Genomic DNA, 288,358 nt, shown 5'->3' on the forward strand with positions numbered 1-288,358 from the left:
TGAGGAGGTGGAAAGGTTTTTAATGCTTCTCCCGTAACCATGGCAGCATTAGTCTGGCAGCACTTGTTCACTCATCATTTATTACATCTTAGGCATAATTGAATTTGTGCTCATGTGTGTCTAGCTAAACAGACATGTTTATGGCAATATATGTTATATAGTTGAAGGGAAAATAACCATGGTTTGATATGTCCTCATGTAACCTCTTATATAAGGATATGTTGTTGTCCTGAGCTGTTGTACGAATCCAGGTGCCCAACAATTTGTAAATAAAGGGCGGAATCAGCCTGGGAGTGAATGCCTTGTTTATACTACAGTCCTCCCTGCTACAGCAAACATGTTTTCGAGGGTGCCTGGGAGAGGGCTTGGCCAGCCCGGTTTCTCACGCTCACAACTTTTTGTTAACGAATAAAAGACGGAGCGGCACACGGTCCGGTCAGAGTCAGCTGTGGAATATGTACGATTGCCCAGCTGTTTTGCAGCTCGTTCTACCCGGACCGTGGGCTCTCCGGTCTAGTGTCAAGGTAAGCGCTGATGATGATCATATTATGCTGCTTAATGTTGTAGTGTATTGATTGCTGTTTGCGAGGAATAAAAGGCACCATTATTCTAGCAAAGCGAGTTGTGATTCTTGCTGTTTGCGGGGAATAAAAGGTCCAATTATTCTAGCACATCACAGGTGTTGATTACTGTTTGCGGGGAATAAAACGTACGATTATTCTAGCACAGTCCAGGTGTAGATTGCTGTTTGTGGGAATAAAAGGCACAATTATTCTAGCACAGTAAATCAGTCTCTGTGTATTCATTGTTACCGCCGATCACTCACGATCCTGTATAAAAATATAAAGGTGAAGTAGTGTTTTCCACAAAACAATAGTGTAGACAAATAATTCAAATACAGCCTCTGACTGAATGTGTCACTCATTATTTTTCAGAGATGGCTAACATAGCGGAACATTTCACCCCATGAGAGGACCAATGAATACACGCCGTCATCCATGTGAGAATACGAGATTGATAATATAATTGAGTTCTTCTTTAGCACAAGACTTAATTTTACACTATAATGGAGAGGACAATGTCAATGTCAAAATCCATCAGTCAAATTTGCGCGTGCCCTCTCAGAAGATGTGAACTCACTGTACCTCACAATCGTCTCACCACTTCCTGGCAGTGTTGCGGAGCATTAAATGGATTGTGTGTCATTGTTGAATGTGACCGTTTTCCCCCCTGCGTGACAGGTTAAGGTGCACAGCTGAATGGCAGAGTGAGTAAGATCTTGCAATAAATTGAATGTACAAAAATTAGTTACAGTGGACAGTTCTATATTGTCCAATCAAGAAAATTGATGTGACTATGGCTATAATGCAATTCATCCAAAACTTTTAGCCAAAAGCAGCGTGGCAACTGGCAAAGCACAATCCATTTCCAATGAGTTTCCTCTAATCTGTTATGCAGCTGTACATTGGTGGGCTCAAGGCAATAAGAGCATCTCTGCAATCTCACGAAAAACACCTGGTTCAATATCCTATTGATGCTGCATCACTAAACGAAGCGTGTTTACCTCATTTTCTTTCAGGGGAAACTTACCCAACAAATCAACATTCCCTTCCGTTGCCACAGATTATGCCCAAGGTTCAAATGTTTGCCAAGAGAGCACCGTAATCCTCCCAACCAACAGTAAACTTTATCACAGCTCTGCATGATGAGTCATTGTACACGTTTGTTGTGAAATTTGCCAAAAGGGGTATGGGAGATTTAGGGAGCTCTAATTAAGTAAACAACTCTTGGCTCACTCACTAAGTATTTGAGCTCAGCCTGGCTCATTTTCAGTATCAGCAACGGTGTTGTTGCCAGATAAGAGCGCATCGTTATTTGCATCGAAATAAGTTTACACGCAAAAGTGACAAAGATGAGAATACAATTATTACATGACATAATTACTGCAATCCTTCTTTATTTAAAAGAGTTACATCTTTTATATTTATCCAGCATTTTAAATAAATGGAAAGGACACAAACATCAGGATAATGATGGTGAATCCTGATCAATGTGAAGAAACTGAAAAAGTTGGATTCAGAAAGTACTCCACAGTTGAACAGTTTGAAAAAACATTCATCAGTATTACTCTAATGTCGAGACTTTGGATCAAACTACTAAGAAAACAAAGCCCAAAAGTTTCAGAGTAGAAGTGGAAGAAAGTGCATTCCTCTCTTTCCCTGATCATTTCCTTACCAACTTAAAATACTGATTTTGGAAACTCGAAATTCCACATCTGTATTTTAAAACACTGCACCCACATCCCATGAGTGTTGGGATGGGGTTGATGGGGACTACCACTAATATTGGCGGGGATAGGGCGTGTTCGTAGGGAATTGCACTTGGGTTGTCTTTCATGTTGCATTAAAAACAACGATAAACACGCTTTTGTCTGTGCTCAACAGAGAAGCAGAAATAGAGGTGGACTGGATTTAACGTCATTTGATTAAAAAAAATAAAAATTGTTGTCAAAGGACGCGCCATATATTATTTTGTGGCTTTCCACCTCCAATATAAACGTCTCCTCGTCCATTTTCGCCGGTGTTTAAACCGTGAATAAGCACCGGGCCCGTTGACTCCAGGCCTGGCTACGCCCATTATGACGTTTACTGACATGATTGCGAAATAGGATCTGGCGAGTGTTTTATTCTGAAAAGTAACCGGAACCATTGGTCTTCCTGCCCCGCTCGTTTGCCGGAGAGTGAGTCTGGTCAACCGCCCTATCAGTCGCATTTCTGAGGTGGGGCAAACCTGAGCTAACAGACAGTGGAATGAAGCAATGAGCGAAAAGCGGACGTGACGTCAGAAAAGCGACTCGTTGAAGTCTTCTTCTTTCTTTTTTTTTGCGGAGACGGAGTGAAAATCCAACATGGCTACAGCCCGAAGAGAAACAGTTGTGAATGACTTATGTCATTGTTGCAGGAAAAACTTGAATGGTCATGAGTCACACAGTTTTGATATTCAAAAAGCGTTAGCAAAGACGACGTCACGCAAATAGCCGAATTTGATTGGCCGGACGGTTTTCAGCCGGTGCCGAATCGCTGTCTATGGACGCCTGTCCAGACCCACTTTCGTTTTCAAGAAAGTGGGTGTGGCTTGCCAGGCTAGGAGTTGGCAGCGTCGTCACTGGTCGGCCATTTTAGGACAGGGTAGTGCGCTGGTGCTGTTATTGGACGTAAGGTGGTTCATTTACCCACTTAAATACTTGTAACCCACTGAATTAATAAATTAGATTAATAAACAGATCGTTTTTATTACAAATCTTATTAAAGTTGCTTTAATTCAGGCTGAATTTTTGAATTGTTTATTTTTAATGTGGCATAGTTGTTTGTATCATATCTTCTGTCGTATCTAACAACAAATGGAAACCGGTTGAGAATTTGGGAGAGTTGAGCAATCTACAGTTATTTCAAAGTCTGTACTGTGCTCAATTGACTGTAATTTTATGAGTGATCGAGCCGCTCTGTCCCAAGATGGCCGCCCTGTGATGGCGTTACTTCTCATGGGCTCACAGCATGCACGAGCGACTTGGGCCTCTTCGGAAAGTCAAATCTCCTCACCTTTATGCCACCTTTAACCTTTCTTGGATTACGTCATCGTTTCAAGGAGAGATGGAAAGATGTTTCCCTTCAAACTTAGGAAATAACAGCACGCTTTCATCCAAATTCGAGTTCCGGCTTATCGTGAAGAATAATATTGATTTCGATCACAGGCACACATTAAAAAAGAAAAACATGAGCAGCTCAACGCACACACAGTAAAGAATATGTGCCAAACTAAATATATGTAATGTCTTCCTTTATTATTAACCATTTGTCAAATCAACATAATTGGCAGGACAATAAACTCCATCATTTTTTATTCAGAGCATGCTCATGTGACTTGATTAATGTGGCACACTCCCGTTAACCTTCAGTGATTACATCTCAACCTCATCATTTGGATGAAGTTCAGGTGCTTAAGAATCATTCAAACAATTTCCATTTTCCAATTAAGCACAAAAAGAAGGCTCCGTTTTGGAAGTAAGATTGGCTTAAGTCACTCAATTGTTGCTTTGTAAAGCCCATGAATGTAATGACCTATTTGGATGGGCAAAATTGTCAAAGACCAAATCAAAAGGTTTATCTTGCTCTTCTTCTGCCTAATACATTTTCTTGGCTAAACATCTGCACATTTATTTTGTCTGATCTGTGATATTTACTGCTTGATTGCATATTTCCCATCATTGGATAAAGAGGAGCCCCGGAATGTGAACTGAACGCTTTATTAATCTTAATTAAGCATCAGTGATGAGTCAGACTCTGGGAAATGATGTGAGTGATGCTTTTATTCACTTTGTGAAACAAAAAGTTTGCTCTCACCAAAAGGCAGTGCGCATAGAAGTGTGCATTTGTGGAAAGTGCTGATGTCATTTATTATTTCTCTGTCGTCAGCCAGAAAGAAGTTTACCAATAAATCTAATTAGATATCTATTTTGTTGCTTGTACCAATTCAGTTACCCGTGTTTGCCCCAAGTATGATTATGTATTTATTTATTTATTTATTTAGTTTCGCTGTTGTAATTGAATTGTGCCGTTTGGGAGCAAAAATGCAAAAATCTGAATTTCACTTGTCACTTGAACCTTTGTGGACTGGAGGGGGGCCAAACAGTAGACTGAAGGGCTGCCAGATCAATATGAGACAGACAGAGAATAAACTCCACCACAGTTAAAGACTAAACCCTCGGAGGACCATTTAAGTCCCAATATGCCTGTAGATCAAACAAACTAAGACAGGTTGTGGGCAACTGGACAGTTTTTTGTCCTTTATGAACCCGATAAACAAATGAAAAAACACAAAGGTTAAAAAAGTCCAAACTGAACGCAAGACAGTCTCACTTCTTGCTCATCAGTACCAATGCTTAGTCATCACCATGCAGCGCTGTTGAAAAGTCTGTAGAGAGAAAGTCTGGCGGTATGCTGGCTTCCAAATTGATTCCAAATATTAAAAAGAGCCCGCAGATTTTCCTTTGAACTTTAGCAGGAATGGAATTTATTCAATGCAAGTCCACACAAACATAATCAAGTCGGGAGCGGCAATAGCTTTGTAGATTCAAGCGTTACAGCATCGGTAATAAGGAATCAACTTGCACATGAAATTAAAAAATAATGCCAGGAAGGTTGAGATGGATGTTTCTCATAAGGGTGTGCTGATCCATTGTATGCATATGATAGTATAAAACAATTTTACTGATGATTTATGTTCAAAGTTGAATCTTACTTTACGCTTGTGTGAAAAGATGTGATGAACTCACTTTGCTTGCAGATCAATTTTTCATTTTGTTTAGAATGTCAAAAAAAGCAGGTGGACGGCTGATCAATAGACAATAGCCTAAATATAGCAGTGAGAATTGGTGAATTTTGCTTTGGGGATTAAAATGAGGATAATACATAAATTATAAATAATAATAAATATAATAATAATAATAATAAACTATGTGGAGAGTTTATAAGTAAACATTGAGCTTTGATGTCTTGCCAGTTATGACATCAGGCAGCAAAGGTGAAAGTATTCACAATTTTAATATCACTGTCCTCTCTGCTGACCATGAAATTCAAGCCACCTTGTTATTCAGTGACATTTGAATTATTGAAATTAGTCACAAAGTCATCAGTTGAAAAGGTCAGATTGAATGCAGTATTTTTTTGTCTGTTTTAAAGATTTATGTGTGTGACCCCCGTCGTTCTTGTCACAGACAAAACTTATACAAAAATCTTGCACAAGGACATTTGACACTTTCTCAATGAGTCATTGATTCTTTTAAGCAAGAATAATGTTCAAGAGGATTATGTCTACAAAAAAAAAACACAAAAAAAACTGTTAATGTATAGTACATCCTAGACCATTGGTGGGCAAACTTGGTCCTCGAGGGCCGGCGTCCTGCAGGTTTTGGAGGTTTCCCTGCTCTAACGCAGCTGATTCCAATCAACAGGATCGTTACCAAGCTTATGCAGAACTCGCTGATGAGCTGATCATATATAAGCTGTGTTGGAGAAGGGAAACATCCAAAACCCTCGAGGACCGAGCGTGCCCACCCCTGCCCTTAGACCATGGTCACATATTCTGCATATAGATAAATACACTATATATGCAGCGCTGGGAACACCAACCTATTGATTATGGACTACATTGCGGAGTGATAATATCCCAGTTGACTCAATTAGATCTGCATTTTGTCATGCGAAGCATTGAATAATGTGCCAAGCGAGAGACTCTGACACAAAGCGTGAATACAAATCACCACATTCTCACACAAGCAAATTCAGTATCATTCTCATGAGCTTTTGCACCCGCGTCCTTGGGATTTCTGACGGATACGTAAATAACGCCTTAAAATATTTGAGCACAATATGAACAAAAGTATTGGGACATGCAGGAGCCTCGCCCCCAACCTGTTCTTGTCAACTTGAAAAACTGTCATCAACGAGTCAAAGTCATGAATAGTTACTAAATTTAAAGCAAATGGCTTCTTCTATGTAAACATCATATTTTACCACTTGTGGGGTTTTTTTTTTTTTTGCTTCATGAGTCGCCATAATGTTGAGATGATAAGCAGACTGAGACTAAATAACGGGAGAAAAGAATGCACATGTCTGCTTTCATTGTCGCATTCATACAATTGTGACATCGTGCAGACTATTATGTTCCATCACATTGATCAAAATGAGTGTCACTTCTAGATCATCCAAGCGGACTTAAAAACAGTAATGTTAAAAAATTGATTCTTGCTGAAGCACTCAACTGTCTGTAAAATCTAGCTAATAAACAAAATCCTGATTCTCAATTGTACAAAACATTTCACCTCATGTTTGATTTCATATGGATGTAAATGGACAAATACGGCATAAATCTGGTGCAGTGCATAGTGCAACTCTTCGTGGAGGTGGTTTAGACCTGAAAGAGGCCTGCGCCGCTGTGGGAGTGATCACAGCTGACTTGGGCCATTGCCAATCAAAGCGGCCTTTAAAATGCAACATAACAGCCAGGCACTGGTAGAGTTTTTGAGATGGGCGGGAGAGAGCACATGTAGGTCCAAAACATCTGTGTCATGAAGTGAGCACTTGTATTCCGCCCCGCTCTCCTGATCATTCATGTTATTGAAGGAAATGATCTTTTCCTCTGCGTGTTCGTTTTCTTTCGGGTAGTGAGAATGTTGGTTACCCGAATGCAGGCTGGAGATCGATAAACAGTTACTTCGAAGCTTTTATTTCTACAAAATATTCCGGGCACAAGTGAGTTCCAGACAATGGCTGCAGCCTCTCACAAGAGCGAAGATTACAGTGGATTTACAACATTCTTATACTATCTTGAAGGGCGGTACCACAAGGCCCCCAGCAAACAGCCCACCCGGAGTTCACCGGACATGAGATACTTTAAAGACATCATACTAACACATTGACTTCAACCACAGACAAATGGTCTATTGTTGTGGAAATAGAGGAGGCCCTCCAGACATGGCCGGCAGAAATCGCGACAACACTCACAAAGACACATCCACAGATAAAAGTTCTACTGAGGAAATAAGGAAATTAAAACAGTTATGACTAAATCTGGGCAGAAGACCCTCTGCAATGTGTTCACGAGAAGCAGGTGGACTAGTCTGCACTCAATCACAGTGTCGAACTCCAACACTAATTGGAGAACAAATGTGCCAGTGCAATTCAGGCACATTTTGTCCCAAACGTGATGGCGAAAACAAAGATCAATGAGCAGCTGATGAAGATGATTGACAGCTAATGATAATTATCATTATCAGTGTCATGTCTGATAATCAAGTTTAGTTGTGAAGTAGCATCAGCCTGTCAACAACCGAAGAAGGCAAGAGGATGAAATGCTTGTTTTATTGTGACTTTATGGAACAATTCCGAATATTTGTAAACAAAATGTGCTAGGATCCCGCCACATGATCGAACGTATAACGACCTGAACTGAAACGATGATTTGTGGTCACATTGGTCCTTTAGGGTTCCTTCGATTTGCCAATAAAATATTGAAAATCCAGTGTAAATAACACTGGTCTGCATCAAAAAAACAAACAATGACCTACTAAATGTTTTTTGAAGACATGGATGCCATTCATTTTGCCCCGTATGCTCCAGTTTTTCTGTTACATCTCTGTACATTCCTACGTGTGTACATGTTTAGAGTCGAGAAAGTGAGATTTTCAGTTGTTCATGTTATTACTTGTTTTCTTGAAGTGCATGAACAAACTGTCTTTGTACATGAAAAACTATGACGAAATGTCCATGTGTCTTAATGCCAAAGTAAACACAAATACTCTTCTAGCCCTGTACTACTTTAATAAACCTTACAACTGTACAAAAATCAGATTTTCGTTTATTTAAAAAAAAAGAAAAGAAATAAAGTTTTACTGCACTTTCTTAAAACGTAAAATTACAAAACCGGGAACATTTAGAGACATAAACTAAAGAGATATTTGGATTATCCATCTGAAACTGCCCTAGAAAATGTCATTGGCTAAAACAAAAAGACAAGTGAGCATTTATAACAAATCTGAATTTTTTCGTTGAAGATTATTTTTTTCCCATAAATCAATTTCCCACATTGACTACAGCTTTTCTCAATCTTCATTACTGTAATCATCAACTTTAAATAAATACCAGTCGTAATGGCAGTGATCTTAACCCTGGAGAACCCACGGAGTTAAATTTGGCCCCTATAAATTCTGTTACTCAAATAACAAAGACCTTTTTTTTTCCAGCAGTGATTTTGTCCCTTTGTTCTTGTTTCTATTGGCCAAAGTGTGTTTGTACATTCAAAATCCAGTTCTAAAATGCAACAAATAAAACAAAAAATATATATTGTTCAATGTAGCTGTGTATTTGATTGATTATTTTCTTAAATTCTACATAGTTTACTGACAGTTTTTGTTATTCAGATTTTTCGAAATACCCCTAAATCCTAAAAGGATCAAATTTCGCCCTAATCCTAAATTTGGGAATAAAGGGTTAAAATTTAAAAAAAAAACATATATTTTGGTGTTCAGTGAACTTATAGCAGTCATTTAACCCCTGGGCGTTATTTGACCATTTTTTGGCTTTTTGTTGGTTCTGACCAAGCCATTTCAAAATAAAATAACGCTCAGGGGTTAATGTTTAATTCATAATTTTCCAAAGAAGAAAAGTTCTTGGTTCTTGGGTTCTCCAGGGTTAAACCAGAAAGTAAAACAAATGCAGCGCATTTAATATCATTCCAAGCAATTGAGGGGCCCTAATGTAATCTATTGGAATGTAGCGTTTGAACAGTAGCTGACATTTGAAAATCTGATAATTCCAAATGAGTGCTTTTGCTTTATTAATGGACTTTTCCCCTTGCATATGAATCAGAGTAAGGTTTCACATAGTTTTTTTTTTTTTAGAGTGATGTAGAGTGAGAGAGGTGTGTATGTGCTGAGCCGGGTGGGGGGGCGAGGGTCTCTCCTCCTCCTCCTCCTCCTCCTCTTCCTCCTCCTCCTACTCGCGCGGTTCTCTCGGCTCCGCTCACGTCGAGAAGCCGAGGAGCGAGTGTGTCTCCGGCGGCGCGCTCTCCCCATCCCTCCGCCGAGCAGGATGGAAAGTGAGCTCACCAGGCTGTGCTTCGTCCACTCATCGACACTTGACTGCGCCGTCGTCTCGCGGTGACACCGTTCCCGTTTTCACTCGCTAACTTCGTCGCCGCTGGTCATCTGACAGACACGCCTTTTCAAAGGGGTTAAAAAAAAGAAGGAGACTTAAACGGAAGTAAATTGTTGTGGAAGAAGGTCACCTTTTTTTGGATGGAGAATTTCCGATCGGTGAGTCCCAACTGTAACGTAAACGCGTGAAGTGGCCAACCTGCGTCTTTTCTGAATATATATTTGGTAGCTTTTTCGGAAACTGGTCAGCAATAACTTGTTTGCTTTGCGACGTAATATAGATAATTCGCTATCAGCTACCATTTTTTTTAATTGAATCTTGGTTAGTTTTAATGTACATTTACTGGTGAAACTCAACAGGTTAGGACGAACCTCTTGTGCTTTTAGCTTCAGAGTGAGAACCTCAATAAAAGATGGAAGAAAGCTGTGATATATTTTGGATAGTGGATGTAAAAAGTATACACAGCCCTGTCAAATTATTTATTTATTTATTTGTTTATATATATATATAAACAGGTAAATATTTCAAAACGTTTGCCCCAATAAAGGTTACCTATAAACCAGGAAGTGAAATTGGAGGGTGAAATAAAATTAAATAGCAGGAAGTGAAAATGAACTGACATGTGTTTCTAAGTGTGCACACCCCTCTTATAACCAAGGTTGTGGCTGTGTTCTAATTATGTACCAGTCACATTCAAACTTGTGTTAAATGGGGGGGTCAGTGCACAACAGCCATTATTTAAAGTGTCGCTGATTATCCTCAAATAAAGTTCAAATGTTCTAGTTAGGCTTTGCATGACATTTTCTTGTTTGTTTCCAGCATAAGCCTATAGGATTTCCTTGTATTAGGAAATGCTCCTATTTTCCTCCACCTTGACTAAGGCTCTAGCACCAGAGAAAAACATTCCAGAATGCATGATGTTGTCGCTAACATGCTTAATGCAAGATAAGGTTTTCTTTTAGTCCAGAGTATTATTTGCGACAAAAAGGTCATTCTTGGTGTTCTTGGCCTGTAACACCTTTTCCCACATGCATTTCAAGTGTGTGTGTTTTTTTTTTCTTTGGAAGATGCCATCCAAACCCATACCTCAGAGGAATATGGGAGATTGTTGCCACATGTACTAAACAGCCACTACTTGCCTGAAATTCCTGCATCTCCTTTAATGTTGCTATCGTCCTCTTGGCAGCCTCCACTTGTCTTATTTTTGTTGGTCAATTTTGAAGTGAGGTCCTGTTCTTGGTAATATGATTGTTGTGCCATATGTTCTCTACTTGGTAACAGCTGTCCTCACTGCGTCCCATGCTATTTAGTGCCTTGGAAATTCGTTTGTACCCTACTCCTTACCGGTACTTACCTTTGAACAATGAGATCCCACTGATACTGCAGAAGCTCTCTACGGGCTACGGCTTCTGCTGACAAAAAAACTATTGGAACATCGTTTTTTGGGATTTGAGGCATTTTGAATGAAGACAGGCAGGTGCAGACTCCCATTTAACAGTATGAGATTTGGATATTTAATTCTGAACACAGCCGAATCCTAGTTATGAGGGTGTGCATACTTGTGCAAACACATCATCTCAGTTAATTGTTTTTTTCTTCACATTTTGAAAGGATTAAAACAAATATCCAGGGAGATGCATAGGTTTTCGGTCAGATTAATAGCGGAAAAAACTTTTGAAGCTGTTGATTTATTTTGTTCCATATAGTTATATCACTAACACCTGACATTTGAGAAGGGGTGTGTAGACTCTTCATATCCACTGTAGCTGTTGTGAGGAACAAGGGGCTAAAGTGATTAAGGGGACAATGATTTATTTTGGAAATAGACATTTCTGATGCTAAATTGTGTTTCAGATAGGGCTCTTTTTTTTCTTTTCTTTTTTTTTAACCTCAAAGGGGAAGTCAACCCCCCTAAAAAAATTGACAATAATTTTTTCTATGCCCCACTAGTCTAAATATGTTATTCTGGTTAATATTGCGATAGTGGAAAATGAGTTAAGCAGCAAAATCCAGCTGTTTTTATCCATCTCAGGGAGCGGCCATTTTGCCACTTGTTGTCGACTGAAGATGACATCAACGTTGCTCAGGTCTCAGCTAATGACCAATCACGACGCAGCTTCTAAAAACAGGTAAGTTGTGATTGGTCTTTGCTTGAGCGCTAAGCAACATTGATGTCACCTTCAGTCGCCAGCAAGTGGCAAAATGGCCGCCCCTTGAGATGGATAAAAATGGCTGGATGTTGCTGCTTAACTCATATTCCACAATTAATTATAAATGTTTAAGGTTGACTTCCACTTTAACTGTGATTCTGTTATATTTCACTCTCTCAAAAAGAGTGTTGTAGCTTTTCGACTTTCCAAGTTATGAAGTAACATGCATATATTTTACCCACCCCCCCCCATCCTTTCTTCTGCACTTCTGTCCTTCCTCTCTCCTTCTAGTTGGTGAATGAGCTGAAGTCAAGCTGGTTGTGAAGGTACAGGATTTGTTCCCCCCTACACCCCAGGTTGGAGACAGTATGGCGGCGGGAGTGGCGGCATGGCTCCCCTTTGCCCGGGCGGCGGCCATTGGCTGGATGCCTGTGGCTAATCTGCCCATGCCAGTGGCGCCAACCGAAAAGAACAAGCGTCAGGACGAGCTAATCATCCTAAACGTTAGTGGAAGGCGCTTCCAAACATGGAGGAACACACTGGACCGCTACCCGGACACCCTTCTGGGGAGCTCTGAGAAGGAGTTCTTCTACAACGAAGAGACCAAAGAGTACTTCTTCGACAGGGATCCCGATGTGTTTCGCAGCGTGCTCAACTTCTATCGCACCGGCAAGCTCCACTATCCTCGCTACGAGTGCATCTCCTCCTACGACGAAGAGCTGGCGTTCTTTGGCATCATCTCGGAGATCATCGGTGACTGCTGCTACGAAGAGTACAAGGACAGGAAGCGGGAGAATGCCGAGCGCCTGATGGACGACCAAGAGGACAACAAGGACGCTAAGCTGCCCAACATGACCTTCAGGGAGACCATGTGGCGGGCTTTTGAGAACCCTCACACTTCCACCATGGCCCTGGTATTCTACTACGTCACTGGCTTCTTCATCGCAATCTCTGTCATCACCAACGTGGTCGAGACAGTGCCCTGTGGTTCGTCGCTCAACAAGAGGGAAGTGCCGTGCGGCGAGCGCTACACGGTGGCCTTCTTCTGCATGGACACGGCATGCGTCATGATCTTCACCGTGGAATACCTGATGCGCTTATTTGCTGCGCCCAGTCGCTACCGCTTTATGAGGTCCGTCATGAGCATCATCGACGTGGTGGCCATCTTGCCCTACTACATCGGCCTGGTGATGACTGACAACGAGGACGTGAGCGGCGCCTTTGTGACGCTGCGAGTTTTCCGGGTGTTCCGAATCTTTAAGTTCTCCCGCCACTCGCAGGGCCTTCGCATCCTGGGCTACACGCTCAAGAGCTGTGCCTCAGAGCTGGGATTCCTGCTCTTCTCCCTCACCATGGCCATAATTATATTTGCTACCGTCATGTTCTACGCAGAGAAGGGTTCAAGCTCCAGTAAATTCACCAGCATCCCGGCCTCCTTTTGGTACACCATCGTTACTATGACAACACTTGGGTAAGAGCAGAGCAGACACCTTTTATCCGGTTACAAGTGCATGTGTATGTATGCCTATGTGTGTGTGGCTGCCCCTGTGGCTCCAAAACCCACAGTTTGTGCCATATTTTCCAAGACATACTTTTTACGATAGATGCACAGTGTCAAGACTACAGAGAAAACAGTCGTCAGTTTACAGCTGTTTTTATAACTAATGGTGCTCTTCTGGGGCATTGCAGCCATCAAGATACTCTCTTCTATCTCGCTAATGGTTGTAGCGTGTCCTTTATATGCAATAGATAAGAGAGACTTGGGAGATTGCTCTTGAACAGAATGGGTCGAGTTGAAAAGCATCCTAGTGAGACAAAAACAGTGGCTTGCGAACAGTGATGACACCATTGTTTCCCTTTCCGACCTGCCCCGTGGTTAGCAGAATGCACTTTTAGAGTGAACTCAAGGACAGACTTTGTGTTGTGAGGGCCCTTGTGCTCTCCTTCAGCCCGGATTTTTGAATCGCACTAGTTGCTGGCTTTGCATCAAGTGCTTCTTGATGCTTTGACATACTGGACACTCAGCAACCTCTTCATTTCGTACGACTGCACAAATAATGAGATGCAATGTAACAGCACTGTAATGAGACTCCGATCTTACTAGATGCACTATTTTCACAGTCAGAGTAGTGTTTAAAAATATGTTTATTGGTGTGGTTGTAGCTTGCAGTGGTGACAAAGTGTTTGGTAACATACTGAGGAGAGTCATTTACAAAATTTGAATCCTCTGAAATAACTGATATTAAAGCTCAAACACACACCCAAAATCCACGTTCGCCATTTGAGTCCCGGATCAACTCAAATGGGTAACTTGTACTTTTGCACACACAAAAAACACACCCCAAAAATTTACATTTGATCATAATGGTAAATGACAAATAGAGTGGACTTACATAGTGCTTTATTTACACCATATGTTGTCCAAACTGCTTTCCCAAGCCTCATACTCACATTTTTTCAAACATATTGGCGTATACACGGACGCGCTAACACAGCTGCGCCAACCTACAGGTTCCTTCTTAGTTTAAAATAACATACTTTAACCTCCAAGATTCCTTGTCACACAGGGGCCAATGACAGAACACAGGATGTTGTTTTCGACCAACCATCTGCTTGTCTCGTTCAGTTGCTAGCTAGCGCTAAGCTAACCTGGTCCTTTTTGCATTGGGAGAGAGGTCAACAGCGAGTAAATAAAAGCCTTGATAAATTGCCTAACTGGGGTTTATTAACTGACTGCTTAACAGTTGAATTTAATGCTCATTTGAATGCATTATTCTCATGACAAGATGGCCTGTTCTGACTCGAATCTGAAAATTCTGATTCAGCGTTTGCTTTTAACGACCAATTCATTTTTCTATTCAAGTCACCACCGATTCATGCACAACCCTAGCTTTTTTTTTTTTTCCTGGAGAGCTCAGTATTGTTCATTCGGTGATTTTACCGATTTGACATGTCATCGTCATTGCTCTCCTTTTTTTTTGTATGTGGGTGAGTATGTGTATGTGCGTGCGTGCGAGTGTGTGTGTATTCATTAGTTCACCTAAAACCTATTAAAAAATCCCATACCGTTCACCTAAACCGAACACTTCCAGCCAGAGTCGTGAGGCCGTCAGGAGACCCGAGGAAGGACCAAAGAAAAGAAAGGAAAGTGAAATCCAGTACCGACCAGACACCACCCACCAGGCCACCAACCAGAGTCCTTCACCAACCCCAGAGACAACCCTAGCTAATAATTTAACTAATTATTCAAGAATGTTCATAAAGCTGATCTAAATGGCGGTGAACCACAACCAAAACCATGGCAGAAATGTTGAACGCGTGTTATGTCATTGTACGGTGACGCAAGCAAACACACGTAAATGTCTGACTTTGTGTGAGCTCTTCTAAAGCCGTGTTTCTGAGAATTCCTTGGTTGAATATGTGAGTCAGAAAGGGAGGCTGACAAATGTAGCACTCTTTGAAATGTCAGAGATGCGGAGGCCTAAAAAAACGTCTTTGACTTCGTTGCGTTGTCACATTCTGTGCCCTGTCATCATGCCAGTCTGAAGAAGAGCAGAAACTGGACTGGGTGGAAAGATGAATGTGTTATCTCGTCTGTGCTGTTGTGCCAAACTCACACATCCCTGTAATACATACTGTACATCTCTTCCCAGTGGAGTGAGACCTGACACACTCAAACAAGTATCTTGTTGCTTTTGGCTTTTAGTTTTGTGGGGAGGAGATTTTGGGTATTGAGGGAGTGGGATGGGGGTTAGCTTTTGCGCTTGTTTTCATCACGAAGCAAAAACCGGAAGTGTTTGTCAGAGTGACTGATGATGTGATCCACTACATCTGCTGACAAATACGAACCTGCCTGACGTTTGGCCCTCTGCTCTCGGTTTACACCACAAACAAACACAGATGTTCACCTAAAGTGCACACATGATATGTGGCTGTTTGCTTTTGTACATGAAGACAAATATTGCTGTGTTGTGTGAATATAGTGTTTCCTGTGCAGGGTTGGAGTTCAGGTTGTGTTGTCACTACGAACTATTAGAAACATGGAGCAGCATCATGTGGGCTGCTGTTGTTTAGAACTGGGATTCCCAACTAGTGTGCCATGAGAGTACTGTAGGAATTGATCCAATTGAACTCTGAAAATTATTATCTTATCTTTTCTCATCTATTTATACCAGTGCTGTATAGTGACAGGCAGAACAATTAAATGTTCTTCAATTCAAGGTTAAGCTTGTTGCATTCCTACAAGACAATAAGTCACGTCTTCCTGCGAGTATATCAGCTTTCACACAAAGTTAATTTGTTGAGTTTATTGAGAGAGGTTCATCTTTATTTCAGTATTCCTTTTTTAATTATTATTTGGTTGTGGGGTGTGAGATTTTATTTTATTTATGGGTAAAGCACTGGTTTAGAATATTGAGGCCCCAAAACAGCAAATGTATGATCTATCCATTCATTGTTAATGTGTAGCAATTATCCTGTTTGGTGCCAAGCAAGAGCTGGAATTGAGCCCAACCTTTTTTGGACAAACGGCAGGGTTCCCCCTAAATTGGTTGCTGGTCCATTCTGAAGTGTAAATTGTTATGCCCAATTGTAAAGCTTGGCTGAGCCAAATTAGTACTGTGCTTTCTGGTACTTTTTTTTTTGCATTATTTAATTTCTTAAAATGTGTTTTACTGTCTCAAATATTTCCCACAATGAAAACTGTTTACTTTGTTGTAAAATCGGGAGATGAGCGGGATAAATGACAGATCGGGAACCACATGGGAGATGGCGTTGAAATTCGGGAGTTTTATGTGTGAATCGGGCACGGATGCCTGCCCGCCGGTGCAAAGTACTGTACATTGACTATAAAGTGCAATTGCACCGCCAGAAAATGCTCAGTTGCTCACCCTGCGTTTGGTGTTTAATGTACCATTTGCCAACATGTCTCCGATCTCTGTGGTGTGGACGCATTTCAACTTATGTTATGCTTGTGCTTTGTTAAAATGCCTGTGCTAAATCGGCCTAGATATTTTGCAATAATATTATAATTTTAATTGATTATAATAAATGCAATGATAATAAAAAAAAATGGGCATAAAGTTTTCGGCCAAGCATTTTTAATTTTCGGTATTGGCGCATCCATATATATATATATATATATATATATATATATAAAATGGTATAAAATTAAGCCGTTTTATTTATTTTTTATTAAATAACTTGCTTACTTGTTAAATTAGTCCTTTATAGAAGCTAAATTGATTAAAAGACAATGAAAGAATAATTTGCTTTGGATAACAACATATATTGCGCAAATGTCCAAATAATTGACGTAGCACTATTGTTGTTTTTTTTTACCAATTCTACCGGCTCCGTTGATTCGGTGTTTGACGCCATTGTTATGCTGAGCATGAGCCGTGCGCAAGGCCGGGACGCAAATACGATGACGTCATCAACATGCGCTATGTGATGACGTCATCAACATGCGCCACCGTGTCAAGACGGTAGAGTTAAAATCTCCTACCGTTGGCAAAATTTATACCTTCTATTGAATATACCGTTTATATCGCCCAGCCCTACTGTATGTAACTGCCACTCAATGAAAACATACTACTGTATATAAAAAAATAATAATACTCAATCTGCATTGCAATATAAAGATATATAATTGATCATACTGCTTAACTTAATGAATTTATACTTTCAAATCCATTTCGTGATTAAGCATTTATTGTGCACCCCATTGCACCTCAAACAGCAGAAATGGATGCACTCAAATGTTAACTGGGTTTATTTATTTATTTATTCTGGCAATGAATGAGTGTAAAAATTATTTATGCATCACATAATTTCTGTGGATGGACTCCTTAAGCCATTCAAATCGACCACATCATTAGCGTAGTCCTGCCTCCCTTTAATTAATATCCTTATCAAAGACTAACTATTTTTGATCACAGCATCTTTAAAATCAATGTTCCACTTGACGTCTCCCCGACAACCACAGTAGAGCTCTCACGGTTGCTGTGTGCCGTACACTCTTTCATTCACAAGTGCACGAGGAAGATAATCCGTATGCGGAGCTGTGTGCACATCAGACCATCTCTTCAGCAAACATGGCGCACCAATCTCAGTTTTATTATGGTGTGTGTGTGTCTTTAAAATATAAAAATGTGTAACTGCCCCCTTTCGCAACTCATTATCATGCAACGTTCATAAACAGTACATTCATTTAGAGGGCAACAGCTTGTAAAGAACTATGATCAATGCGGATAAGTGCGTATTGATTTGGGTGGTTAAGAGAAAGGTACTCGTGCTACCAATTATGTTGGTGGCTGATGAGATTGTGATTGAAAGATAGGCTCATTTTAGTCGTTTTATTAGAGCAGTTAATGAAGCAATTTGTCTGCAAAGATTTAGGTCTAGGTCTATTCTTAGCCTTTTCTTAGTCAAGATCAGTGTTGAGCTAACCTGCTTTCCTATTAATTGTTTGCATAATTCATGACGTGCGTATACTGTGAGTCTTTTGCCTCTCCACAATTGCTGTAAATCCATGTGGGAGATGGTTGGATATTTTTAAACTGTGTTCTAAAACTGAATGAAAATACTCTGCATTTATTGTATTAAGTGTGTGCTGTACATCAAATCAAATTCTAGTGCGCCATTTTTGCATCATCACCAGTATTCATTAACATAGCAATAGTTCTCAGAGCTGTTTCTTTAAGACAATGTATATTTTCAACTTTCGTCCAGAGTGATTTATAATACCATGAGTGAGGATGGCAATTAAAAAAGATCTTAGCGATTTGTATTCCATTGTCGACACTGCTTATCAATCCAATCCCACAGATCTTACGTAGAAAAACACTTAAAAAGAATAGAAATACAATAAAACACAAACATCCATTGAATGTCATTCAACATATGTGTTGAAATGCACTGTGTTCATTGTCATGTTCAACACTGTTTACATCCATGCTCCTTTAGCAGTGTTTTAAAAAAAAAAAAAGTATTTGCAGTTGATGTAGCAGCATTGCAGCACTTGCTTTAACCTTCATTCATTTTTCATCCAATGTTAGTGTACACATAAACTCTCTTGGAGCACATCTGTGACGGCAGTCATCTGACATGGCCCTGCTCAAACCAGTAATCCAAAGGGATGCCAACCTACCGGTTGTTGCTACTGTATTTTTTAACTCGGCTCATAAGTGACCAAGACTTTTTATCATGTCTTCGCTATCAACTCTTTTCTTCAATTATCTGTTGATGATCAAGTAATTGGATGGATATGCACCTACCAACGTGCTGATAAAGATTTTGTGCCAACATATTTTTGTGGTCTACTTATTGAACTTAGTCTTCATTTTTGACTGGTCATTGGCCCGAACCATGAGACACCTCAGGGTCATTGGTTACATCTCTTCAAAATGTATCAGCTTCCCAGAAAGTGGCCTGATATTATTTGTGTAATCAAAAGCTACATTTACCACTTTCTAATTTTCAGTAAACGTTCATCTGCAGAAATTGTGTCTATCGTCTGAAGGCTTACATGGTCTGTCCTGGCTGGCTGAGTCCTTAGTCTTGTCATCAGGGAAAACGATTGTTTGTGTTCATAGGCATATATTATATTCATGCGAGTGTGAGTGCATTCTACAACCACCTTTGGCCCTATTATGCTTTGTATGAAACACTAACCTCCGCGTGAACTTCCTGATATGGAAATACAGTAGATACTGTCATGAAAAAAAGTACTCAGATGCCGATCTCTCCCATCTCAACTTTGACCCCGCCAACCATTGTTCTCCATCCATTTGTCCTGACAGCCTTTTCTTCAAACACAAATGTTCCTTTTAGAGTGAAAAGACAAGGAAGAGGATGTTCCTTTTGCCGTATTAGTGCTGGGGAAAAAAAAGTCAACCAATTCGGTTTGTGTTGACCACAAAAATGTATGTCTCGAAAACTATATACATGTAATAACCCTATAAAATCATATTAAAGGGTATTTGCGATGCCCAGAACCACTTTTCCCACAAACAATTGTTCTACATTTGTTGAGAACGATATGATATTAACAGACCAATGAAACTGAGTTCCTACACGTTCAGTGATTTTATGTATTTAAATAGCTTCTTAAATAATAAGATCTCAACTTTTTCATGGAGATAAATCATGAGATGAAGAATTGGGAGAACATGAAAATTCCTATCCATACAGTATGTACAAAGCCGTAATTTGCACTATTTTCGTGACGGGAAAGTCTGTGAAATAAATCAAAACCACAGTGGCTGTCACCTGAAAAGTTTGTTTCTCAGCTGTGTTTTCAAAATCAGTACTTTTCCGGCAGCTTCTTTTTTAAAAAAACAACTGACTGAAATTGTTTGTTTTTTTCCATCGCATCCTGATCAGCCGCTGCCTCTTCTTTTTTCTTCTTTTTTTTTTAAAGGATGTTTTACCCTTCATGCCAAGTTCTGTATGGCAGCTGCTTAGTTTGAAAGGAGTGCCAATCCTTTGCTTTGCGGCCAATATGATGATGCTTTCACAAAATGCATTCACCTGGTATCAGCGAGGAAAGGGGAGGAAGTGGGAGGGGTATTCTTATGGCTAATGTGACTGCGAAAAGGTAATTGACAGGGAGAGGCTGTCAAGCATGTGCTTTATCTTACATCCCGCCTTTTCAGTCATGCTCTCGCCATGCATGTAAATGCTGCTGTGATAGGACACGGTGTCCGGACAAACTTCATCTCAACTAACTGGTCCAAGCTAATTGAAGTGATGCTCAAGGTGCTATGAAGAAAAAAAAGTCTACACTAGATGTGGTGAAATTTCATTACAGAAACACTTTACCTGCTTTCTTGTCTCCCTCTCTTGCTCTCTCTCACTGCTTGTCACGGTTGACTGCCTTAAGCTGTAGACCTTCCAAAACCACTACACTTACAGTATGTCCATCCCATCAGTTCAATTACTGCACCAGAAGACTCTTACCGAGTAGGCCTCGGAGTACTGAGTGGCTCTGCACGAAAAATAAAAAATAAATAGGCACACCATACCATATCTGTTATCGAAATGCAATCTCTGGAGGGCCTGCCCACCCATCAAGTGTGAAATTTAACAACAAAGTAAATCAGGGATGGTCATCTTAAATGCTAGAGGGGAACACAATTTTTCATTAATGCTACTGCGGGCATAGAACCATGTACTTTAAAAATTATATTTTAAACATGGACAAAATAAATCCATACATGCAAAATATGCAAGTTCAACTATCCTAGGAATTGCAGCAAATGCTGGGCGGCCCGAGGGCATTTCTTTTACACACCACACACCTGACAATTTGGCAGCAGAAAGTAGACCAGCTAAAAGCAGGTCTAAGTTGTGGCACAGGTGGTAAATGTTTCATTCGTAATTATATCAACAGCGTGTTTTAAACCCTCTTAATCAGGGGTAGGGAACCCTAGTCCTCGAGAGACACTGTTCTGCCTGCTTTCCATATGTCCCTCCACCAACTCAGCTAATTTTATGATCAGGATCAGGCTTCTACAGAGCTTGCTGATTAGCTGATAACATGAGTCAGCTGTGTTGGAGGAGGGAGACATGGAAAACAGGCAGGGCAGCGGTTCTCGAGGACCAGGGTTCCCCCCTACCCCTGCTCTAAATCATTGTAGAAATCAATTCATTTAACACGTTATAATTATCTTTATTATGGCGGGGGGTGGGTGGGGGTAGTCAAACATGGGCGCACATTCGGAAGTGGAAGGCGGTCTTCAAGTGCCCACCTCACAGTAGCCAACTTTAAATAATCTGTAAATGGAAATCTTCTTGCATTCGCTTATAAACGTACTTTGCCGTACTTTCTCCTTCCGCCATGTAGACTGCGAGCCTCCTGTTCTGAATTTAAAAGGAATAAGAAGAGCCGCTCAATGGCCTAGTGGTAGAGTGCCGCCCAGACACTGGGAGGTTGTGGGTTCAATCCCCGGCCGGGTCATACCAATGACTATAAAAATGGGACCTATTGCAGCTCTGCTTGACACTCAGTATTAAGGGTGGAATTGGGATTACCAAAGGAAACCCGAGCACAGCCCCTGCTGCTGCTCACCGCTCCCACAGGGATGGGTCAAATGCGGAGAACGAATTTCGCCCATTTAGGCGGGTTTGACAATCAGTGAATCTTTTTATGAATTTTTATATTTTGGAGCAGGAAGAAGTTTCTTTTGATTGTACAGTTTCCAGTGCTTTAACAGACTCCAGTAAAAAGCCGAGTATCTCGGCACTGCATCCACAACAGATAATATCACACCACATGATTTTCCTCACATTCTGCTGTTCAGTGCTAATGTGAGAAGTATATCACACTTTAGGATGCAAAGCACAGCATCGAGGTGTGATGAATTGTCCATGTTCAAATATACAGTCAATGTGAGAAGTAGCAAAAGATACAAAAGCTGCAAATTACATTCACATACTGAACATATTTTAACTTCCTCCATATAAATCATGATATTGTCATGAAGTTGTACATTTGAATTGCGACAATTTCAATATTTATCATCTGTGACCACTGACCATTAATACTATATGACCTTATATTGTTAACATTCGTCTGCAAATAACATATGAAGAAACTGAAAAAGATCATTCTGAATTATTTTTAAAAACCAACTTCTACTCAAGCGTGGTCATTTTAATGTTAATTGTAGTGATGTACAGGCAGTGCTTGCCCTCTCATTACCAAGATATGCCAGCCCCTGTGAAATGTGAAAGTTGTGCCTAGATGCTCCTATTTGAATTCCATCTATTTCACACCGGACCAGTGAGTCCAATCTCTTCATCTTTGTGTATTTTTGTAGTATCAATAATAAACTGCAAATCACTTTCCGTGTCATCCCACAAACATGCCGCAGAGATGAGGTCCTCCTGTTGCGTGTGTCTACAAACGCCTAAGGCTATTACCAGCTGAGGACAATATCTGCCAAATAATTGAAATGTAGCTTAGTATGATGTCTGAGAACTGCTGCAATTCAGATCCAGTGTGTGGAGGTATTATCTTGTGTAGGGTGTGTGTGCTTATTCGGGAAGACAGGAAACAAACACACATAGCCTACACCTACATAATCTGGTCCACAGGTCTAATCAGATGATTAGAATGATTGAGAATGATTTTGACAGAGGTGAGCGTGTAAATTTGGTCAGTCCATCATTCGTCATCCGTCATCGTCAGTCCTTCATTATTTTTAGCCGAACTAAGCTGTAATCGTCAACCCGTCATTATTTCAAGTCGACCAAATGCACTTCCGTCGTTGCAATCTTAAATTTCGTCACCACTATTTTAGGACCGTCAGACCATCTCTGCCCATCCACCTGCCCCAGTGACTGAAAGAAAAGAAACAAAAGTAGAGCTTCATACAACATGGATCACAAGTTGCGATCCTGTCGGTACTTGACCAAGTTAATGAGGATTCCGGCGTCAAACGAAATCCCGCTTCAATCGGTGCTGAGTCCCGTCAGTTTTTCGAAGTTTCCCATCATTTTTCATTTGCCAGCAAAATGGCCATCCGTCAGTCAAGCAATGGATTTGGACTTAATATGAGAGTAATATAGTTTACGTCATTTGCAATTGTGTAGAACTGCACTGCATCATATAAAAGAGTGGTAAGATCATAAGTATAAATATTTAAAAAGAAATGTGCAAATATGAGAAACTCCTCTCGCAGTACAGTTCATTCCCTGTGGACTCAGCGTCGAGCCGCTACTCCTCCAAGTTGAGAGGAACCAGTTGAGGTGGCTCGGGCATCTGGTTCGGATGCCTCCTGGACGCCTCCCTGGGGAGGTGTTCCGGGCATGTCCTACCGGCGGGAGGCCCCGGGGACGACCCAGGACACGCTGGAGAGACTACGTCTCTCGGCTGGCCTGGGAACGCCTTGGGATCCCGTCGGAGGAGCTGGGTGAAGTGGCTGGGGAGAGGGAAGTCTGGGCTTCCCTGCTAAAGCTGCTGCCCCCGCGACCCGACCCCGGATAAGCGGAAAAAGACGGAACGGAATGGAACGGAAAATAATGTATTCATTATGTTAAAAATTTAATTCATGTGTCAACCTCATCTGCATATTATGTGCAGAGCGCGCTGACCTCCAACATTTGCTGAAAACATTAACATAGCCACATTAGTAGCTTGAATGTGCATATAACATCACCTCTATGCTTGTCCAAATACATTTGATCACTTTCACATTTACAAGATCAACCTAAGGAATATCAATGAAAAGCAGCACTCCAGCGAAGGAATAAAAATCCATTTGCATGTGCAGCACAGGTTCTTATGCGTCTCTCAGGTGAGGCGTGGTTGATGTGCTGTCACAGTGAACCAGAATATCACTTCATATGATTTTCTTTTTTCCACAGTGAATTTCAAGCTATGTACTGTCGAGGCTTCCTATTTGATTCTTTTGATCAGATATTCGACGTAGTGTTAACACTGCTAATAAGATTAACACATAATGCTGATTTTTTTCTTCTTTTTTTTTATGTGAAATTAATCTGGGGAAAATCCTTTGAGGAGTCCAGTGGACTGTGGCTGTGAGAGGTGGATGATGGGTTACTCGAGAGATGGGGAGAGAAATTAAATTGATGGTGCCACCAGTCAACCTTTTAAGTAAAAAGGGTGGCTCACTAAAATCTATTAGTGGTGTTAGTCCATGACCTGATTCGTATGCTCTCTCCAGTGTTTGGTGCGGTCTGATACTGTCGATATAGGAGGATGCATCTCTCACAAAATTGGTAATCCTCTGAAGCCATTTGCATTAACAAAAGTTATTTTTGAAGGTCGTCTCTGGTGTGCTTTTCTTTGAAAAGAATAGGAATACACTTTAAAGAATCCCCCCAACAGATCACTATTGGGGAAAATGCTCAGTTGAGGGTGGACATTTTTACCCAAATCAAATGTCATTGAAATACTGACAAATTTATTGTCGAGCAACGACTGCTTTTTTACTAGACTGAATGGGTGTGTGTAAGAAAAAAAATGCATTTGACGTCCGTGCGAGTGAGAATGTAAAAATAAAATAAAATGGAAGTCTACCTGTACAAATCTGTTAGATTAATCAGTCATTCAGACGGCGTTTATCACAATCTTTGCAGGGAAATGAGAGACCATTTTTTTCCCTCTAACCTGGCCCAGATTCACGCAGAATTATCGCTCACATTCACCTCTACAACTATTATCTTCTCAGTAATGAGTGTCTGCCCAGTGGACACAATAGTGTCTTATCCATAATTGCTCACAGTCGGGTGTTTGCTCAGAGCAGGCTAAATCATTGTTGACCCCAAAATGACTGCAACAACGCGTTGTTAAATCCTGCTGTAATCTGCTTGTATTCCTGCGTCAATGAGATCAAAAACAAAGACTTATTGGTAAGCATGAAAAGGATCACACAGTTTTCCAAATCCATTTTCTATAAAGATATGACAATACTATTCTTGCCACGATATTGAATTATGTTTTTGTTTTGTTTTTTAATAAATGTCCCCGCTGGGTATATTGCTGATTTACTCAAAGAGCTAACTTGCTATCACTTTTTTTTTTTCTTTGGTTGCAAATACAGACATGCATAAACATGACAGTGTGTGGGATGGCAAACAAAAGGTCCCCTGCTGGAATGGAACTTGCTTCAGTGCATGCTGATGGGTCGAGAGCCGTGTGGTGCTTTTGGTTTTTTATTTCCTTGACAGGAGCAATGTAGTTCAGCACATTTACAAGACAGGGCTACAAACTAATAAGATGTGCAATCTGCAACTCCAGTTTGGCATTTAAATGTAAAAAAAAACATTATAACATATAGTATGTATACAATGCATTTAAAAAAAATATACATTTGTGTCTTGAGATACAACACCCTCAACCATTTTTTTTGTTTTACTTTGACTCCTCACATGCGAATGCTGTCATAATTGCGACTGGGGCGTAGCCAGAAAATTTTCATTGGGGTGGCCAGGGTGAAACCATGACTCATATATAGGTGGCTATAACATCATACCTGAAATGTCTAAATAAGTGGTTCTTAACCAATGTAGCCATACCGTTCAAGTGCCGACCTTGGGCACTCAGAGCATATGTTATGAATTCAATGCATTGGAGCTGTTACAAGTGTCAATGAGTTGCTCAGTTACAACAGAACTTTCTGCCACTTGGCGGCAATAAGGCAAATGTCAGTTACTAACCTGTACACAACCGAACAGCGAAATTCACAACTAAGTATTAAAAAAAAGTTGATTTTACACACAATTATTTGGTCAAAACACTAAACAATAAACATACGAATAAATAATTAACAAAAACAAGTGAATTATGCCTTTCCATGGACTAACATAGCACTAATATAGGCTGACATTCACATAGGCAACATGACAACTGTCCTAAAACACACCCACTGATGCAACAGTTGTTTGATGATTAAAAAAATATATATTGAAGGTTTATAATAATAAACCTTAGTTTGTGTGAACGCCACACGTGTAAGCTCTGAAATGTTTTGGGAATTATGTTTCTATCTGCTCTAGGAGCTGAATATTAATTATTTAGGCATTGACAATATTGTTGAATATTCAGGATATCCAGGATCCACGTGCCACCGCCATTGATTGTGAATTAAATACATAAGAAATGTCCGCGTAGATCAGAATGCACCTCCATCAAATCCAACAAAATCATGTTACACCACCTGCACCACAACACAGCTGGTTTAAAGATTAGTCGACTCCCTGCCACCAAATTGTCAGGTGAGCCGGAAAAGGTGGGCATGGGTGGGGGGGTTGTAGGGTTCCAGAATCCGGCACAAACACAGAAAACTAGACCTGTCCCCGTATGGAAATCAAGTTGCGGCAGTTTTTACATCTGAGCGCACATGGGCTGTCTACGTAATAGAGCTTTGTGACTAAGATATCATTCGTAGGGTTTCCATCCAATTTTTTGCGATTTTTTTTTTTTAAAGAAAATTTACGGAAAATACGCAAAACGGACATGCGACTTATGCCCGTTTCCATCTGTTCTTCTTTTGTGAATATTGAGAGGGGACTTCTCTGCTGTAGAAGGCGCTATACACCATAGAGATGTGATCCACCAGTAAATTAAAAGAAGAAGAAGGAGAACAGGAAGTGACTGTACCATGCAACGACGTTCTATAAGTTTGCATTTGTAATTGTTGATAAACCGGAGCGTTTCTTTGCTGTTTTCCATCAAAAATTGCATTATTATTTGCTTTAATTAATTCCAAAAAGATTTCTGTTTTGTCGTCCCCCCAAACATACCTTACTTTATCGTCCTTCAAAATCCACCCCCTGCAAGCGTAATTTTTTTTTTTTTTGTTGCAAATTTTGAGCCCTTTTTCGAATTTCTAGCATTTTTCCATTCAGTTTTATTTTCACATTTCTTAAAAATTCAAATAAAAATTAGGGTGGATGGAAACCCCACTAACAACAACCATGCATTCAATTACTGTAAAAATACCAGATTGATGATTTTGTTTAGGAAAAAATAAAATAAATACACTAATTAAAAAATAAATGCAATAAACAAAACCATTTAAATTAAATAATAAATAAACTAAATAAAACAAAACTGAAAACATGAAAATCTGCCCTCAGAAAATTACTGCATTGTTTGTGGTTATCCCATTAATATCTTGTACACATACCATGTTGTACTTTTAATTCAAGAAATAATACAAAAAAGACCCCATACATCCTTAAGTTACAATGTACACTATACTCTCTTTCTTATATAAGCCACATTTTGCATTCTAAGTGAGTCGTCCACAGAACTAAAAGGTTGGTAGCATCCTGGGGGAGGCATCCATCCAGGTTTCTATCCTCTCACATTACCAGTGTGGCTAATCAGTGTTGGGGTGTGATGATAGCAGCAGTCTAATGAGTGAATATAGATCAGCCTGTGGTGATGGATGCTGTTGTCAAGTGATTTGGACCATAATAAATGTTCCCAGGCCAGGTGGACTCGTCTGGCAGCAGGAGACTGTACGCACAGCAGCTTCTCATTCATACCTCTCCGTTTGGCTCAGTGAGGCCACACGCCAAAGCCTTGGACCCAAAAAGACGTTATTAAGAGAAATACTTTTTTAAAAAGGCAATCTTCATTGCACATCTGCATTAAATACTGGCACAATGTTTTTGAACTTTTGTTGCTTTTTGAACTTTTTTAATCTAACCCGTTGTTCAAGTGGGGAGTCAACATTAACTTTCAATTTTTGGAAAGTAGTGCTTGTGTTTAAGAGATTATAGGGAGCTCAATTCCGAGGTTATCATTCTCATCAGAAGAGGATAAATTGGACACATTCCCTTCTATGTAGCTTCCACACCCGTCACAATGGGGAGGCCATAAGGGGGCCGTGCCCACCCACCAAAATGCTTGTGCCTTCCGATTCAAGGCATGGATCGCTAAAAAGAACCAAACAATGCTTTCAATTTGATATTTATTTTATTATACTATAGTAGCTACAGTATTTTTGTGTTATGAAATACTAGTGTAGTCTTTCCTTTCTTTTCTTTGGTCCTTCCTCGGGTCTCCTGACGGCCTCACGACTGGCTGGAAGTGTTCGGTTTAAGTGAACGGTTTGGGATTTTTTAATAGGTTTTAGATGAACTAATGAATACACACACACTCGCACGCACGCACACACGCACATACACATACTCACCCACATACAAAAAAAAGAAAAAAAAGAGAGCAATGATGATGACATGTCAAATGAACAATACTGAGCTCTCCAGAAAAAATAAAATAAAATAAATAAATACTAGTGTTGAGTTTTTTATTAGTAAGTAATTAAAGTAGCACTAAAGAACTTTTCAACCTTAATAACAGAATTTCATAACTCTTCTGATGAAACATCGATTCAAAACTAGTTGAATGGTACCTTTGCCATGGCCTGAGGGGGTCTGTATCGTTTTTTACTGACACTAAACAACTTTGAAGAGGATGGTAGTAACACTGCCACACACAAAAAAAAAAAACTACAAATGTGCTGACTGATTTATGGCATGCATTACTTCCCCCTTTTCCCATTCGTTCAGACGGAAGTTAATTTGAATGTCGACGCAGGATTACTGCTTTGCTGGCAGGAGCTGAAAAAGAAACTGAAACGTTTTGTCTGAGGAGACAAAAAAGGGAAAAGGGAAGCTACCCGGATAAAAGGACAGTCAAGGATCAACATTGGCCCAGCTTTCACTCGCTGGTGTGAGGTCAAAAATGACACAAAGCGCTTGTCCTCATAGGAAATGTGGTTTTCCTTCAGACATAGCAATACCGCTTTTGTCCATAATGCGCCGCCATAATCAACGCAAACTGAAAGTTCCTTAGTGTAAAGATGTTGTGATTTTGTTTGATTGATGGCCAATTTAATTTGCAATCACATCCTTCCTGAAAATAATGTGCACTGGACTGCTTTACATGATGAACACGTCAATTATGGTGCACAAGAGTCCTGCACATTTTTTTTTAACATGAATCTGCAAGTCTTTGGTGTGACATTGTGTGATGATGACATGTACAATAGGTAAGTGAGGAGGGACACATTACAATGCTAATGAGTGTTGTAGGGATTGGCATTAGAGCCATTTGAACCAGAATGGAAAACACGGAAGCCACAAACCCCTTTTGATATTTAAAATGCTCATTTTTATTGTCCATTTTTCTTCAATTTCAAATTAAATATAGCACAGTTTGATCCACGATCTGCTTTCAATTGACCATGTCCTTTTCTCTATTGAGCACTTCGCAGTCATGATGAACTTGGCCTGTTTCCGCCTCCAGCTGTGAGGTCATTGATGTGTGCTGGTAAACAGTAACAGATTGGAACCCAGCCGCATGGACAGCCAGATTGATATGAAGAACCAAGCCAAATGCTTCCAGAATGTCACAGATGGCGTCTATTGTTGACTTGACCATCACAAATAGCTTCTTTTTTTTTTGCTCATATACATGTCTGAGTCACATATGGGCACAGTACAGTATATGCGAGCTAACATATAATTGAGCAAAATTTGGGGAATTTAAACTTGGCGTACCTGTTATACACAATTATTTCATCTCATTTAAGAAGTTAGATTGTTTATTATTGGGGGTGTCAGGCAATTAACTTTTTTTTCGGAATTATTCGCATGACTTCAAAACTCACGATTAATTGCTAATTTTATATCTGTTCTAAATATACAATAAAGGTTTTCCTACTCTTGTCATCATAAAAGTGGGAAAAAAATGTTAAACTACCGGAAATAGAAATGTCTCAGAGTAACTCACAAAATTGAGTTAAAATTAAAAAGATGTACTGCACTGTAAAAAACGAGTGTGATATTGATTTGTGTTGGTAATTTTTCTGCCACTAGATGGCATAATTGCATTTGTAAGACGTTGTTTAAAGCTCAGTGCATTTTTCTTTTCACATTAAGAGCTAATCTTTAACATGAAGTAACTTAAAATTGTGAAATACAACTTGACCCCAGTCTCACCAAATATATGAAAAGGAACTTTAAATTAACGCACTCGTCTTTATACCCCTATTCATTATTAACTGCTATTATTCAAATTGAAAAGCAGCTTATGTGACCTGGATAAACCACTTGTGAGCATTGACTAATATAAGCCTGTGATGCTGATCACCTCTAGCCTCATAAACATTAGTAATACTATTAGTTATAATGTTTACTGCCAATCCTTTGGACAACTGGTCCCTGACTGTCTGGTTTAATTGTTTGGCTCTTGGGGAGGATTTAGAGAAAATAAGACAGAAAGTTGGAGAGCAAAACATTTATGATTAGTCAGTTCAATTCATCAGGCTATTTATGAGCGGCTCATCAGATCGTCAAATAAATGCTTTGGTAAGAAGAGGCCGGGCACAGCACAGAGTGATTGATTTGATTGCCATATAATCCAATAAGTGATTGTGGCTTCTGGATTGCAGCGCTCCAAACTGAGATGCATGGCAGAGACGGGGAAGGCACATTTGAAATGACACACTAATGGGGCCACGACCATCCCAATACGTCGATCCATTCCATCCTAATTGTGTTTTGCATGCTGTTTGGGAAATTGTCTGGATCTATTGGGATGTTTTCAAATGGAATTTATTGATGGATGTTACTTGAGCCATCTCTGAACTGTGTGTGTGTGTGCGTGCGTGTGTCTGTGTGACCATGTGTGTTCGCACATTCTCCCAAACCACAATCATTTGGGGATTAGCAAGTGATGGAATGGTTTCATGGGTATAATCCTGATTTGATTTCATCACGGTAAGGTTTTTTTTTTTTTTTGACTGTTTTGTCCACGGAACACTCAATTTAATTTCAGCACATTCAATTTGTGTGGCTTTAACATACCTTTGGCTCTCGGTAAGGAAAGGAAAATTATTAGCAACGTTGTAAACATCCACTTGCTTGAAAAACAAACGGCTATTATAATTGGTGTTGTGGTCTTATAACGGTAAATGAAATTTGTAAGTCTCCGTTGTGAATTTTAAATGTAAGGAATGGAGGCTGGTGTCTCACTCTGCTTCGTCTGTCCTTCCTTCCTTTCCTCAGTCTCTCCTTTGGCCTCTTGAGGTCTCCCTGATTTGTTGGAATTTAGATGTCTCTGGGGTTGGTGAAGGACTCTGGTTGGTGGCCTGGTAGGGTGGTGTCTGGTCTGTGCTGGATTTCACTTTCCTTTCTTTTCTTTGGTCCTTCCTCGGGTCTCCTGACGGCCTCACGACTCTGGCTGGAAGTGTTCGGTTTAGGTGAACGGTATGGGATTTTTTTTTTAATAGGTTTTAGGTGAACTAATGAATACACACACACACTCGCACGCACACACACATAATCACCCACATACAAAAAAAAAGGGGAGGAAAGAAGCTATGTATTCTGTCAATACCTCTTTCATTTTCTAGTTCGAACACCTATTACCATATATCGCGCATGCAGGTTATAAAAAGAAACCCTCCACACTCCCACCATCAGCTCCTCCTTCGATGCCACCTCTTCTATCGCCCATTATCACTCCGTTCTCAACACATCCCTCTCCGTTTGCCTCCTCCTGGCATGCTCACACTGTGTATATTCTACCGCACACAGTCACACACATGCTAGTCAAACAACATGTTTTTTTTTTTGGGTCCATGGCATATTTTTAGCCATATCATCTGCTGCTCAGTTCATTGTGTTTCTGTGGTAACCCCGGGCTATAACTGATGTTTGATATGATGCTTGCTGTGTGTGTGTGTGTTCATGTTACAGTCTCTCCCATTTTAATTTTTCCATTGGGTTTTCCCTTCATGTTGAAATCCAGTACATTACATGACAGATTCTACGCCATTCTGAAAGGCACGTTCAGGTGCTCACTTGCCCCTTTTTCCCGAAAGAGCCTGGTTCCGTCGTATGTGGTCACTTTTCTATGACACTTTTCCCAAGCTGTGCGGTTACAATAGAACAGTTCCTCAGAACCTGTGTTCAGCACTTTGGTCACCGGTATTGTTCCTAAAGCGCTCAAGCTGGATTGGAACTCAGTAATATGCTTGTTTTTCCGATTCCATCACTTCTAACATCGTTTTGGCTTGCAGTGCTCCCCAAAATGAAAACATCAGAGCTACCTGAAATGCAAAAAGCGCTTTTGGTGGTCTCCACCACATGGACACCGTGTGCCAAGAGTGCATGCATTCTGTTAGAGTGACTGAACTCACAATTGAGTTCCTGCTGTTAGGGTTCTTAATAAAACATTGCAATTTGATTAGATTGTTGACCACGAACCGGTGCTAATTTCGTCAATATTTTTTCGTCAACATTTTTTCGTCAACATTTTTTCATCACGGAAAAAAAAATTCTGACGAAAATGAAAGGAAAACTAAAATAGAAGCCATTCATTGAGACAATGATGATAACTAAAATTGACTGACCGTTTTGTCAATGACTACAACGAAAACAACATAGTGACAAAAAATCAAAAAATCCAATTAGTAGAAGGAATGAAACGCAGGTAGGAGAAAAGAACCACTCAGAAACTGCACTTTATTTTCAAGCAATTGTGCACTTTTTTTTATTTAGGTGAAGTTTTTAGACAGCATGTTATTAACAGTTCAACATGTTTCATTGAAACAAACTTTAATAAAGACATCGTTGTGCTAAATGTGTCTTGCATGTTAACCTCTTATTGTTTCGACCCATAATTTTCTGTGAAAAAGTTGAAATGTATGCTGAAGGAAAACATCGACTAAACTGTCAATTTAGTTGACTAAAATAGCTCTAATTTCGTCGACTAAAATTGGTCTTTATTTTCGTTGGCTAAAATTTAATTAAAACCAAAATACAATCAGATGACTAAATTATGACTATGACTTTAATTAATTGTAGTCAAAAGACTATAATTAAAACTATTAAAATTTCTTGTCAATATTAACACTGCCACAAACAAGGCGCACAATACCTTAGCACGAACATGCAATTTAGTGCCCACGTTTTGGGATCTTACTAAATCAGGCCCGTAGTGTTCTCTACGTCTCCATCAGACCTGTTGAGACTGGAATTAAACAGCGTGACTGTTAATCACGCTCACATTGTCATGTGCGAGGCTATAAATGACGGCGCCTTTGTGGAGCACAGTCTGGAGCAAGCTGCAACCCAAAATAGCTCTCGGCTTTTACTGTTTGTCAGCTTTTGGTTGGAGGTTAGCATACTGTATGTGAAGCATTTGCCATCCTCTCCTTCCCCGCGCCTCCTCTCTGGTGTGTCTTTATAAAGAAATGTATGCATGTGTTTATCAGAGTGAATGCCTCCCCACAGGCTCTTCTCGACAGGCCGTTTTCCTGCAAGGCTCTCCTTAGATGACAAACTCGCGCATCCGTTATCGGCCTCCTTTTTTTCCCCAGAAAATCAATAACGGACTCTCTTGGATTTCTTTGCTACACGGTGATGCATCCGTTAACTTTTAAACATGTGCATAACATGTGACAGTATTTCGCTGTGAGGATGGTACCATTTGAGAGGATTATTTTTTTTAAAAATGTCAATTTATATTGGTAATTCGATTGAAGAGCACACTGGAAAAAAAAAAAGTGTAAAATGATGCTCTGCGCATGAAAGATGCACGAGGCATTGACGGAGTGCAATTGTTGCCAGAAGAGGCAGACAGGCATGGAGATAGCACTGACATTCATATAAACAATGAATGGAAGCATGAAACATTCATCTATCACAGAGCTATCTAATTTGTACTGTACTGCCAACATCTATTATTCAGCACGTGATGAGTGTACTGCCAGCAAGAGAGAGGAAGCAAGCGTGTACAATAGAAAGACCACTTAAAAGTCATGCCAAATTTTGCTTGGATAGAAAACCTAATAAGACGTTATTTGAACTCTTCAGTTGGAGTACTATCTTATTTATGGTTTCCTGCAGAACAAATGTGAATTCATGTTAGGGTTGTTGGCTGTGCAGGATAGTTTATGTAACTGAACTGGAAATGACCGCTCAAATCTCCTGGCAGAGCACTGGGCGGTCATTTCTAGATAAAAACAAATCGTAGTAAAACACGGTGTAGTCCTCGTTAAGTCTTTAATGTAAATAATAGTAAACAGTGAATAACGTTGGTATAAAAGCAATTCAACTGGTTGTATTTTCTGTGAGATATACCAAAAATGATTACTCACAATAATGATGTGTGTGTGTGTGTGTGTTGGGGGGGGGGGGGGCACTTGAGGGTCCATGAATGCTTGAAAAAAGAATGTTTGCTGAAAGGACATGTAGATTTGACCTTTAGCCTCAGTTTCACCATAGCTTTTGTGCCAGATCTAAAAAAGAAGTTCCTTGCAGAGAGAAAAGGGCATGCTTGAAACAAAAATACAAAAGGCCAAGGAGGAATTTGATGTTGCTAAGGAATTAAAAAGAGCCTAACTCTGTATTTATAAGATGAAGCTTGCATTTTGAATCGGCAAATTATTTTAGGTTTCATGGGCCTGCAGGATAATAAATACCATCAGCATATATATATATATATATATGTTTTTTTCATAAGTGTTAAAGTATATACAGTATATATATATATATATATATATATATAAGTGTATATATTTCTGACTAATGTTGAGAACGTTTAAAAAAAAATTACGGACTAAGGACTAACGGAAGTGGTTTTTCATCCGTCAATGTAATCGTCAGTCCGTCACTGATGGACGCCCGTTTTACTGACCGTTGACGAGTCAATGCTTCCCAACCACGGAGTCACCACCCTCATCTTCATCAACGATGATGATCATCGTCGTCAACAATGTGCTCTTTCAGCGATGCTTTTGGTCTTTGAAAAAAACGGCTCGGGCATGAGCTCCTCGCGACCGGCAGCCATTTTTCCTTTGTCTTCCATTCTCATCTCCTGCTCGACGCTCTAGCTCCGCCTCTACTGACGCCCACCCGATCTTGTCAAAAGAGAGTCATCGCTGCCCTCTAGGGGCCAAAAATAGTCATTAGGCACAACAGACCGGCTGGAAACTTTCACCACAGCTCCGAAAGCCTTGCCCGCACCCGTTTCAAAACAAATAAAAAATAAAAATTGGATGACGTCTTTAGACGTCATTGGCAGTGCTCCGTAGGTTTTTACTTGACGTCTATAAACGTCAATGGCAGTGAAAGAGTTAGGAGCCTTTTGAAAAAATATATATATTATATATATATATTTTATATATATAATTGAATTTATATTTGGGTTTTCACACCTCCATGGGTTCCTCATCCCTCCACTTTTTTTTTTGGACACACTGAAAATAATGACTTTTGAAGAGGCTGAGCTTGTTTGTTAGAAGCGACCAGAACGAAAAGAAAAATATGAAAGTCCAGAGAGAGTATGGTACTTGGATAATGACCTCAAGGCAGGCTACACAATAAGTGTGTCTGTCTCTCACCTTTCCTAACTGCCCAGGTAGCTGGTAGGGTCGCAGTCTTGCTTTTGATTGGTGCCTGGTTGCCATGGTTGAGGCGTTTGGATAGGCAGTGATTGGTCAAAAGCGAAACCCTGACAGGGTCTTCCAAATTGACGAGGACTGACTTTTACACCCATGACCCCTTTCCGTGAGTTCTTGTCCTAGTGAAATGGCTGGGGGGCGCTGAGCGCTATTTTTGGTATTGGGGTCATCTTTGGTGTTGAAAAGGCACAATGGGGAGGATACATAGAAAGAGTGAGGCCACTGGGAAAAGGATGATGCACTCCAAAACAGTATAAAATAAAACAGGTATGCTTCTTGATATTTTGTATGTTGAAGAGACAAGCCTAATTTAAACTGTGTAGCGAGATGCAATTAGAGCGCAGTGGTGTTCATCATTGGCGTTTTTTGAAATCAATCTTCCTTTTCATTTGGGTTTTATTGTTGTTGTTTTTTTACATTTTGAAATTCATAGGGTGTTTATCTGTTTCAAAATTCTAATGGATTGTGGTAGCTAAGCACATTTGAATGATCTTGAGAATGTCCTTGAGGTCCAGAGTCCTGCAGGTTTTAGATGTTTCTGCCCACTAGCATGCCTGATTGATATAATCAGCTCATCAGCATGCCTAATAACAATCCTGATCTTTAGTATCAGGTGTGTTGGTAGGCGGAAACATCTAAAACCTGCAGGATTTTGGACCTTGAGCACCGGAATTGGTAAACCTTGCTCTTCTGGTAATATCTTGAAAAATCACTTTAACTCTTTCACTGCCAGACGTTTTCAGAAACGGGTTGTCCCCACTGCCATCCGATTTAAGCATTTTGAGTGATCTTTCAAGGTCCACAGAAAATGTTGTGTTTGGACTATGGAAACACACATAGTACCAAATGAAAGATTGGGTTAGGGTTAGGGCTAACCCTAACCCTAACCCATGAATGATGCCACAAACACCTAAATAGTGCTTTACTTCTGTAAAACGCTTTCACCAACAATGAAAAAGTGTTTTTTGATTGCAAAATACGTTTATTTCCATTCAACAGTGTAACAATTTGACAAAACAATTTCGCAAACTATTTACAAATGTGTGCAACTGTGGTACTACTTACAATTATGTGGATGTTTCAAATACAGTTTTTCCTTTTGTAACGCTCTCCTGCGTGCAAGGAGACGCCAGGACTCGCACAACAGTTTACTTTCACTTTCGCATTGGTCCGTTTTGCGTGCAAACGTTACACTTTCTTGACGGCCTTTTTTTCCGGGGAATAAAAAGCAAGTAGCAGACTGTACACACTTCCTCCGATGAATATGCATTGGACTCGGGGCACTCTCCGTCGTCCGATCGAACGTCCGCCTGTGCGTGCTCGGTTGCGCTCCGCGTTACGACACCGTCATAGCCGCCCCGTCAGCGGTTCCAATTTCGCCGTCAAGCTCGGATTCACCTTCATCATCATCGAGGATGATCATCGTCGTCATCAATGTACTATTTTAGCGTTGGTCGATGCCTTTCGTCTTGTAAGTGTAGAGCTGCTTGCAAACGCTCGCCATTGCCCGTTCCCTCCTCCATCTAGCTCCATCTAACGTCTTCTACTGCCGCGTCAATGCTTCTCAACCACGGAGTCACCACCCTCATCTTCATCATCGATGATGATCATCGTCGTCAACAATGTGCTTTTTCAGCGATGCTTTTGGTCTTTGAAAAAAACGTCTCGGGCGTGAGCTCCTCGCGACCAGCCGCCATTTTTCCTTTGTCTTCCATTCTCATCTCCTGCTCGACGCTCTAGCTCCGCCTCTACTGACGCCCACCCGATCTTGTCAAAAGAGAGTCATCGCTGCCCTCTAGGGGCCAAAAATAGTCATTAGGCACAACAGACAGACTGGAAACTTTCACCAGACATGCGGAAGGGTTTCCTCTACCCGTTTCAAAAAAAAAAAAAAAAAATCATTGGATGACGTCTTTTGACGTCATTGGCAGTGAAGCGTAGGTTTTTACTTGACGTCTTTAAACGTCAGTGGCAGTGAAAGTGTTAATACACAATCTGCCCATTACTACTACATAGGTGTGTTTTTGCTATTTGACGTTAACTGAAACAGGTTTTGCTCTTACCAACCAATCAGTGGTTGGAAAAATGCTTACATCACTGTGGGATGGTCTGTGGATGAATATTAAATCTGATTGGTTACCCATTGCTTATATAAATGTTTCATCAGTCAGCATTACTGATTCTGGAGGCAAATAGAGGCTGGAATCTGATTGGACAAAAAACATTCAAATAAAATTAGGTTGTAAATGTAGGTCAGGGCTTCTGATAGTGCTTAGCCCAGAGAATGTTTGTATTTGCAATGCACAGTATATATACTGCATGTCGTCACACGCTATATAAATGATACTATATGTTTTGAGCTCTTCTTGTAAGGTACGGTCCTTGGACATAAAAGATTCAGAGTGTTGTAGGTGGGAGAGTTGTATAAGTGAGGAGGCGCAGAACGAGATGATAGGTCAAGTAGCCCTGATTATGTAAAAAGATTCAGGGAGTTGGTAACACATTTTGCCGTACTTTCAGAGAAATTAGATTATGGGAACATCACACTGAGTGGCATACTCAAAATGTGCTGATTGAGTAAGTGAAGCATGTCGTTTGTATTCACTTTTCGGCTTAATTTAATCAGAATTTTACTGCCTCCAAGGTTTTATCTCAACTTCATTTCTCTTTTTATTTAAACACCTTCTTCCCACTCTGTGACTCTCATCTTTTTTTCTGGAATGAAACACACACACACACACACACACACACAGTTCTTATTTTCCCGTCGTTTTTTGCCTCCATTACAAGATGCAGGTCCCACTGTTTATTTTCTATTTGAACGACAATTGCAGACTGCATGAGCAGCAGCACCAACAGCAGTTCAGCCTCAGGGAATGTCAGACGTGCAGAGATACACAGTCTTGTTGCTGTGTCAAGACACAGTGTTATACTTTTACCAGCGCACCTTTTGGAGGAGTTTTTTCTGGTCATTGCAGTAGTAAATGAAGGCACAAATATACACAGCATTAGTCCAAGGAGGTCTGTGATCAGTCCTTCCTAAAGCCATTGAATGCCCTTGTTTGTTTTTTTGGTTTTTTTTACCACAAACGTACAACCGATCCATACATTGAGGATCTGTCACTTGTCTTGTCATTGTCATTTTTCTTGTATTCATTACACCCGTGAGGCATTCTGGCCTGCTGAAAGCAAAAAGAAGAAATATGAAGGAAATAGAATTAGAACGCTCTCTCCTCCCACATCAATGAACAAACATCTGATCTGAGTCATAACTCACTTGTTAAAGCCAAAATGCTCTTCTCTCACTCTCTCGCTCTTTTTTTTTTTAAAGCACTGATATATGAAGAACAGTCACAGTGAGAGAGAAAAATGAACGTAGGGCATCCGGTGATGGGCATTGATTAGTGACGACACAAATGTTGACCGATGACAGTCGGTGAATCAAGTTCGTCTCGAAGGGTGTGAGGGATGGACAAATGAGGAACGTTCAAGTTTTGAGGATGTGATGAAAAGAAGGATGATTTCCCAGAGGGGATGGAGATGGATGAGTGAAGAAGACATTGTAGACGGAGAAGGCAGTAAAGAGAAAATGAGGACTTCATTAAAAGATTTTTGATTGAAAGATGTACAGTAGAGCTGCTTGCACTGAGCGTAGTAACTCTGTTTTGGCAGTCAGTGCCTATGAGCAATGCGCAGAACCCTAAGACATACATGACCTCGACGTTTAGGCTGATCCTACCTATACTGTAATTAACGATTGTATGTAATAATAATATTAAGGATATGAGGTATTCAAGATAAACTGCCCTAAATTAGTCTTGCAGCCATGTGAGCATTTCTCTTTCATTTTCTCTTATTTTTTCCTATTCACCATAATCTCAAGAGTCTTAATGGGATTAGTTCACTTTTTGTTTGCTCAGCCTTTAATGAGATCGGCGGAAAAAAATCCTGCGACTTAGTGTGTAGACCTTCTAATACACAAACGCCAATGTGTTCCTTGGCTGAGGTAAAAACAGTCAAAAATAAAACATTATTTGCACATTGTTCACTTTCCTGCAACAGTGCAGTAATAACAAGTTTTGTGGGTATACTTTTGTTTGGGACCAATTCCTGGCTGATAGCCTTGCAGCATTGTCACAAGTGTTTTGTTGCCAAGGCAACTGTGAGAGAATACACATTTGTTTGAAGCAAAAGCTTGCTTCTTCTAAGATAGGATAGAAAAGGAATGTACACATGCACGGAATTATTGGTGTACAGGGAGTCGTCGTGTTATGAATGAGTTCCGTTCCCACGCTGGCGACGTAGCTTGAATTTCCACGGATTTCACAGCTAAAGAAATTTACGTCAAAATACTTTGTACAGACGCTCCCCACCTTACGAACGAGTTACGTTCCGGACGATCGTTCGTAAGGTGAATTTGTTCGTAAGTTGCTTCAGTGCTATATTTTGTATTATAATTTATGTTTAAAGCCTATATAAGTATATTGAAGGTTCATATAAGTATGTTTAAGGCTTGTACAAGTAACCTGCATTGGTTTGTACTGAAAAAAACTTTTAATAAAATGGAGAGAATACGTACAGTACTGTACTGTACTACATATGTTAGAGAGAGAGAGCGAAAGACACACACAGTATGTACATGTACGTAATAAGATAAATAAAATGAAGTTTAACTTACTTTTGGAAGATGTACTCGATGCTTAAGGAGATGATGGAGGAGGAGGAAGAGGAGGATTTTATATCATGAGAGATTCTTCGTCGTCGCTGGAATCGGCTTCAAAAGTTATTTCCTGCTTCATGGGGACCGGCGTTTCTTCCTCCTCCTCCTCGCCACGTTGCTCAGCCTCCAATGAGCTCTCACAGCGCCAATCGTCGGTATTAGCGGCGGAAAGAAGCACTACGCGCAATACAAAATCTAACTTACAGCATCTCTTTCCGAACATTTTTCGACATACTGTACGCGCAGACATGTTCGTATGTACCATTGTTCGTAACTCGAATGTTCGTAAGTAGGGGAGCGTCTGTACAGTGATAAAAAAAAAACTTATTTGTGGCACCTGGAAGTTGCTGGAATCAATATTTCATGTTTCTGCACAAATCACAGACTATTATTGCTGACGGACGCTTGTTAAAGCCTCTCAGTAGCTAATTTAGCTTTAGCGTGTTCTCTGTGTGCCGTCGCTAAGTGCCGAGCAATGTGCGTTAGCGTAAAATGGCGTGATTACTGTGGGAAATGTTAAAGAAAAAGAAGGTGCTGGTGATGAGGCACGGGCGTCGTAAAGTCGAAACGTCGCAAAGTTGAAACATCGTAGGTCGCGTACGTCGTAACTTGATGACTCCCTGTACTTCCGTTGAATAAAACATTCCCAAACATTTGCGCGTGTGTTTGTTGAAGACAAAGACAAACAAGAACCTCAAGACTGATAGCACATCTGAATTCGGTATCTATGAATCTTATGTTCCGTTCATGTCGCCCCGATCTTCCGAACGATGGATAGCAAGCCTTGGGTTAAGAAGAGTAACGTAGCTAGCAGTTGGGGGCCCATAATGATGAACTGGAGCCTGCTCGCTTAGATCTCGCTAACCTTGGAGCGACCATGAAATAGGCTCATTCATCAGATGGCAACCGCCAGCTAATCCACAAATGCTGTGAATCATTAATGGCAAATCATGTGATTCGTGGGCTATCATTGAGATAAGGAACACATTGTAAACGTGCTCTTAAATGCCATTAGGCTTATTTACGGAATACCAAATGCTCGCGTGCACCCTCTTTTCAGTAGAATTATGATAATAGCATGCAACATAGTAATGGCGTCATTATGATGACTTTATAGGAGACTTTTCTTGGGGCTTGAAGGCTTACGGGCGTTCATGCAGTGATCAAAAAGAACCATATGTTGAGCGTAGGGAAGAAGATATGACATAGCTAGATGGATTTTCATCTTTTTTGCAATGGAAATCCACGTTAGGATGTGGTCCAAGGATGCTTGATCTCAGATTAGATGACAGTGAGTGACCTGGTGGAACAAATTATTACAAGTTTGCACCCATGACTCACACATGAAACCATATAATCATAATCTTTTTTTTCTTTGATGCATCCATTCCAATGCTGTTCTGCCATAAAATATGCGGGAAATCTGCAAATTGGTTAGGGGTGCTATTCATATTCCATCCCCTCGTGTCATGTAACGTATCATCTGTACTGTAATTTAAAACACTTAATCAAATACTGCCGTAGTACTGTTTGTTAATAACTCATGGACTTATTTTGCAAGGCCCACAGAATATTGTGTTCTATTGCTATAAAAAACATGGAACCTAGTAAAAGAAAGAGTAGAGTCCATTCTTTCATCCGGAAAAAAAAGCATCTAAAACCTAGGTTTTAGGTGAACTAATGAATACACACACACTCGCACGCACATACACAAACTCACCCACATACAAATTTATTTTAAAAAAAAATTAAAAATTAAAAAAATAAATAATAATAAAAGAGAGCAATTATGATGACATGTCAAATTGGTAAAATTACCGAATGAACAACACTGAGCTCTCCAGAAAAAAAAAAAAAATTAAAAAGGAAAAAAAAGCATATTTGTATCTGTTTTTGTTTTGAAGAAATTGGCATCAGAATATGGTTAAGTTTCCCTTATTATTCACAAACCTGTTGAAAACACTGCGGAAAAGAGCTTGTTCTGTTTCTTCTGTGCTGTAGAATTCCTTTGTTGTGAAATTCAGGAAGCATGATTTTTGCAAAAGCAAAACGTAAAATATTTAGTTAAATTTCCCAACTTAAAATTGTATTGCTTTGTTGCCTTCAATATCGATCCATCTGTCTATCTATCCATCTTACAGTGCTGTTTTTGATTAAAGGGATGGAAATATAAACAATTTAAAAACAAAACAATTGACAGATTAATCCATTATTAAAATGATCGCTAGTTGCAGCCCTAAATCTTTGCATTTGAATCAGCCATGTTAACGTCCGGTTCTGGCAAGCTTTTAACATGACAGATGGAGAGAGCTCTGATATTGTCCTGAAAGGCCTGAACCGCTGACTTTTAACAGTGGGGATCAGGAGAGGCAGCTATTGGTTCCCCCCAGGAGGGAGTTGGAGCAAAACAGTAGAGAGGCCAGTATCGTGCTGAGACACACGGCGAAGCAGGTGGAAATGCTTGTTCCTCGGGTCAGAGGGTGTGAGGAGGAGATACGGGGCTGGAAAAAGTGTTCCACATTCGAGGAGGGAGGAAGTTGGTAACAGCATGATGACATCACCGCGGATCGCTGGATGGAAAAAGATGGCACACGGTGCGGTTGCATCATTCTGCTGCTACACATCACAACTCCGCTCTAATCTTTTTATCTGCTCTCATCCTTCCTAGAAATTGGATTTTTCTGTTTTTTGTGCACTAGCTGTGCAAATACACGAAAGGCTTCTATAAAAGTGGTGCAATACACGAATTAGACTTCACTGCTAAGTTGTAGTCTAAAGCAGACATCGCGTCATCGTAAATGTCAGGGTCCAGTAGTGACTGGAGAGGTGGATCCCAAAATCACGGGCGACAGTGAGGGCGTATTAAAGATTTATTGCAGTCCAAATCGGGTAATAACCAAAAATGCTGGACAAAGCCAGGATACAAAAATGGAAATAAATTTAAAAAACACAAGGCGTTTTCAAAAGGCAAGGTAACAGAACACCGTACTCAGGGACTATGACTAAAAACGTGAGAAAATTACAGCCCAAAAAGTGCAAAAACACAAAAACGATTAGCAAAACTAAGACAAGAGTAGAGCAACACTATACTGTAGCAAAAAACTTGACTACGTCTGTAAGCATAGAGAATCATCCGACGTCGTCCAGTCGGCGTCTGAGCCCTTATAGTTATAGCCCTAATTAGTTGATGTGCCGCAGGTGCGGCGCTGGGAGGGGAACGCCCCCTCAATCGCTCCGAAACTGAAACGAAAACAGCAGCACTGAGAGGCCTGCACCATGACAGTAAAAAGCTTCACAACTCTTTGCAGTTCATTAGCAGTGTTTACTCCTGTCATCCCACAAAGCTGATGTTAAATCCTCTTCTAATAGAAATATGATTCTGGTTGGATTTTCTCAAAAAAGTTGGCGCTAGGCCGAGGGAAACGAAGCTGGTGCTGCATGTCATATGATGCAGGCTAATTTGTCAGCGCTAACGGATAATCGGGAAAAGCGGGCTTGCTGTTGTGGCTGTCTTGCTGTATCTTGCTGTGTTTTCTCTCCCTTTGGCATGTGGAATAATGGATCTGACAAATTATTCAGAATCTGTTGCCTGTGGCTGTGGGTCGCTGATATCTGTTAGACAGGGCCACTTGCTTCCTCTCACTCAGACACGCGCGCACTCTCGCGCGCACTCTCGCTCCCACTCTCGATGAACAAACCAATCTCTAGGCTAGAATTTTAGGTTAGAGAAGTATTTTGACCCAATTGGATATGAATCCTTTGTGTTTGTGTGCGGGTGTTTCTAGTGGCCCGTGTTTTTAGATGCAGTCTGCGTAGTGTAGTGTGTATTTTGTGTTCCTTCAGATGTGTTGCGAAGGAAACAAAAAGGAATGCAGTCATTATATATATGTTCCGAATTTTGACATCTCCCTCTACATAACATGGTGGGGATACATAGTTGTGAAATATAGGGCACTCTTTTCATGCCCAGTGCAATTCTAGGGCAAAGTGCAGTTTAACTGTTAGTGTTTCTTTTTGCATTTTTTCATAGAAGGATGCAGTTAGAAGTGTGCTGTCAAAGAAGCCTGTAGGCACAGGAAAGAAGGTTTTTTATCTCACTGTATGTAAACATCTGCAGCTATTTGTGGCCTGTAGACACAAAGACAAAATTGATGCCCAAAGGTTGTGTATAGATGACACTGACACTAAAGCATCTGTATTCAAGAAGTAACATTAGCTATTCATCCTCCAGCCCTATAAAACTAGGATGCAGACAAAGAAAGAGTGCAGGCCATATTTCAGATTTACCACAGACACAAACTTAACAAAACTAAAACGGACTAATCAAAGAAAGCTGTGTGCTGAAGTTTCTTCATTATTCTCCATCTTATCCATTACAATTGCCAGGAAGATTCTAGCTCAAATAATTAACTTCAGAAGCTCACCTTCTCGAGATTGCTTCTTTCTGCTCTTTACACTGATGTTTAGTAGGATTTATATCAGCATATATCATAGGTGGCCACGTCATTTTTGCTTTGTTACAATTGCTTATCGGGGCACTTAATTGCACTCAATTAATCGTGTGAAGATACGCAAAACTTCCAGACGCTCTGTCGCGTATCTTCCTGGACTGTATGTGCCAAGACGCAATGCAATTCTGCAAGGTAAACACACCTCTAATAAAATATTAAAGGCGTGGGGCACATCCTGACTTTTTCACTACAAGCTAATGTGCAAGTGAGACGAGTGCAGAATCCATTTATTTTTATTTTTATGGATACCTAAACATCGTATGATATGTAAAAACATGATTGTTTTGAGGCTGATGTAGTGTCAACCATAAATGGTCCTTTTGTAAAGCTAATGGTTGTTTAAGCCCAAATATTATGTACTTTTAAATCTCTGTCAAGATTAAAAGATGAAAAATTATATTTCATTATATTTTGCCCAACATGGTCTGCCACAATAGCAAAGCAAATATAATAACTGATCCCAAAAGAACAACAAAATCTTGATTATCTTCATATAGTATAAAATAATAATAATAATCAAGAGAATGATTTGTAAAATATATATTTGATATTATGTTGATCTTGTTTTGAAGAAAGTTCAGATTACTTAGTTTAACAATTTGGTGCTTTTCAACTTTACTTTTGAGTTAATTTTAACAAAAGAAAAAAAAAATCTCTCAATTAGGCAGATTCTTTTTTTACGATTGCACAAACTTGGATGAATATTAAAAGTAGCCCAAAAAAATATTATGTACTTTTAAATCTCTGTCAAGATTAAAAGATGAAAAATTATATTTCATTATATTTTGCCCAACATGGTCTGCCACAATAGCAAAGCAAATATAATAACTGATCCCAAAAGAACAACAAAATCTTGATTATCTTCATATAGTATAAAATAATAATAATAATCAAGAGAATGATTTGTAAAATATATATTTGATATTATGTTGATCTTGTTTTGAAGAAAGTTCAGATTACTTAGTTTAACAATTTGGTGCTTTTCAACTTTACTTTTGAGTTAATTTTAACAAAAGAAAAAAAAATCTCTCAATTAGGCAGATTCTTTTTTTACGATTGCACAAACTTGGATGAATATTAAAAGTAGCCCAAATAAATATTATGTACTTTTAAATCTCTGTCAAGATTAAAAGATGAAAAATTATATTTCATTATATTTTGCCCAACATGGTCTGCCACAATAGCAAAGCAAATATAATAACTGATCCCAAAAGAACAACAAAATCTTGATTATCTTCATATAGTATAAAATAATAATAATAATCAAGAGAATGATTTGTAAAATATATATTTGATATTATGTTGATCTTGTTTTGAAGAAAGTTCAGATTACTTAGTTTAACAATTTGGTGCTTTTCAACTTTACTTTTGAGTTAATTTTAACAAAAGAAAAAAAATCTCTCAATTAGGCAGATTCTTTTTTTACGATTGCACAAACTTGGATGAACAAGTGTCGGTGCCGCAGCTTGAGCACATGTTGAGGATTTTTGTAAAGTTGATTTATTTATGAGCTCTGAACAGAGTGGCTGTTTAATTGTGATTCAACACAAGTCTCCGCTCAGCACTTTTAGCAGCGAAGCATCTCTGCTCGAGTGTGGAAGTGTGTCAAGCGGGGAAATCGCTTCCCGAATTAGGAACAGCTCGTCCCATCCACTGTCATCCACTGGCAATTTATGACTATGTCACTTCCTTTAATAGGAGCGGAGATAAAGAAGAGGTCTTGCTGGCAGCTGCATTTTTAATATTAGTTGATCAATAAAAAAGATGGCCTTACTTAATAGCTCTGGCCCTTAAGGCTGATTGGCCTTGTTTGGATCATACAGCAAACATAAATATACCGTAACGGAGTACACTGTCCTGTCTCACCATTTGAGAACCCCCAGTTGTTTAAAATTCATCTTTTATGGCTTATCCAATTATCTGCCTCCTTTAGTAGAAAAACAAGGAGTGGTTTTTATTAACCTCTCCAGTCTAGTCATTTTTTTCACATCTGCTCCTCTGCAAGTTGCTGTTAATTCTCTTGTCGACTTTTGTTTTACTTGTAAATATTTAATCTTTTCTCTTCACATTTTCTGTGCAAGGGCAATGTCTCCCTTGATAAAAGAAGGAACAACATGATCTCTACTAACACCAACACTGTTCTCCATCAACTCCCATCTCTGTAAAGTCCCTGTAAAGTATTTTTTGTGATTTCTAAACACATTAAATACATTTATTAATTGCCTGCCTTTATTCATTCAAATTTGGCTGGCTTGTTAGTGAAGGTATTATTTGATTACTATATTAAGTGTAATCTTTGCGTGTTCAAAAATAATTGAAAAATGAGATCTGATGAAGAAGCTTCTTTTGCAAAAGATTTATTTTAGGAGCTCCTAAAAGACACAAGACATGCTTACATTCAAAGGTGATGTTAAGCCTCGAGTGTGTCAATATGAAAACACACAGTCGCTTTATAGATGAAAAAAGACAAGTGATTTACTGACATGTTTACTCCAGTTCCGTCCAAAGCCGGAAATATATGATTAGACAGGTACTACCATGCGACCTAGACTCCCTCAGACCCACAGTGTTATCTTCCATGAGAAATTGAGAACTTGCCTCCCATGTGCATTCCTATCTCACCAGCTGGAAGGGAGTGAAAAGTGTTATTCATTACAATACAGTTATATTCCAATATATTTCACACAAACATTATCACAGTTATATGGCATCTATATACTATAAGTAAATTCATAAACAGTAAAAATATGCATAGAAAATGTTAAATGTCTTCATTAGCAATACTCTTCACTGTGTTCATGTCACGGAGTGGTGTGGTTGAGGACCCACGTGCAGGGAAATAGAGGCGTGGAGAGAGGCGAAGTCCAAAAAAGGTTCTTTAATTAACAAAAAACAAGGCAGCAAGGCACAAGTAAAAAAAACAAACAAAACAACAAGGTCCTAATGAGAAATGTGGCAAGGCGTGGAGCGAAACAAGGAGACACCGCAACAAGCAAACAAATCAGCGACAAACAAACAATGGACCAACAATAACTGAACCAAAAACAGGGGACCAAGTCCCCGTCCAGACCAAAGCAAAGCCGGCTTCGTTCCTCAAACAAATCTTGTACACACAGAAGCGTTTCAATACATGCGTGTTTTCCAAAAGAAGTCTCCAAGGACGTTTGGCTGTAAAGTATATGCGAAGTCTGGAGTGGCGCAGCCACAGGCAGTTAAAGGAAAGCGTAGAAGAAGAATCGGCAAAGAAGACAAACACTTTTTTTTTTCTTTTTTAACTTTATTGCAATTTACAGAACAAACATGGCTTTGCATGTATCGAAACAACTTGAAGAAGACGAACACAGGAGAAGTGACAAAGGCGGGTGATTCAAGTACAGCACCGCTTGTTGAACGTGTGAATAAAGAAGCAAAATATTTTGCTGCAAAACGACTACGGCTATCCGCCATTGTTGTTGACCGACAATGGTTTGCCCGCAGTCCCGCGAGAATTAGAGTATACGTCATCAAACTGTGACGATGAGTCGTCATCGATCTACGACCGTCACGTCATCACTGGAGAAGTATCCTGCATATGCTGGCCAGACAGAAGCGTACGTTTTGAAATTTTTCCACTCTGGAGCCAGGTTTCAAAAATGATCGGTTTCAAGCTCCAAAACTGCGCCGTCGTGTGGACGAACGGCCGAAATCGTAAGAAACTCGTGAGGATTCATTGAAACGGGCTTTTGTGTCGACGGGGCCTAAATACACACAAACTAATTACACAACAAGGGACACCTGGACAAGACACACATGGCAGGGGCGCTGATTGGTTGACAGGTGGATCACATAAAACTTGACGAGACGAGAGAATGACTCAGGAAAAACATAACAAAACAGATGATACAGAAGGACACAAACACCCAAAACCGAAACATAACAGTTCACTGCGTTGTGTCAAATTTACAAGACATTTTTTGCCTTTTCCAGGACGTTTAAAATGAAGAAATTCTAATCAACTACTATATATATTTTTTTTTTACACCTCAGTAAAACAAACTCCTTGGTGGCCTATGTCGTTTGATCACCCTTGCCTGTATATTTATGTGTACGCAAGTGTGGACCGTTTTGAGAATCACACAGGATCGCTCATACCTTGGTGTGTGTGTGTGTGTGTGTCTGTTTAATTATCAGTGCAGAGAGCTTGTCTCCATTCATTTTTAATGAGCTATGAGGCTGAGTTGCTTCCATTAATAGAAAATTAGACCGAGCATGAACCAGCACGACAAATCAAAAGCCTGAAATCAAGGATGTGGAGTGCACTGTAAGATGGGGTTAATGGCGTGTTGGGGCTCGTCGTCTGCTCTGACAAAACACACGGAAATGGGGATGGACAGAGCGATGTGAAGAGGGAGAAGGGAGGGGAGACAAGGGAGGCCTTCAGCACTCACAACATTCAGCGTGAAGCAATGAGGCTTAACTACAAGGGCTGGGGGTTTCAATGGGATTCATTAGCATGAGACTTGAAACTTTATGATGTTCTAGCATCTCATCTTGTGTGTATGTGCAAGGATTTTATCATTCCAAGTGGACCTTCCTTTTACTCAGTGAATTGCTGAGGTCAGGAGGAGAACGATAAGGTTTCTAAAAGTTTTACGATTCCAAAGGCACCAGTGAACACCAGTAAGTCCTGCGCATTTAAATTCTGTGATTGATGAATATATTACTGTGGTGCTTTGAGATACCCAACTAATTTTTTTATACAATCTGGACAGTTTTTGTTTTGTTTGACATTCAAGCGTAACTTCACAACAACAAAACGGTTTGCAACTGCTTTGAACTATTCTTAGATGCAAGCCACTCCCATTTGAGGTTTACTGCCAAACGAAACATCAAATATTGAAAATTACATGTGAATTTATACCAACCACATAGCTTTGGCTTAAGTGAGTCTCTTTAGCTTAATGCTAACAAACCATGCAAAATTCCAGTGACAGGCTAACAAATAGCATCTGTGCTGCGATGTTCTAACCTTTTTAAGCATAAGAATAGTCACAGGATAAATTCTTTATTCTGGCTCGGCAATATGGCCAAAAACAAAATCTCAAATTTGTTTTTCAGACCATTCTGAACAACTTAATTGATTTTAATCCATGTAATAAACCCAACAAACATTTATTTAAAGGCTTCTTTTATTCAAAAATAAATCCTGTGCAAAATATTCAGACAACAATAATGTATACTGACTTTCAATAAGTTTTAATGTAAACTTAACATTCATAGCTTGTGCAAACAAATATATATTCACATCTTGTGCATAACTTGCTTAAATGCCACAATTAAGTAGTTAGTAACTATTGTAAACACGTCTTGTAAAGCACCCATCCAGCATTCTGACACTTGTGCAAAATTACAACTCACAATAACGTTTGGACTTTGGATATAACAGAATTTAAGAAAAACAGCTTTTAATAATTCAGAAGAAGACAAGAGTGTATTTATTTATATGCACTTCGATTTCACAATTTAGCACATTTTTAACAATTAGATTTTTGATTTGATGTGACAATTAATCAAATTAATTTGGTTTATTGTCCAGCCCTGCTTTATCCTCTCTGAACAACACTAATATAACTGCAACTCGATGTATCTTTGTAGGCAAGAAATGCACACCAGAAGAAGCAGCACAACGCTCAATGAATTGAAGCAAAAAATGTGGCAAACAATGTAAACATTATAGAGTGCTATTTTTCAACGACCCAAAATTTTTTTGAGGGGGAAGCTGGAATTAACTCTTTTACTGCCAAAGACGTTAAATGACGTTCTGCAAAAACCTACGGAGGAGCGCCAAAGACGTTAAAAGACGTCCTCCCATTTTTTTTTTTTTTTTTTTTTGAAACGGGTGCTGGAAGGCTTGCGGAGCTCTCCTGAAAGTTTTAAGCAGGTTTTTTGAGCCTAATGACTATTTTTGGCCCCTAGAGGGCAGCGATGACTCTCTTTTGACAAGAGCGGGTGGGCGTCAGTAGAGGCGGAGCTAGAGCGTTGAGCAGGAGATCAGAATGGAAAACAAAGGAAAAATGGCGGCCGGTCGCGAGGAGCTAACGCCAGAGCCGTTTTTTTCAAAGACCAAAAGCATCGCTAAAAAAGCACATTGTTGATGACGATCATCATCATCGATGATGAAGATGATGGTGACTCCGTGGTTGGAAAGCATTGACGCGGCAGTAGAAGACGTTAGATGGAGCTAGATGGAGGAGGGAACGGGCAATGGCGAGCGTTTGCAAGCAGCTCTACACTTACAAGACGAAAGGCATCGACCAACGCTAAAATAGTGCATTGATGACGACAGTGATCATCCTCGATGATGATGAAGGTGAATCCGAGCTTGACGGCGAAATTGGAACCGCTGACGCGGCGGCTATGACGGTGTCGTAACGCGGAACGCAACCGAGCACGCACAGGCGGACGTTCGATCGGACGACGGAGAGTGCCCCGAATCCAATGCATATTCATCGGAGGAAGTGTGTACAGTCTGCTACTTGCTTTTTATTCCCCGGAAAAAAAGGCCGTCAAGAAAGTGTAACGTTTGCATGCAAAACGGACAAAGCGAAAGTGAAAGTAAAGTGTTGTGCGAGTCCTGGCGTCTCCTTGCACGCAGGCGAGCGTTACAAAAGGAAAACTGTATTTGAAACATCCACATAATTGTAAGTGGTACCACAGTTGCACACATTTGTAAATAGTTTGCGAAATTGTTTTGTCAAATTGTTACACTGTTGAATGGAAATAAACGTATTTTGCAATCAAAAAACACTTTTTCATTGTTGGTGAAAGCGTTTTACAGAAGTAAAGCACTATTTAGGTGTTTGTGGCATCATTCATGGACAAAAAGAAGTGTACAATTCACTAGAGTGCATGAAATAACATCGTTTCACAAAAAGCTCTTTTTCTCCGTTTTTTGTTTCAAAAGAGAGAATTTCGGTGAAAGTAACCATTTTCTATTGTTGATTACTGAAGAACGGAATAAGGTAGAAACAAACTTTTTTTTCTGATGAAAGCTGAGAGTCCAATCTTTCATTTGGTAGTATGTGTGTTTCCATAGTCCAAACACAACATTTTCTGTGGACCTTGAAAGATCACTCAAAATGCTTAAATCGGCTGGCACTGGCGACAACCCGTTTTTGAAAACGTCTGGCAGTCAAAGAGTTAATTGACGCTTCAAATCATTTAAATGGGAAATGATGTAAGATGTGGTGTTTTGAGTTACGAGTGTGGTCCTAACAAATTTAATGTGTATCTCAGTGCAACACCGTATGCTAGCGTGCCTGTAGTTTGCATTGGTATGAAACTGCGTATTGCACCATGCTGAGGCATTTCTGTTACTTCGGCCCTCTCAGGTTGAAGCAGCACTTCATAAAATGTACTGCACCACTGCTGTATAATTACGAACATCTTGTAAAACAACATCTCTTAGGCAGTATTGATCAAAACAGAGCGTTACGTTCTTTATAGGTGGAGAATTTCTTTATATTAGATCTCAATAAATTGTGCAGATGTGCCTCGTGTTGTGCTCTCAGCGCGTGTTTAGGCAAAGTGGTGTTCTTTATAAGCCATCCCTCGTGTAAGATATTTAACAGTGGAAGCAATTAATTTGCATAATTGTGAATCATTCCTGCTCTCATGGTCAGTCATGAAAAATGAGTCCACCAGGAGATTCTGCATCAGCAGATTTTACAGACCTCTGCCTTAGACCTCACACAGGCACACAAATTGTTTGTTAGTGGGTAAACACTCGATGAAGATGCCGCAGCTTGACCTTCATTCTGGATCAAGAAGTTGCATGAGCCCAGTGATTTGTGAAGCTTCCCACAGTGTGATGTTAATCATTTAACCCGCATTAACACAACTCTCCATCTTAACCAATGTCAGAGCTATGCCCGCTCCATTGCCGCTGTCTCTTGAGTTAACAAGATACTGTTGAACTCTTCATTTTTACACGGAAATGGCAGCGACAACGATGGTGTTTTGTCCTCGTCGAGAGGTCCAAAGACCGATTTAAACCCTGCTAATCTAAGAGAGACACAATGGAAGTTTTCCCTTTTCAGAACCTAACAAGGATTTATAATAAATAAGTGTGCAAACGGGGGGTCATGGGGCCGTAACCAGGGCATCCACAGCGATCCCACCTGCCTCTCAACTGATGAAAATTTTCAATGGGCAGACGCGCGTCTTCTGTCTTGTATCAGAAGCCCCACCCACCAATTTACAATCATTTCGGAATGGCCATTAAACCATTAGTAGGGGCATCCTTTTTCAACAGTAGGAAATAAAGCCAATCAGGACAGCGAATGCTAAAACTTTCTGTTCTAAACCCCCCTGTCAAGATAAGGCGTGCGTAGATGAGGGTGGACCCAAATGCAGAGAAACACAGCAGGGAGACAGAGATGTGAAGAACTTTATTAAAACATAGAAAAGTAAGGTGAGTGGACAAGGACTGGACGGAACGCGACTGGACAGGCAGTGACTGGATTGGACGCAATGACGTGAGAGAACTGGTCGCCCTGACTGGACTGGACGAGAGGAGGCCGTCTTGACTGGCTGGATTAACTGAGGCTGGCTTGACTGAGACGTGAACAACTAGACTAAGACAACTTAACTTTGACGAGGGCTTAGCTTGACGCGACGAGAAACACAGACTCCCACACATAACGCCAACATCAAACAATGCTCCCACACAGAATGGAGCATTGTTTGATGTCAAAACACAACAGAGCCCCGTCCAGACGGAAGCATAGCAGGCTTCGTTCCTCAAACAAATCTCGTACACACAAATGCATTTCAAGACTTGCGTGTGTCCAAAAGAAGACGCTGAGGACGTTTAACGGCTGTAATATATATGGCAAGTCTGGAATGGCGTGGTAGCGTAGCCACAGGGAGTTAACGGAAAGCGTAGAAGAGGAATCAGTGAAGAAGACAAACACTTTTTTTTCTTACTTTATTGCAATCTACAGAACAAACATGGCTTTGCATGTATCAAAACAACATGAAGAAGACGAACACAGGAGAAGTGACAATGGCGGGTGATTCAAGTATAACACCGCTTGTTGAACGTGGGAAAAAAAAAGCTAAATATTTTGCAAGCATAAGCAAGCTAAAGAGGCTGCGCAAAACGACTACAACTATCTGCCATTGTTGTTGACAGAATGACGGTTTGCGCTCAGTCGCGCAAGAATTGCCGCATAAGTCATCAATCTGCGACAACGCGTCGTCATCGAGCTGCGACCATTGCGTCATCACTGGAGGAGTATCCTGCATATGGTGTCAAGACAGAAGCGTACAAGGCGCGTTTTGAAATCCTTCCACACTGGAGCCCGGTTTCAAACGTGATCGTTTCAAGCGCCGAAACCGTGTGGACGAACGGCCTAAACGGTAAGAAACTTGTGACGATACATTGAAACTGGCTTTTGTGTGGATGGGGCCTAAATACACCAACACTAATGAGACACACCTGACGAACACAATAGGCTGAGGTTACTGATTGATCTCACACACACTGGCAAGGGAAGAAACACACAGGTGGACGTGATCAGACATAACGAGACAAGGGGAGAGACTAGGAACACACATGACAAACACCAACCGCAGTCAAAAACAACAAACACACCTATAATAAACAAAACCCAACCCCTACAAAACCAAAACATGACACCGCCATGGCTTTGAAGCATTCTATACAGCATCCACATTAAAGAAGGGTGTATCCAGCCTAACAGACGGCGGCTATATATCGACTGTAAGTTTAAAAATCTTCCCCAGGCAGGCCCCCAATCCCCACTCTTGAAAGGCAATATCATTTATCAGGAAGAAAAACTGACCATTTGTGTGATTCATCCACCGTTGAATGAACCGCCACTGGAGTGTGCATTTGGTCTGCTTGCCTCAGATGTTTACCCTCATTACACGACTCTACAAAACCTCCCAAGAGAACCCTGGGTCTCTAATGTGGCATATTGGTGACACGGCGTGTGTGTGTGTGGCAACGAAAACGCACACGCGCGTTACATAATACGTCCATAATACTTTGACTTTTTAAGCACTATAATAAATTTCCAAACTACAATTTAAAGGTCAAATGGGAGCAGAAAATCTTGTAGTTGAAGCCTTTGTATCAGAAATTAAAACCACACATGCTTTATTTGATGGGGGAAACGTTTTTTTTTATTTTTTTTTATTAGCAAAACCTACTCAGATTGATACTCTGCATCACCCTTTGCCCCTTGCTTCTTCTGAGGATTTCTTTTTAAAGAGGATTTGGGGATTTGATGGGGATAAAGGCCTCAAAGTGAATTTTTAGGCATGCTGTTTCATGTTACCGAGATTTGCTTTCTTATGTTCTGTATTTATGTTTTGCATACACTGACACATACATGCTTACATACATCAGTACATTGAAAGTATATATATATATATATATATATATATATATATATATAATTATACTATACTCTACTGTATAATTATAAATTACATATATAGTAATATAATTTATTTATTTATATGTGTATTATATGTGTGTATTTAGGCAGACATGATTGCCTGTGGTCACAGACAGACAGATCAATAACCTCCTAGAAAAGCTCTGAATAGAAGAAAATCATTTTTTTCCAAATGGATTATTGTGGCAGCAGCACAGGCAAGGACATTCAACATGAGTTCTTGGCAATTCTTTGAAACGTGATTGCATCAATAGCCGTGTGTACTGATAAAGCTTATCAAAGCAATATGTGTCTCAATTTAAAAACAAAACAAAACAAAAAAACATCCTGACACACTCCAGTCATAACACAAAATGTCTGTTTTAGGTAAACATCTCACAGGATTATCATGCAGCTATTAACATATGTAAGCGCTTCGTCACTTTGACGTACTGCACATTAATTTGGAGTAAATATGTAGGCGCACTTTCTCTGACTTGCAAGTGGGGGGCGTTAATGTGTCTTTTTTCACTTCAGTCTTCCCAAGTATACATTAGCATGTGCTGAGCCTGATTGGATTTGCCAATCTTGTGGCTATTTGGAGTTCACAGGTCAGCTCAAGATGTGTTTTGGAGTTGGTGATCATTTAGAGGGGAGTGCTTTTTTCGCTTGGCCTAAACAGGCAAATCACATATTTAGCTTTGCGATGTATTACAAAGTGTATGTTTATGTCAACAACTACTAAATGGCAGAACTGCAGTTTTCCGCTGTGCTTTATTTGTTAGCGTGCAAAGTTTATTTGAGTTCAGTTTGTTTTTATTGGCCATACACAAATCCTGCCTTGGGCAGTTGCTTGATTATCACGTAATGTTGTTGTTGTTGTCTGGATAAGTCCAGATTCAATTTTGAAGTATTGAACACAAATGACAGGAAAATAGCCTAAAAGGAACAAATGGTATGTGTGTTTCTGTGTGCGTTTACTGACAGGGTGACTATATTGACTCAGCTTGGTAAAATATGGATTTGCTTAAAATGATCTCAAATTAAATTAGTTGGTTGGAGGTATCCATACCATTAACTTTAATTTTGAGATATTTTTTGCAGAAGGCATTTACACAGATTCTCTTTGAAGGAATAGCAAGAACACAGTTTCTGAATGTTTACATTTTTTATGGCTGAAGTTATGACAGCCACAGGGTTAGATTATAATTAAAATGCAACCAACTGAGACAGCACGACATGGGACACGGGAACTATAGCCCAACCTAAACCAAATATTTGAATATTGGAATATTGATCTTTGTTGTGCTTATCGGCTGCACCATACTGGTGAGCTAAAAGCTTTTTTGCAGCCTGTTTAAAGAGAAAGAAGGATTATCCCAAGCACGCAGAGTGGTGGGACCTGCTTCACAAAGAAAATGTAACACATTTTCAAACTTAAAATACAATATTTTGGTCATGACAAGGTACAGGAAGCACTAGCTGAAGATTTAAAGCAGCTTGGCGAATTGGAGGTGGCTATGAGGTCACTCATGTAAATGTGTTTGAATTAAACACAATCACATTTCCTGATCATCCCGAAGGTGTTTTATGGTGTTGAGGTCAGGGCCCAAACACTTTTAAAAATGAATTTATGAGCAGAGGAGGGCATTGGCGGATGCCCACGTTTTCGGCGAGTGCTTTATGATGTGATGCCTCGAAAAGAATGCAAGGACTGAGCACCGACTGAAGCAGGTTTTTGTCCATCAATCCGGGTCAGTACAGACGGTCGTTTTCAGTCCGTGTATTTTTTTTAGGCTTCGCTTCATAAAGCATTTGCTGGAAATGTTGGCATCCATCAGCGACGAAGAGACAGAACCGCCCACGTCTGTGTTGTGTTGGCCAGTTGGACATTGTCATGATGTAAAGGGCTTTCCTCAAAGTTGGAAATGTTCAATTGAGGGGGAACAAGAAGTCATGCCCAACCTATGATTTTAGTAAACAATAAAAGGTGCTTGTCTCAATTAGGCACGGGCTAGTATCATATTCTGAATGTATGATAACCATAAACAAAATACACATTCAAGAACACAAATTGAATAAAATAAATTATTAATATAAAGTATTTCTTTCTCCCAAAATAAGTAGCTACTTCTCTGCTCTATTCCTCTTTGTGAAGTAACGTCAGAGTGGAAACGAACTGATGTAAGTCATACATGCTAGTTAGCCATGTTATCTGCCACAGTAGTGAGTCTGTAGGATTTATTTCACCAATTGCAGACATTAATTTCAAGACAGCATTGTATTAATATAATGGCATAACTTAGAATTTAACAGAGTAAATACTTACTCTACCAAAAGAGCTATCTTTATTGGCAAGCTAACATTATTGTCACGGAGAAACAGTTGTCGGATTCACAGATTGCGCGTATCATTATGAGCCGTGTCACTTTGCCTGCACTGACAAAAAAATAAATGCATCTTAAGCCACTAATGGAAAGTTGTAGCTGTTTTGAAACTATGACTTTTTAAAACCGTGGTATACCAACCGACCTATACTGAGCCCTAACACTTCTGTGGAAAAAGTAAATAAAGTGCTACTCATTACAGACGTGCGGCACCATATTTTGTCATCATTAACTGAATTCTTTTCAGTTAGGATAACTGGAGAAGTTCTGGTTGTATAGGGATTATTTTTATTCCTGGCAGATCAATATGCATTTAAATCAACCAAGTAGGATCCACAACGTCCTGCTGTCTTTTTAAATGTTCACCTCATGCTTCATCCTTATGTTGTTGGGGCGATATGTCAAATGGTGACAAGACAATCAGCAAATGCTAAAACAGCAGTTGGACTGACAAAATTTTTTTCAAAAGGATGCAGGAGGTAATAGACCTGCCATCCGGTCACTTGCTAATTTAGTTTTTTCAGTGTCAAAAGGAATTGGCAGGTGTGTTTTTCAGTGGGGCAGATTGGTGCTGGATGTCAGAGGGAGCTATTAGTGGCTGGTATTGACATCATACCGCAGCGCCAAGTCATTCTTCTTCCTGACAGCTCGGGAAAAAACAGCTTTTTCTATATACATGTTTCACTTTCACTGGCTCCTTGCACAAACAGAGTAAGATTACACAGTGGCCCCGTGTCTGCATGTGTGCGAGAGTGACAAAAGAAAGATGTGGGAAGTGGGAAAGATCGGAAAGACTAAATTAAGAAGGGTAGAAGAACAAGAGGGGGAGGTAGAGAGAACATAAAATGGTGGCATGTGTTTAAACGTTGGCCAGAAAACGGCGAGACATTCAACAGGTCTCCTTGTTCAAATGTCAGGCACTTGGTTATTTATAGGACCTCTAATTAAACTGAAAACTTCTCTCCTGCGCTCCCATTTTCTCTCCTGAACCTCATCCTTACCCTTTGGTTCCCCTTCAGTCTGGTTCTCCGCTAATTCAAACTCTTTTCCCATTTTCAGTTTTGACCACGCTGCCCTCCACCGACTGCCAATTAGTGCGGCTCGGCAACAAATCCAAATTTGATAAGTGATGCCGCTCTGTCTTTTGCGGAAGTCTTGCAATAAGCGCGGACACATTTAATCTGTTGAGATTAAAAATCCGTCTCGGCCCATCAACCCAGTGGCAGACGTAAACGTGTGGAGCGTACACACATCGTCATTTAAACGAGTCTTGATTGTCGCATAGGCTCCTCGTTGTTACCATAGCAACACTAGATGAGGCCTCTGATGGTCATGTATGCATTTCCGTGGGCACGCACGTTCAGTTATACGAGTATTTTCCTGTAGCTACACTGTATTACCTTAGATAGATTATCTTTTCGAGGGTTATTGTACATCTTCTACTGTATGTGAAATGCTAACCCAAAGGGAGCTATAGTGTATTTTAATTGGAGAAGAAGAGTTTGCTTGGTTATTTAATGACTGCATTAGTATCATTTAGGGATGAAACGGTTTACAGAATTCATAATTCAGTACGTATTACTGTTTTGGGGTCACAGTTCGGTTCAAGTCCGGTATAACAAGAAATAGCAACAAAAGTTCCATCAATGCGGGCTGAATCAGAGATCTTGCATCGGAGCTGTAAACAAAAGCAATGAAATAGTACAAATAGATCGCTTTAGATATATCTGTTAGCCAAATTATGGTTAGCATTAGCGCCACTTTGCTGTTATTATCATCGCTACTGTACTGCACGCACTAAAAAAAGAGATAAAAGAGTTGTGCGTGTTTATGAATCAATGATACGTGAACCCAACTGGACCCGAAACGCCAACTTTTTCTCTTCGGGTTTTTTGTTTACTGTCGGTTGAAAAACACATTTAGGCGTATTACCGCCACCTGGTTTGGAGTGCATTTACTGCAATTAACTCAGGCATTATTCGTCATCTGAGTGAGTGCACCTAACCGTGACGTTCCAAACCGAGACGTTTCGTAACGACTACATAAACCGTTACACTTTGTTATTATTTTATACTTTGTGTACAGCACTTTGTTACACTCACTTTGTGAAAGCGATATACGTATAAAGTTGAGTTGATTTGAGAACTGTTAAATTAAAAAAAAATAACTAATGAAAATGGACTGTTAGATGTATCGTACCCTTGTAATGGATGAGTGTGCAGCTGTTACTATTTATATCCTTTGTTAATTCTCTGCATGAGGAAGGGCAGAAAAAGAGCGTAATTAGGTGGTGATGTGTGAAAATAGAACAGCTGACTGAAATGTCTCGGCCTGTTCAAATTCAGGCCTGTTTTTAGGAGGATGGGAGGCAGGGTGGGTGTGAGCATCCTGTTGTCAGCCTCTGAGTCCAGCAGCTGTAATCCCTTTGCCTCCTCTGACCAATTAAACCATTTGCGGTGCGGCCTGCACGCCGCACAGGGGAATTGCGCATCAAGCACTAATGTTCCTGCTCTGAATTGCATTGTTTACTGTGAAGTCTGCTAAATGGCCTTTTCCCCATACTAGCACATAACAACTCTTTGTGAGGAAATGAAACGGTCTCCAATGGAATCACTAAATATAGCACGGAGCATACTCCAATGGGGGAGTCAGCGCTCTTTGCATCAGAAGGGGAAAGGCAGAAAAAAATGGGACTCTTCTTTTCTATGGCAAATAAGGCAGTTAGTTAACATTTCTACAACTTGCTTCCTGTTCAAAGCCAACCCGGCGACGTAGCGCAGTGCTCATTACTGAGGCTCGTAGCAGCAGCAGTCACACTCTGTCACCAAGAAGGCGTTTCGGCGCAGCGCCATCACTGATGTCAACGTGGCCGTCTAGCCCGCGGCCCGAGAGCTAATACTGTAGTCGCTGTTTCATATTCAAAGTTAGCTGCGATCAAAAGGTTGCAAAGACAGTTCGCCTGTATTCCCACCCATTAGCTGGTATTCGTGATCGGGACGCTGAGCAGGTCTGAGGCATTAATGGACACTATTTGGCAATGCCACAGTGTCTGTCTTTGCCAGCTGAGGCTCCTTAGAAAGGGAGGAGGGAGACGGAATGAATTCATGGCTTATTTGCTGTCACACTTTGAAAGACAGGAGTTTATAGACGTATGCGTCATTCCACCGAATCGGTGCTATGTAAAGGGGAAGCCAACCTTAAACATTTCTTGACAAGAATACGGTTTATGTGACCTCACTAGTCTAAACATGACATTCTGATTAATATTACATTTGTGGAATATGATTTATGAAGCAAAATCTGTGTTTGGGATTAGGTTTGAACGTATTTAAACACATTCAAACGTACTCACAAATACGTTTGAACGTACGCGCAAGTACATTTCAACATACTCGCAAATATGTACGAACGTACTTTTAGGATAAATGCTACAAACATAATATATTATGTTATGTAATACCCCGTGATATTTTGGGAAATAATGCTATGTTTGTAGCATTTAGCCAGCATGTACATTAGAACAGGAAGTGGCATCATTCAGATCCTCTGCAGGCCATGGGAAGGTCAAAAGTAGGTTCACTCATTTTTTCCCTCCTCCTGTAGCTCAGTTCTCTTATTTATTTATGTATTTATTTTTATTTCTGTGTTCATAATTGTTTCTTTCATGCTGTCAGTGAGTGTGGCAAATCATTTGGGGCTTCAACCATGCTAAGGAGCAGATGGAGCAAAAAGCCAGAGCAGACGCGTCTGGGAACATTTGATCATCTCTTGTTGGTTTCTGCTGTCTTCTTTCAGCCACTGTTATTTTGTGTGATTCAACAAATGGATTTACTGATTTTCATTTTATTTGGAATAACCTCTAGGGAAATTAATGCTGGCTTTTGATACTGGCTTTCACATGAGAAGTGGTTTCAAGATTTGTTTGCCCGCGCAATTTTGTGACTGACATTGGATGTGTTTATTTCATTTTTGTCTGTTATATTAAAATAACGTTATTCCTTTATTCCGCACTGTGAACCTGCAAAAGATGACAAGAACTGTTAAATGGATGTACAAGACTACAAAGAGACGTCAGATATGTAGAGTGGATATAGAAATTCTACGCTTTTGACTTTGGTAGGACATCCTTTAGTTTTTGGTAGTTTCACAGTTGAGCCTCATTTTACACTTGATGGTGATAGTCGTAACTGTGTTCCGTAGTACTGTCTATTTAATACTTGGGAAGTTATTTCGTACCTTTAAACAATGAGATATTTCTCATGCCATGGAAGCTCTGTGCAGACCATGGCTTGTAAAATGTGACAGGGAAAGCCTACTATAACATCTGAACTTGTTTGCGGGGTAATCATAGGCACAGTAAATGGTGCTTGGTATGTCCTGATAAGTGTTAGTGTGATTGGTTAATTCTGAAAACAGCCCTGTTATAACAGGGTGTGCACACTTGTGCAACCACCTTCTCAAGTTGTTTGTTTTTACAACCACTTTGAAGATCTATATTTTTCCTTTTAAATTGAGTTGTATCGGATATAGGTCACATTAATGGAGGGAAAAATGTTGAACTGATTTATCTTTAGTCTCGTTTGTTATATCACAAAAAGCTGCCACTTGAACAGGGGTGTGTGTATACTTTTTATATCTACTGTAACATTTAATTGGGAAAGGAATGTGTGAAGATCTGTGTGTGCGCGTTTGTGTGCGCGCGCGCTCGAGTCGATTTATTCCTTCTGTCTCGGACTTCATACTCCGCCTGTGCTGCATAATACATGAGCGTTTCTTTTCATGGCGGAACACAGTAGCATTTTATTTTGATTTGAACAAAAATGATTCCAAAAAACACATATGTTGAGGAAAACTAAATAAATATAAAATAACATAATATTGATTACAGCCACATCAGTTTTGTCGCACTGCGCACATAGCTTCCTGTATATAAAGTATAAACAAGAACACAAATCCCCACACGGTCATCACTCAAACCAAGGTCAGCTTGTTACTGCATCTTGCAAACATGATTAGAGAAAGTGTGAGAGGGAAAGAAGATGACTGTCAATCCTGTAGCTGAGCAGCACAAAGGGAGTTGGGCAACAATGTAGGACAGCCAGCAGAGAGGGAAGAATGTGGCCGTAGGCTCTCTCGCACCACACTGGGCAGGATGAGCGCTGAGTATACTGTAAAGGCAAGGTTGCACAAGTCTCCAGAGGAGAGAGGAATGCATTATTAAACACGTTTTTGACAGCTTTGGAATCTCTGACTTGGGGTATCAGACCAAGGAGCATCTCTAATAACTTGGCTGTAGCTCCCGTTGATGGAAGTCAACAAATTATCGTTGTTTATATGCATGAGAAAATGGCTTTTGTTATCTGTGCTAAGTACCAAGAATGGAGGTGCTGGTTGGTTTCTTCAGAATTAGACGTCACAGATTCAACAATGCAGGGAGATGAGAATTTGAAATGTCTTTCAATCACTATTGCAATATGCCCGCACCCCCAAAATGATAACAGCTGCAATTCTGTTCATACAAACAAGGTACCGGTATGTCCTATTTAACAAAAGACCTAAGACTTGGAAAACCATTTTAGAGAGTCGGTGCATGGGCCTAAAACATTATTTTATTTTATTTTTTTCTGGAGAGCTCAGCATTGTTCATTCGGTAATTTTACCGATTTGACATGTCATCATCATTGCTCTCTTTTTTTTTTTTTTTTTTTTATGTGTATGTGCGTGCGTGCGTGTGAGTGTGTATTCATTAGTTCACTTAAAACCTATTAAAAAATCCCATACCGTTCACCTAAACCGAACACTTCCAGCCAGAGTCGTGAGGCCGTCAGGAGACCCGAGGAAGGACCAAAGAAAGGAAAGTGAAATCCAGCACCGACCAGACACCACCCACCACACATCGGGCCACAAACCAGAATAAAGATAAAGAAATCAATCGAACATGCAGCTGGCATGGGATCAATTTTCACTCAGTTTGAGCATCATCCTGTGATTGGCTGGTGATATAAAGTACCACTCTTTTCTTTTTTTTCTTTTTTTCTGGAGAGCTCAGTATTGTTCATTCGGTAATTTTACCGATTTGACATGTCATCATCATTGCTCTCTTTTTTTAAAAATTGTATTTAATTTTTAAAAATATATATATATTTTGAATGTGGGCGTGTGTGTGCGTGTGCGCGTGTGTGTGTGTATTCATTAATTCACCTAAAACCTATTAAAAAATCCCATACCATTCACCTATACCGAACACTTCCAGCCAGAGTCGTGAGGCCGTCAGGAGACCCGAGGAAGGACCAAAGAAAAGAAAGGAACGTGAAATCCAGCACCGACCAGACACCAGACACCACCCACCACCCACCGGGCCACCAACCAGAGTCCTTCACCAACCCCAGAAACATCTAAATTCCAACAAATCAGGGCCTAAAACATTTTGAAGCAGATGTATTTATGAAGTTTGAGTCACTGTGTTGTCAATGGAATATCCTTGGAGTCCAGGTACAGAAGTCACACCGACCCCCCCCCCCCCCCCTTTTTTTTTTTTGTACCGTCTTATGTCTTCCTTCACACACCATAAAGCAGCCGACTAACTAACAGTGCAGCCTTGTTGGGGGTTTATGCACTACTGAGTGTCATTCCAGTTTGCCCTTTTGCTGCTTTCCAGAAAGTTGTCAAGTCGTAAATTTCCATCATCTCACCGGCAATAATGAACATTGCTTGAAGTGTAACTTCCTATTCTGGGAAAATCGGTGTGCTCTGACTTCACAGAAATGCAAAATATAAGATGAAAAAAAATTGTAGAGCCCATCTAGAATGCCAAGCGACAATTCAAAAGATTGTTGTTCAGTGTCATTGTTTACTTTGACACGGGTTTGTTCTGACTTTTTTGATCATTCCAGAGGGCCTTGTTTTGATTAGAATTTTTGAATGAAATACTTGTTGAGTGCGCTTGCCTCACCTCCTTGCTTTAGGTAATATACAGTACCGAATATACAGTATACACTACTGTATGGTGTGTGTGTTGTGTTCAGAGAGGATTGCTCCACCATGAAAAATGTTCCCCATATAGCTTTGTTTAACAGCCATCCACTGATTATATTCCAATTGAACACTTTACAGAGTCAGTAGAGCGCCGTTTGAGGATCACAACCCCTCCGAGAAGTATAAAAATAAGACTGTCACAGCACTTGCATTGTTGCTGACCAGAGACCATTGAGATGTACAGACATTGTGGTTTAACTGTCTGAGGACATTTTTTGGGCTAAAAATAGCTCACAGCGCTGAGGTGCGGTTGCGCCACAAGCTTGAATAAAGATCTGGTGTGTGTGTGTGTGCATCTAACAGTGTCTCCGAGGCTGCATCCAGGCATCTTCCGAATGCTTGTTTGCTTTGCAGCTTCGCGGAGGTTTTCATACAAACATTTACTGCAACTATGACTTCATTGTTGCGTTTTTTATTTTTTTTTAACATTACAGTTTGCTCCAACAAAAGTGTGGTTTCATTGGTGTCGTAGGAATGGAATTTCATCATCGGCTAAGTACCCTGGCGTATGTCTCTACTATCCACAGGCTGTTTGACCTTGATGCCGACTCTTCACGCAACCTCTCTAATTAGAGAGTTGGTATAGTCAGAGAGTGCAACAGAGGTGGAGAAAATTTTCCAACGTGTCACAGGTTGTAACCCTCACGATATCTATTGCTGAAAGCTGAAGGAAGGGCAGGAGTGAAGTGTGAGGAATCACTGTTAAAAAAGGGAAGGTGAGTTGAAAAGAAATGGTGGTTTGAGTTGGTGAAAGAAAGAAAGAATGAAAGAAAAGGAGCAGGACACAGAATGAGAGAAGCGAAGGAACGGCATCGGCATTGAGAGGCAAGAATTCTCTTTGTTCCAACTTCAAAAGGTGCTCAGAGGCACCCAGCGTCTTTCAACGAAGGCTCGTTTGCCAGCGCAAGCAGGAATATGAAAGCGGGATTTTGCTCCGTGATTACTAGCGCTTGTAAAGAGAACTTGCTTGCGACGGATTGTGAAGGAAACAAGACAAGTGAGGATGAATCATAAGCAAGCAAGGGCGCAAGAAGCAAATGACGCTTTTGGCAGAAATGTTAATGAAGATTTCACATTTTTGAACTCTCTGGGCGACTTCAAAGGCAATGAAACCTCACGGTGCGTCATGTATTCAATCCACAGTAAGGGCAAAGTCTAGGGACCTCTTCGGATGATGGTTTTTGCTAAGCAACTTTGATTTCCTTTCCTGATGACGCAAAAAGTTGTTAGAATTCTAAAAATGCTAAGGAAGGGTGCCTTGATCCAACCACTTATATCATTCTAGGGGTGGGGAATCCAGGTCCAGAAAATAAAAACCCTGAAACAGTTTGGCTTTAGCCACATGTACTTCTTCTCAACTGCCAGGTAAACAAGCTTGTCTCCACCTGTTTGGGTAGAAGCACCTGTGGCTAAACCCAAACTGTTTCTGGACCTGGATTCCCCAATCCTGTTTACCCTGCCTACATCATAGGTTACTCCCACAAAAGGAAAAGCGTCGCTACCCATAATGACGTCAATTAGGAAATGTGGAGTCAAATTTATTTTATTTTATTTTATTTTTTATTTTATTTTTTCTGAAAAAAGAAAAAAGTCAAATTAATTTTAAATGGCGAAGCACATTTACATGTAGCCTTTTCCAAAGAGACCATAGATCGTCGAATGAGTTGTTTAATTCGTTGAATATTTTTACATTTGAACACTTTTTATAGTAATTATTTAACCTTATTTGGATTTCCTCCTTGGGGTGGTTGAGTTGGACGTGTGAGCACTGCAAACAATTCAGCTGCAGACCAAATAAACTAATCTGAGAACTCCTGCATGAGATGGTCATTATGCTGACATAACTACAAGTCATGCAAAAAGATTGGACCACTCATCATTTGGTACTGGACTGCAAAGCAAAAAGAGACATATTGTGAAAGATTTATTTGCATAAAATCTCTACAAATATTTGGGTCTATGGAGTGCCTGTCCATCCGTCAAGTGTGAAATTAAACAACCACATTAATATTTGATCTGCTTATTTCTGAAAATGTGTCTGTGAGAGAGCCTATCTGCACTTTCACCCCAGTTTTATGTATGTTTTGTTGTTGTTTTTTTAGACGTATGTTGCCGGCTGAAACACTATCACGCAGAATCATCTACATTCCCTACTGGTGCAACATCTTGCTATAATTGAAACGCCCAAAAATTCATTGGATGTTGTTGGATGCACAGATGGTGTTGGCTAACAATGTTAGCTTCTGATCAGCAGCACTTGATTGTTCTGTAAAGTTGACTAACCAATTGCGTTGGGTATGTATTTATATTTAATGATGATATTTGGATGACAGAAGAGGAAATGGCCTGACTAGACCACTGTTACACATCCACTCGTCGGCAAAATGACAAAAGGAAGCCCAAAAACCGTCTGTCGTCCCAAAGATCATCATGATAACAAAAGCCAGACTTGCTTGGGGTGGGATGAGGGCTGGCTTACTATTACGAGACAGACCGGACCCGAAAAACGTGCTGATATCAGCAAGACAAAAATAGGGTGTGAAAAGTGCTGTTATTCTTGATTTTTGTGAACTGTGTGCCAGTGAAGCCCTTTGAGACACTCTTGTGATTAAAGGCTATACGGTACAAGCTACTGTAAATAAACTTGACTTGAATGACCCCGTGGTGAATTTTGAAGAACAGGTAGATGTTCCACATTGCATGTAACATCACTGCAACCGTCGCCACAATGACGTAAAACCAAATTTGACTGTTGTGCTCAGTCAGGGGGGGGGCAATAAGATAACAGAGGGGTCACAGACAGACAGCAAAAAAAAAAAAGGCGGCATTTGAACGAGAATACCGACATCTGTGCAGAAATCATTATCTCTGTTACTGAAGATGTTCCGCTTTTGGCTAGCCCGATCCAAGACAAACATAATGAAAAAGCAGGAGTTTGATTGAGAGGATTAATCCCCCACTCATTCTGCATCATGTGAGTTGATATTTGAGCTATTGAAAGTGCATAATATGAAGAATAACTATTGCACAGCTTGCATACTATGTCCTGAGTAAGCTTTTTCTTTTTGGAACATCCCACATCCCAGCCAGCTGGCACAGCGGTTCGACACGATACCCTTTTATTAGAATCATGAAACTGAACTGTTAACGTAACCATGAATGCTCAAAAGGTGGTTCTTGAAAGTGAGTTTTATAATGGACTCACGTTACAAACAAAATTTTGTACCCGCCCCCTGCTCGTATGGCGTAAGTCATGAAATTGCAGTTTTGCTGCATTTTGAATGTTCTTTCCACTTTTCTCTCTTATCTCCTACTAGTCTGTTCAGCAAACCTTCGAGTCTATATTGTTGTTACCAAAACGAGAAGAAAGTGGCATCAATTTTGGTATGCAACATGAACCGGGCAGAACACGGACACTGTGTACAAAACCATCAACTGATTTGGATCAGAGAATGTGAATTGCAGGTGTGACCAATCCTTTTTTCAGTTTTCCTTTCCTGTTGGAGTAACGGACAGTGTCCCGATAGTTTTGTATTTGTTAGTAGTCCTCTTGTTAAACCCGCAGTCATCCAAGTTCCTCTACCTTTCCAAGCAAAAGTAACAATCCCCACAAGTGCATTCACCCGTTATCAGGTTCCCTTCAGGGTACTTTCGGTTTCCATTGACCTCTCTGGACACATTTACTGTCACATCTTTTTCCCTTTGAGGTTCCATACAGGCATGTGGGAGTCGTTCATTGGATAGAGAATGACCTTTTGGTGTACACGCAAGTTGTTACATCTCTTACATAGCAAAGGTCAGCAGCTTCTTTATGTGTGTGTATGCTATTATTAGGAATCGGACACGAGATAACACTGCAAAAGATGCTTTGATTTTGTACTATTAGGTGCACCTACACAATCTACGATGCAAAACCTCTCCGTATGATGACAGTTGTTAGTATGTTGACATGGTGGCAGAGTAGATATCACAACTCCTCCCTGGTTCAGTTCCATTATGGACCCTTTTTACCAGATGAAATTTGGAATTTGCATATTCTCTGTGGGTGACAAAAGACCCTTGACCTCCATCTAATCAAAGGTCACTAGGGAAGGTCACGACCTGTGTATTTTTCCCTGTGTCTACAACTGCCATGAGCACTTTCTCACATTGGAATTCCTTGCATTCTTTTGCAGGGTTTTCTTCATTTAGTCCGTCCGTCCGTCTTTTTCCGCTTATCCGGGGTCGGGTCGCGGGGGCAGCAGCTTTAGCAGCGAAGCCCAGACTTCCCTCTCCCCAGCCACTTCAGCCAGCTCCTCCGACGGGACCCCAAGGCGTTCCCAGGACAGCCGAGAGACATAGTCTCTCCAGCGTGTCCTGGGTCGTCCCCGGGGCCTCCCGCCGGTAGGACATGCCCGGAACACCTCCCCAGGGAGGCGTCCAGGAGGCATCCCAACCAGATGCCCGAGCCACCTCAACTGGTTCCTCTCAACGTGGAGGAGTAGCGGCTCGACGCTGAGTCCCTCCCGGATGGCCGAGCTTCTCACCCTATCTCTAAGGGAGAGCCCGGCTACCCTGCGGAGGAAACTCATTTCGGCCGCTTGTATTGTTTCTTTATTTAGTGCCCTTTAGAATTACTGTCACATTCATTCATTGGATATGTGCAGATGTGGAGACCATCACACCTATGTGTTAAACATGCATGTCCGTGCAGACAAGCATACACAAGATTGGGGTAGAAGGTGGTCTCCAAGTGCCCACTTCAAAGATCTGTGGTCTCCCTGGCCAACCTTGCATCATCCGGTCATGGAGGACTGCTTGCAGTTCCTTGTAAACGTAGTTTGCGTGCTTCAATTAATTCGGCTGTGATCGCATTCACAAAGGCACAAGACGTCCTTTTTAAATCTGTAAAAAAATAAAATAAAATTTCAACCCACCCATACGCAGATTGAGACGGCGCCTCGCAACTAGACATGCACCGATCATATATTGAATAGAGCCCATATCGCTACACTTGAGGACTACATAGATCTTAATCTTTGCATGTGTTTTCGGCAATATTTTTCAAATATGTATAATGTGTTTCGACACAAATCTCTGAATTCATGAGTCTTTGAGTCTCTGAGTCTTTAATTAAAGACTGTTTGTCTTATACTGTATGTGCCCAGTGATGGGCTAGTAATCTGTTCAGGGTGTAAGCCGACTCTCCCCCCAAAGACAGCTGGGATAGGCTCCAGAACCACTCATGGCCCTGGACAGGATAAGCAGTAGAAAGCAGACGCATTAAGGACAAGCATAAAATAATCTATTTTTAGAGGACTTTGCCCATTTACCAGGCCACAATTCATTGCCATCATTTCATTCACAAACACCTTTTTGGATTTTGCACTTATTTTATTTTTCCCTGTCTGGCACGGGGCCTTTTAATGTGCGAGTCTTCCTGCTCCTTAATTTCCTGCTTTTTGTCTGTTTGTGCTCGCTGTGCTGCCAGCCTACATAAACCCTACACAAACCTCCCATCAGCCCCTTGAGCTCCACATGAACCAGCAGCTCAAGCGGCCAATGCCTTCTGCTTTGGAGTCCGAGCGGCAGGCCGGCTGTCAGCAAAGCCTTACAAGGCTATTCTCAGCTGCCTCTGCTCTCACTGCCGATGACCCGCTAGACCCGTTCCGTGCTATACTGATGCCGTTCGATATGCGGCGTGGGCCGTGTAGGAGTCACAACACTTGTTTAAACGCTCACTCGCTTTGGCTCGCTGGAGCACGCCGTGAATGCTGAATTTAGCTGCCTGAATTTTACTGCCTTCCTGCTGCAAGCTTTTTCTTGCTGCGTTGCATTTTGCAGTCATGAATCTTGCCATGTCACTTACTTTGTTCTTTCTGCTTACATGGGATTTGTTCCCATCCTTTTTGTTCTTTTGGTTGTTCCCTTGTCTTAAGCGAGCTTATTGTAAAGAATCATTTCAACGATCATGCCTGCTTCTTTCTTATTTGTGGCTCTGTTTTCTTCTTGTCCGCCTAATCTCTCTCTGGGATAAGGTAACTTTATTTTTCATGTCACCACATTTAGAAAAATGTGCTTTCTCAAGTCCTGGAGGGAAGAAACGTAATTCTTAAGTATATTTGTCTTGCAAAGTTCTTGCAAAAAAAAAGCTCTACTTTTGAGAATGATAACACCTCTGCAGCCCAAAGTCAGCCATCGCCCGAAACCACGCTGGAGGGGGATACAGGTGCAAGACAGAATAGATTAAATGATCCAAAAGTCAGTGGAGCCCCAAGGGCATCGCAATTTGCCTCAATTAATTGAGTCTGTCAGAGCGTGAAAGTCTAAGGTCCCTCCAATGGAAGGAGAGAGGACAGAAAGGTCTGCTGAGGCCTTTTTTTTTTTTTATCCATGTTGCACGTCCAGATCCGGGCTATCTGCTGTGTCTCAGCATCTCGCTTTAGGCTGATGTTATTTGCAATGTTGAAGGGCCTGTAATTTTACACTTGCTCAACTTGGCACCACTGGCTGATTTAGTGGTTCATTTCAAACAAACTCTAATGGCCTCACTAAGCTGATTAAATTACAGACTTCCAATTATGGGAGTTCTGGACCAGGCAGCTTGAATGTTGCTTAATAGAACCCAAATTTTGCCTGTGAGGGACTTGAGAGCCTGGTGGTTATTGTGAAGGTAACAGCGTGGAACTAAAGATTGGCGCATCATCTGAGTAAACAGCCAATGTTGTTGTTTGCCCAATGCATCCCTCAACTTGGTGTTTGTGAGCATGCTGGCTCGATTGTGTGTTCATTAACGGCTCTCACTGCAGAGATTTACAGTAAGTACCCCTTCATCAAAGAGTTCATGCATTATTGCAGTATTTTTTGTAATGTACAGTATTTATAACAGCCACTATAGCCTAACGTGTCTTGGTTGTAGCACACAGTTCGATGATGTAAATATTATTGAATATATTATAGACTGTATTTTTCTTCTCTTTGGCTCCACATTTGATTCGAAATGACACAAACAAGATGTGCTCTGACTGCAGACTTTCAGCATTAATTTGAGAGTATTTACATCCAAATCAGATGAATACTGTAGGAATTACAGCAGCTTGTACACTTTTTTTAAATAGCCAATCAGCATAATGGGACAAACCAACAGTCATATATCAGACTTTCACTTTTAAATACTTGGTTGCAAACCATTTGCAGTTAATTACAGCACACAAGTCCGGAAGGTATCAACAAATGTTTTCACTTCCTGCTTGCTCTTCCTTTCATTTCACAGTTTTGTCTTCTGCAGGTGAAATTCATGGCCAATCAGATTCAGGTCGGGTGATTGACTTGACTATTGCATAAAATTCCACTTCTTCACCTAAAAAACAAACGATATCGCTTTTGCGGCAGGTTATTGTCCATCTGCACGGTGAAGCGCCGTCCAGTGATTGGCTTCAGAATGAATCCTCCATGCATCACTAATGAGGCGGTACAGTGACTGTAGTCCCGATGTATGTTTCACTACATAGTAATGCTCCATGCATAATTTAGTTTATCTCTTATTCCCCCACCTCCACAAGTAAAATTCAGTAAAGCTAACTTTGTGTTAGTGTTCAGCTAGAGGTCATGCATTAAAGCACATTCCTCACTTCACTTTAATTCTTTTCTTTGAGAAAAAAAGCCCAGATTTCTCACTGATGAAGTCAATTTGAGAACCAGTTGAGAGATCCTCATTATTTCAGACAGGTTTGTTTGGTGGTGTGCCGTGATAAATTTCTCATTTAAAATGGGTGCGTTGGCTCAATGTATTAAACTGTGCATTCGTGTGTATACGTGCACACACCGTGATCTACACGCACGTTCACCGCAGTGCCTTGCTGAGCTGCAGTCGCTACAATGGAAAAGCTTTCAGATCCACTCCAAATGTTTACCAAAAGAGAATACAGTGACCATCTGTTGTGTTTCCATAACCCTGTTAGGTAATTGTGCTTTTGGAGCTGCGGACCACATTAATTACAGCCATTTCGGCTGCCTGTGTCAACCACATCAGTTCACATAATGTGACACCTGTATTTTCGGCTTGCGTAACAGTAATATCTTAATGTGAGAGGATCAATCCGTGTGAAATGACTGTCCTTCAAATGTGCTTTTTGAAACTGTTACGCTACACGGGAAGATTTAGTCAAAAGAGGATGCGAATGATTTGCTCTTGAAATGAAAGGGCGCGTGTGCGTACCACAAATCTTGACGTTACATATTCTTCCCCCTGCTGTGTTGAATTGTTTTGACAGAGCCGTTAGCTTTAACATATACACCTCAATGGAAGGAATGTCAGACCATACACTGTAAATAACATTATGACCACATGCACAATGTAATGATATCCAATATAAGAGCTGTATTATGTTTGTACCATGTTAATAAGTGCTTTGGGAAATTGAGATGAATCCACCATCCATAAAACACTCTAGCTCTTATAACTTTGAATACTTTGAACTTGTCCATGGGTCAGTGTGGCCCGTTCTAATATTTAATTTAAAAAAAAAATGTAATAAAAACATCACATAGCGCAATGTAGTGTTTTTAATATTTAAACAATGAAAATAAAAAATGAAGCCCAGCAGTCTTTTTTCCCCCCTCTACATTTTCCAATGGGTCAAATATGACCCCCGGCATAACACGAGGGTTAATGAAAGTTGAGTACAAACTTAACTGATATTGTATTGAAAAGTCAAAATTGTTGTTACTAGATTGTTTTTTTTTACCAACTATAACTATATTCTTCTTATTGTGCATTCTTCTGACATCCCTTATTAAAGCTGTGATGATGATGTGAAAAGTTTTTTTTTTGGGGGGGGGGGGGGGGGGGCAGAACAAAAGGCAACAGAATGCGGAAAGCAAGCTAATCTAGAGAGAAAAAAAATAGTGAATGCAGCGTGACTAAGTGAAAGGCTGAACATCCAGCTGCAGAAGACAAAGAGCAGGACGAGTGAGCAGTTGACAAGCTCGTGCTCACACCGGCTGTCAGGCAATCTGTGAACATCTCAAATACAGGTTGGCTATGAAATGTTAACTCTAAGGGGACAACTTGAGTTAAATCACAAGATGAGGGATCGGAGGGAAAGATAAGAAGCAGTGTGTGTGTGTGTGTGTGCACACTTCTTTTGGTGGCATCTGTCATGCCTGCAGAATGATTGCAAATTTATGGTCATTAAACCAAAGCTGTTAGTCCAACATATTTTTTCCAGCAAATTGAGCGTACAGTAATGCTTTGAGATATGAGTTTAATTCGTCCCGTAACCATTCATCCGTTCTACCCCCCCCCCCCCCCAATTATTAAAGTATTAAAAAAAAATAGTACTTTGTAACATTGACTTTCTAAAACACTTATTTAACATAATAAATTGGAACGTAAAAAAATTAACAGCTGATGAGCGGGTCATTGGGACTACTTCTGGCATGCACTAACTAGCCACTGGGGGCTGTAGAGTGCAGCCATGACAAATGAAGAAGACTATCTACTATAAGTGACTCAGTAAACTGTAGTAAGATTGGTTGTTTCACACGGAGGATAAAGAAAATGTGCCTATGAGTGTTATATTGTCTGTATTGATGCACCGTTAAGTGTCCAATTATTGCTACGGATGAATGTTTATAATACCAAGACTGTCGATGCTATTCGTTAGCCCATCTATGACGTATTGCATTTTGTGTTAGCATTAAGCTAGTGGAAGGCACAGCTGTATGGTTGTTTTAAATACAGAATGTGTAATTCTCTGTTAGTTTGACAATAAACTTCAACTAGGAGTCAAAGAGAAAAAAAAGTTCAAATGATGGCTTGTAACTTGAAAAACGAGCAGGTCAGGTCACTCATATCTCAAGGCACCACCATACCTGTTATTTGCTATCTTGAACACACACAGATGACATATTTGCCTTTATACCTTTCAAAACAAAAGTCACATTTGTTTTGGGTTTTTTTTTGGGGGGGGGGGGGGGGGGGGCTATCAGTTATTCTGTGTTTATTCCTCCCCATCAGCTTACTGTAAAAAAAAATAAGAATAAGAATAAAAAAATAAAATAAAGTTCTATAGTCTATGGAGGTTAGGGAATGAAAATATAAATGGCTTTGTTTGTTTTACCTCTTAAACATCTTCAACAGGACCAGATCCTGAGCAGCGATAAACTTGACAAGAGCGCGGTGGAGCGTCTCTCTCGTCTTTAGTGTGCATTTTTTTGGATGGAAGCCAGACGGGGATCCCAGCCAAAGAAGGAAGTTAAATACAGAACACGTCTTAGGGGTTGGTGGGGGCATCTCATCTGCCCATGGAGAGTGACAGAGGTTAATGCAATCCCTTTAAGTGGACATTGAGCCAGTAAAAAGGCAATTTCAAGTGCAGGAGACTAAATGAGTCATCTAGGAAAGCCTTTTGGGTTATAATGTGGTTTTATGTTTTTTCTGATTTTTGACAGCCGTTTACACGATAATGCGTTTATTTTATTTAGTGTGGCTTCTGTGGTTTAAATGCAACGTTTTGTTCTTTTCAACCTTAACATGCCATGAGCACTATTGAAAGTACCAACGTGCTTTTGTTGATGATAGTCACTTGTGTTGTAACGGTCACTTGACCTTTCGGTGGAATAAAAGCCGGCATGCTTATTTACACCGGGGAGGTTTGTAAGCTGCACCATCTGACAAACCGGCGGTTTGCTGTGTTAGCAACAGCCGTCTGATAGGCTTGATGTGCGATAGAAATGATTTGGCGCGCGCGTGTGCACGTTTGCATTCACTCGTCTGTGACATTTACATAATCCCACTTGCTTGTTTTAAAGCCTCCCTTCATCCTCCATCACCATGGCAACTAATTGGCTCATCGTAAATTTGAAAGCCGCGATGTTCACACATCTCATACTCTGAATGCGCCGTCTGATTTAATTTTCTATCGAGTGGGTGAGCCATCCCACAGAGAGTCTCTCTATTTTTGAGTCAAGTGCCAAAAGCTTCCTTTGAAGGTTATTTTTCTGTTTGACCTTGAGGGAAAACTGACCTTTGCGGAATTAAAATTTAATAGTGTCTTCCTTTTGGCGTGCCCTCGTTGCCGCACCTCCGCCCACCCGCTGCGCTTACAGCCTCCCGCGCCGAGATCAGTCAAGATGCAATCAGACAGAATCAATACATGAAATGTAAGAGTGGGCCCACTCAGACACCCTTTCAGTGCCAGTCGCACATCAGAAGACCTTCACTGCTGTTCTGAACGTAACACAAGATCAGCATTTAACCTGTTGGCTTGTTTTGACTAAGGCTATGGTCACACTGCAGGTCTTAATGCTCAATTATGATTTTTTGGTGAACTCCGACTTTTTGTGTGTGTGTGTAAACATGATGTCAAAAAGTGGGCATTCCATCAACGGACCTGCCGTCAATCCGTTGATGACAGACCCCTGTTTTGTTGACGATTAACAAATAACGCGAAACTTAAAAAATGTTTACGGACTAAGCGTTGCAGGAAGTGGCTTTTCGTCCGTCAATGTAATCATCAATAACCGGATCGGTACCAACGGACCTTCTCATTCCATCAAAGACGGACGACCGTTTCGCTGACAAATGTCGGAAACACTGACAGACGCCACGTCACTTTGTTTCCTGGAACTGTAAATATACTATACTATAATAAAATAAATATACACTTAGCAGGTATGCTAGCTTCCTCACACGTCATTTTCCAAGTCTTCCCTCTTCTGGTTCTGTCCCAATACTGATAGCCGGTCGCGTTGTAAGACTCACAGAGCGTGATGATTATGTCTTGCTGCTGCTGTAAAGTAAGCTACGTCTATGCAAGCATTAGCTTAGTGCTCAGTTTGTTTATTTTACATCAGGCACGTTGTTAGACCGCTAAGGGGTCTTAAAAAGGGGAAGTATTGAGTCCCTTGGCCATGTGTGGCAATATTCCCGACAGGTCCGACTGTGTGCAGACTGTGCACAACTGCAAATACATTAGAAAAAGTATAAAAAGTGGGATCAAAATGTAATGACTAAAGTGTGGTTGAAATAACGGAAATTGAAATTGAAATAATAAATTGACGGATGGACAATTAACGGACTGCGCCCATGAAATTTACTGTCAGTCCTAGAATAGTAGCTGTAATTTATCAATGACGGAAGCCCATTTAAAATAACATTGATGGATCATCTTGAAATATTGACAGATTGATGATTCAAGTGGGATTCAATTAAAGTTAAAAATAAAGTCAACACTGTTACTCTAAACAACATTGCAGATTCACGGAAAATTGTCAATCGGCCTCCCAAGTATCTTTCCCCCGCCCACTTGGAGCGGATATTCAGCTTTTGATGATGCACGGTTGGATACATGTGGCCTGTCCATTCAGATTAAGGTCGCATTGCAAAAAATACGATACATATACGATCCAGGACCAAATATGAACGTAACCTAGTCAGATTTGACAAAAATCAGAATTAAGCCATCGAGACTGACTACACAAAAAATTTAAATACCGGCGAAAAAAATCTGATTTGTTCCGCATTTGCCTGCACTCTGAGCGTAGACAAAGTCTTACTAAGGGCTGAAATTGTGATGTTTACTGGGATCTCGAACCACAATTGGTGTAACAAAACCTACTTCCCATTATACGTCAGGATACATGACCCAAAACTTACCTGGAAAGCCGACACTCCAGCCACAGCCACAGGCCAACGTGTAGCCGTCGCTAACTGGGTCAAAGATCAAATAGCGGAATAGAATTTGCTTTGCGCATTGACCTACATCTCCATTCTGATTGTGAACACGAGGGCTGCTCGTGTTGGTTTAGGTTGCAACTCTGATGCTGTATAATCTTACATTGGGAGCTGAGGTGTAACTTGGCCCGGCACTAAACGGCCAGCATGTATGTTCAAAGGCGCCCCTTACTGAGCTGTGGGAAATGCCAAGGATGAATTAGTGATGTGTTGCTGGAAAGCTCTGGAGGAGAGCAGTGCTGCGACTAGTAGATAAATAATCGCTGTCATGGTTCTATAAACACAGAGAGTGGATGTGTGCGTGTCGGTGGGTGTGCGCATGAGTGTGCTTGTGGAGGATGTGTGCGTCGTTGTATTGTGCATACTTTTGGAATAGTGAATACTTTCAGTGACACTTCGGGGGTTTTCTTTTTTTTTTTGGGGGGGGGGGGGGGTTCTGGCATCCACTCATTGAAACAAGAACACCTACATGGACACTTCCCCTCGTGGTTGTCCCGTTGTGACTCATTTGCCGGTTTGACAGTGCGGACTCGCAAATGGACAGATGCACACGCATGGGCAAATGCACAGCTTTTCTTTTTTGCCATTTGGCCAACGCCCGAGGGATTGCTGGCAATGTTTTTCCACACCAGTAAAGCGGTCTGTGGTTCCAGCAGGTATCCACCCTGGAGCTCAGCTTCCATTTGCCACCTTCTCCCTTGACTGCTCAGGTGCCCCCCTCGGTTGAAAAACACACGCCGTATAGATGCAACTAGGACAGGAGGCTGGACTGGAGACACCTCTCCCGAGTCTCAATGTTGCCCTAGTTTTTTCATGAAGCCTACTTTCCTCGAGTAACACACTCATGCAGACAGCTCCCCTTGCGTGTCAACATTGATGTACCCTGACAGGTCGACACTTAACCGCCGCCACTGTTGGTTTGGGGCTTTTTATATTCATGTGTTTAATATGTGTTACGCAATTACCGGTAGATGCTTCACCTCTTCAATTTAATAGGATGTTGAAGCCATTTGTTATTTGTCTTAATACATTATGAAAATATTACGCTCTAATGCCTATATTCGTATTCATGACGAAATCGTGGCCCAAAAAAAACAAATATATTGTGTGGTAAAATATAGCAATTTGAGTGTAGCATGGTAGCGATGTACTGGATCTGGAATATTTGTCAGGACTGGGGACTAGTTCTTTTTCTTTCTCTTTGGAGAGCTCAGTATTGTTCATTCGGTAATTTTACCGATTTGACATGTCATCATCATTGCTCTCTCTCTTTTTTTTTGTATGTGGGTGAGTATGTGTAAATGTGTATGTGCATGTGCATGTGCGTGCGTGTGAGTGTGTATTCATTAGTTCACCTAAAACCTATTAAAAAATGCCATACCGTTCACCTAAACCGAACACTTCCAGCCAGAGTCGTGAGGCCGTCAGGAGACCCGAGGAAGGACCAAAGAAAAAAAAGGAAAGTGAAATCCAGCACCGACCAGACACTGGGGACTAGTTCTTTTTTTTTTTTTTTTGAGAGAGCTCAGTATTGTTCATTCGGTAATTTTACCGATTTGACATGTCATCATCATTGCTCTCTCTCTTTTTTTTTTTGTATGTGGGTGAGTATGTGTAAACGTGTATGTGCATGTGCATGTGTGTGCGTGGGAGTGTGTATTCATTAGTTCACCTAAAACCTATTAAAAAATCCCATACCGTTCACCTAAACCGAACACTTCCAGCCAGAGTCGTGAGGCCGTCAGGAGACCCGAGGAAGGACCAAAGAAAAAAAAGGAAAGTGAAATCCAGACACTGGGGACTAGTTTTTTTTTTGGAGAGCTCAGTATTGTTCATTCGGTAATTTTACCGATTTGACATGTCATCATCATTGCTCTCTCTCTTTTTTTGTATGTGGGTGAGTATGTGTATTCATTAGTTCACCTAAAACCTATTTAAAAATCCCATACCGTTCACCTAAACCGAACACTTCCAGCCAGAGTCGTGAGGCCGTCAGGAGACCCGAGGAAGGACCAAAGAAAAGAAAGGAAAGTGAAATCCAGCACCGACCAGACACTGGGGACTAGTTCTGTTGTTTATGTATCCGCCACTGCTCGAGACTACATGACCATGGTTCCAATATATTTTAACCGTTTTGCGCCAAATATTCGCCTCAAGTGACTTATCATTCGCCGCATTGATCATCAAGCCACGGAAAACGAGGCACAAAGAGGAAGTGAATGAGGAGTACCCTATACTTTACAAGACCTGTTTGGATGAGTTTATGGACACAAACGGCAAGAGGAGAGTAGTGAAGCAGTTCGTGAAAGAGACATTTTAAGACAAGGGCCAACCTGCACCAATCTGTAAGTTTTGTTGTTGTTGTTCATCCGCCGGTGAGGCTGCTTAAAGTCGTCTGTGTTTGGGCGCACGTCACAATTCTAAGTCTTGGGAACTGGCCACTTCACAAACAGGACAATTTCTTAAGGCAATTCGACATTTTGAAGAAATCAGAAATGTTATTACTCTTGGTCTCTTGAGAAGTGAGTTGTCTAGTTTCCTGACTTATTTTTATAGGATACGTAGAGATTATGAGTACATACTGGATATACTGTTTCTTCTATCTAAATATGAAGATATTTAAGAGTGAAAGCAAACAAAGTTATTTTTATTATTTTATTCTCTAATGCACTGAGAATTCATAAGGGACCGAAATCGCTATATTCTTATCAATTTCAGGTTCGCGTGGTGGATCGAAATACAGGCAGGAATTACTTTCAAACTAAGTATTTAATAAAACATAAGACAAGCAAGGTGTTTGGAAAAATCAAAATAGTAACTTAAATTCAAAATTATGAAGGGCCTGTCAAGTACTTTTTATTTATGAACTTCATTTTTAAATACCTTTAGTTAATTTGTTTTTAAATGTACTTTTCATCATATCAACATCAACAAAATGAAAAATGTAATTCATTAATGACAACAAAAACTCAATTTTATCTTCTAACAGCAATGTTAAAAAATAGAATCTAAAACTTCCCGACACAAACAGCAACATGTAGTCAGTGGAAATGCCCCGTTCTTTTTTCCTGATTGGACATTTGGATCGCACATTGACCAGCGTGAAGCAGATTTATCAGCCAGCTGAATGTGGGTGCATTGACCGCCTCTCCATCACACTTGGTCATAGATCAGTGCAGTCGATGCCACCAGTGTGGCTGACGCTGATGAGATTTAATGTTGTCCGTCCTCGCGGTCAATAAATCAGGAAGCATAAAACAGTGTTTGATGTCAGTTTTGTTTTTTTTTATCCGACTGAGACATCTTTGGTTCAAGATGAGCGGCAAACTCCTCCAAAGGCGCACCAAGCGACTGAGCTGTGAAGTAAAATGTGCTTTCTTGTACATTGTTGTGATTAATTCGTCTGAGCTTTCCTCTAAAAAACGTATGTTTTTTTTTTTTTAATACAATGACGTGGGGTGAGGTTCACTACTCCTCTAGAGTCAAAATAAAACATAATTGAATGTAAACATTATAGTGTGTTTTTTTTTTCTTTCTTTTTTTACTCGCAGAGAACTGCTAGCAAGGGGTGGCACTGCCTCTCATGCCTACCCTGAACGCACGTCCGTCTTTTAATATCACTGTATAATATTATATACTTTGAAAAAAAATACAGTAATTACATAATTGAATAGAATTAAACTGGTTCTGTCACACTTTTTGCTTCAATTCAATGCACATTGTGCTGCTCATTCTGGTATTCAATATAATAAAGACATATACATGAAAATAAGGGAGACATTAGAACGCCTCTGCAGTAATATTAGTCATTCTTCACAGATGATAAAGAATATATGAGTGCTGTCTGTGAGTGAGGGTCTGTTAGCTTATCAATGGTATTTCCCAATATGTGTTAGCTTTAGCAAAAAGCTAGGACTAAAGGCTAAGTGGTGTGGACTGTGTGGTTGTTATAAATACACCACTCTTTGGTGGAGATTTTCATGCATGCCAGATCCACCACACCAGCATCTATCGAAACTCAGACACAATCCGCTTCTTCCTCAGGTCATTGAATTGGTGGAGGCTGGTGTCTGTGGATCTCACTCTGCTTCGTCTGTCCTTCCTTCCTTTCCTCAGTCTCTCCTTTGGTCTCTTGAGGTCTCCCTGATTTGTTGGAATTTAGATGTCTCTGGGGTTGGTGAAGGACTCTGGTTGGTGGCCTGGTGGGTGGTGGTGTCTGGTCGGTGCTGGATTTCACTTTCCTTTCTTTGGTCCTTCCTCGGGTCTCCTGACGGCCTCACGACTCTGGCTGGAAGTGTTCGGTTTAGGTGAACGGTATGGGATTTTTTTAATAGGTTTTAGGTGAACTAATTAATACGCACACACTCGCACGCACATACACATACAAAAAAAAAAGAAAAGAAAAAAAGAGCAATGATGATGACATGTCAAATCGGTAAAATTACCGAATGAACAATACTGAGCTCTCCAGAAAAAAAATAAATAAATAAATATAAATACACCACTGTATTTGTATATCTATATATGTGACCTCAGTACAGTATTGTATCTGATAATAAGGTACCACCAGTATAAAGTATTACTGTTGAACCCAAGACCCCATGACAATAGACAAGACGTTTTCAAACAGTCTCCACAAACTTGAGCAAAAACCCATTATACGGAGGCAAAGGGCACACACTTGCACACGGCAATGTTTGTTTTGTGCCTGTCCCTTAATCCCACACTGCTTTTTTATTTATTGTACTTTATGGATTAGTTTTACCTGAGTGAATACAAATACAATCCAAATGTATATACAATGCACTCTGTGTTGTGAAGAAAATGGCCTTGGCTGTGGAATCATTTGAGAGCGCAGGGAAGGAAGGCGCAACACTTTAAATTAATTTACATCTCCTTTACATTTTACATTTCATAGTTCAATACGTTAGTCAAGTCAATCATCGGACTTGCGGCGCGACACGTGCCTCGTAGGGATTATTTTACTGGATTTGTGTTTACAATTGGCACCTTATTGGCAGACCGCAGTCAATGCAAAGATGAATAAAAGAACTGCGTAGGCATTCAATTTGATGCCATTGTGTTACTGTCATATAGCGGTGGCAAATTGGCAGCTTTAACACATCAAGAATAAGATATTATTATATGATAAAATTGCAATCATGGTCATGAATAGAATAATAGGAAAATGGCTGGAAGGTATTTTGCCACTCATCTCCTCTTATCACTTTATCTCGGAAGACCCGATTGCCCCCTTTTCCCTCCACACTGCAGGCATTCCTTTTTCATATTTTTTTTCCCTTCCATCTGTTCTTTTTTTCCCTTTGATCTCTGCATGAATGTGCGCCGGGATGTATTCCGCAGCGACCTTGAGTGCGATGACCTTGAGCTCCCTGTAGATGACCTCTGAACTTCATCCACCGTCTCATTTCTTTCAGCTGCAGTCTTATCTTCCCGCACAGCCTTTACTTCTTTTCATCTCCCAACAGCGTTCCCAGCAGAGGCCAAGCGCTGGGAGGAGATTGACGAGTTGGAGCAAACTGGGAAGACGTGTTGCTGAGATTGTAATTTATTCTGGCAAAATGACAGCATGGGTTCGAGAGCAGAGAAAAGTATCATCCTGGTGTTGTCCATTCAAATGTTGTAACTCTCGTTTAGCTCTTTGCTGAACTAGATGATGAGATGAGAAGACAGTCAGCGTATGAACTCAAGTCAGCTTTATTTATAAAGCACGGTAAAAAAATAATAATAATAATCTGACATAAGAGCTTCCGCCTTGGTACCTCCATAAGCAGCCGGTCACTTCGCCTGAGGCACTCGGTGGGAGTTTAGACAAAACAGTCCAGTGATATAAAGCAGGAATAAATATTTAAAAACAAATCAAATCATATTATAATGAATTCTAAAAGGCAACGACAGCCAGTGAAGAGAGGCCAGAGTAATAGTTTTGCGCTCCTGTTTGAATTGGCAGGTGAGAAGCAGGATTTTGAGTTAAGTAAAGGGCGGACTGGCTGACTCCAAAATACAGTGCATTAAAAGTAATCAAGAGATGTGTACAAGTTTGTGTGATACAGAACACAAAAACATCTGGTTCAATTATACTGTTGAATTTTTAAACTAAGGAAGGAAATCATCACATTCATGTCAACTTCAAATCCTTTCCTGGATCTCATATAAGATGAACAATATCAAAAGGCGCAAGGTTTCAGAGGTTATCAATTAACTTGAATTACACATTTTCTAATTAATCTTGTATTTCTCCAGATATTCATAATCCAGCCGAGTGCAGTTTTCTCTTGTCGGCAGCCTAATTGAACCGCACATCAGTGTAATTGTGTCCCAGCTCCTCAGCGTCTCCGCACCTACCACAACGGGACTCAAACTCACGGAGATAGATGGCTTGGCGGTTTTAATTACCGGCAGACTTTGCTGATGTTATCTATACGTGGTGGCCCAGAGAGGCTTGAAAGCATTGGAACACTTAAGAGATATGACGTGGCGTACACACAATCATGCTTTTTTCACAAGTGGTTTCTCACCTGGTGTAGAAGCACACGATAATAATTACAATTAATACAATTATTTCCTGTGAATCTTCAATGATGCGTTCTGGCGTGAGCACAAGTTTGGAGACTCCTGCGTAATTCATATGTAAACGTTGTGGGGATGCTCTCTGGTAATTGCAATTCCTGGTTAGTGGAGGAAGTGGATTTACTGAAGCATTCTGTTTATAGGAGTCTGGTAATCACTAATTACAGAGGCAAGTGCATACTAACGCACTTGCTGGCACATAAATGAACAGAGCTTTATCAAGATCCTGCCAACTAATTGTACTCATGTTGCTTTTAGTGCGGCACTCCTACAGTTTCTATCAACTTCTGAACTATAATCACTTGTAGGTTTTCCTTGGAATGAAAGGAGGTCGGTCATTATTATGCGTAGGCATGAGAAAGACATTTATGCAAATTAGGTGAAAACCAATTGGAACATTTGTTCAATGTTGCAACAGGATAGTCTTAGTTTTCCTTTTAACCCTGGAGAACCCAAGAACCCTTTTCTTCTTTGGAAAATTATGAATTATACATTAAATGACTGCTATAAGTTCACTGAACACCAAAATATATGTTTTTTCAATTTTAACCCTTTTTTTTTTTAACTAGCTCAGAGTTGCTAATTTATCAAAATATATATATAAAACATACTCCTAGGCATTCTGCAACATGACATGAAATAGATTAACAATTTTACCATCTGATGGTTTGCTGAGATTGATTTCCAGCTCAACAAAACAGCATGTTGCCAGCCATCTTGTCACCGCCACTCTGGCTCATGTAAGTGCAATATTCATCCACTAGATGGCCCCATGCAGGGGTCAGAAATGGCACTCTGGACTTTTGAAGTTCCATCCATCCATTTTCTTGGCCGCTTTTCCTCACAAGGGTCGTTGGGGTGCTGGAGCCTATCCCAGCTGGCTTCGGGCAGTAGGCGGGGTACACCCTGAACTGGTTGCCAGCCAATCGCAGGGCACACAGAGACGAACAACCACACTCACAATCACACCTAGGGACAATTTGGAGTGTTCAATTAACCTGCCATGCATGTCTTTGGAATGTGGGAGGAAACTGGAGTACCCGGTGAAAACCCACGCAAGCACGGGGAGAACATGCAAACTCCACCCAGGTAGGCCGAAGCCCGGACTCGATCTCACGTCCTCTGCACTGGGAGGCGGACGTGCTAACCAGTCAGCCACCGTGCTGCCCGACTTTTGAAGTTAAATTTGTAAAAAAAAAAAAAAAAAAAAAAGGTCTTTGTTATTTGAGTAGCAGAATTGATAGGGGCCAAATTTGACCCCGTGGGTTCTCCAGGGTTAAACTCCTTGCGGGGTTTTCATGTGTATAGTAGGTTTACTTTGTTATTTTGTGGGTTTACTTGGTATTTTTCTTCCTTGTAAGTCATACCAGTCAAGGAGAGAACTTCTTTCTTTTTTTTTTTACAAAAACCAAGACCATGAACATTAGAGCTTGTCGTTGCCAAAATCCCCTTTCCCTCATCATGAGTGCACTGCTTCACTCAGACGGTTCGGAAACTCAGAACTTTGTTCAAATGTGCTGTTTGGTAGCTCAGCGTTCCAAAAAAAAAAAAAAAAGAAGAAGTACGGAGGCCAGTGCATCAGGAAGTACAAAGAAAGTAAACAGTTGAAGCATGAGCTGCTGATTATAGTCCGCGGTCAGAATTTAATGTGAGTGAAGCGTGCTCTGCCTCTCGTAGCACACGGTGGCAGTGAAACTTCCACTCAATAAGTAGGTGACAGTTTTGCTTTTTAGTTTAAAATGGCTTACCTTAACCAGGATCTTGCGTTGCTTTGTAGTCAAAGGTACAAAGTACAGTCCTGGTGGGTTATGTTGAAGAAAATAATCTTTTTCTTCCGCGTGTTCGTTTTCTTTCGGGTAGTGAGAATATTGGTTATCCGAATGCAGGCTGGAGATCGGTGAACAGTTCCTTCGAAGGTTTTATTTCTACAGAATATTCCGGGCACAAGCGAGCTCCCAGCAATGGTGGCAGCCTCTCGCAAGTGCGAAGTTATAGCGGACTCACAACATTCTTATACTATCTTGAAGGAGCGGTACCACAAAGCCCCCACCAATGAGATAAGACTTTAAAGACATCATTGATTAAAGACACTTGGCAGAAATTGCGACATCACTCACAAAGACACATCCACAGATAAAAGTTATAGTGTTGTGGAAGTTATATTCCCAATGATTCTTCTCTTTCTTCTTCTTATTGTATTCTTCTTCTTCGTCTTTTTCTTTGTCTTCTATTCGTATTCTTCTTCGTATTCTTTTTTGTGTTTTTCAATTTTTTTGTCGTATTCTTCGTACAAGGATTTACTGCTTTGGAATGTATTCTTCATTTTGCATTTTCTAAGTATATTTTTTTTTAATGTAACCAGAGTTTAGAAGGGTGGAAAGCATGTCAAAAAGTCAACCTCGTCTCCGTGGAACCCGTGAAAAGTAAGTGACTGTAGCCTACATCGAATTTCTTTAACGTTTCTTTTGCAAACCTCTGGAAGTATTAACCTGGAGATTTTGTAGGCTCACTGCAAAATGAGACCAACCCCAGGCCAGTCAGTACATGATCCTTGTCAGTGTTTTAAAAATAATGTGAGATAATTAACTTAGCTAGGGTCAGAGGTTGTGTATTGTCTTGTGAAAGTTTCCTCTTTGCTTCTCCCCTCTGGCGACACAGTCAAGTGCACATTCTCCGTTTTGAAAGGTAAATCCTAAAATACGGAGGTATGAAAAGTCCGCACTGGGTGGGGAGGAGTGTCAAAGTAACTGGAAGTGTGTTGCAGAGAAATGATGGTAATCCCTCAGTGTGATTCGGTATAAGATTGGGTGCGAAGTGAGTGATGATAATGACCTTTCCACGCTGTGCAGCGAAGTGAAAGAGTAATACGCTTCACTTTATCAACTTATCTGTGTGTTTCTTTTTGGAATTCTCTACTTGTCACTTGGCAAATGCAAATGGGGGAAATAACTGATATGTCTGGCCAAGGCACACCCTGTAAAGCCAAGGAAATGGATTTTGCCCCAAGAGTGGAGTAGAAAAATGTCGAACAATGTCCAGCGGCCTCAGTGTTGCTTATTCACTTCTCTTGAGAATATAGCAGAATGAAACTCGTTTTCTCATGAGTAAATTGGGAGATAAAATTTTTACAAAGTGCTTTGTTTTTATTATTGAATCTTTTTAAATTGATTTGAGTCATAATGTTAAAACCTTTACTGCTTTGAAATTATGGCATAATGGAGCATTTTTGTAATAAAATAGAATAGCAGTACGGCATGTCAGCCATTACATAACACAAAAAACTTTTTTTTAGGGTTTTAGCTTCTGCACTAGTAGCCATGAATCAAAGTCATTGTTAAATGTTGCTGTCAATCACAATGCAACACTATTCAGAACATCCCTTTGTTTTACCCCAAACCAAAATATATTCTTGGACTAATCCAGCCAAGCATATCATCCTCCATTGCAGTCTGAATTTTAATTTGTTGCTTTCAATCTACTCTCATCTTGACCTTTTTCTCTCGGTCTCTCCTCATCCTCTTTGATTGATCTGTGTACCTGCTCTTTGCTAGCTGGATCATAGTAGACCTTTTGTCCCTTTTCCAAACAGCCATGTGTCACCCTAGTTACTTTCGCCCTGAGTGGCTGGCCACGAAAAGTCAGATGGTGGTACAGATGGATGTTGTTTGAAGGTTTGAGGCCTGGAGAGGCAGCCTGTCACTGCGCTCAACTGACTCAAAGTGCTGATTGTTGTTGAGATGCCACAGTTTGACATCATCTGGGATCTGGCTACAAATACAATATCTGAAGACGAACTGGTGATTGTATACTTAGTGAGCCCAACCTTGACTGGAAACGTAAATAATAGTACATTCAATTCAACTTAATTTCACATACTGTCCGTCCGTCCGTCTTCAATTCCGCTTATCCGGGGTCGGGTCGCGGGGGCAGCAGCTTTAGCAGGGAAGCCCAGACTTCCCTCTCCCCAGCCACTTCACCCAGCTCCTCCGACGGGTTCCCAAGGCGTTCCCAGGCCAGCCGAGAGACGTAGTCTCTCCAGCGTGTCCTGGGACGTCCCCGGGGCCTCCCGCCGGTAGGTCATGCCCGGAACACCTCCCCAGGGATTGAGAGGATTCTGCATGTATTGGTCATAAAATGTGACACACCAATGCACAATGGACCATTCACAGTGCAGGGTGGAATTTTTGTAGTGTTTGGTGTGAGGAAAGCACTCTGACCGGGTTACTCCAGAAAGTTTGTTTTCTTCTCTTGAAGCCATTCAGTTGTTGGTTTATTTCTGTCCGTTTGAATTGCTGTGCTGTTACATCACAGATAATCTGTTAAGCTTCAAATGTCATATGGTCATAAGTTCTCCTTCAAAAATGTCTTGAAATTTAGGAATTCACTTTTCTGTCAATGAAAGCAATCCATCCAGGCCCTGAAGCAGTCAACTGTCCCAAACCACAATGCGTCCTCCCCTACACTTCACTGTTTGGATGATGTTTTGATGGTGGTGGGCTTTTTTCCCCCCATAACCAGAGGTGTCAAATCCAGGTCCACAAAGTAAAAACTCTGCCACCGTTTGGCTTTAGCCACAGATGTTTCTACTGAAATGAGGTCCCCGGGAGCTGGTTTACCTGATGGTTGATTAGAGGCACCTGTGGCTAAATCCAAACTGTAGCAGGGTTTTTACTTGCTGGGCAATGATTTGCCACCGTGTTAACGTTAACGTGTTTCATCTATCCACATAATAGCCTGCCAGTAGCTCTGTAGAACATCTACGAGTCTTCAAACCTGTATTAATAGTTTTTTTGGGACATTGGTGATTTCCTCTGTGATATCCTTCCATGATATTAATTCTTGTTTAATTTGTGATGTTAGCATGTGTCAGAGATTTTTGTAAGTTTTACGCCAGTACTCCAACTAGGGTTGGGTATTGTTCGGTTTTTATCAGATACCGGTTCCTTTTCTGTACTTTTCAAACGGTTGCGGTTCTCAAATTTGTACTACAAAACTGCACATTTTTCATATCAAAAACAATATTTGGAGGGTTAAATTTAACACAATATTATAAATAAAGGTGAAAGCCAGAAATAAAAAATATTCTTCTTTTTTTATTTTTATTATTATTTATTTATTTATTTATTTTTCTGGAGAGCTCAGTATTGTTCATTCCGTAATTTTACCGATTTGACATATCATCATTGCTCTCCTTTTTTATATATATATATATATATATATATATATATATATATATATATATATTTTTGTATGTGGGTGATTATGTGTATGTGCGTGTGTGTGTATTCATTAGTTCACCTAAACCTATTAAAAAAAAATCCCATACCGAACACTTCCAGCCAGAGTGGTGAGGCCGTCAGGAAACCCGAGGAAGGACCAAAGAAAAGAAAGGAAAGTGAAAAATATTCTTATCAAAATAGTTTAGAAGATACACCTAACTCTTCAGGTTACTAGTAGTAGCCCATTTGGATTAACAGCTCACGACAACAACATTTAACAAAAACACAACCTGAGGCAGGAGGTATATTCGAGACAGGAAGGTCACCTAGCCAACAATCTTTAGCTAACCTTTCTGTTGCGTCCCTGTGAACATTATACGTACAAAATAAACAACTTTTGAGTTTCCCGTAAAGCCCGCAGCAGTCAAAGTCAGCACTAAGTGGAAGTATATAGAGCCACGTAGTTTAGTTAGCGATTGGTATTAAATGTTGAGACGTACCTGAAGAAGAAGAAGAAAGGCTGCCGTCAGTGTCATCAATGTCATCTGCCATTTCAAACATACTAGCAGTTGGTAAGGCTGCGAGTGGGGATTTGTTTTAGTTGTGTGAGTCGGGGGCTGCTGCTGGTGAAGTACTTGGATTTTATGAATGTAATTTGTCAAACACCGTGCGCTGCTCATCTTTTATATGGACTCCACGAGTCGCCAAGTGTTTCATCCAATTTGAGCCGTTACCTCCCTTGCATGCAAAAGTTTTACTACGCGTTTTGCATGTCGCGTTCCCAAAGTCATCCTTCATCGGTGACAAATGAAGCCAAACTTTTGACCGTTTTGCTGCATCATTTCAATGTGCTACGTTAGCGCAGGTCACGCAAGTTGACACCGGAAGAGCAAGGGGGCGTTACCAAAACAAAAAAGTCGGCTACCGAAATGTTTATTTTCATTCGGTCTGGTTACTACCACTTAAGTCAGATCCGGTGCCGTACTCGTACTGACTTTCGATACCAAATCTTACACTCCACACAGGACAACAAATACTAGCAACATTGCTGAACTTTCTCCATTTACACCGTTGAATCTTACTTAACTTCTGTATCTTACTTCCCATGGACCGATTAATCAAAAGGCTTTGAGAGATACTTTGGTAACCCATCATGCAAGTTGACAATCGTTAATTGAATTTGTAGCTCTTCTGGGATATATTTTATGCTGATGGGTAATATCAAGCAATGCTTCTTGAGAATAGCGATCTCAAAACTGGTGTGTCTTTTTTATAGCACAGCAAAGCTTTAACGTGGTGGTTGCATACATTTTAACCCTGGAGAACCCACGGGGTCAAATTTGGCCTCTATAAATTCTGCTACTCAAATAACAAAGACATTTTTTTTTTTTTTTTTTTACAAATTTAACTTCAAAAGTCCAGAGTGCCACTTCTGACCCCTGCATGGGGCCATGAGCCAGAGTGGTGGTGACAAGATGGCTAAAATGCAACAAATAAAACAAAAACATTTTATTGTTCAATGTAGCTGTGTATTTGATTGATTATATTCTTAAATTCTAAATAGTTTACTGACAGTTTTTGTTATTCAGATTTTTCGAAATGATACCCCTAAATCCCAAAGGGTCAAATTTTGCCCTAATCCTAAATTAGGGAATAAATTGAAAAAAACATTGAAAAAACATATATTTTGGTGTTCAGTGTACTTATAGCAGTCATTTAATGTATAATTCATAATTTTCCAAAGAAGAAAAGGGTTCTTGGGTGTCCAGGGTTAATCCTGTGCTGTGAATGTTTACACTGTGTCTCTTTAAAAATATGAAACTGGATACTGTAGTTGTTTGTGTGGTATTGGTTGAGACAGACATATTTGTCTGGCCAATTTATGCAGAAATCTACAGTAGGTAATTCCAAACAGGAACGCCATGATGAAGAATCCGTCAACCCTCAGGTCCACTCTGTTAAGGCTGTCAATCACACCATCACAAAAACACCATTCATCATCGAGATTATACATTTAAAACCGAGACCTGGATGTGCTGCGACGACCTTGACCGAAGGCCGACCTTCTCACCTCAGCCTGCGATTGCGCGCATGCATGCATATGTATGCACAGAGGCAAGACGTGTATTTATTTATAGTTGAAGTTGAGAATCTCTAACCAGCCTCAGCAAGAGAAACAAAAGTGCGCAAAGAGAACTGGCGCTGCATCTGCAAAACAATCTCTCTCACTCAAGTAGGATTCCCATTCACCGCTTATTCATTTTTTTCTCCATGTGAAACATTGAGCTCATTCTCCAGCTCCGATGTCGTCTTGCCGAGTCGGAAGCAGACGCAAGAGCTCATCCAGGCAGGAAGGAAATAAATTGTATCAAACCTCGCTTGTCACATACTTACACTTGCATCATGCTACCCGTTTTTTGTTTTTTTTTCATGTGTGCAAATCTTTATTTCTGTGCCACGTACGTATAATGGCTGAGAGATGTTATCATCGGAGACGGGCCAGCTTGACTAAATGGGAGCGGCAAATTGACTATAGTATCAGAAGAGGAGAGCCTCTATAAAGCAATCTGATGGCAACCCATTATAGACGGCTTGCAGATGAATATGATGAGCTTTTCATTCCTTCTAATGGGAAGATCTTCTGAAGAGGGGAGGAGATTAAATGTTACGCGGCGCTTGTTATTGCCTAATTTGGGTAAAAAGACCATTAAGGTTCTCGGAGGGAACGATGAAAACTGTTTCTGTCTTGTCGTTTACCGTGTGTAGGATGTGTTTTGACTGATGTGTGTTTTTACATCTCATTTGGCGTTCTCATCAAACTGACTCATTTTCAGCATACTAAAAGATATTCCTTGAATAAGAGTTTTACTCATTGTCTCTAATGGTGGACATTTAGATTTAAAGGTCCACAAAGACGTGTGAAAGAGTTTGACTTTCTCTTATCACGATCACTCTTTATTTAAACTGTTCATATTCAAGCCACTACCCGTAATGCTGAGCCACTCTTTGTATCTATATATTTTTAAAAAAAAATAAATAAATTTCTGGAGAGCTCAGTATTGTTCATTCGGTAATTTTACCGATTTGACATGTCATCATCATTGCTCTCTTTTTTCTCTTTTTTTATATGTGGGTGAGTATGCGATGAAGACCCATGAGACCGTACCTTATACAGACTTACATCCTGTTGATAAAGGATTGACAGACAACAAGCAAGCATATACAAATTTCGCCCCACTTAGTTGGGTGTGACAATCAGTGGTACTTTATATCACCAGCCAATCACAGGATGATGCCAAAACGGAGTGAAAATTCATCCCATGCCAGCTGCATGTTAGATTGATTTCTTTATCTTTATTCTGGTTTGTGGCCCGGTGGGTGGTGGGTGGGGTCTGGTCGGTGCTGGATTTCACTTTCCTTTTTTTTTTTTTTTTTTTTTTTTCCTTTTCCAGGAGAGCTCAGTATTGTTCATTCGATTTGACATCATCATTGCTCTCCTTTTTAAAAAATAAAAAATAATTTAAAAAATAAATGTTTTTTTTTTCTCATTTTTTTTTAAATATATATACATATATATATATATATATTTGTATGTGGGTGAGCATGTGCATGTGCGTGCGTGCGTGTGCGTGCGTGCGTGTTCATCAGTTCACCTAAAGCCCATTAAAAAAAAAATCCCGTACTAATAATATGATATAATAATAAATTGCCAAATGCAGAAACATCAATGTAAGTTATCACGATGTAGTGGCTCTCGCTAACAGACAGAATTAAGTAACCAGAATTAGGTTAAAAAATTCTATATACGTAGACCATGTTTCTATAAATTTTGATATTTGTTTTTTATTTGAGGCAGATTTTTTTTTTCCCCATTAAAATGTGATTTATGAGGAGGTTAGACCATTGGTCGATATTCAGAGTTTGTTTATTTTTCCAGTTAACAAGAATTGTTTTTTTTAGCGATAGTAAGGGCTACAAGTGTAGATTGAAATTGTTTATGTGGTAAGTCCAAAATAGTAAATAAAGTTTTTCTAAGACTTTAGTCCAGAAATACATAACCGGAGTACATAACCATAAAGCATGAACATAAGTGTCTGTAGTGTTTTGTAAACATTGGAGACAAATGTCGGAGTCTGAGAGTCCCATTTTCTTCATCATATATTGAGTAATGTATGTTCTGTGAATGATTTTATATTGGATAAGTTGTAAATTTGTGTGTTTTGTCATTTTAAATGCGTTTTCACAAACTTGAATCCAAAAGTCAGATTCCGGTGCTATAGACAAGTCTGTCTCCCATTTCGAGGTGGGTAAAGATTTCACTTTCCTTTCTTTGGTCCTTCCTCGGGTCTCCTGACGGCCTCACGACTCTGGCTGTAAGTGTTCGGTTTAGGTGAACGGTATGGGATTTTTTTAATAGGTTTTAGGTGAATTAATGAAAACACACTCACACACGCGCACACACTACATACACTTACCCAATTTAAAAAAATAATAATAATTTTAATTAAATACAATTTTTTAAAAAAGAGAGGAATGATGATGACATGTCAAATCGGTAAAATTACCGAATGAACAATACTGAGCTCTCCAGAAAAAAAGAAAAGAGTGGTACTTTATATCACCAGCCAATCACAGGATGATGCGAAAACTGAGTGAAAATTGATCCCATGCCAGCTGCATGTTAGATTGATTTCTTTATCATTTCGGTGAGCCGGAGTCAATCCCAGCCAGGGTTATTATAGTTTTGGAATATTTCATTTCGGTTTTTGTTTCGTTTTGAGTTTTATTTAATTTAATTTTTTTATTAGTTGGTTTTAAATAGTTTTCACCTCTGTAGTAAAGTATTAGTTTTGATTTAGTTTTAGTTAGTTTCAGTATTAGTTTTCGTTTTGTTTTTTACATGTATTACTTGTGTGCAATATTTAATAAACAAAAATGAAAAAAGTAACGTATTTCTTACCTAGCGTCACATTTCGGCTGAGTTCCAGCCGAGCCATTGAAGCCAGAAGTCAAGCATGCAAAATTGTCAACTAAGAACAACGTCATCTGAATGTGTTTTCTATTGGCTGCTGCTAGATGACGTCACTTGTGTGACACACTTTTAAACGTTCTTATTCCGGTTAATATAAAACTAAAAAATACTAAAATCATATTAAAAAAATCAACCCCAAATGCTCATGTTTTACATTAATTACCAAATACTATAATACAGTACTTGAGGTCTCCCTGATTTGTTGGAATTTAGATGTCTCTGGGGTTGGTAAAGGACTCTGGTTGGTGGCCTGGTGGGTGGTGGTGTCTGGTCGGTGCTGGATTTCACTTTCCTTTCTTTTCTTTGGTCCTTCCTCGGGTCTCCTGACGGCCTCCCGACTCTGGCTGGAAGTGTTCGGTTTAGGTGAACGGTATGGAATTTTTTAATAGGTTTTAGGTGAACTAATGAATACACACACACACGCACGCACACACGCACATTCACATACAAAAAAAAAAAAAAAGAGAGATATGATGATGACATGTCAAATCGGTAAAATTACAGAATGAACAATACTGAGCTCTCAAAAAAATAATTACCAAATACTAAAACGAAGGACATTTTCGCTCTAATTATAGTTTTTGTTTGTTTTTTATTTTAGTTTTAGTTGTGTCGTTAGTTTTCATTAACTAAAATAACTTTGATCTCAGCTGACTTTTGTCAAGAGACGGGCTACGCTCTGGACTGCTCACATTCAAATTTGCATTTGGGTAATGAATTTAAACATTGTTTTAAGTTATAAATCATGCTCTGCTTTAAAAATGCATTTCATATGGTCACTAAATCATGTTGCACTTTTGTGTAAACACATTTACTTGACGGCATTCCTCGGAATACACAGTCAAGATTCGGTCAATACAAACAAAGGGAAAGCGCATAGTGCATGATTGAGGTGGGGATTTGGTGGAGTCCTCGGTGATTGCACCTTTATACATTTTATCCCCACAAGAGCTCCCTCACCACTCAAGTATATTTCTATTTTTACTGTCTGGCACGTCACCTTGCTTTCTGCAGGGGTGACATGACGAGACAAAGGCAAGGCTTTGCTATATTTTACAGCTGTCTTTCCAGGTCTCGCTCAGCTCCAAGCCAACTTCCATATTTTATTTTCAGTGCCAATCAAACTCAAATTCACAAAAATATGTTATGTTATGAAAACGTATCCGATGCTTGACAAGTTGCTTTGCAGCTTTACTGTTATTGTACTTTCTCTGCTGTCTGCTTGTTGTTATATATTTTTTTTTTAAAATACAAATGCATCTTGACTTTGTTGTAATGTCTTAATGCTTATTGAACAATTTTTCAGGCTTTTCCAAATGTAGACGTTTTTAATCTTAGACTATATACCTCATTTTAAATTTTTTTTTTTTTTTAATGCTCAGGGAGCTCGCAAGGTTTATCAGTACGTCTTTTGTTAAATGGAAACTGGAAACACATTTCTTTGTTTTGATGTCGAACAAAAACAAAAAGTTCAGAAGGTTCCCAGTCAGCAACATCTCTCATAAAGTTAACTGAAATTTTAAATAAGTAGTTCCCTGAGATTAAAATGGTTTTAGCTTTACCTTATATCGGCCGTCAGATTTTGAAAAAAGGCCGATACCGATATTTGTCAGAATGCCCAATATCGGCGCCGATACTCTACCTGTCTTATCTATCCCTAGTGTGTATATCTTTAAATATCGCAATAATTTGGAATTTATTGTAAAAAAAAAAATTGGTAGGACATCATTTTAGGTTCGAAATACTGCTTGTAAACAAACTTCCTCCAGCTTTTGTTCTTAAATGATTTTTTTTTTTTTTTTTTTTTAAACATTGTGATTCAGAGATTGATTCTTTTAGTTTCTCGGTGCCTTCTCTTCATTCCCTTCAGCGGTTGTCTGATCCCTAATTTGGTTTCTCCATTGGGAGAAAAGTAATGTTTGTTGTAATTGTTTTGTCTGCCTCAACAATGAGATCTCCTCTCGCAGATTTATCACACAAGAATTAAGCCGAACATTTCCCTTTAAAAGTTAATAATGTCAGTGAGTTGTTGAATAATGATGATTTGGGGTCCCGTGAGGTGGGGTGGGGAGTTATCACTTTGGCCATCATTGCCATGGATCAAAATGACTTTTTTCAAGGTCATTGGCCAACTTTGCTGACTTTACAGTTGAGCTCGTAAAAGTTTCGCCATGTTTCCAATACAAATCTTTTTGAGATATGCTGTCTTTGTTCCTTTCACCCTCTTGCAGGTACGGAGACATGGTTCCGAAAACCATCGCAGGGAAGATCTTTGGTTCAATCTGCTCTTTGAGTGGGGTGCTGGTAATCGCCCTGCCTGTTCCTGTCATCGTGTCCAATTTTAGCCGCATCTATCACCAGAACCAGAGAGCAGACAAACGGCGGGCTCAGAAGGTACAGGTAAACACCGTTTTTATTCGCTTCAACTGGGCTCCAGAGGCTCGAACCTCCAGACTTCCAGCCCAAGAGGGAAGTTCTGACTTCCTCCAGATTAGAAGACTCTTCAGGTTTAGGGTCTTCTTTGAGATGTGTCACACACTTGTACGACTGTATGATGCACCATAGTTCACGTCCGATATTCTGGGTTTACATTTTTGGGGAAATTTATAAATAATGTAATAAATTATATCAGACATGGGCAAGTTAAGTGATCATTTCTTATTGTCATTGCCAAATGCCATAAATATGGACAAAACAAGTGCCTGCCCGAAAATAGCAAAAATTTGCATCGAATTGACGGCCATTGAAATACATTTGGGGAAAATAAGAAAAATATATATTTGAATTTGTTTTGGAAACCCAAAAGAATATAAAAAAATATATACTGATACACCTCCAGTATTTATTTCCCATGACAAGAATTGACTGCCCCACCAACAAAACTATATATATATATATATATATATATATATATATATATATATATATATATATATATATATAGAGATAATTTAAATCTTGGGGGGGGGGGGATTCACAATTCACAACCGTTTTTTTTTGGGGGGGGGGTGTTTGTTTTTTTGGGGGGGGTGAATCAAGGTAGGCCACATGCGGGTTACCAGTTGCCCATCCCTGAATTATATAAATCAAAACAGTCTTTAAACTGGAAAATTTTAAGATTAAAACGTACTGTATATGGGTTAAATATATCTTTTTAGCGTTAGCCTCAAGGCATGAGAAACGATTGTGTTGCTGTTGTCCGCATGCGACATATTTGTCGGTTGCATCAGCTGGTCCAAATACAAATCGGGGCTGCTAATCATAGTTTGAGGGCAAACCTGACTGTCCTCATTCTTCTGTGATACATCGTGGTATCGTTTATACAGAGCTGGCAGACGTAAATCCATTCACATTTCTATTAGAAGAGAGCGATTGATTTAATACTTCCATTAGTGTTGTCGTAATTTGCGTCGAGCTGCACTGCATCATGGTCATAGAGCTGTTGCCAATATTTTGCCCTTCTGGATAAATATGTTTACCAAAATATGTCAAGGAGCACTAAGTATGATGCGGTGCCAATCCATGCCACTGAAAAGTACAACTACAATAATAATAATAATAACCGTTTAATGAATCTCTCTCTGACAGGGATAAGTGAGCAACTGAGCTTGATCTCTTTGTTGGCTATCATTCAATTGTGCCGGTAACTAAAGAAGCCAGTGATTGTGTGCTGTTGATGTCGACAGCACAAAGGAGATTGGTGACAAGGAAGGCCAGATGCAAAAGTGGAAACAGGCGAAGCAAGCATCGTAACAGGCGAGCGCTCCAGGCAACGCGGGCCCTGTGTTCTTTCCTGAATTAGCCCTCGTCCAGATGAAGTGCGATTTAGAAGGTCATAGCAAGGTCTGTCTGTCTGGCTATCTGCTCGTGTTTGGATGGGCCCCTGCTGCCCACTTGTGGTGCGTCTGCCATGCGGCCATGCCCACTTGGTCTCACCACACAACAAACTAAATGGGGAAAAAAATAGTAACGGCAAATGAAGCAATCCCTGTCATTACCCTGGACAACCCAAAACCCTTTTCTTCTTTGGAAAATTATGAATTATACATTAAATGACGGCTATAAGTTCACTGAACACCAAAATATATGTTTGTTCAATTTTAACCCTTTTTTTTAACTAGCTCAGAGTTGCTAATTTATCAAAATATATATATAAAACATACTCCTAGGCATTCTGCAACATGATATGAAATAGATTAACAAAAAATATATATATTTTACCATCTGATGGTTTGCTGAGAAGATGGTTTTGTTTGGATTGATTTCCAGCTCAACAAAACAGCATGTTGCCAGCCATCTTGTCACCACCACTCTGGCTCATGTAAGTGCAATATTCATCCACTCGATGGCCCCATGCAGGGGTCAGAAGTGGCACTCTGGACTTTTGTTAAACGTTAAATTTGTAAAAAAAAAAAAAAAAAAAAAGGTCTTTGTTATTTGAGTAGCAGAATTTATAGGGGCCAAATTTGACCCCGTGGGTTTTCCAGGGTTAATAGCGAGGAAAATGTCATGGACCTGAGGTGCGAAATTTTAGACCCAGGACAAGTTGAAACACAGAGAATCTATAGCCAAAATGCAAAGTTACAACAGAGAGCAAGGCTGGATGCAGATGGCCTTGAAGAAAACACTTGATGGAGAACCCTTGACCAAGAAACCTCGACGTACTGACAAAACTGTCACTCAGCAACTCCAGCTAGTACCATGCTCAATTCTATATGACAGAATAAAGGCCTATATGATCAAACAAGAGTGACAAATACAGGACCATGCATAGTAACTGCATGGCAACTGACAACATCAAAATGATCCAATGATCCAACCACAGTCACAACAGAAAATATGTTCAATTGCAACTTAAGCCACAACCACAACAGATGGACCAACGCGGCAAGTATATTATTATCGGCGGATTTCTTGATTATCTGGTTTAACAGATGTATGATGTCAAATTGGTTGATAATTGCCGATAATATTATTGTGCATCCCTCGCAAAAATTTCCTCAGTCAAACAGTCATCAAACGGTCGTTTGAGAATTGTAGCTTATTTTATTACACAATACTTTGTGAATGTAGTTTTTCATCTTGCATTTGACAAATACTGAATATGCAGTTGTGCTCATAAGTTTACGTACGGGTCTGTAAACATATAAGCACAACTTTGTAAAATTAATTTAAAATAATTATTTTTAACTAAACAAAAACAAACCATTTTCAAGAGAACTGAAACTAAAACAAACTCACAAAGCTGCTCTACAAACTAATTTAGGATGAATTTTAAAAAATAAAAGCCAAAACGAAATACAAACTACAGTATAATGAAAAATCCAAAACTATGCAGCCATTGTTATGCAACACACTGGATGGGTGCATCATATGGCAATGGAAAACTTTTCACCTAACCAAACATTTTGCTTGTTTTTGAGAGGACGCCAGAGTCCCCGGAGAAAATCCGAAAAAAAAAAGAAAATCAAGATTCAAATCCTGAACTTCAGCACTGGCAGGCAGACGTGCTAACTACTTTAGGCCTGCTATATGTATACACATCAACACAAATCTTCCTGCAGAGGCTAATTGATATAAGGGAGCTTTATTTCGTCATAATTCTACCTCTACAAAACATTTCCATGTTATTTAATTTTTTTATTTTATTTTTTTTTTTATTTTATACGGTGTTAGGCGCGGAGGGGGGGGGGACAACAACAACCTGAAAGTAACTTCCGGCCCATCTGTAGCTTTTTTTTTTTCTGGAGAAAAAAAAACATTTCCTGGTTATAATGGAAACGTATAAGAAAGATGATTTGCTTTTCAAAACTAAAATTCGAGCTGCTGGAAAAAGACTAGTCTGAAAAGAATAATGAGCAGAAATAATCTCACATCTCTTACATAAATGGGCAAAATGATTAAGATAATGTACATTGTCTGTGGCTAGTTTGTGGCAGCCTGGTGTCATGTGAACGCCTTTGAACAAAATGTAAACAGTGGGCAGCCGCATGTCTCGGCGTGACGGTTTTGGCCGAACGCTTCTCCGATGATGAGCTGTGGCTTTATCCGGCATCTGTTCTGTTGCGCTGCAGGCGGCTGTCAGGATTTAATCATCTCAATGTTTCCATACAGTGTAAAGTCACGTGAAGTTCCATTACAGATTTAAGCCATGAAAAATACTTTTAAACATGCCCGAGACTAACTATGTAAATGAGGCTGTATCATGTTGATGCATTAAATGGGTGGGTGAGGTAAGATACTCGTTTCATTCCATTTGATCAATTTTCCACTGCTTTCCCCAGTGATTTCTCATTGTTTGGTATGTGGGCGCCCACTATTGGTACATAAAAGTATTGCAATGCCCTTTAGTTGCTGATTCAGTCTGATCGCTTTTTTTAATCGAAAAAAAAAAGCAGTACAAAAACACAATCAACACGAGTTGATTGATTGAACACGGTTCACATATATTATATATAACTTTAAAGTTCAGTTGCATTTAATCTTTAAGAGATGTTTGTTTTTAAACATTTCTTTAGGTATGCTTACATTTATTCAACTTCCTTGTGCAATGTGTTTTAATTAAATCATTATTAAAGTTGTGTGCGTGTTTTTTTTTTATTTTTACTTTCCTCCAGTTAAGCAGTGTTAATTGTCAAAATGAGAAGATCATATTAAAAAGGTTATATTTCTAAAAAGCATGTCTCATTTATGTTGACAATTACGGTATTTTAATGTTGCCTATGATGTTGGTAGCTGAAGAGCTAAGTATTATTTTCCGTTGTACAGTACTTAGCATTAAAAGTATGACAACCATTGGCTTATCGTGTTATCCTCCCATGGACAATTTAGTCTTCAATTAACGCGAATTTAGAGGAAGAATTTTAAAACCTATGCGGTTGCATAGATGTCAAAGTAGGACACGTTTTTATTCAAATAAAATGAATGCAGTACATTCTAATGTCGCAAAAAGTAAAATGTAGGGAGGCAGGAAAGCATGTACTACTAAACACAATTTATTTAACAAAAACACTACCAAGGGTACTGGGAAAACAAAACCAACAAAGATCTGAAAAAGACCAAAAATCAAAGGAACAACAAAACACCAGTGGTGACAGCGACAATGATCCAACCCAGACTGAGGGGAGACAGGAGACTATATACACTCACACTAACGACACAACAAGACACACCTGGAGCAAGACGCAAGTGGCTGAGGGCACGGATTGGTTGACACGAGGAAGGGCAGGATTACACTGAAGAGAACCTTCTGTTTCAATTTAATTATAATTGTTTTGATTTGAGTCGTAACTGTTTTAACTTACTCAGCAAAGATTGATGAGTGTAATAAGTGACCAACCGTTTGAAGATTCTTCCTGCCTCTTATCTCACTTAATCAACCAGCTGTTGGGCTGGAGCCAGGAAGTCTGGCTTGCTGCGTTTACATATCTATCGACCATCTGGCCATTTGTATTGAATGATGTTTTTCTTAGCTAAGGGCTTGGGGGCAGCAGAGGGAGGAAGAGCAAGCAGAGGAAGAAGAACAAGGGGAGGGGGCTGTTTCCTGCGGAAGGGGAGGGGCTTTTTGGAATGGTGGAAGTATAATGGCGACTGCGAGTGGGAGGAGCGACACGCACAGGGGGGAAAAGCCACGTCTGTGGTGTCCAGAAATTTCTGTAAAATAAAATCCTTCGAAGGAAACCTGATTCACCGATCTCCAATCTGATTCTGAAAATACGAACACGCGGAAAACATAAGGATCGTTTTCCAACAACACTCAACGAGACCAAGGGAGACACACAACCAAAAACAGAAACCAAACATGACAGATAGTATACAGCCATGATTGGGGATAAATTAACTTCCTTAAATTGGCAACACGTGTTCCAAAATCACACACTTGACGTTTTGTGGACGGTATTGTGTCAAACACTATGTCCCTTATCCTCTGTTTAGACTTCAGTGCTGCAAATATTCCAATCCAAACACTCTTGTATTATGTATTGCAAGTGAGACCGCTTTTACGGCCGTTTTATAGCAAGTACAACGACCGCGTGTTCAGCTCATTGCATACTAAATCTCATGAGTTTAATGTGCTCGACATAGGTTGGCAGACCAGATTTCGGCGCTACACAAGATGATCACTTCATAAAAACAAGATTGACTTAATTCTTACATTTGTATGTTGATTATTATTTTTTTCGCTCCTTTGTCAGTGCTCATTCCGAACTATAAATTTCTCTGGCATCTCAGATATTTCAAGATGCCAATACTATCTACACCACACAGGTGTTCTTTAATGCTCCATAACGTTCACTATGTGTGACCTTCTTGAACATTACATCAACTAATTAGCAAGTATAACTGGCCATTAAGTGCACCAGTCACCTGCTATTAAACACATGGACAATCCATTCGAGCTCAGATGATTTCCTAGAATAAGTGCTTTAACCCATTAAGGCCTAAAGCGCCTGACAAAACATGCCTCGAAGACCTATGGGTGACTTTAGAATCACCCCCGAAAACCGGAAGTTTTCTTCAAAATGCAACAATATTGTCGATGCCTACTAAATGACTGATATCTCAGCTCCTGAAGCAGATAATTAGCACATAATTACAAAAAAATAAAAATTTCAGAGCTATACAAACCTATGTTTATTATTAGAAACCTTTAATATTTAAAAATAAATAAATAACAAACAACTGTGTCGCATCTGCGGGTATATTTACATTTAATAACCTCGGGGAATCGAGTGGTAATTATTCGTCGTCCATTCCGTTACAAAGCCATCGAAATTTTCAGCATCCTCATTGTCTACAAGCATATTTTTTAATATGTCACTGATGACTGGTTACACCGATTCGAAGTCCTCCCGCACCGTCGCCAATCGCGTCATTTATTTCATAACTCCCGCAAAATCTGCGTCAGCCGTGAATGCTCGAATAAAATTCCAAGACATGTTACAAGGCACGCATCACCCTCTCATGTATATTCTGATCCATTTCATCGGCTAAGAGACCAAGAATTGGTCAAAACAAAACAAAATAATGTATCCGCTCTCCCAGCTTTAAAGGTAGAAGAGCGCTTTTTTTTTCTTCTTCTCCTCCATCCATCTCGACACTGCATCGATCTCCATTTATGTCTAATTGTCATTAATTCTGGGTCCCGGTTACAATTAGCCATCCTTCTGGCTGGCACTTGATAGGTAGTCCAGATCTCCCTTACTCCCGGTGGCTGCGCGTGGGGAGCATCCACAGCTGCAATGCAAACTGTTACAGTTCTCGCTAATCGACCCTCTTGATGGTATCAGTGGCGTTGCTTCTGTCCGCCGAACACCGACTTCAAAGTTTCCTGACTGGTCCGTATGATTACATGATTTAATCATGAACAAAGTGTCCAATCTGCCGAGGTCAAACATTGCATGTTCTTAAAATATTAGCATAAAAAGTAATGATATCCGAGATGGTTCTAATTATCATTCTGGATAGGCACGATATATTGCAAATGGAAAATCACAAAGGCCAAGGAAATCAGTGGGATTAAAAAGGGGATGGGGAGGGAATTTTAATGTACGTGTACACCTGTCGTACTTGTGCAATGAATTCATATTCTTGACTAAAGTGCACAGGTCACCGTTAATGTTAATTATGTCAGCGCGCACCAGCACTCCATTTTTGGTGCGCTATGAAATTCTGAATGGCAAATTTCCGAACGGTCGCAGTAAACCAGTACACGCTTGGAGCGTATTTCCGAACGTATGTTATGTATTTTGTGTTAATCATATGTTGGAAGGCAACGCCTTGTGCGTAATTGCTGGCTGAATAACGTGTTCTACGGTTGACTTTCCCCGGTTAGTTTTGCGAGCTAGCTAGTAGCTAGCGCCTATTTGCCGTGGCGTGGAAAAGCCCCGTGGCCATCCGCTAAGATATATTTCAACCACCTAAGGCCCAATGCTAATATTAGGATGTGTTGATATTTAACTGGGGTGTATAGTTTCAGCACTATTTTTTTATTTTATTTTTTTCTGGAGAGCTCAGTATTGTTCATTCGGTAATTTTACCGATTTGACATGTCATCATCATTGCTCTTTTTTTTTTTTTTGTATAATTTTTTTTGTATGTGCGAGAGTATGTGTATGTGCGTGTGTGCGTGCGTGCGTGTGAGTGTATTCATTAGTTCACCTAAAATCTATTAAAAAATCCCATACCGTTCACCTAAACTGAACACTTCCAGCCAGAAAAAAAAAAAAAAGTTTCAGCACTTGTTTTGAGCATTTAACTCTTTCACTGCCACTGACGTTTAAAGACGTCAAGTAAAAACCTACGGAGCGCTGCCAATGACGTCAAAAGACGACATCCAATTATTATTTTTTTGAAACGGGTGGGGGGAAGCCTTCCGCATCTCTGGTGAAAGTTTCAATTAGGTCTGTTGTGCCTAAGGACTATTTTTGGCCCCTAGAGGGCAACGATGACTGTCTTTTGACAAGATCGGGTGGGCGTCAGTAGAGGCGGAGCTAGAGCGTCGAGCAGGAGATGAGAATGTTAGACAAAGGAAAAATGGCGACCGGTTGCGGCAGCTCACGCCCGAGCCGTTTTTTTCAAATTCGAAAAGCATCGACCAACGATAAAGAGCACATTGATGACGACGATGATCATCATCGATGATGATGATGACTCCGTGGTTGGAAAGCATTGACGCGGCAGTAGGAGACGTGGGGGGGAGCTAGATGGCTGAGGAGGAAACGGAGAAGGTGCCCGTTTGCAAGCAGCTCTACACTTACAAGACGAAAGGCATCGACCAACGCTAAAAGAGCAAATTGATGACGACGATGATCATCATCGATGATGATGAAGGTGAATCCGAGCTTGACGGCGAAATTGGAACCGCTGACGCGGCGGCTATGGCGGCGTCATAAACGCGGAGCACAACCGAGCACGCACAGGCGGACGTTCAATCGGACGACGGAGAGTGCCCCGAGTCCAATGCATATTCATCGGAGGAGTGTGTACAGTCTGCTACTTGCTATTTATTCCCCGGAAAAAAAGGCAGTCAAGAAAGTGTAACGTTTGCACGCGAAACGGACAAATGCAAAAGTGAAAGTAAACTGTTGTGCAAGTCCTGGCGTCTCCTTGCACGCAGGAGAGCGTTACAAAAAGAAAAACTGTATTTGAAACATCCACATAATTGTAAATAGTACCACAGTTGCACACATTTGTAAATAGTTTGCGAAATTGTTTTGTCAAATTGTTACACTGTTGAATGGAAATAAACGTATTTTGCAATCTAAAAACACTTTTTCATTGTTGGTGAAAGCGTTTTACAGAAGTAAAGCACTATTTAGGTGTTTGTGGCATCATTCATGGACAAAAAGAAGTGTACAATTCACTAGAGTGCATGAAATAACATCGTTTCACAAAAAGCTCTTTTTCTCCGTTTTTTTTTTCAAAACAGAGCATTTCGGTGAAAGTAACCATTTTCTATTGTTGATTACTGAAGAACGGAATAAGGTAGAAACAAACTTTTTTTTCCTGATGAAGGATGAGAGTCCAATCTTTCATTTGGTAGTATGTGTGTTTCCAAAGTCCAAACACAACATTTTCTGTGGACCTTGAAAGATCAGTCAAAATGCTTAAATCGGCTGGCACTGGCGACAACCCGTTTCTGAAAACGTCTGGCAGTGAAAGAGTTAAGCCTTTTCTGTGGTGTGTCTAATTTTTACAAGACACATTTATTTTTCACTTTACAGGGATTTTAAGTGCAAATTCTGCCAATAAACTGCAGCCTGTTTATTGCTAATATTTAGGTGTCTGAACAAAGGACAACATCAGGATTCTATTTAAGGCAGTAAACAGTAAAGAACCACTAAACATGCTGATGTAATGCGTTGCCCGTAATATTTGCCTTGTCCTGCACGAGAGCTTGTTGGATGTGTGACCTTTCACACTTACAGAGCTTTCATACTGCAGTCGATGCTCGCTAATTACATACTGAGCCTCAGCACTTTAAGAGGCATGTAAACATTCTGCCACTTTGTGACGATGATGATGTTTTGTGTTTTTATTGTGTTTTAGTCTCAACTCTTCATCACTTATGAGCACTACACATTGTTCGTTGTTGTTTAATGAGTTTAACATTGCGGTGTTTATCTTTGTCACAGTAAAAAGATAATCACTGCCAGTGACTGCAGTTGGACTCCCCAAGGTAACACTTTTATTATGGGATAGAATGTAGCGCTAGCACGTTTATTATAGTTAATTAAAAGCTGTGACTACAAAAGATATTTTAAAAACGTGGCGCGAATCTACTCTTACATAGCAGCCAATTCTGTAGAGATGTGAAACTAAATAAAGCTTGTGTGTGGGTTTGAAATTGCTCTTCAACACGTATTTACAACGTGTTGATGACTCTCAACACGAAGTGTGTGCGAATGTGTGTCGGTGTGTGCGCGCGAACGGTCTCTCACAAACCACAATTATTTGGGCATTATCAAATGATGGAATCGTTTTACGGGCCTAATCCTGATTTGATTCCATCACGGTAAGATTTATTTTCGACTGTTTTGTCTACAGTACACTCACACGTGTTAATGAAAGCCATCTGCGCGTGGTTTCTCACGCTCCAGTAATACGTCGGTGTGTAACTGCATTCTGGTCCCCAAAGGTTTGAAAATCAAGCTGTGCTGCAGATTATTATTATTATTTTTTTTTTTTGGTATAGCCTGGCGTGTTCTTAATGTCCACTCCACCCTCGCACTTCCACCAATGCTGCGTTACAACCATTGCTGCAGTCACCGGAGAGAGAATCCCAATCCCGACATAAAAGAGTTATTAGGGGACGTGCTAGACTGTACAGTAATGTTAATGTGTGAGAGAGACAGCGAATAATTGGACAGTATCAAACAAAAGGATTAAAGATTGAATTAAAGAAGTATGTGTAAGGAATTTATGACTTTTACTTAGATAAGCTGTTTTTATAATTGTTTGATTTTAACCCTGGAGAACCCACGGGGTCAAATTTGGCCCCTATAAATTCTGCTACTCAAATAACAAAGACCTTCTTCTTTTTTTTCCCAGCAGTGATTTTGTCCCTGTGTTCTTGTTTCCATTGGCCAAAGTGTGTTTGTACATTCAAAATCCAGTTCTAAAATGCAACAAATAAAACAAAAAAAATTATATTGTGCAATGTAGCTGTGTATTTGATTGATTATTTTCTTAAATTCTAAATAGTTTACTGACAGTTTTTGTTATTCAGATTTTTCGAAATGATACCCCTAAATCCCAAAGGGTCAAATTTCGCCCTAATCCTAAATTAGGGAATAAAGGGTTACAATTGAAAAAACATAGATTTTGGTGTTCAGTGAACTTATAGCAGTCATTTAATTTAAGAAAAGGGTTCTTGGGTTCTCCAGGGTTAAATGACAACACTTTTTTAACTATATTGTGCTAAACTTGGGTTTCTGGTTCCTCTGTCACTCACTATTTGATCTGATCCAAGTGAGTCTGGAGCTATAAAGTCGTCATTATTTTTGCATTTGTCCGACGGCAGATAACCATTGTTTGAAGACCATCTTTGCCTTCCGCGTGTTCGTTGTTTTTCGGGTAGTGAGAATGTTGGTTATCCGAATGCAGGCTGGAGATCGATGAACAGTCACTTCGAAGCTTTTATTTCTACAGAATATTCCGGACACAAGCGAGTTTACAGACAAACGGCTGCATTCCTCTCGCAAGCGTGTCGTTACAGCGGACTCACAGCATTCTTATACTATCTTTTACTTTTACAGACATCATTCAATACACATTGACAGATGGCCCCTTGATGTGGAAATATAGAAGGTCTCAGACATGACGTCACCTTGCATAAGATAAGACTTACAAAGAAATCCTATTAACACATTGACTTCAACCACAGACAAATGGTCTATTGTTGTGGAAATAGAGGAGCACCCCCCCCCCCCCCCCCAGACTTCATTCAAACACTCACCAAGCCCTACTGAGGAAATTAAAACAGTTATGACTAAATCAAAACAGTTCTAACTAAATCTGGGCAGAAGACCCTCAACACCATGTACAATGCTTTTGAATAATATAGGACTTGGGATTTCAATTTGTTCCAGCAAAACCACGTATTGGCATGATCCACATCAACTTTTGTTATAGCTGGTACGGTTACTGTACAAGTGGAGACCGCCTCCGTAGATACTCAATTAACCCACGCAGCGGTGCGTGGGCCTCCCTCCAAACAAGCACACCGTCTGCTTGTGATGTTACATTATACATGTAGCCATTTCTTGATTTGAATCCATAACTCACTCTTTAAAATTCAACATTGGGGGGGGGGGCGGGGGCAGCAAGGGGAGATGAGATGTGCCCATGCTGAGGAGGTGCAATTTGTTTGACAGACACTTTTAATGGAAAATTCCTAGCCTTTGACACCTCAGTGATTCTATTACCCCAAACTTAAATGTTGTTCTGGAAGTTTTATCTGCATTGCCACACAAGCTAACACAGGCCTGTGACTTCCTTTGATAAAAAATACTTTGCAAGCCATAAGACTACCTTGGACCGCAGCAAGCTGTTCGTTCATGCTTGTTTGTGGGTTTTGTGGTCTCCTATTTTGTCTTAAATAAACATTTTTGTTGAGACGAGTTGAGACCAAGCCAAGCAACTGGTCAATATTATTTATTTATTTATTTATTATTATTATTATTATTAGATTTTTTTCTGGAGGCTCGATTTCTGGTCAATGTTATTTAGAAACCGGTAATATTGGCACGTATTGCTCTGGTTGTCTATCGATTTTCATTTCTCAGACTAAAATCTGAACGTTCAAGTTTTATTAGTCACAGCACGTTCCCATCATCTCGATCATTTAGTGTAAGGTGGTCATCTCAGATGTTTTACAGTAGATCGGTCTTTTACTAGTCTTACGCCTTACGGCAATATCAAACGTGTTGGATATTATCAAGTCTACATCTTTTGCAGTGATGTGGCACAACCAACAACCAATAGATGAGCTCTGACAAAACCGGAAATAGGAAGCTTTGTAAACAATCACTGGCAAAAATGTGACTGCTCCGAAGAACATGGACCCGTCCAGAAAGAGGAGCGGGTGGTAGCAGCCTGTTCATTGGTCATTGCAGCCAAAAGCTTCTGCTTCTGAAATTTTGTAGGTTCTTACCAAGAGCATGATGTGAAGAAAATTGCATTGTGGGAAAAAAATGCCAAGACTAGCCTGTTTTCTAAAAACTCTATAACTTGTCTTGAAATGTGAGCAGCTTTGCGATGATAGTCCAAATCCACTCAAAGTCTTTTGGTGACCAGGTAAGCATAAGAACATGTTTCGCCTCTCATCTGAGAAGGGTTCAAGCATCAGTTCATGCTTAGGATTGATTGAGTCTGGTCAGACCTAACCAAGCCTTGTTGCATGAACTGCAGAGAGGCTAAACGTCTTCTAAGACAACCAAAGCAGTCCCGCGTTCCATTCAATGCTCTGAGAAAGAAATGACCTCGATGAATGAGCATATCCACAAACATCTATTGATGAGATTTAAAGAAAAAGAAAAACCTCAGTGGATTTCGATGCTTGACAACAACCTTGTCAAATTTGATTCACTTTTCATATGCTGCACTTTCTCTGCTTAATTCTTCGAGGGTTTATCTGCACTAATCCCGGCTGCTTCTGCTCTCAGTCGTTTTCTAACCAAGGAATGTGTGTTGTCGTGCAGTGACCATAAATCATTCATAAGTATAGCGGGGAGATCAGAGTGAGTTATCACAGGAGATCAGAGAGAATGATCTAGCGCCGTATGTTTGATTTGATCCCGAAGATCATCAGATACATGAAGCATGTGAAAGTGTTATAGCTCATCAGTGGGGATGCGTCAGAATGATTCCCCAATCAAGTATCACACTGGAGGTGGCGCGGCCTCCAACTGATGTTACTATCAATGTCTCCCACAGAAAGCCCGCTTGGCCAGGATTCGAATATCCAAGACGGAAAGCTCCAGTGCCTTCCTCCACAGCAAGCGCAACGGCCTCTTTAACGAAGCCTTGGAGCTCACGGTAAGACCAGACAACGCTAACGCTTCACTGCTCCTTAAAGTTCTTTTTTTTTTTCTTCTGCTCCTTAAAGTTCTAATGAAAGGTTTAACGTCAAACGTTCAAATCTCCATTTCTTTAGAAATGTGAGTCTAAGCAGAAAAGAAGAAAATGATTCACTCAGTTCTCAGAACTTGTATAGCAACCTCCAATTTGTTGCCATTATAGCTTTGCATAAGTGATGGCTCATTTTTACTCGTCTTGACTTTTTGTAATTACATCATCCTGCTCATGTACAAAAAAATGTAAATAGCAACATTGCGAAAGCAAATATTTACTAAAATAGTAGTTTTGGTATAATTCTCATTATGCATACAATGTATGTCGTATACATGCTGAACATACAAAACACTAAACATAATTGTGTGAATGCTGAAAGCTCACAATTATTTTTCTTATTCTTACGTTTTTGTTTTGTTTTTTTGTCCTTCAACTACTTCTACATTTCTCAAACAATTCAAATCATTCAAACTGCAATATGTTCCAAATACTCATGATTTATGGGCTATTATTTTTCTCCATACAAACATTTAAAATTTTTCCACAATTCAAAATTTTTCCACTCCTAAAATCCACCCTTTGTTGTACTTCAACTACTTCTACATATCTTGAACAATTCAAACCATTCAAACTGCAACATGTTCCAATTACTCATGATTTATGGGCTATTATTTTTCCCCATACAAACATTTAAAATTTTTCCACAATTCAACATTTTTCACTCCTAAAATCCACCATTTGTTGTACTTCAACTACTTCTACATTTCTCAAACAATTCAAACCATTCAAACTGCAACATGTTCCAAAAACTCATGATTTATGGGCTATTATTTTTCTCCATACAAACATTTAAAATTTTTCCACAATTCAACATTTTTCCACTCCTAAAATCCACCATTTGTTGTAGTTCAACTACTTCTACATTTCTTGAACAATTCAAACCATTCAAACTGCAACATGTTCCAAACACTCATGATTTATGGGCTATTATTTTTCCCCATACAAACATTTAAAATTTTTCCACAATTCAACATTTTTCACTCCTAAAATCCACCATTTGTTGTACTTCAACTACTTCTACATTTCTCGAGCAATTCAAACCAATCCTACTTCAAAATGTTCCAAAAATCCACGCTTCATGGGCTATTATTTTTCTCATTCCAAACATTCCCACAAAGTCAACATTTTTCACCCCAAAAATCCATTTCATTTTCAAATACATTCCTTTCCAGTGGGGCGGTCAACAATTCACTCCCGATCGAAATTCAAAATGTTCTGCTCAGTCAATTCATCTTGGGATCAATTGTCAACATTCCCCCAATTACTAAATAATACAAATTCAAATTTTTTTTCACTTAATGTTGCACATTTTTGACCAACAAAATATATCACTCGTTTCGAGGGCACGGCTCCGGCTTAGGGCTCGTATCGTTCCGATTCAAAATTCATTCAATTCAATTTAATTTCACCTAATTCCAGGTAATAAAATTCATTCCATTCTAACATTCCAAAAATTTCAAAAAATTCACTCACATATTGCACCACTTTCACCAATATCATTTCACCTAATTCCATATAATTTAACACTGCATTATATATATCATTCGATCCATGCATTTTAACCACTAGCATTCAATATCATCCTATATCGGTTAATATCATTTCAAATCTTTCCAACTCATTCAAAACCATTCGACAATATGATATATGTATTATAGGTGTGACTAGAAGTGGACAAATAAAACAATGAAAATATGCATTGGGTAAAAATGACCTCGGAATGAGTTTTTCTGTAGTGTGCCAACTTGTTCGAAGGTACACTCAGACCCTGGTTGTGTTGTTTATTTTAGTCCCATTACTTTTATGTCCAACCACTACAGAAGCCGAAATATTGCCCTCTTGTTCATGCACATAAACACATGAGTGAAAAGGAAAGAATTATGGAAAACAAGTCGTTATGAAGTCCCCGTAGGTCGCCTTGTCACAGAAGGAGCCGTCGGCAAAATGTTATGTATGCAATGTGATGTGCTGTACATCCATTAGGGGCACAAATAAATGTTCTGGCTCCATTGATCTCAACTGACGTGCCTCCAGGGTTCAACGCTGATAATGTAACCCCGATTACGTTGCCTGGCACATCTTAAGGTTGTGACAGCTTTCTGATTTCAGTGCTGAACTTCCAAACACAAGTCTTAACTCGGCCTGTCTCTCCCTTTTTGTCTTAATCTCCCACTAAAGCAACTTCCTTACAAGATGAACCTCTCTGATCAGGTACTGACACGACTTCGAACCTTTGACATTTTGATCAGTGGCTTCCTGAAAAACCGGACACGTCGCTCATATTGGATTGTGTGTGTCATCACAGGGTTCTACTGAGGGAAGTCTAAGCAAGTCTACCTCCCTACTAGAGAGCCAGCACCATCACCTGCTGACCTGTCTGGAGAAAACCACTGTGAGTTCAAAGGAGCCCAATATGAATAAAAGTGCCCAACAGAATCAACTGTTAACAATATATCTTTTCAGGATTGTGCATCTCCTCCAGAATAACTCAAACGGTCCTAAATTGCGGTCACTGTGTTACACTCTACATTTTTTGGCTGTCAGCTATCAAGTGAAGGAGAAGAAGACGTGTCATGTCATCTGTCAACCGTTGTTTCAAAAAATACAGGATGTCCATAAAGTCTCTTTACCATTTCAAAAATTTATTAAAAATGCAATTGATTAGATATTTAATTTAGATTTGTTCTATTGTATTCAGCGTTTATTAAAGTTGTTTTTTTTATCACACTGCATTTGTGTGTTTCAGGGATCCTATTTGTCAAAGGTCAAAGGTCGCCCACTCCTTCCTTTATCTAACACTGTCCCTGTCTCCATAAATTTCTTGTGTCATGCACGGATGTGATGGTGGATTTCTTCCATACTTAGTTCTGTAGTTTTGCTGAGTCTGCCTATCCGATTTCGTTTCAATAAACCATGAGACACGTTGCGCCTTCTCTTGAGGGGTAGCCATTTTGTAGGGGTTCATTCAACATCACCTCTTTGACAAACAGGATCCCTGAAACACACAAATGCAGTGTGATAAAAAAAAACTTTAATAAACACTGAATACAATAGAACAAATCTAAATAAAATATCTAATCAATTGAATTTTTTATAATTTTTTTAAATGGTAAAGAGACTTTATGGACACCCTGTATAACTCAGGATCCGGACCCGCATTGAGATGTTTCTAATACAGTAAACTCTTTTGGGAGTGCAGGGCAAACTTTGCCTAAAATTTGGCGCTTTCACAGCAAGATGTGAAAAAATCATTTTCTATTCGGAGGAATGCGTTTTCAGACAGCAGGCGCATAATCCCGCACTAAATAAAAGGCCGAGTTGGCTCAGCTCGCCTTTTGAAAGACGCGACCCAAAAAATGCTTTCAAAAGTGAAAGGACACCTTCAATTTGTAGAAAATTGCCCGCACTCGTCAAATAAGAAGACTCTATAGAAGGGTAAATATTATCACCGTAAATCTACAATTATAGAATAATTTTCTACTTACTGCGTAAAGCAGGGCGGCACGGTGGCTGACTGGTTAGCACGTTCGCCTCCCAGCGCAGAGGACGTGAGATCGAGTCCGGGCTTCGGCCTTTTCTGGGTGGAGTTTGCATGTTCTCCCCGTGCCTGTGTGGGTTTTGTCCGGGTACTCCGGTTTCCTCCCACATTCCAAAGACACTCCAAACTGTTTATAGGTGTGGATGGTTTTTCGTCTCTGTGTGCCCTGCGATTGGCTGGCAACCAGTTCAGGGTGTAACCCCGCCTACTGCCCGAAGCCGGCTGGGATAGGCTCCAGTGACCCTTGTGGGGAAAAGCGGTTAAGAAAATGGATGCGTAAAGCAGACATAGCACCTTATGTACTAAGCAAAATATATAATTTTTTACATTGCTTTTGGCTGTTTCAATTCATATTTAAAAATAAATCTTTCCTTCTATACAACTCTTACAAAGGACAAACTGTGTCAAAAATTCTGACTCTCCTTTCTTGTTCTCTTGATCGCCACAGAACCACGAGTTTGTGGATGAGCAGTATTACCAACAGAGCTACCTGGAGGCAGGACTTCATAATTACCCGTCTGGAAGCCCGTCTCTCTCCAGCCAAGAGGGCGTCACGGGCACCTGCTGCACCCGCAGGAGCAAGAAGCAGCACAGTCCGTTACCCAATTCCAGTGAGCCGGCACACATGCCGCCTTTGACGCACCAACAGGGCTTGCAGGAGCTCAGCACCATCCACATTCAGCCCCTCAGCACCAGGTGGGATCGCTGGCATCAACACTTGATTTGAGCGCGGTACAATGAAACGTGGTATGGTGGGTAACGTGTCTGCCTCGCAGTCATATGGATCCCTGTTTGAGTCTTGGGCATTTCTGTGTCGAAGTTTGCATGTTCTTCGCGGTGCTCATTGCCCGTGTAAGGCATCAAACTTGTGTGCTTGTTTACGGCCGCATACACGTTGCCCATTTTTGATAAAGAGCACAACGAAAAAGAAACATTTGCTTTTAAACCTTTGCTTCGGGCTTTTGTGCTCTCAATCAACATGATCCCGTTGCTAACGACGTGAACTGACGAGCAAAAATGGATAAATTACCTGATGGATAACAACTGAGAAAAATTCCCATTACACAGATTAACAACAATATAAAGTTAAAAAAAAACAACATTTTTATTGAAAAAAGTAACATTGTGTGTAGGGGTGGGAATCTTTGAATGTCTCACGATTCGATTCCGTTTTTTGGGTGGGCGAGTCGATTCAGGATCGATTTTCGATTAAGAACGATTTTCGATTCAAAATGATTTATTTGATTGGCAATGATTTTTGCTTAAATTTATAGATATTCAAGGAATCGTAATGATCTACTCCAGTCTGACTCACTAATGCTAATTAAATCCACGCTGAAAAAAATATATATATATTTTATTAGAATAACTTGATCGTGACTTTTTCCTTCTACTCTCTAATGTGGCTACAATTTATGTGTATCAGACCGCGTGGAACCACACTGCCCCTAAGTGGCCAAATCGGGTACAACATGAAGAGCGTTCCAAATAAAGGCACACACAAACAAAGGGAAGACCGTGTAAAATAATTCAAATAAAATCGATTTTGGGACATTTAAGATCAATTCTGAACTGTACTAAATTAGAATCGCAAATCTTATTAGAATCAATTTTTTGGTACACCCCTAATTGTGTGCATCATATTTATGGCGCAATCCAATTTGTTTTACCGCCTCTTCGGTTGTACCTGCCTTGCCCACTTGGAGGCAGTATAACGCTGTATAAATCATGCAGCCACAAACGAAGAATAGTTCTTCTGCTACACTGAAAACAATGGTGTGTTAAATTTACTTGATTTTATTTAGTCAAACGATTGCACGGAATAAAAACATTTGGATCCAGACAGATTTTTTTTAAGTGGATGTATAATTTACCTTAAATCTGGATCCAGATTATTTTCTTCCGTGCTAGCACTTAACGAAATAGAGTTGAGTAAATTCAACACGCCATTTTTTTCAGTGTACTACTGTTAGTGATTTTGTTTTAGTCTTTTTTTCTAGAAGATAAAGATTATACTCCTGTGAATATCGTTATACTATCTGTCTAAACATGTTGCTCCACAGTTTGCATTCAAATTGCTTGTAAAATATTGACTATCGATGCTAACTGTTAGCATGTCACTGGCGATTTTTCATTGTTTGCTAGCATTAAGCTAAACAGCCTTTTTCATAAAGCAAAGCTGTGTGGTTTCAAACACGCAACGTGTACATTTTGGCTGAATTGTTCCAATATTTACCAAACTGCCGCTTCTGTCATCACTAAGCACACAAATGTGCCATTGACGATTTGAGATTTGCACAGCATGTTCCTAAATTCTCCATTCTCTTCTCTTCTCTCCCTCGTAGCCGCTCCAGTTTGAACATGCGCATCGACGAACCAGCACCCCTCAACTGCCAGGGCAGCCAGATCACCACAGCCATTATCAGCATTCCCACGCCACCGGTCACGACCCCTGAGGGTGACGCCCACCTTCCAGCAGGCCCCACCCACCAGAACGTTGTCAAGGTGTCCGCATTGTAAACGACGCACACGTGTCATCTCAGAGACAGTTAAAAGACTCACCTTGACTGACGGAGGGACAAATGGGAGGCCCCGGCAAGATAGGGAAGACTTCATTTGGTTGTGGTGGAGCCCGCCCTCTGCTGGTCATGTACTGTAACAACAGACTCCTTGTACAGAAGTGGGAATACAGTGCACCCGTCGTGTTCATGTTGAGTGCGTGTGTGAGCGTGTACGTGTCTCAGCACAAAGCACCTTTTTATAGTTTTTACATCAGTTTGACTCTTCCATACGTTGGAGGCGGACCAAGAAAGAATAAAAGAAGCATTATTGTGCCCTTTTAGTTGGTGTCATTCCGGTTCACTCACTAATCACTGCTGATAAGCAGATGCAGTATGTCACGTTTATCACTTTCATTATCACCCCATTTGAGGGGGGAAAAGTACATATGATATGTATGTCTGTATTGCCAGCAAATGCGTTTCATATTTGCGAATGAGCATTTCCTAGGTAGAAGAATTGTGATGTTTTGGGTCAAAAAAAGGTACGTGCCTGTATTGGAGCGTGGTCTCGGGTGGTCTCGGGTGGTCTCGGGTGACTGCACTTTCAATTCTTCTGGAAGTCTCCATGGCTCTGTGTACGGTATATTTGGTGAGCTGCCACTCTCAAGGCTTCGAACGTACCAATTTCTGTCCAAAATCCTCAGCGGCGAGCCTTTTTTTTTTTTTTTAATACAACATGTGCCTGTGAAATCATCAATTCGTGTTGATAGATGTGAACGTCCCCTTCGGCTGCGGACGGACCTCGGATGAAGAAGAAAAAAAAATCGTGTGTAACGCATAATTTATTTATTTATTTATTAGGTTTTTGGAACGAAAAGCTACCCCCAGTTAAAAGCACAAGGCATTCGCTGAGAATTTTGGACACTTAACGTGTTCCGAGCCCAGGTCCTTTGTGAATATTGTTAATAGAATATTTTGTAATATTTGACCATCGTTTGGCAGAACCAGTGAAGCTGTGCTCCCCCCGCCCCCCCGTTTGTATTTCTTTCTCTCTCGTTGTTGTCTGCTTGTATTCCTTCTTCCTCCCGTGTGAACTACCGTATGCTTACAGTAGTCTTTATAGCTGTCAAGCGGGCGTTCGTTCTTCCCTTAACTCAGTGAGCTTTTTATTTTTTTATTTTAAAGTTGTCGAGTATGTGTTCTCTGTGTGATTAAGAAACTTTGGTGTTTGTACTCTTTGTCCTCCTTGATGTTCCCATTTCTTTTCACCTTCATTAATCAGGAGAACTTGAAGCAGGCTCCGGGATTTGGTCTGTCGGTTGCTATGGCGACACCAAGGACACTTATTGAACCGGGCCCAGGCTCCCGTCAGCGTGGCGTGACGTTAGATGCTAACAAAGCCCGCTGACTTTTCAGGTGTGCTCACCTCGGAGCTCAGCCTCCCACTTTAGCCTTTTTGTATTTTTGAATGTTAGTTCGGTGTCGGAGATCCAATTTCCAAGCAAATCTTGCTTTTCATCGACGGGAAAATGTCCATCATAAGCCCACAGGTATTACTGACATATCGCCGTTAGGATGTGTTTTAACAGCAAGTTAGCTAGCAAGTTAGCTAGCCTGCTAATGCTTAGCTGATGTGAAACTAGATTGTCAGTTGCACTGTGAGATGATCATAACAGCCAAACTGACTTTTTACAAAGATAAGCATAAGAGGTGAACTTTGAAATATGACATTTACATGTGCATTTGTAGTAAAAGAAAAAAAAACATATCAGCTAACATGGATGCTGAAGTGTATATTCCATATCAACGCGTCACGGCCCAGATCCATACTCAAAAGAATAGTTATTACTCCAAAAAAGCCCAAAATATTCAACAGGGTGCGAACAGGAAGTGTCATACTTCTAGTTTGAGTACTCGTACTATTTTTGGTATAGTGGCAGCAGCTGCCTTGGTGCGGACGTCGTGTGTAAAATCACCACGCGGGCGTTAAAACAAAGAGACAAGCACAGACAGGCAGGCCTTTTTCTGTCTTCTTTCAACACAGCGACACGGGGCTCTATTTTCCTGGACGGCGTAAATCCATCGCAGCTCGTGGGCGTGACTCCCCAGAGGCGGGTTAGACCCCATGTTGGTAATTTTTTAGACGAGAGAGAGCATGCCGGTAGATCTGTGAGAGGGAATGACATTGACGTGCCGTAAAGTGGGCACTTGGAGACAACCCATGATTGTTTATGTGCACCTAAAACTGCATTAAAAAATATATATACAAAACAGTGATAACTCATTTGCTCCCAAAAGCGTATAAATACGTTCTATTTTAAATATTAACATGCTCCAATAGACGTATTGACGTTTTTTTTTTTATGCTAGAGCATACAGAAGGCTTTGATGCAGCAATGGTAGTTATTACAAAAACGGCCAGCAGGTGGCAGCAGAGTATAAGAGATCAACCGGGGCCATGTTGTAAAGAGCTATTTTCCCCACTGTTATAAAAAGAATTGTGAATAATGATGAAACTTAGCTATATGCTAATGCTAATTCCTGCAAAACGGAAACGGATGGAAATATACTTTTTTTTTCCTAATGAAAGAAGAGACTCTAATCTTTCTTTTGGTAGTTTTCATGTTTTTTATAGCAATAGAACACAATATTGCAAAATGCGCCGTCTACGAAAATAGAGCCCAGAGTGCTCACAGGCTCCATTGCAACATTTTAAACTTCTTTACAACAGGTGACAGTAGAAATGAGGTTTCTTTGATTTGATTTTGCTGAAACTTGGATTCAACTTTTCCTTGTTTTGCGTCCGCAGCACTTTCCAACACGATTTGAATTCAATGGAGCTCTCTTGTTAAGTGTTAAGCTCTCTTTCTCTGTTATGTATTCTCATTTGTTTTGGGTTTTCTTCTCACTCTTTGCTTTGCCCTCCTACGCCACCTGTCGTTGTTGAGACTACTGCTGTGCTTAAATCTTGTCGTGTTTTGATATTATTTATGACCTTGTCTTGTGTCCCGACTGTGAAACGCCTGATAAAACATCTATATCTGCCACATGTACCGTCTGTGGACTTTTTATTTTTTACAATCAGGAGGTTGAGTGGACGTATTTCAGCGGACACTTTGGGATGGACAGGAATATCTTGCCGAGTTCGTAGCGAAACTGTCTGGTGACCAAAGTGTAAATGAGCGGATCCACCGCAGCTTGCACGCAGGTCAGCACCATGGCCGACGTCTCCATCTCTGACAGCAACTGTGTGATAGAAAACACGTGAAAAAAAAAAATGCATGTCAAATTCAGGTTTACCCATTTGAGCGTTTGCTTAACGTGTGGCCACGTAGGATGACGTAGCTGAAGGCGGGATGGCAATAGACCCCAAAGAAAAAAATTGATATGTGAAATTTGAATAATTGGCGTTTATATGGGGAATTTGCACCACCTTGTGAAGTCCAGATGAACCAATTTAATCCTTAACATAAAAGAAAGAAAGCAAGTGTTCCATTTAAGCTAGTTGCAACCGAATGACAAGAATAGAAATAAAATGCTTAAGACAAGGATGTCCAAATTTATAAAAAAAAAAGTTATTTGTTATTGTTGGTATTTATTTTAATTGCTTTTAACACCTGTTAAAAGGTGAGAAGGCAATTTATAAAGCAAATGTTTATTGACAGCAGAAAGTGGCGGAAAACATGTTTTGCTTCTGAAACATCTTAACTCATTCAGTGCCATTGACGGCTATAGACGTCAAAAATGTATTTGAACTATTTATTAGTTATTACTATTTCTATTAGTTTAACATTTTTTTTCCACTTTTGTTAACAAGAGTATGAAAACCTAGAAGAACATTATTGTACATTTAGAACAGATATAAAACTAATTAATTAATTAGATTAATCGTGAGTTAACTATTGAAGTCATGCGATTAATTACAATTACAAATTTTAATTGCCTGACGCCCCTAATTTTTTATAATGTTTTCTTTAAAATAAAATAAAAAGATTTTTAAAAATGTCTAGGTTTTCATACTCTTAACTAAAGTGGAAAAAATGTTAAACTAATAGAAATAGTTAAAATGAATTTTTTACGTGTAGTTTCTTTGCATATCTGTAAGTCAAAGTTATTTGTCAAGTGTGTCACACAAGCTGAGGGCCGCTAGGAAATGGCCGGCGGGCCACAAATGGCCCCCAGTAGTTTGGATACCAATAGCTTTAGACATTTATTTGATCACTCGTGTAAGGTTTCTTTTACAGCTGTCCCAAAGTACCTAAATCGTTTTTGTTTGTTTCACTTAACAGTGTACAAAGCTAATTAATCATTTGAACTTTAGTTACATTTTATACATATTTTGTTGTCTTTAAAGTTGCTTTGTTATCTCTTTGACTGCCAAAAACGTTAAATAACGTTTCGTAAAATCCTATGGAGGAGTGCCAAAGACGTTAAAAGACGTTTTTTTTTTCAAAACAGGTGAAACTAACCATTTTCTATTGTTGATTACTCAAAAACGGAATAAGGTAGAAACAAACTTTTTTTTCTGATGGAAGATGAGAGTCCAATCTTGTTTTGGCAGTATGTGTGTTTCCATAGTCCAAACACATAATTTTCTATGGACCTTGAAAGATCAGTCAAAATGTTTAAAATCGGCTGGCACCCACGGCATCCCTTTTCTGAAAACGTCTGGCAGTCAAAGAGTTAATAGAGAGGGAAATGGCATTTTGATTTTTTTTTTGTATGTCCTTGTCCTTTTTATACAGAGAATTGGCAAAAGGAATCCTTAAATACTGCACCAAATTATATTCTAATGCTAATTTATTTCACGCTTATTTGAAAATGTCCAAATTAACCGTCTTTAAATAAACAAGCACACTACTATTATTTCTCGACAAAAATGATATTAATTACAGTTATTTGTTCCTGAAAGCTGATTTTTAGACTTGATGAATTTCTGAGAAGCCGAATGAGGATAAACATTTCATAATTAATTAACTCAGTTCCAAATAGAAATGTGCACATTAACCTTGATGATGATGAACGCTGGCTCGTCTCAATGGTCTAATTAATTTGGTAAGCACGTCTGCAATGATAGCTCCTCCTCAGTCTCTATTTAAATCACACAATAATTGTAAACTTGAATGTTATGTTGCCGTTTTGTTTTTGTCCAACTCACTTTGTGGGTGTCCGGCCGTGTAACGAGGTGATTCATGAGCAAAATCACCACCATGGGCAGCCAAAAAAGCGTGAAGGCGATAATGATGTATCCGAAACGTTTGGCCAGTTTGCCTTCAACCTGCTTCTTCCCTCGTTCTCTGGCTCCGGGCGTGCGAAGGCACACCGCTCCCACGATCTCCGGAAGTTTCCTGCGGGATCCTCCGGCCACGTAGCCCGACTCGCCGGACACAGAGTGTGCCGCCCGGTGGCCGCCCACTGCCTTGCAGCAAGATGGCGGCGGCGGCGCCGGCCCCGGCCCCGGCGCCGAAGACTGGTCGCCGAGCCAGCTCCAGACGTGCTCGGACACCGTGGGAACCACTCGAATCCCTCGACTGAATACTTTCTTCCGGTGCTGCCTTACGATTTTGATGATTCGCCCGTAGTGGATGACGATGACGGTCAAAGACAACCCCCAAATGGGCACCAAGACGTAAGGTCCGAACGGGTCTGGTTGACCGTCGCTGTGGGAGACGGGCGTCCGGCAGTGAGCGTAAAAGAGCGATTTTTTGGAGAGACTCAGGGCGACTACGGCCAACACGAGGCCGCATAGCCAGATGAACAGGATCCAGAGGCGAACCCGGGCTCTCCTGCGCTCGGTTTGGAACGGGAAGGAGATGGCCTGGTAGCGCTCCACGCTGATGCTGGCCAGCGTGAGCAGTTGCACGCAGCTGCACAAGGCCCAGGTGAACTGCTGCAGGGCGCACACCGACACCGGCAGCCGGCCGCCGTCGGCGGATCGCACGAAAGAGGCGAGCAGGAGCGGCGTGTCCACCGAGCACTTGAGGAGGTCGCTGGCGGCCAAGCTGACCAGCAGCGCGTTGTTGCTGGTCTGGAGGGACTTGGTTCGGAAGACCACCCAACACACCCACACGTTGCCGGGTAGACCCACCACGAGAGTCACGATCAAGATGGCGCATTTGAGGACGAGAAACAACAGGTCGGGGTTGGCCTGGATGTCAGGGGTTGTGTCGTTCCTCCTGGGATTGTGCGCCTCCATCATTCGGGCTGTTTCTCTTCTACGGAACGACTTCACGTAGCCAACGTTTTGTAGCGACGCACTTTGGAGGAGGAATCGCCTCCTGCTTGCCACTCACGGATTTGACAAAAACGCAAGATTGAGTGAGTGCTCTCCCGGTTAAAGTGCAGCCCACTCGCTGATTGTCAACGCTGATTAGCTGCAATCACGTGAAGATGTCTGACCTTCCTCGAAGCTTCACAAACACACTCAAATGTACAGAACAATACTGGGGAAAATGGAGTCAAACGGCCGCTGTTCTTTTTAACTCATTCACTGCCATTGACGGCTATAGACGTCAAAAATTCATTTGAACTATTTCTATTAGTTTAACATTTTTTCTACTTTTGTTAACAAGAGTATGAAAACCTATATTTCTTTATTGTTCATTTGGAACAGATATAACATTTGTGTTTAATTGTGAGTTAAGTCATGCGATTAATTACGATTAAAAAATGTAATCGCCTGACGCCCCGAATTTTTAACAATCTTTTTATTTTTTATTCTTATGAATTTATAGCAGTCATTGAGTTAAAAAATGAAAAAAAAATAAGAGGCGATTAATTTTTTTTTATTGTAATTAATCGTATGACTTCAACAATTAACTCACGATTAATCACACATTTTATATCTGTATTCCTAAAAAAAAATCTAGGTTTTCATACTCTTAACAAAAATAGAAAAAAAAATAACTAAGAGAAAAAGTTCAAATGAATTTTTGACGTCTATAGCCGTCAATGGCAGTGAATGAGTTAAGAATAAGCATGGTTGGTATAGCATATAATCACAAACAAGAGAAGCAAATGGAGAAAGGCTCTGGAAAAGAAAAAAAAAAGCTTAAGAGATACTCAGAATGTGCATTTACTAGACAATGTATTCAATTGTCACTCAAAATCATGGTGCTTGTAGTCAATGTAATCATATAAGTAACCCGAGTCAAAATGGGCTATAATGTGCCTTTGTGTCTCATTTCCCTAAAACAAAATGTAGCTTGTTCATTCAACGTCATATTCATTGTCTTAAGTCAGTTCTTTTCAAATAGGGGAGCACAGTGCATTGCCGGGGCGGATGACAACCAAGGAACATGTTTTTGTTTTTCCGTACAAGAATAAAGTGTAATTGCACATCCACTACAGTAGGTGGCAGTAGCACTTTGAGTATAAGCTCCTCTGCAGAGGTGTACTTATAGACAAATGAGTTTCAGGGCAGGGGTTGCTGGTGGGGCATCGAAATATTTTCTTCCTTGGTTGGGGGTAGAAAAAAAAAAAACATAAGTAGATGTCAAGGTGTTACAAATACAATTTGGTCAAGTTCCCAAACTTTCATTTTGCTGCTGTCGAGCCGAACAATTCAATACAAGTCACAATTTGGTTTTCATATATAATTTCCTAATTTATCATTTTATACTTAAAAACAAAATCCACACTTTTGGTCAGTCCAAACGTGTGGGTGTCATTTTTACGAATGATTGACATTTTGCATAGTGATGGGAAAATGAAGCTTCATGAACCACTTGCAGTATTTTGTTACTCCTCTAGAAGGCGCTTTTGGTTTAAAGATAAAGCCTAGCCGCTAGCGCAATGGAAAACGATTACATTTCAACTGCATCTTTAAACCAAGCGCACCATCTACAAGAGTAAATGAAGCTTCATTTTCCCATCCCAAACTTTGGGCTAACGTTAGCATATAAGAGCTCTTGGTGGACCTTCACTTAAGCTAGAATGCTCACTGTGCTGTTATTTCAAATTTCAACTACACACACAATGATGAAAATGATTATGAAAATAGAATATATATGATGAAAATGATTTGTTGTATCAAGTAGATTGTGGCGGACAATTAAACCAAGTAAAAAAAAATTGTGTTGCCAAAACCACATGTTTCAAATGAGGGGGGAAATAAAGCACAAAATGACGGAAGCATTTCTTGTACCGGGGGAGTTTCATTGTTATGCTACATTTCATGATTTCATAATCTGAGAACCCCAAAGGCACTTTATAGTGATACCGACACACTTACTGGTAACTCGGGACATCCAAATCAGCGTTTCAGTAGTTCCTCCACGTAAACCATGTTCATACGGTAAGCTGCCATCCAGTTGTGAGCGGCTCCGTAGTAGCCTTGGTAACTTTGCTCTTGAAAAGGAGACATGGACGAGTAGTAATCGTTCCAGGCTCTGTAGCAGTCCCTCCAGTAACTCTCAGCATTGGCGTCATCTTCCATGTCATGCTCGTCTTCATCGCTTTTCCATTTCGGCTCTTGCCTCGTCGTCTCTGGCTTCCTCCTGTTCCATTCGTCAACCTGGATCGTCTCCGTCAGATCCTTTTTAGTGGATTTGGCCGAAGACGTCCGCTTAGTTTGTGTGCCTGTTTTAATAGCGAGCGTAGTTTTGAAGTGGTCGGGCTGGGGTGAAGTTCTGCTTCTCGTCGCGTTTGTTGTCTGGAATGTCACGGAAGCTTCCGGTGCGACTGACTCCATCTTTGGTTGCGCTACAGCGCGCGTTTGACTCTCGCTATCACCGCCTGTGGCCACGTTGAAGTTGCCCTCCGTGTCATCTGCAGGGCTCGAAGAACCGAGGTTGGATTTTGCAGAGTTTAGTTCCGAATTCCACCCTGGACAAATCTCAATTCCGTCGTCGTCAAGCGTGACAAACTCTTTGTGCCCGTTCGGATCGCCGCCGTCTCCCTGGCCGCTGAACTCCCTGACGATCTCCACTGATCTTCCCGGTCCCGTCATAATAAACGCTTGGAAGTCCCGCTCAGCCTCCCCGAAGGTCATAAAGCTGGACGTGCGGCTCTTGAACGAGCTTAGTGGAGGGATCTTGGGCAGCGCGTCCTGCAACTCTTTACGAGTTGGCGCCGCTTCCGAGGGGCTCTGCGGGAGCGCATTCTGCGTTGGAAACGTCTTTCCAGAAAGCCCTTCCACTCCGTGGCTCATCTTCGGCTTCCCGACCTCCTGAGCTTCCTCCGCGACGATGGAAGAAACTTTGGAGCGCGCTTTCTTCTTTTTCTCATGCGCAGAAGAGTGGCGGGCTTGGACCCGCGCAGATGAAGCCTCAGTGCAGACGTCCCAGTCACATTGCTCAGCCATCAGTCCAGCGTCAATGGTGGCTAAAGTGAAAGAAGACAGCTATGAATGGAACAATTTTGTGTGAAACAGTTCAGAGTAGTTTGGTAAGCATTCTTGTTGCGTTACAATATTTGATGTAAATATGTCAAGATCATTACCGTACATCTCAGATTGGAAACAAACCGGATTACGTTCGAGCCTTCGAAATGTACTGCTAAATGAGAGCATGGTTATATTTCGCCATTTTCACCGAAGCAACCCCCTTCACTCCCGTCTGTTTTACTAGATTTGACTGATTTTGCAATATTGTTTTATATTGCTATAAAAGCATGGAACCTATCAAATGAAAGATTAGATTCTCTTCTATCATCAGGGGAAAAAAAGTACTGTATATTTCTATCTGTTTCCATTTTCCAGCAATTAGCATTAGAATAAAGCTAAGTTTCATCATTATTCAAAAATCTGTTTAAAATAGTGGGGGAAATAGCTCTTTGCAACACGGCCCGGGATCATCTCTTATACTCTGCTGCCACCTGCGGGCCGTTTTTGTAATAACTACCATTGCTTCAAGCATTCTCTTCAGTTCTGAGGCTGCATCAAAGCCTTCTGTAGCTCTAGCATAAAAAAACAAACGCTTTTAAATAAGTCTTTGGGAGCATGGCAATATTTAAAATAGAACATATTTATACGTTTTTGGGAGTAAATGAGTTAAAGGAAAAGTCAACCCTAAAAAAAAATTGTGACAATAATTTGTTCTATGCAGCCCCACTGGTCTAAATATGGTATTCTGGTTAATATTGCGTTAGTGGAATATGAGTTAAGCAGCAAAATTCTGCCGTTTTCATCCATCTCAGGGTGCGGCCATTTTGCCACTTGCTGTCGACTAAAGATGACATCAATGTTGCTCAGGCCGCAGGTAACAAACAACCAATAACAGCATAGCTTTAGAAAACAGGTGGGCTCTGATTGAGCCATATTGGGCCCAATCCCAATACCGCCTCTTACCCTTACCCCTCCTCTTGTCCCTCCCCCTTATGAATGCGCGTTAACGCTGACAAAGGAGTGTCGCAATTCTCTGTGAAATGTAGGGGGAGGGTTAGAGATGAGGGCTATTTTCACAAAGATAGATCGCGACCTCCCTAGGTTCTCCCTTACTACAGTCAAGCCCCTTTGGCAACACAGGTGGAAGTAATAGCGACACCAGGAAATAAAATGCAGGAGACAACGTAAATGTAAGTATGCTAATATTTATTGAATAGAAATGAACAGAAATTGGCACAATTGTGTGTTTTGGTAAATGTTGGCTATTGTCGCGTCCGTTACATCACAACCAGCACGCGCAGCTGCGGCGGCTCGAGGTAACGACGTAGCGGATTGGATAGCGATAGTGCGTTCCCAATTCCTGGAGGGATTTTTTTTTGTCTTTGCCTCCCCAAAGAAGTAGAAGGGTGAGGAAAGAGATAAACGAGACAAAGGGTGCAGGGTGAAGAGGGAGTCATGGGAGCCAGTCGCCAGCAAGTGGCAAAATGGCCCGCCCCCCTGAGATGGATACAAATGTCTGGATTTTGCTTCATAACTCATATTCCACAATGATATCAATAACATATTATTGTCAACAAATGTTTAAGGGTCGACTTCCACTTTAAGATGTAAGCAAAGTGCCGGCAAATATATCGGTCGGGCTTACCTGGCAACGCTGACAAACTCAGGCCACACTTTTGCGCGATGGCCCTCATCTTGTTCTCCTCTTCGCCATGGCAACAGTACGTCACAGCCAGCCCCTGAGTGCCTGGGAACAAAAGTTTGATTGGGATTAGAATTGCTCATGATGTGCAGTATATGTACGAGGGTGGGACATTTTTTTAGGTTTCTACTATAAAAGGTTATTATTAAGGTTATAAGGCTTGTTTTATGAACAACATAGGTTTCAGCCATTTTTAGGGGAGTTTGGTGCAGACAGAGATAATTCCTGATATAAACAGAAAATAGGGAATGTGGACAGAGCATATCTGTTTGACTGCCAGACGTTTTCAGAAAAGGGATGCTGTGGGTGCCAGCCAATTTAAGCATTTTGACTGATCTTTCAAGGTCCACAGAAAATTATGTGTTTGGACTATGGAAACACACATACTACCAAATGAAATATTGGACTCTCATCTTTCATCAGAAAAAAAAAGTTTGTTTCTACCTTATTCCGTTTTTCAGTAATCAACAATAGAAAATGGTTAGTTTCACCTCTGTTTTGAAACAAACGTCTTTTAACGTCTTTGGCACTCCTCCATAGGATTTTACTCAACGTTATTTAACGTTTTTGGCAGTCAAAGAGTTAATCAATTTCTAAATATTTTTGCATCTTTTTTTTTTTTTGTTAAAAAAATATAATGACAAAAGATACCGGTAAATCTCCGTTTTAAAATCTCCCGTCACGCGTGACATTCTCACAACAATCCGGTTGTTCTTCCGGGCTTCAAGTTTAGGCAATAATTGAGACCTTATAAATTACAGGATATTTATTGTGTCTTTGGCTCGCTCTGTCAGCATATAAAAGTAGTTTAGCTTTTTCACGTCCCTTCTCAGAGGCAAATGTGCACAAACACTATCGGCGAACGCAGTGAATTCTTTGTGGATTTGGCCCGTAGTATAGCACATCTTTTAAAGTATGTCATTAGCTAATTGTTGGGAAAGAACCTCAGCAAGCGCTAAACAAACGATGGGCAGCTGTGTCGCTTTTCACTCTTTAGTTATTGCCCGTGTCTGCTTATGAATAACCTCACGGGACACCGACCGAAGCGTCCGGCTCGTCCGATTCGGTGCATGTAGGTTTCCCAGTCCTGCGGCACGTCCAAATTTATCACCAGGTTGACCTTCTCTGCGTCGATGCCCCGAGAAGTCTTAACAAAAGGGACAAACAATCATAAGTATAAACATAGCAACGCTTCTTTTTTTTTTCTTCCTTATGTGCAACTCGCCAGATCAGTGGAGATGAGAACTCTGCATTGATACTGCTTCAATTTGGACATGGCCTCGAGTCTCTGCTCCTGACTCAGACTTCCTGTGTAATCAACAGAGAGACCGGAAGTCACATTTGCTACAATTGGTGAAGCCAAGTTCAATTTAGGATGATGTCATCTCGGTTGTTCATAAACTACGATTAATTATTCTCACCTGAGATACAAGCGGCAGGTAGGCCTTTAGAGGACAAGATGTCCGCCAGATGCTGAGCCCTGCGGGGAGAAACGCAAAGCATGACTATTCCAACTTTGTCCTTCTTTCCGAATTAATATTTGACATCAATCAAATCTACCGGCATAAATCACCTTGTGTGCAAGTTGGAGAAGACAAGGGCTTGGTTGAAAGGGAGTTTGCTGAACAACTCGAGCAAGAGCTGCACTTTCTCCTCGAAGATTTTATGAGGTAATGGATGGGACTGCACCAGCTTGTAATACTGCCTCAGACCTAGCGTGGACCAAACATCAACAAGAATAGGGACCATTCGTTTTAATTGATTCAGTATGTAAAATTGCAGTATATTAAAAAAAAAAAGTTCTATGTGCCCCCATTGGTCTAAACTTGGTATTCTAATAAATATTGCCTATGTGAAATATAAATAAAGCAGAAAAATGTGAATTTTTCTCCATCTCAGGGGGCGGCCATTTTGTCTTGTAGTGCCACTTGCTTTTGGCTGAAAATAACTTTATAGTGCCTAAATCTGGTATGTCACTGAGCACCGAATGTAGCGAATTTTGGATTTTCCTCAGGGTTCGCAAAAGGTTTGTAACATGTTCAAAATGTCTTTGTGACAAGAAAAACTGTTTGCAACAAGTAAAAACTGTGTGCGACCATCTTTGCAACCTTTTGCAACCATTTAGGAACCCTGACAAAAACCCCAAAAGCATTCGTCGCTTAGTGAGATATTAGCTTAACGTCTGTATCCCGCCCAGTGGCGAAGGTTCGCAAAGGTGTGCACATGTGGTGAATGTTTTTTGGTCAGGGTTCGTTCAAGGTCGCAAAGATGTTCGTTCATCAACAGTCTTAACTCATTCGCTGCCATTGACATCGAAAATTCAATATTAATACCATTTCTATTAGTTTCACATTCCCCCCCCCCCACACACACTTTTGTTAACAAGAGTATGAAAACCTAGATTTTTTTATTGTACATTTAGAACAGAAATAAAATTTGTGATTAATCGTGAGTTAACTATTGAAGATTAATTACAATTAAAAAATGTAATCGTCTAATCTTTTGTTTGTTAATTAGGGGCATCAGGTGAATTTTTTATTGTAATTACAATTTACTTCACTAGTTAAGTGACGATTAATCACAAATTTGATATCTGTTCTAAACATACAATACATTTTTTTTCATACTCTTGTTAACAAAAGTGGAAAAAAATATGAAACCAATAGAAATAGTTCAAATTAATTTTTGACGTCTATAGTCGTCAATGGCAGTGAATTGAGTCAATGGATTTTCTTGTCTCATGTTCAAAATGTATTAGCGACAAGAAAAACATTGTGTGATCATTAACACTGTTGGCGCTTTTGCAACGCTTTGCATTTTTGAATGAACCCTGACAACAAAAAAAAAAACACATTCGCTCCATGTGTACACCCTCGCGAACCTTCACTGCTCAGTAAGAGCTTGCCAACGTCACATGACCAAACCCAGAAAATAGTATTGGTCACGTGACGTTGGCAACCTGTGATGTCATTTTCAGTCGACAGCACAAAGAAAATGGCCGCCAGCGAGATGGGATAAAAACATGTCGATTTTTCTGCTTTATTCATATTCCACCGACGCATTATTAATACTGCGGGGGCCGCCTTTTGTCAGTAAAATATTCAACTTGACTTCCTCTTTGATGGATGAACTGCATGTACCTTTGAGTCCGAGGTCCTTGGGGTTGAGTCTGACAAAAGTGGGCTCTCTCATATAGCGGGTAAGATGTTGCGCAAGAGATTCTGGGTAGGTCGCAGAGAGCGCCAGCATCTGCTTGTTCACAGGCAAAGAGGAGAATATCCAGCTGGAGTGGGACAAACAATTTGGAGCAATCAGTAAAAAAATATATTATTTTTTTTTGTAAGGAGAATCTTGCAAAGGATCTGCTTCAGTCACCGTACTTGATCTGTTCCTGGAAGCTGCCCTCCTCCAGCAGCTTGTCAGCCTCATCCAGAACAAACAGACGAATGCTGGCAGTGGACAACATGCCGAGCTCGATGAGCTGCTTAATGCGACCTGCGAGGATGACAAGCATGTTATCAAAATGACAAGAGTTGCTTTTCCTTCCTGAAACCATGAAGGAAAATTGCTGTAAAATGGAATCAAGCCATGCCCAATAACAGCCACGTGACGATTTCTGTAGATTCTTTGCTGTCCTGTGCATAAATACAGAATTATGAGTTGCTAACGAGCGGCCCCTTACCAGGTGAGCCGACAGCGATGTGGCATTTCTTCAGGTGGAGTTTGTCCTGACTGACAGGCCGGCCCCCGATGAACACGTGGCACTGCAAGCCCTCCATGGCGCAGCCTATCGCCATGACGACGGAGTGGATCTGCACCGCTATCTCTCGAGTCGGGGCCAGCACGAGAACCTGTGCCGGGTCAAAGTTAAAGTCAACAAGCACTTACGCTTGATTGGAGCCAAAGTCTTGTGATGGCCGCAGCCCCTAATCAGTCAGACCCCGCAGCTAATCAAATCAACGTGCACGAAAACCGGATGTGTCTCTGCTTTATGAATAATTGTCCACTCTCATTTAAGCATACGAGGCTGAGCAGATTGACCTCATCAGATTAAGACAGCCATAACCAAAGTGATTAGTGATTAAGACGCGGCCATCTGTTGTTAGTCAAGTTATAATAAAGCTCACAAAAAGTCCAGTTTTTGTTGTTATTGTTTTTAGGTGGGGAAGTATCAAACGAACTTAGCCGCTTAGCAACTGTACTCACCTGCGTGGCACAAGTGTCCAAGATCAGCGAATCCAAAGCAATCGTACAGAACACGCATGTCTTCCCCGTGCCAGACTTAGCTTGTACAATCAAATCTGAAACAAGACAATCAGGGGTGGCCCCATTATTAGAAACAATCACAGTTGATTTGACTGGGCGTATTATTAATGACATGTAATGTCACATGTAGTGGGCGCTCCAAATGTCTCCTAGTATTTGCAATTAGAACCGAATGACTGCAACCTGTGTTGCAAGTTTGGTTTTTCCACACTGTGAAGAGCTGTTTGTTTACATGGCAAAATATAGTAGCCCATGTCACCTGAACAGGAAAAAAACATGCAGTGTTCAACATCAGTGGGAACATTTTACTTTCGTTAACAGCAGTGTTAAAAAAACAAAACAAGTTACAGTCAGTGGCTTATAATAATGTTACATAAATATATAGGATTAAAGACTGTATTTAATGTTAGTCATGATGGAGATTTCAGTATTTTTAGGTGATACTTGCCATTGAAAATAAAAACTAAAAAAAAAAAGAAAAAAAGAGAGCAATGATGATGACATGTCAAATCGGTAAAATTACCGAATGAACAATACTGAGCTCTTAAAAAAAGAAAATAAAATATAAACTAATGGTTTTCCAAGCCTTCTGACTATTATTTATTTATTTATTTTTACTAAGTAGCACAGTGGTATGGAGGACCAAAACTGCCAAAATAAATTGACTAAATAGATAAATAAATGACGACAAGTGAAAATAAAAACGGATATATAAAATATATAATTCAAAAATTAAATACAAATGTATTTATTTATATATTTTTTGTTGTTGTTGTAGTTTTTATTTCCATTTATATTGATTTTTTAAATTATTTTTTTGAATTATATTCACTTTTGGTAATTTATTTGTTTTTGAATTTTGCCAGTTTTGGGCCTCCCTACAGTGGTCTCACCTGAAATTTTAGGGGCGCAAGTAAAAGATATATACTGTATAGGGTCACACAGTCACACTGTAAATCGACATGCAAAGTAAATATTCATCATCCCACTCATTTTCACTGTATTAGTGATAAACAGGCTGATGTGCTAAACAGAAGATGGTCAGCAACAAAAACAATATTCAAGAATAGTGATTCAATTAAACGAGCACTGTAAAAATCATCAAAACAATATTGTTTCGTTTCACAATCATTCATCAGCAACAACAGTTGAGTTTTAAGTAATGTGTTGAGATGATTAAGATTCTGCTTGACTTTTTCCCGATGACATCCTGGCATAATGCTAATATTAATCGAAACAGACAAGAGACACGAAAAGAGCTACCAAGTCCGCATCGGCCAAGCGGGATCGCCTTCAGCTGGATTGGAGAAGGTTTTTCAAAGCCTGCAGCCGACAGCCCGTCCAGCACGACATCAGACAGCAATAACGACCTGAAGTCGATCCCCTCCGTTAAAAGGACATCATCAGTCCTGACTCGCGTTTCTATATCGTGAGCCGCTTTCCTGATGGAGGCCGCCATGTTTCTTGACAGCCAGTCAACGAGTGCGCATTAAAAGCACAGTTGAACAAGAGTCGGGTGGAGACTACACTGCACTCTAGCGGCCGGGAGGAGCGTGTGACCTTCAAATTCAATATAGCTAAATTTACTTTTACCGTCAATTACGTACAATATCCGCTTTGATAAATTGGCATAACACACAAGCAAATGCACTTCCATTGAAATTTGGAGGCAGCTAAGGTTGTGAAACACTGCTCTAAAACCATGTTGTGTATGTGACCCTGCACAATCATGGAAAGTGCAGTCTTACAGGATATTAGGAAGAATTATTGTCCTCACAATCCGGATCTGCGGATTTGGTAGATCGGTAGAAACTAAAAATCGTGATCTGGATCTGCTTTGGGCTCATATGGAGAGTCGCGTCTTCTGTGCGTTTGGTTCTGCAACAGAAAATACATTTGTCATCTTTAAGTAAGGTTTTCTTTGTTTATTGATCGAGTTGAATGCCAAATTTGAAATATGACGAACATCATACTTGTTTTTAGCATAGTTGCTGTTTTGACCTTTCGACATTTGGAATTTGAAGTAGGCAATGAACTGCTAATGTTAAGTATTTTAACTTCGCAGCTAAAACATCCGTCTGCTTGAGCCAAATTGACTTTACAAATTACAAAATGGAGCCCCGCGGGAACTCGTCTTTCTCTGGCAACGTAGCCGACGCGGAGGTCCCGTCTCGGGCCGGCTTCACCATCCTGGCCGTTGTCATGGGTGTCTTCTCTATTTTGGGGATCCTTCTCAACATCCTGGTGATTGTGGTGACAGTAAGACACAAGCAGCTGAGGCAGCCGCTCAGCTACGCTCTGGTCAGCCTGGCTGTATGTGACTTGGGCTGTGCTGTGTTTGGGGGGCTGCCCACCACGGTGACCACCGCCATGGGATACTTCAGCTTTGGACGAGTGGGCTGCATTTTAGAAGGCTTTGCTGTGGCCTTTTTTGGTGAGTTTTGCTACCGGGCCACTTGTGAGCATGTGTGTGTGTTGGAGGAGATACGCAACAAATTGATTGACTTGGTTTGAAATGAGAATCCAGTAAATAATGGTTTTAAATTGGTAACGCAAATTCTTGCGATATGTCATATCTCAGTGTTGTTACAAGTGAAGACAATGTGAAAGGAACATGAAGTTGACACATAATTTGCCTTTTGCCACATAAAATGATGGTGTGGCCCCCGGGCCTCGAGTTCGACACCTCTGGTATAGATTGAGCGAAATGAAGCTTCATGAATCACTTGCGATATTTTTACTCTTTTAGATGGTGGTCTTGGCTTAAAGGCTAGCACAATGGAAATTGATTAAATATTAAAAATATTGTAAGTGGTTCATGAATCTTCATTTTCCCATCACTAGAAATAAATAGTAGGGGTGGGAATCTTTGAATGTCTCACGATTCGATTTCCGATTTTTGGGTGCGCGATTCGATTCAGAATCGATTTCCGATTAAGAACGATTTTTTTATTCAAAATGATTTGATTGACAATGATTTTTGCTTCAATCTATAGATGTGCAAGGAATTGTTATGATCTACTCCATTCTGACTCGCTAATGCTCATTAGCGTGCTACTTGCGGCACTTTTATCACTCAAAAGAACGACTCCACGCTGCAAAAAAAAACATCTTTCATTGGAATAACTTGATCGTGAGTTTTTCTTTCTACTCTCCAATGTGGCTACAACTTAACAGTGTATCAAACCGCGTGGAAACACACTGCCCCTAAGTGGCCAAATCAGGTACAACATGAACAGCGCTCCCAATAAAGGCACACACAGACAAAGGCAAGACAGTATAAAATAATTTAAATAAAATCGATTTTGGGACATTTAAAATGAGAATCGCGATTCTTATGAGAATCTGTTTTTTTTGGGCACACCCTTAATAAGCATTAGCGAGTCAGACTGGAGTAGATCATTACAATTCCTTGCACATCTATAGATTGAAGCAAAATCATTGTCAATAAAATCATTTTGAATCAAAAATAGTTCTTAATCAAAAATCGATTCGGAATCAAATCGCAGACCCAAAAATCGGAATCGAATCGTGGGACGTTCAAAGATTCCCACCCCTATTATCTAGTATGTGATACGAAATGTTTACTTGGTGGGTTTGTAGATTCTCTTAATTGTTTCAAAGCTTCTCCTTTAATCGGCTTTGTTCTTTTATTGTGAATTGAAATCTGTGCTCGCTTGCCTTGTTTCTATTTCATGTTCGATGGCACCGCTATAGCCCAAAATGAGATTACAGCCAAACGAATGTGGTCTAATTGATTTCATCCCTCTTGCCTCTCACAGGTATAGCAAGTCTGTGTACAATAGGAGTCATTTCTGTGGAGCGCTACATCGTGGTTTGCTATCCTATGGGCGCCGCCCTCTTCCAGACCAGGTAAGCGTTAATATTCTTTCAAAATAAAGCGGTGAGCGCTCAACCGTGACCGCTTCTTCTCAGGCATGCCATCGCTGGCGTGGTGCTGTCTTGGCTGTGGTCCTTTGTGTGGAACACGCCACCCTTGTTCGGTTGGGGGAGTTACGAGCTGGAGGGCATCAAAACCTCCTGCGCCCCCAACTGGCACAGCCGGGATGTCGGCAATATGTCATATATGGTCATTTACTTTTCACTCTGCTTTGCCGTGCCCTTCTCCGTCATTATGGCGTCCTACCTGCGGCTCCTGTGGACTCTGCGGCAGGTGAGGACTGGAGAATGTTGCTTTTGGTTAAAATGATTGAACATGGAATATTCCATTTTCAACTTTTTGTTGATTTTAAAGACGGTACAATACAAGAAGTTCTAAAATAAATATATAATAAAATAGACATTTCACAAAAACAATCTTCGGATATTACACAAATGAAGCATCATAGGAGATGATATAGCCGTCAATGGCAGTGAATGAGTTAATTACCATCAAAAATGTAAATCGCCTGACACGATTTTTAAAAAAATTAATAAAAAAGAAAAGATTATTAAAGATTAGGGACGTCAGGCGATAATTTTTTTTAATCATAATTAATCGCATGACTTCACTAGTTAACTCACAATTAATCACAAATTTTATATGTGTTCTAAATTTACAATAAAAAGAATTCGAGGTTTTCATGCTCTTGGTAACAAAAGTGGAAAAAAACTAAAGTTTAACTCCTAGAAATAGTTCAAATGAATTTTTGACGTCAATAGCCGTCAATGGCAGTGAATGAGTTAACTAATTACCATCAAAAATTTTAACCGTCTGACACGATTTAAAGAAAAAAGAAAATATTATTAAAAATTAGGGACGTCAGACGATTAAATTTTTTTATCGTAATTAATCGCATGACTTCACTAGTTAACTCACAATTAATCACAAATTTTACATCTGCTCTAAATGTACAATAAAAATAATTCAAAGTTTTCATACTCTTGTTAACAAAAGTGTGGGGAAAAAAAGTATAACTCATAGAAATAGTTCAAATGAATTTTTGACATCAATAGCCGTCAATGGCAGTGAATGAGTTAACTAATTACCATCAAAAAATTTAACCGTCTGACACGATTTAAAGAAAAAAGAAAATATTATTAAAAATTAGGGACGTCAGGCGATTACATTTTTTTATCGTAATTAATCGCATGACTTCACTAGTTAACTCACAATTAATCACAAATTTTACATCTGTTCTAAATGTACAATAAAAATAATTCTAAGTTTTCATGCTCTTGTTAACAAAAGTGGGGGGAAAAAAAGTATAACTCATAGAAATAGTTCAAATGAATTTTTGACGTCAATAGCCGTCAATGGCAGTGAATGAGTTAACTAATTACCATCAAAAATTTTAACCGTCTGACACGATTTAAAGAAAAAAGAAAATATTATTAAAAATTAGGGACGTCAGGCGATTACATTTTTTTATCGTAATTAATCGCATGACTTCACTAGTTAACTCACAATTAATCACAAATTTTACATCTGCTCTAAATGTACAATAAAAAAAACTTTTCATACTCTTGTTAACAAAAGTGGGAAAAAATGTTAAACTAATAGAAATAGTTCAAATTAATTTTTGACGTCTATAGCCGTCAATGGCAGTGAATGAGTTAACACCGCGTACCCTTCTTCACATAAACAACGCGCACATGGCGTCACATCCGCAGACAGAGCGTGGGAAATTCAAACCCCAATCCAGCCTGAAACCTATTGGCCAGAGCCTTACCCATTGTGAACAGCGAAGGTGTTAGCAGACATTTCAGTCCTAAATAAAAAAAAAAAGGCTACTGTGAAGATATTTTGAAGAAAAAAAGTTCTGATGTGATGACGTGTGTGTATGTTGGCGTCCCAGGTGAGCAAGCTGCAGGTGTCCGAGGCTGGCAGCACGCAGCGCGTGGAAGTGCAAGTGGCACGTATGGTGGTCGCCATGGTGATGGCCTTCCTGGTGACCTGGCTACCGTACGCTAGCTTGGCCCTGGCTGTCATCCTCCATCCCTCGCTTCAAATCCACCCTCTAATTGCAACCGTGCCGGCGTTCTTTGCCAAAAGCAGCACCGTTTACAACCCCATCATTTACGTTTTCATGAACAGACAGGTAAAGCTTCAGCAATCACGTTCGCCAGAACATGAAATTCAACGACTTTATTGTTTTTGACCTTTTCCAGTTCCGGACATGTGCCGCTCCTACGGTTCTGTGCGGGTGGAACCCTTGGGCCTCGGAAGCGCAGCCGTCTGAGGGTGAGACAACAATGGCTTGTGCTCACAAAAACCAAAGGGATCTCTGAACAGAATCATAGTGATATCAGAACCAGTGCAAAATAATAATCATAATAATAAACTGTTTAAAATTTTCTGTAATAGGGATCATATTTGATCAATGTTTATTGTTGTTGTTATTTGAAGTGACGTACAACCGCTCTGCATCCTGGTCAAATCATTCAGTGCCATGACAGCCATTTTCAGACCCTTCTTTACGCTAACATGATTGATTGAAAAAAATAATAATAATTTTTTAAAAATAAAAAATATATATATAATTTAACTCTTTTACTGCCAAAGACGTTAAATGACGTTCTGCAAAAACCTACGGAGGAGCGCCAAAGACGTTAAAAGACGTCCTCCCATTTTTTTTTTTTGAAACGGTTGCTGGGAAGGCTTGCGGAGCTGTCCTGAAAGTTTCAAGCAGGTCTCGTGAGCCTAATGACTATTTTTGGCCCCTAGAGGGCAGCGATGACTCTCTTTTGACAAGATTGGGCGAGCGTCAGTAGAAGACGTGAGGCGGGGCTAGAGTGTTGAGGGGACATTGGCTGAAGAAGCCATAATGGCGGCCGCTTGCAAGCAGCTCACGGTCGAGCCGTTTTTTTCAAAGACATCGACCAACGATAAAGAGCACATTGATGACGACGATGATCATCATCGATGATGATGATGGTGACTCCGAAGTTGGAAGCGCTGACGCGGCGACTGTGACGACGTTATAAAGGTTCACGGGCGAGCGATGCTGACACCGGAAAACACGGAGCACAACGCTCAGGCGGACGTTCAATCGGACGACGAAGAGTGCCCCGAGTCCAATGCATATTCATCGGAGGAGTGGGTACAGTCTGCTACTTGCTATTTATTCCCCGTAAAAAAAGGCAGTCAAGAAAGTGTAACGTTTGCACGCGAAACGGACAAAGTGAAAGTAAACTGTTGTGCGAGTCCAGCGTTATAAAAAGAAAAACTGTATTTGAAACATCCACATAATTGTAAGTAGTACCACAGTTGCACACATTTGTAAATAGTTTGCGAAATTGTTTTGTCAAATTGTTACACTGTTGAATGGAAATAAACGTATTTTGCAAACTAAAAACACTTTTTCATTGTTGGTGAAAGCGTTTTACAGAAGTAAAGCACTATTTAGGTGTTTGTGGCATCATTCATGGACAAAAAGAAGTGTAGAATTCACTAGAGTGCATGAAATAACATCGTTTCACAAAAAGCTCTTTTTCTCCGCTTTTTGTTTCGAAACAGAGAATTTCGGTGAAAGTAACCATTTTCTATTGTTGATTACTGAAGAACGGAATAAGGTAGAAACAAACTTTTTTTCTGATGAAAGATGAGAGTCCAATCTTTCATTTGGTAGTATGTGTGTTTCCATAGTCCAAACACAACATTTTCTGTGGACCTTGAAAGATCAGTCAAAATGCTTAAATCGGCTGGCACTGGCGACAACCCGTTTTTGAAAACGTCTGGCAGTCAAAGAGATATAAACCAAATCAATATGTTTTTGGGGTTGAATGAGTTTTAACTACTGGCTGTAGAATAACAAATAAGTACAATCCTGTGAATAGAAAAGTCTACACACCCCTGTTCAGCTGGCAGGTTTTTAATGACATTAAAAAAAAATAAGACTCAGATCAAATCCTTACAACGGATGGTAACACAATTTACCAAACGTATTTGGTCCGATGAAAGCGAGGTTGAACTATTTGATGATTTGTTGTGGCAGCATCATGATTTTGATGGATGGAATTGGGGCCGTAGACAAGGTGGAAGGAATTGTTAAAAGTTCAAAGTAGCAGTCTTGAGCCTTAAAGAGTAAAAAAAAAAAAAGAAAAAAAAAGCCTACAGCTGATTTCATTTGGGTTAACCAGTTGCACTTTAAATGGTGGCAGGTGTGTGCTGGCTCCCAATTAGCATGTGTTTAAATGTGACACATCCCAGTTTTAATGGGGTGTGCATACTTGTGCAAACAAATTATTTCAATCCTTTTACTTCCCACCTCCAAAATCTTTTAGGATTTATTAATGGCAGAAAAAGTTTTGAAGTGATTTTGTTTTTTATTACCACAAAAAGCATTTCAATAAGAGTGTGTAGACTTTTTATATCCACACTATCATTCACTGCCATTGACGCCTATAAACGTCCAAAAATCATTTTAACTATTTCTGTTAATTAAAAAAAAAAACATCCACTATTGTTAAGAGTATGAAAACATAGACATTTTTTAATCCTTTTTTAAAAAAAAATTATTTTTATAAAAGATTATTAAAAATGAGCGTCGACAGGCGATTCAAATTTTTAATTGTAATTAATCACATGACTTCAATAGTTAACTCACGATTAATCACAAATTTTATATCGGTTCTAAATGTACAATATTTTTTTCTAGGTTTTCATACTCTTGTTAACTGTTACGATCTGTCACGAGTGCGGAGTTGAGTCTGTCACGAGTGCGGAGTGGAGGACCCAAATACAGGGAGGCAGGAGAACCGCGGCAGGAATGCAGGTCATACTGACATACTTTATTTTACAAAAAACACTAACAGGGGTACTGGTTAGCATTAAATAAACAAAGACCTGAAAAAAGATCCAAAATCAAAGTAACAAACAGAACATCAGAGGTGACAGCGACAATGATCCCACAAGGATTGACCAAACCCAGGGAACTAAATACAGACACACTAACGAGATAACAAGATACACCTGAGGCAAGACACAAGTGGCCGAGGGCACGGATTGGTCGACACGAGGAAGGGCAGGACCACACACAAGACCAATGGAGACACACAACCAAAACCAGAGCCCCAAACATGACATTAACAAAAATGGAAAAACATGTTAAACTAATAGAAATGAATTTTTGACGTCTACAGCCGTCAATGGCAGTGAATGAGTTAAAAACAGACTTTTGTAAATCACCACGCCTGTGTGAATTCTGCATGTAAATTTAATTATGAGCCCAATTCATTTTGTGTAACTTGTGATGGGGCTTGTCACTTGTGATTTTTGCCATGTATGTGTTCTCTTTCCTGAAAATTGGGAGCTGTACATTTCGTTTTCAATTTACTGTGACGATAAAAGAGTAAAAATAATTCTGTGTGCGGTGCTCATGATCAGATATGAACTCGTTCACTGCCATTGACGGCTATAGAAGTCAAAAATTCATATGAACTATTTCATTTAGTTTAACTTTTTTTTTTCACTTTTGTTAACAAGAGTATGAAAACCTGGAAGAAAATTATTGTACATTTAGAACAGATATACAATTTGTGATTAATCGTGAGTTAACTATTGAAGTCATGCAATTAATTACGATTAAAAAATGTAATCGCCTGACGCTCCTAATTTTAATCATCTTTTCTTCTTTTTTTAAAATTGCGTCAGGTGATTAAGACTTCAATAGTTAACTCGCGATTAATCATAAATGTTACATCTGTTCTAAATGTACAATAAAAAAAAATCCTAGGTTTTCATACTCTTCTTAACAAAAGTGGAAACAAATTTGAAATAGAAATAGTTGAAATGAGTTAACTATTGAAGTCATGCGATTAATTACAATTACAAATTTTAATCGCCCGACGCCCCTAATTTTGAATAATTTTATCGCCTGACGCCCCTAATTTTTAATAATCTTTTCTTAAATAAAAGAAAAAGATTATTAAAAAAAAAAATCTCTAGGTTTTCATACTCTTGATAACAAAAGTGGGGAAAAAAATGTTAAACTAATAAAAATTGTTCAAATGAATTTTTGACGTTTATAGCCGTCAATGGCAGCGAATGAGTTCAATTAGACTGCAGCCGAAGATATAATCCACAATATTTGAGATTGAAATACATGTTATCCAAAAACATCCAACAACATGTTAATAACACATCTTTTATTTTGAACTTGGTGCACACATCTCTTCTTCACAACCAAACCTTCATCACCTTATTACCACCATTATGGCTTTCACTGGGAAAAACACCCCCCAAACATAATCCAGGTGTATTTAGCGACTCTTTCGAAGTGCTGACCTTTTATTTATTTTTATTATTTTAAACACATTTGCATGTTAAACAGCAAAAAACATAAACGTCCTTGTCGCTTTCTTCGTCAAGTCTCACAGTTTCACCATTCACAGTCACCCCTCTAAATAATCACCGTCACCCTATTACACCCTACCTTGGCTTTTTTATCGATTACAGAAATATTGCTATGACTTTCATTAAAGAAACACAAAAAAGGGCAGAATGTGAATAGCTGTATCAAACCTATACACGTCTCTATATATACACAAAGTGAGCGATCGTCTATGTACATGCTACATACTGCCACGCGCTCGGTTCGAGTAGTCGTCCTGACTGGCGCAGACCCGGGATCGCGTCCGGGTCCGAGGTCAGCGCCAGAAGACCGCCACACTCCGATCGTTCGCCGTGAGTTTACCGGTGAGTGAAACGGTGGTGTGCTTGGAGGCTTCTGGCAGGTAGAAACACAAAACAACGTCGCGCCACGGTGCTTCGTGTCCGGCTAACTACTCGGCGGTGATCTGCTTCTACGGACTATTACGGCACTGGACAAGTTTGCCGTTTGGTCTCGAAGCACCGCATGGCATTGTTGTTGAATTGAATCCTATTTTCATTGATGTCGTTGGGCTCAATGGGGATTCTTGGTGTGATGGTTATTAGCTCACATGCCATGCAAACGTTGGACTCATTGGTGATGTTCCTGTTCCAGCAATTTCACATACTGTTAAAACTGAAAACATGGCCGTGTGGAATATACGCAAACATGCTTTAAGATGGTTTCAAATATACACCAGGTCAGTGGTTCTTAACCTTGTTGGAGGTACTGAACCCCACCAGTTCTCATTCACCAAATCTTTATTTATTAACTCAATCACTGCCATTGACGACTATACACGTCAAAAATTCATTTGAACTATTTCTATTAGTTTCACCTTTTTTTCCACTTTTGTTAACAAGACTATGAAAACCTAGAAAAAAATGTATTGTGCATTTAGAACAGATGTAACATTTTTGATTAACTAGTGAAGTCATGTGATTAATTACAATTACAAATTTTAATCGCCTGATGCCCCTAATTTAAAAAAAGAAAATATTATAAAATTAGGGGTGTAGGGCTATTAATTTTTTGAATTGTAATGAATCGCATGACTTCAAGAGTTAACTGACGATTAATCACAAATTTTATATCTGTTCTAAATGTACAATAAAAAAATTCCTAGGTTTTCATACTCTTCTTAACAAAAGTGGGAAAAAATTTGAAACTAATAGAAATAGTTTAAATTAATTTTTGACGTCCATAGCCGTCAATGGCAGTGAATGAGTTAAAAAAGAAAATGTGATTTAAAAAAATAAATATATATTTTTTTACTTTAAAGACTTAGGTATAAAGGTTGACTGGTGAGCAAAATAAACAAGGTGAGTAGCTTTTTCATCATATCTGGCTCTCTTCAACTTGAATTCAGAACGTTTTGGAACAAAGGGGCAGCAGATGCAATGAAAACAGAGACAGTCCCCTCCAATAAATACGACCTCATAGGTCGTTTTGAAATGTACCAAAATACGACCAAGTGTTACAAATTGTAGTTTAGCGACCCCCTACCGGCCATGTAAATAGCGAAAAAATTGTAAAGTAAACCATAAGTGCTGCTACTAGGACTCAGACCCGGGTCGTGTGGTCAGAAGACGAGTGTCCCATTAACTTCACTTATGGTTCACTTGACTATTTTTACAGAGGTCGCTAAATACAATATGTGGTTGCATTTTGGTGCATTGTAAAAACGACCAAATGGTCGTTAGTGTTGGAGGATTTGTGAAAACAACAGAGGCCCCAAAATTGAACCCTGTGGAACACCCTATACGTTCCGTTATACTTGATATTGCACATATTCGTCCGACCACTTTCTTTTTTTTTTTGCTGACGTAGCATGAAGGGATTATAATAATAAAGAAATCAATACAACAAGTGAGTGCACTGAATTCCCAATGTAGCGTGATCGGCTGCGGCCAAGAAACCATTTGACTGACTCACTGAACCCCTGGGGTTCGAAGGAACCCAGGTTAAGAACCACTGAACTACTATAGGTAGTCTCAATCACAGAGAACGGGGAACACAAATAACTGGCGCATTATTGCGGAAACTTCATAATAAAGCCTTGCGAGGGGATTTCGGGGGTGGTCTGCTCTAACGGGATTCACGGAGGTTCGGCCGCCGCCGCCGCCTTGCAGCACCCACAAAAAACGACACAAGCAATTAAGTCCTGAGCTCGAGGAATGTGCAACACGTTCCCAGCCAGTCGCCAACTATAACAGCGGGAGCACAGCAAAGACTGAGAAATACCATTTGTCGGAAATACCATCGCTTTCTGAGAAGTACAAACTAAGATCTTATATACAAATAGGAAAAAAAAAAATCAAGTGTAAAAATAGACACCGCACGTGGAGCTGGTCTCGGAGAGGATCTCGGGGGCTGTTGAATCATCGACCGGTTGATCCAAAGAGGTAAAATGAGGTGCAAAGAACAGTTCAACAACAGCGCCTGTATAATCACACAAAATAAATTGTGGGTCAAGGGTCAAGGCAAAGGGGGTATCTAAGGATAAGCAGGTGAGGACTTGTACACTTTTTTTTTTTTTTTTTTAACTCATCGACCTTACAAGTTGTTGACTGGAGCTTTTACAGAGCCAAGTGACCTAGTTAGCTTTTTTCAATGATTCGATTATTATTATTATTTTTTGGTTTAACATTTAGATTCATCATCACTCCACTATCTGAAGCGTACTTCGAACCCACGTCTGGCAGATGAGGTCAAGTACAGCACGGACCGTTTTCCCTGACCTCTAGTGGCCGGTAAGGTGCTAAAGTTCATCTCTGTAAACTCCACATCTGACTTTCAAGTGAAACAAAAGCGCTAGTGTTTGTGTGTGCGCAAAAAGTCAGCGGCATGGAGCGAGAGAATGAAGCGAGTGTGTGTGTGTGTGTGTGTGTGTGTGTGTGTGTGTTACGGATGATGTCATAAAGGGCCGAGGGGGAGGTGCGATATTTCGAGTTTGGATTACGGTTGAGGCATTTCATGAGAAAAAAAGAGAACAGCTGAGTCTGTTTATGTACAGCAACAGTCCAGAAGAGTGGGAAGAGACTAAAAGAGCAAGGACGTCCATTTTGGAATCTGGGCCGCTGTCACGACAGTTCAAGTTCTGCTCTGGCCCACGTCAACACTGCCCCCATCTGGACAGCAGCTGTAATAGCAGCAAGGAGAATCATCAACTCTCCCATTTTCCACACGTTTTGAAGAGTCCTTTTTCTGTCTTCAGGGGGAGAGAATTGTTCTGTCGTGGCGTGTGAATTCTTCAGTCCCAGATGTGTTCGTGTGGACGCGTGAATGGTTTCTTCGAGTGAGAGTGTGTCGCTCCTTCAGTGCGCGTGGTGTGGTCGCTGAATGTTTGTGTCTGATGTGACTGCTCCTTCGGTTGTGGACCTCCTCACTTCTGGGGCCATCCGACACCACTAGAACAACACACTCTGCCGTCTGCCCTTCCCCTGAGCTGACACACACACACACACACACACACACACACACACACACATGAACATGTTGCGCAAACACGCAGATTCCACATCATGCGGAATTGACATGTAAACATTGTACGAGTATGTGATCAAGCACATTTTATTCCCACAGCATTTTGGGGTTTAGCTACCAGAACTGCCTCCAGAAGACAGCTTAATCCCCCCCCCCACCCCCCCTTATTTAGTCATCTTAAATGCTTTTAAAGCTGATACGTTTTGAAAAATACAAAGATTTCATGTTGGGGAATAAAAATGATGAGAACAAATATTGTGGCAAACCAATTGCTAATAACTTCAGAATGAACAATGAGGTGTTGCCAAAATTGTAATTAAAAATCGACATCAAAATACGACATTAATAGTTTTATATTTCTTTATATGTAAATATACTCACCAGCAGTGTTGCCACAGTTACCTTGAAAAAGTCAACTACTGATTACTTGCTTTGAAGAGTAACTTGGGATACTTTCAGATTTCCAGCAGTACAATTAATAACTTTTCCACTTACTGTCGACTGAAGATGACATCACCCGTGCTGAGGAAGTCGGTAACGACCAATCACGGCTGGCCTGTTTTCTGGGTTTGGTCAGCAAACTGAGCTATGATTGGTCGTGACCTGTTCCCTCAGCACAGGTGATGTCATCTTAAGTTGACAGCAAGTGGCAAAATTATTTTTTTAAGTTATTAATTGTTCATGAACAGTAATGTAGCTATCACAGTAATTACAGTCAAAATATTATCTTCTTACTGTTGAAAATGGCTCAATGAGTCAAGTATCCCTTTAGTTACTTTATTGATTACTTATTTTATTAAAAAGTAACTAAGATTACAAGTTACTTTAATAGTTACATTTAGCATTTAACAACCACCCTGTTTACATAAAAATGACATCAAACAAAGTTAGTTTTAATTACTAAATATATCCATCCATTTTCTTGACCGCTTTTCCTCACAAGGGTCGCGGGGGGTGCTGGAGCCTATCCCAGCTGGCTTCGGGCAGTAGGCGGGGTACACCCTGAACTGGTTGCCAGCCAATCGCAGGGCACACAGAGACGAACAACCATACTCACAATCACACCTATGGACAATTTGGAGTGTTTACTAAATATATGTGACTTATAATTATTTTAATAATTTAAAAAAAGAGTCTTTCAGGATTGTCACTTCCTCTGAAGTGAATATTAATTTGAATACTCCCACAATGCATTATGCTATGTTCAATACCAGTTTGTTGAGTGACTTTAGTAAGTATTATAGCAGGGGTGCTCAAGTTCGGTCCTCGAGAGCCCCTATCCAGCCTGTTTTGCATGTTTCCCTCCTGCAGCACAGCTGAATCTAATGAACAGCTAATCAGCGAGCTTTGCAGAAGCTTGATAACGATCCTGATCATGAATCAGGTGTGTTAGTGGAGAGAAACATGGAAAACAGGCTGCATAGGGGCTCTCGAGGACCGAACTTGAGCACCCCTGTACTATAGTGTTAAAAAACCTCTTGTGTTTTTATTATTCATTAACCATTAACCATGTGTACTGTTTATTTACAGTAACTCTTGTTAATTAGTGCTCAATAGGGGTGAGAATCTTTGAATGTCTCTCGATTGGATTCCAATTTTTGGGTCTGCGATTCGATTCAGAATCGATTTTCGTTTGGGAGCGATTTTTGCTTCAAAATGATTTGATTGACACTGATTTTTGCTTCAATCTATAGATGTGCAAGGAATCGTAATGATCTACTCCAGTCTGACCCGCTAATGCTAATTAGCGCGCTACCCGCGGCACTTTTATCACTCAAAAGAACGGCTCCACACTGCAAAAAAAACAACTTTTATTGGAATAACTTGATCGTGACTTTTTCCTTCTACTCTCTAATGTGGCTACAACTTAACAGTGTATTAGACCGTGTGGAATCACACTGCCCCTAAGTGGCCAAATCGGGTACAACATGAACAGGGTTGGGACATTTAAAATCGATTCTGAATCGTACTAAATGAGAATCGCGATTCTTATGAGAATCGATTTTTTTGGGCACACCCCTAGTGCTCACTACTGCTTCCTACAGGCAGTCAATTGCACTTGTTAGTAGTGGTGTGAAATGACACTGAAAAATATTGATGACGTTCAGGGAGATTTGAAGAGTAATTAGTCTGATTGCTTGTGTGTAAAGAGTAGCATGTTAGATTAGTTGTTACTCCAAAACGTAGTCAAAAGTCAAACACTGCAACAAAACGCACACTATATCCATGCTACTAACGGAAAAGACACACCACTTCAGGCCCTTACTTACACGCTCAACAAAAAGACTACATCTCTCACTGAAGAAACCTAAAGAGGACTTCAAATAAAAAGAATCAAACGACTCCCCCATCAGATTGCTTTCTTTCTTTTTTTTTTTACCAATACATTGTTGTTCCTTTCATCCCTGACAGAAAGGCTGGGAGCAGAAAAAGAGGATGACGCGGTAAGTGAAAGTTGAGACGTGGGTGCAGGGTGTGAAACGTGAGGAAAAGCTGGAGCAAAAAAAAAAAAGGGGGAAAGAAAAGACAATCGTAAGATTAACTTGGACACGCATGCAGAATGTGGCATCACAACAAAGAGCGCCGGAGGAGGAAAAGGGGCAAAAAGTGACAGTTAAGTGGAAGTACAACGAAAAGAAAACATGATCCAGACAGTGTGAAAGAGACCGTATTTACCAGAAAGGTAGCGGCCACTCAGCCAGTGGAAGTGGAGGAGAGATTGTGACTCTGAGGCCTGGGATTGGCTGCTTCTCTCTGGAAGTACTGCGAGGGCGCGGAGCCTAGCTTATGGGCCATCGCTTTTTAGGGCGCAGAATAAAGAAGTATGTGGAGTAGGGAGCACAAGGGAGACAGAAAATATTTAGGAAAAGATGAAAACATTGCGATAGAAGAGTGAATGGGTGCAGAGGCAAAGAAAGGGGACAGTTTTTAAGGGACAAGACAGCAGAGACAGAACCAAAGAAAACACACACGGACTGTGGATTTGTTGCTTTGTTTGTGTGCATTTTTTTGGATTACAGTAACAATACATCTGCAATTTTAACTTTTTAGCTTCTTGTCTGAATGCCTGCTTGCTTCTCAGACAATCAATAACTGCTTTCCTTTTTCTTCAGCCTAAAGTGCAACATTATGTCATAGACGAGGAAAAATGAATGTAAGACTAGGACATAGTGGCCACACGGCAGCATGAAAGACAACAGAAAGCAGAAGAGGAAGAGAAAAAAAAAAGAGTGAGGAGGTCTTGTCCTGCCCTTGTCTCCCCCCCCCCCCTTATATACATCCTCAATGTTTGTCTTTCTCTTCTAGTTTGGTATCTCAAGAGACTTACTGGACTCTGGGTAGACCGACGACCTCTTCCCGGGGTCTTTCTGGAGCTGAATGCCTTTTATGGAGAAGATTGACGCAGCTGAAAACAAAACGGGCAGGATTTGATTTGAGATGGCGCAATGTGTGCAAGTTCGAGCAGGACTCGTCCCAAGTCGTTGACTCACTGTCGGCCAGGCTTTGGACCTGCTCGCCCAGAGTTCTGAAATACGCGTGCCTGAGAGCGTCCTCGGCCGATACGCGCTTTTTGGCCTCAAACTGGAATCACACACAGACGGATGAAGGGATTAATTAATTAATTAATTTCTATGAACCGCAATCTCACTCGTACAGCCTAAAATGTTGATTACCTGCAAAAGCACCGAGAGCAGGTCATGACCGTCGTTGTCGATCCTGCATGCCATTAAAGAACAGAGAGGAGAGGTCAACTGAGGTCAAAGTGGAATTTACTCATTCACTTCACATTATTATTTCTACGTTGCTAATATTTCGGCTCTCTTATCTTGCACTGCAAAAACGACACAATATGTTATATGTGACCTCACTAGTCCAAACGTGACATTCCGATTAATATTACATTTGCGGAATATGAGTTACCAAGCCAAATCCAGCTGTTTTTATCCATCTCAGGGGGCGGCCATTTTGCCACTTGCTGTCGATTTAAGATGACGTCAGAGTTGCTCAGGGCTCAGGCAAAGACCAATCACAGCTGGCCTGTTTTCTGAAGCTGAGCTGTGATTGGTTGTTACCTGAGACTTGCGTAACTGTGATGTCATCACAAAATGTCCGCCTTCTGATATTGATCAAAACTGCCGGATTTTGCGCAATGTTAACCAGAATACAAATATTTAGACGAGTGGATCTGCATAGAACATATTTATGTTAAGAAAATGTTTTTAGGTTGACTTCTCCTTTAAATTAGTACCTATTTTGCCCGTCAAAATAAAAATGAGCCCTACTATCTTTGAAAAAGGAAAATATTTTAGGGGATCTTATTCTTTGGCAAACAATTTCTATATGATTATACAAGAAGCTTATCTTGCGCAGAGTGTGATTTTCTCCCGATAAATGAATTGTGCCAATAATTTTAAATATAAAAAATGTTCAATAATTACAACCAAAAATCTTGTGTGTTAACATGGAACGGAAATCAAGACGTGCCCTGATTGAAGAACAAAGAAGCAGCCGTTCGTTGGATAAAAACAAACGTGCCGCTACTCGATGCCGTTTTTTTGGTATAAAAGTTGAGTTCCCCCGACGGTAAGAAGTATTTTACAAAAGCAAGTCTTGACGACATCATCATTTAACAACCCTCACGCCTCAGGTCCATTGAGAAACAATTGAGGACTATCAGCCCAACATTTTTGGAGATCAATTATGATGATGAAATGTTGAGATGATCCGAGCACCCCACACACACACACCATAACCTAAAACTGTAAAATGACAGATTTTTGTCTTCATGTGGTGTCTTTAGCAGTTAAGACAGGGGTTCGAAACCTTTTTTCAGTGATGTACCCCCTGTGAATTTATTTATTTTTGCCAAGTACCCCCTAACCAGCGCAAAGCATTTCTGATTAAAATAATAATAATAACTAGAAAAATTCCCGCGGAAATTTTGAATGGGACTGCTGACTCTTGTAAATGAGCTGAACAGTTTAAAATTTAAACGACTGGAATCGGTCAAGAAATGTGGAAGTTAACCATAATCAACATCAACTAAAAGTATCTCACTGTCCCTGAAAATGTATTTAAATAAATGTAAATGAGCTGAACAGTTTAAAATTTAAATGACTGGAATCGGTCAAGAAATGTGGAAGTTAACCATAATCTAAAAATATCTCACTGTCCCTTTAAGAGCGCACACCCATTTTTGACTTGGAGCCGTCACGCGCCCCACATTCCATTGAGATTGTATGAGAGACGCACCCCTTGAACAAAAGCCTCTCACGACTTAACGGTTCAAGATACAGATTCAAGAAATAGCTCGTTAGAACGGCAAGGGTTTGGGGAACACGAGCATGTTCTCATTTTTTTAATCGGATGAAAAATGACTAAATGAGAGCAGGTTGAAAACTTATGATTTATCAGAAATGAAGAGCGAAAGGCGCCTGAATTTAACATGGAAGAGATAGGCGAGTTGGTCCGACTTGTCCTCGCTAAAAGTGAAAATAAAGATACTAAATGACACCTTAGCCAAATAAAAGTTAGTTTGTCTGAAAGAAGACACTCGTGACTACAAAATGTGAGAATTTGACGTCTAGTGACAAAAGATTGTGGCCATGGTGACGAGTTGAAGTGAAATTTTTTCAAATACATTATTTGGTTCCCGGCACTGGATGGCTAATTAGCCAACAGAGTGTGTGAGAAAGCTAATTCAGTCACTGTCTTTGAACCCGCACAGGGGGGGGAGCTTTCATTCCTTAAAAAAGATTTCGACACTGAGCTAAAGATGGGAAAAATTCCTACAAAATGAGCTAAAATTCGTATCGGTCGGATAACGTATGCGCGCACAGCGTGTCCTGGAAAAAGGTGCTTGATGTGTGATCTTCTCTTCCCTTTTCCCATTCATTCCCAATGGGGAGTTAATTTGGGAGTTTTTTGGGAATAGCGTCGCCATGGTAACTGGGAATTCTTAGAAAAATAATAGCGCAGCGAGTCAGATCGAGCCGCATCGTTTGATACCTCATTTGTGCCGGTGCGATGTACGGTACGGGCCGCATTTTAGCGGAAAAATCACTGGAATAATAAAAAATAAAAAATAAAATAAACCACTGTCCTAGGTAGGATAACAATATGTGCCTGCTTGCTCCGCAAGCAGTCCCATAACTAAAAAAAAAAAACAACTAAATAATTTAATTATAAATAAAGATTTGTGCACATACAGATTATTCTCAACATAAAGTGCCATCTTTTGGGATCATAGTAAAGCTCTGTTCTCAAAAAGAAACAATTTACTGAATTTTAAATAAAGTTTTCAAGTGATTGACAGGTTGGGTCAAAGCATTCTGGTATGGGGGAAATGTTGGGTTTTTAGGACAGTGAAATTCAATTGCCTACTGAATATAAAATTCATTTTATGAACTTATGTATATATATTTTTTAGAAATATTTACATATACTTTTAAAATATATTTTAAAATCTCATGTACCCCCCGGAGTGCCTTCTCGTACCCCCATTTGAGAACCACTGTGTTAAGATATGATTAAATCCTTATGTGTGCCAGAACAAATGCATCACTAAATCAACATTAGTACTTTAATGTGAGTGCTCATTGTGAGCCATGTTGTGATTCATCTACTTGCGAGAACACACACATACCTCGGAGCGTGGTTAACAAGCGGCTCTGCCTTGTATTTGGGAAAATGATACGTCTTAAACTCTTCGCTGGTGCTGATGCCGGGCCAGGTCTCTTCTGTAGGGGTGCCTGGGCAAGTCGACAGTTCAGTTTATTAACTAACCGGTTGCGAGTCAACATAGTAGCATAAAATGTATTTGGCCAGAAAAGAAAAAAAAAAGGTTTTGGGATGAGGTCAACAAAATGAAGAATTTCCTGTACTGGGAAGCCCATTGTGTCGTCTCACCGAGGATGCGGAATATGAGGTGAAGTTCGTCCTCCACTGTGGATCCGGGGAAGAGAGGCCTGCCTGTGATCATTTCATAAAAGATGCAGCCCACACCCCTGCGCAGTGACAAGCACAAAAGCAGAGCGATTGATGGAATGTTTTACCGTGCACACACAATGACGCTCATAATAAAAAGGTTCTAGTGTACAGTGTGCGTCTGTTGACAACAACAACACTGCAAGGTTATGAACTGAGACAAAGCCAGAGCTCACAAATGAGTGAGACTGCTCCTAAGCGACACTTTCAAATGAATAGAGGCCTACCATATTTTTCGGACTTTTGGAACCGCCAGGCCGCCATATTACCTATACATTTACAATATACATTTTACAGTATTTTACTACTTGCCTTAAATACATGTATAAATACTAGGAGTGTGAATTGCCGAGTACCTGGCGTTTTGATTCGTATCACGATTTATAGGTCACGATTCGATTCGATACCGATTAATCCCGATGCGAATCTATAAATTGATTATTGCGATTTTTTTTTAGAAACTCAAATTTAGAAAATACTAATCAGTAATCTTGTACATGTACACTGTAAGATTTGTATGAAAATGTATTTATTTATCTGAAAATTCAGGCTTATGACTGAGTCACTGCATTTAAAAAACAGGTTGCAGTCTGGTTCACATTTGAACAGCACTTAAATAAAATATTAAGGCTTAATGTTCCATTAATATAACATTCTTCCATGCTTAATGTGTGAATCCTAACCCCAAGTAAGACGTTTTGTTGAATATTCCCATAAAAAAATTGATGTTTAAAATTCGATTCGGCCGCATATCGAATTGATTGGAGAATTGCGCGCTGTAATATCGCGATATATTGCCGAATCGAACCCCTAATAAATACATATAAATACATGTCTAATCTGTACACAGGATGGGAGTGGTAAAATGGCCGCCGTGTGGCTTCAACGGCTTGCACAGGCGTGTATAGGCTATCATCTACCCAGTAATATGTACACATCAGTGATAAGAAAAAGAAGAAGTCATAACATCTAATCTGTGACAAATCACTAGTTTAGCATGCGGTTTCCGCCACAACAAGGATTTACTTTTAACAGTAGCAAAAGGCATAAAACTGACCAGGATTCTACATTTGGGCACAATACGACGTGGGATTCTAATTAAGGTAAGCTATTTTAAACAATAAAGGACAACTCTGTAGTTGGAAGCGGAAGTTTTAAATCCAAATGGAACTCGTTCGCTGCCATCAACATGTTTAGGGACCAGGGATTTAGAGCGCCAGTCTGACTTCGAATATTAACTCATTCACTGCCATTGACGGCTATAGACGTCAAAAATTCATTTTAACAATTTCTATTAGTTTAAAAAAAAAAGACTTTTGCTAACAAGAGTATGAAAACCTAGGGGAAAAAAATATTGTAAATTTAGAACAGATATAAAATTTGTGATTAATCGTTAGTTAACTAGTGAAGTCATGTGATTAATTACAATAAAAAAAAATGAATCGCCTGAAATAAAAAAAAAAGGGGCGTTTAATCATAATTAATTGCCTGATAATTTTATATCTGTTATAAATGTACAATAAAAAATGAAATGAAATGAAAATGTTTTTAAACTTATAGAAATAGTTCACATGAATTTTTGACGTCTATAGTCGTCAATGGCAGTGAATGAGTTAATATATAGAAGTCGCACATGAGTAGTCGCAGGACCAGCCAAATTATGAAAAAAAAGTGTGACTTATAGTCCGAAAAATACGGTACTTTTTAAATGTACTTAGTGGTGCGATATTAGGGTATTGTTAATGTCACTGTTTTGTGTATTTTGTTGAATGGCAAGTGTGTTTAACTCATTTTTGTTTTGTTTGTCACAGTCCAGTCCAGCGTAACCTCCCGTCACACTTGCTTTCAGCAGCAAAGTAAGAAAGCAGCTTAGAGAACGATCCAACCACTTGAAACGGTCTGCTCTAATCTTTTCCAGTGTGGATTTAGGTTTAATTTTAATGCCATAAATATTAGATTAACATAAAAAAAGAAGAACAGTCTGTGTGTGTGTGTGTGTGTGTTTGCTCACCACATGTCTATGGGCGTCGAGTACTCAGTGGAGCCTAGAAGCACATCTGGAGGTCGGTACCATAATGTCACTACTTCATTTGAGTAGGTCTTTGTGGGGACGGACTTGGCCCGGGCCAAACCTTAATTAAAGAGGGGAAAGTAGCACAAAATAATGGGAAATATTGACTTAGCTGACTCTGCACAAGACATTTTTTATTTCATTACAAGAAATCGTACGTTTGATTAATGAAACATTCTACATTTCCTGCGCTGTCAATGTGAATGTAAATGGTCTTAACGTGTCAATTTTGTGACTGATGTGATAATTTTGTGGTGTTGCCTGCCTCTGGGTTGGGATGAGTCCCCTTTTGATCTGAACAGCATATGGTACAGAAAAGTGTTATTTTCACTGGGATATTGGTCAATATGTCATAATGAATTATCACCATCAGAAGGCAGAGCTGAGTGGACTGTACACTAGGTTGCCATATTGGCTCTGGGTTTCAGTACAGTATATTACAGCTGTACAATAATACACCATAAAAAAAAAAACTAAAAAAAAAATTATAGTTGTTACTCAAAATGGTACTTCATTTATATAGCTCTTTTCATTGGCAAATAAAAAATTCAACATGGTCCAAAAAAAAAATAAATCCATACATAAATATACAACCGAAAGGCCGACTACTCTTTCTTCTACTGATGACGCAGCATCATGAGCAACTGGGGGTTCAGTATTTGGCTCAAAAGCGCAATGGCATGAGATCGAACCCACAACCTCTGGGTTGGGAGACGACCACTCTACCACTGAGCCACGCTACCTCAAGGAAAACTTGGTTCATACATTGTACAGTAACCCCCGTCTAGCTACTGTTTAGAGTATGTTAACTCATTCACTGCCATTGACGGTTATAGACGTCAAATATTAATTTTAACTATTTCTATTAGTTTAACATTTTCTTACTTTTTTGTTAACAAGAGTATGAAAACCTACAATTTTTTTAAATTTTACTTTAAGAACGAAAAATGTGTGATTAACCATGAGTTAACTCATGAAGTCATGCAATTAATTACGATTAAAAAATTTAATTGCCTGACGCTCCTAATTTTTTAATAATCTTTTCTTTTCTTTTTTTTATCTCATCAGGCGATTCAATTTTTTATTATAATTAATCGCATGACTTCAATAGTTAACTCCCGATTAATCATACATTTCATATCTGTTCTAGATGTACAATTTTTTTTTTCTTTCTAGGTTTTCATACTATTGTTAACAAAAGTGGAAAAAAAATGTAACTAATAGAAATAGTTTAAATGAATTTTTGACGTCAATAGCCGTCAATGGCAGTGAATGAGTTCTGATGATAGTTGGCGGTATATTCACAGCTTAAACTATTAACGCAGGCAATTCTAAACATTTTTAGGCAGTGTCATAAAATTGGTCATTCTAGCTCTAGCAAAGCAGGACCGTACCAAAGTCTGCAAGTTTGAGCTCCCCTTTCTCGTTGATGAGCAGGTTCTGGGGTTTCAGGTCCCTGTGGAGAACCTTCCTCCGATGGCAGTAAGCCAGACCTCTCAACAGCTGGAATAAGAAAATCTGGGGAGAAGATAGTAGGAATATATAAAATCCATTTCAGAGGCAGAATTCTCCTCAATGCTGACCAAATGACACACCTTGACATTGTGTACGCTCATTATGCTCCCACAGTCGTCCATGTACTGCTTCAGATCTTTTTCCTGGTGAGAAAATGCGGACATTTAGATACGTGAACCATATCAAATAAGTACGATGCTACACGCGCGCAAACACACACTCACCAGATACTCAAACACGAGCGTCAGGCACTTGTCAGTGTGGATGATGTCATGGAGAGTGACAATATTGGCGTGCTTCAAGTCTTTCAGTAGCGACACTGCAAGGATGGAGACAAAAGACAGCGTCAGTCAAAGCCAAATAACAAACTGGGCTGCCGACGCCGGCGTCAAACCTTCTCTGATGGCCGTGCAAGGTGCACCCTCTTCGTGCTCCAGTCGGATCTCTTTCAGAGCCACTAAGTTGTCTGTTAACTTGCTTCGTCCCTTAAAAACGGTAGCGTACGTTCCCTGGCAAAATATGTAAAAGTACGCTGAGTATCCAGAAGGAACATTGACAGCTACAATTTGGGGCAATATTCTTATCTCACCTCCCCTAATTTGTCCAATTTGATGTAGGTCTCAAGTTTCCCGAAGCCAATTTCAGACTAAAAGAGAAGACATTTAAAGAAATGGATAAAAGTAGTTAAGCGTGATTACGACATCCAACAATGCTTTTTTTTAAAACTCTTTGACTGCCAGACGTTTTCAGAAAAGGGATGCCGTGGGTGCCAGCCGATTTAAGCATTTTTGACTGATCTTTCAAGGTCCACAGAAAATGATGTGTTTGGACTATGGAAACGTACATACTACCAAATGAAAGATTGGACTCTCATCTTTCATCAGAAAAAGTTTGTTTCTACCTTATTCCGTTTTTCAGTAATCAACAATAGAAAATGGTTAGTTTCACCTCTGTTTTGAAAAAAAACGTCTTTTAACGTCTTTGGCACTCCTCCATAGGATTTTACTAAACGTTATTTAACGTTTTTGGCAGTCAAAGAGTTAACAAAAAGAAAATTGTGGAAGATGAATGGGTCCTTAGTAACCAGTTTTGTTTTTTTTATATACAGGGTGTCCATAAAGTCTCTTTTCCATTTAAAAAAAATCTAAAAAATGCAATTGATTAGATATTTTATTCAGATTTGTTCTATTGTATTCAGTGTTTAAAAAAATACACAGTGTTTATCATTACTGACCTTAAGCAAAGGATTACTGATGCCATTGCCACAATTGATGAGGCTATGCTACAGCGAACATGTGCTTCGTGCAACTAATGGTGCCCATGTAGAAGTGTATTAAAAGAGGAAAAAAAAAAAAACTTTAATAAACGCCGAATACAATAGAACAAATCTAAATAAAATACCTAATCAATTGCATTTTTAATACATTTTTGAAATGGTAAAGAGACTTTATGGACACTCTGTATATTTAGCTATTGTAACCATCCATTTGATGCCTTGCTCAAGGGCACTTGAATGTAGCCAGGGGGCAGACTAGCTAGCTGCTTGCGTAATGTGTGTCCGTGCTGAAGCATCAGCTTGATTTCTCCAACGCTCACAGTGTGTTACTGACCTCTTTCACATGAACATAAGATGACACATTTCAAGACACAAATACAAACGGTCTGAAAAGGAAATTAATGAGCTAACTCTAGATTTCAGACAGACTCGAGATTTTTTTGTTTTAACTTGACTTTGACGTTAGATACAATCTGGCTTCAGGATGTTTATTACCACTCCAAGTTCAACTAAACCAGCCATAAACTCAGGGAACATGTTTTTTTCCCCCATACTAGAATAAAGTGTAATTGCACATCCACTATAATAGGTGGCAGTGTTGCTCTCATTGTCAGTGCGGAAAGAGTATTAGCTCAGAAGTTAAGTGACAACAATTTTATAGCCAAATGTCTATAATAGTCACAGACAGTGGAGAGTTGGGGCAGGGTGGGGGAGGGAAATATTTTCTTCTTTCCTTAGGAGCGTAGCAAAAAATAATTTAGAAGCACTTAATTAAACATAAAAATAAGAGAATTACACATTTTGTATTTAAAACAAACACACGTTTCCTTTCACTAGCTTAATGCTAACACACAATGCGAAACGCCACAGACATGCGAACGTGTAGCATCAACCCTCTAAGCCAGGGGTGCTCAAGTCCGGTCCCTACCCAGCCTGTTTTCCATGTTTCCCTCCCGCAGCACAGCCAAATCGAATGATCAGCTCATCAGCAAGCTTTGCAGAAGCCTGATAACGATCCTGATCCTGAATCAGGTGTGTTAGCGGAGAGAAACATGGAAAACAGGCTCGATAGCGGCTCTCGAGGACCGAACTTGAGCACCCCTGCTCTGAGCCACAACACAAACAGATGTAGAGCAAGACCGTCAAGCATACTTTTTTCTTTTAACTTCAACTTAATTGTTATTATAACTATATGTTTTATAATGTACAACATTATAAAGTGTTTCATTCCTAACATTTTTTGTAATTTTTTGGGGAATGGAAGAATTAATGGCATTACCATTAATTTCAATGATGGTCGATGAATGACTTAAAGTTGTATCTTAAATTTGTATTGTTCACCCAAAAAATAAAAAATAAAAATGAGTGATAAATGGAATGTTGCCGATGATTTTTTTTTTATAAAGATGAATAACTAAGTGCATCTGTGCTATTATTCTAAAAAAAAAATTTTTTTTTAATTTAAACGTATGCCATTAAAAATTGGTCAGAGAGCAGAGCATCCTGGCGCAATGGTAATAGGCCTATATAGCATTTATCAGTATAGGGAAACGGATGAATTCATTACATCCAAATGAAGATAATAGAGACATGACAGTATAATATATGTCCTCTGGTTTTGAGGTCATGAATAAGAGACGGCTGCAGCAATCTCACGCTGTGATAGCCACAGGCCTGCCAGTGATTATCCCACACGCCGTTACCTCCCCTCATCTATCTGTCGGTATCAAGGCTGATTCGGGAAAATCTTTATCCATTGGATCCTCCTCAACTGACACACCTTCAGTGTTGACGCCAAAATGAATGCCATGGCAATAACCGGCCTCAATCGAAACGTGATCTCTTCTAAAAGACAACTGGAAATGTCCGCGTGTGTGCGCGGGCTGCCACACAAGCGACGCACGGTGACTCATGAAATCGGAAACACGTGCATTATTGCCAACGCGGGGCCTGCACCACCGGCAGCACGTAGTGGGAAGCAACATCCTGCTGCTTGTACATTTGTCTGTTGTGGCTCATCTAATTCAAGATGACTCCAGCTGTTCGCCGAATCGGAGTATGCCGGTACATCGCCGTTTTCTGTATTTCAATGCGCATCTGCGTGGGCGGGGCATAAAACCAAGCCAAACAATGAAATGTATTGTGTGCTGGGAAGAGAGTCCATTACCAGACCATCCCTTCATTGAGACAGTAGAAAAGGTTTCACTGTGTGCAGCTGATAAAGTGTGATGGGGGAAGAGTGTTTAGATGAAGAGTGCTTGCCAAGAAAAGAGGTGGCTACAGGAAGTGTGGCCTGCTTTTAATAAAAAATTGGCTATGAGCTGTGATGAGAGTTTGAGAAAAAAAAAGACCAAAAAAACCCAAAAACGACACCTTCCTCCCTCGCCCACATGCTTCACTGGACCGTTGTGAATAATTGATGGTTAAAGGCAACAAGCATCTCGGAAATCGGATAGCGGCCACCTTTGCTTGGATTACAGTGAGTGAAGAAAGATCCGATGACGGGTTTCAAACAGGCACATATGTTACGTGACACCCGACACTTGCTGGTGGTTTTGGTAACAAAGGACGAGCGCACTCAAAAGTCCACGGGCCATTACCATTTGTGCGCTTGCCATTTATGGCCTTACATTTACTGATCACAAATGTGACTGGGCAAGCGCACGAACCCATTTTGAATGTGATCTCTCACAGGTGGATAAAAAAAAAAAACAATTATGCCAAAGAAACCTATGTGAGCGTCGTGATCTGTGTTTTTGTTGACTTTTTTTTTTATTATTAGATTTTGTTTTGTTTCGTTGCATTTTCCCTGTATCTTTTTTCCACATCTTATCTGCTCGTTAGGTTTTTGTTTCCAGCTGTTCTCGTCTAGGTGTGGCCTCGTTATCTCGTCAGTTTGCTTGTATATAGTTCCCTGGTTTCTTTAAGACCCCGTCCAGACGGAAGCAAAGCCGGCTTCGTTCTTCAAACAAATCTCGTACACACCGAAGCGTTTCAAGACTTGCGTGTGTCCAAAAGAAGACGCTGAGGACGTTTAATGGCTGTAATGTATATGCCAAGTCTGGAGTGGCGCTGTTGCGCAAACACAGGGAGTTAACGGAAAGCGTAGAAGAAGAATCAGCGAAGAAGACAAATCCTTTTTCCCCCCCTAACTTTATTGCAAACTACAGAACAAACATGGAAAAGACAAACACAGGGGAAGTGACAATGGCGGGTGATTCAAGTACAACACCGCTTGTTGAACGTGGGAATAAAGAAGCAAAATAGTTTGTTGCAAAAGCATAAGCAAGCTAAGGAGGTTGCGCAAAACAACTATGACACGGTTATCCGCCATTGTTGTTGACGGACTGACGGTTCGCGCGCAGTCACGCGAGAATTGGCGCAGACGTCATCAAGCTGCGACCATTACATCGTCACTGGAGGAGTATCCTGCATAAGGCGTCTAGACGGACGCGTACGGGGGGCGCGTTTTGAAATCTTTCCACTCTGGAGCCCGGTTTCAAAAGTGATCGGTTTCGAGCTCTGAGACCGCGCCAACATGTGGACGAATAGCCTAAACGGTTATGAGGATACATTGAAACTGGCTTTCGTGTGGACGGGGCCTTAGTCTTTGTCAGTTCGATGTTGCTGTCATGTTAATCTAGACATGCATTTTATCATGACTTTATTCCGTTTTTCTTGTTACCTTGTACCTTGTTTTTTTTGTGTTTTTGTTTTTTGCTGATTTGGCTTTTTATCATACCTTGTTTGCTTTTTTTCCTCATTTTATTTTTTAATAAATACTTTTTTTTAGACTTATGTAGTATGCACCCTGCTACTCCTTGCATGCTTCCCTGCATTTGGGTCTTCCAGTTTTTCATTCAATTTGTAATTTAACAGTGTTTAATACCATTAATACTATTCTTCTAATCTGTAGTGATTGAGTGTGATTGTAAAAGTGACCTGATTGTTTTGGGAAAGGTGAATGAAAAATAAAGAGCAGGTGGATTGTACATTGTACAATCGATTCTAAAAACATTTGTGAGTCATGTTACCAAGAAAGGGGAGGGGATTAGTGAGGTATAAATCTTGCTAGCACTTTTAACTTTGCAAACTCCCCCTTCTAATTAAGTCTGCTTTCATCCCTCCCTGCATCTTTGCCTCGATCGTCCTTACTCTTTGCCTCTCTTCAAGGTGTCCTGGTGTTTAATCTAAGTCGGCATGGCACATCTGCTGAATAATTGATCCTCCCGTTACATCCCGTACAAACAACAGCCTGAAAGAAGTCAAAGTCGTTCAAGAACGCGTGTGTTTGACGCCGTTGAACGTCCCGTAGGCGCATCGGTGTGCCCGCCACCTTTCTTCTCATCCGCCGTAAACCTCTCGTCTTCCTTGCAAAGCTCGCTTCAAAGATCCTTTCCTTTCATCTCGGCGAAGCTCTTGCAAAAAAAAAAAAAAGCTGCGTCATTAAAGCGCTTGAAGGAGGGAGCCGGCGGGAGGCCGCTGGCCTTGCTCCACAATAACGCCATAATGGATGATGGGAGCGCCAAACCTTTATTCTTTCTCAAAGAATACCAAGGCTGTTGGTTATGTAAAATGCAAATCAGGATGATGAGCAGAGAGATGATTCTGTTCACATGTGAATGAATGGGAGGGAGGACTGTGTGTGTCCAACATCAACAAAAAAGAGCGAGTGAAAGGAGCAGCATTAATTCAGTGGCAGCACAATGAGGCATAGCAGATACTCTGCATATTCATAAAAAAAATTCCCATTTCTCCCCATCCTCCACCTCTCTATTTCTGTAAAACAAACCACTCCTCTCACACCCCCCCCCCCTTTCTTACCCATAATGCTCTCTGTCTGGATACGTAATACACTCATTCATCCCCCTACTGAGCCATTGTTAACTGGAAGCCATAACTCAAGATATTCAAAATGAGTATGCACAGCGTATTAACAATTTTAGACGTACACAGAGTATATATATAAAAAAAATAAAAATAATCAACATTTGGTCATGAATGCACCTCAGCAGACATGCACAGCAGACCCGAATAATATGCAGCTGCTTAGCAAGCGTATGTACAGATGCAACACGCGCACGCACGCACGCACGCACGCCGAATACTGACCAATGAAGCGCGTCGTAGCCTGCGGCTCATGGGCTTGTCAAAGGGCGGGCTGTTCATGGCAAACTTCTCTAAGTAGCCCTCCGGTAGCCTGATATCAGCTGGGAGAGACAGACGTTTGTTTATGTCCTGAAACACACACAGACAATTTGGTGAGATGACGCCATCTTGTTCTCAAGTGGGTGAGTGAAAGGGAGGCTTGGTTGGAAGCAGGAAAACAAACAAGACATCATTTTCACAAATACATTAGTGGTGATTCATTGTTTTAACTTATAGGCCTAATTGTAGGGTATTGTGCTGGAGGACATTTGGCTTCTTTTCAGCCTTGTCTCGAGTAATCGTTAGAAAACATATGAAATCTTGACAAATACTGAAGAAGTTCAAAAGTCGTTTTGCGACATCTGTTGTTATGGTTTGTTATGGTTAAGGCTTCCATAAAAATATTGACTTGATTACTGTGCAGGCATGTGAGTTGGTGAACGACCACAGCTGTTTTAAATAAGATGATATTTGGAGCAAAAATAATGAATAACAAGAATAATGCATTGAAACACGTACTGTGGTGCATTGCGATTAGGGTTATGAAAGTTTTGGGAATTTTCATTATAGGTAGTATTGGATAATTTTAATTAGATTTCAGAGAAGGTTTTTTCGGTTTTATTAGTTGTTTTTTTTTATGCTTCATTTTAGTTTAATTTTTATTTGTTTCAATATTGTTTTAGTTTGGAAAGAAATGGATAATTTTTGTGTGCAATATTTATAAAAAAAAAACATCACAGTGAGTATTTTCTTATAAAAACTCAACAAAAATATTATTTCAAAAACAACAATCCGCAAATCAAATACAGCTACTAGATAAGAGTCAACAGACTTTGAAGTACAATATACAGTGCAGCGCATAATGCTGCTTCTAAATCTTAATGCATCGCAACTCGTCTTAAAGGTCTTAAAAGAAAGCTACCGTAGGTTGGTCTCGCTTTTCATCTCTTTTTTGCCAAGTTGACATCAGCTAAAGTGGAGGAGATAGATAGATAGATAGATAGATAGATAGATAGATAGATAGATAGATAGTCTTTCCCCATGAAATTAATGAAAATGCATTAATCCAAAAAAACAAAAAACAAAATGTTTGTTTTTAATAAGAACAATAGCATTCTTCAATATTGTACTTAAAAAAAACATACAATATTGACATAATTTTGTTAAATAGCATGTAAAGAATGAAATAGTATTTTACACTTTTTTTCTTCTTTTTTTTTGCTTCAGCTCAATATACATTGTGCTGCTCCTTTTGGTGTGTGCGCGTTGGCCACCTAGACATAGGCAGAAAAGTTTCACACCAGACACAGGAAGTTGCCGTAACAGTAGCCGTTTTTTTTTTATATGCCTGTTCCACTGTAGGGCAACACCAATGCTATTCATTAGTCCCTCTATGGTGATTTACAATGTTTGTTAGCATTAAGCTAAAGAGAGACTTTATAACGGCAACGCTACATTGTTTAAAATAACCCACACAAATCAAAGCAAAACAAATGGCTGAACATCTTGAAAACGTGTAAGGTACTGTACCATTGAGACAAATGAAAATCTTGTAAAATAGAAAATTGGAAGTTCTCTGTAATCATATGACCATTCCAGTACAGTATAAAGAAATTGTCTCCATGTTGCTTCCAAATGATCTCATGCTGTCGATTATTCACATCAACGCGCGTTGTATGTTGGCAATGTTTGCAAGCACGCATTTGGCTGGAGCGCTCGCTAATGTTGTCATCAAAGCCAGCGAAGTGAAAGCGACAGCTGAGCCGAGAGTGGCCTCAAAGCGGCCTTGCAAGGCTACGGGTCCCGGTGCATTGTGGTTGTTGGAGGCTTTTCGACAATTTCACTTCCCTTTGATCTATTTCATGCTCTACAATTGATATGAAAAATAGATGGAGATGACACATTTTCTTCACTTGCAGGTCGACTTGCGGCAGATCAATAAAATCAATGCTGCAGGCTCCGTCATCGTTTATGAATGGCTGTGAAAAATGTTAATGCCGTTCACGCTGCATGTGACTAATTTTCCAACTACACTTTTGGCGGCGTGACCGAGTTCCAGAGCTCATCTGGAACACATCTGTCTGGTCTCTTTGTAGCTTTTCCTCTCATCGGCACTTTTATCTTCTGCTTCTGTGTGTTTAAAAATCTGATTTGAAAACTGTGAATGAGCATTTAAATGACACGGTTAAAAAATAATAATTCAATAGTAGTGCGTTTGCATATAAAAAATATGCAGCACATCTAGGGGGGATATTTTTAACCAAATAATTACATTAACTTGAGGGGGAAAAAATATTGCTCAAAGGCAATTCTGCATGAAGCCAGTTTGCCATAATGTACAACTCTAATGTGGTACACATGTAGGATGTGTGAAATGGTTAGATCCTGATCATAAGTTGTTTCCATGGCAGCGGGGCTGGCTGGCATCGTCCCAGCAGCCTCACGGTGTTCGTGTGCGCGTGTACTCAATATGCCGTCTTAGATGCGTTTAACCCGTGGGCAGTATTTTATTTTGAAATGGCTTGGTCAGAACCAACAAAAAGCTAAAAAAAAATGGTCACAATAACGCCTAGGGGTTAAATGTGAACATTAGCAGGAAGATGAAAGAGTGACGGGTTTTGCTCACTGGCTAGCATAAATACAAGCCGAGTATAACCACCGCGCACCCTTTGCAAATATACTCCCGTGCTGCGACATCAGGCGGACTAAATCCAAACAGAGAAGGAACAAACGAGGCATAAACACATCCGCTGACAGTCGGGCTTTGACCTGAGTGATTCACACAGTTTCAAAGCGGCAAAACACAACAAACATCACTTTGACATTAGCATCTCTGGAAAAACCCTTCAGACACGCATACTGCTTTGAATTGCAACAAATAAGGCCACACATTGTTATAGAAAAGAATCAAAATGGGCTCGGGCTCATAAAAACACTCATGCCCCTTTTACCCCCCCCCACTCACGCGATCATGCGTGCAACCCGTACTCACAATGCAGAACAGCTCCAGTAGCTCCCTCATTGTCCTCCTTAAACGTGTCTTTCTATAATGCACTCACACACGCGCGCCCGTCGCCCCTCGCACATCTCGGCGCTGCCACATGACTGCGCGCACGCAGCCAAGCCAGCCACAGCGCTGTGCCATCCACATGCTCGGCGAGAGAGAGGAGGAGGGCAGGACAAAAAGAGGAGGCGAGGGAGGGAGGGAGGGAGGGAGGGAGTAGGAGGAGAGGAGAGAGGAATGGACAGATTCCCGAGAGGAGGAAGGCACATTGGGGGAAGGGGCAATGGACGGGGCTGTCTGAGAGGACACGTTTGTTTTTCTTGGGCTCTCGTTGCCATCTTGTCCTCCGTCTCTCCTTCACATGTGCGATCGGCCTTTTGTCAGTTCACTAATCATTGCTATTTTCATAATTGCTTCCTGCCCTGTGTGTTTCTCCCTGTCACTCCACACCCCCCCCTCCCTCCTCCGGCTCTCTCTGGTAAACATGGTCTAAATTAGTCCTTTCCACTGTTCACAGCAGGCCAGCATGTGCGTCCAGAGGCATTTCCCACAATGTTGCTGTGCTCATCACTCTCCAGCTTCTTTTTCACAGACACGCCGAGACCAGCGGTCTTGACCACGCCACACAAACAAGAGAGATGGCTAAGCAAGGCACTTAATCATATCCAACAGGTATACTCTCACGAGTAAATCCTGTTGTGATGTTGTTGCTGAGTGTGCCTAAAACACGGCATCGTACACGCGCTGCTAACCGCTAATTGGATCCAAACACAAGAGTTGTGTCAAAAATACACCCCGGGATGTTGTCTCTTTGATAAAAGGTTGGGCTTAGACACCTTAGCTATAAAACCAAATCTGGATTCCTCATCTACTTAACACAAAAACATTTTTGTTTTTTGCTTCCATTTTTTTTATGAGATGAACTGAAAGATCTAAAACTTCTTCCACATACACAATATCACAATTGCTCGGATCACGAGTAAATCCTGTTGTGATGTTGCTGAGTATGCCTAAAACACGGCATCATACACGCGCTGCTAACCGCTCATTGGATCCAAACACAAGAGTTGTGTCAAAAATACACCCCGGGATGTTGTCTCTTCGATCAAAGGTTGTTGGGCTTAGACACCTTAGCTATAAAACCAAATCTGGATTCCTCATCTACTTAACACAAAAACACTTTTGTTTTTTGCTTCCTTTTTTTTATGAGATGTACTCAAAGATCTAAAACTTCTTCCACATACACGACATCACAATTGCTCTCAAATATTGCTCACTGTCTAAATCTGCCATAGTGAGCACTTCTCCTTTGCCGAGATAATCCTTCCCACCTCGCAGGTGTGCCATATCAAGATGCTGATTAGACACCATGATTAGTGCACAGGTGTGCCTTAGACTGCCCACGATAAAGGACACTGAAAGATGTAGTTTTATTTATTGGGGTGGGGTCTGGGGATACAAAAAAAACACAAAACAAAACTGCACCTTTCAGAGTGACCTTTTATTGTGGGCAGCCTAAGGCACACCTGTGCATTAATCATGGTGTCTAATCAGCATCTTGATACAGCAAACCTGGGAGGTGGGATGGATTATCTCGGCAAAGGAGAAGTGCTCACTATCACAGATTTAGACTGGTTTGTGGACAATATTTGAGAAAAATGGTGATATTGTGTATTTGGAAGAAGTTTTAGATCTTTGAGTTCAGTTAACAAATGTGTTGCAATTATATTTTTGTTGAGTACATTTTCTACAATTCTATCTTGACAATTTTGTTTAGGCAAGGCGGAAAGACTCTTCAACTTTAACTTATTAAATACAATGAAATCAAGCAAGCAAGAAATTATATATTTTTTTATATTTTCCATTATTTATAGCATCTGTTATTTTGAAAAAACGGCTACATAACAGCTTTCTGTTAAAGGTCCTAAGAAAATATGAAATAGTTTTGAAGATTTCAGGCTGGTTGAGCCCTGCATCTGAAATGAACAGTGACCGAATTCCATCTCCAAATTAAAAACCAAAACAAGAGCAAACTTTAGCAAACTGACCATTTTAGAAAGTTACTTGAAGATCATTAATGTTCCTAAGTGGAAGAAACATTTTTTGCCTTCTAAAATTTAATTCTCTTCACCACAGCATTAACATTTTATTTTAGTCGTAATTAGTTTATGTTTTTGCTTATCTGAAAAAGTTTGACAGCATTCAAACCAATTTATTCGTAGTATTTTCAACACCCTCCCTTCTCACGCCACTTTTTTTTTTTTAACTAGCCTTGTGGGCCATGTCAAATGGTGTTTTTAGTATGTGCTGCGGGCCCCTGAAAAATGAATGGTGGGCCGTAAATGGCCCCCCTGGCTGTAGTTTGGACACCCCTGATTTAGACTTGTCAATTAACTGAGCTGCCATGCTTTTTGATTGTGGCAGTGCCGGGACCCAAATTAAAAAAAAAAAATCATTCATCTTCTATAGCCACTTAAACAACAAAGCGTATGCAGGAATGAAAAAAAAAACATTTGTTGGATTGTATTACAGTATCGTTAATGTTTGATATTGTGTGTTTTGTAAACACTTTGTGACAGCTGCGGCTGCTTGACTTGACATGTTTACATACTCGCCATAACATTTGTCCATACGGTAACGATAAATAAGCTCATTTTGATTCCAATCAATACATAGGTTTACATACACCACCTTTTAAATGGCATTTGTAAATATTGAATTGTTTTCATTGCATGTGTATTTTGCACACTCACAATGCCGTTAACCGCGTAGGGCGTAAATGGTGGGCACGAAGGCAGATGGCGCTTATCTACTTTGCGATTCCAGTTGGGGTTTGATGGCAATGTGGGTTTTGGTACAGACAGTCATTAAATAGTCTGTTTTATTTAGCACAGTGGGGGGTGCACATCTGTTTGGGAGTGAAACTCGTCCATCCCACAACTAAGATGTAATCCAGCGTGAAGACGAAACCCATCGCCAACTCAATGGAGGCAGAGGGAGCAGGTGAGCCATTGAAAATAAAGCCAGATTTTTTTTATTTGCCTGTTTTCCTTCATGAAAATTCAATTTAACAGTGTCTTAAAAATAATCTGAGCGGTCTATAATAACAAATGTATAGTCAAGTCACGTCATCTATAATAACCTCTTATTAGCATTATGTATTACTGGATTTTGACTGATTTTGCAAGGATATTGAATATTGAATATTGTGTTCTATTGCTATAAAAACATGGAACCTACTCTAGTCTCTTCTTTCATTAGAAAAAAAGGTACATTTGTATCTGTTTCCGCTATGCAGCAATTTGCATTAGAATATAGCTAATTTTCAGCAATATAAAAAACCCTGTCAAAAAGAGCTTATTGCAACATGGCCCTGGCTGATCTCTTATACTCTGCTGCCACCTGCTGGCCGTTTTTGTAATAAATACCATTGCTTCATGCATTCTCTTTAGTTCAGAGGCTGTATCAAAGCCTTCTGTATGCTCTAGCAATAAAAACGTATAAATATGTCTTTGGGAGCATAGTAATATTTAAAATAGAACGTATTTATACGTTTTTGGGACCAAAATAGTTTTGCATTAGAATATAGCTAATTTTCAGCAATATTCACATTTCCTGGTGAAAACCCTGTCAAAAACAGCTTGTCGCAACATGGCCCTGGCTGATCTCTTATACTCTGCTGCCACCTGCTGGCCGTTTTTTGTAATAAGTACCATTGGTTTAAGCCACCTCTACATGTCAGAAGCTACATCAAAGCCTTCTGGATGCTCTTGCATAAAAAAAATAAAAAAAAACATAAATATGTTTTTGGGAGCATAGTAATATTTAAATAAAATAGAACGTATTTATACGTTTTTGGGACCAAAGGAGTTTTGCATTAGAATATAGCTAATTTTCAGCAATATTCACATTTCCTGGTGAAAACCCTGTCAAAAACAGCTTGTCGCAACATGGCCCTGACTGATCTCTTATACTCTGCTGCCACCCGCTGGCCGTTTTTTGTAATAAGTACAATTGGTTTAAGCCACCTCTACATGTCAGAAGCTACATCAAAGCCTTCTGGATGCTCTTGCATAAAAAAATAAAAATAAAAATAAACATTTAAAAAAAACATAAATATGTTTTTGGGAGTGAAGGACAAAGTATTAAAAAACGTATTTTCACGTTGTTGGGTTTGAATGAGTTAATCAACATAAATTGCTATATTTTTTCATCATTTAATTCAGTTAGTAGTCTGAGGCTTTTAGCATAACCCTGTGCAGTTTTACATATATATAACATTTAACACAAGATGAAAAGTGTGCACTTTTTGCAGCGTGGCCAAGTCACTTCAAAGCACGAGTCGCTGGATTTTACAAGTGGTCACAAAAACAGGACAGTGTCCTGAAATCATTAACTCTATGCAAACAGTTACATTGCACCACATGCATCTTTGAGCTACTGAAGCCAAATAGGCTGTGTGCCAGGTGCACTCATCGTTTATAACTTCCTGTACCTCATTAGAGATTCGTCGATGGTTGTTGTTCCTCATACGGACCCTTACGGGACTCTGGACCTCATCAGAAGATGTCCCGGAAGCCTGATCGCTCTCGCCATCCGAGCCCATCTTCACATTCTCATGGACGATACCTGTAACAGACAGAAAAGGGAAAAAAAAGTTTGCACAGAAACACAAACTGTCATCTTAAAGCTTTATAGCAGTCGGGTTGTCAGAAAATGGAGTATATTGCGGTCAATGCATTGGCTGCTTGTCAAGTGAGTATAAATTTCCATCGGTAAGAGGAGGAGATCCGAGATCGATATTACCCTGAATGCAATGGAAGCTTTCTCATCTCTGCCTGCTGCCCCCCTCCCCACCACCACCACCGCACAAACCCTTCCTGAATCCATCTGATTAATGAATCACGCTGCAGCAGGCAGGGCCGCCTCCTCCAGAATGCAGTGTATTAGTGAATGTGTGTGTAGGGGGCTCTCTGTGGAAGATTTGTGATGTCAAAACCTCGACGGTTGCTGAGAAATGTGACACGCAGATGTGGACAAGTGCATGTTTGTTTGTTCTGATTGAAACGACTTTGGCTGCTGAAAATCCAAACGTTTAAGCTCACAGTAAACGTGACACAGGGGGTGCTTAAGACATTTTAAACAATACACGAGCAGGGACGAGAGCACGGGTTACAAACATATGGCCCACGGGCCAGAATCGGCACATCAGGTAAGCCAATTTGGCCCGTAGGGTTACAACACAGTAACTGCAAATTTTCAATCAAATTAACTATTGTTGCTCATTTTGTCCACTATTGACTAAGGGTGTGCCAAAAAATAGATTCTCATAAGAATCGCGATTCTCATTTAGTACGATTCAGAATCGATTTTAAATGTCCCAAAATCGATTTTATTAAAATTATTTTATACTGTCTTGCCTTTGTCTGTGCGTGCCTTTTTTTGGAGCGCTGTTCATGTTGTACCCGATTTGGCCACTTAGGGGCAGTGTGTTTCCACGCGGTCTAATACACTGTTAAGTTGTAGCCACATTAGAGAGTAGAAGGAAAAAGTCACGATCAAGTTATTCCAATAAAAGTTGTTTTTTTTGCAGTGTGGAGCCGTTCTTTTGAGTGATAAAAGTGCCTGTGTGTGCCTTTTTTTGGAGCGCTGTTCATGTTGTACCCGATTTGGCCACTTAGGGGCAGTGTGGTTCCACGCGGTCTAATACACTGTTAAGTTGTAGCCACATTAGAGAGTAGAAGGAAAAAGTCACAATCAAGTTATTCCAATAAAAGTTGTTTTTTTGCAGTGTGGAGCCGTTCTTTTGAGTGATAAAAGTGCCGCGAGTAGCAAGCAAGCAAAAATCACTGTCAATCAAATCATTTTGAATCAAAAATTGTTCCTAATCGAAAATCGATTTGCAGGCCCAGATAATCGATTCTGAATCGAATCGCAGACCAAAAAAAAATCGAATCGTTAGACATTCAAAGATTCCCCCCACTACTGTTGACCACTTAATTGAAGTTCTGAAATTGGCTGTTACTTCACCTGTAAAGACTAAAAGATGTCAAGTTTCAGGAGCAAAATAAGCCTACTTCATATAAATTTTTGTGCCGCCCTTGCAGTGTGACGAATACAGTTCCGCGAAAGTAAATACCACCTGCGTATTGCAAAATATCAGTTAATGGCTTCCGTTCAAAAGAGGTTAGTTTGGTGGAACCCTTTTATATTTTTTCCAGATATGATTTGAAAAAAAGATTCACAAGACAATAATCAATGTGACTATTTCCCAAATGTACTTGTAATTATTTTCAATTTAAAAAATGGGAACATTCGTTATTTTCCTTATTCATAGCTTATGAGGGTATTATATTACTGGTCTGGCCCACTTGAGATCGGGGTGAATATGGCCCCTGAACTAAAATGAGTTTGACACCCATGGACTTGTATGACAAAGAGAAAATGAGAGGTAGGATAACGTCAGCGGCGACGTAAAGGGATGTGGAAAAGAAAATCATGTCTGCAACACATCAGCTACGAGACAGATTGAGGGCAAGACAGCTGAAGTGATTGGGTTAGTTGTGGAGCGGGATGACATTATCGGAGAGGGATTTTTGGTCATGTGTGGCTTGTGGTCATCATTTCAGGAAGTTCCATATATGTATCCCTTATGCTACATTACAGTAATGCTAATAAACAATGTAAAACACCCTTAGAGATTATTTGCGATGTCACCACGTAATGTGTTTACGTATGTATGTATTATACCGCCCCCAGGTGGCCAAGATGTGCAGACCAGAAGGAGGAGCACAATATCCACTGAAATGAAGCAAAAAAAAAAAAAAGTGGCAAAAATGGTTTCACTCTTTTACTGCCAAAGACGTTAAATGACGTTCTGCAAAAACCTACGGAGGAGCGCCAAAGACGTTAAAAGACGTATTTTGCAAACTATAAACACTTTTTCATTGTTGGTGGTGGTGTATTACAGAAGTAAAGCACTATTTAGGTGTTTGTGGCATCATTCATGGACAAAAAGAAGTGTACAATTCACTAGAGTGCATGAAATAACATCGTTTCACAAAAAGCTCTTTTTCTCCACTTTCTGTTTCAAAACAGAGCATTTCGGTGAAACTAACCATTTTCTATTGTTGATTACTGAAGAACGGAATAAGGTAGAAACAAACTTTTTTTTCTGATGAAAGATGAGAGTTCAATCTTTCATTTGGTAGTATGTGTGTTTCCATAGTCCAAACACAACATTTTCTGTGGACCTTGAAAGATCAGTCAAAATGCTCAAATCGGCTGGCACTGGCGACATCCCGTTTCTGAAAACGTCTGGCAGTCAAAGAGTTAACTTCTATTTGGTTTCACTATATGCTTTCATAGAATACAATATTATCGTGTTGGTTTTATTGTTAAAAAATAATAATAATGGTGTGGTCACGGAACTAATCAAAGTCTTATTTCAAGGCACCAAGTATGTAGAGGAAAAACATGTTGCTTTTTAAATTGGTAAAAATGTGTATGTTTGAACATAAATAAAGCACCGTTTCTCCAAATACGAGTGACAAAATCATGTATAACACTAGCTACAAAACTTCAGTCACGGCTAGCCGTTAATGTTTACAATCGATGCATTCTTCCAATGGACTAAAAGCATGAGAGGATATGCTTACAGAATTGAATTTCTTCAGAAAGCTGAGTAGCCAGTATTGATATCAGGCATTAGCGCTCACCACCTCAGCGGTGAAACCTTAAACCCGAGTGAACTGACACCTGAGTGAGAGAAGAAGACATTCAAACAGGATAAGCCACCTCATGACACACGCACATGAGCACAGACTCATTAAAAGGGCAAGCGCCGAATACATTAGTAATAATTACTACTTAGTGGGATACGGGCCTTTGTTGCCTATCCAGTGTGCGGTTGTATTTGTGTAAATAGTCATGCGATGTGGGTCGGTGAGATAAGCCATCTTATGCGAAAGGAAAAATTCCACCACTTGTGTCTCGAAACATTCCGAGAAATGATGCATGTGTCGCTCCTGTAAACAGCCTCTGTAACTTGGTATTTTCCATAGCAGATAGTAAATGTCAGGAGATCCTGCTGGCTCCCCCGCGTGGGGCCTGGATGGCCCGCCGTGGGCTGTTGACATCCCACTATGGACATACGTGTGCGGGTTTTATCTTCCACTTTGTTTGAATACACATACTGCCATGCAATAAAACACACTTTAAGAAAAAAAATGAGTAATAGGTTTTGGATTTCTGGTCCCAGCCTCGAGGTTGCTCGAGGGTACCCTGGTACAATTTCAAGCCGCTGATCACAAACCATTCACCTTCTGTTATTGGCATACTTTGAACCAAATCATCCTTTTTAAGATCCTCTCTGGCTCTGAAAGTGATTTTAAGCTCGGGACGGAATAGCCTCTAAATTTAGAGTGTGCAAGAATAGAGCTGCTGCAGTCATTGTGCTGACAAGTAAATGAGTTCTTAAAATATTCAAAAGAAGAACTTGAACAACTCGCGTTATAACTAGCTAAACTGCCTGGAAGAAGCCGACTTCATCTACATTGGAATAATATTTTGGAGCGGATTGATTCAAGTTTGAGTTAGAGAATGAACACGGGAGAAAGCGACGTACCACATCTCGATTCATTACACTGCCTAATAAAATTTTCGTTCTGTTCCGTCTTTAATTCCGCTTATCCGGGGTCGGGTCGCGGGGGCAGCAGCTTTAGCAGGGAAGCCCAGACTTCCCTCTCCCCAGCCACTTCAGCCAGCTCCTCCGACGGGATCCCAAGGCGTTCCCAGGCCAGCCGAGAGACGTAGTCTCTCCAGCGTGTCCTGGGTCGTCCCCGGGGCCTCCTGCCGGTAGGACATGCCCGGAACACCTCCCCAGGGAGGCGTCCAGGAGGCATCCCAACCAGATGCCCGAGCCACCTCAACTGGTTCCTCTCAACTTGGAGGAGTAGCGGCTCGACGCTGAGTCCCTCCCGGATGACCGAGCTTCTCACCCTATCTCTAAGGGAGAGCCCGGCTACCCTGCGGAGGAAACTCATTTCGGTCGCTTGTATCCGGGATCTTGTTCTTTCGGTCACGACCCACAGCTGGTGACCATAGGTGAGGGCAGGAACGTAGATCGACCGGTAAATCGAGAGCTTGGAGAGGGCACGCCATCCTTTTCCGACTAATAAAATGTTAAATAAAATTCATGAAATCACTTGTATGATTACTGACTCAACCCTACGGAAAAACACGGAACTGCCAAAGTCAGTAAACACTTTTTTGCGAGCGCATTCGAACATATTTAAACGCAATCAAACGTATTTAAGAGATAACTGGAAGTGAGACTCTTGCTCCGCCCCTCGCTAAAATTTGAAATCAGCGCTCAAATGGGGGTGTTGCCTGGAGGACCCTTGGGTTGGGCGTGGCCTGGCTGTGATTGACAGCAGCAACTCACCAAAAAGTCGTTTAAGGAGGCGTGTACGGGAATGAGCCGGTGGGTGGTGGGGGGGGGTGACTACCTCATGCGGAACAAGTGACGTAGTATGTATCGTCTCGTGTAATGAGAGGACAAACAGCTAAATTGAGTTTAACCCAGTGTGTTACCTGAAGATGGCACCAAACACACGGTCCGAATTTAACTCTTTTGCTGTCATGCGTTATCCCCGACAGTGCCAGCCGATTTTGAGCATTTTAACTCATCTTTCAAGGCAAACAGAATATTGTGTGCTCTGACTAAATAAACATGGTGGGTACCACATGAAAGATCGCGTTCCATTCTTTTATTAGAAAAAAAAGTGAGTTTATGCCTTATTCCGTTCTTTAGTAATCACGTTTGAAAATAGGTCATTTGAATGACATTGAGTGAAAATTGAAAAGCTTTTTGTGATAGGATACATTTTCTGCATATCAGTGACTTTGACACGAATATTTTTTGTTTGGTGACATTCTGTGAATTAGATCTAATGTGAAAAACGCTTTGATCATTCACCTCATCCTTGAAAATGTTCTATTTCATCAGATTTGTCATGTTTCATTGTTATTTCATACTACCGGGAGCTCATTAAAAAGAGGACTATGCTGCCATCTGCTGGTCATAGTTAGTGGGTGTTTGTGATTTCACAAGCCCATTCACTAGGCAGTTCCACTGCCCATTGAGAAAAAAAAAACGTAATTAACGTCAATTAACGTTTTTGGCGGCATTCATTTGGATTTATTAAACGTTTTTGGTGGTAAAAGAGTTAGGCGTTCAACAAACATGCACTAAAATGTCAAAGTAATGAACAGGACATGTAGACAACATTTGTAGACACCAGTTTATACAGTTAATCAGCAAAAAAAAAGAAAGAAGTTGATTTAGTGTTGAGTTATCCTTTAAATACGTACGTTCAAACGTAATGCAATCAAACGTATTTAAATACGTTCAGACGTACTCGTAAACACATTCAAACATACTTGTGACTCGCAAATACATTTGAACATACTCGCATACGTTTGAAGGTGCTTGTCGGCTAAATGCTACAAAAATAGCATATTTCCCCCATAATTCCGAACCTAAATCATGCACTGCAGGCATACGGGAATAATAAATAATAATATCACTTATTTTTCGAACGTATTGGTATAATGTGGGCCAAATGCTTAAAAATAAGTGTTTTTTGCACTCGAACATGTGCAAGTATTACCTAAATAAATAGCTGAATTGTTTGTAGCATTTAGCCTACAAGTACATTTGAACGTATTTCCGAGTATGTTTGAACGTATTCGCGATTTGCGAGTATGTCCGAACGTACTTTTGAGTACGTTTGAACATATTTACGAATACATTTGAACATACTCACAAACGTTTGAACGTACTTGCCAGTCAAAAATGTTTACTCTACATTGGCAGTGCTTCCATACAACCCTGCAATAAACATTTCAAATGAGAAATTCCTAGAACTGTTTTCATCCAATCATCCTCCTCCCATTGGAAGAGCGCAAATCAATAATAGCGAAGACCACTCACCAATCCGGCTTCCCGGAGGACGGCACGAGTCAAGCACACGGAGCATACGAAAGGGTGACATCCTCAATGGTGGCTCTCTCTCCCCCATTCGAACCTCCACCATTCGAGGGTCTTCCGCCCGAGGACCGCTCGCAGGACACCCTTTGGGGTTGCCTGGCACATCCATTGCTCTTTTTTTTTTTAAAGTCCAAAATGAATGTCCTACCCCAAAATCTTGGTGTCCAATAGTCTCACAATTGCAATTTCCAAGCTGCTTAGAACTTCCAGGTAAGGTATGTAGTGAAGAAGGTTTTTGGCGTCAAGATAAAGCTATGCAACAACTCCTTCCGCTACTACTCCACTTTACTAGTTGCACCCGTTGACACTCCCTGTTATGCTTCCCTCCTTTTCCCCGCAGTCACTCTGCTTGCTGACTAAGGAAGGTCAAACAGTACAAGCAGTCGAAATGCTGCAGACGGTCCAAAAAAAAACATCAGCGCAACGAACAAGACAGGTGATTTTCCCTCCAAACCGCCAAGTCATCTTGCAGAGAGACTTTCTCGTGTCTTAACTCTTGTCTTCGCCCCCCCATGTGGCTTTATGTTTTGCACCATCGCGACGTCCTGCTCTTCTTCCTCCCTCTCTGTCACGTTCCTCTGCCTGGTCCTCTTCTATTCATCGCAGCACTGGATTCAGCCTCTCCCTCTTTCCACTCCCCTCGCTCGATGTCTTCTTCCCTGCCTCTGGCGCTCTCGGTGCTTTCAGTATTGTTATTCGTCCCGCTCCCTCCCTTCACCTTGCCGATACCCTCCTCCCTCTCCAGTGATACCAATCTTTGGCTCTCTCTCTCTTTTTTTTTTCTCCGCCCGTCTATCTCAACCCCTCTCCCCGCCTGCTTCCCATCAGTCCGGGTCCACAAACCGTCCTGCCCCCGTTCAAGGGGAACAAGCTTTTTATTTTTTTTCCTGCACGATCAGCCTCTTTATTGCAGCACCTCTTCATCATTGTTTTATTCACCTTCTCTTTGAATTATCTTTGCAGTGCAGGAATTTAAAGCATTTTATCTTCTTTCCACTTTGATCGTTCTCTTCTAATCTTCCCCAATAGACCTGAAGCACAATCCATTATCAATGGGCATGCACGTACACACACCTAGACATGTTCCACTACGCATACAGATACGGTGTGACCCTGTAACAACGGCATGGCAGAGAATTCAAACAATGAGCAAACACGGGATTGTTATAATATAAAGGATAGCGGGACGCCGACGCATTAAGGGAGAATTAAGAGCTTGTTTTTTGCTAGCGTGAGCAGCATAATAAAGATTCCATTTATTTGTCTGGTTAGAACATGACAGTGAGGTATGAATTGATTGCATAATTGGCTCGCCAAGTTTTCAATACTCTCTTCATTAAAAAAAATAAGGAAATACTGATGTATCGGAAAACTAGCTTGGCCTCATAATAGTAGTACTACAACTTGCATGTTAATATTTAAAATAGAACGTATTTATACGTTTTTGGGAGCAAATGAGTTTTAATCAACCTAAAAAGTTGGGTCAAAGGAATAGCCCATAAAACAACCCAAAATTGGGTTACTTGTGGAAAATTTAGGCCGATTAATTTTTTGACTCAATTTAATCGGGTTATTCAATTAACCCAAAAAGTTGAGTTAAATAAATAAGTCATGAAATTAATCATAAAATGGGGTGGCTTTGCAGGTTATTAACTCAAAAAGTTGCATTGGCCCATTCTTGACCCATTTTGGGTTATTTTGGACCTAATTGTTTTTTAGAGTGTATATAATTGTATTCTATGACAGTACGGTACTTTTTCTATTTACTTTGTCCTACTTACCCCAAATTCAGCCTTTTGATTGTGATGGGACATTTAACATAGCTAAATTGACACATTTGGGTCAATTGTAAGATCCTGTTGTCTTTTTTTTTTTTAACCAACCACCAGATAAGTAGTAAGTGCTACTCTTAATAATCTTATTGAACGATGAAGGTAGGGGGAAGGACTGAACATGACTTGAGTCGTTCACTGCAAATGAACAACATGTAGCACTCAGTAAATGACGACACCCACTGATTCTGCCACGAGTAAAGTTAAAGTACCACAGATTGTCGGGTGAAATTCGTTCACCGCATTTGACCCATCCCCTGAGGGAGCGGTGAGCAGTAGCAGGGACTGCGCTCGGGAATCATTTGCTGACCTAAACCCCAATTCCAATCCTTAATGCTGAGTGACAAGCAAGGAGGCATTTTTACAGTTTTTGGTATGACCCGGCCGGGATCGAACCTGCAACCTCCCAGTCTTAGGGCGGACACTCTACCATCCATTCCTCCAAGCTAACGGCTAATAAGGTGATCCACAAAAAAACTAACATACACATTTAAAACCATTTTTACATGACTTTTTTTAATGTAATGTTTGTTTTTAAATCTCACTGCATTTCCTGATTTAAACGATTTGATGAATGCCAAGACTTTGTACTACGGTCCCTCAGTAACCATGCAACAGAGTGAATGTGAACTTTAAGAATTCATCATGAACTATGACTAATCAGTGAATGATTCTGTGAACAAATCTTTAGAGGGGATCCTTTTAATGAAATGATTTGAGTGATTTAGTAGCTAGAGATAAATGTTGTTCCCATCTCTATCGAGTCAAGCTCTCTACTTAAGTGCAGATAATTAAAAATATATATATACATTAAAATTAAATTTAAAAAAAAAAGACCGGTAGCAGTAAAATTACAAACTTAGTCAAGTACACAAGTAAAAATGATGTTTTACTTTCAATTATTTACAACCATTTTGATAACTTAAAGAAAATATACACACAAATAAATAGTAAAGCTCCCTGGTACATGTTCCTCCAAGTCCCCAAGATCCAAATCAGTCAATCAATCAAAATCTAAATACAGTTACTTTATCGCTCCTCAGTTAATAACAAGCCAATTTTGGCATATTAAAGTGCGGAAAGTACATACAATATACAGTCATTTGAACATAATTCGTTCCTGCGAAGTGTTCAAAGTCCGAATTGTTCAACCTCTGAAAGAAAAAATTCCCATAGAAAATAATGTAAATGCAACTAATCCGTTCCCAAGGTGCAAACACAGAAAATTCCTATTTTAATTTTCTCATGTTTGGTTTGTGTTTTTGGTTGTGTGTCTCCCTTGGTCTTGTTGAGTGTAATCCCGCCCTTCCTCGTGTCAACCAATCAGTGCCCTCAGCCACTTGTGTCTTGCTCCAGGTGTGTCTTGTTGTGTCGTTAGTGTGTGTCTATATAGTCTCCTGTCTCCCTTCAGTCTTGGTTGGATCATTGTCGCTATCACCACTGGTGTTTTGTTGCTCCTTTGATTTTTGGTCTTTTCAGATATTTCTTGGTTTTGATCACCCAGTACACCTGTTAGCGTTTTTTTGTTAAATAAATCGTTTTCAGTATAACATGCATCCCTGCCGTGGTTCTCCTGCCTCCCTGCATTTGGGTCCTACACTCCGTGCTACCGTGACAAATTTCTATTCATGTTTTTTTACATTTACAGTACAGTATTTAAACAATAAAAATACCTTACCTTTTTTGTTGTGGTGTGATGGCATTAGTGCCGAGTTTGTGTTTGAGTTTGCTGCGTTAACGTCAGGCACGTTGTTGAACAGCTAAAGGGGGTCTTCGTGCCAGTATTTACAGAAGTAGTTACAACGGCGCAATAATCTCCTTCCTAATTCCACTTTGGTTTGTGGCACTGTATGTTTTTCTTTGCCACCACTGGCACTTTTGTCCTTCTTTTGGCCCATGGCGTAGAAAATTGTCGTGGAAAAATCAAAATGCACTCGCGAGTATGGAGCACCTCCGGGAGTATTCACGATCTGATTGTTCGGCTTCACTCGGCTACCCGTTTTCAAGGTACGTTCAGCTTAGCTTGCTTTGCTTGGGTGTTCGAACTCCGAAAATGAATTCAAACTCCGAGGCATTTTTTTACCCCGATTTTTGGTGGTTGAAGTCCGATTTGTACGAGTTCCGGGACGTTCAAACTCCGAGGTCCCGCTGTATCTATTTTCAAATTTGGGGAGTAACTTCAAAGTCATCAGCAAAAATAAATACTCGATTAGCAAAGTACAGGTTCCTTTAAAATCTGCCAGTACAGAAACAAAGTATTTAAAGTTTGTAATTTTCACAACCACTGATGATGAAAAACATTTACAGTATAGTTTTATTTTGTTTTTTGGAGAGCTCAGTATTGTTCATTCGGTAATTTTACCGATTTGACATGTCATCATCATTGCTCTCTTTTAAAAAAAAATTTTTAAATTATTTATTTTTTAATTATTTATTTATTTATTTTTATTTTGTATGTGGGTGAGAATGTGTATGTGCATGTGTGTGTCTGTATTCATTAGTTCACCTAAAACCTATTAAAAAATCCCATACCGTTCACCTAAACCGAACATTTCAGAACCCGGCCAGAGCCGTGAGGCCGTCAGGAGACCCGAGGAAGGACCAAAGATTTACATTTACAGTATAGTGACTGACAGTGATGCACAGTTCTGCATCCTTGAGCCAAAGATTGCTTAAAGGTCAATGACACCACCACCAAAAGTGCCATACACACAAGTCAAAGCTGTTTTTTTTTTGTTCCGCATTAAAACCTCGACACATGACTTCACTGCGGTCATTTTTCTACAAAGTACATCACACTGGACATAGCAGTCACACTTATAAGCAATTCCCAGTCTTCAATGACCTCACCGTGCATGTTCTCGGAAGGTGTGAGGAAATCGGAATGCCGGGAGTGCAAACTTGACACAGAAAGGTCAGAGACGAGATTAAAACCGAGTTAGTAGCTTTTCACTGTGAGGCAGACTGTATTGTTTTTCTTTTTTAACAATAAATACCACAACTTGCCTCCAGACAAGAGAGATGATCTTTAAAAAAAAATTAAATCAAAGAGCGTATCATCCCAGTGGAACACAAGCATGCTGAAAGTGGCTTACAGGGCTTGGGGGGGGGGGGAGATTTAGACTGTTAATTACCTCTGCAGCTGTGGAATCGTATTATTTAAATCACTGGCTCTAGAGGGTCTACTGTAAGATATCAGTTCCATATGTGCAAGGTCCCTGATGCTTCAAGCTCTTCCTATAGCTGTAATTGGAACGACTGAGCAATACGAGCCTTTCTGTTACGATACTTTTCAGAAGATATCTTCAAAAGCTTTTTCAAATTATTAATCATGTTTACTACACTCCTTCAAGGGGGATTACAGACTGCTGTATATAGGCCTACATATTTTATACATATTTACTGTAGTTTTTTTATATTGCTGTCAAAGTGTTAACTGATTAATTATTCACAAAACAATATTGCATTAATCATGAATTAACGCAGATTAATCGCACTATTAATTTTGACCATCCTTTAGCGTGACAGCGGATGGCTACGTTTAAGGTAGCACTGGTTATGTTTGAGCAATAAACATCATTACATGCATTAAAGTAAAGCATTTGATAAATGTTTGCGTATCACATTTAGAATATTTGTTCATGTCAAAAATAATGGGGTCATTTTTTTTCCATTTTAAATTATGCAAGTAATTAACTCATTAGAAAAAGAGGAGGATGAGCGTGTGCAGTGGATCAAAAAATGTGACATTAAATGTCAAAAAAATTAACACATAACCGGTGCTCTTCAAGTTTGGCGGGAAAAAATGTTAATAAAAAGCCTTTTTTATTAAGCGATTAATCGTGATTAATCAAATTTCGGCTATAAACGTCAAAAATTTATTTGAACTATTTCTATTAGTTTAAAAAAAATCCACTTTTGTTAACAAGAGTGAGTATGAAAATGTTCATTTAGAACAGATATAAAATGTGTGATTAATTCTGAGTTAACTAGTGAAGTCATGCAATTAATTACAATTTAAAAAAAAAATGCCTGACGAGATGATTATTAAAAAATATTGCCGCGTCAGGCGATTAAAATTTTTACTCGTTATTAATCGCATGACTTCAATAGTTAACTCACGATTAATCACAAATTTTATATCCGTTCTAAATGTACAATTAAAAAAATCTAGGTTTTCATACTCTTGTTAACAAAAGTGGAAAAAAATGCGAAACTAATAGAAATAGTTTAAATTATTTTTTGACGTCTATAGCCGTCAATGGCAGTAAATTAGTTAAATGTTGTTTTTTGTTTTGCATGGAGCATATTGACTTGCCTTGTGAATGAAAGGCACAAGTGACCCAATGGAAGCGAAACAACTTTTTTTTTAATTTTTTTTTTTAGGTACGATCTGTCATTCCAATCATTTTTCAACTGACTTGCAAGCAAAAAAATTGAGATACAACAAGTTAGCAGTTTGGCCAAATCCAATAGTAATCAATTTTTTATTTCTCAGAGGCTTCGAGCTGTTTCTTGCAAGTCCCAGTTTGTTCACAAAACTAAAACATTACATAAAACAGATTTTTTCAAACTACTGTAAAATAAATAGATAAAATGATTTTTTTTTACGTATATAACCATCAAATGGCAGTGAATGAGTTAAAAAATGTAATCGTTTGACAGCTCTAGTTTTTCGACAAGCGTTCAGATCGCTGTTTTACTGCCTGTTTTCAACAAATCCACAATATTCCTGCTTAAAATGACCTGCCATTTCTGGAGAATCCACTTTTTAGTCACACGCTCAAGAGTGCAAGGTGCCTTATTGTCACTGCTGACCTTCTTCACACACGATCGTGCAATATCAGTCACATCTGTCTTGTAACAGGTCAAAAGTAACTGAAATGCTCATGCAGTTGCCATTTTGTTTCAGCCCTCAAGAACAGGGTACGGCTCTGTTCAATAAAACCAGCATCATGAGTCCGACATTTTTCAATTGTTCTTTCAAGATTATGATGTGGTGTAGCAACTAATAATATTGTTGGACGTGAACAAGGTCAAGAATCTTAAGAGATTAAGTTATATAAGGCAGAAATGTTTTGTTTAGCAGGGACAGGGAACATTTATGTGGCTCATTTAGTGACTACGCTAAACATTTGCATTATTTATACTGTATGCTGTTAATGAACTCATTCACTGCCATTGACGGCTATAGACATCAAAAATTCATTTGAACTTTATTAGTTTCACATTTTTTCCACTTTTGTTAACAACAGTATGAAAACCTAGATTTTTTATTTATTGTGCATTTATAACATATATAAAATTTGTGATTAATCGATTGATTACAATTTTTAAAATGTAATCGTCTGACGCCTCTAATTTTTTATAATCTTTTCTTTCTTTTTTTTTTAATTGGGGGCATCACATGACTTCACTAGTTAACTCAAGATTAATCACAAATTTTATATCTGTTCTAAATGTAAAATAATAACGATTAAAAAATTTTTATCATCTGACGCCCCTTATTTAAAAAAAAATGTTTATTGGGGCGTCAGGCGATAAAATGTTTTTTTATTGTAATTAATCACATGACTTCACTAGTTAACTAACGATTAATCAAACATTTTATATCTGTTCTAAATTTACAATTAAAAAAATCTAGGTTTTCATACTCTTGCAAGCAAAAGCGGAAAAAAATGTGAAACTTATATAGTTCAAATGAATTTTTGACGTCTATAGCCGTCAATGGCAGTGAATGAGTTAATTAACAGCATAATGTATAAATAATGCAAATGTTTATTGTAGTCACTCAGTTAGCCACATAAATGTTCCCTGTCCCTGCTAAACACATTTCTGCCTTATATAACTTAATCTCTTAAGATTCTTGACCTTGTTCACTTCCAACAATATTATTAGTTGCCACACCACATCATCATCTTGAAAGAACAATTGAAAAATGTAAAAAAAATATATATATACTTTTTGACGTCTATAGCCGTCGATGGCAGTGAATGAGTTAAGCTTTTTTTCTTCAGTCAAACAGAGCGTAGGGTTAACTAATTAGCAGAGCAGGCACTTGAGGTTCGGCCCATTTACCAACAAATAAATCGCAAAGCCGTTACAAGCACTCTGGCTGCTGGCCAAAACTACAGCAAACATACAATAAAAAGCTTTAACCCCTCGGTGTAGCCCACTTACGGAAGTGCATTTCAATTAACTCATTCACTGCCGTTGACGGCTATAAACGTCAAAAATTCATTTGAACCATTTCCATTAGTTTCATTTTTTCCCCCCACTTTTCTTAAACCTAGATTTTTTTCATTGTACATTTAGAACGGATATAACATTTGTGATTAATCGTGAGTTAACTAGTGAAGTCATGTGATTAATTACAATTTTAAAAAAAAATGATCGCCTGGCGCCCCAATAAACATTTTTTTTTTTAAATAAGGGGCGTCAGATGATAATTTTTTTTAATCGTAATTAATCGCATGACTTTAATAGTTGACTTACGATAAAAAAAATTAATCGCCTAACGCCCCTGGTTTTTTATAATCTTTTTTTATAATCTTTTTTTTATAATCTTTTTTTTATAATCTTTTTTTAAATCGTGTCAGGCGATTATTTTTTTTTATTGTCTTTAATCGCATGACTTCAATAGTCAACTCGTGATTAATCGCAAATTTTATATCTGTTCTAAATGTACAATAAAACATTTTTTTCTAGGTTTTCATACAATTGTTAAGAAAAGTGGATAAAAATGTTAAACAGAAAATAGAAATAGTTGAAATGAATTTTTGACGTCTATAGCCGTCGATGGCAGCGAATGAGTTAATACTCATACGGAGCAAGTTATCAAATGACTGAAGGAGGACTGGCATCTCGTCAGTGCAGCGAGTGAAATTGCATCATCGTGTCGCTCTGAAAGGCTGCGACGTGCTCTGACTGCCGAATGGCAAAGTGAGTCAGCGAGAACAACCAGTAAACACACACACACACACACACACACACAGCACGCAACACGCACAAACACACATCTTGTTTCAGTTTAAATAATAGAGTAGCATTAGTTCTGGTTACCGCATCATACGAGATCCTCGGCTTTGCTGATTTCACAAAATGACGTCAACTGGTGCACAATTGTTCTGCGCTTGCAGATGCCTCTGTTCAATTCTCAATTTGTGAGCGGATGGCAACACACAAGTTAACCTACTGCATGTATTTTTTTTAAATAATTACATTTTTAATGAGTGTTGTTGCTTTTTTTATTACATTGAATGTGTCATGTTTGGTTTGTGTTTTTGGTTGTGTGTCTCCCTTGGTCTTGTTGAGTGTAATCCCGCCCTTCCTCGTGTCAACCAATCAGTGCCCTCAGCCACTTGTCTTGCCCCAGGTGTGTCTTGTTGTGTCGTTAGTGTGTGTGTATATAGTCTCCTGTCTCCTCTCAGTCTTGGTTGGATCATTGTCGCTGTCACCACGCTTGTGTTTTGTTGTTCCTTTGATTTTTGGTCTTTTCAGATCTTTGTTGGTTTTGTTCACCCAGTACACCTGTTAGTGGGTTTTGTTAAATAAATTGCGTTTAGTAGTACATGTTCTCCTGCCTCCCTGCATTTGGGTCCTCCACTCCGCTACCGTGACACAATCAAAGCAATTGGGTCATTTTCATACATTTTTATCAATATTGGTAAAGACATCAAGTTTTTAAATTATTGAAAGTTATTATGATTCAAACTAGGGGTGTGAATTGCGTAGCACCTGGCGATTCGATCCGTATCACGATTCATAAGTGACGATTCGATTCGATGCCGATTAATCCTGATACAAATCTATAAATTGATTATTGCGATTTTTCTCTTTTTCTTTTTTACTTGTACATGTACACTGTAAGATTTGTATGAAAATGTATTTATTTATCTGAAACTTCAGGCTTATAACTGAGCCACTGCATTGCACAGGTTGCAGTCATACAAGAGTATAAAAAAATGTATTGTATGTTTAGAACAGATATAAAATTTGTGATTAATCTTGAGTTAAAATAATTAAATAATAAAACAAAAAATAAAATATTAAAAAACTAGAGGCGTTAAATGATTTTTTTTTATTGTAATTAATCACATGACTTCAATAGTTAACTCATGACTAATCACATTTTATATCTGTTCTAAATGTTCAATACATTTTTTCTAGGTTTTCATACTCTTGTTAACAAAAGTGGGGAAAAATGTGAAACTAATAGAAATAGTTCAAATGAATTGTGAGCTAACTAGTGAAGTCATGCGATTAATTATGATTAAAAATGAATCGCCTGACGCCCCTAATTTTTAATAATCTTTTCATTTAAAATAAATAAATAAATAAAATAAGTTTATTCAAAATTTTAATTACTTTTTTTAATAGTAAAAAAGAAGAAAAGATTATTAAAAATTAGGTGGTTCAGATGATTAAATTTTTTTGTAATTAATCGCACGACTTCACTAGTTAACTCACAATTAATCACAAATTTTATATCTGTTCTAAATGTACAATAATTTTTATTTTTTTTAAGTTTTCATACTCTTGTTAACAAAAGTGGAAAAAATGTGAAACTAATAGAAATAGTTCAAATGAATCGTGAGCTAACTAGTGAAGTCATGCGATTAATTATGATTAATTAATTCTCTCACAAATTTTATATCTGTTCTAAATGTACAATAATTTTTTAAGTTTATAATAGTAATAGTAATTTAAGTTTTCATAGTCTTGTTAACAAAAGTGGAAAAAATGTGAAACTAATAGAAATAGTTCAAATGAATTTTTGACGTCTATAGCCGTCAATGGCAGTGAATGAGTTAAAATCGAAATAGATGAAAACGACTCAGTAACTTCCACTTATTTCCTTACAGGAATCGTTCTATTCATTGGCATAATATCTGCTTGCACAAGACTACTTTGGATAAAAGGAACATTGTTGCAGTCAGTGTGCAGCTCACTTAGCCAAGGACTCGGTCGGGGGAAACACGGAATACAGCTAATATGACGGAACCGTGGACGGAACGCTCTGATACCACTCATGCCCTTCCATCCTCATCTGCACTCCTCATCCCCTCTTCTTTATTGCTTTAAGGCATGTAAATCTGTTCCCTTCTCACCATTTCCAAATCCTCTTTTCCCTCCTTGGATTTGCTCATTCTACTGCTACCAAAGAACAAACCGCAGGTTCCATTACAAAAGGGAGAGAAAAAAAAAGGGGGGGATTGTGTGAGCATGTGTTTGTGTATGTTGGATTAAGGTCATTACAGTTTTATCTTTCCACATTCACAGCAAACACTGGATGGCCAAACAACAAAACCAAACCCAGAAATGGCAAAACTGGCATTTTAATTAGAAAATAAATTGAAACTTTACTGTGTTTGAATTTGGAGACATTACCAAAGAACTAAAGAAATTGAGGACGATAACGATGGCTAATATAGGCAAGCTTGACACAATAATCTCCAGATGCTATGAGGGTTGGGGGGGGGGCTCCCAAGCAGGTAAGGGGTGAGATTGAAGCAATTCGAAAGTGCTAAAAAAAAATTGGAGCATCAATGCATTTTTGTCACCCTTGGTAAAAAAAACTCCAATAGTGGTGCCTTGAGATGTACGTTTTTTAAATCATTTTCATAAGATACTTTCATTCTCTTTGCTTTGCCTTTGAATACCTTTAGCTGTTATTATGTTTATAAATGCTTTCGACTCATTCAAAGCCATAAATTCATCAAAAGAAAAGATTATTAAAAATTAGGGGCGACAGGCGATTAAAATTTTTAATTGTAATTAATCGCATGACTTCAATAGTTAACTCACGATTAATCACAAATTTTATATCTGTTTTAATGTACAATTAAAAAAATCTAGGTTTTTGATGGCTATAAAAGTCAAAAATTCAATTTAACTATTTCCATTAGTTAAAAAAAAAAATCACTTTTGTTAACAAGAGTATGAAAACCTAGATTTTTTTTTATTGTACATTTAGAACAGATATAACAAATTTGAGTTAACTAGTAAAGTCATGCGATTATTTTCAACTAAGAATTTTATCCCCGAATTTTTAATAATCTTTTCTTCTTCTTTTTTTTTTATTATTAATCACCGCCATTGACGGCTATAGACGTCGAAAATTCCTTTTAACTATTTCTATTAGTTTAACATTTTCTTCACTTTTGTTAACAAGAGTATGAAAACCTAGATTTTTTTTATTGTACATTTAGAACAGATATAAAATTTGTGATTAATTGTGAGTTAACTCGTGAAGTCATGCAATTATTTTCAACTAAGAATTTTATCCCCTCAATTTTTAAATAAGATTTTCTTTTTCTTTCTTTTTTTTAGTATTCACTGCCATTGACGGCTATAGACGTCAAAAATTCATTTGAACTATTTCTATTAGTTTAACAATTTCTTCACTTTTGTTAACAAGAGTATGAAAACTAGAAAATTTTTTATTGTACATTTAGAACAGATATAAAAAATTGTGGTTAATCGTGAGTTAACTTGTGATGTCATGCGATTATTTTCAACTAAGAATTTTATCTCCTCAATTTTTAAATAATCTTTTCTTCTTCTTTTTTTTTAGTATTCACTGCCATTGACGGCTATAGACGTCAAAAATTAATTTGAACTATTTCTATTAGTTTAACATTTTCTTCACTTTTTTTTAACAAGAGTATGAAAACCTAGAACATTTTTTATGGTACATTTAAAACAGATATAACAATTTATAAGTTATAAAATACCATTATGTTTGTGTGTGTGTGTGCGTGTGTGTACCCAGAGATCCAGTCCTGTGGAGGCTTAGATAGCCTCTGTCTCTTTCCAGCCCCCCACCCGGTTCTCTGCGCAGGCCGGCGCGGCCCAGATGACCGCCGGCATACTGTCGCAGGAAGGAGGGGGCGCTGTGGGAGGCGGGATGCACGGCGCTCGCCACCATCGGCTCTTGAGGCGCACCGTTGCAGGGGGGGAGCAGCCAGAGACAGAGGGGGTGGGGGAGAAAGAGAGAGAGCGAGAAAAAGGTGTGAGGAAGAAGCCACAAAGAGAAGAAAATAGTTGCGGAAGAGGTTCGCCACGATAAAGGAAACGACACGGCGGTGTGAAAAAGACAAGATCACGCTGTTGTTTTGGAGCTTTGTGTGTGTTGCTGTAGAAACACGATACAGGAAACAAGGATGGGAGGTGAGAAAGAGTCAAAGAAAAACTGAGTGGAAAAAGGGGAACAGGCGCATGAAAATATTAGCGGGACTGAGCCTAAGAGGCATCAGAGGTAGAACTAAAAAATTCATAGGGTGACTAGAATAGCTACTAGAAGACACGCTGAGATATACACTTAGAAATAACTCCGATTGACGTGGGGGGGGGGGGTCAGGTCTGCACAATTTCCATCATGATGATCAGAAATCATAATGTGTGTGCGCACAACGCCACATGACACCCAATCACTGCCGTTGACGGCTATAGACGTCAAAAATTCATTTGAACTATTTCTGTTAGTTTAACATTTTTTCCACTTTTGTTAACAATATGAAACTTTTTAAAAAATTATTGTACATTTAAAACAGACATAAAATTTGTGATTAATTGTTTCGAATTCCAAAAATTTTTAATCATCTTTTCTTCTTTTTTATTATTAAAAAAAGTAATACATTTTTTTTATAAACTTTTATTTTATTTATTTATTTATTTATTTTAAATGAAAAGATTATTAAAAATTAGGGGCGTCATGCAATTAATTTTTAATAATTAATCGCATGACTTCACTAGTTAACTCAAAATTAATCTTATATTATATATCTATATATATTACTTATCAAATTTTATATCTGTTCTAAATGTACAATAAAAAAAATGTAGGTTTTCATACTCTTGTTAACAAAAGAGAAGAAAATGTTAAACTAATAGAAATAGTTAAAAATAATTTTGGACGTCTATAGCCGTCAATGGCAGTGAATACTAAAAAAAAAAAAAAAAAAAAGAAAAGATTATTTAAAAATTGAGGGAATAAAATTCTGGTAAAAAAAATGGTAAAAATTCTAGGTTTTCATACTCTTGTTAACAAAAGTGGGGAAAAAAATGTTAAACTAATCGAAATAGTTCAAATGAATTTTTGACGTCTATAGCCGCCAATGGCAGTGAATGAGTTAATAATCCCTCATTTCCTCCACTGCCGCACATTCGGGCTTAGCATTTCGTCTGATTAGCGCTTTGAGTGAGGGAGGAATGTTTCACCACGCTTTCACTTAGCCGGATCAAGCTGAATTTGTGTGCAGAGCAAGAAAGATGCCAAGTAAAAGATGCAGTCGATTTTTCAAAGCTGAATGCCTTCCAGCATCTACGTCACTTCCTCCATCTTTCCGCCTTTCTCCCTCCGTGCTCTCGTTTCTCCCCGGAAATTACTTCAAATAACATCGGCTAGCCACACAGACGAAAGGCCTGTTTAAAAAAACACAAAACAAATTAAATGAATGTGGTGACGGCGAAGTTAGAATTCTCTAACTATAGCCACCAAATTACGTAAACGAGACTAGCCGAGTATTAACGAATTGGAGCGCGGCCATGAAATATAGACGGTAGGGGTGTGCCCCAAAAAATCGATTCTCATTTAGTACGATTCAGAATCGATTTTAAATGTCCCAAAATCGATTTTATTTCAATTATTTTATATTGTCTTGCCCTTGTTTGTGTTTGCCTTTATTGGGAGCACTGTTCATGTTGTACATGATTTGGCCACTTAGGGGCAGTGTGGTTCTGCTCGTTCTGTTACACTGTAAAATTGTAGTCACATAAAAGCAAAAAGTCAAGTTATTAAAATAAAAGTTCTTGTTTTTTTTGCAGTGTAGGATGTTAAGACGCTTCTCTGTATACATTCCCGGAGGGTTTTGTATGAAGAGTCGTTCTTTTGAGCGATAAAAGTGCCACGAGTGGCGCGCTAATTAGCATTAGCGAGTCAGACTGGAGTAGATCATGACAATTATTTGCATAGCTATACATTGAAGCAGAAATCATTGTCAATCAAATCATTTTTTTTTTAATCTAAAATCGTTCAGAATCGATAATTGATTCTGAATCGAATCGCAGACCCAAAAATCGGAGTCGAATCAAATCATGAGACAGTCAAAGATTCCCAGCCCTAATGGACGGACTATAAATGAACACTGAGGCTTTTATTTTCTCACTTTCTCAGAGCGTGAGAGACGAGAAAGAGAAACGTTCCCTCACTCTGACCTGGTTTATGTCTGGAGACGGAATATGGCTGAAACACACACACACAAACACACGCAAATGCGAACACACACAGTCTCAGGTGACGTTGTTAGCATGATGCAAATGCAGTCCTCCAAAATGGCCAGCAGATGGCAACACTACGCACATTTGGAGAGCACGACGCATGCGTGCGTGTGAGTGGGTCAAACACACAGTCGGTTTCAATGGTGATGATGCAGCCAACTAGGACAAGTGAAAATCGAAAAGTGGTAATGAGGGTGGCTACAATAAATGGAAAAAAGCTTATTTGTGACATTAGAAAATATATGTGGACGCACACGTGATCAAAAAAATAAAAGTCATTGTGACAATTGCATGTTTGCTTACACCAACATTTGCACCATTTCATTTATTTTTTTTTTAATATTGTGAAAAGGCTCCTGAATGGTCTTAGGAAAGTTAGCCCTGTTTACACAAGCAACGGTAGAAACTTTCAACAACCACCCGACTGTCTCGTCTGAACTTTGGCGACCTGAACTGAACTGGACCGCTCGGTGGAAAAATGTGTGTGTGTGTGTGTGTCTCACCGTTCTCCCTGGCTGTTGCCGGCTCATCCAAAGCCATCTGCTCAGCCAGTTCAGACAGGGAGTCGTCAACGGGACGAGCGCTGCGTAAAGACATGGACAGCCTCCGTTTGATGATCTTCATCCGGTCCATGTTGTCGGGTGCGACGCCGGCGCCCACAGGCCTGTCAAGGAGAAACAACCGTCATCATTCGCCGTTGGTCTTCATTATACAGTCAACATGCTGCAGTGCGGCGCGTTTTCAACACTCATTTGGACTCCCGACGATGATTGTTTGCTCATTCAGCGCGTGTTCTCATTGTTATGGATGCCAAGTGCAAATATTGTAGGGTGAAAAAACACACGGGTGGCAGAGAGAGGCAAGCCTATAGACAAAAATAACAGAGAAAGACAAATAGAAATGTTGTCCATACAGAGCCGCCCCTCCCAACGTGCATATCGCGCACTGTGCTGTAGGGCCCCATCCTCCGCGAGGGGGGAGCCTGAGCCTCTTTGGAAAGGGGGTGGGGGGGGGGGTATGCACAACGACATGCGACATCTGGCTAATTATGAGAGAACCCTCCGAGGTGTAATTGACAATCGTCAAAAACTAGATATGATATTGATATTAGGGGTGGGAATCTTTGAATGTCTCACGATTCGATTCCGATTTTTGGGCCTGCGTTTCGATTGAGAATTGATTTTCGCTTAAAAGGAGATTTTTGATTCAAAATGATTTGATTGACAATGATTTATGCTTCAATCTAGATGTGCAAATAATTGTAATGATTAGGGGTGTTGGAAAAAAATCGATTTGGAAATATATCGCGATATCACAGCGCGCAATTCTCGAATCGATTCGATATGCAGTCGAATCGATTTCATCAACATCAATTTTTTTATGGGAATATTCAACAAAACGTCTTTCTTAGGATTAGGATTTACACATTAAGCATGAAAGAATGTTATATTAATGGAACATGAAGCCTTAATATTTTATTTCAGTGCTGTTCAAACATGAAAATGCAGTGACTCAGTTATAAGACAGAATTTTCAGATAGATAAATAAATTTTCATACAAATCTTACAGTGTACATGTACAGGTTTACTGATTTGTATTTTCTAAATTTGAGTTTTTTTTTTTTTAAAAATCGCAATAATCAATTTAGACATTTGTATCGGGATTAATCGGCATCGAATCGAATCGTGACACGAATTTAATCATGATCACAAACATTGGACAGCTGCAGTGATCGGTGTGGGAAAATGAACCCTACGAATCTTTGAGGTCGAGATTTTGCTTATACTGTTTTTTGCAAGTTGTTCAATTAACACATTCACTGCCATTGACGGCTATGGACATACATTTTTTTAATTTGAACCATTTCTATTAGTTTAACGTTTTCTTTCCACTTTTGTTAACAAGAGTATGAAAACCTAGAATTTTTTTTGAGAAATACAGATTAATCGTGATTAATCGTTAATCGAGTTAACTATTGAAGTCATGCGATTAATTACAATTAAAAAAATTTATCGTTTGACGCGATTTAAAGATTATAAAAAATTCGGGGCAGCAGGCGATTACAATTTTTACTCGTAATTAATCGCATGACTTCACGAGGTAACTCACAATTAAACACAAATTTTATATCTGTTCTAAATGTACAATAAAAAAATATAGGTTTTCATACTCTTGTTAACAAAAGTAGAAAAAATGTTAAACTAATAGAAATAGTCAAAATGAATTTTTGACGTCTATACCCGTCAATGGCAGTGAATGAGTGAAGCATTTAACAGTACAGGTGTAGAAAAAGTAAAGATGTGGGTTAGCTTAGTTAGTTTGTTAGTTTAAGAGGATCGTGATGTGAGGTAGACAATTTGAAAGTATGCGATGTTTCTGGTGCGCAGGAAGCGCCGCGTCGCGTCGTCCGAAGGGAAATAAACAATTCATATTTGCAAGTGTGTCAGTGCGCGCGAGTTTGCTTTTCGAGTGCTATTTCCCTGCGCGTTGCGTCACCGGCCCGGAGCTAGCGGCGGCTGCAGCGGATTATTTTTGTATCCGTCCACTTCCTTCTTCTTCCATCGCATCCATAAGTGCTCGGCGGCTAATGTGCGCGCACACGTACAAGCCCACATTGCCACAAAAAGCGATTCATTCTTTCAGGCCTTATTAGAGACACCCTGTGTTCAGCTGCGAGGGGATTCAAACCCTGCGAGACAGCTGCTGTTTTTCACAAGGAGATGCTGTCAGCTAACAATCGTTTCCGAGCCTACTTGTGAAAACCCGGCACCTCGAATACGCTTAAGAGAGGGTTACAAAAGGGCAAAAAAGGCGACAAGATCGCATTATTTCATATCACCCGAGGATTAACCGGGATCCCGCCCCCCTCATTTGCATGTTTCCCCAGACTATACTGTTCAGAGAAGGAGATTAGGTCTACTCGTGCAACCATGCCGTCATCGGCGCAAACTATCAGGAATAGACATGTTGCATTATTGGCAAAGCAGCTGACACGCAGCGATGGCGTAATTAGCCACTGTCACGTCTTCATCTTGTGAATTAGCATCGACACGAATGGAAGCAGGAATATAATTACAAAAAGTATTACAACAACAACATTAAAGTTTAATGTTAGTGCGCCCCCCCCACCCACCGTCACCCTTTTTATTTTATTGTTTTTAACTCATTTCCTGCCATTGACGGCTTTAGACGTCAAAAATTCGTTTGAACTATTTCTATTAGTTTAACATTTTTTCCCACTTTTGTTAACAAAAGTATGAAAACCTAGAAATTTTTTGGGGGGTGAATTTAGAACAGATATAAAATTGGTGATTAATCGTGAGTTAACTAGTGAAGTCATGCGATTAATTCTGATTAAGAATTAATCGCCCGACACCCCTAATTTTTAATAATCTTTTATTTTATTTTTTTATGAAAAAGTAAAGTTCATTAATTAGGGGTGTCAGAAAAAAATCGATTCGGCAATATATCGTGATATAAAAAATCGATTCGATATGCGGCCGAATCGATTGTTTTATATCACGATATATTGCCGAATCGATTTTTTCCCTAACACCCCTAATTAATACCTTGTTATTTTACACATAAACTCTAAAAAATAAGAATAATGTCTCTGCCTCATATTGCACTTAAAAATTGCGTTCCTAAAGCCTAAACGGCTATATTAGACATTTTGAATTATTTTTTAGTTTTTTGTTTTTTTTTGTACGTTAGGAAAAGCCATTTTACCAAATAAATGAAGACACTAAATCCTAAACGCTTTGAATAGATTTTTTTTTTTTTTTATGGAGAAAGCGCTTTACAAAAGAAATGAAAACAAAGTACTGTTTATATATATATATTTTCTTTTTTATTATTATTATTTTTTATTATTATTATTTTTTTTTTTTTTATGGGTGATCCGAAAATCCGTGATCCGATCCAAACCGTGACTTTTGTGATCCGTTGCACCACCACTACTATTATTATAGAAGTAGAGTACAGTATAATGCACACATAGTTTTAGTTAACTATGCACTAAATGCTGCACCGTACAATTGAACAAATCTGTCAAAAGGAATGCTTGTTTTTCTAAAAAAAAAAAAAAAAAAAAAGTGTATGGGATGGATGCAGTCAGTGAACAGAGCAGCACAGGCTCCTTCACGTGTTGGGGAAAGACATGTGGCTTCAGCCTGCAGCATGTACAGGCCACAAACGCCAGACACTCGGAAAACCACATCTTCTGCAACTCCCACTAAATGGACGGGAGGGGGAGGGTGTGTGTGTGGGGGGGGGGGGGGGCACTCCAGATGCTGGAGTCTTAAACAAGCACAGTTGGAAGGAACATGGTGCATTGTTGCGGAACACATACGGTAGATGAGCTGCAGGGACCGAACAATAAAACAGACGAGAGCAAAGGTTTGTAGGTTAATGAACCCGAAGGTGAAATAAAACGGTCGACAACATCGCCCTGTATTGTTTAGCCGCCTCCGCTAATCGCCCCGTGAGCATGTGTGAGTGGGTGCTTGCGAGGGTTACGGTAGGACAGAGGTGAGGTGAAGTAGCACACGCCCGAGGAGGGCAGGGGGGGGGGGGGGCAACGCGGCCTGATTTATTCCATGCACGCCATTTGGGTTGCTAGGCTGCAGGCCCGTAGTGAAACCGCACTTTCTCTCTCTCGGAAGTGAAGGGAAGAAAAAAAGAAAAGTATCGCCACATCAGCAACCACATCACCCTCCTCACTATGCAGATGGACGGACGAATGTGGCAAAAAGCGTTATCCTTGCCAGTTTGGCATTCCTCTGCCAAGTGGGACACCCTCATAGAGATTATAATACAAGTTTTAGTCAGCTATTTTCTGCCTGTGCCGCAGCACTTCACAAACCAGCATTCTTCTGCACGAGAATGTGCGCACGCACGCACATAGAATCGGACAGAGCGGAACGGGTCCTCGATAACACCCACAAAAAATGGCTTGTCACAGCAGACCAGGGATGCGTGACTAATGTGCAAATACTAACTCGGGCATAAAACATTAGCGTAAACAAGCTAGCTAGGACACGTTTTCATTTCTGTACAAATGACGGTGCACGTTATACGCATCTATTGATGATGTTTTCATTTCAAATCTTTAACTTTTTTTTTGTTCATGATGATGTTTTTGGTCTTGTATAAAGTTATTTTGAAAGCGTCGGTATCACAGCGTAAATTGTTATGCTGTTGGAACTGTATATTGGTCACTAGGGGTGTGGCCAAAAAATTGATTCTCATAAGAATCGCGATTCTCATTTAGTATGGTTCAGAATCGATTTTAAATTAAAAAAAATATTTTATACCGTCTTCCCATTTTTTGTGTATGCCTTTATTGGGAGCGCTGTTCATGTTGTACCCAATTTGGCCACTGAGGGGCAGTGTGGTTCCACGCGGTCTAATACACTGTTAAGTAGTAGCCACATTAGAGAGTAGAAGGAAAAAGTCACGATCAAGTTATTCCAATAAAAAAAAAAAATTCCAGCGTGCAGCCGTTCTTTTGAGTGTTAAAAGTGCCGCGAGTAGCGCACTAGTTAGCATTAGCGAGTCAGGCTGGAGTAGACCATTACGATTCCTTGCACATCTATAAATTGAAGCAAAAATAATTGTCAATCAAATCATTTTGAACCAAAAATCGGAAATTAATCGAATCGTGAGGCATTCAAAGATTCCCACCCCTATTGGTCACGATCCAACACTTAAAAAATAAAATAAAATAGCTTAAAGCAGACAATATATATACAAACAGCAAAGTATGTGAGATTGCTGACAGGGTAGACAATGACAAGGTGGAACTTTTCCCGTCGGGACAGTCCCGGTTTGAGCCTTGGGTTCCACATCCCTGTGGATTTCGCCCCGCTATTACGCAGATCCCGTCCCGGCGTCCTGCTTTGCCATGTGTACTGTATGTCAATCACAAAGTTGTCATAGTGATTCATATGAGAAACCATTTCTATTTACTTCCAAATTCATGTTTGCGTCCTCATTCGCAACCGCATCTAATCAAGTAGCAGGACGGACTTAAGTAGCAGGCGTTGACCGAACTAAGAACTACTTCCTGCTTTCGCATCTAAGAATCATGGGAAATGTAGTCCTACTACAGTCATCAGTCACCAGTTAGACAACGCAAGCTGAGCTTTTTAGCGGTATATTTACATATAATGCGTGACAAGCGCGTGGTAAACGACGCAGCCAGTTTCCATTGGGGTATATGCCATGGAGGAGGCGGGACTTCCGACTTCCTAGTTTTCACACATCAGCTTCGTTTCCGTTTCCTGTTTGCGGTGTTTGGGCCGCGTCCCAGTTCTTGCGCTTCCGCCTTTGTGCCCATCGGTTGCGCGTTCCCGTCGACGGGTGCGAGTGTGTCTGTCTCAGTTGTCCGAAGCATTTCAGAGAATTGAGACACCCTGCGATGGCCGGCAACGCGCGGTTGGGGGGTGCAGGGGTGGGGGGTTTGAGTGTTGGAATGCGGCCATCAGTGGCCGGAAACGACGCTGATGTGTGAAACCCGGAAGTCGGACTTCCGTGACAAAGGTTGGATGGTGGTTAGTGCATTGAATTGTTTAGTGCTGTTGAACAGTCAATCAAGATAACATTTAGCATTAGCGAATGAAGCGCATGTCGACCGTCTTTCACATTTGGTGCCTCCCCACCCCAATGTTAATGATGATTGACTAACGACGAAATATGGTAACATTTATTGTATTTTAATATAGACCATCCCATTTTTAATTTGGAAAATCTGGTCATCCTAGTTTTGGCTAACAATTTAGCACTTAACTCATTCACTGCCATTGACGGCTATAGACGTCAAAAATTCATTTGAACTATTTCTACTAGTTTAACATTTTTCCCACTTTTGTTAACAAGAGTATGAAAACCTAGATTTTTTTTAGTGTATTAGAACAGATATAAAATGTGTGATTAATCGTGAGTTAACTAGTGAAGTCATGCGATTAATTACGATTAAAATGGTAATCGCCTGACACCCCTAATTTTTTATAATCTTTTATTTTATTTTTTAAAAAGATTATTAAAATTAAAAAAATATATATTTACAATTATTTTATTTATTTATTTAAAAAAAAAGATTATTAAAAATTAGGGGTGTCAGATGATTAAAAATTTTAATCATAATTAATCGCATGACTTCACTAGTTAACTCACAATTAATCACAAATTTTATATCTGTTCTATATGTACAAAAAAATAGGCTTTTATACTCTTGTTAACAAAAATGGGAAAAAAATGTTAAACTAATAGAAATAGTTCAAATTTATTTTTGACGTCTATAGCCGTCAATGGCAGTGAATAAGTTAATGAGCACATAATGGACCTTGTAGACTGTTTTGCGGCACTGGGGATTAAAATGGTGTTTGAAATGCATATTCTGTGTTAATTATTCCGTTAGCTAGTGGTCCAGTTGTTGTATTGGTTATTGTTGGTGCTTTCTAGTTTATTGCTACGTGGTGATGTAATTTTGCCGTGACACCGTGATTGTGCATAACATGGGGAAGAATGACTTGACTGTATTCTGTGAGTTAAAAGGGAGAATGTGAGATCTTCTGCTTACTATAATAAAAGTTAACTTTTCCTGTCTCGAGAGCGTCACAATATGATCGAAAAAAAATAGCATAAGAGCAAAAATGTATTTTGCAACTAGCCACAATTTCAGGTTCCGTTGAAGAGAAACTGTATGTGATGTGTAAATGCACCAAAGACATTGCAGTCCCACTACTCCGCTACTATGACAGTGATTTTGATGAGAACACCAAAGCCAGTTCCCACTGATCATAAAGCCCAACACATGAATGCAGAACCATCCAGTTCTATTAAAAGCAAGCAAAACGGTGCTATAAATCCGCACTGTACTAACAGGTTCGGTCCTGCTGCACTAGCGCAAAGGGCAAAGTATTGACAAAATCACCACACGTTGAGATTGATCTAAATAATTAATCAGCTACACAGAGACAGGCCGACGAAAAAGAAAATTCATGCTTTTGCTGCATTCACCTGCACTCGTTCTGTTCCCCCCTCATTTGTGGGTATTAAGCGAACACCTCCGTGTGACGTTCACTGTCACGACAACGTCCCGTTGAAAGTCGATTTGACCGCCGCTGGCAAAACAGCATACATTTCGCGGGTTCCAAATTTGCGTTTGGCTCACGACTGACCAGGCTTGACGAGAGATTCCTCGTCCACATTCCGGGCCCTGCGCTTCTGGCTGCTTCCTCGATCTCCCCGTGCTTTCCTAGCGCAACCGTCCGGGAAAAGGTGAAGCGAACGCGGCATCGTGAAAGTTTGGCAGCGCCAAGTTTCTCCGAATGCAGTTGAAATGCGGCACAACATCCCAAACTCGTTACGACTGTGCTCTGAGACGTGGCCATACGTAATAACGCTGTATTGTCACTTCAGTGCCGAGGGGTTTCGAACCAGAGTCTCACATAGGTGCGCTGTTGCGTGCTAAAAACATTTACCTGTAATGACAGGTGACACGTTCAGGTATTCGCCTTCAAGTTGCTCTATCGTTAGCACGATCGAAACAACGAGCGGAGAACGAACACGTACCCGCGACTGACCTGATCGGGCTTCCGGCTGTGGGAGACTATTGTTCCCCTCGTGTATGGTAATCCACGCAGAGAGCACGCTCGGTCGGACCCACTGCGACAAGTCGTCCAACTACTTTGCAGCAAAACGTAGCACGCAGTCCACGGGTCATAGGGTAAATCTTGTTGCCGGATCTTTCACACCGCGTCCCGCCGCCTGAGATGGCGCGTGGTCGGCCAGCTGTGACGCATAATCGCTCCTGACTTGGGCTCACAAGCAGAGCCGTCCCGGCCGGTGATGAGCAGCCATATCGCTACTGCTGTGCGTGTGCGTGTGCGTGTGCGTGTGCGTGTGCGTGTGCGTCCCAAGTGGAAGCGGCCGCGGTGGCGTCATCCCGGAAAACACCACGTCGTTCGTGTGTGTGCGTCACCCCCGTCTCACCCTTCAATTGTTGAATGAGAGAAAGGGGTTCAGATAAATTCATTCCAGGGGGGGCAGGGCGAAAGGGTGCCATGTGGGAAATTACCCAAGCCCCCAGTCCTATGTTATTATTAATTCATTCGTGCATCTCAAACAAAATGTCTGAAATAATGTATGCAGATATATGCAAATGAAACCATATTATTCATCACTTCGTTAGGGGTATCGAAATGAGGGCAAACATTGTAACCTATACTGCTGTCAAGTTGGAATTGGCCATATTCCATTTTCCAAGTTGGTTATGAATGTATTATTGTTCTTCTTTGTTTATGGCTCATTGAGAACATTTCGACCCTCTCTGTGTTTCACACATATAGTTGACAATAAAAACATAGCTACAATACCAAACCCAGAAAAGACTTAATACAGAAATCTGCATATACAATTGACATTATCATTCTAAATGAATTTAAAACAATGAAACAACAAAAACGTCTTGAAAATGGGAAAAGGCTTCCAATAAACCTTTGCCGAGAAAAATGTCCTGCCCCAAAAAGTAAAATATTGGGGGGAAAAGAAAGGAAAAAAATCCATAAATAGGTGTATGCCTGGGTGCCGAACCGCGAGTATTTGGGGCCAGTAGGCAAAAAAAAGCCATCATTTTCTCCTCCAGGGGGCGCCACAAAATCGCGGGGAAAACTCACCTTCCATATAATTTTAATAAAAGCATCAACAAGATCCAATTGTAAGCCAATGGCTTATTGTTAGTAGTAGTAGTAGTAACAAAAATACTCCTCGGGCTGATCACACTGTGAGGGGAAGTGCAGATTTATCGATGTGAACTCAGAGAACTTTAGGTTGTTAACATATCAAAGCGACCTAAACTGTCCATTGCACAGGGAAGAGAAAGGGAGAAAAGAAAGGGGTAAAGGAAATTAAATGAAGCATTAAATTACTTTTACTGCATACATCAGTTATTTAGCACAGGATAGGCCTACTGCTAGGCCTAAATTGATAGCTTACTTCTGAACAATCAGCCTCACATGACCAGTTCTAGGTTGCTTTAGCTGGGCGGGTGTCTCAACTGTTTTTTGGATCATTTGTAGTGATTAATAATTGCCCTAGTGCGCCTCATCTATATCAGATTTTCTAAAGTACGTTTGTTTTGTTTAACTACTGACAAGTAGCCTATTTTCACTGTTTTTCAGCACAGCAGGTCACTTATCCATTTGGCAGTTATTACGCCGAATGGTGTTCACTGCCAGACTGACACAACTATGACGTTACGCAGCCTCTCTTTTCATACTGCCTTTTACTGCACCGTGAGACTCATCTGACTCATTATGATCCACCCACCAGAATATTTAATCCTTCAAATTCAGACTGAAAACACACTTATTCTGGACTGCTATTTATTTTTAATCCATTGTTGCATTCATAATTTGGTTTGCTATTTTAAATGAATGTTTATGAATTGTTATCTTTATGGTACTGTTTGATTTTCTTTATTACTGTCTTCTTAGGTTTTCCTTGAGGCATCTATCTTTTTCTTTCTTTCTTTCTTTCTTTTTAACTGTATAGTCAAAAAAATAAATTAAGTTCAATTTCTTTGCTGTATTTTTATTTTTTATTTATTTTTTTTTTTTTGGGGGGGGGTCTAATTCTTCGTTTGTTTTTTCTTGGCCAATGTGAGTTCCAAATTACTAAAGCACTTAATTTTTTTTTACATGCTACAGTACATGAACTTTTGCATGAATTTTGCGCGCGACTTCCGGTATTAACAGGAAACTGCGTTTGGTTTTACGCGCTAAATGTTTGCGCTTGTCCTAGATAAACAGATTCTAGAAAAACATAAACCAGTTTGTGGTAAAACCAGTTGTCGCAGCAAAAAAAAAAGGTGAAAGCATCCAATCACGCTTCCTACTAATGTAAAATAGAATGTTCAGAGGGAAAAGAAAAAGAAAAGGCATGAACACACTGGTATTGGCCGGTAGAGGACGCTATATTTTCTCTAACCGGAAGTCGTTTAGACAGTCCATCCTGTTATTAGGCAGGTTGTCAGGAGCAGCAGGCAGGTTAACACTAGCTATCTTGTAAGAGATTAGGGGATTTAGTTAATGATGACATATTTACAAGCGCGAGAAAATAAGCATCACATCTGCATTTTTGCACTGAACAACAACATCGATTTGGGCAAAACAACAGTGGCGAAGGCGTCGTTTTTATATGGAAACAGGCACGATAGCTCAGCATCCGGCTAGATATCAGACACCGACGTTTTTACATCAGTGTTGATTTTTATAAATCCAGCAAGATCACTTGATGGAAGTAGACATGGAAAACATTCAGGAACATCTACTGCATGAGGAGGACTGTCACGTCGGCGGCATTGCACCCCCGCGGTCACGCTCCACTCGCCACATGCCGGTCCAGAGGAGCAGCATCTGCTCTCGGGCTTACTTCGTGGTGGTGATGGTCTTCTTTCACGTCTACATCCTGAATGTTATCGCCCTGTTGATGTACGTGCACTACAATAACGGCCCAGGGGATCTTAGGAGTGGTGACCGACCGTCCTCGTCTTCTGTCGGCGACGGGGACAGTCCACTAAACCCCGCGCCTCGAGTAAGGGAGCCCCGTGAGGAGGAGCAAAGTTTCAGACTTCCTCGAATTGAGGGCATCCGGGTAAGTGAACTGCACGGAAACGCTGTTCAAATATTTCGGTTGTGAATTATCAAATTCACCGCTGAACTTTGGATTCTTGCAATATTTACGTCCAAGCTAAAATGACAACACTTGAGCCAAAATGTTTATTTTTGTAGTGTGACTGCAAAATACAAAATCTGCCCCAATCTGCCTCATTCACTGCCATTGACGGCTAGAGACGTCAAAAATTCATTTGAACTATTTCTATTTGTTTCACATTTTTTCCTCCTTTGTTAACAACAGTATGAAAACCTAGAAAAATATATTGTACATTTAGAATAGATATACAATTCGTGATTACTCTTGAGTTAACTAGTGAAGTCATGTGATTAATTACAATTAAAAAAAAATAATGGCCTGATGCCCCTAATTAAAAAAAAAATAATAATAATAATATTAAAAAATTAGGGGTGTCAGACTTTAATAGGTGACTCACGACTAATCACAAATTTTATATCTGTTCTAAATGTACACTATTTTTTTCTAGGTTTTCATACTCTTGTTAGCAAAAGTGGGAACAAAATGTGAAACTAATAGCAATAGTTTAAACAAATTTTTGACGTCTATAGCCGTCAATGGCAGTTAATGAGTTAAACTACCCCATATTATTCACAATGCTTCTTAGGTTGGACATGTTCAGCCGGTGTCGCTTGGGTCGGACAGAACGCACAAAATGAAGACGCTCAGCCTGAAGCCTCTCTTATTTGGTAAGTGTCACAATCCTCACACACGTGGCATCCCTCTCTAGCCACATTTCAATGTGGGAGCGAATCTGTACAGTACGGGCCAATGTTTCAGGACGATTAGTTTTGCAGTCAGGGACAACTGTGACAGGCTTACTGCTCTGTGCTTGAGTCGAGTCAAACGTAGTTTCACAACATTTCGCAAAAATAATCTTCATGCTGTATTAATTGTTTTCCAGACTGCTTAAGAAGTGCATTTACAGTATTTTGTACTCGGGCTGCTCGATTATGAAGATAATATTATTAATCACAATTTAATTTATAAACTTAAGTAATTAATTAATTTAATTAATTTTAATTCAATCATCAAAATCACAATTAGGACGATCTTTTTTTTTGGGGGGGGGGTACGAAATGAGAAAATGTTACAACGTGAAAAAATATTAAGACAAATACAATTTTTTGAAACATAATTATGCATGTTCCTTTTGGATGAAACAAAATGTATTAAATTAGTTATTTAAAATGAAAAAAAAATACAAAACGTGCAAATGTAACAATTCAAAAATTATTATTAATAATCTATTTTTTAACGATTATGCTGATTTTGTAATTGTGGAGTCTAATAATTAAAATTGTAGTTTAGAAATTTCACTTAACTCATTCACTGCCATAAATTCATTTTTAAAAAAAGATTATTAAAAATTTGGGGCTAGAGGTGATCATTTTTTAAAAATTGTAATTAATCGCATGACTTCACTAGTTAACTCATGATTCATCACAAATTTTATATCGGTTCTAAATGTACAATAAAAAATTATAGGTTTTCATACTCTTAACAAAAGTGGGAAAAAATGTTAAACTAATAGAAATAGTTCAAATGAATTTTTGACGCCAATGGCAGTGAATGAATAAAAAAAAAGAAGAAAAGATTTTAAAAAAAATTGAGACGTCAGGCGATTAAAGTTTTTAATCGTAATTAATCGCACTAGTTAACTCGCCATTAATCACAAATTTCATATCTGTTCTAAATGTACAATTAAAAATAATCTAGGTTTTCATACTCTTGTGTCAAAAGTTGATTTTTTGGGCCATTTTTCACTTCATATCGTGCATTCTAGTGAATTTTCAGACTAAAAATAACACATTACTCAGTGACTCCATATTTTTTTGCACTTATTTTGTCTAAAAATAAAATGAAAAACAATATGAATAAAATAAGGCTGTCATATCTAACATTATATCCGGTATATCCGGTTGGGACTCGTTTTTTTATATATCTATTTTTATTCAATTTTCTTGTAAACTTCTTGGGTGGCGGCCAGTTTGCTTGGGTGGCCCGCCCAAGTATTAACATGGTGCGGGAAACACTGTGCAAGCTCGTACAAGTTTGCACTAATGATAACGTGACTTGCCCACAGGTCTGTACTAAAAATAGCTCACCAGTGATGGGACACTGTGACTTACTAAGTATAATTTATTTGTTTATTTACTTAAACTTCACATGGTACACTTTTCTAAATGTATCAAATATTCTATATTTTGTTTAAAAATAAAGTATATTATGTGCAATGGGGAAAAAATGCCGTTTTTATTTTGCCAAATATTTCAAGAAATACTTTATTTGCAGCCCATATCACTGCTGGCCAAGGTTTTTATGATTCCATTTTTTGGGGGTCAGAGGTCCCTGGTTTCCTGTCAGAAGAGGAGTGCCGAGTGGTGGTGCAGCTGGCTCAGCTCAAGGGTCTGATGGAAAGCCAGATGACAACAGCCAGCCGTCGGCAAGGAGAGGCAAACCATCCATTGCTATCGCTCAGCACAGAGGAGGTCTTCAGTCTGTTGGACCTCAACCAGGATGGGCTGCTGCAGAAGCAGGAGGTGAACATCGAAAGCAATTGATTTATATCCGAGGTGACGATAGGAGAAAGCTGTTAACCAGTTAAAACTATTTCTAAAGCAAACTATACTGACTTCTTGTGCAGATTGTGAGCCACTCACGCTCTCGAGATGGGACTTGGCTGAGCCCGGACAACCTGCGTCAGATACTCACTGGTCTGGAAGCCTGCTCAACCGGTTTGTGCTTCTGTTGCCTCATTGCATTTGTGATTTGTTTTTGTTTTTCATTATGAAAAAGTGCATCTTATTGATATAGTGGTTTAAGTAAATCATTTAGAGGGATGTAACGATAATCCAAACGTCACAATATGAACGTCATTATCACAATATAGTAGGGAGGTTGGCGATTAAAAAAAAAAAAAAAAAAAAAAAAAAAAAAAGAGCTCAAAATACTGTGTAAAAACACGTTATTCTAAATAAACAAAAAAAATAGGCACACTGTTGTCTATACAAAGCTAATTGGTTAAGGTCATAATTAGACATATAGTACAGGTAACATTAACATCAATGCACATTAATGATCTACAATCACTAGCAAGCGATCGTGGGTCTTAAACATAGGTGGCCTAAACATGCCTAATTAAAATGAAACTGCACTGATTAACTATCAGTGGGTACTGGAACTACATAAATGAAAATCAACCTGGCGTTTTTAACAGACATGCTTCATTTAATATTACATGACGACGACGATATTGTGGCAGTTATAATATTGCGATATCACAATATTGCTGTTATCGTTATTTCCCTACTGATTTACAACAATGTTAGAAGCTGAGTGTCCTTATAAATATAATATAAATCATCTTTGAATCGTGATGCAAGTGAGCCCTTTTGAGCCACTCGTCTCAATTAAAGTTGGAATTTAAATTAATTAATTAAATAATTATTATTAATACAAAAATATAAATAAAAAATATTAATAATAATTTATTAATTAACTCCATACAAAAAACAACCCCGACAGTGCCAGCCAATTTCGAGCATTTTAACTCATCTTTCAAGGCAAGCAGAATATTGTGTACTTTGACTACACAAACTGCATACCAAATGAAAGATTGCGTTCCATTCTTTCATTAGAAAATAAATTATGTTTCTACCTTAATCGGTTCTTTAGTAATCACCATTTGAAAATAGGTCATTTGTGTGACATTGAGCGAAAACTGAAGGAGAAAACGAGCTTTTTGTGAAAAGATACATTTTCTGCACAACTGTGATTTTGACACAAATATTTTTTGTTTAGTGACGCTTTGTGAATTTGATTTAATGTGACAAAGGCTTTGATCATTCAGGTAATCCTTGAATACATTCTATTTCCTAACATCCGCCATGTTTCACTGCAATTGCATACACCGGCAGAACGTGGAAAAGAGATACATTGCTGCCATCTGCTGGCCATAGTTGGTGGCTGTATTGTGATTTTTACACCCATTCACAAAAGGAGTGCTGCACAAGACGTTGCACTGCCCATTGAGAGAGAAAAAACTTAGTAAACGTCAATTAACGTTTTTGGCAGCATTCGTTTGCATTTTAGTAAACGTCGTTAAACGTTTTTGGCATTAAAAGAGTTAATTGTTGTAAATTGAGTTTATTTATACATTTTTTGGTTTGAATGATGAGTTAAATGGTCCTCTTCACATTTTGACACCAGGAGACCAAGGCGACCTCTAACAGTTGATCGAAAGTATCTCGATATTGACAGCTTCAAACAGGAAGCGGCCGCTGAGCTCAGCTGGTTGCAGCAGAGGGACTGGAAGAGTCACCGAAAGGCGTGAAAATTTAGTATTTTGCCCTTCAGATCCTCGTTTCATCGCATTCACAAAAGGAGCGCTGCACAAGACGTTGCACTGCCCATTGAGGGAAAAAAAAACGTAGCAAACGTCAATTAACGTTTTTGGCAGCATTCATTTGGATTTTAGTAAACGTCATTAAACGTTTTTGGCATTAAAAGAGTTAATTGTTGTAAATTGAGTTTATTTATACATTTTTGGGTTTGAATGACAATGAATTGAATGGCTGAGCTCAGCTGGTTGCAGCAAAGAGACTGGAAGAGTCACCGAAAGGCGTAAAAATTTAGTATTTTGCCCTTCAGATCCTCGTTTCATTTAATTCTAAAGCTCAATATCCGATGCAAATAGTAAGTGATCGGCGTTCAATGGAAATGTTAACTGGAGGATTATTCAAGTGGTTTACAGCTAAGTGTTTTCCTAATGGCCCGCGCGTGTCTCTTGAAAGGGACCCTCGACCTGGAGGAGTTCAAACATGTTTACGACGTGTCCCAAGGCTCGGGAAATGAGCAAAGCGGGAAGCCCCGCAGTCACTTCAAGCAGAGAAACAAACAAACGGGACTTTATCAAGGCCTGGGATCCCACCACGTGCTGCAGACGCTGAGAAGAAGGTAACGCCACAACCGCACACTCGATCTTCTATTTGTTTTACCGTGAAATGTTGACGCTGGCCTTTCCTCAGAGTCATCAGCCTGACGCGTGCGCCCACCGCGTTGGTCGACACGAGCGAGCTGCTGCAAGTTTTTGCCTTTGAGCCGGGAGACTTCAGCGACGCCCACCATGACAGCAGCCCCCCGCATGCCGACACCGCCTGCTCGCACACGCGACTGGCGGGAAACGCCTCGGCGCTCGCAGAGGTCTCCTGCAGGTGTTTGTCCCGCGATGTTCGTGTACTCACAGTGGCTGACGTTCAAATCCACCATCATGCTTCTGTCCTTTTGTGGCAGGTATCTTACTGTGTTGATCTACCTGAGCTCTGTGGAGGAGGGCGGCGAGACGGCGTTTCCCGTGGCCGACAACCGCACCTACGATGAACTGGTGAGAATTGGTCCGCGGTGAAGCGGATGCATAATCATTGCACTTCAGTTCACCCAATGAGTGAAACCCTTTTTTTCTGAAATTTGCTGTGTTAGGTACATCATAGCATGGAAAGGAACATTTCCAAATTTCAGCCTGATGAGATCAACGTTTTCAGAGATATTGCAGTTATATATATATATATATATATTATTATTATTATAAAAAAAAAAAAAAAATTGGGGGGGGGGGGGGGGGGCAAAATGGCCGTGGCCACCGAATATCAGATTGCCTTTTCTCCGCAACCATTGAGTTTATTTTGAACATGAAAAATAATTTTAATTTAAAAATATATATATTTGTACATTGTTTTAAGTTCTCACATAGACTGTTCCATAATTTCACCCCACAGTTTGTACAATTAATGTTAACTCATTTGCTGCCATTGACGGCTATAGACGTCAAAAATTCATTTGAACTATTTCTATTAGTTTTACATTTTTTTCCACTTCTGTTAACAAGAGTATGAAAACCTAGAATTATTATTTTTTGGGCGGGGGGGCTTATATTTAGAACAGATATAAAGTTGTGAGTTAACTAGTGGATTCATGGGATTAATTACGATGACACATTTTAATCGCCTGATTTTTAATGTTTCCTTTTTTTTTCAAAGAAGAAAAGATTATTAAAAATTAGGGGAATCAGGTGATAAATTTTTTTTTGTAATTAATCGCGTAACTTTACTAGTTAACTCACGATTAAAAAAAAAGAAAAAGAAAGAAATATTAAAATTTAGGGGCGTCAGGTGATTCAAATTTTTAATTGTATTTAATCGCATGACTTCACGATTAACACATTTTATATCTGTTCTAAATGTGCAAAAATTCTAGGTTTTCATACTCTTGTTAACAAAAGTGGAAAAAAATGTTAAATAGAAATAGTTCAAATGAATTTTTGACGTCTATAGACGTCAATGGCAGTGAATGAGTTAATTGAATGTTTTGTGGTAACATTATTTTTAACTTTATAAATAACATGTGCTGTCTGAAAACTCACTATATCAACACATTTTAAGACTTTTGACTGTTTTATATATGTTTTAAAATGTTGACTAGTGTTTGCTGAGAAAAGTCAGTTTGAAATTTGCCGGCCTCGGCCATTAAAAAAAAAAAAAAAAAAAAAGTAAACAAATTGCAATATCTCAGAAATCGTTGCTCTGATCAGGCTAAAAATATTAGAAATGTTCCTTTTTATACTGTGAATTACTCAACACCAAATTTCACCTAAACTTGAAAGGGGTGAGGTTTCAAAATGTCATTTTTTTCTGGGTCATCTGAGGCGGAATGACGCAATATTGAATGAGAAAAGAAAGAAATGACTTTAATTCTGCTAATAGACAAGACGGTGCTGACGAAAGACAAGAATGTGATAACTGGGATTTACCGTAGACGCATTTCACCTGTGTCGTGTATTCCAGGCACTGGTCCAAGATGGAGTTGATTTAACAGACACCCGGAAAACATGTGCTCGAGGGAACCTGAGAATCAAACCCACTGCTGGGACGGCTCTCCTTTTGTACAACCATCTCTCCGATGGCCACGGTAAGAATAGAAAACACAGTACAGGTACTTACTGTATGTAAAAAAATAATAATAATAACTAGAAAAATTCCCGCGGAAATTTTGAATGGGACTGCTGACTCTTGTAAATGAGCTGAACAGTTTAAAATTTAAACGACTGGAATCGCTCAAGAAATGTGAAAGTTAACCATAATCAACATCAACTAAAAATATCTCACTGTCCCTTTAAGAAAAATGCACTTTCACGCACACACATTTGACTTTGTAAATGAGCTGAACAGTTTAAAATTTAAACGACTGGAATCGCTCAAGAAATGTGGAAGTTAACCATAATCAACAGAAACGAAAAATATCTCACTGTCACTTTAAGAGCGCACACCCATTTTTGACTTGGAGCCGTCACGCGCCCCACATTCCATTGAGATTGTATGAGAGACGCACCCCTTGAACGAAAGCCTCTCATGACTTAATGGTTCAAGATACAGATTCAAGAAATGGCTCGTTAGAACAGCAAGGGTTTGGGGAACACGAGCATGTTCTCATTTTCTTAATCAGATGAAAAATGACCAAATGAGAGCAGGTTGAAATCTTATGATTTATCAGAAATGAAGAGGAAAAAGGCGCCGAAATTAACATGGAAGACATAGGCGCGTTCGTCCGACTTCTCCGCGCTTAAGTTGAAAATTAAGGTACTAAATGACACCTTGGCCAAATAAAAGTTAGTTTGTCTGAAAGAAGACACTTGTGACTACAAAATGTGAGAATTTGACGTCTAGTGAGAAAAGATTGTGGCCATGGTGACGACTTGAAGTGAAATTTGTTCAATTTGTTTGATTATTTTGTTCCCGTCACTGTAAGGCTAATTGCCCAACAGAATGCGTTAGAAAGCTATTTCACTCACTGTCTTTGAACCCGCACAGCGGGGAGAGCTTTCATTCCTTAAAAAAGATTTCGACACTGAGCTAAAGATGGGAAAAATTCCTACAAAATGAGCTAAAATTCGTATCGGTCGGATAACGTATGCGTGCGCAGCGTGTCTTGGAAAAAGGTGCTTGATGTGTGATTTTGTCTTTCCATTTCCCATTCATTCCTATGGCACTTTTTGGGGTGCATTTTGGGGTATTGCGTCGCCATGTTAAGTAGGAATTCCTAGAAAAATAATGCCGCACCGAGTCAGATCGAGCCGCATCGTTTGATACCTCATTTGTCCCGGTGCGATCTACGGTACGGGCCTCATTCTTGCGGAAAAATCGGTGGAAGATTAAAAAATAAAAAGAATATACCCATTTTTGTAGGATAGTAATATGTGCTGCTTGCTTGCTACGCTCAGCAGTCCCATAATAAACCCCTTTTTGTAGGATAGTAATATGTGCTGCTTGCTTCGCAAGCAAGCAGCAGCTGCTACGCTCAGCAGTCCCATAATAAAAACCTGTGGTCCTCATCTCGTCCCTTGCCCGCCTCAGGTTGGATGGGTGAGCTGGACGAGTATTCGCTGCACGGAGACTGCCCGGTCAAGCGCGGCCTGAAATGGGTCGCCAACAGCTGGGTCAACGTGGACCCGGACTACCAGCAGCAGGCCCGTTACCAGAGACTCGTCGCTGAAAGGCATCGGGCTGATTCAGGCATGGAGGAACAGCCGCAACCGCTTTCGCACTTTGACCTCCACCAGGATCTCTAGCCCGGCTCCTCGTGTGGACATGTTTACCTCAGTGTTGTATACGTTTAAAGGAATATCACTTCCAAGTTCCACAGTTTGGTCTTGCCGTCCCTTTTATAAGGAAAGATTATTATGGAGCTCATTGGACTGATGCCTTTAGATATAAAAATACATATTTAAAAATTGAGCACGCCTAAAATGTCATATATTTAAGAAAGAAAAGGGATTTAAAGCAATCTTTTTCACATGAACTGGCATCTCTCGCTTCTGAAGATATCTCGGTCGAATGTTCAATAGAAATATTTGTGACGTTGAATTATTTTAAGCTTTCGAAGGGTTTGCCACATCTCACGCCCATTGAGGGCTCATCTGTATTTAAAGAAGAAGAATCTGGGCCATCAAGAATCATTTAATCTGTATAAGTATTTATTTATTTATTTTTAATTGTATTTATTTAAAAAAAAAAAAAAATCTGTATAAGTATTTATAACACATTTAATTTATACTTTTATAGTATTTATTTTAGAGTTATTTATTGCCTTTTGGCCAGTTGTTGGAATTCGTATTTATTGTTGTTGCACTGCCTCTGTCTCCATTGTATTTAAGAAATGAAGTGTGTGAAGCGGCGTGTTCCTTGTGTTTTTTTTACACGAACCTCACAATATACACTTTGTCCACTAGATGTCAGCAGCATGTCAAATATGGGAAAGATCATTCGACGCTTTAGCGGCTGGTCAGCGGGACGTCAGCGGGAAATCTTTATTTATAGATTTATGCAAGTTTCTGGAATAAGTCCCGCTGCTCGTGTGTAACGCAGTATGGGAACCATTTGCACCTGATGTGGCCCAATATAGCAACCACCGTGAAGGTGCATTTTTAAAGCAATATCGCTATTTTAACGTTGACAAATACGTCATCACTGCACCTGTTTATGACAATGATTAACAGTTCAAAGTTTTTGAGTACAAAGTTGATCAGCAAAGTGGTTCAGATAATAATGGATGGATAGTTTATAAAGTAATGAAATAATGAAAATAATAATGTACAGTTGAACACTCACAAACATTGCTTTTCTTATTAATTTGATAGGTCTGAAAATAGATGTCAAATGTAGTTGGAAAGGTACAACTTGGCATTTAAAAAAAATGGCGTATTCTAAATTACTGTCAATTTGGTTACATTAATAACAAATAACATTATTCAGATTAAAAGTATTGGGGGATTAACCACTACTGACCCAAATAGTAAAGTAAAATTGACCTGTGTCATTTCCACAGAAAGAACAAATCATGCAACTATCAATAAATGTGGATATTAGCCGGATATGTGAAGTATAAAGGCTGCGTTAGTTGTACAATATTGATGAGGTAAAAGCTCATCTTAGAGTCTTTTCCAAGTTCCGGGGGGGGGGGGGGGGGGGGGGTCCTCTTTTTAACTCATTCACTGCCATTGACGGCTATATACGTCAAAAATTCATTTTAACTATTTCTATTAGTTTTTTTCCCACTTTTATAGAGAGTATGAAAACCTAGGGGAAAAAAATATTGTACATTTAGAACAGATATCAAATTTGTGATTAATCGTTAGTTAACTGGTGAAGTCATGCAATTAATTATGATTAAAAAATGTAATCGCCTGATGCCCCTAATTTTTATTAAAATTTTCTTCTTTTAAAAAAAAAAATATATATATATATATATATATATATATATTTAAAAAATAATAATAATAATTAAAACTGCTTTAAAACAAAAGAAGAAAATATTATTAAAAAAATAGGGGCATGACGTCACTAGTTAACTCACGATTAATCACAAATTTTATATCTGTTCTAAATGTACAATAAAAAAAAAAGTTTTTTCATACTTTTGTTAACAAAAGTGGGAAAAAAATTAAACTAATAGGAATAGTTCAAATGCATTTGTGACGTCTATAGCCATCAATGGCAGTGAATGAGTTCAGAGCAGTTTTGTTCTCACATTTCATGTCGATTCATTCAATTCCATTAAGCATCAACAACACGTCGACCATTTTCTGTTAACGGTAATATACATTTTGTCCACCAGATGTCGTCTGTAGCACACGAGCCTGTTGGCAAGCTCTGCGTGAGAAAGGTGCTGTAATGGATGGCTGGCGCGGTCAGCGGGACGTTGGCGCACATTATTAAACCCGCAGTTAAGACACTAAATCAAAGCAGCAGTCCGTCGATCTTAGATTTATGCACGTATATCTGGAATGAGTCCCCTATGGAATGTCGTGTGGTGAAAGTAATCATCCGCAGCAGAATGACTGGAGGTGGAGGTGGAGCGGAGGTTTCGCCGTTTGCACCTGCAGATTGATATGGCGCAAAATGGCAGCCGCCGACGAAGGTGCATTTTGAAAGCCTTATTAATTCGCGTAACTCTTGCGGCGCCGTCCATTCACGGGACTCTGTCATTGTACCGTAGCGGGTTCTGATGATGATGATGATGGTGATGATGATGATGATGATGATGATGATGGTGTGTACGTGCGCGCTCCCGTCAGCCAATCACGACGCAGCAGCGGGGGAGGGGGACGGGTGGAGGGGTGACGACAATGCCTGTAACGTCACTTTTCTCTCAGTCTGCACCGCGGCATCACCAGAAGGTCCACCACGGACTCCCGAATCGGTTTTTTTGGGAACAGCTCGTTGGAAAAGAAGCTTTTTGAAAAGCATCCGTTCACCCTAAAGCACCGGCTCTTTTTCGTCTAACGGTCCTCCATGAGATTCTTCAGGCTTACCTTCAAGTGCTTCGTCGACTGCTTCTGAGTCTCCTGCGTCCCACGGCGCCTGCTGACATTTAAAAAAATAATAATAATAATAATCATCTCTCGGCTGCTGTCAAGTGTTCCAACGTGTGATTTGAAAAAAAAACGATTTCTTAACATTCTTAATTGTATTTTTGATATTTCAAAGAGGCGGAATAAACTGAGAAAATCAGAAAAGAGGGTGCCTCTCTTGGCACGTTTACCCCCCCTCGTCTAAAAAAAAACAACAGCCAGCTTGCTTCCCACCCAATTTAAATTTCATACTTTTTTTCTGGGCAGTTCAACAAAATGTCAGCTGAGATGGGAGAAAGTAGTCGAGGTGAGTATTTTTTTTAAATTATTTAACATTAATGGATTGAGTCACATTTTATGCAAAGCGCCACATCAGCGTTTCAGTACTCAACAAAATCTCACATATACTTTGGTTACGGATACAAAACCTTTTTTACATATTTGTGGATCGAAATACATTTGTATAGCTTTGGCGCAATAATAGCCCCGTAAAAATGGATGAAAACAGCCAAATCTTTTCAAACTTTCTTGTCACTTTAACATGAATGTCGCAAATCTGTCAAATGAATCGGTCTGCCTCACAGTCAGAGGTTGTGAGTTTGAATCTATAGTTTGCACACGTTGACGTTTGAATGGCTTTTTAACCACATATTTATTCGACCTTCTTTTTACATTCCAAAAACATTCATTGACAATCGATGCGAATGGTTGCGATCTGATTGACTGGTCAGCTAAAATGGGCTCCAGCTCACACGTGACCCTGAATAGGAAAAGTGACTAAAAATGAATGAAAGGGAATGAATTTCCATTCAACGATATTTAACATGACTGTCGCTTTTCCGCGTCCATTTTTTTCCCCTCCCAATGCAGATTTGCACCCAGCATGTAGCCACAGCCATTCCTTTACCTTGCCCACTTTATTGCTCTTCTGATCACACACGCACACGCACGCGCACACACCAAACTGCTCTGATCTGGATTGAGCTGCCTCACTTTGCGTCCACAAGCGTCAGCCGCTCGAATAACGATGCACTTGTGCGCCCCGGGATGACTTTGCCAAAAACGCTCCACTGAGATGCACCCAAAATATCGGGAAAAAAAAGAAGAAAAAAAAGCGATCTCGGTTACGAGCAGCAGAGAAGCCCGAGGTGCAGATAAAGCGTGGTCAGTCTCAGGCGCTGTGCTGCAGCACACCAATCATCCTGACTGAGATGCAGACAGGCACAATGAAATGTCGGGGGAGGGTTTGACTCGGTGATGACAACGGAACTGCAACATGAGTATAAACACAACAATTTATCAGACGAGCACGATCGAGAGAGGATGTCGAGTATTTCTTGAAGCCTGAAGCGATGTTTTTCTCTTTCCTTCCATCCGCAAGCTGTGGTTATAAAAAAGTATACACACCCCTGTTCAAATGCCAAGTGTTTCAACTATGATAAATGTCATTCACTGCCATTGACGGCTATAGACGTCAAAAATTCATTTGAACTATTTCTATTAGTTTTTAAAAAAATTATACTTTTGTTAACAAGAGTATGAAAACCTTTTTTTTTATTGTTCATTTAGAACATATATAAAATGTGTGATTAATTGTGAGTTAACTAGTGAAGTCATGCGATTAATTACGACAAAAAAATGCAATCGCCTGACGCCCCGAATTTTTTATTATCTTTAAGTCGCGTCAGGCGATTACATTTTTTAATTGTAATTAATTGCATTACTTCAATAGTTAACTCACGATTAATCACTAATTTTATATCTGTATTTCTAAAAATATATATATATATATAGGTTTTCATACTCTTGTTAACAAAAGTGGAAAAAAATGTTCAACTAATAGAAATAGTCCAAATGAATTTTTGACGTCTATAGCCGTCAATGGCAGTGAATGAGTTAATAATATCCAGAGATAATGTGGTTGCACATCATATTTCAGATGCTCTAGTAGGCTTTTCCTATCGCTGACTAATATTTAGAACTGCTCATAATTCCCTCCACCTTGTCGAAGGCCCACTTCCAAAAGGTTTAGTTTAGGTCCAATGCAATGCAACACTCCTTATCAACTGTTTTTAGCTGGAAATTGAAGAGCCACAAGGTGGAGAGAATTTTGAACGGTTCCAAAACCTCCATGCTTCTTGTAGGGAGAAAAAAAAAAAGTGACAGGAAAAGCCTACTGAAACAGCTGAAATTTATTTGGCGTTACCCAAAGGCACTTTAAATGGTGGCAGGTGTGTGCAGACTCATTCGGAACACCGCCTTATCTCCAGTTATAAGAGGGTGTGCACACTTGTGCAAACACATTATTTCACTTTGTATTTTTACTTCCCCTCTCTAAATGAAAAAAAAAAATAAACAAAATAATGGAATCGTACAGGTTATGTAGGTCACACTAATGTTGAGAAAAGTTTGGAAATTATTTCTCACGGTGCCATTTTTCCCCCAGATTTTTCAGCTGGGGTGTGTAGACTTTATATACCCATAGATGGTTAATGCAGTCCTTCTCAACTCGGGAGGTGGGGGCGAGGGGTATTGTGGGTACGATACGGGGGGGGGGGGCATATGCCCTCCTTTAGTTTGCCATTTGAGAATAAAGTGTAATTGCACACCCACTACAGTAGGTGGCAGTGGCACTCTCGCTGTCTGTAAGAGTGCAAGGAGGAGGTGTACTTACAACAATTTCATAGACAAATATTATGAATTTATAGTCCAGGTGGAGAGTTGGGGTGGCGCAAGCCATTTCCTTCCTGGGAGGGGGGGAATAATTGAGAAGCAGCGAGCGTTAATGTCACTCGTGATGAAGACTATTCATCCGGTTAACGATCTTTCCCGTCTTTTCCCATCCAGGTGAAATCAGCCTCCCTCAGTTGGAGGCTGGGGAGATATCCGAAGGTGAGGTTGGGGGATCAGCTCACCCCCTGGTGCAGGTGCCTGGGGCGGGCCCAGGCTGCGGCGAAGGTGGCGGAGCCGGTCCGCCGCAGATCCCGGACGGTGCTGTTGCCGGCGCTGATGCGTTGCCGGCTGTGGAGAGAGAAACCTGGACCAGACAAATGGACTTCATCATGTCCTGTGTGGGTTTTGCCGTGGGATTGGGCAACGTGTGGCGCTTCCCTTACCTTTGCTACAAGAACGGAGGAGGTGAGCTTTGATGTGTAACACACACACACACACATGACATGTTAGCATTGACAAACTGGGGCAACGTTTTTTTTTTGTCATTAATCATTTACAGTATTAAGCAAGGAATCAAAGTTTATCAGGAGAGGGTGTTTGAAATGGAGCGCACATGCAGAAAGTTGGCCCACATTGTGGCTGAGGCTGTGCTGGAATTGCAGGGTACACCCTCAACTGGTTGCCAGCCAATCACAAGGCACATACAGCTGACATTAAAAAAAAAAAAGTCTACACACCCCTGATAAATAATTTCAGAACTTATTCCACCATTAATGTGACCTATAACCTTATCTACTCAATAAGGGAAGTAAAAAGATAATAACTGAGGGGGGTGTGGATTGTGTCCAGAATTCACCAATCGCATTCATTCAACTCACGGGAAAATGCGATTCAGCAGTCAGCAAACACACTCTAAAAATAGTACAACCATACTTGGGTCAAAAATGGACCGATCCACTACTTGGATCAATTTGACCCGACTCTCTGGATCATTTCATTAAAAAAACAAACAATTTTTTAAAATTAGGCCCGTCAGGCGATTACATTTTTTAATTGTAATTAATCACATGACTTCACTAGTTAACTAACGATTAATCACACATTTTATATCTGTTCTAAATTTACAATATTTTTTTTCTAGGTTTTCATACTCTTGTTAGCAAAACGTTTATAGCCGTCAATGGCAGAAAATGAATAAAAAAAAAAAAAAGAAGAAGAAAAGATAAAAAATTTGGAGCGTCAGGTGATTAAAATTTGAATCATAATCAATCACACGACTTTACTACAATAAAAAAAAAATCTAGCTTTTTATACTCTTTTTAACAAAAGAGGGGGAAAATGTTAAACTAATAGAAATTGTTTAAATGAATTTTTGACGTCTATTGCCGTCAATGGCAGTGAATGAGTTAACATTGTGCTTGCGGAATATGACTAAAGATGCTAAATCGATCTCAGTGGGCGGCCATTTTGCCACTTACCGTTGACTGAAAATGACATCACAGTTGCTCATGGATCAGGACGGCTCAGCTTCAGCAAACAGGTGAGATACACGATTGGTCATTACTTGAGCCCTGAACAGCTGTGATGTCATTTTCAGTAGACAGCAAGTGGCAAAATAGCCGCCCGAGATGGATAAAAAGCAGGCGGTTCTTGCTGCTTTATGCATATAACACAATATTTATGAGAATGTTGTGTTTAAACTAGCGGGGTAAGTATTCTTTTTATGTTGACTTCTTTTTTGAGTCAACAACTGCACTTTAAATGATTTTTAACAAATGTATTCATTACAGTTGTTTGGCCATGAAACAAAAGCAAGCTCACGGTTGTTGTAATCTTACAACACGCTGTCGTAATACAATGCAAATTTGTTTAATGTTTGACTAGTCGTTTACTACCTGCTGTAAGTTTAAACATGAACAAGAGTTGCGCCATTGATGCATATTCTGCGGTTGGCAGACGGGACAAGGTCGTGCCTCCGGGGCGGGTATTGTCGTGTTGTCAGTTGCACGGGTGCTATTACCTTATTCACTGCCATTGACGGCTAAAAATGTTTTGAATCTGAACTATCTCTATTAGTTCAACATTTTCCCCCATTTTTTTAAAAAGAGTATGAAAAACTAGAATTTTTTTATTGTACATTTAGAACAGATATCAAATTTGTGATTAATCGAGAATTAACTAGTAAAGTCATGATTAATTACAATAATTTATTTAAAAATCTTTTCTTTTAAAAAAAAAATCATTCACTGCCATTGACGGCTATAAACGTCAAAAATTAATTTGAACTATTTCTATTAATTTAACATTTTTTCCACTTTTGTTAACAAGAGTATGAAAACCTTACATTTTTTTCATTGTACATTTAGAACAGATATAAAATTTGCGATTAATCGTGAGTTAACTAGTGAAGTCATACGATTAATTACAATAAAAAAATTAATTGCCTGTCCCCCTTAATTTTTTATATATTTTTAAATGAATATTATGGCAGTGAATGAGTTAATGAGCACTTTTACCATCTGATGAGATAACGAAGGCGTCGGCTATGTAAGGTTTTGTCATGTGATTAATTACGATCAATTTTTTAAAATCTTTTCTTCTTCTTTTTTTAATTAATTCACTGCCATTGACGGCTATAAAGGTAGAAAATTAACTATTTCTATTAATTTTACATTTTTTCCACTTTTGTTAACAAGAGTATAAAAACCTTAAATTTTTTTCATTGTACATTTAGAACAGATACAAAATTTGCGATTAATCGTGAGTTAACTAATGAAGTCATACGATTAATTACAATTAAAAAATAATAATTGCCTGTCGCCCCTAATTTTTAATATATTTTTAAATGAATTTATGGCAGTTAATGAGCACTTTTACCATCTGATGAGATAACGAAGGCGTCGGCTATGTAAGGTTTTGTCATGTGACAGTAAAGTAGACCAACAAAGTATTATTGCCCGGCTGTGAGCACGTAGCGAAAATGCCCCCTCGCCTCCATTCACTTGATTATAGCCGCTTAACAGATGTACACGATGTCCTGCAGTCACACACACGCACACACACGCCTCTCCCCGTGTCCTTTCCATTTTCATCCATGCCAACGTGTCCAATGGTAACCTGCTGAGATTATTGCTTTTGCCCTTCTCTTAACCTGGCCCCGCCCACTTGTCCATATTTTTTCGCGATGTGCTTGTGTTGAAATTAAGGCCAATGAGCGGTTGTGTGTGTATCTTAGTCTTAGTCCAGCCCTCTCTCCGGCTTGTGTGTTTGTCTCGTGACCCACAGCTCTGATACCCACATTCTGGTATCGAATAACAATGGCCTGCTTCACACAGAACCCCCCCCCCCCACCCCCCTCTCCTGCCCTGCACTCTTGTGGCTTTATGTAGGTGCTCTCTCTGTGCCTGATAAGATGGCATTGGGATACACAATAATAATGTCCTCTTTCTCGCCCTGCGCGCATCCGCTAAACAATCTCATTGTGTGTCCTTGACCAGCCTAGAGTTGACCTTCCAACACAGCAACCGTTTCAGATAAGAGCTGAGTCCAACTCCCACTCGATCACCCCATGTACTAATGTCCATATTTATTTATCTTGCGACGCTGCCTGCTGTGCACGGTCCAGTTCTGATCAGAGAGGATTTACTCAAGCCCATTAACTCGTTCACTGCCATTGACGGCTATTGACGTCAAAAATTCATTTGAACTATTTGTGTTAGTTTAACATTTTTCCCACTTTTGTTAACAAGAGTATGAAAACCTAGAATTTTTTGGATTGTTCATTTAGAAAAGATATAAAAATTTTGATTAATCGTGAGTTAACTCGTGAAGTCATGCAATTAATTAATTACAATTAAAAAATGTAATCGCCTGACGGGATTAAAAAAACGAAAAGATTATTAAAAATGAGGAGCGTCAGGCGATTAAAATTTTGAATTGTAATTAATCGCATGGCTTCTATTGTACATTTAGAACAGATATCAAATGTATGATTAATCGTGAGTTTATGATTAATCGTGAAGTCATGCGATTAATTACAATTAAAATTTTTAATCGCCTGACGCGATTAAAAAAAAGAAAAGATTATTAAAAAATGAGGAGCGTCAGGCGATTAAAGTTTTTAATCCTAATTAATTGCATGACTTCACGAGTTAACTCACGATTAATCACACATTTTATATCTTTTCTAAATGCACAATCCCAAATATTCTAGGTTCTCATACTCTTGTTAACAAAAGTGGGAAAAAAATGTTAAACTAATAGAAATAGTTCAAATGAATATTTGACGTCTATAGCCGTCAATGGCAGTGAATGAGTTAAAGGACGCAGTTCGCCATAAATTGGGCCAATAGGTTGGCTTGGGGTGTCTCTGCGAAAGCCTTTTTCTCCACTCATTCCATTCACGCCTCCCATCTCATCTGGTGCTCTCGTCGCTGTCTCCCCCCCCACCCCTGTCTCTTCTGTTTGAGTCACGCTCGCCAATGTTGCCTTATAAGGCTGCGGCTCTCCACTCCCGGAGAACGACACGTGAATGAGGCACAAATTGTCAATCGATAACTCGGCTCCGGTGCCAGTCGGCCTAATGTAGATCGCCGTGTCGTTTATTTATTTATTTTCCCTGCTTTTGCCAGTCCACCCCCCACCCCCCCTCGTCCCACTTTTTCAGCCTCCCTCCTCTATGATCCATCCATCTTTCCCTCCTTTGCTCTTAGCCAGCCTGTGCGCTGCGTCACAGGCGGTCACATGACCGGCTCATTGCAATTCTATCCAAACGACATTTTGGGTTTGAATTGCCTCACGCCCCTCGTTTTTGCTCGGTTGTGTCTTTCTTATTCACAGGATGCTTTCTATAGGTGCAATGTGAAAAGAAGCGAGCTCCGGGCCAAATCCCGCCCGCCAATCAAAACAAAACAAATCCTAGCTTTCTCTATCAGGACTAAGTACTCATGACCAACTTCCATCATCCCTTTGCTGTCTCTGCTCGCTTGCCTCTTTATGCGTTTCAGGACCAACGAGCACAGTGTGTTTTTCTCTTACCTACATTTGCATTTAAACACTTCCCAGCTTGAAGTTTTGCTCTCTTTTTGTTGTGGCTTATGTAACACCATATTGCAGTCCATAATAGTTAAATAGTACGGGTGGGAATCTTTGAATGTCTCACGATTCGATTCTGATTTTTGGGCCTGCGATTCGATTCAGAATCGATTTTCGATTAAGAACGATTTTTGATTCAAAATGATTTGATTAACAATGATTTTTGCTTCAATCTATAGATGTGCGAGGAATTGTAATGATCTACTCCAGTCTGACTCGCTAATGCTAACTAGCGCGCTACTCGCGGCACTTTTATCACTCAAAAGAACGGCTCCACACTGCAAAAAAACAGCTTTTATTGGAATAACTTGATTGTGACTTTTTCCTTATACTCTCTAATGAGGCTACAACTTAACAGTGTATTAGACCGTGTGGCACCACACTGCCCCTAAGTGGCCAAATCGGGTACAACATGAACAGCGCTCCAAATAAAGGCACACACAGACAAAGGCAAGACAGTATAAAATAATTTAAATAAAATCGGTTTTGGGACATTTAAAATCGATTCTGAATCGTACTAAATGAGAATCGCGATTCTTATGAGAATCGATTTTTTTGGCACACCCCTATTAAATAGTATCTGTTATATGCTGACGCTACATATGTTCATCCAGGTTTTCCTTCTCAACATTGCACACGTAATCAAAGTGGATATTTCATGTTATTTTTTGATTAACAGGTACAATTGTTTGGTCTCGTTCAAATAGCGAGAAATGCTGATTGGCCAATTTGTTACGTTCAAATAAATACCTGCGTCTGATTTCGTAAGAAGAAATGCACATACATGGGATGTATATGTCTATCATACAGTTATGAGATTACATTAATAGGAAAGTAAGATAAGTAAGATCATTTAGTAAATTATATTTCCAACAGGGAGACCATGTCCATTTGTAACATAACTCCGCCTTTCACTGCTTTTCACTACACACGGAGTATAATGTTTCAATAAACCGATAAATCATCCAGCCCAGTACATCGGCTGATATGAAGACTTTTTAAAAATAATCATAATTGACGGGAGTTTTCCCAATTAACTTATTCACTGCCATTGACGGCTATAGACGTCAAAAATTCATTTGCACTATTTCTATTAGTTTTACTTTTTTTTTTCACTTTTGAGTATGAAAACCTCTTTGGACTAATGCCGAAACATTACCATTGATTGCATTTTATCATTCAAACTCAGTTTTACGAATATCATTTGCCAATTTTATGGCTACTACGACGGCCACATCCAATATGGCTGATGTGCTGACCTATCGTTCTGAACTGGCCACCCGGTTCAACGGGTGTCTGCAACAGCAATAAAAAGGAATAAAAGGAACACAAAATGGTGCAGGTTCTTTTTATGAAACCGGTTCAAATGGTTCTTTAGTGGCCGATCCAAATGTAATATCTCCCTCCTCACATACCGTACAGCGATTACGCCAGGGACAGCCTAAATGCGTAATGTACAAAAACAGGAATGTTTCTTTAGTGTTGGAAAGCGATCCTTGTTTTCCGCGTGTTCGTAATGTTGATTCTCAGAATCAGACTGGAGATCGGTGAATCAGGTTCCTTCGAAGGTTTTATTTTCAGAAATTTCTGAGACACACAAGATGGTACACTCAATCAGTGCGGTTCTCCTCGTGTGTGTGGTTCCTCCCACTTGCCGTCGCCATTAAACTTCCAGCATTCCAAAAAGCCCTTAGTTATTATTATTATTATCATTATTCATGTCTAGTGTACATTAGTATGGTTTAAATCTTCCATTTCAATTGAACTTGCTCTCTGTACATCACATTTCAAATATAATTCTGTCAAAGAGCTCTGTTTCTGTCAAATACTGTATTCCGCCTGTATTTCATATCTCTTTGTCGTAAGCCAAAAAAAAAAAAGAAGTTATTTTATTCATTACATACTATATATATTTAAAGTATATTGGCAAAGGCCTCCCAAAAAAAAATCAAAATTTCCCGGCCTGATATAGTTTCATGTGACAAGCTGTTGCTTTAAGCGACTACTTCAGGTCAGAGGCTGCATCAAAGCTGAAGCTCTAGTATGGAGGGGAAAAAACTTTCCCCAAAAAAACTAAATGTATAAGTACGTTTTTGGGACCATGGCAATATTTAAAATATAACGTTTTTATACGTTTTTTGGGAGCAAATGTAATATTTATCTTGGGTCTCATCACAAAAACCTGGCAGTTGAACAGGGGTGTGTAGACTTTTCCTAGCCACTGCGGATATGACAAATGGATGTGTTTTCTGTCGCAGGTGTGTTCCTCATCCCTTACCTGCTGATCGTGTTCATCGGGGGCATCCCCGTCTTCTTCCTGGAAATCTCTTTGGGGCAGTTCATGAAGCAGGGCGGGGTTTCCGCCTGGAACATCGCACCCCTTTTCAAAGGTTGCCGCTCAGTGTCAGACAGGAGGAAGTACGCAGCGGACGTCATTTCATTCATTCATGTCCTGATCTTCCTCCTCTCCTGATCAGGTTTGGGCTTGGCCTCAATGGTGATTGTGTTCTTCTGCAACACCTACTACATCATGATTCTGGTGTGGGGTCTCTACTTTCTCTTCCACTCTTTCACCAACCCGCTCCCGTGGGCCACCTGCGGACACACTTGGAACACCCCCAACTGTACCGAGGACTTCCGCCGCAGCTGCCACAACCGCAGTGGCGCGCAGACCACCAAGCCCCTCACCTCTGTGCTTCCACCGGACGCGTCCGCGACCCTTTCGTTCCTTAACAACAGCTGCGTGGAAACGGAAGGCATGCGCTCGCCGGTCATCGAGTTTTGGGAGTATGTCGCTCTTCTCCGCTCATTTGATGCTAATGTCGCTAATAGTAGCGGTCATAGTTGAATGATTCTGCTACATCATGATCGTTGAGTGATTCTGACGAGAATACAAAAAATGGCTTCAGAGTATTACTGACCCTTTAATGACAACGATTTGGTTGTAGATTTGGAATTGTTGAAGCTTGTGTTCTCATCCCCAGACGCAAAGTTCTCCGCCTGTCCGGCGGTATTAATGAACCCGGGGACATCAGCTATGAAATGGTGCTGTGTCTCCTCGCCACCTGGGTCATTGTTTACTTCTGCATGTGGAAGGGGGTCAAATCTACGGGCAAGGTAGGCTTCATCTTGATTTGCAAATGACTAAATCGTAATTACCGATGTAACATTTTGGGTTTTACGGAGCATAGGTCAATTATCGTGTATTTATATCCAGTCTCTTTCCGCTACCAAAGTTATAGGCTGTATTTCTGTCGTTAACCTGAAAGCTGAAATAATTGTGGCATTTTGCCCTTTGACCCCCAATCAGCTTTGGTGTCGTGAGAGGATCAGTGTCTAGACTGAAACCCGTAACAGCTCACATTCTTCTGCTTATTGTGGGGTTGTTGTTTTTTTTTAATCATGGAAATGTGCACTTCAACTATTTTAGTCAGATAATAATTATACAGTAATCCCCACCTCCATTGTGGGATGTCGCGTTCCAACCACGCGGCATATTTTTATATCATTTACAGCACTTTGAAATATATTTTTTTAGGTATTTAAAGACACTTTTAAAACAATATTAACACATAATATATTGACAGAAAGCAATAGCATTGGATAACACAAGAATATTGTACAAACACAGTAAAAAAAAAAAAGGAAGAAAAATAGTCACAAAGCGTAACCCGCAATATAGCGGGGGATTACTGTATAAAAATGCACTGATCCCTTATGGCACGCTCCAATAAACAATTTTCAGAGCGTTGTATTGTTGCAGCTGCTCAATGCATTGCCATGCTTAGTAGCTACAATGTATGGAGAGTCTAGTTTGTGTCTCCACTATCCAGATTTCAAAAAGGCAAGGGGAAAAAAAAAAGAGAAAAAAAAAAGAATGAGAATCAGCTAACCTGCTTGTAAGCCGATTAGCAACGTTCCACCATGTAGATATTTGCAATTTGGAAAGAGGCCATACTCACCCCCCCCACACCCCCCAGATCAAGGCAAATATGTGCTTTTCTCAGGAGTTGACTTTTATACTGACTTAGCTGAGACTGTTAGCGGGTAGCAGGGGCAGCGTTTTTGGACGTTTGAAAAGGTCTGCCAAAAACCCCTGCTATTGCAGGAGGTTTACAAATTGTCTGGCTTTCCATTTTACAGGCTACCTTTTCTTCAAAGTAACTTGACAGGGCCCATTACACATCTTCACCGAGGACCTAATGGGCTTAAGACTTGAGTATTTACAAAGCAGGTAATTGCTTAATCAAAGTGATAAAAAAACATACTTTGGTGCAGTTACATTTGACCATAACAAATAAACCACATAGCCTGTTTCTAGTCAATACAAATGTATCTTATTATGCATTTCATTTAATGTGGCAAGTTTGAATGTCTTCAACAGTTTACTGTTAATTTTCACTATGTGAGTTCTGACTTCAGTTCAACTTCACCTACCCATCAAAATCCAGCACATTTCGCCCGTGTCTCCTGTTCATTGTCTGTATTTTCCCCTCTTCCTGTAGATTGTGTACTTCACAGCTCTATTCCCGTACGTGGTTCTGGTTGTTCTTTTGGCCCATGGTGTCACCCTACCTGGAGCCTTAGATGGGATTATATACTACCTGAAACCCGATTGGTCCAAACTAGGAGAAGCGCAGGTACGCTCATATTTCTACTAAATCCTGGCTTCTTCACGAACACACGGCTGAATTTGACATCCAAGCCTGCCATTCAAAAATGTTGTTACGCCTTTGTGGTAGGTGTGGATTGACGCTGGCACCCAGATTTTCTTCTCTTATGCCATCGGACTTGGTGCCCTGACAGCGCTGGGCAGCTACAACCGCTTCCATAACAACTGTTACCAGTAAGCCCAAACACTGTGTGAAAGCAGACCCTCACCGACACTGGAATTAACCCCACATAACTCAAGCTTTCTGTGACCTTTGACCTGAGGACTACAAACATAATATTTGAAATGTGGAACACAAAACCAGTGCGTTTTTTTGCAGCTATGATTGTTTCATTCTTAGTTTTAGTCTTTTTGGATGAACATTTGAATCATTTCTCTATATGGTAGTCAAAAAGGTTTTATTCTAGTTTCAGTCACATCATTAGACAAAATACTCCTGTTAAGAAAATAGTATGGCCTTAACTTTAATACAAGTACACTGTAAAAAAAAAAACTATTTTGCTAACGTTATTTAAGCTTCATTTAAACAGATGGGGAAGAGAAACAATTCCTAAATGTGTTTCAGTGTTTTAGTTGACATTAGCACAACAAAGCTAACTTTAGCCTAAAGCTAGGAGCAGCGCATTTGCGCCACTAGTAATGTGGGAAAACTTTAAGTTAACAATGAAATTGATCACAAGCCGAATGTCGAGGACTGTTGACTAACATTATAAAGATTTGTTAAGAGGACTTTTTGTAACTTACTTTCAAATCAACATCGGCGTGGTTATAGTCTACATTTTGAATGTCTGGCAGACCGGCTCTCGTCTCGTTAATGAAAAAAGCAGATGGTTTTAGTATCTTAACGTTTGTTGCTAGCATATTTGGAAAGTGTGTAGTTGGCGGGCTACAATATAACCAGAATGTCCCGCATCTGGCATATTCTCAGCTTTTGATTGGTTGCTGAAAGAGGAGTTCAGATCTTGAGGTGTGTTAGCTTAGCTCTGCTAACCAAACAGTCTTAGCTAGCTCGTTAATGTATTGTACATTTCGTTGCTGTGACTCAGCGTTTGGATTTTGTTTGTTTGCTACTTACAAGCAGTGATATCTGTGGACTGTTACCCCACAGTGGAAATATCGTGTGTCGGTTTTCATAAATAGACACAGTAGACGGTTGCAGTAGTTTACTGTAGTTAGCTTACACTCGGAATTGAGCTGCTGTGTGAACATAGCCTACCAATATCTAGCATTGTGTGGCGTAGCAAGTTTACGTGGCTGTTAAGTGTTGTTGTAATTGTTTATTTAACGCTAAGTGTGGCTAGAGAAGACATTTAATCGGCGGTCTAGATTTGCGCTGCTGTGTTAACCTCAACCTCCACTGCTCAATTGTTTTGATTACGCACGTGCATTAGGATTCCCCCGAGTGCTCTCAGACATGACCGGACATGCTTCTGCTGGATGAGTGAGGCTCGCAGCTGTAGCAATTTATTAATGACCCATCATCAATTAATACCATTCTTTTCCTCTGTCGGGGATGATTTTTCTTGATTCGTTGCCAGCGCATTCAATTCACTCCATTGTAATAGCGGTAAAAAAAAAAAAAAGAGAGAGAGAGGGAATTTGAGTTCATAGTTTCCATATTTATACAAGCATGTGTGTTTCATCCTGCGATGGGATATGTTTAGATCCATGAGGTCTTTCACCCTGCCTCCCCTCACACTCGGAGCCAAACTCGCCGTTGCCATATTTGCAGTGCATCACCACAAGGACAACAGCAGCTTGTCGAGATATATTTATCTACTCTTCATCCCCCATTTATCATCCTAGCCCCAGCCTTTCTCTTGCCAATAATTCTTGTGTCCTGCCTGTCATGTTTCAACATATTAGGAAGCGTACTTTTCCTCACTTATAATCCTATTTGTGCGTTGTCTTGTTTCTTATCTTTCTCCAGGGATGCGTTTGTGCTGGCACTCATTAACAGCGGAACCAGCTTCTTTGCCGGCTTTGTTGTGTTCTCTGTGTTGGGTTTCATGGCTGCGGAGCAAGGTGTGGACATCAGTAAGGTAGCCGAGAGTGGTAAGTACACGGAGTATGCGGAGAAACACGACATGGAAAGGCCCTTTTTTTTTACATCGGGTTGTTTGTTAATGTGTAGGACCCGGCCTGGCGTTTATAGCCTACCCCAAGGCTGTGACTTTGATGCCTCTCGCACCACTATGGGCAGCACTCTTCTTCTTTATGTTACTCGTACTTGGCCTGGACAGTCAGGTAAGGTATTCTGCATCAACACCTCTTTCTTTACTTCTCATTTTCCTTCACATGACTGCAGTCTGTACTCCGCTTGTCCATTTTTTTTGTGTTGCATTTCTGTGTTAGTTTGTGTGTCCGTTTGTGCCTACATCTATTGTCATTTGTCTGTGAGCTTCTGTCTCATTCACACAGTCATTCTACTGTCCATTCATGCTCCCTCGCTGGCTATTCTTTGCCCGGTTTCTTGTCTGTGCAGAATGGATCATGTGTCAGTAACGACTACAGCTGTTACCCTTTCAGGTTATTTTGGAGGTTGACCCTCATGATATGCTGAAACGTTCCCAAGATGATACCTGGAGAATTGTAGTCGGTACTACAATTGTGTCAATGTCAATGTGTCATCGGCATTGCCGTCCGAATGAGTTTTGAATTGCAGTTGGGTTGCAGCAGATCTAACAGGACCTTGACTTGATTGGCTAAATTGTGGCGTATGTACCGTATCACTCGGGAGTCACCAACCTTTTTGAAAAAGAGCTACTTTTTGGAAACTGATTAAAGCGAAGGGCTACGAGTTTGATACCACTTTGGATATAAGAAATGTGTTCAAATGTACATTAATAATGGCATTATCAAGGCCTGACTTATTTAATTGGCCGATATTAGCTCTTTTAAAATACATGTACCGGTAGTCCGAAATCAGCAACAACAAAAAATTTAACCCCTCTGCGTTATTTTATTTTGAAATGGCTTGGTCAGAACCAACAAAAAGCCAAAAAATGGTCAAATAACGCCCGGGGTTAACAATTATTTTTATTTATTTATTGATTTGTCTACACTTGAGCACACTACAACATAAGACAAAGATAATAATATTCAACCCCCTTGGAAAAAAAAAGGGCAGGAAATCAGCCAATTTATGCTAATTTTCCTTTCTGTTGTAAAGTTAAAGAAATACCAAAGTATTGTAAAACAGTCAAATGTTCTACCTGTACGTTATATCTTTATTGTTGTTTAGTCGGTTATCTGAATTCTATTCTCCAAAATACCGGAATCAAAATCAGAATAAGAAAAAAAAAATCCATATCGGTCAGGTTGACCGTTCGTGAATATAATTAATAATAATTATGAAACAGATCACTATCTCTAAGCAGCATTTTATTTTTATAAATATCTGCTAGTGTTTACATTTTCAAATAATCACTACTCTCAAACATTCGTGGGAAATCACAGTTGTCCCGTAGCTGCTGAGCTATTTTTAGAACAGGCCCACTCACGTGACCCGTGGGGACTACCTGGAGCCCGCGCGTACCCCGTTGGTGACTCCAGCCAAATCTATTATTGTGTATGAAGAGCTGTTCAAGTAAAAGGAAAAAAATGAACTAAATGTGAGACTGACAATTTTTTTACAGTTTTGTAGCACTATCTTGCATCTTGTGAGTCGCAGTCATAAATTCACTCTTTTTGTTTCGATATGACTCTTATCTACTACCCTGCTCTCATTTGCCATTTTATTTCAAGTTTGTCGGAGTAGAGGGTCTGATAACCGGCGTCATGGACATGCTTCCTCCCAAGTCCGCCCTGGCCTCCTTGCGGCGAGAAGTGGTGGCAGCCATTTGCTGCATCATCTGCTTCTTCATTGACATGTCCATGGTCACAGAGGTACGAACTCCCGTTCATAACTTTACCGTTATCCACTGAGAGCCATTTTAAAGTTGGCAGCAAATGATCATATTAAACGTTGAGAAATTGGACAAAATCCAGGTCTTATTGCGATCAAAGTCCACTAAGGTTCCTGTTGGCAAGATTATTCATTTATAGCTCGCCACCAAAGTACGGATTGGTGTCATATAAAAAACATTGATACAAGCCGCGTTTCCACCGCAGGAATTTCGGGGTAAATTTACGGGGCCAAACCCCGTATGTGCGCGTCTCCGCCGCAGGAGCTTTCCCAACCGGGCCACATTTACAGGAACTTACGGGGGACGAGCTGAGGTCCTACTCGAGGGTAGGTACCCGATAAACTCCCAATCGGGCTTACGTGCTGATTGGCTAAAAATGATTTAGTGTCAAAAATGATCTTAACTTCATGCGCGACGATTTTGCATTCTCGGCTTAAGTCTCTTCCACCAAAACAATTCTCTTAATAATCCTTTGACTATTTTCGTTCCACGCCGTCTCCTCTCACTCAAACCATCCTTCCACGCCAAGAACATAAAAAAGCTGAAAAAAACATTGTTCAGATTTTTGCGGCGCCGTGCTTAGGTGACGTCACAGAAACCGTCGCAAGGCGATTGCGCGTCGATCGAAACTCGTGACTTGCGAGTCAGCCTTTTCAAATTCTTCATCTGGACGCCGTCTCCTCTCACTCAAACCATCCATCCACGGAAAGTACATCAAATAAAAAGCAGAGAAAAACAGAAACCGCCTAAAGTTTTTCTCTTTCCTGGTTGTGATTTTTGTCGCTTGGGTGACATCACGGCGCTAACCGTCGCACGGCGTTTACGTGTCGATCGAAACTCGTGACGTCCCGAAATGGGTCGTACTCCGCAGCGGAGATGCCGCAGCCACAGGTGGGCCGACTGAGAGGGCGGTTCCTGTGAAAGCCCCCCCCCCATACCCGAACGCCATGTGGTGGAAACGCAGCGATAGGTAATCTTTATCTAGAAATTTGAAATGATTTATCCTTGAAGCTGCTTTGAGGAGGTTGACACGTCTCAATAGGCACACAAAACCATTTATGGCATGACTAAGCAGTTGCAAAGCTCCAAATAGGTCACGTATAAAATATTAACTGCAAATTTGGCATGTTTTTTTTTTCTGGAGAGCTCAGTATTGTTAATTCGGTAATTTTACCGATTTGACATGTCATCATCATTGCTCTTTTTTTTTTTTGTATGTGGGTGAGTATGTGTATGTGCGTGCGTGCGAGTGTGTGTGTATTCATTAGTTCACCTAAAACCTATTAAAAAATCCCAAACCGTTCACCTAAACCCAACACTTCCAGCCAGAGTCGTGAGGCCGTCAGGAGACCCGAGGAAGGATCAAAGAAAATTTGCCATGTTAACTACGCTCATGTTATTTCTTCCTGCCAGGGAGGGATGTACGTCTTCCAGTTATTTGACTACTATTCTGCCAGCGGCATCACTCTGCTGTGGCAGGCGTTCTGGGAGTGTGTGGTGATTGCGTGGGTCTATGGTAAGATACGAGCCGCGTCTTGATTAACAATCAATGCCAGCAGACTTTCACGATGTTTTTGGAACCTCTTGACAGGCGCCGACTTTATAGCTGTCAATGGCAGTGAATAAATAAAAAAAAGAAAAAAGATTATTAAAAATTCGTAATTAATCGCATGACTTCACTCGGTTACTCACGATTAATCACAAATTTTATATCTGTTCTAATTGTACAATAAAAGTTTTTTTTTTTATAGGTTTTTATACTCTCATTAACAAAAGTGGGGAAAAAATGTTAAGCTAATAGAAATAGTTCAAATGAATTTTTGGCATTTATAGCCGTCAATGGCAGTGAATAAATAAAAAAAAGAAAAAAGATTATTAAAAATTCGGAATTAATGACATGACTTCACTCGGTTACTCACGATTAATCACAAATTTTATATCTGTTCTAATTGTACAATAAAAGTTTTTTTTTTATAGGTTTTTATACTCTTAACAAAAGTGGGGAAAAAAATGTTAAGCTAATCGAAATAGTTAAAATTATTTTTGGACGTTTATATTGTCAATGGCAGTGAATAATTAAAAAAAGAAAAAACATTATTAAAAATTCGTAATTAATCGCATGACTTTACTCGGTTACTCACGATTAATCACAAATTTTATATCTGTTCTAATTGTACAATAAAAGTTTTTATTTATTTATAGGTTTTTATACTCTTGTTAACAAAAGTGGGGAAAAAATGTTAAGCTAATAGAAATAGTTCAAATGAATTTTTGACGTTTGTAGCCGTCAATGGCAGTGAATAAATTAAAAAAAGAAAAAAGATTATTAAAAATTCGTAATGAATCGCATGACTTCACTCGGTTACTCACGATTAATCACAAATTTTATATCTGTTCTAATTGTACAATAAAAGTTTTTTTTTTAATAGGTTTTTATACTCTTAACAAAAGTGGGGAAAATGTTAAGCTAATAGAAATAGTTCAAATGAATTTTTGACGTTTGTAGCCGTCAATGGCAGTGAATAAATTAAAAAAAGAAAAAAGATTATTAAAAATTCGTAATTAATCGCATGACTTCACTCGGATACTCACGATTAATCACAAATTTTATATCTGTTCTAATTGTACAATAAAAGTTTTTATTTATTTATAGGTTTTTATACTCTTGTTAACAAAAGTGGGGAAAAAATGTTAAGCTAATAGAAATAGTTCAAATGAATTTTTGACATTTATTGCCATCAATGGCAATGAATAAATTAAAAAAAGATTATTAAAAATTCGTAATTAATCGCATGATTTTACTCGGTTACTCACGATTAATCACAAATTTTATATCTGTTCTAATTGTGCAATAAAAGTTAGTTTTTTTTATAGGTTTTCGTACTCTTGTTAACAAAAGTAGAAAAAAATGTTAAGCTGATAGAAATAGTTCAAATGAATTTTTGACGTCTATAGCCGTCAATGGCAGTTAATGACTTAAAGAGGAAAAATCGCATGTCATGATCTTGTGACCTCACGTCGTCAGGCGCCGACCGTTTCATGGACGACGTGGCCCGTATGATCGGCTATCAGCCCCTCCCCTACATGAAATGGTGCTGGTCCTACATCACGCCACTTGTCTGCGTGGTGAGTATATTTTGTATTGTTGTCGTATTTGCTGTGCCCGCTGGAGGCAAATGACATTGACGTCTGTTACTAGGGAGTGTTCCTGTTCCATGCGGTCAACTACAAGCCCCTAACCTACAACACTGTGTACACATACCCGTGGTGGGGTGAAATGCTTGGCTGGGCTTTGGCCCTTTCCTCCATGCTTTGTATTCCACTCACTGTTGTCTATAAGCTGCTGCGATGCAAAGGATCACTGCGAGAGGTCAGTATGTTTGACGGCATGTCCCGACAAGTTTTATTTTTTTTTTTTTCTCCTTGTTATCGTCAAACAAATCACAAAGAATGTGTGACCATAGTTACTGCTGTTTGCTACATGTCATTTTGGATGATTCATTAGACAGGATCTGTCAAATAGTTCTCCATCACTGTTGTTGAATCCAAGCAACCGGACTTGATGCTTCACCTTTCGTTTTTAAGAGGCTACTTTAACGACTGTACTCCCTGAAGCTGGTAGTCAGGTCAGGAAGTCATTGGGTTTTCATGGTGCTATAGATAGTATTCACATGACATCACGTGCCCCACATTGTGTGCCGTTCACGGGTCCATGGAATGTCGAATGGGAACGGACAAGGAAAGTGTCCGGAATTGCAAAGATAAATCGAAAGGATTTCCAACCGACAAACTCTACTAGAGTGTGTTCTGGTCTGACCATTTTGATTAACCTGTGGGCAGTATTTTATTTTGAAATGGCTTGGTCAGAACCAACAAAAAGCCCCAAAATAGTCACAATAACGCCTAGGGGTTAAGGTAGGTACACGTAAGTGCCAATGTAAGATGGTAAAAACGCTTTTAACATAATGCGATCGTGATATATGTGAGCCGCTAGCCGTGGCTAGATCTGGCTAAAAATAGAGTGGTCAAGACGTTCGGTTTTGAGATCTTTCCTTAAGGTCTCTTATTTTCCTTTCCCAGCCGCTCCCAAGAGTTGAAATAGTTGTTAAAGTGTACGAAAACAAGTGACGAATCAACAATGTTGTTGTTTTTGTTGTAACATGCTAGCGCTAGTAGCTAGCGCGGTCGGGAAACTAGCTAACTAGCTAACTAGCTAACGCAAATGTTTGTAATTCAATCGATTCCACTAATCAAACATTTCACCATGTACCGCTGCAATGTAAGGCGCGTTGAGCTCAATCTTTCGAATGTGTCTTGCTTACACAAGTAACGTTATAGGAAGCTGGGGGTGACATTCATCAATAACAAAAGAACATTCCGTGTAAACACAATAGAAACACAGCTGAAGTCCGCTGGAAAGTTGACCCACCACGAGGGGCCGACTCGCGATCCCGTGACGTCAGTGAATGCTATCTATACATTTGATGCAGTTGGGAACAAACATCAATATGTGCTGGAGTCAGAAATAAGTCAAAGTGTTGTCACTGACATTTTGTGGTAAAAATCTCAACTATCGAACAATTGAAATGTCAACTGTTTGGCCAACAATATTCTTCTTATCCAGACTGGAGGGGTTTATTGACTTCCCTTATTGTTCACAGCATCATAATGTTATGTCATATGACACTTCTTTTACAGTCGACAGCAAGTGGCAAAATGGCCGCCCCGAGATGGATTAAAACAAATGCATTTTTGCTGCTCAACTCATATTCCACAAACACAATATTCATCAGAATGTCGTGTTTAGACGAGCGGCAACACATACACAATATGATCGTAAATAACTTGTTTTTATTTGTTTGTTTGTTTGGGAAAAAAAAAAAGTAAAAGAACATTTTTGGGTTGAGTCCCCCTTTAATCAATACTGATTGGAACATCAACCCAATGACATCACGGTTCTAAGTCAAAACATCTGTGCAGTAGCTTGATTCAAGTCTTGTCATGTGTTTCTATCTTTCCTCATGCAGCGCTGGCAGCACCTGACCACCCCGATTTGGGGCAGACATCACCTGGAGTACCTCGCCCCAGAGAGCGAGGCCAAACTGCTGCCCCCTGCAGGATCTAAAAACGACCACCTCTTCGAAAGTGCCGTCTGATCGTCGACAAAAAATAAAAGAAATAAAAAATAAAAAAAAGAGATTCCCCAAAACCAAGATCGCCCTCTTGTACATCAGCCGCTCCTTTTAACTAGTCCACCTGTTAGGAATAAAACGCAAAGCGCACCCTCAAATGTTAGAATACAGATGGACCAAATATGAATTGGAAAATAAGTGAGACACACACAACCTCTGTTGACAACTTGCCGTCACCTCTTCTACTCTCCTTTTTTATTTTAATTTTTCTGCTTCTCGTGCTGTCCTGTCTGGCGTGTGTCGTGTCCTTTGTGCTCGCACTTTAGCGCTTTCTGTCAGGGTGCAGCAGCTTCCATCCACGTCGATACACTCAAATCACTATGTGAATATTAAATGAAATTATTAGTGAATACTCACATCTGCTGCTAAAATGGTTGGGAGATGCGCGCGCGTGCGTGTGTGTGTGTGTGTGTGTATGTGTGCGTCAGTTTGGCAGCTGTCTCCACGTTGCTTTCCACCATCTGTATTCATGAATTGTACAAAAATCACTTTAAAAAAAAGAAAGAAGAAATGAAGACAATCCATGTCCAGATCCAAATGTGCTATGAGCCTACTGTATGTATCCAGTGTTTGTGTATGGTCTGTGATTCAGTGTTATCAATAGGACTGCATCATTATCAGTATTTCCCCCCTCAAGAAAGTTAGACTAGGATAAGAAAAATCACATGAATGGTGAGTTTGAACGGCTATTAGACTCAATAAAAAGCCCCAAAATGAACGCAGTTTTCTGTTTTATTAGTACGCATTTATACAGAAAGCCACTGAACCCTTTTAAGGTAATCTCAGTGCAGCAGCGCGATATCCGCCCGTGACAAAGAGGCTGTGTGTTTATTGAGCGACAAGTGTGTTCGCTTTATGTTCGTCCAAATCAATAAGTGCTTAGCTCACAAAAAAATAGAAAGGCCATAAAATAAAATGCCACCATGACACCGGGTCCCTTGAAATAGAATGGAGCTCAAGAAGTCAGCAGAATCAGATGTGTGAATACTGACTATAAATACACCCACGCTGAGTTCAGTAGTTCCTGCTGTCTTGAAGCATAACTATGAATGTAATTCGAACCTATTGTTCATCCTTTGCAGTCACAAATTATTTATTCAAGTTTACTGTATAGGACCCATTCAGATTGAATGGTCCAAACTTGACTTTATGATTAACAAATATATGCATCAATGGATTAGTTGTGGCACAAAACACTAAATGGATCCACTGACATTTTGCTTTTTTCTTCCACAGTCTATAAATACACACTCTTACTTGTCCTACATTCTCTTACTCAAACCTCTTCTGAGAGCCACAAAGTGTAAGCACCTTAGCGACGCTCAGGTGACTTATCTCATTAGACAATATCATAAAAAAAAAAACCTGTTGTCAGAGCAACAGCTCCCCGCGTTTCCATGACAACCATGCCAAGAGTGGCGGACTCTGCCTGTGGAGGGGGAGGAGACCACGCGGACCAATGGTGAGCGATGGAACGCCATCAGTACAAGAGCAGAACATGGCCAGTTGGAACAGGCTGGCCCCTGGTGGTAACATTTTGGTATTGCAGGTAATTTGGATAATCCATTTCAGCAAAAATGCATTTATTAGTATTATTTTTATGATTATTATTTGCTTAGAACATAACCTTAGCCAGCTGCCTAGGAAAGGATTTGATCAGTAGCAATTTGCCGGCCCAATTTAAAATCATTGTCTAATTTAAAACTCAAGTTTGATACTGTTAGTTTTAGATGAAGGCCCAAGTCATTTGCATTGAATGTTTGGAATTAATTGTCAATAGACAGTTCCAAACAATCTGGCACTTACGACCCCTTTGTGCGGCGAAAACAAACGGCGGATTGTATTGCTTTTGCCTCTATCATACAAACCACACACATTATTATAGCAGTCAAACACCATTTGAACCCATTTTCAAATCAAAATAATCCTCACAAATCAAATCACAACGATCCAAATTGCAATGCTTTTCAATGAGCGGAAAGCATCATTTCACCGAATTGACCGCCCTTTTCACTTGTGACGTAAGCAATAGGCAGCTGCATCGGCGCTGTCCGGTGCTGCATCTGTCACCTTTGCATGTGAAACATTTTTACCATTGGCATGCGGTCACTTATATTAGCCTTAACTATTCCGTTGAATATTCGTTGCCCCAAATTCAGTTGAAGCTACTTTCATATTGAACATTAACATGGTCGTGCGGTGTTTCATAGCTTCTTCTAAGGTTATCTTCTTTTCTTTTTCAGTTTTTGTGGATAAAATACATATCTGAGGTTAAGAAAATCTATTATTTTTTCAGCAAATTATTTTACATCCAAAGTCACTCATGTGCAACCCCGAACATTTTTTTGTTGTTGTTGTCATTTCTGTTCAAGTCAGGATAGCGGCAGCCAATCAGTTTTCTGCCACCCGGAAGTGGCCTGGCGGGCCGTCTACTATTTCATTCAATTTCTTAATGCTTCCTAGAATAAGTTCTTACGGAGAAATGTTATAGTATACTCACTTATAGATTGACTTTACTAAACTGACGATGACGAATATAAATACTGGCCGTTGAGCTGCGTCACTTACGTCATGACGTGCCTCTTTGTTTTTTTTGACGAGCTCTTCATCACAATGCCATCGTATTGGCGACACAAGCAGAAACGTCTGGAGCAAATCGCAAGTGAGAGTTTGTGTGTGGAGCGCCGAACACTTGCTCCGTCCGACCCCCGCCGACACTTCTGTAAGCAAAAGGTACCCCCACCACCACAACCTCCCCCTCGCTGTGGATCTGCTGTAGTTCGGGGACATCAATGAGATTCTTCAGGCTTACCTTCAAGTGCTTCGTCGACGGATTCTGAGTCTCCTCCGGCCCGCTGACACAGCCCACCCGGTCCGAACACTGGCTGGCTCTTTTTTTAAAAGCTATTGACTGAGCTATAAGTGCCACATAATCATATCAGCATCAGAAAACTGTTTGACTTTCATTTGAAGTGTAAAACAAAGTGACGGCAATCAGGAAAGAAGATTCGAGAGAGAATCAAAGGTAAATATGGCGTTTGTGACAAATTGGTACAGACAAGACACAAGTACTGGGAAAGAATATAACTCAAAATTGAAAAGGAGTGAGTAAATAAATATTCAAGGGGGAAAAAAACAACTCAAATAGTAATAATTGTTAAATAGACAGAAATTTTAAATGGGAATATGCAAGTACAAATTGTTTCATAACAATATGTTTCCATAAAAGAACATGGTAAAGCAAATGGCCTTGAATTATAGCTTACACGTGTGAAACAGCATAATAGGCTCATCGGGCAGCGATTAATGAACTATTATTTGCTTATATTTGGCATCCTTTGGGTATTTCTTTCCTCCCTACTCCTATTGAAGGCACACAGCTGTGCAACTTTCAGGGTCTAATTTGGTATTCACGTGCTGTGTTAAGACTTGCTGGTTTTATTCCTCAGAGCATTACAGACCAAGATAGCCCTGCTGTATTTTTCTCATGTTCCGAGTAGATTTCTTGTAGTCTGAAATGCTGACATATTTGGCAGACAGATGACAGCCATAGTCCTTTCATCCATTTTATAGTATATCGCATCTCCTCACGAGTTATGTCTGAGATGGAGTTTAAGGTAAATCTCGATTACTGCCATACTTCATGTAAATGAGTCACTTTAATAAAATATTTGCTTCTGTGGGGTTGGAGAGACTGGTCATGTGACTGTCTGGCTCTGTTTAATTGGGCGAATGGACTCAAAATGTCACTAGTAGTTATACCCTGGGTTTGTGAAGCAGTCATGTGACACACAAAATAGATCACACTAGATGAAAACAAAAGAAGCAGGTGGATTTTTAGCTCAATCACTTAACTCATTCACTGCCGTAAATTCATTTAAAAAAAAGATTATTTAAAATTAGGACAAGAGGCGATTACATTTTTTAATTGTAATTAATTGCATGACTTCACTAGTTAACTCACGATTAATCACAAATTTTATATCGGTTTAAATGTACAATAAAAAAATAGGTTTTCATACTCATGTAAACAAAAGTGTGGGGGGGGGAATTTTAACTAAAAGAAAGTTAAAATACATTTTTGACGTTTATAGCCGTCAATGGCAGTGAATGAATTAAAAAGATTTTTTTTTTTTTTTAAATTAAATTCGGGGCGTCAGGTAATTAAAGTGTTTAATCGTAATTAATCGTAATTAATCGCATGACTTCACTAGTTAACTCGCGATTAATCACAAATTTTCTATCGGTTTAAATGTACAATAAAAAAAATAGGTTTTCATACTCATGTAAACAAAAGTGGGGGGGGGAATTTAACTAAAAAAAAGTTAAAATACATTTTTGACGTTTATAGCCGCCAATGGCAGTGAATGAATTAAAAATTAAAAATGTAAAAAAAATTAAAAATTTGGGGCGTCAGGCAATTAAAGTTTTTAATCATAATTAATCGTAATTAATCACATGACTTCACTAGTTAACTCGCGATTAATCACAAATTTCATATCTTTTAAATGTGCAATAAAAAAAGGTTTTCATACTCTTGTTAACAAAAGTGGAAACATTTTTTAAACTAATAGAAATAGTTGAAATGAATTTTTGACGTTTATAGCCGTCAATGGCAGTGAATGAGTTAATAAAAAGTAGCATTTGTTTATAAAATTATGTAATGCACAGATAAATGTGTTATTCTCTCTGCTGACAGCAGTATGGCACTTTATTTCAATAAAAACACATTATCAGACATTACATTATTTTTCAAGCAAGATACCACCCAGGCCAGACTGGCGATGTAATAATCTCTCCCTGCTACTCTAATATGGATTGACTTGATCAGATTAATGCACCATTAAAATAGAGAATATGGGATCTTTTAACTCATTCATTGCCATTGACGGCTATAGACGTCAAAAATTCATTTGAACTATTTCTATTAGTTAAACTTTTTTTTTCTACTTTTGTTAAGAGAATGAAAACCTAGATTTTTTTATTGTACATTTAGAACAGATATAAAATTAATCGTGAGTTAACTAGTGAAGTCATGCGATTAATTACAATTAAAAATGTAATCGACTGACGCCCCTAATTTTTTATAATCTTTTCTATTTTTTTTAAATCACGTCGATTTTTCATTGTAATTAATCACAAGACTTAAATAATTAACCCACGATTAATCACTAATTTTATATCTGTTCTAAATGTACAGTATATATATATATTTTAAGTTTTCATGCTCTTATTAACAAAAGTGGAAAACTAATAGAAATAGTTCAAATGAATTTTTGACGTCTATAGACGTCAATGGCAGTGAATGAGTTAACGCATCTCGTGCCATCTTTTGCCATGCAGGTGAAAGCTGCCTGTATATGGAAGCGGGAGACCTGTCTGAAGGAGAGGCTGGGGGTTCGATTCATTCCCTTGTGGCTGTGTCTGGAATGAGCCCAGGATGCGGCGAAGGTGGAAGCGCTGCTACGTCCCTGAGCCAAGACAGCGCATCGTCACTACCACAGGAGATCGAGAGGGAAACGTGGACCAGACAGATGGACTTCATCATGTCCTGCGTGGGTTTTGCTGTAGGCTTGGGCAACGTGTGGCGCTTTCCTTACCTTTGCTACAAGAATGGAGGAGGTGAGCTTCACTGCAAAGTTAAATTTGTGCAAAACAACGGGATGTGATTAATTCAAAAATATTCTGCGCTGGTAAATTTTCCTTTGTACATGTAACCGCTGTGACATGAAAAACAGAATTCTTGTTGACGTTAAACGTGAAGAGGAGAAGTGAAAGTAGATTAGAACAGTGATTGGTGTATCACTAGTGGTGCGTGGACTCCCTCTAGTGGTACATGAAAGAATCACTGAATTGAATGTAAAAAAAAAATGCGTAATGATACTACAGTTTTGTTGTATTTAGTTTTTCTTTTACCATTGTTTTTTTAGACATCAATTCAGATTAAAAACAAATTTTATCTACCCTTACGTTAATTTTTTTTTTTGTCTGCAGGTATTTATTTCCCATATTTTTAAGTGTATTGTTAAATGTTCCATAGAGTTACTGTGGTTTGTAATTATTTTACATGATTTTCATGTCGGTGTTATTTGGAGAGTTGAGTATTTTTGGAGGTGGTACTTGATGTAAAAGTTTTAAGAAACATTGGAATAGAATTAAAAAAAACAAACAGCTGAAGACAGCTGATTGTAAATACTTAGCTAAATAGCGCTATCTGAGGTTGATGAAATTAATGTTTTTTTAATTTTTAATTTTACTTTAAAAAACAACTTTATGCTTCTGACCGAAGGCAAAAAATGTCAGGAAAAGCATACAAAATTTTAATCATAATGAACGGTGGCTGGCGTAATTTACATGAGTTGACGTCCCATTTATGAGAGGGTGTGCACACTTGTGCAACCACTGTCTAATTCCCCTCTCTAAAAGATTAAAATAAATTTCAGTTGACTTACAAATTCAATTTATTATTATTATTATTATTATTATTATGGTCATAGGTCACATTAGCTCATTCACTCCCAGCCATTTTCACTGAAGCAACCCCCTTTGCTCCTGGCTGTTTTTTGCTGGATTTTGACGGATTTTGCAAGGCCCACAGAATATTGTGATCGATTGCTATAAAAACATGGAACCTACCAAAAGATTCATTAGTCTCCTCTTCCATCAGGAAAAAAGTATATTCTATCTGTTTCTGTTTTGCAGCAATTAGCATTAGAATATAGCTAAGTTTCATCATTATTCACAAACCTGTTGACAACACTGGGAAAAAGAGCTTGTTGCAACATGGCCAAAATTGATCTCTTATACTCTCCTGCAACCTTCTGGACGTTTTCTGTAATAACTACCATTGCTTTAAGCGACCCCTTCAGGTCAGGCTGCATCCAAGCTGAAGCTCTAGTATGGAGGGGAAAACAACTTTTAAAAATAACAACGTATAAGTACGTTTTTGGGACCATGGCAATATTTCAAATAGAACGTTTTTATACGTTTTTGGGAGCAAATGTAATATTTATCTTGGGTCTCGTCACAAAAACCTGGCAGTTGATCAGGGGTGTGTAGACTTTTCCTAGCCACTGTGGATATGACAATTTGATGTGTTTTCTGTTGCAGGTGTGTTCCTCATCCCTTACTTGCTGATGGTGTTCATCGGGGGCATCCCCGTCTTCTTCCTGGAAATCGCGTTGGGGCAGTTTATGAAGCAGGGCGGGGTTTCCGCCTGGAACATCGCACCCCTTTTCAAAGGTTACCGCTCAGTGTCAGACAGGAAGTGTACGCAGTCAATATAATTGTATTCACGTCCTGATCTTCCTCCTCTCCCGACCAGGTTTGGGCTTGGCCTCAATGGTGATTGTGTTCTTCTGCAACACCTACTACATCATGATTCTGGTGTGGGGTCTCTACTTTCTCTTCCACTCTTTCACCAACCCGCTCCCGTGGGCCACCTGCGGACACACTTGGAACACCCCCAACTGTACGGAGAACTTCCGCCGCGCCTGCCACAACGGCAGCGCTAACTCATCCGTCCAACCATCGTCCCAACCGCCCGTCACCAGTATTGACTCACCTGCTGTTCGAAGCTCGCCTTCAAACCAGTCACTCCTCAACAACAGCTGCATGTTGACGGAAGGCATGCGCTCACCAGTCATCGAGTTCTGGGAGTATGTTTTGTCTTCAAATTGTTTTGATATTTTCGCTCTAGTCTAGTTGACGGTGTTTGGCAATCTGGCAGAGGAGCTGCATCTCATTTCCGTGCAGGGGCGAGTCTAGTTTAGAGTGTTTGGGAATTTGCTAGACCGTGCTACGCTTCAGTAGGCTTTTCGGCGAGTTCTACTTTACACGCCGGTGTATCTGGCAATTTGTTGACAAAAAATAGACTCGATTTTATTTATTTATTTATTTCTGAGAGAGCTCAGTATTCATTCGGTAATTTTACAGATTCGACATGTCATCATCATTGCTCTCTTTTTTATTTTTTATTTTGTATGTATGTGTGTGCATGTGTGCGTGCGTGTGAGTGTCCTCATTAGTTCACCTAAAACCTATTAAAAATCCCATACCGTTCACCTAAACCGAATACTTCTAGAATCCGGCTAGAGTTGTGAGGTTGTCAGGAGACCCGAGGAAGGATCAAAGAAAAGAAAGGAAAGTGAAATCCAGCACCGATCAGACATTACCTACTACCCACCGGGTTACCAACTAGAGTTTTTCACCAACCCCATAAACATCTAAATTAGGGACAAAAAATGTTGACTCGATTTTAGACTAGCTTCAAGCAGGTCTAACTTGCGGCGCAGTGTGATCGAGGGCGGACAGATTCTGAGCTGCAAGGACGTGTGGTCACCAGAGTTGGGCTTTGTGTCAATATTGACAGAAGGTCTGTTAATCCGTCAATAACGGACGCCCATTTTGTTGATGATCGCCGATTGACGGGAAACTTGGAAAAATTGACGAACTAAGCAATCGTCCGTCAATATAATTGTCAATCCATCAATAAGACATCCCATTATGCTGACGGATTGACAAATGACCAAGTATTGACGGATGCCCACTTTGAATGACTGAATCATTGACGGACGCTCATTTTGCTGAAATATTGACGGGTTGACAATGACGGAAGTGTGTCGCGACTTTTGGCGATTGCCGAATGACACTCAATTGTTGTTGACGCGCCCACCTTCGGTGGTCAGTGACATTATTTTCATTCATAAATATGACAACAGATTGGGAAAATTCCTCTGAATAATTGTAAAAATTCTTAAAAATATTTTATTAGCTCCTCCCTGACCGTGCACTCTAAAAACAGTTGGGTCAAAAGTAACCCCAATATGGATAAAAAAATGGACCGATCCACTTTATGGGTCAATTTGACCCAACTTTCTGGGTTGTTGTATACAAAATGACCCATTTTTTTTGACCCAAGTAAATGATCTGTCCAATATTTATTAGTTATTTTATGCTAAAAGACTAAAGTTGGGTCAAAGTATCTGTCCATGTTTGACCCGTAGTTGTTTTTTTTTGTGACCTTACTGTTTTTAGAGTGCTGCAACTATTGGGTGGGGTCACATGGGGGGTGCAAGACAGTCTCCAAGTGTCCATTCGAAGCAGCCAACCTAACATTCTCAACTTCTTTTACTGTAAATATACTCAGTCCTTCCCCTATATAGACCACGCCTCTGTTGAATGTAAATGGTATGAGCAGAGCCGCTTCGATTGGCCCGGAGTCAGCTGCATTCCCTCACACAACGGTGCAAATGCACTCTTCAATCTGCATTAGTCTAGAAAAATACCAAAAAGTAGGAAAACTTAACGAATATAGGGCTCATTATCTTGGACTCTGTTTTGTATCATCTCAAATCTAGTATCTAAATCAGGGTTCACTAATTCCGGTCCTCGAGGTCCCGGAGTCCTGCAGGTTTTAGCTGTTAAAGATCAGGATCGTTATCAGGTTTGCTGATGAGCTGATTATATGAATCAGGTGTGCTAGTGGGCGGAAACATCTCAAACCTGCAGACCCTGGATCTCGAGGACCACAATTGGCGAACCCTGATCTAAATAATGGGATTCCGCTTGCGTATATTATCCATTTTGAAATTTTTGCCTATTATGTAACCCCTCACTGTCTTGCGTTCTTGCTCACAGACATAAAGTTCTCCATCTGTCGAGCGGGCTTCATGAGCCGGGTGCCATCAACTACGAGGTTGCGCTGTGCCTCCTTGCCACCTGGGTCCTTGTTTACTTCTGCATATGGAAAGGAGTTAAAACCACAGGGAAGGTAGGAAGGTCGTTTTTGATGCATTTGTTGAGTACAAATGTAGCCTTGTGTTGTGTCTTGGAGGAAGCTTACTGCAAAAAAAAAAAAAAAAAAATTCCCCATTTCACTCATGCTTTTTGTGGAAAACACATTGAAAGGTTATCAGCATTTTTTGAATAATTTTTCGGGTTAAAAAAAAAATGCTAATAGTGGGTCCACTGTTTTATAAGTTCAATTTTTATTTACATGCCAAAAACGTATCAATATGTTCCATTGTAAATATGACCATGGTCCCAAAAACATATTTTTTATGCCAGAGCATACATAAGGCTTTGGTGCAGCCTTGAACTGAAGAGAACGCTTAAAGCAATGGTAGTTATTACAAAAAGCAGGTGGCAGCAGAGTATAAGAGATCAACCAGGGCCATGTTGCAAAAAGATCTTTTCCTCATTCTTCTAAACAGATTTGTGAAAATTGATGAAACTTAGCTATATTTTAATGCTAATTGCTGAAAAATGGAAACATATAGAAATATACTTTTTTTTCCTTTTTTTTCCTGCAGAGCTCAGTATTGTTCATTTGGTAATTTTACCGATTTGACATATCATTGCTCTCCTTTTTCTTTTTTTTTTTGTATGTGGGTAGTTATGTGTGTGTGCGTGCGAGTGTGTGTGTTTTCATTAGTTCACCTAAAACCTATTAAAAAAAAAAAAAACTATTACTTTTTTTTTCCTGATGAAAGAAGAGACTATTCTTTCTTTTTGGTAGTTTTTTATGGCAATAGAACACAATATTCTGTGGGTCAAAATCCAATAAAACAGCCGGGAGCGAAGGGGATTGCTTCAGTGTAAATGGCTGGGAGTGAATGAGTTAAGATAATAGACCCCATAGCGCAAAGCGGTTTTGTTGACATATCTTTCACTGACTTTTAATGTTCAGTCATTTATGGCGTTAACCTTTTTCCTATAGGTCGTATACTTCACGGCTCTGTTCCCGTACGTGGTTCTGATTATTCTGTTGGCGCATGGCGCCACCCTACCTGGAGCAGTAGATGGGATTGTTTACTACCTGAAACCAGATTGGTCCAAACTCGGAGAAGCGCAGGTAGACTTGAGAACCTTGGGGTTAATGAGCACCACACCCGACTTGTGCAGTTGAAAACATTGTTACTCTTTTGTGCTAGGTGTGGATTGATGCTGGAACACAGATTTTCTTCTCATATGCTATTGGACTGGGCGCCCTGACCGCGCTGGGCAGCTATAACCGCTTCTATTACAACTCTTACCAGTAAGTTAAACACTGACACTTTGCATTCTGCTCTCTCATTGGGATCTTCTCAGTTTTATTTTTAGAATATAAACTGACACAAGGCAAAATGGAATAGCATGCATGCTATGTAGCTTTTTGTCATTATTGGGTGAAAACCACCTACGCCCAAATTTGGTCAATTTCCTATTTTCACCAATATTCCATTGGTCAAATTGTTACTTTTTCAAAATGATCGACTGAAGTATTCACAATCTCTTGTTCTCTTGAGCGATGCAACGTTAACTGCCATTGACGACTATAAACGTCAAAAATTCATTTGAACTATTTGTATTAGTTTAACATATTTTTCCTCTTTTGTTGAAAATAGATTTTTTTAGTGTACATTTAGTTTTGTACATAAAATTTGTGATTAATTGCGAGTTAACTAGTAAAGTCATGTGATTGATTACTATTAAAAACTTTAATCGCCTGACGCCCCCAATTTTTTATATTATTTTCTTTCTTTAAAAAAAAAAAAATCATTCTCTACCGTTGACGACTATAAACGTCAAAATTTCATTTGAACTATTTCTATTAGTTTGACATATTTTTCCACTTTTGTTGAAAATCTAGATTTTTTTATTGTATATTAGTTTTGTACATAAAATTTGTGATTAATCGCAAAATTTATTTGAACGTCCAAAATTCATTTGAACTATTTCTAACACACTTTTGTTAACAAGAGTATGAAAACCTAGAATTTTTTTGATTGTACATTTAGAACAGATATAAAATGTGTAATTAATCGTGAGTTAACTAGTGAAGTCATGTGATTAATAACAATTAAAACTTTAATCGCCTGACGCCCCTAATTTTTCATATTATTTTCTTTTCTTTTTTTTTATTCATTCACTGCCGTTGACGACTATAAATGTCAAAAATTCATTTGAACAATTTCTATTAGTTTAACTTTTTTTTTTCCATTTTTGTTAACAAGAGTATGAAAACCTATAATTTTTTTTATTGTACATTTAGAACATAGAATTTAACTAGTGAAGTCATGTGATTAATTACAATTTTGACGCCCCTAATTTTTTATATTATTTTCTTTTTCTTTTCTTTTTTTTTTTATTCATTCACTGCCATTGACGACTATAAACGTCAAAAATTCATTTGAACAATTTCTATTAGTTTAACATTTTTTTTCCATTTTTGTTAACAAGAGTATGAAAACCTATAATTTTTTATTGTACATTTAGAACATAGAATTTGTGATTAATCGTGAGTTAACTAGTGAAGTCATGTGATTAATTACAATTAAAAACATTTAATCACCTCTTGCCCCAAATTTTTTATAATCTTTTTTTTTTTTTATGAATTTATGGCAGTGAATGAGTTAACAACAAGCTGTTTTCATAGTTTGCTGGAAAATGCTTTTGAGAGATGCAAGGATTCCTCTCCGGGATACGTTTGTCGTTTGTAACCCATCATTTCTGCATTTATAGGGATGCGTTTGTGCTGGCGGTCATTAACAGCGGCACCAGCTTCTTTGCCGGCTTTGTCGTCTTCTCTGTGTTGGGCTTCATGGCTGCAGAGCAAGGTGTGCACATCAGTAAGGTAGCTGAGAGTGGTAAGTTATGCACTATATAAGGAGTTGAATGTCCCAAGACATTCCTTAAATGTTGTTTACATTGAAGTGTTTTGCTAACGTGTAGGACCAGGCCTGGCGTTTATAGCCTACCCTAAGGCTGTGACTTTGATGCCTCTGGCGCCAGTTTGGGCAGCACTTTTCTTCTTTATGTTACTCGTACTTGGTCTGGACAGTCAGGTAAGACATCAAATAATGTGCATTTGTGTTGACTTTATTAGAAACAAACCAATCTTACAGTACATCCTTTGACATCAAAACACTCCTCACAACTGCGTATTTGATTCGTTTTCAATATGAAAACATCTTAACTCATTCACTGCCATTGACGGCTATAAACGTCCAAAATTCATTTGAACTATTTCTAACACACTTTTGTTAACAAGAGTATGAAAACCTAGAAAAAAAAAGATTGTACATTTAGAACAGATGGAAAATGTGTAATTAATCGTGAGTTAACTAGTGAAGTCATGCGATTAATTACAATTAAAATGTTTAATCGCCTGACGAGATGATTATTAAAAATTAGGGGCGTCAGGCGATTAAAAGTTTAATCGTAAATAATCGCTTCAATAGTTAACTCACGATTAATCACACATTTTATATCTGCTCTAAATGTACACAAAAAAAATTATAGGTTTTCGTACTCTTGTTAACAAAAGTAGAAAAAAAATGTTAAACTACTAGAAATAGTTAAAATGATTATTTGACGTTTTTTAACCGTCAATGGCAGTGAATGAGTTAAAGGTAGAGTTTGCATTCTTGATGCTGCTGGCAAGATTTAAATGCAGCTTCACTCTCTCCGCCCACAACTCTGCCACAAAGAAATACCACATTCCACGCTATGGCAGCTACATTGCTAGCATGACTTGTCCCTGATGGAGTATTGGCAAAAATGAAATGTCACAGGTTGTTGTATTTTTTGGGGAATATACAACCATTTAAAGGAGAAGAACATTCCCCAAAAAATTTGACAATAATATTATCTATGCAGCGCCACTTGTCTCAATACGGCATTTTTGTCAATATTACGTTAGTGGAATATGAGTTACGCAGCAAAATCCAGCAGTTTTTATCAGTATCAGAAGGCGGCCATTTTGTCACTTGCTGTCGAGTGAGAATGACATCACAGTTGCTCAAGTCTCAGGTAACAACTAATTACAGCTCAGCTTCAGAAAACAGGTGAGCTGTGATTGGTCGTTGCCTGAGCCCAGAGCAGCTGTGATGTCATCTTCAGTCGACAGCAAGTGGCAAAATGGCCGCCCCCTGATATGGATAAAAATGGCTGGATTTTGACGCATGACTCGTATTCCACAAATGTATTATTAATCAGAATGTCATCTTTAGACTAGTGTGGTTGCATGTTTAAGAACAGTCACATCACAGCCCTCTCTCATACTTTTGTTTTATTTTAGTTTGTTGGGGTAGAAGGTTTCATAACTGGACTCATGGACATGCTTCCTCCCAAGTCGGCGCAGGGTTGCTTGCGGCGAGAGGTGGTCGCAGCCGTCTGCTGTGTCACCTGCGTCCTCATTGACATATCCATGATCACCGAGGTACAGTTTCCACTTTAAAGGATCGTGTAATCGCGTTCTAACATGAAATGCGCATGCGGCATTTTCGCTGTAGAGACGGAAAATAACGTGAAAATGAAATGCAAGCAAATCAAGTTAGGTGGCTTTAGCGAGTGGCAACGTAAGATGGCCGACGGTGGCGAGTAGGCGGTATTGTTAGTGCTGCAGTGATATCAGCTGCCGTATTTCTGGTCATTTACAGCTGAGTTTAACGCATTCACTGCCATTGACGGCTATAAACGTCAAAAATTCAATTGAACTATTTCTATTAGTTTCACATTTTTTTCTACTTTTGTTAACAAGAGTATGAAAACCTAGGAAAAAATGTACTGTACATATAGATCAGATATAAAATTTGTGATTAATCTTGAGTCTAAATAATTCCGTAATTAATCAAAAACGTTTCTTTTTTTTATTAGGGGCGTCAGACGATTCATTTTTTTAAATTGAAATTAATCGCATGACTTAAATAGTTAACTCACGATTAATCACACATTTTATATCTGTTCTAAATGTACAATAATTTTTTTTTAGGTTTTCATACTGTTGTTAACAAAATTGGAAAAAAATGTGAAACTAATAGAAATAGTTCAAATGAATTTTTGACATTTATAGCCGTCAATGGCAGTGAATGAGTTAATGCCGAAGGAAAAGGATTATCTCTCCCGTGCGCCATTTTGAATTTTATGAAGCGTGATGTTGCTGACGAATAATTCGTCATAGCAAATAAACATTTTATTTTACGGTCCATTTCGAACAGCGGTCAATGGTCGATTGTCCAGACCTACTTTGTTTTTTTTCAAGAAAGCAGGTGTGGCTTGCCAGGCTAGAAATTAGAGATAGACCAATATTTTTCTTTCTTTCTAGGGCCGATACCGATTATTAGTAGAAGGACGCCAATAACCAATATTTGGAGTTGATATTCATTTTCACTAAAACGGAAAATATTGTCCTAAAAAACCAAAATCAAACTCCAGTTCATATTATTTATTTTTTTAGCATGTTTATTGAACAATGTTTAGGGTTAGTAAAATATTGGAGTTTAACAAAAATCGGAGTCAATAGTCATCTTTGTTTTACAAGTCTAACAAAAAGTTCAGGGATCTTCCAGGGGCATGTCTTCAAAAGTTAAATAAAAACCAAAACTAAGTAAATAGCTTGTTTGCTACAGTAAAGAAAGTTTAAAAAAAAAATCCAAATATCTGAAGTCTTAAAATGTTACTTATCTTAGTTTTAATTTCAAACAAAGACAGAAGGTGCAGAGTTCCCAGGGCCAGGAGCATCTATAAAATTTAAATAATTAGTTCCCAAATTTTTTTTTTCCATCACTTTTTTTTTTAATGGATCAATTGTCAGCTGTATAATTCTTCAAAATGGCCGATACCGACATTCGTCAAAATGCTGAATATCGGGGGACAATCGGCCCAGTACTAGAAATTTTCAGTGTTGACTAAGCGCTGTTTGTGCCAGGGAGGGATGTACGTCTTCCAGCTGTTTGACTACTACTCCGCCAGCGGCATCACTCTGCTGTGGCAGGCGTTCTGGGAGTGTGTGGTGATTGCGTGGGTCTATGGTAAGATACCAAATCTGCATTCACAGCATCTTGCCTACACTAATATTGGGAGTTTATCTTTTCATACTACAGTACACACTTTAATAGTACAATGGTGCCTTGAGATACGAGTTTGTTCTTCATAACTCAAAACATTTACACGAATGCATGTCATATCATCTTCCCACGTTAAAATTAATGGAAATGCCATTACAGTGTTCCCTCACTGTTCGCGGTTGTCACGTTAGGTGAATTTCCGCTTAGTAGCGGTGGTTAACTCATTCACTGCCATTGACGGCTATAGACGTCAAAAATTCATTTGAACTATTTCTATTAGTTTAACTTTTCCCCCACTTTTGTTAACAAGAGTATGAAAAAAATATTGTATATTTAGACCAGATATAAAAATTGTGATTAATCATGAGTAAACTATTGAATTCATGCGATTAATTACAAATATAAAAAATTAATCGCCTGACGCCCTAATTTTAATAATCTTTTCTTTTTTTTTTGAAAAAAGATTATTTAAAAAAAGAAAAGATAATAAAAAAATAGTTTTTTGAAAAAAAGATTTAAAAAAAGAAAAGACAAGATTATTATAAATTTGGTCGTCAGGCGATTACAATTTTTTATTGTAATTAATCACATGACTTCAATAGTTAACTCACGATTAATCACAAATTTTATATCTGTTCTAAATGTACAATAAAAACTGTTTTCTAGGTTTTCATACTCTTGTTTGAAGTGGAAAAATGTTAAACTAACAGAAATAGTTCAAATGAATTTTTGACGTCTATAGCCGTAAATGGCAGTGAATGAGTTAAAGTTATCATGATACACATTTCATAATTTACCAAATATTCTATATTTTGATTAAAAGTTTAATAGATTGTGTTAAATGAAAGAAAGAGCTGTTTATATTTACTTAAACGTTACAAAAAAGGACAACAATAGCGGCATAAATAAATTTATGGGGGGATAAAAATCAGTGATAGACTGAATCCGCAATAAGTGAACTCTAAAGAGGTGAGGGACCACTAATCTGTTCTAGATTTAGCCCCCAATATAGATTTCAACTCATTCACTGCCACAAATTCATAAATAAATAAAAAAAGATTATTAAAAATTCGGGGTATCAGGCGCTATTTTTTTTTTAATCGGAATTAATCGCATGACTTCACTAGTTAACTCATGATTAATCACACATTTTGTATCTGTTCTAAACATACAATAAAAAAATTCTAGGTTTTCATCCTATTGTTAACAAAAGTGGAAAAACATCTTAAACTAATAGAAATAGTTCAAATATTTTTTGACGTTTATAGCCGTCAATGGCAGTGAATAAATTAAAAAAAGAAAAAAGTTTATTAAAAATTCTTAATTAATCACATGACTTCACTCGGTTAATCACGATTAATCACAAATTTTATATCTGTTCTAATTGTACAATAAAAGTTAGTTTTTTTATAGGTTTTCGTACTCTTGTTAACAAAAGTAGAAAAAAAATGTTAAGCTGATAGAAATAGTTGAAATGAATTTTTGACGTCTATAGCCGTCAATGGCAGTGAATGAGTTAATGAGGAAAAATCGCATGTCATGATCTTGTGACCTCACGTCATCAGGCGCCGACCGTTTCATGGACGACGTGGCCCGTATGATCGGCTATCAGCCCCTCCCCTACATGAAGTGGTGCTGGTCCTACATCACGCCTTTCGTCTGCATGGTAGGTGCGACTTTTGCGCCTTTCCACATTTGGTACGTGTGCCGATAGCACAATTGTGACATTTAAGTCTGCTTCTAGGGAGTCTTTCTATTCCATGTGGTGAACTACCAGCCCCTAACCTACAACAATGTGTACACATACCCGTGGTGGGGTGAACTTTGCGGCTGGGCTTTGGCCCTTTCCTCCATGCTGTGCATCCCGCTCACTGTTGTGTTCAAGCTTCTGCGATGCAAAGGATCCCTTCAAGAGGTCAGTTTGCTTTATCACGTTTTCGCGCAAATACGTTCCAATTTGTAGGAATGTGCTTCCTTGGATGTTTCCCTACTTTCCTATGCATCCTTTTTTCATATTTATGAGCGAGCCGTAGAACGGGCCACTCACTATCTTTTTGGGTTTGTAGCGGTGGAAACTCCTCATAACCCCACGATGGGGCAGACATCACCTGGAGTATCTTATCGCGGAGAATGAAGGCATGCTGCTGCGGCCAGAATCCAAGAATGTTCATCACTCGGAAGTGTCATGTGATGCGCAAGTACACATGAAGTAGCAAATGTGACAAAGTGCCTGTCATCTTGGTGCAATTTTGTAAACAAAAAAAAAAAAATAATTTGGTAAAAGATAAAATGAGCACTTCATACCTAAAAATAATAAAAATATTTTTTTTCCCCCCGTCATACAATTTTAAAAATTCTTGGTGCGATGTGCTCAGGTTGAAGTTATCATTCCAACCACATTTGCATTTTGAAAGATTGTTTTTTGGAGAAATCTTGTCACATTGCTACATGAAGTGCAAATCCAAGGTTGTCCTTTGATACCAGCAAACCTCATCACCAAATTTAAGGACTACTAAAATTATTCACATCCAGCCTGATATGAGCAAAGTTGAACTTTGGAATAACTGCATAAGAGCTTGTCAATTATCTTTTCTTGCAGTTTCAAAAATGTTCATTCAAATCAGATTACATAAATATCCTGTCCTATTGTAAAAAAATTAATAAACAGTACTCCAGTATTTTAGCATTATTAGAGCCTTTTTTTATATATACTGAAATTAAATAAATTATCTGATAAAAATGGATGTACTGTGCAGAAAAGACCAAAGTAAGCTACACTGTTCACAAATATTTTCACCTTGAATTTTATTTTACTCTAAATTGAGTCTATTTGGTCCCTTTCGAGAAGAGAGTTAAAAAAAGTAATTCAAGGGTTGAGGAACAAACCTATTACTTCAGGTTGGTCCCACTCTAGAAGAGAGTTAAAAAAAGTCATTCAAGGGTTGAGGAACAAACCCATAACTTCAGGTTGGGAGACAACTTACTCCCTGAGCCAGGCAACTCCTGCTGTGTGTTAGTGTGTTATCACTCGTGTCAGATGGAATCTTCCAAGAGACCAAAAGAAATGTTTTTGGTCTCCTCAAACAGTAGGAGGGGCATAACTCAGTTGGTAGCGTGGCAGTCTGCCAAGCTGAAGGTCATAAGTTTGTTCCTCAACCTTTGAGTGACTTTTATTATTTGTTTTCAATTATTTTACTCTCTTGCAAGTGTAAATTTTACTCTGAAACGGATTATTTGGTCCCACGCTAGATAGAGTCAAATTTACTGTGTATATATTATAGCAGTGAGCGGAGGGGACGACAACCCTAACCGTGAAAGAGAATGCCACAAACACAAACTAGTCTGCCCCTTTGTAAGTGTAAATGTCAGCCAACATTAATTCATTCACTGCCATTGACGGTTATAGACGTCAAAAATTCATTTGAACTATTTCTATTAGTTATTAGTTTTCCCCACTTTTGTTAACAAGAGTATGAAAACCTAGAAAAAAGTTATTGTAAATTTAGAACAGATATAAAATTTGTGATAAATCGTTAGTTAACTCGTGAAGTCATGTGATTAATTACAATTAAAAGTTTTAATCGCCTGACGGGCCTAATTAAAAAAATATAGATTAAAAATAAGCGCTGTTTAATCGTAACTAATCGCATGATAATTTTATATCTGTTATAAATGCACAATAAAACAATTCTAGGTTTTCATAAAAAATTTAATGAAATGAAAAAATGTTAAACTAATAGAAATAGTTCACATAAATTTTTGACGTCTATAGTCGTTGATGGCAGTGGATGGGTTAAGCAAATCGTACAATGAATGAGGTCAAGTAGTTTAGAAAATGGATGGCTACATAAATATTCCTTACATACTTTTCTTTTGACCCGACGATCACATAATAATCTGTTTTGATGATGAAGCTAAAAGAAATAGAGGACAACAGTGAATGTCAGTCAATTATAAAAGCACGTTTAATTCATCATTAGTTTAACTCATTTACTGCCATTGACGGCTTTAAACGTCAAAAATTTCTAGTAGTTTTAACATTTTTTCCACTTTTGTTAACAAGAGTATGAAAACCTAGACTTTTTTTTAAATCTATTTTATTTTTTTTCTAGATTAATCAAAAATGTATATGTTCTAAATGTACAATATTTTTTTCTAGGTTTTCATACTCTTGTTAAAAGTGTGTGTGTGGGGGGGAAATGTTAAACTAATAGAAATCAAATGAATTTTTTACGTCTATAGCAGTGAATGTGTTAATGAACGGCACCAAGAAAAAATTCACAAAGTATTTGGTTTGTGTTAAACTCGCTATTTCCTACGTATATTTATATTATTTACACAGTTTCATGTGAAAGTGACAATGCTAACATACGCTGAGTGCTTGAAGTAGAGGTAAACTTAAACTCAAGATGTCAGCAGAATCAGACCATGTCAATGCTGACCATACTGTACACACTTGCTAAATGTTCATTCAATCTTGGAACCAACTTTTGCTGTTATTATGACGAGATATTAATAACAAATATATACATGCGCTCACACTTTAGCCACTCGCACGGGCTATAAATACACGCCGCTCAACCCCCTCTCTTGAGCCGCAGAGTGTGAGAGCTTCTGTGACGGAAGCCGCCTCCTCTCATTAAGAAAGACAATATAACAAAACGCTTGTTGCCATAGCAACGGCTCCCTGCATTTCCATGGCAATTGCGCCGCCATGTTAAAAAGTGGTGGACTTTCGTCCTATATAGGGGGGAGGAGACAATTCGGACCAATAGTGAGCAATGGCACGCCCATCAGTTCCAGAGCAAGGGGGGGTGAGGAGGATGGCGAGTTGGAAGAGGCTGCCCCCTGCTGGTCACATTTTGGTGGTGTAGGAAACATCCTGGAAACACCCAAGGAATCCATTTGAGTTGAGATTGGAAACTTGACATGGAAATGATGAAAATCTGGTGATCAACTCACAAGGATGACGTCAGTCTGTCCCAGTTTGTTAAGGATGTGGAGCACTGCATCATGAATGGTGACAAACAACCTGCTCTTTGGGAGGGACTCTGAGAAGAAACCTGCTCGCTCCAGCTGCTCCACCACACAGGCTAATATTTGACCAGATGGAAGCCATTATATAGACTTTATATTAGACTTTCGTTCAAATTTCAGGATGAAACTCAAATGCGCTAAAACCTTCATAGGTGTTGTTCTCTAAACAAGGAGCTGAAAGGCAACATTCATAACAGGTGACTGCCCCCCCTAATTTGCAAGGATGTTAATTTTTGTGAATTTCTGTGACTTAATTTTTCCAGTTTAAAGTATTGGCACTGGTGAGGTACTACTGATCAATTCTTTGTTGTCGCGATGTGAGAATGTAAACACGGGACAGTCCCAGATTGAGACTTTTGTCCCGAGTCCGGGCGGGTTTTGCCAGCTCCATTGTTTTGACTCACTTTTACACTTACACAGGTCCCATCCCTGCATTCCCACTTTTTTTTTTTCAGGAGAGCTCAGTATTGTTCATTCGATTTGACATCATCATTGCTCTCCTTTTTAAAAAAAAAATAAATTTAAAAAAGTAAAATAAAAATATTTTTTTCCTCTTTTTTTTTTTTTTTATATATATATATATTTTTTTTTGTATGTGGGTGAGCATGTGCGTGCGTGCGTGTATGTGTGTGTGTATTCATCAGTTCACCTAAAGCCCATTAAAAATAAATCCCATACTAATAATATAATATAATAATAAATTGCCAAATGCAGAAACATCAATGTAAGTTATCACGATGTAGTGGCTCTCGCTAACAGACAGAATTAAGTAACCAGAATTAGGTTAAAAAATTCTATACACGTAGACCATGTTTCTATAAATTTTGATATTTGGTTTTTATTTGAGGCAGATATTTTTTCCATTAAAATGTGATTTATAAGGATGTTAGACCATTGGTCGATATTCAGAGTTTGTTTATTTTTCCAGTTAACAAGAATTGTTTTTTTAGCGATAGTAAGGGCTACAAGTGTAGATTGAAATTGTTTATGTGGTAAGTCAGTTGTTGTTAGGTCACCTAGCAAACAAGTTTGGAGATAAAGGTATCCTACTTGTAGATAATGTAAAAAAATTCCGGTTTTTCCACTTTTTTTTTTTTTATCCAGTCAACTAGCCAAGTGTGTATGTCAATCTCACAGTTGCCATGGCGATTTGTACGATAAACCAATCAAAAAGGAGTTTAAATGGCTTTTTTCTTTCATATTCACGTTTGCATAATACCGTAACTAGAACTACTTCCTGCTTACGTTTGTAAGAATTATGGGAAATATAGTCAGACCGGTGTTTCTGGTGGCGCATTTCCAATGTTACAAGGTGGGACCGTGAGGTATGTTGTCCTAACACAACCACCGGTCACCAGATTGATTAGCAATTTACATTTGTTATCCAATAAATTTTCTGTGAAATTGTGGCGTCAAGTTTTTAACTCATTCACTGCCATTGACGGCTATAGGTATAAAAAAAATAATTTGAACTATTTCTATTAGTTTAACATATTTTCCACTTTTGTTAACTCTTTGACTGCCAGACGTTTTCAGAAAAGGGATGTCGCCAGTGCCAGCCGATTTAAGCATTTTGAGTGATCTTTCAAGGTCCACAGAAAATGTTGTGTTTGGACTATGGAAACACACATACTACCAAATGAAAGATTGGACTCTCATCTTTCATCAGGAAAAAAAAGTTTGTTTCTACCTTATTCCGTTTTTGAGTAATCAACAATAGAAAATTGTTAGTTTCACCTCTGTTTAAACGTCTTTTAACGTCTTTGGCACTCCTCCATAGGATTTTACTAAACGTTATTTAACGTTTTTGGCAGTCAAAGAGTTAACGAGTATGAAAACCTAGACTTAAAAAAATATATATATTGATTTTATTTTTAAAGAAGTTAAGTATTGAAGTCATGCAATTATTGCAAATGAAAAAAATAATCGCCTGACGCCCTAATTTTAATTATCTTTTCCTTTTTTGAAAAAAGATTATTTAAAAAAAGTATTAAAAATTTGGTATTTGAAAAAAAGATTATTTAAAAAAAGAAAAGATTTTTATGAATTAGGTCGTCAGGCGATTAATTTGTTTTTTATTAATCACATGACTTCAATAGTTCAAATCACAAATTTTATATCTGTTTTAAATGTACAATAAAAACGTTTTTCTAGGTTTTCATACTCTTGTGGAAAAAGTGTTAAACTAACAAATAGTTCAAATGAATTTTTGACGTATAAAGCCGTCAATGGCAGTGAATGAGTTTAAAAAAAAAGTCCCCTCCATCACCCCCAACCCCCCTTCTATAACGCTAATACTGTCTGTCACCTGAATGAGTTAACTAGTGAAGTCATGCGATTAATTACAATAAAAAAAAAGAATCACCTGAAGCAATAAAAAAAACAAAAGATTATTAAAAATTGGGGGCGTCAGGCGGTCGTAATCAATCTCATGACTTTACTAGTTAACACACAATCACAAATTTTATATCTGTTCTAACGGTACAATATTTTTTTTCTACGTTTTCATACTCTTGTTAATAAAAGTGGGAAAAATGTGAAACTAATAGAAATAATTCAAATGAATTTTTGACGTCTATAGCCGTCAATGGCAGTGAATGAGTTAATTTTGAAAATCTAGTCCCGTTAGGCTAGACTGTACCAGTTCTAATTGAACCATGAAATGTTTCGGTCCAAATCCGGATCAAACACCCGTGAATTTTGCCATTTAGCACATTGTTGGAGAACAAGCTGAACGCGCATTTTCGATTAGTCCTGATATTTCACCCGCAAGCCAAATATCTCAAAACTTTTTATGATGAAAAAGTTTCTCTATTTTGTTTGGAGGACCGTTGACTGACCTTGGCAGCCAGCGAGATAGACTTCCACGCCAACATCTCCGAGGTCCCTGAAAATCTGTAAGAAAAAAGGCAAAACATTAATAAACACACCGATTAAAAATAAAACTTGGTCATCGCGGCACTTGAGTACATTTCTCAAAGTCTTGACGGCGACGGTGTCCACAAAGCTTGTCGTCGAGACGTCCAAGATGATGCTGTGAGGACCGGGCGCGTTGTTGGCTCCTTTCTTGTCATTTGAAGTTTGCGTCAGGCTGTCGTAAAACTGGCATTTGGTGTGGGAATTCGGCTCAGGCGTGTCGGATTGGTAGGCCCAGTTGACTTGGCCTTGATTGAAGCCGTTAGCTGGAGATTCCGTTAGCTTCAAGGCTACGCCGCGCTTAAAATTCTGTCCTTCCAATTCTGCTGTTGAGATTTTTTTCTCGTCCAAGGATGTGCCATTGGGCAGATTACTGACCTTCTGTTGGGGGGGGGGGAGATACGTTTAAGTCATTTAACTTGAGGTACCATTTCAGTTCAAATTTAAATGTACCTACCGGTTGTTTTGCTTCAATTTTGTTGCTCCTCTTCTCCTGCTGCATCAGTGTTGCTTCTTGTTTTTTCTTTGCTGCCAGCAGCTTCCCGATTTGAATTCCACTCTACCAAACGGATAACGGGTGTAAAGTGCACGGCAAATGAATGAAAGCAAAAAAAACATCAAATGCAAGGCAAACGCAAACCTTCTCTTGTAGGGCCTCCAAGTACATGTCGGCATTGGTGTAGTAGATTGTTGCGGAAGAACGGAAGATTTTGATTCCTGGAATCTCTCGAGCCTGCAGGTACAGACCCAAAAAAATCGGGACTCTCAAATTGGTCTCGTTCATTTTGAAATTTTTCTTAGATCTGGTCGGTGAATTTTTTTCAGTAAGACAGCGTGTTAGGGTCACATATAAATATATTTTTTGAGGGGAAGGGGGGGAATATTGCAAGAAAAAAACAAAAAAAAATTGCCACTTTGTGAAATGTCAAATTTGCGAGAAAAAAAAACTCGGGAATTTGCGACTTTATAAAGTGTCAGATTTGCGAGAAAAAAATACACAGCATACTCAGATGTTTGTGCCAATATTTTTCGGTCAGGTTTTCAAATAAGGATATAGTAATTGCTTTAGCAGAGATTAACCATATGGTGGTAAGACATTGCCATTTTCCCACACCATGTTAAATACTTGGGCCACCACAGACGACGTTTTCCAGGAAATGTATTAAAAAATAAATATATTCAAAAAGAAAAAATAAGGCGTCGCGTTACTATGTAACGTTAGGTCGCTGTCACTCACTTGTGGATCGTGAGGCTAGAGGAGAGTACTAACAAGACTGAGACCCACCTCCCATCCAAGCCCCCCCCCCTCCCCCCGCCGGAGTCCACCCACCCAAGTAGATTTCAAATCTGTGGGAAACACTGATATCATGTTAAGCATTTGCACTTTGAAGCATTGGGTACTGACAGTGACGACACCTTGCTTAGCGAAGGATCAAGCATTTAAATTAATTTCTTAAAATGTATATTTACTTGTACATTTATGTTTCCAGAATTATTATTTACGTTCATGCATTTGGTATATTTTTTGTCCCAATGTGTGGAATCTGCTGCTCTCCGTCATTCACTTTGCATTTAAAGTATGCTAGCTTCTGATTGGTTAGTGTTAGTCAGCTGATAGGGGATCAGGAAGTGTTGTCACTCCCGTCTATGACGTGTAAAGTTTAAATTAAGAATAAATCCGTCTCCATCTTGCCTTTTCATTTTATAAAGTGTTCCATTAACCACCAACGAATCCCCAGGTTACACTATAGCTACGCTACGTGTATTTGTTGTAAGTTTGAATTTTTTTTCTTGCAAATTAACTCATTCACTGCCATTGACCACTATAAATGTCAAAAATTCATGTGAACTATTTCTATTAGTTTAACTTTTTTTTTTTTTTTAAATTATGAAAACCTAGAATTTTTTTAATTGCACATTTATAAAATATATAAAATTATCATGTGATTAATTAAAATTAAATGCCCCTTATTTTTAAATTATTATTTTTTTAATTAGGCCCGTCAGGCGATTAAAATTGTATTTGTAATTAATCACGTGACTGCACTAGTTAACTAACGATTATTCACAGATTTTATATCTGTTCTAAATTTACAACAATAATTCTAGGTTTTCATACTCTTGTTAGCAAAAGTGGAAAACAATGTTAAACTAATAGAAATAGTTTAAATTAATTTTTGGCATCTATAGCGCTCAATGTTTTTTTTCTCAAAATATTACCCCCCACATGAATTTTTTTTTAATGTGGCCCTAATACGCTGTTGTAATTCAGCCAGTATCAGTAACTATATTGTCAAAAAAATATATCAACATTCACCTTTGTCAGTCATTGGTCCTACCGTCAGACATTACTGCGTTGATATTATTATTATTATTACCTCTTTGTATGTTTCTACGTCCAGATATAAGTTGGTGGATGGCACTTGGCCCAAAATTGAATAATGTGGCCTGAAAGAGATGATGACACAAAATGTTAAAAAACCACCTCACATGCATGTCACACTAAATAATGATGTGCGCGTACATTTGGCTTCTGAAGATAACCGTCAGCATAGAAAAGCCAATGGAGACAGCCAAACCCAGGTCCAAGTTGAGTAGAATAGTGGATGTGAACGTCACCAGCCACACCAGCTAGAGGGCAGTAAAAAGCAATCAGCTCAAAGTACTAATGAGCAAAATTGCATTTTTGGAGTATTCAACAAAACTTTATTTATAAAGCACTTTAAAACAAACCATACAAAGTTCTGCACATGGAATATAAATCAGTCATGCAGTAAAGACCGGTGAAACAAAAGAACAAAATAAATATCATACATAGCTAAGTATACAAGTAAATCAAATTCATATTGAGTCCTACCAAATCAACCTTGTTGGTCTTCCACAGCATAGGCACGTCATTGAACTGCTTAAACATTCCTTTTAAGTTCACAAACACTATTGTGGATAAGACCGCCTGAAAAACATGCACAAATAGTCACAACATCATTAAAACGTTAATTGTTTTGACCTTTCAAAAGAGAGAACGAAGATGTCGGCACAAAGAAGAAACATTCCAGAAAATCTCCCCCAAGAATGCATTTGACCTTCTTTGAAATGTAAAATGTCAGCGGAGAAAACCAATACCTTCGGGAGCGCTTCAAAGAGAGATCCTATTTTTAAGACGGTAATCAGAACGATGATGGAAGAAATCAGTCCGGCAACCTGATGAGACACGCGATACATGTATTCAACATACAACATGTGATCGGAGCTATTTGATCACTGTGATTTATTTTACTTGCGTCTTCCCCCCGGTGCTCTCCTGCACGAGACTTCGTGACAGTGAAGAAGTCACGGAATAACACTGAAAACAACCGCCGATAGAGTTGCTAAGTCCGAGAGCCACCAGCTCCTGGAAGAACAAAAAAAAAAAAAAAAAAAGCAATACTTAACACTTAATTACATTAATGGCATGTGAGGAGTGTGTAGCTGCTCTCCTGCTCAATAACATTAGTGTACTGTTGGTTAACTTTATAGTCAGGCCAACACATCCGTTGCCACGCTAAAAGCATTAGCTAGCATATTAGCAGCACAAGTGTGTTTAGAGCTTGTTCAGCATTAATGATTAATCAGATTGGCTCTTATGAGCCCTAAGTGCTCCCATCGCTGCGCTTCGCATGCCTTCACGCATTACTGTAAAAAAAAACAAAAAAAAAACGCAAAATCTGCTATGTGTATCTTGAACTGAAATTGTATGGTTTGCCTCAGGTTGACTTTTTAGAGGAACGTAAACGATTTGGAAGGAACACCGTTTGTACAAGTAAAGATACAAAGTAACGCAACAGCGATCTGGCCGTGATAGCCGACAGGACGTGCTATTATGTATCGTGTAATAATTGTTGTGTCTGAATACTTTTAACCCTTGATAGTAAAGTTAACAGTTCAATCAACAAAATGTCACCGGACTGTTGTCGAAAAGAGGAACCGACCATTTTAGCAAATTCCAACTATCAATAGTTTGTCAAATGGAAACAGGAAGTCCATTTTACTGTAACTCTGAATCAAAATCACTATCAAGTGACCGTGAGGGAGTCCCCATTTCGCCCCCCAGAATAGTGATGGGTCGTTCGCGAACGAGCCGGCACAAAGAGCCGACTCTTTGAAGTGAACGATGAAAGCCGACTCCCTCAAGAGCCGACTCCGTCATTTCCTTCCTGTCCCTCTCCCCCCCCCCCCTTCTCTCTCCCCCTCCCTCTCTCTGTATGTCGCTCTCTCTTTTTCCACGTAAATTTGTCGTAAATATTTAAAAGAAAAGCTAAAGTTTAAAGAGCCGCTTGAGAGCCAAAAAGAGCCGGCTCTTTTTTCACTGAGCCGATACAAATGAACCGGTTCACCCAAAAGAGCCGAAAACCATCATTACCCCAGAAATGTGATTTTCCACTGAACGTCATAATAATCATCATGAAGTTATGCTGTTGGAAATGCATACTGGTTAAGCAAACACTAGAACTTTATACACTGGGCATAAAGAAAATCTCTCTCTCCCTCTCTCCCTCTCTCTCTATGTATGTCGCTCTCTCTTTTTCACGTAAATTTGTTGTAAATATTTATAAGAAAAGCTAAAGTTTAAAGAGCCGCTTGAGAGCCAAAAAGAGCCGGCTCTTTTTTCACTGAGCCGATCCAAATGAACCTGATCACCCAAAAGAGCCGAAAATCCCATCACTACCCCAGAAATGTGATTTTCCACTGAACGTCATAATAATAATCATGGAGTTATGCTGTTGGACCAAAACGACCAAGTTTTATTGTTCTATAAATTTTCACGATCACAATGTTTTTCTAAATGTCCGCCTCACCTGGTTGCTATCCACCTTGTAGCCATGCTTGAGAGCAAATGTTTTGCCGAGAGAAATATTGATGGCAAAGCCCACGATGGCCACAGCAAAAGCGTCACCGATCACCGCGGGAAACAGATTCACGTCTGGAGCCTGGGGGGCCTTAAGCCTGGAATGGAAGGAAAACACTAGAGATAAGCGAAGATTAAGTGGAACACAAAGAATGTTTGTAGTTATCGTAAGATAAGCAAAACTGGTTCAATCCATATTTGACAATTTCAGTTGACTTGACAAGGAGAAAGTTGAAGTGATATTTTTGTCGATTGTTTCTTCTTAACCCACGCATGTGCGGCAGTGGGCTGACTTAAGCTATTGTAAATATTTGCCGCACACATTCTGCAGGTGTTCTTTTCAAGGCACATATTTTAATAATCCCTTCATTATCTAACAGTTTATCCACTTTTTCTATTGTAGGTAGAAGGGTGAGAATGAAAACGGGACACAAAAAGTAGCTAAAATAAGATCTTTGAACAGAAAAATATTTTGTCTTTTATTTCCCCACAAATGTTTTTTTTTTATTGTTAACTCTTTGACTGCCAGACGTTTTCAGAAAAGGGATGCCGTGGGTGCCAGCCGATTTAAGCATTTTGACTGATCTTTTGACTGATCTTTCAAGGTCCACAGAAAATTATGTGTTTGGACTATGGAAACACACATTCTACCAAATGAAAGATTGGACTCTCATCTTTCATCAGAAAAAAAAGTTTGTTTCTACCATATTCCGTTTTTGAGTAATCAACAATAGAAAATGGTTAGTTTCACCTCTGTTTTGAAACAAACGTCTTTTAACGTCTTTGGCACTCCTCCATTGGATTTTACTAAACATTATTTAACGTTTTTGGCAGTCAAAGAGTTAAGTGACATTTTGTTACACTAGCCATTAAGCTATTGTTAACAAAAAATGATGATTCTTGCAGGATCTGTAAGGTTGTAATTTTATTTATTCAAATAAAAATACAAGTACCCCAATTTATAGCTGCTTGCAGCTCTAGTTATTATCAATACTGCTCCTGAGCCTGTCAAAAGTTTGCGCCTAGTATATGTTGAAGTACTTTTAAAGATTAAGGCGATTTTTGAATGGCATTTATCTAATCCTTAAATTAGGCTAATATCGAATTGTTGGTGCATCCCTTGAAAATCTACTTTTATCCGTAAGATTATTTCTGGATACAGACAGTGGTGTCGTCGTTATCTTATCATCCGTTGACAGCTTTCCGCCATCTTAAAATCAGAAACATTTACTCACCCACTTGGGATCTCCCCAACAATATCAATGTTGTATTTTGCAGAAAGGTCACAAAAATGAGTGATGATCGTTGCCCCTATGATCTGCAAAGATAAAAGAGTGCGCGGATGATTTAAAGAGGCGGTCAAATATCCCCTCGGTCTCATCTGTTGAGGGAAAATGTGAAGTCTGGCTAATTGTCGGGATAAAGATTGCTATCAAAAGCACTGGCATAGGAAGGACTTACCACAATGAGTTCTATGGGAATAGGCAGAGGCAGCTTCTGCCTGTAGCATTGATTGAGCTCTTTGACCACAATGAGAACAGCGAGCGACACCAGACTCACAACCAGCTCTGGTACCACCGTCTGAGGTAGCAGGCGGCATATTTCCACCAGCGTCTGGAAGGAAAAACAGCGGTGACTAAAATCTAGGAGGGTTGGATAGCTTGAGTCAAAATGACAGAAACATTGGCCAGGAGCACATCCAGAACTGGTTCAAACGAATGGTCTTTAATGTGACATACTTACGTAAATGAGTGAGAGCGGACCGGAGAAGCGAGCTGGCGTTACCCCGAACAAATATTTGAGCTGGGAGCACAACACATGGCACGCCGACCCTGTGGTGTATCCTCGGACCAGTGGCTCAGATAAGTAGGTGACCACGAACCCAAACCTCACCACACCCAACAGGATCTTGGGGTGAGCGATAGAGAGCACCGGTTGAAAACCGAACCATGGTAGAACGCTTTTTTTTTTTTAAAGTGGAAACAACACCTGAAACAACCCTGCCAGGACTGTGAGTGAACAGGCGATCTGCACTCTGTAAGCATCCCGTTCGTTGATGTTTACACTTCCTGTGCCGTTTGTTGCATTAAGAAGGAAGTTACTGTCTGGAGCCAGCCGCTCTGTCACACTCCCGATCATGATGCTGATCACCGCAAAAGTACCTGACGATACAAACGCCAACGTATTCATAAAGACTCCAGCGAGGATGTCTTGTGTCCGTGATAACATGATCGTCTTTTTTACTCACCAATGGAGATGTGTCTGGAAGTGCCAAAGATGAAGTAGACCAGTACCGGGTAGAGTGAGGTGTACAGGCCGAACACGGGGCGCAGAGAAGCCAGAAGAGCGTACGCCATGCCTAGTACAAAAAAACGAATAATTGGCTGCTGTTTGTGCCCGTTGTTGCCTCGTCCCTCCCCCGACTGCTCAGCACCTCTAATCCTGTTTTCTTTTTTGATCTACTCGCCGTCATTCGACTCTTTCTCACCATCTCAAATTGGAAATAAAGCACCGGAGACCGATGGTTATCCTGCAGAGTTTTAATTTGTACAAAAACGAATAATTGGCTGCTGTTTGTGCCCGTTGTTCCTGATAGATATTATAACATTTTTAATTCTTCATTTCATATATTAACCATTGTTACACATTATTAACATTTTAATTCTTTATATTAACCTTGTCGAAATGTTTTGTGTCCTGTGCAGAGCAGATGGTGTTGATTTCGGTGTAATCTGATCTTAAGATGGGACATACTATTTAGTCTAAAAAGTTCCTTCTCAGCGCTTTGTGCGAAAACACATTTGGTCCTTGAGAACAGAATCTGTTTCGAACACGCACTCCTGACTCTGTTTTCGCCATCGCTCATGGAAAAGTACCCAGAGAGTATGTTTTGTCTACAAATGAAAGAGAGGAGGTCTTTTAACTATAAGAAGCCATTGTACACGCGGAAGAGGCACATTTCGACGCTCTGAATCCCACCTGTTTAAGTGATGAATTAGAGGCTGTTAAATGTCCAGAGATCTCTGTTGGATTAAAAAATAATTTTTGCAAAGGTGTTTTTTTCTTACATTAAATCGTCTTCAAATTTTGGAACACGCAAAGAGGACAAATATTTTTATTCCTCTTTCATTCCCTCGTCCCTCCCCCGACTGCTCAGCACCTCTAATCCTGTTTTCTTTTTCGATCTACTCTCCGTCATTCGACTCTTTCTCACCATCTCAAATTGGAAATAAAGCACCGGAGACCGATGGTTATCCTGTAGAGTTTTAATTTTGTTTGAGGTTTCCTTTTAATTTTCTTAATGTGTGAGGAGTCGAATTTGGTTGTGAACTGACTTGAAATTGTCTCGACTATGATGACTATATACTAGCACCGGAGACCGATGGTTATCCTGCAGAGTTTTAATTCGTACAAAAACGAATAATTGGCTGCTGTTTGTACCCTTTGTTCCCTCGTCCCTCCCCTGACTGCTCAACACCTCTAATCCTGTTTTCTTTTTCGATCTACTCTCCGTCATTCGACTCTTTCTCACCATCTCAAATTGGAAATAAAGCACCAGAGACTGATGGTTATCCTGTAGAGTTTTAATTTTAAGTTTTCTTAATGCGTGATGAGTCTAGGTAAATTTGGTTTTAAACTGACTTAAAATTGGCTCGACTATGATGACTATATACTCCATGCTACTATCTTAACATCCTTATATATATACATATACATACCCTGTGGTAGATGCATGATGCCCACACTGCAGCCAGAGATCAGGTCCCCGATTGCGTTCTCTCTGATGGAGTATTTCGGCAGCCAGCCAAGAACAGGCACCCAACTCAATAAGACTTCTTTGGCACGGGGAACTGAACACCTGCGACAGTTAGTCCAGAACGGCACACACAATGTCTTAAAAGTGATGCAAGGACACAAATCACAAATTTGTAGACAAAAGTATTGCGAATACATGCTCTAATCATTTGTTGAAAAATATTTCCTGAATGGGGTAGAACGGTGAGCGAGTGGTTAGCATATCCGCCTCACAGTTCAGAGGACGTGCGCTCAAATCTGGACTCTGGCATCTAGCACTCGACAAAGGTTAATAAAATTTCAAACTAATAAAAGCAAAAATAAATAGTCCTTCCACATTCCAAAAACATGCATGGCAGGTCCATTGAACTCCAAAATGAACACCAAAATGTAACAATAAAAGATCATGAGACTTGAAACATATGCTACAAACTTTCTTAAATGGCCTTGAAAAAGTGGCCCACTGGCAGCAAATACAAACAAGATGTTTTCCAACGGAATGATAAAATGCGATAAAGCCACTTGTTGAATTTGCTGCACAAACTCTGTTTTGACTCCCAACGGGATGCAATAGAAATACAATCTAACCAGATCTAATACAAGGACTGTTTGAAATATTTCCAAAAATGAATGTTAAAATTTGTTTTGTTTAACATTGACAGGTGTTTATTATGGGCAGCACGGTGGCTGACTGGTTAGCACGTCCGCCTCCCAGTGCAGAGGACGTGAGATCGAGTCCGGGCTTCGGCCTTCCTGGGTGGAGTTTGCATGTTCTCCCCGTGCTTGCGTGGGTTTTCACCGGGTACTCCGGTTTCCTCCCACATTCCAAAAACATGCATGGCAGGTTAATTGAACTCTCCAAATTGTCCCTAGGTGTGAATGTGAGTGTGGTTGTTCGTCTCTGTGTGCCCTGCGATTGGCTGGCAACCAGTTCAGGGTGTACCCCGCCTACTGCCCGAAGCCAGCTGGGATAGGCTCCAGCACCCCCGCGACCCTAGTGAGGAAAAGCGGCCAAGAAAATGGATGGATGGATGGAGGTGTTTATTATTGTGGTGCGGTTCTACGTCACTGCAAACGACAACCACAGTCATAAAACTTCCGTTGAATGAATACTTCTCTCACAGTCTCAATTCAATCTGTTATTTTTGCGAAGGCAGTTTTGATACATCAGGTAGGTCGAGTGTACGTCTGAAATGAAAACATCCAAATGACATTTTTTATGGGCTGTCATAGGTTATTTTGAAGTCTCACAACAAAGCGCTACGGTAAACTTTGCTTGCCTATTATCATTAATGGCCTTAATCAATCACCACCAATTTGTCTGATGGCATTTTTACAACCATGCAAATAAAATCTCACATCCAAATAAGATTTAATTGATCTGCCGGTCATTGCATCATTTCTTTATTTTTGTTTACCTCACGGAGTCTTTCAGTCGTTCCCTGAAGGTCGGCTTTGCGGTCCATGTCATTTTTTGCGCCACCTCATCTAGACGTACCTCATTCAAAACCTGCCGCTGCACACAATACTCCCCAAAAGAACGGTTACCGCTACTCTCCTCCATGTCTGTATGTTTTTTCTTGGGTGTGGAACTGGTTTCTGCTTTCTGCCTAAGGCTCCTCGAAGAAATTAAACTCTCACAGTTGCACATCAATTGCTGAGGAGTGAGTGAGGCCGCCTTTATGTGCTCTACTGATTAACACGGCCTCCTCCTTAAGCTGCTATTGGACTGTGGGAGTGACGGTTCCTTTCCTGCCCTTTTATGACCGCTACAGCCCCGTAAGTTTGCGAATGTACTTTTTTTTTTATGATACAATATGATGATGGGTTAGCTTTATGAAAAGTTGAATTCTGAATGGTTGCGGCTTTTGAGTCTGATAACAAGATGTTTGTTTGTGTTTTCTTTTTAAGGAAGCACATGTTGTGTTAGTCAGGTTGTACTGCAGCTCAGAGGTGGGTAGTAACGAGTTACATTTACTCTGTTACATTTACTGGAGTAACTTTTTGAAAAAAAAAAGTACTTTTACCACACAATACTTTTTACTTTTACTTGAGTAGATGTGTGAAGAAGTAACACTACTCTTACTGCGCTATATTGGGCTGCGCTAGAGTCGTTAGCCGCCGTCTGTTTCCATTTTGCAGCAATTAGCATTAGAATATAGCTAAATGTCATCATTCTTCACAAATATATTTAGAATTCTGACTAACTTAGGTTTTTTTTCAACATGGTCCTGGTTCATTTCCGATGCCCCTGCTTCCACCTGCTGGCCGTTTGTGTAATAACTACCATTTATTCAACCTTTTTGTATGCTCTAGCATAAAAAAACAAACTATATAAGTATAAATACGTCTTCGGGACACTTAAACATGTAAAATAGATCCGGACACTTAAACATGTGAAATAGAACGTATTTATACGTTTTTGGGAGCAGAGGCTCTGAAACAAGAAAAAAGAGGGGGAAAGAGGACACTGTGTGTGCCTGCTTTAGCACCTTGGCAGAACAACAAAGTCACGGAGCAAAGAGGAGAGGAGGCGTACGTTTTTTTTGTTTTTGTTCATGATTTGTCGATATCAGCATTTGCACATAATTTGCTGATTTTGTCTATTTGATGACATTGTTTTTTTTTTAAATAAATCAGACTTCATGTTCAAGCAATTACTCAGTACTTGAGTATTCTTTTCAGCGAATACTTTTTTACTTGTACTTGAGTGATTATTTTTTTATGACTACTTTTTACTTTTACTTCAGTCATATTATTTTGAAGTAACACTACTCTTACTTGAGTACAATTTTTGGCTACTCTACCCACCTCTGTTCCGGATAGCAAAGTAATGGAAATTGTATGATGCAGTGCAGGGTCATAACTGTAAGTGTATCAATATGATACAGTGTGGTCCCTTGAGATGCAAATTAAATTTAACTCAAAAGACTCGCACTACAAATCATCGGTCACCGTTAAAACTCATTCACTGCCATTGACAGCTATAGATGTCAAAAATTCATTTGAACTATTTCTAATTTGTTTTGAAAAAAATCACTTTTGATAACAAGAGTATGAAAACCTATAATTTTTTATTGTACATTTATAACATATAAAATTTGTGATTAATCGTGAGTTGACTGGTGATTTCATGCAATTAATTACAATTAAAATTGTTAATGGCCTGACAGCCCTAATTTTTTGTATTTTTTTTTTTTAATCACGTCAGGCGATTACATTTTTTAAATTGTAATTAATCTAAAGGGACGATCAAAACTCTTGAATGCGTCTGATGAATAACTAGAGCACGGCGTGGGGGGGGGGGGGCGACCCTCCCGATCGCATGTTGTTTAGGAACGCAACGAGGCTTACTTTGCTTTCTTTATAGACTTTTCACACTGCAGCCATTCTACGTCATACGTCATTCTACGTACTGAATGCGTTTGGGACGTAAATAACAATGGCAGCGTACATCCAAATAAAAGTTTCTACAAAATGTATGAATTAAACTGGAAATGATTTTTGACAAATGAATCTCATAGTACTCACATTAACAACCAAATAAATAATATAGAGCAAACTTGTCATTTCAGTCTTTTTTTTTAATTCTGACCTAAAACACCAGATTTGGCCATGATGATGTAAAAGTGGGGGTGACAATTAAGGGAATGAGGCAAGCGCGTACATTTGCACCTCCCGGCTGGGTTCCATTTCCTTCCGTCGTTGTTTAATGTTGATTTTGAGCAGGTTAATGTTTAGGTCGGTACTTGTTAAAATGACAAATGCCATTATTGATTGGGGTTGATCTTGCACAATGTGAGGGGAGGCGATAAGTGCTTCAGACAAGATATTTATTTTGTTGCACAATTTAGAGCAGCACTATGTTAAAGACTCCAAAAGAAAGGTCACACTATGCTCTACTACTAGTAATTCAATTACTGTCACCGCTCCATATAAATGGAGCAATAGTCCAGAGTTAGGTGTGAGTTGGTTGTCTTTTAAAAGAGCAACTATAACTTTTTTTGTAATCTCCTTTTTGAGCATTTCTGTTACTACATTACAGCTTGAATTGTGGCCAAAGTTTGACTCTTTAATTCAAACGTCTCATTCTAACAAAAATATTTCTTACATGATGTGTTATTGTGAACTTGTGCAAGATATGACCCCCTCCCCTCCCCTCCCCTCCCTTCCCCTCCCCGGGAAAGGAATGTCCATGATGCGTTTTGCATAAAAGAGCAAACGACTCATAGAAGGGGAGTTACGTTTCTGGGTAAAATGTCTAACAATGTGTAAAAAAAAAAAAAGAGAGAGGAAGCGTTCCTGCACATATTAACTCTGGCTGTTGTCACAAACATGTAAATGTCTGTAGTTAGGAACATTTTGGTGATCAAGCCAAGATGAAACGATAACTAGGGAGGTGTGGAGAAACACAAACATCACACTTTGTCCAGGCACCATTTAAGATTAAACAAACTGATGAAGAGTATTAACTCATTCACTGCCATTGAACGGCTAAAGACGTCAAAAATTCATTTGAACTATTTCTATTAGTTTAACATTTTTTTCTACTTTTGTTAACAACAGTATGAAAACCTAAAAAAAATATTGCACATTTAGAACAGCTATAAAATTTGTGATTAATCGTGAGTTAACTAGAAATCATGCGATTAATTACAATTTTAAAAAAATTATCACGTGATGCCCCTAACTTTTAATAATCTTTTCTTCTTTAAAAAAAAAAAAAAAGATTTAAAAAAGAAGAAGTTCTAAAAAAAAATTAGGGGCATCAGGCGATTAAAATTTGTCATCGTAATTAATCACATGACTTCACGAGTTAACTCATGATTTTATAACTGTTCTAAATATACATTAAATAAAAAAATTCTAGTTTTTTATGTTCTTGTTAACAAAAGTGGAAGAAAATGTTAAACTAATAGAAATAGTTCAAATTAATTTTTGACGTCTATAGCCGTCAATGGCAGTGAATGAATTAATCTTTAAATGGAAGCGAGGGGCGAAGAAAAACTACAATAAATAACCAGCGTCAGCAAAAACATGTATTGATTTACATGATGTGACACTTAATGCATTACTTACTTATTAGATGTGTTTGGTAACTTATTTGCTGTTGTGGAACTCCCTATAGACAAAAAGGCAAATTCAGGTACTTTTCCAGACCTTGTTTTTCAACAAGCAACATAATTAGGGGGGAGGAAGGCCTGGTATCAGACACAAAAAAAAAAAAAAAGAGAAAATATCACCATCTCGTCTGTATTTCAGGGTTAAAATCTCGGCTGTATAGACTTTTGTACATAGATGCCAGTTTCATTGAACACTCTAAATTGTCTATAGGTTTGAATCTGTACATATGCTTGTACCTTATGAATTGTCAACCTTTTGTGACAACTTACAACAAACAATAACTACCATGCATCTGAATGCAAGCTAAAAAAAATCGGATGGTAAATAAATCGTGCTGTTTCAGCAGCGCCACCTGGTGGTCGGGAGGGACGAAATAGAACCACCATGCATCTAAATGTAAGCTAAAAATCTGATGGTAAATAAATCGTGCTGTTGCAGCAGCGCCACCTGGCGGTCTGGAGGGACGAAATAGAACCACATTGCATGTGACTGACTGACTGCACAACAAAAGGTTATGTTAGTTGATGTCAGTACAGCGTCATTTTGGGTTAACTGCTGCTGTCCAACTTTTTCCACGCAGAGTGAAGCACACGGCGTGACAAAACAAACCAACCGTCCGCCGGTAGGTCAGTTTAATCAGTGACACCTAATCGGGAGCTGTTTGCGTACGTGTGTGTGGTCACACTGCCGGCACTTTAAACGGGCCGCAGTTAAGAGATGGGGACTTGAATTTGGTATTTGAAACGGGCTGTTAGTTCAAATAAAACTGAGCATTTTCGTCCCGTGGATAATAATAAACCATACAGCCACATTGAAATCACTTCATAAGAATTCAGTAAGCCACGTGAATTCATGTCGAAAGTTATCTCAAGTGATTTTTCACTTGTTGTACGTTAGTTACAAACTATCTGGAAACATTTGGTACAGACACATTTGCCAGATAATGACAACTTGATTTGGGGTAATGTTCCCAGGACATTTTGTCCACCACTGGGATAACAAAAGCTGCTGAAACATCTCATCATGAGGTCAGTTGCTTACCGGAAGTACAGTAGTTGTGACGTTTTTTTTTATTATTATTGATAGTTATATAGCCTACAAATACAATGTAAAATAAAATAAAAAGTCTTACAAAGTAAAAGTGTAAATGCTCTCGAGTCTTGAAATGTTACAACTACTTTAACAAATTCCTGTGCGAAATTGTAAACAGGGAGTAGGCTTACTCACAGTGAAGCAACAGATGAATTCTGAATCAACAGATTTCGTAAGCAATTGTGTTTGCATTTCTAGAGCTTAGCTAAAAGGTGACGCTCAAATTATTCATTTATAAAGTAGGTTTACAGTAATCAGTGGGTTCTGGGTTCCAAGTCCCACTTTCTGGATTTATTATTTTATTTTTACATTACTATTTTGTTTCGACTTTTATTGTGAGCGTAATTCCATTGTTGACCAACAGATGGCGGCAAATCATTTTAACTCCGCTATCTGCAGAAAGCAACGGCTGTAGATTCATTTTAAAATATACGTCTTTGGGCACGATTTCTGATGTATATTCTGAAAATATACATTTGGTTAAAACGGGCTTTCTATTAAAAACAAAAAAACTACCATCTAGTTCCATTCTAGTACCATCTACTATCATTTTTGCTCTTGCTCTATTATCATCATATAAGTTTTAATGTGTATTATTTTAAGTGTTTAAAAAAAATGACAATTAGAATTATTTAAAAAAAAAAAAATTAAGTTAGTATTTAAATATTTCTATATTGTGGATTCACTTCTTGCTGAGGTGGTCTGGAATTTATCTGATGGTTATTGCCATGTTGGCAGCCACTTGTGGAAATCTGAAGAAAGCAAAGGCCCAAGTAGTCTTGCTGCGCTATTTTAAACCTCTCCGCCAGTCAACATTTGCCCGCCGCCCCACACAAGGCACAACTAGCAGCAATCACTACAACAGAGTTAAAAAAAAAAAAAAAAAGAGCTCATCTTAACCCAAAGACACCCGAATGATCTGAGGAGACGCTACTGGTATGATGTTAGCCACCAAATGCATACTTTGCTAAAAAGTCATGCATGCAAATTGCCTTGAGACGTGGCCTGCGTGTTTGCACTCAAGTGTGTTGTTTTCTTTTCACTCTGTGATTTTAGTGGGAGGTTTTATAGTGCATGAGTGCTTACAGGCTAAGTTCCGAAGTTGGGGGTTCAAATCCAGGCCTTGACCTTCCTGTGTGGAGTTCGCATTTTCTCCACAGGCATGTGTGTATGTTGGGTTCATTTAAAATTCTTAATTGTCCATAAGTGGGTATGTAAATGGTGTTTGTTTATACGGTGGAAGTCTACACACCCCTACTCAAATATTTTTGTGATATAAAATAATGAGACCATGATAACAAATCATATACCATCAAAAATTCATTTGAACTATTTCTATTCGTTTTTCCCCCCACTTTTGTTAACAAGAGTATGAAAACCTAGAAATTTTGTTTTATTGTACATTTAGAAAAGATATAACAATTAGTGATTAATCGTGAGTTAACTAGTGAAGTAATGCGATTAATTACGATAACAAATTTTAATCGCCTGACGCCCCTAATTTTTAATAATCTTTTTTTTAATCTTTTCTTAATTTTTTTTTTTTAAATAACTAGTGGAGTCATGCGATTAATTAAATAAAAAATTGTAATTGGCTGATGCCCCTAATTTTTAATAATCTTTTCTTTTTAAAAAAAAGAAAAAAAGATTAAAAAAATAAATTAACAAAAGTGGATTTTATTTTTAACTAATAGAAATAGTCAATGTCAATGGGAGTGAATGACATTGTATAATGTTCTATTGGAAGTGAAAATTGTTGTTTGTGTCAAGCATATCATTTGGACTTGGTGCCAACAAGTTCAACCTTGGTTTAATCGGACCATGAGCAGTTTCTAATCACGTGTCCGGGAGATTTCAAGTGTGTTTTGGGAAAATAGAGCCCGGCTTGGATGTTTTTCTTTTTAAGATAATGCTTACTGCCTTGCCACTCTTTCCTATTGCGCCGAAATCTGAAGAAAATGGGAGGTTGTTCTTTCGTTGTTGTTTTTGTTGTCCTTTTTCTTGTGTTTTTCTCAATTTTAGAAGGGCATCCAATTTTGGGTAATCTTACTGTTGTGTCATATTTTCTTCACTTGATGACAGTTTTCACTCTTTTCCTTGGTATAACTACTGCCTAGGAAATTATATAGGTCATCTTAACTCATTCACTGCCATTGACGGCTATAGACGTCAAAAATTCATTTGAACTATTTCTACTATTCACTTTTGTTAACAAGAGTATGAAAACCTAGAATTATTTTGTTGTACATTTAGAACAGATATAAAATGTATGATTAATCGCGAGTTAACTATTGAAGTCATGCCCCTAACTTTTAATAATCTTTTTTTTTTATTATTAGGGGCATCGGGCGATTACATTTTTTAATTGTAATTAATCACATGACTTCACTAATTAACTCCCGATTAATCACAAATGTTATATCTGTTCTAAATGTGCAATAAAAAAAATCTAGGTTTTCATACTCTTGTTAACAAAAGTGTGTGTGGGGGGGTGGGGGGGGATTATCACCTGATGCCCGTAACTTTTAATAATCTTTTCTTCTTAAAAAAATAAAAAGATTTAAAAAAGAAGAAATTATTTAAAAAATTAGGGGCATCAGGCGATTAAAATTTGTCATCACATGACTTCACTAGTTAACTCACGATTTTATAACTGTTCTAAATATACAATTTTAAAAAAATCTAGGTTTTTATGCTCTTGTTAACAAAAGTGGAAGAAAATGTTAAACTAATAGAAATAGTCCAAATAAATTTGAGCGCTGTGATTGGCTGGCATAAAAAAATTGGAGTAAAGACAACTCTCTTATTTTATTTTTCTGCTTACACAACATAGAGAAGAAAATTCTTCACGTTTTTTTTGTTTATTAATTGTTTAGACTCTAAACTCTCTACATCAAAAAAAGTGTGTGCGGACAAAGTGTGCAGGCGTCAGTCGAATGGACACCCTGGCGGTGGCCACCGCTCAGGAGGAGCATGGAGCACATCTTCTTAGGCAGCTGGAGAAGATGAGAGCTGCTCAGGAGCTCACTGACGTCGTTCTGATCGCTGGCGGAATTTCCTTCGCTTGCCACAAGGTGGTGCTCTCTGCATTCAGCCCGTACTTCCAGGTGCGCGTAGCATGCACATATTGTATGTACATTTATGCTGCAGTACAAATTTGACAAGGGATTGTATAGTTAATCTTGGCATAGTTACACCTTTACCATTTTGTCATGTTTATGTCCACCCAGGCCATGTTTACATGCGGTCTGAAAGAAACAAGAGGAGGTGAAGTACGTTTGAGAGACACTCCTGCTCACAGCCTGGAGCTGCTCCTCGGTTTTATGTACCGCGCTGAACTCCACCTGTCCAACGACAACATCCAGGCAGTGTCTGCCGCCGCCTTCTTGCTCCACGTGGATGGAGCCTTCCGGTGGGAACAACAAACCTGACTGTCTGCTCATTAGATATGCGGGAGAAAACGAAAAGTTGACGCACCCTTTTGTTTTTACTGCTTCAGGTTGTGTCAAAGGCACATGGAGGCCTGTATGGACGCTTCCAACTGTGTTGGTCTATACCACTGGGCCAGAGACTTGGGGGCCACTAGTTTGGCTGACTGTGCTTTCCGGTACCTCTGCCAACACTTCTCACAGGTGCAAATCCACTTCCTTGTTTATTATTCTTCCAAGGTCATTTCAGTGGAAAGAACCTGGGAAGTTGGGGAAATAGCCTTTTGTCATTAGTTAATACAAATCAACAACAAAAATGGATGTCTGTCATAGCAGGATTCGCAAAAATGGAGAAAGTACCCATGCCCAAAAAGAAACGGCAAGTCGGCCATTTTGATGAAACGTTTTGGGCTAGGAATCATACTTTGACAAACTTCTAAGAAATACGCCCCAAAGTCCAACATTTGCCATCTACTGTAATATGGACAGAATTTTCAAGTTTCTGTTTTTGTTGGTACCCTGCTCTGGTTTTTCTGTTTTCAGTCTTCATTGGCAGTGTCATTGGGCAAAATCTCCCCCGTGTGGCACCTGTTGGCGGTTAGCATTAGCATGGCATTAGCACAGGAGAAACGGCCCCAGCATTGTGTACTCTCATGATTGTCCTCGTTAGACTTGCGTCACCAGTACTTTACTTTCCGCTTTTGTAAGTTCTACTCGAATATTCTGTTTGTTTTCTGCCGTGTGTTGGTTTTTCATTTGGTGTTTTGTTTGGTAGCGCTAGTTGTACTAGCTGTGTCCACCGCTTTTTGTTACTTGTAGTTTTTTCGGCATCAACCTTTATTTGACATTGTCCGTGGCCACTTTTAGTTGCGTCTGTTTGCGCTATCATAGGTTGACCAGAAGTCCCAGTTTAATCAAGACAGTCTCAGTTTGAGTCTTGTGTCCCGAGTCCTGGTGGTTTTCGCCAGCCTCATTGTTTTGTCTCACTTTTACGCAAGTCCCATTTAAGCGTTTTTTTTTTTTTCGTCCGGTCAGCAAGGCAATCGTTTTGGCCATGTGTATCTCAATCACACAGATAAATCAATTATTTTGTTTTTCTCATTTCCATCTGTGTCTTTAAGAATCATGGGAAATGTAGTCCTACTAGCCCATGTTCGCTGGTTAGACCCAACAAACTGAGCTTTTCTGGCAGCACATTTTCAATGTAACAATGCAGGACCAGCCGTAAGCTAACAGAAATGTGCAAAAAAGTTGGATAACGTAATTGTTCAACCAAGATAGCATTTAGCATTAGCTTAAGAAATAACACAACCAACATTAACCAGATTGACGAGCGATTACATTTGTTAAGTAGTTACTGGTGATATATTGTATATTTGATTTTCAGCAAAATTGGACTCTCCCAGTTTTTAATTTAAAAAAATCTGGTCACTCTTACACTATCAGTACTTGACACCAAGCTACAAGAGCTTCTGGGGTTCACAAAGAAAAAGTGTGTGCGAGTGCCCCGTCGTGGCCGCTTGCAGCTTTAATTGATTCTGGGTTTTGTTCCCAGGTTTGTGAGGAAGAAGAAGTCCTGGAGTTGGACGCTCAAAGTCTTGCAGATCTGCTGGCTTCTGACGACCTCAACATTTCCCAGGAGGAGGCGGTGCTGGAACTGGTCTTGCGTTGGGTGGCGAAGCGGCGAGGGGACTCGCAGAGTGAAGCTCAGGCTGCGGAGTTGCTCAGGCGTGTCCGGCTGGAGCTTGTGGATCCCGTGTTCCTACAAAAAGCCAGAAGAAGAAACCCGGTGGGAATCAAAGGGTTGACATGCCTTTATATTTATTATGTGATAAGAACAATACTGATTATTATGTATGTTGCGCACCCAGGTTTTGCTGAGAGACTTTGAGTGCTTTAGAATGTCCGACACTGCCCTCCGGACCTCGGGTCTCCATCCCGCAACCCTTCGTTACGGGATGGAGACCACCAACTTCCTGATCTGTTTGGGAGGCGTCAACAAGGACGGGATTCCTTCCCGTCGTGGGGGTCATGCCGATCTGAGTTTTTGCTTCGCCCCCCAAAACAGAAAGACTTACTACATCCCCTCTCCTCTGAAGGACTCAGGGGGCTTTGGTCAGATCTCAGGGGGGGCTGTGACTCATGACAACAACATTGTGGTCGCTGTGGAGGCTGAGGACGAGCACAGGATAAAGAGAGTGGATCTCCACAGGTGTACCCGAGAACCGATTGTCGTTATTTTTAAATTCACCACTTGACCTGCTCGATTTGTTCCTGTTCCAGGTACAATCCTGCCGAGGAGTCCATCTGGGTCCAGCTTTGCTCAGCGGGACACAGAGATATGTTTGCTTTGGGGCTGCTGGGCGACGCTCTCTACATGATTGGCGGTCAGATGAAAGTGCACCATCATTACGTCATCACCGACAGTGTGACGAGGTGGTCGATAAGGAGAGGAGGCAGCTGGATCTCTTTCGCCCCACTGCCTCTTCCTTTAGCTTGCCACAGTACTGTTAGCCTCCAGGAGCGTCTTTATGTGCTGGGAGGATGGTCGCCCCAGGTGCGAACATGATATTGTTTTCCGTAACTGATGAATAAAAGCCAAAAACGTCTGCAGTGTTAAACTGCCAATAAGATTTTCATGAGAACGCCAGTTACCCAAAGTCAACAAAATAGCATGTGCTAGCAACACTAAGCTAGCATTTGCACTATAAATAAGCCAATGTTAGCCATGGCTGCTAAGTTGGTAGCATGACTTATTCATAATGGCGTGTTACTACAACACTAAATGTTATTGGTTTGAGTTTTCAGCAACCTTGTTCGCAGTATTTATTTTCCTAATATTCCATGAGATATTCATGAGAACGCCAGTTACCCAAAGTCAACAAAATAGCATGTGCTAGTAACACTATGCTAGCATTCGCGCTGTAAATAAGCTAATGTAAGTTATGGCTGCTAAGTTGGTTAGCATGACTTATTCATAATGGTGTGTTACTACAACACTAAATGTTATTGGTTTGAGTTTTCAGCTACCTTGTTTGCAGTATTTTATTTTCTTGAGGTGGATATTCCATTAGATATTCATGAGAACGCCAGTTACACAAAGTCAACAAAATAGCATGTGCTAGCAACACTAAGGTAGCATTTGCGCTGTAAATAAGCCAATGTTAGCTATGGCTGCTAAGTTGGTAGCATGATTTATTCATAATGGAACTAAATGTTATTGTTTTGAGTTTATTTATTTATTGATGGATTTGATTTTCTCGGGATGGATATTCCAGCACATTGAGCCTAGTAGCTGTTTTACACACACATGCTAAAAAGAAACACTTTGATCAAGCTTCATTTTTTCATACTTCCATGCATTTTTTATTTATTATTATTTATTTTTTTTACAATGCACTCAAATGATTTTTCTTTGTCAGAACCATCCAGATGAAGAACCAGACAAGCTGAATAACCGAGTGTTTCAGTATGATCCCGGTAAAGACAGATGGAAAGAGTGTGCCAGGATGAAATACTCGAGGTATCGCTTCGGCTCGGCTGTTCTCAATGGAGAAATCTACATTTTAGGTCTGAACGCATTACAAAAATGTGTATGTGACGGGCAAGAACAGGGGAAAAGGTGATACTCTTATTTTTTTTCAGGTGGTATAGGGTGTGACGGGGAGGACTGCGGACAATCACGTCGCTCTCTAAGCTCTGTAGAGATTTACAACCCGGAAACGGACACATGGAGGCCAGGCCCGACTCTGCCCACATCCTTACTGTCCCTCCGAAATAATACCTCTAATGCAGGAGTAGTGCAGGGCAAACTGTATCTCTGCGGATACTACAAGGGAGCGAGTAGGTTTAAAATTCCCCCGCCTTCAGGCTGCATGATTTTTGGTTCAAAATGATTTGATTGACAATGATTTTTGCGTCAATCTATAGATGTGAAAGGAATTGTAATGATCTACTCCAGTCTGACTTGCTAATGCTAATTAGCGCGCTACTTTTATCACTCAAAAGAACGGCTCCACACTGCAAAAAAAACAACTTTTATTGGAATAACTTGATTGTGACTTTTTCCTTCTACTCTCTAATGTGGCTACAACTTAACAGTGTATCAGACCGCGTGGAACCACACTGCCCCTAAGTGGCCAAATCGGGTACAACATGAACAGCGCTCCAAAAAAAGGCACGCACAGACAAAGGCAAGACAGTATAAAATAATTTAAATAAAATCGATTTTGGGACATTTAAAATCGATTCTGAATCGTACTAAATGAGAATCGTGATTCTTATATGAATCGATTTTTTGCCACACCCCTACTGTACAGCCTTTTGAGGCTACACATACAGTAGATTATATTTTAGACTTTTTATTACAGAGGACCAGTCAAGGAAGAAACCGTTTGGTACGATAGCAAAAATAAAAGTCAAGTCAAATTTATTGATATAGCACGAGAGTTCAATCGTGTTTGGCCGCATTGCTTGGTGTGTGGCAGGCCCGAGTTATAAACGCTGAAATGCGATACTAAGTAACGGCAATGCTGTTGGGCTGGGTGATTCATTAATTTTATTGATTAAAAGGAAGTACAAAAATAGCAGTCTCTGTATATTCTTGTGAACCATAGTTTCCATATTGTTTGTGTTGGCCGCAGGCCGTCATGAGATCATCACCAAGGAGGTTTTGGAATTGGACCCTGCCAAGAACGTGTGGGCAGTGATAGAAAGACATGCAGCAATGCACGACGGCTATGATGTCTGCGTGGTGGCTGACCTCAATCCTCGCGACCTCATCACACAATGAGACATCCCTTTATGGCTCGGAGCAACGCTGCCGTTTGAACCGAGGAGCTGAGGGAGGTGAACTTCCGACCCTACAAGCAAATTTACGGTCTGAGTCGCACCCCCCCCCCCCCTCGGGAATAACGAAATGACTGTGGATGTGAGAAATCTGGATGGTCTTGTTGAGCAAACAAGACGAGGTTTGTCGTTTCTACAAATGAGGGAAGTGTAGGGTCTTCAAAAGTCACAAAGTTTTAAAAATAAAAAATTATATAAAAAAATAATAATTAAAAAAAATAGATTTTTAATTTTAAGAAAGACATGGGCCTACAGTGTGACCCCCAAAAAATATTACAATACTGCTTTGTATTAAATATAAAATACATATTTGAAAGGAAGGGAAAACAGCACCACCTGCTGGATGTTTTAGGCCACTTCTTGTTGAAACATAAGCCTGACGGGTCGCCAAACGGTGCCCGATTTACTTGGATGAAAAGGAAAAAGTTGTATGGCATTTTCTCAATTTTATTCTGTATTAATGTGGTACTTGCATTCATTTGTAGTAGATTGGACTATTTTAACAGGTGTTTTTTTTTTTTTTTTTTTTTGTTAATAGAACAAATATTAATGGGGCAGCTGCAACTGCTCTAGAATGCAACGCAAGTGGAAACTGCATCACATCACATAGCTTCCAAAAGCGTTGCAATGGCTTTTCCGTGAGTCATGAAATAGATTTAAAGATTGTTTTTCAAAGCTCTGAATAGTCTTTGGCCTAAATAAATTGATCAGACTTACGTTTCCCTATAGGACACTTACAGAACTCTCTGGCAAAATCTGGCAAGGTTACTTCTTGCTTATTTATTTACTTGCATCTTGTTTTCACTATCTTACTTTTATTTTTGTTATTTTAGTTCGATTATCCACAGTTTCTATAATTATTATTTACACAATCATACATTTTGGTATTTTTTTTGTACAAGTATCTAAATTGATGTGTTGAATCTGCTGCTCTCCGTCATTCCCTTGCATTTACCTACGGTATGCTAGCATCTGATTGGATAGTGTTAGTCAGCTGATAAGGGATCAGGAAGTGTTGTCCGGCTGCGGTGAATGACGAGTAAAGTTTTAATTTAAGAATGAATCCGTCTACAGCCTGCCTTTTCATTTTATAAACAGTGTCCTATTAACCACCAACGAATCCTCACATGATTAGACTATAGCTACGCTACGTGTATTTCTTATTTCTGAGTTTTTTCTCTCGCAAATCTGCCACTATATAAAGAGAGAAAAACTTGTAAATTTGCGAGTTTATGAAATGGCAAATTTATTTTCTTGGAATAGTGCCCTTGCCCTCTATATATTTTACACGTGGCCCTAATGCGCCGTCGTATTTCTCAGTATGAATACTAAATTAATAATAATTCATTAGTCGTGCGTGCCACTGCCAAGTTGCCAAGACCAGTTTTGTAAAAAACTGAAAAAATATATAATATAAAATAATCACTGTGTACTTTTTTCTCCTCAGACAGTAATTGCATATCCTTGCTTTTACACACGCATCTAAAAATACAATAAAATAGAATTAAGTGACAGCAGGCTGTTGGAACGACAAGGCTCCGCCCATCGGTAACCACGTGGTTTGCCCCACTCTTTGCCTGTTGCTCGGAGTTTATTGGCGCAGCAGCGATGCACTTTGCTGCTCCTCATCTGCTTGCCAGGCTTCTGAATGCGCAACGTCGAGTTTGTCGTCCGGCGCGATGGGCAGACGTGATGGGGACAGCAGAGGCGCTATGAGCAACGGCGAGTGTTCGGAACTCGGCTGCCGGCAGGAATCTCCTCGGAGGCTTGGCGGGTGCGGGTCGGACGCGGACATGATGGAGGTGAAGAAGCACCAACACAAACACAACTTGAAGCACCGCTACGAGCTGATGGAGACGCTGGGGAAGGGGACTTACGGGAAAGTGAAGAAGGCGGTGGACAGAGCGAGCCTCCAAACAGTAAGTGCATGATTATGCCGGCAAATGTTACAAAATAGGAGAGGTCGTCTGAATTACCTCTCACACTCAGTACTCAAATGCTCTCATTCGCACTACTGGAACGTGAATTTCAATATATGGCCGTATTTCAGTCTGGTGGTGTTTCCGTCGTGTGACTGAGCATTTGAGTTGTGTGTGTGTGAGAGCGTTTCGGTGGTGTATGGGCCTATATGAGTGGAGGGGGGAAATTATGTAGTGTGTGAGAGCGTTTCGGTTGTGTTTGTAAGTGAAAAAATGTTAGTAGCCGCGTGAGAGCCTTTCAGTTGTGTATACTGTAGTGTGTACATGTGTTTCAGTTGTATGTCAAGATCATTTCAGTTTTAGTGTGAGAGTATTAAATTAGTCTTAGACTATGTAGTTAAAGAAATGTCAATAGTCAGAGCATTTTAGCATGTGAGAGTTTCAGTAGTAAAGTATTTTCAGTAGGCCGTTGGTGTGAGAGCATCAGTTGAGGTGTAAGTGAAGCAAAATAAGTATGAGAGCATTTCGGTGGTGTATGGGCCTATGAGTGTGGGGGGATAAGTAGTGTGTGAGAGCGTTTCAGTTGTGTTTGTAAGTGAAAAAATGTTAGTAGCCGCGTGAGAGCCTTTCAGTTGTGCATAGTGTGTACATGTGTTTCAGTTGTATGTCAAGATCATTTCAGTTTTAGTGTGAGAGTATTAAATTAGTCAAAGACTGTGTAATTAAAGAAATGTCAATAGTTCAGAGCATTTTAGCATGTGAGAGTTTCAGTAGTAAAGTATTTTCAGTAGGCCGTTGGTGTGAGAACAACAGTTGAGTGTGTGAGTGAAGTAAAATAAGTATGAGAGCATTTTAGGTGTCGCGTGAGAGTGTTTCAGTGGTGTATGAGACTATGAGTGTGTGTGTGTGTGGGGGGGGGGGGTATGCAGTGTGTGTGTGTGTGTGTGTGAGAGCGTTTCAGTTGTGTTTGTAAGTGAAAAAAATTTAGTAGCTGTGTGAGAGCCTTTCAGTTGTGTATAGTGTGTACATGTGTTTCAGTTGTATGTCAAGATCATTTCAGTTTTAGTGTGAAAGTATTAAATTAGTCTTAAGTGTGTCTGAGTGTGTGAGTGTTAAAGTAGTGTATGTTGTTGAAGAGATGTCAGTAGTGAGTGCATTTCAGTATGTGAGAGTTTCAGTAGTCTACTGTACATGAGTAAAAGTATTTTCAGAAGGCCTGTTAGTGTGAGAGCATCATTTGAGTGTGATTGAAAAAATTAGTAAGTATGAGAGCATTTTAGGTGTGTGTGTGTGTGTGTGTGTGTGTGTGTGTGTGTGTGTGTGTGTGTGTGTGTGTGTGTGTGTGTGTGTGTGTGTGTGTGTGTGTGTGTGTGTGTGTGTGTGTGTGTGTGTGTGTGTGTGTGTGTGTGTGTGTGTGTGTGTGTGTGAGAGAGCGAGAGAATCAGTTGTACTTTTTTTGTAACAAGTCTGTTGTGTGCATTTTAGCAGTGTGTGAGTGTTTTAGTGGTCAGTTGTTTCTAAGAGCATTTCAGTTGTGTGTGTGTTAGCAAGCATGTGAGAGACTTTCAGTTGTGTATATGATAGAAAAGGTTTTCTGTAGTGTATGAGTATGTTTGAATTGAGTGTCAAGAGCATTTCAAACAAAAGCTGAAATTGCGAGGATTTGGACATTTTTAACTCATTCACTGCCATTGACGGCTATAACCCTAACCCTAACCCTAACCCTAACTATTTCTATTAGGTTAACATTTGTGCCCACTTTTTGTTAACAAGAGTATGAAAACCTAGATTTTTTTATTGTATCAGAACAGATATAAAATTTGTGATTAATCATGATTTAGCTTGTGAAATCATGCGATTAATTACGATTAAAAATTGTAATCGCCTGACGCCCCTAATTTTTTTATAATATTTTCTTTAAAAAAAAATATATATATTTTTTTTTTAAGTAAACACTATATAAAAAAAATAAAATAATATATATATTTTTTTTTAAAGAAAAGATTATTAAAAATTAGGGGCATCAGACGATTAAAATTTGTAATCGTAATTAATCGCATGATTTCACAAGCTAAATCATGATTAATCACACATTTTATATCTGTTTTAAATGTACAAAAACAATTTTTTCTAGGTTTCCATACTCTTGTTAACAAAAATGGGCAACTAATAGAAATAGTATAGTAGAATTTTTGACGTGTATGGCTGTCAATGCCGACTATTTTGCTAACTAATTTTGACACCTGTAAACTGTAGAATACGAATATTGACATGTCTTACGGTTTGAGTTTCATCGGGAGAAGATGTTTGGGATGCTGCTCTCGCTTCCTGAGATGCCTTCGGGCTGACTCACTCGGCACTTGAACAAGGGGACAAACTTTTCCACAATGGAGTGTGACTCCGCACACAAACACACATGATGACGTTTCCTTCTGTCCAAACATTTTGAAATATCGGCTTAAACGCACTCACTAAACTTAATCTGTTGCTGTGTTTTGATCCCCGCATAGAGGAAGCGAGTCCATCCGCTCCGAATGCCTTTCGATCTTTGTAGTAAACAATGTGATAGGGATAATCCCTTTTTTTTTTTATACAGAGACCGTTGAAGCCAAAACGGTGAGGTTTTGGTAGGGCAAGGGTAAATGCGGAATTCCTTGCGCCACCAGTGTGCACATACCAAGGATTCTTTGCAACAAAACGGACATTATTTTTGGAGGCGGGACTGAGGGGGCTGTTGTTTGATAATGACCATTGGGGGAGAACCAGGACGGGGGTCAGTGCTTACCGGACGGAAACGTTACTAAGGTATCACATCAAAGAGAACCACGCCTCTTATCATGTTGAGTAGATATAGGCCGATGTGCTTTTTTTCAGGGCCGATATGGATTATCGGTAGTCAGGGAGGCCGATAACCGATATACATTTGCA

At 39.5% G+C, this 288,358-nt stretch overlaps 11 protein-coding genes and 1 long non-coding RNA gene across 20 annotated transcripts in view; 7 read left to right on the forward strand and 5 right to left on the reverse strand.

Annotated features, from left to right (window-relative positions):
- The first annotated feature begins 9,561 nt into the window (after positions 1–9,561).
- kcnd3 (potassium voltage-gated channel, Shal-related subfamily, member 3) lies at positions 9,562–119,706 on the forward strand. The gene is made up of 8 exons (XM_077568296.1): positions 9,562–9,871; positions 12,155–13,334; positions 96,713–96,881; positions 110,421–110,522; positions 112,797–112,829; positions 112,924–113,010; positions 114,605–114,852; positions 116,502–119,706. Exons 2-8 carry the CDS (start codon positions 12,232–12,234, stop codon positions 116,674–116,676), a joined length of 1,917 nt encoding a protein of 638 aa, XP_077424422.1. The 5' UTR covers positions 9,562–9,871; positions 12,155–12,231; the 3' UTR covers positions 116,677–119,706.
- Positions 119,707–119,708: 2 nt separating this feature from the next.
- On the reverse strand, positions 119,709–133,419 carry ddx20 (DEAD (Asp-Glu-Ala-Asp) box polypeptide 20). 3 transcript variants are annotated; one of them, XM_077568274.1, is made up of 12 exons: positions 133,214–133,419; positions 131,891–131,985; positions 131,367–131,535; positions 131,065–131,179; positions 130,825–130,967; positions 129,258–129,396; positions 129,106–129,164; positions 128,910–128,992; positions 128,726–128,831; positions 127,628–127,729; positions 124,891–125,981; positions 119,709–119,903 (listed from the first exon to the last, which is right to left on the reverse strand). In XM_077568274.1, the coding sequence occupies exons 1-11, from the start codon at positions 133,407–133,409 to the stop codon at positions 124,912–124,914; spliced, it is 2,277 nt and encodes a 758-aa protein (XP_077424400.1). In that variant the 5' UTR covers positions 133,410–133,419; the 3' UTR covers positions 119,709–119,903; positions 124,891–124,911. The 3 variants fall into 3 exon arrangements, with proteins under 3 accessions (XP_077424400.1, XP_077424391.1, XP_077424409.1); XM_077568265.1 differs by lacking the exon at positions 119,709–119,903 and adding an exon at positions 123,769–124,113; XM_077568283.1 differs by lacking the exon at positions 119,709–119,903 and adding an exon at positions 123,769–124,113 and having other exon boundaries at positions 124,883–125,981.
- On the reverse strand, positions 119,739–122,856 carry LOC144059300 (5-hydroxytryptamine receptor 2B-like). Its single transcript, XM_077578287.1, has 2 exons — positions 121,816–122,856; positions 119,739–119,903 (listed from the first exon to the last, which is right to left on the reverse strand). The coding sequence occupies exons 1-2, from the start codon at positions 122,854–122,856 to the stop codon at positions 119,739–119,741; spliced, it is 1,206 nt and encodes a 401-aa protein (XP_077434413.1).
- A 643-nt stretch (positions 133,420–134,062) lies between the features above and the next one.
- On the forward strand, positions 134,063–142,631 carry LOC144059324 (parapinopsin-like). The gene is given in 7 exon segments (XM_077578319.1): positions 134,063–134,384; positions 135,733–135,823; positions 135,887–136,124; positions 137,749–137,991; positions 138,062–138,152; positions 138,155–138,192; positions 142,515–142,631. Coding segments are annotated over 7 exon segments (1,140 nt in total).
- On the reverse strand, positions 142,025–200,842 carry LOC144053643 (cyclin-dependent kinase 17-like). 5 transcript variants are annotated; one of them, XM_077568318.1, is made up of 18 exons: positions 200,494–200,842; positions 192,420–192,580; positions 189,406–189,570; positions 170,246–170,379; positions 162,711–162,836; positions 156,912–156,968; positions 156,717–156,831; positions 156,547–156,641; positions 156,403–156,465; positions 156,202–156,325; positions 154,748–154,868; positions 152,659–152,756; positions 152,396–152,501; positions 149,424–149,466; positions 149,241–149,331; positions 149,078–149,155; positions 148,426–148,547; positions 142,025–145,711 (listed from the first exon to the last, which is right to left on the reverse strand). In XM_077568318.1, the coding sequence occupies exons 2-17, from the start codon at positions 192,547–192,549 to the stop codon at positions 148,444–148,446; spliced, it is 1,650 nt and encodes a 549-aa protein (XP_077424444.1). In that variant the 5' UTR covers positions 192,550–192,580; positions 200,494–200,842; the 3' UTR covers positions 142,025–145,711; positions 148,426–148,443. The 5 variants fall into 5 exon arrangements, with proteins under 5 accessions (XP_077424444.1, XP_077424434.1, XP_077424454.1 ...); XM_077568308.1 differs by having other exon boundaries at positions 200,505–200,840; XM_077568328.1 differs by lacking the exon at positions 148,426–148,547 and having other exon boundaries at positions 200,505–200,839.
- Positions 200,843–202,922: 2,080 nt separating this feature from the next.
- LOC144053670 (transmembrane prolyl 4-hydroxylase-like) lies at positions 202,923–212,841 on the forward strand. Its single transcript, XM_077568370.1, has 9 exons — positions 202,923–203,574; positions 204,221–204,302; positions 205,960–206,156; positions 206,261–206,351; positions 208,410–208,572; positions 208,644–208,829; positions 208,909–208,999; positions 210,456–210,579; positions 212,022–212,841. The coding sequence occupies exons 1-9, from the start codon at positions 203,215–203,217 to the stop codon at positions 212,234–212,236; spliced, it is 1,509 nt and encodes a 502-aa protein (XP_077424496.1). The 5' UTR covers positions 202,923–203,214; the 3' UTR covers positions 212,237–212,841.
- Positions 212,842–214,806: 1,965 nt separating this feature from the next.
- Positions 214,807–237,274, forward strand: LOC144053667 (sodium- and chloride-dependent creatine transporter 1). Its single transcript, XM_077568356.1, has 14 exons — positions 214,807–215,324; positions 217,865–218,155; positions 225,043–225,174; positions 225,262–225,571; positions 225,769–225,901; positions 227,290–227,424; positions 227,527–227,630; positions 229,387–229,511; positions 229,591–229,703; positions 231,204–231,344; positions 232,778–232,880; positions 234,390–234,490; positions 234,564–234,734; positions 236,392–237,274. The coding sequence occupies exons 1-14, from the start codon at positions 215,294–215,296 to the stop codon at positions 236,518–236,520; spliced, it is 2,019 nt and encodes a 672-aa protein (XP_077424482.1). The 5' UTR covers positions 214,807–215,293; the 3' UTR covers positions 236,521–237,274.
- Positions 237,275–238,997: 1,723 nt separating this feature from the next.
- Positions 238,998–255,064, forward strand: LOC144053698 (sodium- and chloride-dependent creatine transporter 1-like). The gene is made up of 14 exons (XM_077568428.1): positions 238,998–239,581; positions 241,900–242,178; positions 243,667–243,798; positions 243,881–244,214; positions 246,196–246,328; positions 247,277–247,411; positions 247,491–247,594; positions 249,061–249,185; positions 249,271–249,383; positions 250,619–250,759; positions 252,248–252,350; positions 253,952–254,052; positions 254,131–254,301; positions 254,453–255,064. The coding sequence occupies exons 2-14, from the start codon at positions 241,917–241,919 to the stop codon at positions 254,597–254,599; spliced, it is 2,001 nt and encodes a 666-aa protein (XP_077424554.1). The 5' UTR covers positions 238,998–239,581; positions 241,900–241,916; the 3' UTR covers positions 254,600–255,064.
- Positions 255,065–256,149: 1,085 nt separating this feature from the next.
- LOC144053679 (solute carrier family 26 member 6-like) lies at positions 256,150–270,696 on the reverse strand. Its single transcript, XM_077568382.1, has 19 exons — positions 270,438–270,696; positions 268,944–269,083; positions 267,473–267,583; positions 267,214–267,386; positions 266,968–267,132; positions 266,686–266,838; positions 266,460–266,542; positions 265,175–265,322; positions 263,617–263,730; positions 263,463–263,540; positions 263,197–263,292; positions 262,864–262,970; positions 262,718–262,787; positions 260,980–261,072; positions 260,797–260,898; positions 260,394–260,720; positions 260,264–260,318; positions 257,349–257,479; positions 256,150–257,268 (listed from the first exon to the last, which is right to left on the reverse strand). The coding sequence occupies exons 1-19, from the start codon at positions 270,668–270,670 to the stop codon at positions 257,242–257,244; spliced, it is 2,406 nt and encodes an 801-aa protein (XP_077424508.1). The 5' UTR covers positions 270,671–270,696; the 3' UTR covers positions 256,150–257,241.
- A 3,669-nt stretch (positions 270,697–274,365) lies between these two features.
- Positions 274,366–284,574, forward strand: LOC144053686 (kelch repeat and BTB domain-containing protein 12-like). 3 transcript variants are annotated; one of them, XM_077568395.1, is made up of 11 exons: positions 274,366–274,765; positions 278,112–278,342; positions 278,466–278,647; positions 278,735–278,867; positions 280,219–280,452; positions 280,535–280,875; positions 280,947–281,220; positions 282,086–282,233; positions 282,309–282,506; positions 282,765–282,856; positions 283,307–284,574. In XM_077568395.1, exons 1-11 carry the CDS (start codon positions 274,658–274,660, stop codon positions 283,370–283,372), a joined length of 2,007 nt encoding a protein of 668 aa, XP_077424521.1. In that variant the 5' UTR covers positions 274,366–274,657; the 3' UTR covers positions 283,373–284,574. The 3 variants fall into 3 exon arrangements, with proteins under 3 accessions (XP_077424521.1, XP_077424530.1, XP_077424540.1); XM_077568404.1 differs by lacking the exon at positions 282,765–282,856 and having other exon boundaries at positions 274,372–274,765; XM_077568414.1 differs by lacking the exon at positions 274,366–274,765 and having other exon boundaries at positions 278,268–278,364.
- On the reverse strand, positions 278,001–279,047 carry LOC144053701 (uncharacterized). Its single transcript, XR_013294494.1, has 3 exons — positions 278,713–279,047; positions 278,512–278,641; positions 278,001–278,379 (listed from the first exon to the last, which is right to left on the reverse strand). It is a non-coding gene; the product is annotated as an uncharacterized LOC144053701 (long non-coding RNA).
- Positions 284,575–285,062: 488 nt separating the features above from the next.
- The window catches only part of LOC144037481 (NUAK family SNF1-like kinase 1), a 20,181-nt gene continuing 16,885 nt past the window's right edge, over positions 285,063–288,358 (forward strand). Inside the window, exon 1 of the mRNA XM_077549011.1 lies at positions 285,063–285,430. Coding sequence (XP_077405137.1) covers positions 285,191–285,430 — 240 coding nt within the window. The 5' untranslated portion in view covers positions 285,063–285,190. The remainder of the gene's footprint in view (positions 285,431–288,358) is intronic.

Source organism: Vanacampus margaritifer, chromosome 1, assembly GCF_051991255.1.
Source record: "Vanacampus margaritifer isolate UIUO_Vmar chromosome 1, RoL_Vmar_1.0, whole genome shotgun sequence".
NCBI lineage: Eukaryota > Metazoa > Chordata > Actinopteri > Syngnathiformes > Syngnathidae > Vanacampus > Vanacampus margaritifer.

What these genes read in the sequence shown, in the direction of transcription:
- kcnd3 (XM_077568296.1), top strand. Translation starts at nt 12,232, where the DNA reads ATGGCGGCGGGAGTGGCGGCATGGCTCCCCTTTGCCCGGGCGGCGGCC. An exon ending in GGCGGGCTCAGAAGGTACAG is followed by an intron (nt 96,882 to 110,420) that starts GTAAACACCGTT and finishes TGTCTCCCACAG; the next exon opens with AAAGCCCGCTTGGCCAGGAT. An exon ending in ATTCAGCCCCTCAGCACCAG is followed by an intron (nt 114,853 to 116,501) that starts GTGGGATCGCTG and finishes TCTCCCTCGTAG; the next exon opens with CCGCTCCAGTTTGAACATGC.
- LOC144053686 (XM_077568395.1), top strand. Translation starts at nt 274,658, where the DNA reads ATGTTAGTTGATGTCAGTACAGCGTCATTTTGGGTTAACTGCTGCTGT. An exon ending in AAGCCAGAAGAAGAAACCCG is followed by an intron (nt 280,453 to 280,534) that starts GTGGGAATCAAA and finishes TTGCGCACCCAG; the next exon opens with GTTTTGCTGAGAGACTTTGA. An exon ending in AAGAGAGTGGATCTCCACAG is followed by an intron (nt 280,876 to 280,946) that starts GTGTACCCGAGA and finishes TTCCTGTTCCAG; the next exon opens with GTACAATCCTGCCGAGGAGT.
- LOC144053670 (XM_077568370.1), top strand. Translation starts at nt 203,215, where the DNA reads ATGGAAGTAGACATGGAAAACATTCAGGAACATCTACTGCATGAGGAG. An exon ending in CCTGAAGCCTCTCTTATTTG is followed by an intron (nt 204,303 to 205,959) that starts GTAAGTGTCACA and finishes TTTGGGGGTCAG; the next exon opens with AGGTCCCTGGTTTCCTGTCA. An exon ending in CCATCTCTCCGATGGCCACG is followed by an intron (nt 210,580 to 212,021) that starts GTAAGAATAGAA and finishes TGCCCGCCTCAG; the next exon opens with GTTGGATGGGTGAGCTGGAC.
- ddx20 (XM_077568274.1), bottom strand. Translation starts at nt 133,409, where the DNA reads ATGGCGGCCTCCATCAGGAAAGCGGCTCACGATATAGAAACGCGAGTC. An exon ending in CAAGGACCTCGGACTCAAAG is followed by an intron (nt 129,397 to 130,824) that starts GTACATGCAGTT and finishes GGTCCACGCTAG; the next exon opens with GTCTGAGGCAGTATTACAAG. An exon ending in GAGTTTGTCAGCGTTGCCAG is followed by an intron (nt 125,982 to 127,627) that starts GTAAGCCCGACC and finishes CTTTCACTTTAG; the next exon opens with CCACCATTGACGCTGGACTG.
- LOC144053643 (XM_077568318.1), bottom strand. Translation starts at nt 192,549, where the DNA reads ATGGACCGGATGAAGATCATCAAACGGAGGCTGTCCATGTCTTTACGC. An exon ending in TGAGCGTACACAATGTCAAG is followed by an intron (nt 156,326 to 156,402) that starts GTGTGTCATTTG and finishes TCTTCTCCCCAG; the next exon opens with ATTTTCTTATTCCAGCTGTT. An exon ending in GCTCAAACTTGCAGACTTTG is followed by an intron (nt 154,869 to 156,201) that starts GTACGGTCCTGC and finishes TCTTTAATTAAG; the next exon opens with GTTTGGCCCGGGCCAAGTCC.
- LOC144059300 (XM_077578287.1), bottom strand. Translation starts at nt 122,856, where the DNA reads ATGATGGAGGCGCACAATCCCAGGAGGAACGACACAACCCCTGACATC. An exon ending in CACGGCCGGACACCCACAAA is followed by an intron (nt 119,904 to 121,815) that starts GTGAGTTGGACA and finishes TCTATCACACAG; the next exon opens with TTGCTGTCAGAGATGGAGAC.
- LOC144053679 (XM_077568382.1), bottom strand. Translation starts at nt 270,670, where the DNA reads ATGTGCAACTGTGAGAGTTTAATTTCTTCGAGGAGCCTTAGGCAGAAA. An exon ending in CATCATGCATCTACCACAGG is followed by an intron (nt 267,584 to 268,943) that starts GTATGTATATGT and finishes TTTTTGTACTAG; the next exon opens with GCATGGCGTACGCTCTTCTG. An exon ending in TTCCAGACACATCTCCATTG is followed by an intron (nt 267,387 to 267,472) that starts GTGAGTAAAAAA and finishes TTGTATCGTCAG; the next exon opens with GTACTTTTGCGGTGATCAGC.
- LOC144053667 (XM_077568356.1), top strand. Translation starts at nt 215,294, where the DNA reads ATGTCAGCTGAGATGGGAGAAAGTAGTCGAG. An exon ending in TTGCTACAAGAACGGAGGAG is followed by an intron (nt 218,156 to 225,042) that starts GTGAGCTTTGAT and finishes TTTCTGTCGCAG; the next exon opens with GTGTGTTCCTCATCCCTTAC. An exon ending in ACATGTCCATGGTCACAGAG is followed by an intron (nt 231,345 to 232,777) that starts GTACGAACTCCC and finishes TCTTCCTGCCAG; the next exon opens with GGAGGGATGTACGTCTTCCA.
- LOC144053698 (XM_077568428.1), top strand. Translation starts at nt 241,917, where the DNA reads ATGGAAGCGGGAGACCTGTCTGAAGGAGAGGCTGGGGGTTCGATTCAT. An exon ending in CATCGCACCCCTTTTCAAAG is followed by an intron (nt 243,799 to 243,880) that starts GTTACCGCTCAG and finishes TCTCCCGACCAG; the next exon opens with GTTTGGGCTTGGCCTCAATG. An exon ending in TTCTATTACAACTCTTACCA is followed by an intron (nt 247,595 to 249,060) that starts GTAAGTTAAACA and finishes CTGCATTTATAG; the next exon opens with GGATGCGTTTGTGCTGGCGG.